At 41.1% G+C, this 288,358-nt stretch overlaps 7 protein-coding genes, 1 long non-coding RNA gene and 1 pseudogene across 15 annotated transcripts; 5 read left to right on the top strand and 4 right to left on the bottom strand.

The window, feature by feature from the left end:
• The first annotated feature begins 53,294 nt into the window (after positions 1 to 53,294).
• LOC137286454 (beta-1,3-galactosyl-O-glycosyl-glycoprotein beta-1,6-N-acetylglucosaminyltransferase-like) lies at positions 53,295 to 127,542 on the top strand. Of its 3 annotated transcripts, none has more exons than XM_067818339.1 (4): positions 53,295 to 53,421; positions 104,790 to 105,751; positions 119,040 to 119,266; positions 121,226 to 127,542. In XM_067818339.1, the coding sequence occupies exons 2-4, from the start codon at positions 104,826 to 104,828 to the stop codon at positions 121,540 to 121,542; spliced, it is 1,470 nt and encodes a 489-aa protein (XP_067674440.1). In that variant the 5' UTR covers positions 53,295 to 53,421; positions 104,790 to 104,825; the 3' UTR covers positions 121,543 to 127,542. The 3 variants fall into 3 exon arrangements, with proteins under 3 accessions (XP_067674440.1, XP_067674456.1, XP_067674447.1); XM_067818355.1 differs by lacking the exon at positions 53,295 to 53,421 and adding an exon at positions 88,474 to 88,534; XM_067818346.1 differs by lacking the exon at positions 53,295 to 53,421 and adding an exon at positions 97,720 to 97,943.
• A 2,106-nt stretch (positions 127,543 to 129,648) lies between these two features.
• LOC137257765 (C-type lectin BML-2-like) lies at positions 129,649 to 136,346 on the top strand. The gene is made up of 5 exons (XM_067795586.1): positions 129,649 to 129,724; positions 130,360 to 130,431; positions 132,561 to 132,633; positions 133,513 to 133,586; positions 136,105 to 136,346. The coding sequence occupies exons 1-5, from the start codon at positions 129,649 to 129,651 to the stop codon at positions 136,344 to 136,346; spliced, it is 537 nt and encodes a 178-aa protein (XP_067651687.1).
• A 117-nt stretch (positions 136,347 to 136,463) lies between these two features.
• On the bottom strand, positions 136,464 to 137,507 carry LOC137286483 (uncharacterized). The gene is made up of 2 exons (XR_010956993.1): positions 137,398 to 137,507; positions 136,464 to 137,319 (listed from the first exon to the last, which is right to left on the bottom strand). It is a non-coding gene; the product is annotated as an uncharacterized lncRNA (long non-coding RNA).
• A 9-nt stretch (positions 137,508 to 137,516) lies between these two features.
• LOC137286473 (toll-like receptor 4) lies at positions 137,517 to 146,210 on the top strand. Its single transcript, XM_067818366.1, has 2 exons — positions 137,517 to 137,612; positions 141,628 to 146,210. The coding sequence occupies exon 2, from the start codon at positions 141,688 to 141,690 to the stop codon at positions 144,211 to 144,213; it is 2,526 nt and encodes an 841-aa protein (XP_067674467.1). The 5' UTR covers positions 137,517 to 137,612; positions 141,628 to 141,687; the 3' UTR covers positions 144,214 to 146,210.
• Positions 146,211 to 147,983: 1,773 nt separating this feature from the next.
• On the bottom strand, positions 147,984 to 170,301 carry LOC137286450 (uncharacterized). The gene is made up of 22 exons (XM_067818325.1): positions 170,175 to 170,301; positions 165,464 to 165,517; positions 162,951 to 163,133; positions 162,464 to 162,543; positions 161,147 to 161,273; positions 159,722 to 159,795; positions 158,940 to 159,140; positions 158,644 to 158,682; positions 157,967 to 158,075; positions 156,655 to 156,744; positions 155,486 to 155,652; positions 154,187 to 154,236; positions 153,619 to 153,733; positions 153,128 to 153,231; positions 152,879 to 152,978; positions 152,538 to 152,755; positions 151,748 to 151,814; positions 151,227 to 151,312; positions 150,737 to 150,863; positions 149,440 to 149,481; positions 148,988 to 149,131; positions 147,984 to 148,170 (listed from the first exon to the last, which is right to left on the bottom strand). Exons 1-22 carry the CDS (start codon positions 170,194 to 170,196, stop codon positions 148,141 to 148,143), a joined length of 2,229 nt encoding a protein of 742 aa, XP_067674426.1. The 5' UTR covers positions 170,197 to 170,301; the 3' UTR covers positions 147,984 to 148,140.
• Positions 170,302 to 171,182: 881 nt separating this feature from the next.
• Positions 171,183 to 186,672, top strand: LOC137286427 (vitelline envelope sperm lysin receptor-like). 4 transcript variants are annotated; one of them, XM_067818315.1, is made up of 16 exons: positions 171,183 to 171,286; positions 171,871 to 171,970; positions 175,271 to 175,330; positions 176,736 to 176,763; positions 177,398 to 177,585; positions 177,789 to 177,922; positions 178,218 to 178,414; positions 179,592 to 179,679; positions 181,025 to 181,178; positions 181,862 to 181,904; positions 182,901 to 182,949; positions 183,501 to 183,625; positions 183,956 to 184,049; positions 184,486 to 184,639; positions 185,718 to 185,763; positions 186,522 to 186,672. In XM_067818315.1, the coding sequence occupies exons 3-16, from the start codon at positions 175,295 to 175,297 to the stop codon at positions 186,626 to 186,628; spliced, it is 1,443 nt and encodes a 480-aa protein (XP_067674416.1). In that variant the 5' UTR covers positions 171,183 to 171,286; positions 171,871 to 171,970; positions 175,271 to 175,294; the 3' UTR covers positions 186,629 to 186,672. The 4 variants fall into 4 exon arrangements, with proteins under 4 accessions (XP_067674416.1, XP_067674398.1, XP_067674389.1 ...); XM_067818297.1 differs by lacking the exon at positions 171,183 to 171,286 and adding an exon at positions 174,673 to 174,781 and having other exon boundaries at positions 171,961 to 172,013; XM_067818288.1 differs by lacking the exons at positions 171,183 to 171,286; positions 171,871 to 171,970 and adding exons at positions 172,094 to 172,341; positions 174,673 to 174,781.
• Positions 186,673 to 191,334: 4,662 nt separating this feature from the next.
• On the top strand, positions 191,335 to 208,654 carry LOC137286412 (vitelline envelope sperm lysin receptor-like). 2 transcript variants are annotated; one of them, XM_067818276.1, is made up of 16 exons: positions 191,335 to 191,573; positions 194,290 to 194,478; positions 194,991 to 195,067; positions 195,566 to 195,608; positions 198,456 to 198,643; positions 199,158 to 199,312; positions 199,491 to 199,639; positions 200,330 to 200,417; positions 202,320 to 202,473; positions 203,564 to 203,606; positions 204,165 to 204,213; positions 205,536 to 205,660; positions 206,210 to 206,303; positions 207,314 to 207,467; positions 207,939 to 207,984; positions 208,506 to 208,654. In XM_067818276.1, exons 3-16 carry the CDS (start codon positions 195,011 to 195,013, stop codon positions 208,598 to 208,600), a joined length of 1,440 nt encoding a protein of 479 aa, XP_067674377.1. In that variant the 5' UTR covers positions 191,335 to 191,573; positions 194,290 to 194,478; positions 194,991 to 195,010; the 3' UTR covers positions 208,601 to 208,654. The 2 variants fall into 2 exon arrangements, with proteins under 2 accessions (XP_067674377.1, XP_067674370.1); XM_067818269.1 differs by lacking the exon at positions 191,335 to 191,573 and having other exon boundaries at positions 194,137 to 194,478.
• Positions 208,655 to 211,131: 2,477 nt separating this feature from the next.
• LOC137286400 (carboxypeptidase N subunit 2-like) lies at positions 211,132 to 268,129 on the bottom strand. Of its 2 annotated transcripts, none has more exons than XM_067818248.1 (3): positions 267,984 to 268,129; positions 228,971 to 229,113; positions 211,132 to 214,858 (listed from the first exon to the last, which is right to left on the bottom strand). In XM_067818248.1, exon 3 carries the CDS (start codon positions 214,844 to 214,846, stop codon positions 213,089 to 213,091), a length of 1,758 nt encoding a protein of 585 aa, XP_067674349.1. In that variant the 5' UTR covers positions 214,847 to 214,858; positions 228,971 to 229,113; positions 267,984 to 268,129; the 3' UTR covers positions 211,132 to 213,088. The 2 variants fall into 2 exon arrangements, with proteins under 2 accessions (XP_067674349.1, XP_067674357.1); XM_067818256.1 differs by lacking the exon at positions 267,984 to 268,129 and adding an exon at positions 267,751 to 267,905.
• Positions 268,130 to 275,839: 7,710 nt separating this feature from the next.
• On the bottom strand, positions 275,840 to 279,680 carry LOC137256607 (perlucin-like; annotated as a pseudogene).
• Positions 279,681 to 288,358: the final 8,678 nt, after the last annotated feature.

Below are 288,358 nucleotides of genomic sequence, written 5' to 3'. Positions count from 1 at the left end.
GGTAGTGTTATTAGTATCAGCAACAGCAGTAGTAGTAGTAGTGGTGGTGGTGGTAATAGTGGTAGTGTTATTAGTATCAGCAACAGTAGTAGTAGTAGTAGTGGTGGTGGTGGTAATAGTGGTAGTGTTATTAGTATCAGCAACAGTAGTAGTAGTAGTAGTGGTGGTGGTGGTAATAGTGGTAGTGTTATTAGTATCAGCAACAGCAGTAGCAGTAGTAGTGGTGGTGGTGGTAATAGTGGTAGTGTTATTAGTATCAGCAACAGTAGTAGTAGTAGTAGTGGTGGTGGTGGTAATAGTGGTAGTGTTATTAGTATCAGCAACAGCAGTAGTAGTAGTGTGGTGGTGGTGGTAATAGTGGTAGTGTTATTAGTATCAGCAACAGCAGTAGTAGTAGTGTGGTAGTAGTTGTAGTTGTGGAAGTAGTAGAAGTAGTAGCAGTAGTGGTGGTGGTGGTGGTAATAGTGGTAGTGTTATTAGTATCAGCAACAGCAGTAGCAGTAGTAGTGGTGGTGGTGGTAATAGTGGTAGTGTTATTAGTATCAGCAACAGTAGTAGTAGTAGTGTGGTAGTAGTTGTAGTTGTGGTAGTAGTAGAAGTAGTAGCAGTAGTGGTGGTGGTGGTGGTAATAGTGGTAGTGTTATTAGTATCAGCAACAGCAGTAGCAGTAGTAGTGGTGGTGGTGGTAATAGTGGTAGTGTTATTAGTATCAGCAACAGCAGTAGTAGTAGTGTGGTAGTAGTTGTAGTTGTGGAAGTAGTAGAAGTAGTAGCAGTAGTGGTGGTGGTGGTGGTAATAGTGGTAGTGTTATTAGTATCAGCAACAGCAGTAGCAGTAGTAGTGGTGGTGGTGGTAATAGTGGTAGTGTTATTAGTATCAGCAACAGTAGTAGCAGTAGTGGTGGTGGTGGTGGTAATAGTGGTAGTGTTATTAGTATCAGCAACAGCAGTAGCAGTAGTAGTGGTGGTGGTGGTAATAGTGGTAGTGTTATTAGTATCAGCAACAGTAGTAGTAGTAGTGGTGGTGGTGGTAATAGTGGTAGTGTTATTAGTATCAGCAACAGCAGTAGTAGTAGTGTGGTAGTAGTTGTAGTTGTGGAAGTAGTAGAAGTAGTAGCAGTAGTGGTGGTGGTGGTAATAGTGGTAGTGTTATTAGTATCAGCAACAGTTGTAGTAGTAGTAGTGTGTTAGTAGTTGTAGTTGTGGTAGTAGTAGCAGCAGTAGTAGTAGCAGCAGCAGCAACAGTAGTAGTAGTGTGTTAGTAGTTGTAATTGTGGTAGTAGTAGCAGTAGTAGTAGTAGCAGCAGCAGCAACAGTAGTAGTAGTGTGGTAGTAGTTGTAGTCGTGGTAGTAGTAGCAGCAGTAGTAGTAGCAGCAGCAGCAACAGTAGTAGTAGTGTGTTGGTAGTTGTAGTTGTGGTAGTAGTAGCAGTAGTAGTAGTAGCAGCAGCAGCAACAGTAGTAGTAGTGTGGTAGTAGTTGTAGTCGTGGTAGTAGTAGTAGTAGTAGCGGCAGCAGGAGTAGTGTAGTAGTAGTTGTGGTAGTAGTTGTAGTTGTGGTAGTAGTAGTAGCAGTAGCAGCAGCAGTAGTAGTAGTAGTGTGGTAGTAGTAGTAGTAGTAGTAGTAGTAGTAGTAGTAGTAGTAGCGGCAGCAGGAGTAGTGTAGTAGTAGTTGTGGTAGTAGTTGTAGTTGTGGTAGTAGTAGTAGCAGTAGCAGCAGCAGTAGTAGTAGTAGTGTGGTAGTAGTAGTAGTAGTAGTAGTAGTAGTAGTAGTAGTAGTAGTAGTAGTAGTAGTAGTAGTAGTAGTAGCAGCAGCAGTAGTAGCAGTAGTAGTAGTGTGGTAGTAGTTGCAGTAGCAGCAACAGCAGTAGTAGTAGTAGTAGTAGTAGTAGCAGCAACAGCAGCAGCAGCAGCAGCAGCAGCAGCAGCAGCAGCAGCAGTAGTAGTAGTAGTAGTAGTAGTAGTAGTAGTAGTAGTAGTAGTAGTAGTGGTGGTGGTGGTGGTGGTGGTGGTGGTGGTGGTGGTGGTAGCAGCAGTACTAGTAGCGGCAGCAGCAGCAGCAGTACTAGTAGCGGCAGCAGCAGCAGCAGTACTAGTAGCGGCAGCAGGAGTAGTTTTGTAGTAGCACGGTAGTTGTAGTTGTAACTGTATCTATCATCTATATGTTAAAGACGTATTTCCGATTAGAAATACATAACAGGTTGACACAATGGAGACCCGGAAGTAAACAATATTTGCAAACAGCTGAGTTTGACGTGAAGCGAAAATCGAAGATGTGCTTTGTGCAGACATATGACACAGCAATTCTCCACAACATAGAACGTTCATGGACCTACATTGTCTGGTGACGGGTCACTGAGCACACATACAAAACTGATGAAGTGACAGTGTCTAGCAGAAAGAACTGGTACATATTGAAATGACTGACAATACTTCACGTGATAAAATTGATTGATGGCATCACGTGACACCTACGGAGCATTAGTTTCTGCAGAAGTCAGCGGAGGCGCTGTTGTTGACGTTAATGCTGACGGCCCCTGTCGATGATGCTGAAGCTGTCAATGATTTTACAATTAAGAAAACATTCTAGAATATACTTCCAAAACACTTAGAATATTCATCAAATACTTCGAAACCACACGTAAGCCTTTAGAATACTGCTAAAACAGACATACCCGTACCGCACGTGTAGGATTACCCCATATATCCGAAAACAAGACTGATGGCAAATAAAGCCACGAAGAAACGCCACAGTGCCGGACGCATTCTTACAATGGGCCCTGAGAAAACTTACTTTTTAGCCAAATCACCATGTGATTTTAAAAAGAAGCTGACAGAAGATATAACTGAAAAGTTTTCAAACTTACATATTAATTAAATCTGGAAACAAATTCAAAGTGTGCACTCTTGGTTTTTATACCACGGAGTACATACCTTTTTTCAGTAAAACATTTTACTATAAACAAAAACAACGGTTCAACCAACAATGAGTAATTTGTTTCCAGTAAAAGAGGATTTTATTACATTTTTTTTAATAAAATCAAATTGATGCTCCCTGACAAGAATTACCTATTTTCTATAGGAAAAAAAATGGTTCATCGTGGAAGGTTCATCGCGGATGAGACAGTCTCCACAACACACTGTCTTTATGTTGTAGCAAACATTCATGGCGAAACCAAGCGTGTCCCGTAAACGTCAATAACATTCACATGGCTCACTAACGTAAGTAAACTAAGTGTTCAATATACACCTGGCGTGACCGCCGTTGATTCAACGCCACCAACGACAGAGGCACTTGCATTTGCCGGAAGCCATGTTCGATTTGTCTCTCGAGTGGTTGGTTCTTTCTGTAGCAACGCGTCAAAGCTGGTGAGCTTAGCTCTTCAAATATCTACACAATTGACCTGAGAGTAAATATTAAAAGGTTGGGACAAAATATCTCTTTGTTCCTGGCTTTTATGTAAGGTAAAATGCTTCATGCCTAGCAACGGAGTATACACTTGTTACTTTCATTAATTGATGCCTCTGTGAAACTGCTTCCTACTGTTACCGGGACTTCTAAAATGAAGATTCATTTGTTGATACATATTTGATAAAGATCTGATAGAAACAGCTGACCATAATTTAGATGATGGGTTGTTTATTCCTGGAAGTTGAGATTTGGAGTTTGACAAGATCTCAAACACAATTTAGGGACGTAACTGTTACAGTTCTGAAGAAATGGCAGTGCTAACTCGGGTCTTCCCAGTGGTGAATATAGTTATATTACCACCTTTCGGACTTAAAGCAGTTGTTTTGGAAAAGACAGGTCACTGCCTATTATGTCCTTGAAATAACGGTGAAAAATATTTTTCTCAATGCCAAATTATATTCCAAGACATATAGATTGAACAGTTTTTCAACAGTTTGTCAATTGTTGTAGCAATGCAGTAGTTTTCTTTTGGGTTGTAACGATGTGATGTTTCTTTTAATTGAGATAAAGCAAGGTGGTTGTTCCATAAGCTGAGCTGAAAGAAAATGATTGTTCTAACGAAAGTCATGTGCCCAAAAGAACCTGCAAACCAATAATCTCTCAGATCAGATGAAAAGTGTCTGACTACATCTGAAACGTCCAGAAAAACTGTCTACGAACTCAGCTCTCAGCGGTGCGTGTGCCATCCAGATCCACTGCCGTCAAGTGCTCCTAATCATTAGTCTGGGGATGGAAAAGAAAACCAAAGATCTTATATCAAAAGCATTGCTGAGTTCCTGTTGTTACGAGAGTGTGTTTTCTGTAATTTGTATCATCACTGATTAAGTGATAGTTATCACTGGGTCACAATGTTTAGAGTTTTGGGTGATAGTTATCACTGGGTCACAATGTTTAGAGTTTTGGGTGATAGTTATCACTGGGTCACAATGTTTGCAGTTTTGGGTGATAGTTATCATGGGTCATATTTCGTGCCTTAAATGTTTAATGGCAATGGTTTTTTTAGCGGCAGGCCTTCTTGTTAGCGCTGCAGTTAGCTGCCCTTAGCAATGTATTGCTTACTTCCTGTACGCGAAGAATCTGAGTGACTGACAATATGGCCACGATCTCCTGGAATATTCTCTACTATGTCCCATATATATAAAGGCTGACTGTTGTGCGGAAGATCACACACGGACTTACACACTGTTTGCCTCTGCTTATTAACGCTTGCCTGTCAACACATCTGGCCTTGCATTCAAGATTGACACGTCGAGCCTGATTGCACTCTCATTGGAAACAAGCTTCATTTAGAATTTCTGCTCTCACTGTAAAATGCCAATATTCTGGTGAGTTAGTATTTGATATTTGTGACCCATTACCTTAGACTTGCGACTCAACTGCATTGTACTAGAAATCTGTATTGTGATTTTTTGTAACTTGCTCAATGTTTGCTCAGTATATTATTGAATATTCTAGACTTGTCTGTGTTATATTTTGCTGGTTCAGAGGAGATTTCTTATACCTTTTGTCACGGCAGTTTATTAGCCGTAACACTGTAGGACAGGGCTTCATCAGACAGGCCAAGGTATTACCTTTTACAAGAGAAAATGTTTGGGAAAGTTCAGATTGTGCACCTAATGATCAAAGTTTGTTTGTTTGTTTGTTTGTTTGTTTCAGATGATTTCTGAGTGTAGTGGCAGTTTGTTTCAGATGATTTCTGAGTGTAGTGGCAGTTTGTTTCAGATGATTTCTGAGTGCAATGGCGGTTTGTTTGTTTGCTTGTTTGAGATCATTTCTGAGTGTATTGGAAGGTTGTTTTTTTGTTTGCTTCAGATCATGTCTGAGTGTAGTGACAGTTTGTTTGCTTGTTTCATTTCTGAGTGTAATGGCAATTTGCTTGTTTGCTTCAGATTATGTCTGAGTGTAGGGGAAAGGTTGTTTGTTTGTTTGTTTGTTTCAGATCTTTTCTGAGAGTAGTGGCAGTTTGTTTGTTTGTTTGCTTGTTTGTTTTAGATCATTTATGAGCGTAGTGGCAGTCACGCAGATGTCTTGCTACAATCGGGGGAAACCCGTCTTACCGCTGTAGTGGGACACACCCGACCACCTGCAAGTTGCTGCTGTCGTGATTCCATGTGGGAATCACAGTTCGGCACACACCAAAGAATTTTGTAAGGTGTCCATGTGCTGACCCTGTTTCGACAATTACCCAATACTCGTGTTCTGGAGCATCTTAATTTTCAGTTATTATGAGACATTCACCTTAACCTCAACAAATTTGTTAAAGTATATATCATACCAGAAAATTCTGCTTACTACATTTATGTCAGAGATTAACGATGGCAACGTCCACTTTCACTTCATATCAATCAAATCGGGTTTTATGTCAAGTCCCGTGAGGAGATCCTATATTAGTAACTGTTTAACGTCCATTTATTTTGTAATTGATTCCCACCTCCACATGCAGAACAGGCTTTTAAAAACGGTGTAAATCCATGTTCAATAATTACTTCACCATGCAATTAGATCCCGGGATACAATTTCCAGCCAATCTCAGGGGACCCAGGAAACCCCAGGAGATATCACTGTTATCAATCATCTTCCTCTGACACGGACACAGCAAACGCCGGCATATTCTGTTACATTATCCAGGCTACTTCAATCTGACAGTAATCAACTTGTCAGGGAAAAACACATTTACTGACGATGGTAGTCTGTTTACCTGCAGTCGACTGTCGTCAGGTGTACCGGTGTTAGTATTTAGTGCCTATAATATTTCGCACTTATTGTTCAGGGTAATTTTAACATTGATCTTATAATGCTGCTGTTTAAAGATACCTCCTCAAGGCGGGGGTTCTTTCTGTGGCAAATTCGACCTCGTGGGGTCTTTTTCTTTCGTCGACAGAAACTCAGTCACTCACTCCCACTCACCCACACCTAATGACTCATTCAGAACCCTTAAATAGCATATGTGTTTATTTTTTTTATAAAATCATATAACAAATTATGAACCATTTACCGATATTCGTGCCTGGCAAACACCATACATATTATCCAATGATAATCCAAGAGTCACTAAAGTCCTTTGTACACGCTGTCAAGATGTATATTGCATGTTAAACGTGGTCCATGATGTATTACCTCCGAAACAACAACTGATTATTGAGTATATAGAATTAGGTCAAAAACGACCGTGTGATGTGATCTGATTGCAATACGGGTTGTTTTGTTCTTCCTCATTCAATACATATTACGGGAGTCATGCATCAAGGTAATTGTTTCGGAGATATTCCCTCATGGACCTTATTTTACATGTTGTTTTCTGAACTGATTGATCAAACGGAAAGCACCAAATCTGCTTCCACAGCAAAAATGAAGAAAAGAAACAAAACGAAATGTTTATAGTAAGATTACGACTGTAGACACATGTTCTAGACTCAAATTAAAGAAATGAAAACTCCAGGTGCTCGCTCAAACGGGGAACACTCGTTCACTCGGAATATGCAGGATGAAGTACATTGTGTTTTAACGTGCAAACTATGAAATGGATATGTTTGATCATTTGATCATTTAATTCAGCTTAACATTACCAGTTAAAGTTGTGGCCCACGAGACGGTTTCACAGCTGGCCTTTCTCTGATTACATGACACGTGTATTTGTGTTCTTTATCCCGACGTTTGAGAGTTTATTTCTTCTCCTTCATCATTCATCAAATAATACAAAGTACTAGTGTCAATAAAGCGCGACATGTATTTATCGTCATCCAACTTCTAAATGTCTTTCAAGAACTTGACTACCGTTCACCTGTCAGTCACCTCTTTCCGTGTGGTAGCGAGTATATCAAATACATGCTCCACCGTCGGCCTGCCAGCAGTGAAATCCTATATAATACATTGACCAAGCTTCCTGGTCCATTTAGACTGACCAAATATTTGACCTCTCACAGTCAAAAATAATTGTAGTCATGGCAGCCAAACAGATACATGGTACTTACGTTCTGAACGCAGTGTTTTGCCATCCATGGTTGGGGCAATGTTATTAGGTTACGTACATAATGTATTACAATGGTATTCAGATATTATCCTCTGCACAAAACAGACACGCATCAGTGGTTTTCAAATGTTTGATTTATGAACTCAATAAATAATCTATAGATCTAAAACAATTGTTAGCACAGTCACTGTCACTGTCACTGTCACTGTCACTGTCACTGTCACAGTCACTGTCACTGACCGGGATTGATCACTTCACTGATCAAGGTGAAGGTCATCCGATCTCAATATCTTGTAAGGTCCCCATTCTTCATGCAGTACTTGCGACAACTGGAGCTTCTGTGGCTGTTGTTGGCGTGACGCTGATCAAGAGCACCCCATAAATGTCCGACATGGTCCGACAGGTTAGACCTTGGGGTCATGGTAGTCCTTGGATGTAGTGGATCACCAGAAAGGCCGTCATTATTGTTGCAGTGAAGTTGGGCGTTTGTTGAAAAATTATGTTTGCTTGTGTAATGGGTAACGGAACGGAAACGGTAACGGAAGAATTTCACCCGTATAAAATGTATTATGAAATTGCCCTGGATGTGTCTGTTTGACCGGTATGGGGGATATGTCGGCCCACACTCAGTCATCAATGCTGGCCACTTCTTGTATGCACTATGGTGCATAACGTTCCACACACCGTCTGTAAACACGACGTCATGGAATAAACAAGACGTCATCACATAAACTCTACATCGTCACATAAACAGGACGTTATCACATAAACACAACGTCATCACATAAACACAACGTCGTCACAGAATCAGGACGTCGTCACATAAACAGGACGTCGTGGCATGAACAGGACGTCATCACATAAACACGACGTCGTCACATCAACACGCCGTCGTCCGTCTGAACAGAAATGAAAAAAAAAAACTCTATGTCCTTGCTGTATGCTGAAGTGAAGATTTCAAATTTGCTTTTCATTTTGTATCAGCAAAACTCCGTCAGATATTTGCATGTTTATCATTATATTTAAGATAACGAATATCGAAAATGAATATATGTATCGAACACAGCATTGTATCCAGCGTGCACATCGCTTCCCGTAACTGACAGCATGACACACACTGCACCCATATGGGGAGAAGAACCGGAGTGGACGTGACGAGTGAATGTTTTAATCACTAGGCCACCCACCGCCTGTCCACACTAAGAGGATTAAACCCATCAAAGTCGATATATGATGCAGTTGATCGATCAAAAGTTATTTACGGTATATTTTTCTTTACAATCATTCTGACTTTAATGATGAGCGCTCGCCCCTCACCTGTTAAAGCTGCACGTGTAGAGGTGATCTGATGATTTACATCGATTACTTTAGATAAGAAATAAACTGAAATGTGTCTTATTTTTGATGCATGAGTTCTCGATTGACAACATGATGTTATCAAATTGAAACACCCATTTCGTTTGTAGATTTCATTTCACTGTTTTCACATAAACTATCGCGATAAGTGTCACGCGTATTGGCAGCAGTGAAATATTGATGGCACGGCCTTTGATACGACAATGTGTTGACGCGTCGCTAAGCAACCATTTCACTCAAGCTGCACGTCATATGCTTGGTCAGTTAAGCAGGGAGATGTTCGCTGTTGTGTGGCGCGATCTAGTCCTGTTGTGCCGTCATCATTAAGACAGGCGGTATAATTAGCGATGGGGGGTATTACGCTTTACGTTGTCAGCACTCATCAGGGTTGGACCTGGTGGTGGTCTAATTATACCTTGTTATTGTTGTGATAGGTATGCTGATAGCTGTCATTGTCGTCGTCACACTGGTTGTGTTTGCGTTGGTACGAGAGTAGGCGTAGCAAAGTGGTTAAAGTGATAGCTCGTCAGGTAGAAGACCCGGGTTCGATCTTGTTCTTGTTGGTTTCATGGTTTCACCTGTAAAGATTGGCTGGCCCACTGAGTGTGTCAGCATGAGATGGTGATGTATTTTATGCAGGGCTCAGTGTTGTGTTTTGGACCTGAAGTTTTGGACCTGCCATCTTCTCGTGACTCTGGCTTAAACTGGTTCAAATAGTCGACGCCCGAGCGACCAAGGGGCGGTAAGGTATCTCAGTAGCTTAGAAACAGTTCGATTCTCAACGTGGATACACAGTCTGTAATAGCAGGGACAGCGGTGTCACTTGGTGAAGCTGTGTTAGCTTTGGACGTGTGGAAGACAAATTTTAACGCACCAAATAACTAGGCTACACAATATATCTCCCAGATTGTTGATGTATATTTTTTTAATAAAAAAACAACAAACAAACAATGTGACATGTCGTAGTTGGTGATGACTGCAAGCTATGGGGCAGGACAGTCACCATCATCTAACCATCTCACCGTCTCGCCATGTAACCGTCTCACCATCTAACCGTCTCACCATCTAACCATCTCACCATCTCACCGTCTCACCATCTCACCGTCTCACCATCGACAATACAGAAGGTTTCACGGCGCCGATACAAAACGCCCACAAAACGTTTTTTAAAATTTTGAAATAAATCTGTTCAGTACTGTGTGTCGTGATTGTCTTTTGAGAGACATTGTTGCTTGATGAGTGTCATCACATACGTAGCTGCCAGTACATCTAGTACCTTCACTGTAACTCATAATTCACATATAATTATATATGTAGAGCAATGTCATTTGTATTGCACTCATGTATACTGGAGGCAGTAGGGTAACCTGGTGGTGAAAGCGTTCACACATGGGTACAATGTGTGAAGCCCATGTCTGGTGTCCTCCGACGTGATATTGTGATAGCAACATCACGGCGGGGACACCAGCAACATCACAGTGGGGACATCAGGAACATCACGGCGGGGACACCAGCAACATCACGGCGGGGACATCAGCAACATCACGGCGGGGACATCAAAAATGAGCTTCACCCAGTGTACCCATTTGGGGAATCGAACCCGGGTCTTCGGCGGCAAGAGCAAACGCTTCAAACACTAGGCTAACTCACCGCCCTTATATTGCGGAGATATGCCTAGATATGTATATAACTATACAAGCCTGTTTATAGGGCACAAATCGGGTGATGTTAAACAACGGTGACCACGGAGGGTAAGTGGGTGGGGGACAACGTTCGCCAGCTTAAATCCCGAGTTTTTCTTGCCTTTCGGCCCTACCCCACACTGACGCACATAGAACAGTGTGACTGAACCCAGGAATAGATGGGTACCCAGTAAGATGAGATGTAAATGTTTATGTTAACCTTTCACTCAGCTTGGGTTGTATGATTCCCAGGGAGCGGAAAATGTGATACGATGTGCACAGTTAACAAGGAGTAATGTGACGTTTTGACAAGCCTTAGAAGAACGCTTAGCGCCGGGGTGGTGACCTCACATTCAAACATACACATCTCCAAAAGAACCTCACACCCACAGCAGGGACCTGTACTCTATAGTAACCTTCTACAGCTAAAAAAACCATGTGACATCTGCTGACGTTGATATTTTTCGTTGAGGGAACGGACGATAACTGTATCTAGTCTTGACGTAACAGGTGCACTTCCTCATCGATCCCACGCACAGTTTGTGCGTGCTATAAGACAGTATATCCTACTTTGGTCAACCTGTAGATCCCTCTCTCTTGTTGCCGCGCTGCATCTCCCAGATGACCCTGATTTATGGCACATTTGGGAATAGTGCATTCCCATTCAGTCAAGAACAATACTAGACAGTTGTTTGCAGCTTCAATACCCTGAGTCATTAGATACGTGCACGCCCTTTGTTCTAAGCGCGACCTCAAAAGAACCTCTGGAATTGGAATTAAAAATGAAACACACAGAGAACGTATCCAGAGATTCTAATATTGTGTGGCTTTGTCATGAAAAATGTTTCATTTCTGTACCATCATTAAGATTGTGGGTGAGTGACTTTAGTTTCACGCCGAGCTCATTCCTGTTATATGAAGGTTGTCTATAAATGTGATTAACATCTTGAGCATCGTTCTACACAATGTGTCAAGCAAGCGTGCCTGACCACGCGATCCCGTTAGTCGCCGCTTACGACAAGCATGCCTGACCACCCGATCCCGTTAGTCGCCGCTTACGATAAGCATGCCTGACCACCCGATCCCGTTAGTCGCCGCTTACGATAAGCATGCCTGACCACCCGATCCCGTTAGTCGCCGCTTACGATAAGCATGCCTGACCACCCGATCCCGTTAGTCGCCACTTACGACAAGCATGCCTGACCACCCGATCCCGTTAGTCGCCACTTACGACAAGCATGCCTGACCACCCGATCCCGTTAGTCGCCACTTACGACAAGCATGCCTGACCACCCGATCCCGTTAGTCGCCACTTACGACAAGCATGCCTGACCACCCGATCCCGTTAGTCGCCACTTACGACAAGCATGCCTGACCACCCGATCCCGTTAGTCGCCACTTACGACAAGCGTGCCTGACCACCCGATCCCGTTAGTCGCCACTTACGACAAGCATGCCTGACCACCCGATCCCGTTAGTCGCCACTTACGACAAGCATGCCTGACCACCCGATCCCGTTAGTCGCCACTTACGACAAGCATGCCTGACCACCCGATCCCGTTAGTCGCCACTTACGACAAGCATGCCTGACCACCCGATCCCGTTAGTCGCCACTTACGACAAGCATGCCTGACCACCCGATCCCGTTAGTCGCCACTTACGACAAGCATGCCTGACCACCCGATCCCGTTAGTCGCCACATACGACAAGCGTGCCTGACCACGCGATCCCGTTAGTCGCCACTTACGACAAGCGTGCCTGACCACCCGATCCCGTTAGTCGCCGCTTACGACAAGCATGCCTGACCACCCGATCCCGTTAGTCGCCACTTAAGACAAGCATGGGGTGCTGAGGATATCGAATAACAAAATCAAATAAATTCATTCACAAATCCCAAACTTGAACTAGTATATTTTTCACCGAATTAATGTTCTTGTTGTCATGACATAATCTCAAAGTGTCATCTTAGTCAAGAAAGACAGACGATGACATCCTGACATAATCTCACAGTGTCATCTTTGTAAAGAAAGACAGACGATGACATCCTGACATAATCTCACAGTGTCATCTTCGTAAAGAAAGACAGACGATGACTGACATAATCTCACAGTGTCATCTTCGTAAAGAAAGACAGACGATGACATCCTGACATAATCTCACAGTGTCATCTTTGTAAAGGACAGACGATGACATCCTGACATAATCTCACAGTGTCATCTTCGTAAAGAAAGACAGACGATGACGGCATGAGAAAATCTCACAGAGTAATCTTCGTAGAGAAGGATTAAAATCAGTACACTTGTATCTGATTTTTGTCCCTCAAAAACCCCGGTCATCAACTCCTCCCTAACAATCACGCTAAAGGAGGATACGTTTAACTGGCCTAATGATTGTGGGAGTGTATGACAAGCTACAGCACTATTTAACCCACATTATCATGTGTCTCTATTGTGAACAAACTAGATTACTAATTGTTCTCCTTGGCCACGATAATAACGCCACAGTATGTTCACCTAGATAAAAACAAATCTGGAACTCGATCCAAACGGCTTTCACACTGGATACCTTGTCGTGCTGTTTATAACAAACAGAGGTGCAGTATCCAAGGCCGCCACTACATCCGACAAGAGCTTGTCATTGTTTGTTTATTAAGCGTTCTGCTGTTTGTGACTTAATCTTAAAATCGTTACCTGTACGTGTGCATGTGTACATTCGGAGTAATATTCTTCTCCAATTCCACTTTTGATGCTGCCGCTTAAATAATGCTGACAGAACGTCAAAAACACATCTTTAGGTTTGATTGACATGTGTTTACTGTGGTTGAAATCCACCCATATCATACACGTGTTACTTGCCTTTCAAGCAGTAAACTTCAGTAGCTGAACGTGCCCGAGAGTCGTCAAATGATGAATTGATCCATGTGTGAAAGTATGAAAAACACAAAATGTGTACGCACGATTTGCCAGGCCGCTTACAAATTGTGTTTCACAAAGCAACAGCGCTCATTATCCGTTCAACTTACACAGGTTCAGGAGGTGAGGTCTACTCATCATCACACACAACTCCAGCGCTTAAAGAACAGAGACAGGGATCAGTGGGAACGGGTGGTCAGACCCCCTGACATGTGTGATACACTCACTCACTCTCTCTCAATGTGTAGTGTTCTCTCGCCCGTCGTGTAGTTCTGTCTCTGTCAGTGTGTACCGTTGTCTCTCTCAGTGTGTACTGTTGTCTCTCTCTGTGTACTGTTGTCTCTGTCAGTGTGTAGTGTTGTCAATCTCACTGTGTAGTGTGGTCTCTCCCAGTGCATATAGCTGTCTCTCTGAGTGTATACTGCTGTCCCTCAGTGTGTACTGCTCTCTGTCAGTGTGTTGTGCTGTCTCTCTCGGTGTGTACTGCTGTTTCTCCCATTGAGTAGTTCTGTCTTTATCAGTGATAGTGGTGTCTCTTTCAGTGTGTAGTGGTGTCTCTTTCAGTGTGTAGTGGTGTCTCTCTCAGTGAGTACTGCTGTTTCTGTCAATGTCTAGCATTTTCCTTTGTCATTGTCTAGTGTTGTCTCTGTAATTGCCTAGCATTGTATCTGTCAGTGTCTAGATTTGTCTGTCAGTGTAGTATTGTTTCTCACGGTGTGTAGCGTTGTCTCTGTCGGTGTCTAGCATTGTCTCTATCAGTGTGTAGTTTTGTCTCTGTCAGTGTGTAGTTTTGTCTCTGTCAGTGTGTAGTGTTGTCTCTGTCAGTGTGTAGTTTTGTCTCTGCCAGTGTGTAGTGTTGTTTCTGTCAGTGTGTAGTGTTGTCTCTGTCAGTGTGTAGTTTTGTCTCTGCCAGTGTGTAGTGTTGTTTCTGTCAGTGTGTAGTGGTGTCTCTGTCAGTGTGTAGTGGTGTCTCTCTCAGTGTGTACTGCTGTTTCTGTCAATGTCTAGCATTTTCCTTTGTCATTGTCTAGTGTTGTCTCTGTAATTGCCTAGCATTGTATCTGTCAGTGTCTAGATTTGTCTGTCAGTGTAGTATTGTTTCTCACGGTGTGTAGCGTTGTCTCTGTCGGTGTCTAGCATTGTCTCTATCAGTGTAAAGTTTTGTCTCTGTCAGTGTGTAGTGTTGTCTCTGTCAGTGTGTAGTTTTGTCTCTGTCAGTGTGTAGTGTTGTCTCTGTCAGTGTGTAGTTTTGTCTCTGCCAGTGTGTAGTGTTGTTTCTGTCAGTGTGTAGTGGTGTCTCTGTCAGTGTGTAGTGGTGTCTCTCTCAGTGTGTACTGCTGTTTCTGTCAATGTCTAGCATTTTCCTTTGTCATTGTCTAGTGTTGTCTCTGTAATTGCCTAGCATTGTATCTGTCAGTGTCTAGATTTGTCTGTCAGTGTAGTATTGTTTCTCACGGTGTGTAGTGGTGTCTCTGTCGGTGTCTAGCATTGTCTCTATCAGTGTGTAGTTTTGTCTCTGTCAGTGTGTAGTGTTGTCTCTGTCAGTGTGTAGTTTTGTCTCTGTCAGTGTGTAGTGTTGTCTCTGTCAGTGTGTAGTGTTGTCTCTGTCAGTGTGTAGTGTTGTCTCTGTCAGTGTGTAGTTTTGTCTCTGTCAGTGTGTAGTTTTGTCTCTATCAGTGTGTAGTTTTGTCTCTGTCAGTGTGTAGTGTTGTCTCTTATGGTGTGTAGTGTTGTCTCTATCAGTGTGTTGTTTTGTTTGTTACGGTGTGTAGTGTTGTCTCTATCAGTGTGTTGTTTTGTCTGTTACGGTGTGTAGTGTTGTCTCTATCAGTGTGTTGTTTTGTCTGTTACGGTGTGTAGTGTTGTCTCTATCAGTGTGTAGTGTTGTCTCTGTCAGTGTGTAGTTTTGTCTCTGTCAGTGTGTAGTGTTGTCTCTTATGGTGTGTAGTGTTGTCTCTATCAGTGTGTTGTTTTGTTTGTTACGGTGTGTAGTGTTGTCTCTATCAGTGTGTTGTTTTGTCTGTTACGGTGTGTAGTAACAAAAGCTCTGTCAGTGTGTAGTTTTGTCTCTGTCAGTGCGTAGTTTTGTCTCTGTCAGTGTGTAGTGTTCTTTCTGTCAGTGTGTAGTGTTGTCTCTGTCAGTGTGTAGTTTTGCCTCTGTCAGTGTGTAGTTTTGTCTCTGTCAGTGTGTAGTGTTGTCTCTTATGGTGTGTAGTGTTGTCTCTTTCAGTGTGTTGTTTTGTTTGTTACGGTGTGTAGTGTTGTCTCTATCAGTGTGTTGTTTTGTTTGTTACGGTGTGTAGTGTTGTCTCTATCAGTGTGTTGTTTTGTCTGTTACGGTGTGTAGTGTTCTCTTTCTCAGTGTCTAGTGTGTGGTGTTGTCTCTGTCATCGTGTACTGCTGTCTCTGTAGGTGTGAAGTGTTGTACCTGTCACTGTCTAGCATTGTCTCTGCCAATGTGTAGTGGTGTCTCTCAGTGTCTAACATTGTCTCTCCTCAGTGTGTAGTGTTGTCTCTGTCAGTGTGTAGTTGGCTTGGAGAGTTATATATTTATCAAAAGCGAAGATTGATGCAGCTGAAGTGTGCAATAAAGATCACAGCTAAGACTGGTGTTACTGGAGTGTGCAATAAAGATCACAGCTAAGGCTAGTGTTACTGAAGTGTGCAGCTAAGATCACAGCTAATGCTAGTGTTACTGAAGTGTGCAATAAAGATCACAGCTAAGGCTAGTGTTACTGAAGTGTGCAATAAAGATCACAGCTAAGACTGGTGTTACTGGAGTGTGCAATAAAGATCACAGCTAAGGCTAGTGTTACTGAAGTGTGCAGCTAAGATCACAGCTAAGGCTAGTGTTACTGGAGTGTGCAGCTAAGATCACAGCTAAGGCTAGTGTTACTGAAGTGTGGAACAGAAATGGGTATGTTCACAGGATACTAAAAGTTTGTTTTAAATGCATATCAATGTAATACGAACCACTTATATAACATGTCTGTCGACTGGACACGGATCCACTGTGCGATCTTGGGCATCGATATCCCTATGATGGTGGGTTCGAATCCCGGTTCTCCGATTAAGTCTCATGCAGTAAGTCAGTGGTTACAGGCCAGGAAAGCCACATTTCCGAAACAGAGAGCCTCAACTGATGTGGCTCTCCCGGCAATAGTTACGGCTGTGTGAACGTGGAATGTGGCTCTCCCGGCAGTAGTTACGGCTGTGTGAACATGGAATGTGGCTCTCCCGGCAGTAGTTACGGCTGTGTGAACATGCAATGTGGCTCTCCCGGCAATAGTTACGGCTGCGTAAACATAGAATGTGGCTCTCCTGGCAGTAGTTACGGCTGTGTTAACGTGCAATGTGGCTCTCCCGGCAGTAGTTACGGCTGTGTGAACATGGAATGTGGCTCTCCCGGCAATAGTTACGGCTGCGTAAACATAGAATGTGGCTCTCCTGGCAGTAGTTACGGCTGTGTGAACGTGGGATGTGGCTCTCCCGGCAATAGTTACGGCTGCGTAAACATAGAATGTGGCTCTCCCGGCAATAGTTACGGCTGTGTGAACGTGGAATGTGGCTCTCCCGGCAGTAGTTACGGCTGTGTGAACATGGAATGTGGCTCTCCCGGCAATAGTTACGGCTGCGTAAACATAGAATGTGGCTCTCCTGGCAGTAGTTACGGCTGTGTGAACGTGGGATGTGGCTCTCCCGGCAATAGTTACGGCTGCGTAAACATAGAATGTGGCTCTCCTGGCAATAGTTACGGCTGTGTGAACGTGGGATGTGGCTCTCCCGGCAATAGTTACGGCTGTGTGAACATAGAATGTGGCTCTCCCAGTTATGTTGCCTTGTGATTCAAACCCGTTACAGTATTTAACTAAGGTAGACATGTTACCTCATGATTTTATTCAGATTATAACATGTTTTGTTTCTATACTTAGCACCACATCGTATACTAATAGGTATATTATATACAATAATAACACATGGTGATAAGCACATAAGCAGTGTCTCCTCGCATATAAGAAGTCAACCAAAGGTCAGTTATTAAAACTGTAATGCAATTTCCATTAGCAGAAAGTATAAACGACATAACCTACTGATCAGAAAGGTTTATCAGTATATTAACACCGACATATCGCCACCCTAGGCCTACCCCATCCCACACACCCGTGAAGGTCCCGGGGTAGAATTGGCCTTCAGCAATCCATGTTTGCCATGCAAGGCGACTACGCTTGTCGTAAGAGGCGACTAATGGAATCGGGTGGTCAGGTTAGCTGACTTGGTTGACACAACTGCGCAGATCGATGCTCTTGTTGTTGATCACTGGATTGTCTGGACCAGACTCGATTATTTACAGACCGCCGTCATACAGCTGGAATATTGCTGAGTGCGGCATAAAACTAAAGTCACTCACTCGCCGCATCCCCCACCCTCTCCCTTACATACCAGCAAGCACACGCTCTCTACAATACATATCGCTGTGACCAATACACCCAATATTTGAACCGTTTAAACAGACATGTGTATGTCAAGGAAGGCACGGTGTTCAGTCATGGGTATCACTTCACCAATGTTCCTAATTATCTCATTACATCTTGACATGTGGCTTTACCGACTACAGCCATATAATTGAAATGTGGCCTTCCCGGACAATTTTTAAAATGTCCGTGGGTATAAGACCTGCTTCACCTCGAGTCCCCAATCCCACTTTCAGTACGATTATCAGCTCGACTGGTTTCTCTATCTCCAAACTACAGCCTAATGCGAAAGAAAAGAAATCAATTTTTACTGAAAAACATCAAACAAGATATGCCGACCTACACAATCGAGGAATCGATCTTCAGATTAAAAAACTGTTTTGTTATGCAATAGTCGATACTCAACATGAACTGTCATGTTCGAAGTTGTTTGCCTTACAAACCGACGGACCGTACTATCAAATATTGAACAATCAGAAGACCGGTAGATATGGGTACTTATTACACTCATATATGTTCATAAGGGTAATTCTAAGTTCTTTCTCTGTATAGGGATAATCATTACATCCCGTACTGTAAAGTTTATAAAGAATATTTCAGCCCATATGTTCAGTACCAGAATGATTTTTAGATATCAGTAAAAAGAATTTTGAAAGAAACCTTCATTCGCTAGTCTCATGGGTAACTTTGCTGTTTCTGCCGACTCTCGTTTTCTCGACCAACAAGTAATGAATAATTCAGTTAATTCGAGTTGAACGATAAACCAACCATGCTTAAAGAACAAAATGGTCCAGAATGTTTTGATACCACTCTTGTCAACCGTGAAAGTCGCACACAAGAGAAAAGTTTATATTGTCACTTTCTGACACCAACTTGGAGGAGGTGTTTGGATGCAGAGAAGCCGATACATCGCTGTAGGGAGCCGTGCATTATACATGCGCAGCTGATCAACATCACACGAAACTAAAGCACGTGGAATTACGTGTTTTCAGTCTGTTCAGGTAAACGGACGGTCATGCAGATCCTGACACAAGTGTATGGAAGAAGGTCAACGGTCAAGTGCATGATACGTGGCAAGTGTGGATTTCAGCGGTATTTGGCAGAATTATTTTACTCATATTTATCATAACTTATGAAGTCCATTTAAGAACTGCTTTCTGAAAATGTGTTTATCTTAGACACAAGATGTTAGACTAGCAGTAGTAGTTGTAGTAGTGGAAGTATTAGTAGTGGCAGTAGCTGTATTAGTGGTAGCGGTAGTGGTTTAGTGGTAGTAGTAGCAGTCGCAGCAGTTGAAGTGGTCGTGGTGGTGGTGGTGGTCGTCGTCGTCGTTGTCGTCGTCGTAGTAGTAGTAGTAGTAGTAGTAGTACTAGTAGTAGTAGTCATTGTGGTGGTAGTAGTGGTGGTCGTCGTCGTTGTCGTCGTCGTCGTCGTAGTAGTAGTAGTAGTAGTAGTAGTAGTAGTAGTAGTAGTAGTAGTAGTAGTAGTAGTAGTAGTCATTGTGGTGGTAGTAGTGGTGGTCGTGGTGGTACGTAGCAGAAGCTGTCGTCATTGTGGCAGTAGGAGAAGGTGGACCATTCCTACACGTGCCGCTACCCGGTTCCGACATTACAGACAACTGTAACATCCATCTCATAGGTGATGGTATGCCCTCGATTGCCGAGGTTGATATTTCTGACGTTTGCAATAACGGCAGCCTATCTGTACACAGTCCACTGTGAGCTGTACCTTGTAACGTTAGCGCTGAAGAAGTTGCAGAAGGGTTTTCTTTTTTCTCACTTCCTGTCAGGTATTTACGTGCACCAGAAACATCCACTCGCTTTCTGAGACATCAAATTCTACATCCGTATATTCCATTAAAGTATTCGGTTTCAATCCATTTCCGGACTCTCTCCTGTCTTTTAAACCCAAATCGTACCTTATCCTCAGTAAGGGTTCCTCTTGGATGCAACTAGCCCCGAACTTGAATAATGAATCAATTTCTATTCCCGATACCTTTCGACTCCATTAATATAATTCCTTCATACGTTATCACATATCACGGGCAGCGTTTGGTATAGAGCAGCCCTGCACATGGATATGAACTATTTTTGTCACGTGGTAATTTCCGACTCACGTTGCGAGACAAGATTATTCATGTGATAACATATCGATCTTTGATTGTCTTTCATAATGGATGGAATAATTCTCGTAAACTACACAGCTTTTTAGCTAACACGCAGTGGATAACAATGGCCGCGCCATGAAGCGTCTATGCTGGGGGTAAATATGAATTTCCGTTGCAATTGTGACAAACTAATTAAACATTAAACAGTTTGGCCTACAGGCCGGGAAGTTTGTGAGGTAGGCGGGGCTGAGGGTGGATTGGTTTCGGTTGCTATGGATATGGTTGGTTCGTCGGAGCCTTGGTTCGAATCTCCACACTTGGTACAACGGATGCAGCCATTATGTTGATTTATTGTGACTATTATATTGATATTGTATGAGAGCTTGAATAGACGTTTAATCCCGCCCATCAACTGCATACTCACTCACTCACTCACTTGTAGTTGTGGTAGAGTCAAAATGTCCCTCACCGTGATAACACTACCAGTTTCCTGTGTATAGTGCTGTTCCCATGGGCTTTGCGCTTTGGAAAGGTTTCTGTTTTTTACATTTCCTTTTCGCATACACGTGTCCCCGGAAACATCAAAGGCTGTCTCCCCTGCTTATCCCATTAGAGCATTCGGTTTCATATCTACACCTACTATGAACATACGACTAATAATGCAGCGGTACCAAAATACAGGTGATTGAACTTCCGGGAGACGGGGTATGCTCTCACAACAAGTAGGGGGATAACATCGGCAGATACAGAACTGGTTAGGAACCAAATCCTGATGCATGGAAGCACCATAGGGGCCATTCATGGATTCAGTGAACGGTAATCTGGTTCTGTGTAGTAGGTATTGTTCAGTGGTATTGTCATCAAGTATCAGCTCTGGCCCTCATGTTTGTGGTCGAATAGGGAACGCGTCGAGCACAACCTAATGTTCGCAATGCGACAGAATTCCATAGCCAATATATTCAGTGTGTCTCAGTGGGTGATTTGTTGACTTTGGATCAGGTTGGAACGAAAAAAACTCTAAATGCTCGGCCGCACACATAACCCCCGAGGTCGACAACCCAGGTATGAGATTTTTGATGGATGGTTTTCGCACATTTTTTTTCCCGACGACATAAAATATTTAAAAAAACAACTCCGCCCTTGTGCAAGGTTCCGTTGATCAGAAACAAGGGTTAAAGAAACCGAGCCCCCAAATCCAGCAAAACTACCTTCGAAATGTCAACTTAATGACCAGACTGAGAATCGCTTATCCGTTTGTTTAGTGTGGTTTATGTATTTACCACGTGGCATCGTACCAATGGTTTCGTGTTTTTACTATGGTTTCATGTATTTACCATGGTTTCGTATGTTTACCAATGGTTTTTGTATTTACAATATCACATCACGTACTTTACTTACGGCATCGTGTATTTACCAATGTTTCGTGTAATGTTTAAAAGGTAACTCTGGCACATATTCAGCAGCTAAAATAAACTCTTCCAGATTCAGTTACCAATGCTACCTTGGCTGTCACTGACCTTATACCTGCTATCCGACAAAATGTAAGAGGCCACTGGTGGCAGAGTTGGAATGGTCAAGCGTCTAATAATCTTCAATCCATTAATGTCAATATGGACGGAATCCAGCCATTGTACTATATCGTCAAGATAATTCTGCGAAGTGGTACAGGACATACTTACTATGCAAAGAACTTTTTTCAATAGAAATACAGAGTTTGCCAAATGAGTACTTAAAGAAATCGACCAGTATGAAGAATTGAACCTTTGATTCTCAACATCACTTTTTGTGATCTGTTTATTGTAAAACAAAAGCCATTTCTCTCTCTTAAGCAATACTCACTCACTCACTCCTCAAATGCTTTGGAATAAAGTGACAAATGGTCTTAGTTCCTACTACCAAGTGTCTAGATGAAATCGAACAGAACAATGTGCTTGTTCCAAATGTAGATAAAGACAAATATTCAGAATTTACACAGTGTAGCAGTTTGTCAAATTTTGCGAAAGTTTTGTTTGTTTGACATGCATCATGGGACATTGTTTCATTTAAACCATATTCATAAACTTTCAGATGTGTTAAAAGATTAAACGTAGGCATAACTGTCCTATCTTAGTCATGTGTAAAAATGTGTTTGCATAGAAACAGGGCAATGTGATCTTTCAAACAGTACTCAATATGTTTACATACGAAAATTGATATTTTCAATAAATGCAAATGTACATATATTTATGGAATTCTAGGAATTGTCTTGTCATTACTATTTTGGGAATTTAGAATTGCGTTCGACAGCATAATAATTCGCCATTTGCTCATTGGTTACAAACGTTGTGCGATTCACTTTCAACTATGCAGTCCATTCATATTTGGAAATAAAATATTGTGAATCCAGCCTACCCTTTGGTGAAACCTTGAAGCAGTGTGCTGATAGTGCCATACAAAAGGAACTACATTTTGATTCATTTATCAAGACAAAATAACCACATAAGATGAAACAAGGATAAATCTAATCCTGACAATGTACTCACGTGTTTCGAAATATGCTGTTTTTTCATTTACGTTAACTTGATCCAAAAAAGTTGTTTGTGCTGCCCATATTGATATACAGGATAAATTATTTCTTCATTTGATTCATGACATCATTTTAAGTTAAACCAGTCATTTTATGTTGTCAAAATAGCGTCATCTTCTGACTGACAAACGCAGATGATGTTGGACAATTAACGGAAATTAGCTGAGATATATACAAATCACCATATACCAATGCCGTCTTTCTCCGACGTCGCAAAGTACATAGATATAACCAAACAATGACAGCTGGAATGGTGTTTTGTTTTTTCGGTAACTCCAGCACATTCCAGGAGGAGTCTTCGTCTCTTTCAGCAGTGGTGTAAAATTAGTCAAAATGCATCAAAACAACCAGGGAAATAAAAAATCCAAACTCTGTCTGTGTGTGTGTGTGTGTGTCTGTGTCTCTGTGTGTGTCTGTCTGTGTGTGTGTCTGTCTGTGTGTCTGTCTGTGTGTGTCTGTGTGTGTGTGTGTCTGTGTCTGTGTGTGTCTGTCTGTGTGTGTGTGTGTCTGTGTGTGTGTGAAGATGAAAAGCAATTTTCGTCATTCATAACATTCTATTTTCCCACGTTGAATGTATAGCGCTACATATTCATACATAAGAAATCAGTATCCACAACAGAGTGGATAGCACAACAGTGACTGTAAGTATATAAAGGATTCAGCAGTATTACAACTGTAAGTATATGTAGGATTCAGCAGTATTATAAAGGATTCAGCAGTATTACAACTGTAAGTATATGTAGGATTCAGCAGTATTACAACTGTAAGTATATGTAGGATTCAGCAGTATTACAACTGTAAGTATATGTAGGATTCAGCAGTGTTACAACTGTAAGTATATGTAGGATTCAGCAGTATTACAAATGTAAGTATATGTAGGATTCAGCAGTATTACAACTGTAAGTATATATAGGATTCAGCAGTATTACAACTGTAAGTATATGTAGGATTCAGCAGTATTACAACTGTAAGTATATGTAGGATTCAGCAGTGTTACAACTGTAAGTATATGTAGGATTCAGCAGTATTACAACTGTAAGTATATGTAGGATTCAGCAGTGTTACAACTGCAAGTATATGTAGGATTCAGCAGTATTACAACTGCAAGTATATGTAGGATTCAGCAGTATTACAAGTGTACGTATATGTAGGATTCAGCAGTATTACAACTGTAAGTATATGTAGGATTCAGCAGTATTACAACTGTAAGTATATGTAGGATTCAGCAGTATTACAACTGTAAGTATATGTAGGATTCAGCAGTATTACAACTGTAAGTATATGTAGGATTCAGCAGTATTACAACTGTAAGTATATGTAGGATTCAGCAGTATTACAACTGTAAGTATATGTAGGATTCAGCAGTATTACAACTGTAAGTATATGTAGGATTCAGCAGTATTACAGCTGTAAGTATATGTAGGATTCAGTAGTATTACAACTGTAAGTATATGAAGGATTCAGCAGTATTACAACTGTAAGTATATATAGGATTCAGCAGTATTACAACTGTAAGTATATATAGGATTCAGCAGTATTACAACTGTAAGTATATAAAGGATTCAGCAGTATTACAACTGTAAGTATATGCAGGATTCAGCAGTATTACAATTGTAAGTATATGTAGGATTCAGCAGTATTACAACTGTAAGTACACAAGTCCATTTGATGTATACTTATGGTGTTTAGATATCAGACTCACAGTTTCTCTAAAGATGCCAAATGGGAAAACGACATCGTCTCGCAATGCTATTTATTCTACATTTCTGTGGAAAAATATACATAGAAGAACGCAGATCCACGCGATATCAATCCTCACACAAAGTTTCTCTTACAAGAAACAAAACTAGGCATACTTGGAGTTGACAACAATGAACAATATACGATGTCATACATAACGTTCAGTCATTTATTCGTGAGATTCTGACCTCGCAGATGTAAAACAGAATCTGATAAAACAGTGTATAAAACTTTCATTGAGGACGCCGGGCAATCATGACATGGACAGCGATGACCGTTGTATATTGTCAAGTTCATTTATGCAATGACATCGGAGTGATTGAGTAAGTTTAACTTTACTTTCGGTTTTATCACAACGCATCAGAGAAAAAATATTGGCGATCGCCGACACATACAGTGGGAGAGGGGATATGCCTCACGGTCTCAGCGAAATGATGCGGAATACTGCAAAGCCAGAAAACAACTTGAAATTATGTCGATAAAAAGTTATATATGACTTTTTGTCAATGACAAGCTAAACAAATAATTCCATCACATAATGTAAGATATACAAATAACCCAAATACTAGCTGACTGTAGCAAACATGTGAAACACTGAGACAAGCATGCAACTCATACTGCCAACTACAGAACGAAATTTTCATAATGGCGAAAAAAAAACAATCTCGTTGCGACATTAGTTTACAAGGCTCTGTCTCTCCAGGCAAAGGAATTAGTGTCAGCTTCGACGAAATCATCCTCGGATTATACATGCTCGTCTTGGCGTGACGAGAACAGCTCATCGACCGCGCCATAACATCACGTGATTACCATGTACACTTTCCCGCCGTAGATGCCAAGCGCATCAATACAAAACGAGCGTCGTCTGCTGCGGTTGGTGACAGGTAATGTCGTCTGTTCCGACTGACGACTGGTGCTGAGTCAAAGACGCCTTGAGGGTTAGGTCTGAAGCGTGAACAGTGGAAAGCTGTTCCCTTGACAATTCAAGGCGGTTTGTTTCGGGCTGTATGATGAATATAAGTGTCTCAGACAAGAGCGTCACCCGTCGGTGAACACGCCACACGCAGACGAGAGTAAAATTGGACGGATGAGCTCACGGGAAAACAGTTTCAGTCATACGTGCAGTGTATTGTTTCACTGAGTGACGAACACAGTGTAGTACTCACGACACACTGTTCTTTCCTCCACAACTGCAAGACGACCTGACCTGAACCTCTGTGGCAAAGATGTTTCGTCCATTTCTGTCATCCAAGCTTGACGTCATCCAGTGACTCTTCGGATTTGTCACACCGATGGAACAAAATATATATTTCAAGTCATTTCTTTGACGATTTCGAGTCATATTCACATCACCGAGCAGTTTGTGAAAGCTTCTAATACAGTGATTCTCTTGTGTATTGTCAGCAGGAATTCTGCGCTCGTTTGAGACGAGGTCTGGATAATTTTGCCATTTGGAGATAAATACCTTGGAATTACTATGGATTAAATATTATCTCAACGTTGAAAGCTACTAGAGATAAGATTTGACTAGCCCGTGATTATCCGATCCTACAAACAGATACACGTGAAGACAATCGTCTTAAGGACTTACCCGCAGACATAACTGGGATATTGAATTGACAGTTGGCAGATATTCGGTGTTTGCATCTTATGGGTGCAACTCTGGCCGTAGTCGTGACGTCGAGGTATGTATGACGCTGACGAAACACTGACAGAGTACACGATGCTGGCGTTAGAGCCACCCCAATCTCAGTTACTTCCGGGTAGACGGGTGGACAAGTTAGATAGTGATAGATTCATCTCTGTCAGGGACTTGAACGTGAAAGACAAACGGAGTCGGAACCTCAACAAAATAAATTCCAAAGATTACAGTCTACTCCGAGAGGGAGCTGTAAATCGAACTCTTGAAGCACCAAGACTTAAGAAAGTGTCGAAATCTGTTTCTTCTCAGGAATACCGGAGAAGGGACGTTCCCAGGTCGCCATGGGAAAAGGACTATCCCAAACCGAGAGCTGGTGCTGGGATGTTTGGATATTCAGAAAGCGCGGGCCATAGTTTAAAGAAGAAGAAAAGTAGGTTAAATGGCTATAAAAAGAGCGTGTTAAATGACACAGCTGAGGCCGTGGAAGCTGCCAGGTCTGACCGGGGTCGACAAAAAACCGACTGGGATAGTTCCCAAACAAGAGATGTGTATGGAAATACAGCCATTCAGGAGAGAATTGGGTTTGGTAAGAACACTTGGGATTCAACCAGTTGCTCGGACTTTTCAACTCAACAGATGGATGAAGGGAGGTCAAGGAAAAGATTGACCTCTGCGAACAGGCCTAAATCAGCCGGACAGGCAATGTACCTATCCTCGCAACTCTCTGACAGCGACGACAGCTTTTACGATGGGGAGATTGAAGTGGTTGATTTAGATGATCCAGTTTTCGCATATGAGCGTGAATTTGAGGAAGCGAAGAATTCAAGAAATATGTCAAAGTCTAACCGCCCGCCTGTTTCAGCAGACAACAGTGAATCTGATTCTGCTAAAACCGTAAGTCCAAAGAGTGGTTACCATGACGATATTGAAAACATGAACAAACAGACTTTAGAATCGCCTGAAAGTGGATTTGGTTTAAGCCGAGAGCGGCCGCAATCGGATCGCAATTATGACCCCTATTCACAACCTCGGCCGACAACTTCCCACGGAAGAAGACGAGTCCAAAGCGAACCCGATATTGAACGAGTGTCTAACATACCCAGGAGGACGGAAACTCGGACCTCAAAACAAACTTCGGACAATAAAAAATACCACTCCAAATCCGTCATGAGTGACAGTTTGTATACTAACTCTGTCGACAAAGTTATTTCTAAATATTCCGGACTAACGGTCAAGAAAGTTGCGTCTCACTACCCAGGCCAAACGAGTAGTCACCAATCGCGGAGTGATATGCAACCGTCACGAGCACCCCTCCCCAGGAAATTAAAACCTATTTTACGTCGAGAGAAAATAGGTCACTGCACACCGACACCACATGGTGAAATCGATTACGAGGTATCGCAATGAAAGACGATCAAGATGAGCTGTCAATCAAAGTGTAACGAGGGAGGACAGTGGAACAGCCTTTAAAGTGACGCCGTCATTCCTAGGTTGCAAACGTCATTGTTTGGTAACCATGTGACGAAGACAATGTTTTTACAGTAGGTATATGTTTGTGCTTAACGGCCTTGTTGAGTGTGCATTACGTTTTGGCGTCACGCCCTGCTTTGTCGGTTGTTGTCAATCAAATGTGCTGCAAACATCCCTAAGCCATGACAACTAGCCTAATTCTTGGGCGAGCCCTTTCACTATTAGATCTTATTAATAGTAGCATCATCAACTTGTAGCTAACGCGCATTCTAAATTTAGTCAGTGGAGGTTATTTCCTATTGAACGTGATCGATATGTGTGTTCTGTTTGGTTTCTAGGCCAGATCTTGAATTGTTTACATGATGTTTAAACTTGTTGTTTATTTAGGTTTTACCATGGAGACCAACACTGCGCATTCTTCCAAGGACAGGATATATTTGGTTCATTCATATAGCTTGCTTAATGATGCTTTCAGAATTTAATGAATTATTGTGTATTGGGAGGAGATAATATTTCAGTTTGAAATTCAGTTTCTTAGTGCATGTTGAATATACTAGTATGCAGTACACGTTTTCACGTTTATATAATCTGATCGGAGATCTGAAGCCAACATTTAAAGTCATGTAAATATTAAATAGTTTTGCTACATTGAAGACGTATCTAACCAGATATTATGCACAAGGAAATGAGTTGTCACTTTCGAGTTTTTAATAATTATGGAATCTGTGGAATTATGGAATTATTATCTGTGAAGCTCACTTCTGGTGTCCCCCGTCGTGATATTGCTGAAATATTGCTAAAGTGGCGTAAAACAAATTTCACTCACTCACTATTATTCATCAACTACTCAGAAAATAATAACAGGAAATCAGCAAGTTTAATTGACACGTTCACCCTCCCGTGATGCCCATGACGACACGACAGTGACGATGTTGGCGTGGAATGTATATTTCATGCATGGTGCTCTCTATCTGTGTGCCATGGTTGTTTTGTACAAGGGTCCAAGTTCATGTGAAATAACCTTCAACGTTCATGTTCATGTGACCTTGGTGTCGTCCTGTTCAGACGATGAGGGTCATGTGTAACGTACCACCATGTGTATATCACGTTGTCGTATATTGATTCCTCAAGTCATTATTATATACATTCCGCTTGGAGTGATGTAAAATATATCATAATTGTTTTAATCAGTCACCCGTTACACCTCAATGTTTTTCTATTACAACTATTTATTCATGAAATGTAGACCGGGGCTAAGGGCAATCATAAAGTTGACCTGCGTTGACCTGAAATATTTCTGGCTTGGCGTTATAGAGAAATATCTGATGTTTTTCATTGTCCAAACTGAACATGTTTACTTGATGCTAATACAACGTCGCTTTGTGTCAAATTTCTTTCTTGAACGAAATTCAGAGGTTTGGTCGCCGCATGCTGCCTACAGCAGGGCCGTTTATACGTTCAAAGGGGAAGGACCAGAGAATTTTAATTTATGGATTGGGGTCCTATTATGAATAGGAGTAAAACATCTCTCTCCATCAAGACAGTGAGTTTTGAAAAAGCTTTTAAATGACATTCATGTGAAATTTCATATGTTCCCCTTCAGCACCGTTCCCTTATTTTAGTTCGTCAGTATATGTAAGGATGCTATGTTGTGCCACCGTAGTTATCCTACGATCCGACAAATGAGTTAGATGATTCATGATGACTCCCAATTTATAATCAAAATAAACATATTAAATCATATTTTGTTGACACGAAAAAAATTTAAATCGAACCTGAGCTAGAACGATATCATGTTCGGGCTTGGAGCGATAACTTTCGTATCAATAATTGTTGGTGAAATATCAGCCCTGGGTGGACATCACTCTTTTTTCACATCGTTTGTGAATTTTCCTCCTGTTGTTGATGTTGTGTCTGGACGATGTAACCGTTGTATATGTACACATTATAAAGGAAGTCATCAAGCGATAACCAAAGCCTTGAAGGCCTAAAACAGCACATGACCCGAATACACAATTACTCCGTGCAGAATGTCGAACTAAACTGGTAATATTACTACCGGTTGGGATATTAGCGAGTAGACCTGACAACTGCAGAAAAACAGAATGAAGCTTTGGGCCTCTTTTATGGAAATACGCCGCGACTGAATTAAGAAGTCGATGACGACCTTAAAGTGTTTTTATCATGCTAGTCCCTGCATGTATAAAGTAATTCTGGAACGTGTTATCTGACAGCTGTTATCTGCAGATTGATGTATCACACGTTAACATGTATACGCTTTGTTTCCATATTGACATGTTCCTTCGATTTACCATTTTCGTACCTTTACGCCCATAGCAGTGGCGATTGTCGTACAAGCTTAAGGGGATGGTACATGAATTCGCAATTGGGGCTTTATAGTGACTGGACCGTACCACTGATCGTATTTGAATTTCATTTTAGGGATGGCATGTACTCAAAGATACGCATGTATATAAGGTAGTGTATTGTCTACGGGTCAGTGCTTTCACTTTGCTTCCGCATAAAATGACGGACGAAAGAAAGTATACATCGATATGTTACTGAAACAGAATCGTGCATTAAAAGTTGTGTTTTGGACCTCATGTGTGTTTCTGGTTCAACTCTTCGATTGATAAGTCAAATCCAACTGTGAAGTATACACTGGCGTTTGCCCGCCATATTTGTCGTTCATGGAGGGACCACAGGACGTTTTTCAATTTCCGATATTTGTGATATATGTCATTCCAACTTGTATTTAAATTGTGTATATAATTGTTGATATTATCCAGTCAAGTGTTGTGTTATGAGTTTACTTGAATCAAAATAATGATGTGCGAATGTAAAGTGTTGAGTTGATCACCATGCACCGTGTATGCCGGTCGCTTCTGCACCCCCACCCCCAACAATTTATTGTTGTGAGGCTAACATTGAAGCTCTCTCACTTCCGTGTATACCAACGTTCAGTCTTGCGTTCTACAGTCTCTCCTGTTTTCACTTCACCCGATTTATGCCTCTCAGTAGAAGTTAAAGAAGATGTTGTGTCTATATAATCTTTCAAAGTATATGTCATGAGCTGTTATCTTTGAAGTTCCTTTTCGTATATTTAGGTATATTTAAACGTGTGCTTAAAACATGTATTGTTTTAGATGTTTATACTCATTTATTCAAGAGCAGTTTATCAAAATGATTTATGTCTTTCAAAAGTGTTGTGCCCTATGCTTGTAATATCTGCGGTCGATTATGTTAGTACAGTGGTAAAGAAAGGGGTTTGACTCCCTCCATGACTGTTTGCCTCAGTGAAACCCTGGTGTGCATCGTGGAGACATTCACAGAGCAGCGCTAAAAGCGGCATAAAACCATACTCACTCACTAAACATCTTTAACATTACCAGAAACATCAACACCTCAATACCCCTAAGTGCCAGTTAACCTTTCCAAGGCAACTCTTCGTTCTGTGGCGAGTGTCCTCCTCATCGTGCCATTGTTATACGAATGATTGTTTCCACATATAATCAATCAGTGTTGCGTATGCCATCTGTTTATGCTGTTTTCATATGGTTTATGTGTTCATGTATATCCAAAGTCAATATGATTGCTTCCTGAAATGTGATGGCACTTCAACGAGCACATCGATGATGTCAGAGTTACCTCCCCTTGTCACAATGCCGCGTCAAATCATTTTGCACCTACATCGTCTCATTTGAAATGTTTTTGATTCACTTCTTACCTATTCTATTTCATTAGCATTGTTACTGTTATGTAACCTTAATTTGAATAGCACGTTTCACTGATCCTCAGGACTTAATCCAAGAAGAAATTCTTGAATTATTTTACTAAAAATTATATCATTTATTTCGAGTTCCAAATTTCCCCTGGTTTCCTGTAAACTGGTGAACGTTTATCACACCTGAATGTGTTTGGCCTCGTCTCCAACGTACACTGCTCAAAATACGTTGAGAATACCGCCTGCTTACTTATATACATAATCTTACATGCCACACTAACTATCGTAATATAAAAGGTAAGGGTGGTCCTTACATTCTTTTGAGAATTACATCTCTCAAACGTCCGAAAAGACATAATTCACACATAATGTTTTGCCTGGAAATGCTTAAGCAGGGCCAAGAACACCCTGCTGCGGCCGATGGTCAGCTTGACCAAACTTAATATGTATCTTTTGGTGTGCTCGTTGAAGAACAGCGTCCAGCTCATGCGCCGTCTTAACTCCACACACACGTGTCAACGGGGACTGTCATCGAGTCCGACTCATTTTCCAGTTTTGTGATCAAGTTTTATGATTACGTCATGATAAGGATTCAAATAAACTCTGCCTTCATTACATTAACCGCCTTGTTTGTACTTTCTGCATTTATACGTTTTGGTGACAAACTCATGAAGGGATCTTCATTTCGATAACATTCGGTATTTTTCGGAATTGTTCCGAAAATATTCCGGGACAACACACATTTGATCCTCGCAGCACCAACTGAATATAGACCCGAAACTTTCATGTATGCTGAAGTCGAAATGGACCGAGGAATAATTCGTTTTCAACAATCCCTTCTCCAAGAATGTTTGTATGTTTCATGTTTACATTGCTTTTATCCTCACGAAGTGATGGGCATCTTTAACAATAATATATATTTGAAATTCACATGACAATGTAGAGATAGAATGTACAGGTCATATAATATCTTGTATAAATTAGGGAACCTCTTTAAGTTTGTAATAAAATGTTGTCTTGGATTCGACGGGAATTTCTGTTTTGGGTATTCACACTGAATTCTGTTGCAGGAAGATTTCCGGATTAACGTTTTGTTTTAGTTTGTTTGACATGGTATGAGGAGGTTGTTACGCAAGAACCTGCGTCTGGCTTGTCGTCCGCGTGGGTTAAAGCAATGCCTGTCTCACAATTCATGTTCTAACAAGACGGCTGTCCCGATGAGACAACCACAATTTTATGAAATGTTCATGAATTCGTCATTCTTGTGCGTACATTTGTTTCAGTCAACTTATTCAAGATTTTACACAAGACGCATTCAGCGTAATCGATGATTTTTATAGTATTCTCCCCAGGGCGTTCAAAATACATGCATTGTTAAACTTCACAGGCTGCATCCCTCTGCTGTAGTTAACTGGAATATCATATGACCTCTTATCACAGGCATCATTTATGCATTAGCAACGGGAATATCAAGAGTAGAGTTAGTTTGACATGCAATCCCAAAGGGAGTTGTCTTAGAAAATAAAAGCAAATTTAAATCTATGAAATAAAGAGCATATAGATCCAAAAGGAGCCCTGGACGATTTCTAATTCCAGATCTCGAGCTGATGCTATCTCACTTGTCTCACCATTCTCGACTGATGATGAATTTGGTTTGACAATATATTTCAGATCACGTAGTGTTAATAAAACGAATGGGGAAAAGTCCCGCATCATCCGAGACCTCCATTATTTCAAGCTGTCCTCTCACATCAAATGTCATACTTTTCAAAGCAACGTGAACCACACTCTCTCATTCACCCACTCACGTAGAAACATTACGAACACTAAATAGAAAACGTTCAATGGCAACCGTAAAACAATACAGGGTTGCTGTGATTGGCATTCGAGAAGTTGAGGAGATGAAGAATGAGGACAATTATTTTTTTATGGATATACTTTATTCTGTATAGGCGACGGTTCGAAATTGATTCTAATGTCGCCTTGCTTCACAACGACATTAGAATATATGACGAAACAGAACAAAGCAGTTCTGCAGGCATAGAAATAAATTGTCCTCATTCTTCATACCTGATTTTGTTTACGGCTTAAATTTCGTGTTGCAGAAACACACATGCTTGTTGTGTTGGTCATCTTTTCCTGGCAGCCACCTTCCATAAAGTTACATTTTATGCGTAAACATGGTGAGCGGCGGCTCTTGGGTCGGAGGGTCAGGCACGGAGACTTGACTGATTGTGTGGAACCGTAGTCTTGCCTTGAGAAATATATTTACAATGCCAATCACGATGTAAGATACGATGAATTCACAAGGCCATTTAGAAAATGGTCAAATGTTACATATACCATTGAAAAAGTAGGGCACATTCCAATTTGCGAACATACCACTAGCCAATGCATATAAGAAAACGTAATAAGTAATTAAAATAAATAAATAAATAAATAAATAAATAAATAAATAAATAAATATGCATTTTATCAATCTTGTAAATCCAATATCCCCATCTATTTTAAATGGTACATGTTCTATTTGGGTTTACATTTTCTCGATAAAGCACCGTGGTAGATGACTAACTTTGTGTGAAGGGGATTAGGTGCCTGGCGTTAAGACCAAGGGTTCGAGTCACGGACTGGATCCAACCCATGGGTCTACAAGGGTGGACAAAGACGGCCATGCAGACGGACGGTAGGATGACGCGTGCGTTCTTCAACACCAACAGCCTTGTGACGAAGGCGTTGTGGTATGGAGAAGCATCACATCTCATGGTCGACACAACTTACCAGTGTCATTGTCAATGACAAGGTCTGCGATACAGAGATGGCATCATTGAGTGTTATATGCAACCGTTCATTCAATGACAGAGGCGTACTTTTACACCACAGCAAAATAATGCCCGTCCAAATGCCGTTCTTGTTGTGACAGATTTTCTGATCCAGCGAAACATTCATGTACTACCTTGGCCATCTGTTCCCGGACCTGTCCTTCATCGAGCACGCTTGGGATGAAATGGGAGGAGGCTTACGTCAAGCTCAGGTTCAGCCATAGTTGAACTGAACCAAACAATGGTTCAGACATTGAACATTCTCCAAGCTTTCTTCAACCGCCCAGTGTTGTCCATGCTTCTTCGTTGTCAAGCATGCATTAACGTCAATGGTGGACACTCACAGTACTGAATTTGCGAGTTTCAATGCATATCTCTCCTCAAGGGTGTGTCACGATGCCAAATCAAATCATACGAATTGTGATATTATCCTGTCAACAGATGAACAGTGATTAAGGAAAACACAAACCATTTTATTATCTTTTCGCAATAAAAATGTCACATCAACAATGCAAAATTATTTATTTTATCCCAGTTGTGTACTATGTCGCATGTACAGTACACGTTTTCACTGTTCCTCCTGTCGGTGTGCCTGCTCCGTTAAGGATGTCCACGTAGACTCATAGCATCACGTTAGTTTCTTTAAAAACCTTTTTCCAATAACTGACTATTAATGGACTAATCCCGATTTCGGTATATTTTGCAAGTCACCGTCACCGACGAAATGAGTGTAATGGTGTATATACAGGTATATTCGTCATATACAGACAAAACCAGTCCCCAGAAGAACAGCAGTGCAAGAAGGGGAATTAATTCCACATGCATAATACATCAACCATTGATTGGTTCGTGGTATAATACCAATGTGACGTCAACATTGAGTCCAACAGGAGCACAACAAATGTGCTGAAGCTAACGCATTATATAATATTTTGAAAAAGGTAAATTTTTGCCAGAGCTACCGTTTCTGCAGCTAAGAGCGTTTCATTCAAAACATTCGCAGATGTCAATAAGCGACTAATTATTTTGAGGTTGTTTGATCTGTTGTGATTTATTAGCAGAAATATCAACGATCATTCCTGTATTCTTTGTCAGATGATTATTTAAAATCAACATTCTTCTCATTATTTTAGCCGCCTGGAAATTTCTACTTCAAACGAATGTTTACCAGCGAAATTGAAGTAGAAGACAGACACATATATCTTAGTCAATACAGTTCAAAACAGAACTGTAAATGTCCACGTATATGTTATATTTGGGATTACACTTGCTTGGTAACGTACAAATTTTAGTACTTTCTTTGAGTTAGCTCTTATCCAGCACATATACCGTCATCAGATTCACCATTATCCAGAACAGATACCGTCATCACATTCACCATTATCCAGAACAGATACCTTCATCACATTCACCATTATTCACCACAGATACCGTCATCAGACTCTCTGTTATCCAGAACAGATACCGTCATCAGATTCTCTGTTACCCAGAACTGATACCGTCATCAGATTCACCATTATTCACCACAGATGCCGTCATCAAATTCTCTGTTATCCAGAACAGATACCGTCATCAGATTTACTGTTATCCAGAACAGTTACAGTCATCAGATTGCACCATTATCCACCACAGATACTGTCATCAGATTCACCATTATCCAGCACAGATATCGTCATTAGATTCACCATTATCCACCACAGATACCGTCATAAGATTCGCCGTTATCCAGTACAGATACAGTCATCAGATGTGCTGTTATCCAGAATAGTTACAGTCATCAGATTTGCTGTTATCCAGAACAGTTACAGTCATCAGATTCACCATTATCCAGAACAGATACCGTCATCAGATTCACCATGATCCACCACAGATACCGTCATCAGATTTGCTGTTATTCAACACAGACACCGTCATCAGATTCACCATTATTCACCACAGATACCGTCATCAGATTCGCTGTTATCCAGCACAGATACCATCATCAGATTCTCTGTTATCCAGAAGAGATGCCGTCATCAGATTCACCATTATTCAGCACAGATACCGTCATCAGATTCTCCGTTATTCAGTACAGATGCTGTCATCAGATTCACCATTATCCAGAACAGATACCGTCATCAGATTTGCTTTCAACCAGAGCAGTTACAGTCATCAGATTCACCAATATTCACCACAGATACCGTCATCAGATTCACCATTATCCACCACAGATACCGTCATCATATTCTCTTTTATCCAGCACAGATACCGTCACCAGAGTCTCTGTTATCCAGAACAGTTACAGTCATCACCATTATCCAGCACACACACCGTCATCAGATTTGCTGTTATCCAGCACAGATACCATTATCAGATTCACCAGTATCCAGCACAGATACCGTCATCAGATTCTCTGTTATCCAGAACAGTTACAGTCACCAGACTGCACCATTATCCACCACAGATACCGCCCAGCACAGATACCGTCATCAGTTTCTCTGTTATCCAGCACAGATACCGTCATCAGATTGCACCATTATCCAGAACAGATACACTCATCAGATACACTGTTATCCAGCACAGATACCGTCATCAGATACACTTTAATTGAGCACAGATACCACCGTCACTCCCAGATTTTCTGTTATCCACCACAGATACCGTCTACTGATTCACTGTTATACACCACAAATACCACCATCACTCACAGATTCACTGTTATCAATCACAGACACCGTCGTCACGCCCAGATTCACTGTTATCAATCACAGATAACGTCGTCACGCCTAAATTCACTTATTATCCAACACAGACAGGTCACGCCCATCCTATTTATTGATTTTTGATAGACAGGAGATATGTGTTGACTACATGTCTAGTACATCCTTCAAATTGATTTCAATTATCCCCACATCGTCAGTGAGTTTTGTGATAATGTAATCGAATCACGAGGCCATTTACACGTCCAGTGAGCGATTCTCGCCTCATTAAACTGATGGCTCTACTGCACCAAGCAGTGGTACTTACCTACTGCTGTTGTGAGCGGAGTAGTGGAGCAAACTCGGATATCAAATATGTCCGTCATTAAAGCAAGAACCCATCCACTCGAGTTCAGAATATCGTGTCCAGCTGGATTGCCATAATCACACAGCTATATTGCTGTTTCTTCGTTTCTCCCTGAGAAATCCATGCTACAACAAGCATTTACACAAACACGTGCGCACGCACGCACAATTCACACATTCTCCACAACACACCATGCCACAGACCTTGTCCCACATTGTCACAAACCACATCACACATTGTCACAAACCACATCACACATTTCACAAACCACATCACACATTGTCACAAACCACATCACACATTGTCACAGACCACGTCACACACTGTCACAAACCACATCACACATTGTCACAAACCACGTCACACATTGTCACAGACCACGTCACACATTGTCACAGACCACATCACACATTGTCACAGACCACGTCACACATTGTCACAGACCACATCACACATTGTCACAGACCACGTCACACATTGTCACAAACCACATCACGCATTGTCACAAACCACATCACACATTGTCACAGACCACGTCACACATTGTCACAAACCACATCACACATTGTCACAGACCACGTCACACATTGTCACAGACCACAACACATAGACACAGACCACGTCACACAGTTTGCCGAACTCATCAACAACCGACGACAAGTTTAACCATTTTTAATCGTCTATGGTGGCAGCTGCAGTCTTTCTTTGTCCCGGTCGATGAAGTGAAAATCCACCACGGCGATCTCATCGATCCCAACCAGGAACTTTCGGCCACGTACCAGTGAGCAGACTTTACATCTGCTTATTGCACAGCCAAATAGACCGAAACTGTAGGCCGCCAACATGGTGGCCGGTGAACTGGATTGTGATGTTAGGTTGTAGGTGTCCTGTCACATCCAGTATGTGTGTATGTATGTATGTATTGTATGTTATGTGTGTATGTATGTATGTATGTGTGCGTTAGTGTGTGTGTGTCTGCGTGTGTGTGTCTGTGTGTGTCTGTGTGTCTGTGTATGTGCGAACGCAGGCGCCATCCCCTATTTGCGTTTGTGGGTGTGTGATTACCCGATTGCTAATGTGTGTGAATGCTTGATTGGGTGTGAGTGAGTGCTCGAGTGCATGACTGTGTTACTGCGTGCGACTGTGCATGCATGCGTCAGTGTGGTTGATAGATGTGATTGCGCGGGTTCTCTTGCGTGATAACAATATGTTGTCATTTTGGAGTATGTGTGATGATGTGTTTTATTTGCATGCTCTTATTTTATTGTATTACTGTGGTGTTTTCTGATGTTAGTGTCGTCTGACATCACCATATGCTTTTTATTTTTAACGTAAACCCCCTACTTTTCCTTTCATCGACGGGCAGGCAAGGTAACAACAAATACCGTGTATATAAAAGTTGTCTGGACGGTGGGCACAACTATTAGCTATTAGTTTTTTGACAAACACCTGTTGTCATTTTGAGGGGCACTTTATTGCTTTTGATGCTCAATAGAATCTGTTTTCAGACTGGCGCTGCCATATACATGTATACTTGCAGACTAAATACCCGACAGAATGACTCTGACATACTTAGAATAACAAAGTGTGATAATTATGCTATTGAACACACGTGAATATCGGGGTTAGATTTCATCTTCAGGAAGCTATGATTGTCGTAAGAGGCGGCCACCCAGAAAGGGTGGTCAGGCTCGTTAATTTGGTTGTGTTACGGTGAATAATTTGCCGTGACAAAAGGTATGTGAAATCCCATCAGAACCAGCAAAACACAACACTGGTTGTACATTTTTAATGACATGTATTCAACAAACAACAACAAGATACGGAGCTACACAAGAGAGGTTTCATGTACAATACAACTGAGTCATGTCTAAAGTAATGGGTCACAAATATATTGTTAACTCGCCGAAGTCTTGGTGTGAGATTGAGAAACAGTTTTACTGAATGCAACCCAGCGAGCGGTCAGGCAGTGGTTATGTAGGTCAAGCGTTGACGGAGGCAGGTTGATATACTCCAATAAATCTCTGTGTGTCCGCACGTCAACATGACAACCAGTCTTGTATACAAGGTCATTGATTCAAGAACTTTCGAGCACTTTGCGACCATCGCCATCAACGTACAATCTTCTAGTAGTTTCCCGGAAGTACGCATAACTAATCAAAACATATGGTCAAATGGAGGTATCTCTAAGGTGCTACCTTAAAGGTCTGCCGATAAAATACTAAAAGCAGTGAACACTTATGATGCCAAATGTGACCCATAATAACAATCACTAAACAATGTGATCCAATAATAATTGTTACATAAACAATAACACAATTCACAGAAAATACACTCACGTAACCGCTGGCACACGTCACCGTATCACAGTTGCGTAGATCGATGTTCATGCTGTTGATCACTGGATTGTCTGGTCTAGACCATATTATTTACAGAGCGCCTCCATATAACTGAAATATTGAGGAGTAAAACAGAATTCACACACTAGCTAACACATCATAAATGATTATTTGCACGGAGTCTTTGATTTCCTTTGCTGAAATACATACTCTGGAAAGTGGTAAGCACTTGTATAGCCGCATTAATATCAATAATTATCAGCCATCTTCGCCAAAGAGGTTGTTTGTTTGTCGTTTGTTGGGTACACAAAACTCTTCCACCTATATGACGGTTCTGTAAACATTCGAGAATAGAGCAGACAATCCCGTGACTGACATCATAAACATGGATCGTCTAGAATGGGACAATATCACATACGGCTGCCACGTCAGCGAGTCTGAGTGAGTGAGTCAGTGAGTTTAGTTTTACGCCACTCTCAGCAATATTCCAGCAATATGGCGGCGGTCTGCAAATGGTGTGCCTGACCATCTTATGGTTAATGGTGGATCATCGGTCGATGCAAGGGGTGTATGGGTAGCCAGGTGGATAATGGTGGATCATCGGTCGATACAAGGGGTGTTTGATTAGCCAGGTGGATAATGCCCTCACCTTGATATTGCTGAGATATCGCTAAAAGTGGCATAAAACAACTCACTCACTCAGTGGGCACAACAGTCGGTGACGGCTGGGCGTCAGGTCCAGGGTGTCAGCGTATAAACAACCTTACCCTTATGACTATCGTCAGAGCTGTACATGATGCATGTCAGTACGTTGAACAGCGTCATGCCAATCACTGGATTGCATGGTTCAAACTCAAGTGCGGCGCCTCCCAAAATGCAACACGCAACCAGTCATATGCGATCAGGTACAAAACAAAAAGACAATACATGTATTGAGGACTGAGATTGATTGAAACTTATTTTATTCAATTAAGAAACGGATCGGGCACAAGTTCAACAGGAGGTAGACAAAGGGTAAATACGTTCTCCACAGCCATGAATATCTTTGACTGCAAAATTTTGCCAGTCCTCCTGTATGGCTCCGGAATATGGGGAACAGTGTACAATGAAGCAGCTGAAAAGGTCTATAACATTGAGTGAAACAGGTGGCTGCAGAGTATTTGTGTATACCAGAATGAGAGTAATCAAATACTGGTTGAAACTGTTGCAAATAGACACCTTTAGATATCCAAAGCAGAGCTATCTTCGTGTCAAATCTCTAGATGATCATGGAAGACATAACTGGGTTTCGGAGGTCAGAGGTCAGATTTCTGCTCTTTTCAACGGGTTTTGCATGGACTTGGTTGGTGATGAAATGCTATTCATCTGCACTTTCAAACTGTCCAAAATATTCTGCACTCCGAACGAAATGTTCACCATGGTTAGCCTCTTTTGTGCCAGACAAATGTAACTTAATAAAACTTATTTGTTCACAAAATCCACAAGCAATCAAATAGCTATCATTATTTTTAAAGCATGTATTTGAAACACGCTGTTCTTAATTATTAGTTTTGTTTCTTCATATCAAATCCACGTGGCAAAATAATATGTTGTGGTGTAATTGTGCCCTAGGTCACATGACCTACAGTATTGAATACAGCAGACGGAGTGGGAGTCTGATATGTGCAGACAGTTATTTAGATCGTTTAGTGTTATGGGTGTACGGATGTACGGATTTAAAAACATTATGATTTTCACTAAGCGAGAGGCCTGCATTGCCATGGGATTAATGTCAATACATGCTGTATAATTCACAATATTTTGTAAAGAAGTTAGCATTTGTTCTCTTTGAATTATATGTAATGGACATTCAAGAAAATAATGAAAAGCATTTTCCTAATTATGGAAACACTCACAAAACACAACAGAGTTACAATTTCTGATAGCTAAGGGGATGTTATTCCACTGTTTGATTGTTGAAGGACAAAAGGATAAAGTCGAATATCGTAGTCTTGTACAGGGTTGAGTGTAATGACTGGAGTTTCTTTATTCATAGTTCGTTCGATTACCTTCTACAGGAGGGGTGTAAATCACTGAGAAAATGTGGAGCAAGGCCTGTATGTATCTTATAAAATAACGATATTTTTTCACCCTTATTCTCTCAGATATGTCAGTAATTCCCATCCCGTTTCAAAGCCTCATGATCTAGAAGAAGCATATCAGACCGGTAACTACCAGGTGTACGAGCCGCTTCAAGTAGTAACTTTTCAAATCTGTCAGATTCTTCAATACAACACCCTTCCGATACTTCAGATGCAATGTTGTTCTGTTCAGGAGAAACTTTAACTTTCGAAATGCTCCAGTCATTTCAGAAGTCCTTTTAACAATACTTTCAATATGATGGGGCCAGCCCCCGTTACATGAAAAGGTTAGTCTCAATCGTTTATGAAAGTCGCTTATTTGTTTTTCCATTACAGTTGTCAAATTTGAAATTAATGTCTGTTTGGCCACCTTTCATGGTAAATATTATAGCTTCCGTTTTATGAGAAACTAGCCAGTCCTTTACCCAGCTACATATTATTTCTACACTTTCATTCATTGAAACATGACAGGGAGGGTAAGCGCTTACTGGTATTCCATGGCATGCAGTTGTCCGAACAAAATAGTAGTCATGCATGCTGTCACTGCAGTCTCCAAACAGGGTCACAAAGGATTCGCTGGGGTCAATAACTACATTTTATTCAACCGTTCATTGGAGTTTCTCACATCACTGCAATAGGGCAGTTAACTCTGATGAAAATCGATCGATCGCTTTACATAACTGTGGTGATTGATTTGAAATTCCAGTCAGTTTGCTACAATAGAGTGACATTTAAACCGATGTTTCGCAATTCCAGTAACTGAGAGCGTGTATGTGATAACCGACTGAAGATGGCTACATTCTAACCAGTTCACCCAGAACGTTGCAATCGCCATCAATATGACACCTCCTGTCCTGATTAAAAAACCCACATCCTCTCGACACATTTATTGATAGCGATGCGAGAGCGCGTGCCTTGTGTTTGTTTATACATTGTCATGGAAACGGGAAAATATGTACCTCGTTACTAAGCTTGCATTGATCCCTGTCGTTCAGATAATCAAAATACAATAAAATGGGATGAAATTGTGGATAATCCCCTTGTGCCAATTCATTATATCTAGGAACAAGTGTCCGCAGTTATTTTAGGAACTTAAAGGATCAAAATACATGATCCAAATTGGAATCTCATTCGGTGGACACGTCGTAGTACCTGGCCAGAATCCAGTCATTTAAGATTATTTCAGGTGATATATCTATTCTGTCTTTGATAGATTTCATTACCATGACAACATTATTTCCTGAATACAATAAAACTCTTTACGTCTCATTCGGAAAAAAGCACCTAGTATATTGGTTTATCAATATTTTAGTTTCATCACAGTGTCGGTCGGCTTAATTACTGAAGAGTGAGTGAGTGAGTATGGGTAGACGCTTCTGTTGCAGGTATTCTAGTTAATGTGGAGTGAATGAGTCAGTCTGGGTCATCCCAAACCCCGAAATGAAGCCCCTCACATATTATGCTGGACTTTCTTCCAGCGTTTTACTAAACCGGCCTGACTTATCTGAAGTATCTTTGTCAAAGGTCTGGAAAACTGAACAAACTTGCTATCTATCTTGCATTTATTTATTTATTTATTTATTTATTTATTTATTTATTTATTTATTTATTTATTTATTTATTTATTTATTTATTTATTTATTTATTAGACACATATTTTCAAAATAGATTAATCCTGTTGTTGATGTAAAAATACATACGAGATTGTCACTTCGGTGAAACACAGTAACGTTGATGCAATGGTGACAAACCTAATCAGGGAGTAGCTGGGATTCAAACTCAAGATGATGTGTTTCTGGCACGCCAAAGGGACGTTACTCTGCCCCGAAAATCGCTGTGACTCTAACCACTGGGACATGTATGCAGCAAAATCAGCCAGTGTAACAATGCATCGCTGGCGGGTGTCCCATCATCCCTCTAAGCTTCACTTGGTTTATGTAGTTCATAAGCGATTAAGTGATTAATAGCATGTAGCATCTTATATCATATGATTAATTGTCATGGTTTAACTCTAAAACTTGCTTACTGAAAACAATATTTTACAGTCAAGGACAAAAACTTAATTGTCGTCGATGTTAGGACATCAGTGAAGCCAGGTGGTTCACATGTTCGCAGTCTGTTCCTCACAGATATGTTGAGTAATATTAGTTATATCGTGCCACGACGTGATTACACTGAAACATGCGACGTAATACTATACTCACTCACTCACTCAGTAAGTGAGAGAGTTTAGTTTTACGCCGCACGCAGCAATATTCCAGTTATATGGCGGCGGTATGACAATCCAGTGGTCAGCAGCACGCACATCGATATACATGGATCTACACAATTAGGAACCGATGTGTCAACGAAATGAGTCGGGCCACCCGATCCCGTTAGTCGCCTCTTACGACAAGCAGGGGTTACTGAAGGCCAATATTCTAATCTGGACCTTCACGGACACCCACGAACGAACGAACTCACACCACACCTGGGAAAGTGGCCACTCCAATCACTGGGCTACCCGTGATAGAAGAGACCAATATATACTCTTCAAAAACCAGAAAGCTGACATAGACATAATTTGAAATTAAGGAAAATACTTTTCACGCCCAAACTGTAATAGTGAAGAAAACAACAAAACGCATAAAAATTACACGTTAAATAACAAAGTAACGTTAAAATTCCTCAAGACAACATTCGGCATGTATTTTCCTCTCTGGGTCACTGCTGCTAAACTGTCGCTGATATTCATGGTGGTCCCACCAGATACCGGCATTTTACCCTGACGCTTTAATTGTCTTCTGTGGTTTTACTGAACACTGTCTTGATATTCTAGAAAGTGATTATTTTACTGTAAGTGCGAATCAGTAAATAAACTCATGTCAACTTTCCTTCTTTTTTTCTGAAGAATATATATACACAGTGTCGTTAGACCTGTTTAGACAGACACAAAATTGCAGCTTTCAAACATGGCAGCCAGTGTCATCCCAGTATGATTTCTAGCAAGCTTCGTTTTACCTTACAAGATCCCGGTGAAGACAGCCAGCAGTGTAAACTCCTTTGTAACTATGGTTACTATGTATGTTTCTATTCCATCACATTTTGCACTTCGTGTCCACTCAGGACGGGATAATCTATGTTTGGAAGACAGTAGTGTCTGTGAGTATTACTTGTTGAAATGATTGATTGTTTAAATGTGACAGGCGTGCTTCCTGGGGTTATGTTTAAGTCCTACACGGGCAAAAGAAATTACGTATTATATAAACCATTTAAATCCATTAAATCAGTTTTAATCAGAACATTACGGCTGCATGGTGTATAGTATGTGGTCAAGACAATATTATTTGACTGATATCTTGAACGGCATGCACGCTATTTTCTAAATCACATGAGCGGCCAGGTAGCCTAGTGGGTAAATCGTTCGCTCTTCACGCCAAAGACGGGTTCGATTTCCCTCAAGGAAACAATGTGTGAAACCCCCTTTAGGTGTCCGGTGTCGTGACCTGTTTAAATGTTGCTAAAACGGCGAAAAACGGCGACTTCAAACAACAAACACATAGACTAACCAAACGCTCAACTAACTCATAATTTTGTACAGGAAAAGGCATATAAGTCCTAAAGGAATTATCTCCCTTGAAGCAAAACAACATTTGAGGCAACAACTGAAAGAATGTGAGCCCCACTAAATGTAGTTCGACAACCGAAACATGTGCAAAGGTGTGACTGCGAATCTCGATGAATTATCAACATACTGTCGAGATGTCACGGATCTTCGTTCCCGCGAGTGTCGTAGATAAATTTCAGGATTCCGTCATACGCGAACATTTCCGGCATGGAGGGAGTTCCATTATGATTCAGTGAGTGATTAAGTATGGTTTAACACAATGTTTTGCAATATTAAGAACACATCAGAAAAAGGCTTTACCTATTGTACCCATACAGGTTTAAAGTGGGTACTGTAGATCTGAAGAATCGACCTCGATATCTTGCAGCAGGGCACAAAAATATGTGTGTATTCTACACAGAGATGATACCTTGGATGTGCACCTGTATGCTGATGTAATGGAACTGGACGTCAGAGATTGAAACATCCTCTTGGAGTGGCCCACCCAGTCACAATACCTCAACGCTATCGAAATGAATGAACTGCAGACCGCCTTTTCAAAAGACCCAGTATTCTACGTGAACTCGGCAATGCTGTTTCTTAGGAGGGAAACAATCCTGCCTTGGCAAGAATCCAGACACTAATTATGTGGATGACAAACGGGTTTTAGTGAGTTGTTGGATTTCTTATTGTTCATCGAATGCATTTGATGTTTCGTTTTTTCGTCCCATGATCTCCTTTTTGACGGGTAATTTGACTGATTATTTGTCACAAACTGCATGTTCGGATTATGTTATTCTCACGCAGTCCTTCCTTAGCTGTCTCAAACAAATGCACACAACTTGACGTATTATCGTTAAAATGTCGATTCTTAGTAAACACGCAGGGAAATATATAAACAATTACATGCCTTCGCAAACAGAAATCTGTTTGATATTTCACCATATTTCTTCAATGCAGGACTCAGCGAGTTGGAAACAGGTATTGCATGCTGAGGTACCGGATATCGTCTGGATGTTAACATAAAAGTTGACACACTTTTGAAACGTGCAAGGATTGTTTCCGTAATCCTAAATCCCAGATTTCAACTATATTTATACCATTTAAAATAGTGACGAACATCAGCTTATTCAATCTCAAACCATTTTCTTCTGTTACGTGTTTTTTTTCAGATTAAAATAGAAATGCAGCAGAAACATCCTGGCATGGCAGACATGATGGTCAGGAACAGCTCACACCCCTCTACCCTTCACACGGAGCCTAGCTAAAATCACACAAACAGATCTCAACACATCGTTTTCAGGGAACTTTCTCAGAATGCAGCTGGCAGTTATGCGTTTTCTCATAGACTCGGTCGGGGCCTTAATAGATAATACTGAAATTCGCCTTCCAGTGTTATACATTTGTTTACACTCTTTGTTCTGTTATTTAACGGCCAGTCCATTCTACCGGTGGAGGGTATAAGACATTGATACACATGGGCCTGGCTTTGACACTCCGCATGACATGAAATGTTGCATAGGAAACTAACCATCCAAAAGACGTAAGACATGCTGGCTGGAGATTTAAACAATTAGTTTCTTAGATTAAATATTATGACATACATCATCGAGTCTGTCAGTTTGCCAACAATCCACTCGTCACATGGAGATCCTTTCCGTTGACGGAGGAACCTTGTCGCGCAGGAGTTACCTCCCGTGGAAGAAGCCCGTTGAGGCAGATCGTCGATCTGTTATAAAACATCTTATATACAATTCTCTGGATACGCAGGCACGGCTCTATTTTTCGTCAGGATGGTACACACACACTAAGGTCAACTCTGGTCTAATCACTGGATTCCCTGGTCCAAACTCAATTAGTTACATATTAACGCCATGAACTGGAATACAGCTGGGAGCCGTGTTACACAGCAACAGCATACCGCCTTTGTCTGACCCTGTGGACAGAACAGTGTGGGTTTGTATCACAACACGTCAACAACATATCACTTGTTTGACCCTGTGGACAGAACAGTGTGGGTTTGTATCACAACACGTCAACAACATATCACTTGTCTGACCTTGTGGACAGAACAGTGTGGGTTTGTATCACAACACATCAACAGCATACCACCACCTTTCTCTGACCCTGTGGACAGAACAGTGTGGGTTTGTATCACAACACGTCAACAACATACCACTTGTTTGACCCTGTGGACAGAACAGTGTGGGTTTGTATCACAACACGTCAACAGCATACCACCACCTTTCTCTGACCCTGTGGACAGAACAGTGTGGGTTTGTATCACACCACGTCAACAGCATACCACCACCTTTCTCTGACCCTGTGGACAGAACAGTGTGGGTTTGTATCACACCACGTCAACAGCATACCACCACCTTTCTCTGACCCTGTGGACAGAACAGTGTGGGTTTGTATCACAACACGTCAACAACATATCACTTGTCTGACCTTGTGGACAGAACAGTGTGGGTTTGTATCACACCACGTCAACAGCATACCACCACCTTTCTCTGACCCTGTGGACAGAACAGTGTGGGTTTGTATCACAACACGTCAACAACATACCACTTGTTTGACCCTGTGGACACAACAGTGTGGGGTTGCATCACAACACGTCAACAGTGGCTTTGTATATTACACATTGCAACGTGAAAATGGTCACCTAAAACAGCGAAGGATATGCAATATACATGATATGAGCATATATATAAACATACGTGTAAGAAACTCACTTCATATGTGCAATAAGAATTTTGTCCTGACACTAATTTTAGTGATTTTATCTCCATGTCAGAAGGTCAACGCACGGAAGTACACTTCTGTCGTAAATACACGAAAACAGGAACCAGGTTCACGCAAGAGTGAGCATTCGTTTTAGAACGTGCTTGAACAACGGCGCAGCGTCCTGGTCTCAATCGTCTCTACTCGCCCCTTCTGTAGCTTCCAAGAAGACGTCTGGAAATAAGACAAGACAAGACGAAAGGTGTATTACCCTCCATGGGAATCCGCTGTACATCCTCACTGAGCACCCGTGTAGTTAAATGTCAATAAATACTAGTACATAAATGTGTAAATAATCAATACCATGTTAAAAGAGAAGAACATTCCACCTAAATATTTAAAACCCTATGCGTGATGGAATAATAGAGTTTAACGATCTGTTTGACTTTAGTTTTGCAGACTGACAACGTCGGGCAGATGGTAAGAATATATAGCACGAAGTGGTCACGAATGGCCCAGGTCTACTGTATTGAAAATGACGTCCCGCCTATGAAATTCCTGGGGATTTTTGCTTGATCTCACACGATGTTTTACGTGGGAGTGTGTGTGATATCACGTCTAATTCCTCTCATTTTTAGATCTTTTAATATACAGAATTTTCCTTACTTCTTTTTCTTCCTGTTATTGAGTTAACAAGTTAAAGAGTTTGAGAGATTCGTGTTCATATCATTTAGAATAGTTTCTGTTTATCAGCAAAATACATCAAAGCAGATCAGCAGTTTCTGTTTATCAGCATCAATGCATCAAAGCTGATCAGCAGTTTCTGTTTATCAGCATCAATGCATCAAAGCTGATCATCCAATAAAGCGCACGTAAAAGTTAGATACTGTGTGAGCTAAAGGCAGAATGGATGCATGGACGTTTGGTTGGTTTTGGTTGGTTTGGTTGTTTGGTTACTTGGTTTGGCTGGCTGGCTACTTGGTTTGGCTACTTGGTCTGGCTGGTTGGCTACTTGGTTTGGTTGGTTGGCTACTTGATTTGGTTGGTTGGCTACTTGGTTTGGTTGGTTGGCTTCTTGGTTTGGTTGGTTGGCTACTTGATTTGGTTGGTTGGCTACTTGGTTTGGCTGGATGGCTACTTGGTCTGGTTGGTTGGCTTTCAACATGTTTAAACTACGCTCTGCAACATTCCACCTACATGTATATGACAGAAAATCGAACAATAATGTATCCAGTGATAAAGAGCATAGTCATCTATCTACTGAATTAGGCTAGGAAGAGGTGTCGTTCCACCTGCCGATCAGAATGCTGGAACTATCCCATTAACTTTATTGGCATACAGTGATTGTTTTGAAAATCGTAAACAGACAATGAAAAATACATACTTTCCAAATCGCATCGCTAACAGAATATTGTTGCCTAATTTATTCATATCATAAGGATAATTTCATGAACAGTGCTAGATTAATATATGCACACCTTTGTTTACACAGCGACACTCATTGGTCCACATAGTTTCTCTGGTGGGTTTGCGGGCTTGCTCTTGAAACTTTTACGTACGCTTTTTGATATGTTTAGGTAAGGTACCTCTCACTATTGGTTGATCGTGTACGGTCATTTATCTAAATTCAGAACCAAAAGAGGTGTGTGCACCAGCGGGGGAACATTACGTCTTCAAACAAAGCGTTGTCTATATCATTTTATATCATTCTTCGTTGGAAATTCTTTTCTGTAAGTTCAGCTATAGTTATAAACGTCTAACGATAAACGGTTGCTAAGTAACACAGATTCAACAGGGTTTCTGATAGGCAGGCTGTGGTAAGGGACCCCCAACCACTTGTACCTGTAAACCTACGACTGAGTATTGTTTCTCGCCGCTAGCAGTATCTATTCTGGTAATACCACACTATGTTGTTTGAGAACGACTGCTTGGAAGTGGAGGCCTTTTGGCATGGTGAGTGTTATCGTAATTAATCGATTTTCTGATCTGTCTAGACAGGGGTCGTGTGGTACCCTAGCAGCCAAATGTGTGAAGCCTAATTCTGGAGTCCCCCGCTGTCCTATTTGCTGGAATATTGCTAAAACGAAGCAAGAATAAAGCCACTCTTCTTCCTACGTCTATCAGCATTCAATTTAAAAAAAACAAACAAAGATACAAAACAAAAAGAAAAAACAAGCGCTGGGTTCGATTCCCGGAATGGGTGCAATGTGTGAAGTCAATTTCTGGTGTCCCTGACGTTGTCGTGCTGGGATATTGCTCAAAGCGACGTAAAACTAAACTCACCCTTATCGCGATTCACAAAGATGAGTGGGGCATTGAACATCAAGCAAACAAAATACGTCATCTCGTAAATTTGCGTTGATCGATGCTCATGCTGTCAGTCACTACACCAGACTCAGTTCTCTACTGCCAGCCCTAATATAGCTGGAATGTGGGCGAGTGCAGTGTCAACCAGCAAACAGACATGTCACCGTGAACTGAAGGGCACCGGTTTTGATTTCTGTGATCGTATCATGTTTAATGACATATGTTAGCCTGGATACATACCACCGTTCAGAGTTAGAACGTTGGGACTTCCACGTCACTATGCATTCAGTCTCTCACGGAACTCTTTATACATATTTACCATATCCATAATATAAACACCAGGTTGAAACGTGCGAGTATCTCACTGTTTAGTGTCCGCACCGAATGTGTGTGATAGTATTACAGTTATACCACGGTACATGCCAATCAAGTCGGTGGGGTGGCCCAGTGGTTAAAGAGTTTGCCCGGGTTCGAGTTCCGACATGGTACAGTGTGTGAGGCCCAGTCCTGGTGGAATACTGCTAACAGCGGCGTAAAACCACACCCACTCAGCAATTTAGCACCTAGTGACGTAAGCATGGATGTTGCTGTTCGACAAGAAGAAGATTGGCGGGAGTCAAACAGAACAGCCAGCCAGCCACGTGTATTGCTGCGACGCACAGCTGTCGGATAACATGTGGATTCCACGTGACTTCTAGGCACATTTTCACTTCCTAGTCTGTGTTCATACACACAGAGTATTATAACTGTTACCTAGTCAACTGGTTTTATCATAGTTAGTCTGTCTATTATCAGTGACCGACTGAGATAACTAATACTGACCATCTGCTGAGTCTAACACGGGGGTTGTTACAACAGCTTACTGGACTGAAAGACCGAAAGACGGTTAAAAGCACGTGAAAGCAAGTTGGGAAAAGATAACGAGCTATTACCACAAGGAGCATCTGTTAATGGCATCTGTCTTTAATAGCTCTGCTCTTTACTGTGTTTACGTTTCAAACCACAACAAACGCAAAATCACATCTTTAAATAATTAATACTTTCTGAGAATCATGAATGATTGTTACTTATAGGATGTGAGGTATCCCAAAGGTTAAAGCGTTCGCGCGTCACACCAGAGGCCGATGTTCGATTCTTCTTGTGGGTAAAATACATATTCATATATCGACCAATTGTTAAATTAATCCTACATGATCATTGGTGTTTTAAGAAGGTAACAAACTAACAGAACTTAACACAGAATAATAAGCATACACACATTCAAATACATGTATCATATGTCAGCCTGCCAGTTGATTAATATGACCACTTCTTTTATGTCCAGGCTACTGTGAATTACTATAGACCATATACCGGACCATGTAATTGCATGAGTAAAACATATACGTAATTACAACTGAATAAAACAATAAGTGCCCCAAAAGGTTTACTATAGTAGATGGAAAACCCAACTCTTTGTGTCACTTGCTTGAAACGTCGCAGTCACTGCAATAAAGGTGACTATACACAGAACTAGGTTCTCCTTCATCTATACAACATACACCTCTAACATGTCTCTCAAGGAAGTTACACTGTTGCTTCCTAGTTTAATATGTATATTGTTTTAACATTGATTTCGTCAAGGGTAATTTTAATCATTCAAACTGGACACATGCAGTGACTTATCTAAAGCTATAGCTATATCAGCTATATACATACACTTTCATTACAGACATTCTAATCGATATGATATTGTCAACACATGCGCAATAATTACTTTATGTATTCACGCTCCTGATAATATGTAAATTTCATTTGACATCGTTATAAGTTATTTAACTATATTTGGTATTATTTTGATGTGCACTATTTTTATACTGTTATTCTGTACTAACTACTCTATTATATTCCCAGTTGGACTTCTTCCACACTGCCTAATTGAACGCTGAATATCACCGCCCGAAGGAATGGTATTTCACAATTTCACACACACGCAGGCATGCCCGCAGACACGCACGAACACACACACTTCCTTTCTCTCTTCTCTCTCTCTCTCTCTCTCTCTCTCTCTCTCTCCACACACACTCACACACACACACACACACACACACACACACACACACACACACACACACGTATGTGTGCATGCACACTCACATGCACTACAACTACAATTTGACTCTTGTGAGTTTTCAAGGGAAACATTTGTTCCCACATAAGTCAACTCATCAGTTCGGAAGACCCCATCTTTTGTCACGTCATAGTTTTCTCTCAGAGCCATGATGTAACAGTAATATGTACCAAGTATGATATAATAGCTATGTAGCCCAAGTATGATATAACAGTAATGTAACCCAGGTGTGATATAACGTTATTATTGCCCAAGTATGATGTAACAAGATGTATGATATATAAGGAATATAGCCAAAGTATGATACAATGGTAATATAAATCAAGCATGATATAACAGTACTATAGTCCAGGTGGGATATAACAGGAATAAAGCCCAAACATAATATATCAGGAATATAGCCCAAGTATGATGTAACAGGAATACAGTCCAAGTGTGATATAGCAGTAGTATAGTCCAAGTACGATATAGCAGTAAAACAGTCCAAGTATATGGTAAACCAGTAATAAAGTCCAAGTATATGATATAACAGTAATATAGTCCAAGTATACGATATAACAGTAATATAGTCCACGTATATGATATAACAGTAATATAGACCAATTTTATGATGTAACAGTAATATAGTTCAAGTATACGATATAACAGTAATGTAGTAAACGTATATGATATAACAGTAAAATAGTCCAAGTAAATGATAAACCAGTAATATAGTCCAAGTATATGATATACCACTCATACAGTTCAAGTATACGATTTACCAGTTATATAGTGCAAGTATATGATATGACAGTAATATAGTCCACGTATATGATATAACAGTAATATAACCCAAGAATGATCTAAAAGTAATATAGTATAAGAATGATATAACAGTAATATAATCAAAGAATGATATAACAGTAATATAGTCCAAGTATACTATATAACAGCAATATGGTCCAAGAGGTGTTGAACCAGACTCACACATTACTGATAACGGCACATGGTAAGTATTCAACTAAATGATCGTCATTGTTCGGAAACACAGTAAGATGTCGCACTCTCTTTATCAAGTTTTCCTGGCTGTGCCGAGTCGTCCCGTCAACAAGCGAATACTCTGATAAGAATTTATCTCGGTAACATACCACGTGATTGTCACGTGACCATCCACACAGGCGTAAGATGTAAGTCTGAATGTGAGCGTTGGGAGGCTTTGGAACAAAAGTTATATTTAGCTCCGAGACTCTTGGGGATATTTCCTTGTCGGGAACAGATAAAGGTAAGCTTTTGTCTTACTCCTCCCTCGATTGTTTCTTGTTACAAGACATTTCTAGCAGGCAGGTGATTGTTGACTGTTGATTCTATAACTAGCAAACCAACGTGTTGGCTACTTTAGATCACGGAATGCAGGACTGGCGGCTTGTGTACAGACAGACGTGCTTGCGAGAGGGGTGCGACGTAGACTCAAGAGACACCCAGCGGTCTCTCGCACGTGCGCTTTATAATCTTAGGTACAGACCTGAAATTCTATGGTGCAGACTTTGTTTATTCACTTGAAAGGCAGATTGATCCAGTCCTCTCTGTCGTGTTGGTTAGTATGACTAAAGTAGAATGACTGCAGTCAATGAAGTAACTACCCTAAGGAACTAATCATTTGAAAAATTGGGGAGTGTGCAAGTTTGAGGTGCATGGAGGTGGTGTGAGTGGGGATGTGGGTGGAAGGAGAGGATTGATTGCAGTGTGCAGTGAAACATTTAAATCATATTTGGTGTGTATGTACCTTTCGGTAAGTGTGATTGAACCATGTCGGTTACTGTGACAATAAACGATGTTGGTAAATGTGGCAACGAACCGTGTTGGTAACACTGACAATGAATCATGTTGGTTACTGAGGGAATGAACCACGTCGGTACCTGTGGGAATGAACCACGTCGGTAACTGTGGCAATGAACCGTGTTGGTAACTGTGGCAGTGAACCGTGTTGGTAACAGTGACAACGAACCGTGTTGGTAACTGTGACAATGAACCGTGTTGGTAACAGTGACAACGAACCGTGTTGGTAACTGTGACAATGAACCGTGTTAGTAACAGTGACAACGAACCGTGTTGGTAACTGTGACAATGAACCGTGTTGGTAACAGTGACAACGAACCGTGCTGGTAACTGTGACAATGAACCGTGTTGGTAACAGTGACAACGAACCGTGCTGGTAACTGTGACAATGAACCTTGTTGTTAACTGTCTCAATGAACCATGTTAGTAACTGTGGCAATGAATCAGAGTGGGCCTTGAGGGTAACTGTTCACACTGTGTTGGCAATTGTGTCGGTTGCCTCTGTACAAACACATTCCGTTGTTATATGCATCAAGTGGTTGTCCAGTAACTGATACCGCTTGTTTGACTGTTACTGAACACATTCTTCCTTTTGGGGCTTAATTACTACGTTATATTATATTTACCAGCAGTAACTGATAACAATGTAAGTAGGATTTGACGATTATAGGAATGAAAAAATGCGAACATTTATTTGACATCAAACAATAACGCTATTTTAGTTAATGTAAGATATTATTGATAATTATATAATAAGGGAATTGACCATCATTTCGTTAATTGTCCTAGTTATAGCTGCCTTATCTGTTGATAATTAAGAGACGGGGTCAAGAATGAGGAGGACGAATTAAAGGTCAAGTGACAAATTAAAACTGTGATCGTTAATCTGGTCAATTTAGAGCCCGAATGATTCCAACGATAAGGCTCCTGGCATGGGCAGATGTCCTAGAATGTTCTTCTCCCTGGTGAATGTTTGCCAAACCTGAAAACTGACCATTACTGCCAGGACCATATACAAGAACCCTTTGCCACGGCACTCCCACACAGCGTTCTCTTTTATTTCATTTGTCTTGAAATATCAAGGTACTGTGTTTAAATTTCAACATAATGATAATGTAATATCATGATAATTAATCTAATTTATATCGCGAATTTCAACTGTCTTGAAAAGTCAGTATGTGTATTTTGGAATTTGGACTTAACATCATGAAAGTTTCAGAAAATAATGAAATAGCAAATGGCTATGAAAGGCTTCCGTACCTAAACGTGGGAATATTCTCTGTGAGTCCCGTCTACATAGCGGTACTAATTCTGAGTCCCGTCTACACAGGGAGCGATTGATAGCGGTACTAGTTCTGAGTCCCATCTACATAGCGAGCGATTTACAGCGGTACTAGTTCTGAGTCCCGTGGGGTACTCATACTGCTGTCAGTGTTTCTTCAGTCTGCTTCGCTGGGTGGCTCTCGAGAAGCAAACATTTTATGATTGTTCGGTTCTCAAGCTTATCCATTCGATTGGGTTATATGTGATTAAAATGTCACGTGACCGGAAACTAGCGACATGTGCATGTCAGCTTTACCATTATGGGATTGATATAAACCATTCTTCGACATCGTGCAGTTATTTTCACCAAGCACGTATGTTAATGTCAATACATTTCCATAGCCCCTCGTATGTAGTTGACAGGATGACTTCTATTATCAGATATACCTGGATATTGATTATTCAGGTCTGATGAACTTTCCCATTGTCACATATTCGTTCGAACTTGTGGATGGTTTGGTTCATTCATTCTTCCGTTCGTTCATACAAGTATATAGCTCGTCACTCTCGAAACCCGAGTTCGATTCCCCACATGGGAACAATATATGAAGCATATCCTGGTGTCTCCCGTCGTGATTGTTGGTGGAAAAGTGCTGAAAGCAGAGTGAAACCTTACTCACACAGAGAGGGGTGTTAGAGGAACATATTCATCATTAATTCATTACTGCAAGGTCATGTGTGAGGATCCATTCTTGTGATAGTTAGTATTTTAGAACTAGCTCTGGGTCTGGCTATATCCAAGGAGAAGTATTTTCGCAAATGTTATTTTCTTTCTATGTCAGTGACGTTTCCTAAAAGATAATTGAATACCTTACGAATTTAAATCTTTTAATTTCTTTCTGCTGATGTGTGCTGATTATTTTGTAATATTTTTCTGCTGATGTATGCTGATTATCTTGTAATATCTTTCTGCTGATGTGTGCTGATTATCTTGTAATATCTTTCTGCTGATGTATGCTGATTATCTTGTAATATTTTTCTGCTGATGTGTGCTGATTATCTTGTAATATTTTTCTGCTGATGTGTGCTGATTATCTTGTAATATCTTTATGCTGATGTATGCTGATTATCTTGTAATATCTTTCTGCTGATGTATGCTGATTATCTTGTAATATTTTTCTGCTGATGTGTGCTGATTATCTTGTAATATTTTTCTGCTGATGTGTGCTGATTATCTTGTAATATTTTTCTGCTGATGCGTGCTGATTATCTTGTAATATCTTTCTGCTGATGTATGCTGATTATCTTGTAATATTTTTCTGCTGATGTGTGCTGATTATTTTGTAATATTTCTCTGCTGATGTATGCTGATTATCTTGTAATATTTTTCTGCTGATGTGTGCTGATTATCTTGTAATATCTTTCTGCTGATGTATGCTGATTATCTTGTAATATCTTTCTGCTGATGTATGCTGATTATCTTGTAATATCTTTCTGCTGATGTATGCTGATTATCTTGTAATATCTTTCTGCTGATGTATGCTGATTATCTTGTAATATTTTTCTGCTGATGTGTGCTGATTATCTTGTAATATTTTTCTGCTGATGTGTGCTGATTATCTTGTAATATCTTTCTGCTGATGTGTGCTGATTATCTTGTAATATCTTTCTGCTGATGTATGCTGATTATCTTGTAATATTTTTCTGCTGATGTGTGCTGATTATCTTGTAATATTTTTCTGCTGATGTGTGCTGATTATCTTGTAATATCTTTCTGCTGATGTGTGCTGATTATCTTGTAATATTTTTCTGCTGATGTATGCTGATTATCTTGTAATATTTTTCTGCTGATGTGTGCTGATTATCTTGTAATATTTTTCTGCTGATGTGTGCTGATTATCTTGTAATATCTTTCTGCTGATGTATGCTGATTATCTTGTAATATTCTTCTGCTGATGTGTGCTGATTATCTTGTAATATTTTTCTGCTGATGTGTGCTGATTATCTTGTAATATCTTTCTGCTGATGTATGCTGATTATCTTGTAATATCTTTCTGCTGATGTGTGCTGATTATCTTGTAATATCTTTCTGCTGATGTATGCTGATTATCTTGTAATATCTTTCTGCTGATGTGTGCTGATTATTTTGTAATATCTTTCTGCTGATGTATGCTGATTATCTTGTAATATTTTTCTGCTGATGTGTGCTGATTATCTTGTAATATCTTTCTGCTGATGTATGCTGATTATCTTGTAATATCTTTCTGCTGATGTGTGCTGATTATCTTGTAATATCTTTCTGCTGATGTGTGCTGATTATCTTGTAATATCTTTCTGCTGATGTATGCTGATTATCTTGTAATATTTTTCTGCTGATGTGTGCTGATTATCTTGTAATATTTTTCTGCTGATGTGTGCTGATTATCTTGTAATATCTTTCTGCTGATGTATGCTGATTATCTTGTAATATCTTTCTGCTGATGTATGCTGATTATCTTGTAATATCTTTCTGCTGATGTGTGCTGATTATCTTGTAATATCTTTCTGCTGATGTATGCTGATTATCTTGTAATATCTTTCTGCTGATGTATGCTGATTATCTTGTAATATTTTTCGGCTGATGTGTGCTGATTATCTTGTAATATCTTTCTGCTGATGTGTGCTGATTTTCTTGTAATATCTCATGAATCTGTTGATGGATTTTAATGGATTGCAAAGACACTTGAATTCGTTGTCAGATTATTCCAAACTATGGGAACTAGAAGTATATATTGCTAAAACAAAGGTAATGGTAGTCAGAAGAGGTGGTGAAGTTAAATCGTCAGAACACTGGATATATAATGGTTGTGTCCTTAAGGTTGTTGATACGTTTACATTTTTAGGAATAGTCTCTAGTTATAATAACCGATTCTCAAAGGCACAGCTGCAGTTGTCTGACCAGGATAGGAGGGCCTATTTTACAGTAATATCAGATCTCTCTCAACATGGAATATCTGAGGTGTCTTTGTTACGTTGGCCGTATACTGCCTTATCCCATGCGTCTGAGCTATGTATGTTACAAGGACTTAAATATTAAAAGGTTGCGTCTGGAGTTTTGTAAAATGTTAGGAGGAGTTAAGAAACCAACATGAAACTCCATGGTTTATGTCGAATTAGGTCGTTATCGTTTCGTATTTAAAAGGCAATATACCATGATTAAAGACTGACGTAAGCTTCTTGTGTCTGAAAACAGACTAAGTATTATATGAGGTCGTTATGAGAATTTGTATGAGGAAGTGGAGACCATGGGTGTAAAAATTGGGCGTATCAGATGAAATGTAGTTTGTCAAATATTGGAGTAAGTGAGATGTGGTTGAGGCAGGTTAAGGAAGGAATTACCGCTAGATTATCTAATAGTTATAAGACAAAGAATAAGTGATCGGGCTATTCAGCTAATCTTTAGTCAGCTGTCCACCTCATCGAAACGTGCAGTTTATGAAAATATTATTAACCGGTGATCTCTTCAATATTATATAGATGAATCTATTCAGACAGGTAGACAGATCACTTTCAATATGATCGTTGATGTGGTTGATCCGTTTGTCAGTTCATAGGAGATGATTTGTATAAAATATATCTGCTGAATCATTCACTGACTTCATTCAGAAAGGCAGACAGACAGAAAGACAGATAGACAGACAGACAGATAGACAGACAGAGAGACAGATAGACAGACAGAGAGACAGATAGACAGACACACAGACAGACAGAGAAACAGACAGACAGATAGATAGACCACGTTTTACATGAGTCTTAATGAGAGCATTAAGAAGACCAAGTATATTGTGCTATGCCTTAATAATGGCCAATGTTAGTGTGGATGTGATCGCCATCCATCCCGCTGACGAGACGGGGCCTCCAGGCTATCCCGTGGAACAATGGAAGCGTTGTCCCGGTGACCAGACCGGAAATGCTCACTAGGTCACACATTTCATAGACTCCCTTGAACATGTATATTAATCATAAGTACCCACCGACAGGGAAGAAACCCTGCCAAAAATTGCCAACTCACAATATTTGTCCCCAGACACGTTCCATGAACATAAGTCGTAATAACTTTCAAACAGGGAACGGGTTATAACTTCAGTATGGATGGTCTAAAGTATTCGTTCGTTTGAACTGGGGCTCGACTTTTACTCTATGCTTTTAACTGTATACATGAATTGGATGACTTACTGGCTCAAGACTGTATACTTTTACTGTGTACATGAATTGGGTGACATACTGGCTCAATCACTTGATCGTCTAGCCCATTCTCGATTATTTTTACCCCACCGTCATAGAGCGGAATGTTGATGATTGCGGCGTTTAGCAACAGACAAGCTAAAGGCAATACAATTGCATTTTTCTTGGCCATGACACTTTAAACGACATGATAATGATCACGATATTCCTTTATTGTGAATGAGCGAGTTTAGGGTTTTTTACAGCAGTATTGGTTTCGGGCATTGCAGCCGTGCAGGGAATCGAACCCGGGTCTTAGGAGTGACGAGGAGCGAACGCCTCAGCCAGTGGGCAATTCCACCGTTCCCATTAAGTCTGTAGATGTCACTGATTTTCCATATGGGTACAATGTGTGAAGCCTATTTCTGTGTCCCCGCCGTGATATTGTTGGGATGTTGCAAAAGCCGGCATAAAACTTTCCTCATACACTCACTCGCCATGTATTAGGGATGAAACCAGGTGTACAGGGAGGGGTGTCACAATGGGGACATCAATCACAGTGTCAAAACGGAGACACCAATCACGATGTCACAACGGGGACACCAATCACGATGTCTAAACGGGGACACCAATCACAATGTCACAACAGGGACACCAGTCACAATGTCACAACGGGGACACCAATCACAATGTCACAACGGGGACACCAATCACGATGTCTAAACGGGGACACCAATCACAATGTCACAACAGGGACACCAGTCACAATGTCACAACGGGGACACCAATCACAATGTCACAACGGGGACACCAATCACAATGACACAACGGGGACACCAATCACAATGTCACCACTGGGACACCAATCACAATGTCACAACGGGGACACCAATCACAACGTCACCACTGGGACACCAATCACAATGTCACAACGGGGACACCAATCACAATGTCACAACGGAGACACTAATCACAATGTCACAACGGAGGCACCTATCACAGTGTCACAACGGGGACACCAATCACAACGTCACCACTGAGACACCAACCGGTCAAGACAAGACAGAGTTCTTTAGTGTTACAGACTGAATTTCTTGTCAGCTATAAATTGATGACTTTGTGAAAAATATAACTGACCATTTTGTTTCTGAATATTCAGTTTCGTGTTATGCTGAATGTGAAAGTTTAATCTGAGCACATGCGTTGCGGGACTTTGTTTAGTACGTGTGGCCTAATGTAGCTGTATAGAACATCATTATAAAATATTTGATTTTGTGTGAACAACGAACACATGCAATCAGCATTCCATTGCTGCGGGAGGTAGTAATTATTATGAAGTAGTCGTTTAAGAGGCCGATAGAGAGCCGCAATAGCTCGACACACATGAGCCTTTGTCTTCTCCTGGACAACCATCTCGGAACTGGTGCTGAGAAACAAACATCAAGCTCCATGAGGTTGGTTTCTATGCAGTACGTAGGAAACTCCAGCATGTCGGGTGGAGATCTCTGCTCACAGCTGATAGCGGGCAATATAGCGGTGATTCATTTGTCAGGAGAGAAGACGTGTTTGACAGCCTGAGCCCGAAATAAAGAATGCCATGTTGATAAAGTATCTCGGCGTTATGAAGTTTGTGTGGAGGGTTTACAAGACGGGGAACTTCCTGGAGTATTAAGTGGTTGTTGTGAGCTTGGCGACTATTCTGAAATGGTGACATCATATGAATGTACAAAATAATTGGTCGTTTGTGAAAATGACAAAATTTCAGAGCTTTCATTTTTAGCATGTAATGCGGGGGGATATAGTCGACGCCTCGTCTGTCCGTCCGTCCGTCCGTAATCATTTTGTTTCCGGAGCATAACTCAGAAACCGTTCAATATTTTTAGACCAAACTTGATAGATATAGTAATCTCAGCCTATGGTTGTGCCTTTTGCTATTTACAGATTTTTTGCATTTATATATTTTTTTTGTTTTTCCATGGAACATTTTGGTGTTAGTCTCATGGTGGGGTGGGCTTCGTTTCCGGAGCAGAACTAAAAAAACATTCAATATTTTTCTGTAAAACTTGGTAGATATATCAGTCAGAACCTGAAGTGGTGCCTTTTGCTATATACAGGTTTTTGTGTTTTATTATTTTATCGGTTTCCATGGAAACGTTTCGGACGTAGTCTCAAAAGTGAGAGGTGTGTTCCGTTTCCGGAGCAGAACTAAAACATTTCTTAATATCTGTCAGTGTTATTTGGTAGATATGTGTGGCAGACCCCAAAGTGGCCCCTTTTGCTATTTACATGTTTTTCCGATTTATTATTTTATCGGTTTCCGTGGAAACGTTTCGGACTTACTCTCAAAAGTGAGAGGTATGTTCCGTTTCCGGAGCAGAACTCAAAAACTTCTTAATATCTGTCAGTGTAACTTGGTAGATATGTGTGGCAGACCCCAAAGTGGTGCCTTTTGCTATTTACAGTTTTTTTATGATGTATTATTTTCTCGGTTCCATGAAACATGTTGCTGACTTCGTTTCCGGAGCACAAATCGAAAACCATTTCATATCTTTCAAAAGACCTTGGCAAATATACGAGACAGATCTTGAAATGGTGACTTTTTCTGATTACAGATATATGGCATTTATATTTATCATGAATTCCATGGAAACAATTCTGACTTGGTCTAAAACACAATAAGTAACTGTCAGATGATTTGTCCTTTCAAATATGTTGGGGCCGGGGGGATATGTCATCTTCTGATGACTCTTGTTGTGGAATGTCACACATAAGGCTTTGATAGTGCGTTGATACACAGGCAAACTGTAACGCAAATGGGGCTCCGCAGCATAGAGAATATGACCAGTCTTCGTATATGCGAGCGAAGCGAGCAAAGGTTGGCAACTTACTATCCTCGCTTCGAATTTTTCATGTCAAAATAAAATATCGACACCATCAAAAGTATACACCCATTTCTTCACTGGGTTGTGCTCTCACATTTCCAACCCCATGTTGAACAATTACTTACGTGAGTTATTTATTATTCAACAATTTAAGCGCATCTCGTGGTATGTCGGACCGTTCTTCGCCTCCAATCCCCCTTCCTGCCTCCGGGTCAACGGAGTGAAGGAAGAGGAGGGTATTATTCCATATGGAATACTTACAGTTACCTCCCCTGCTTCATTCGTCCATTAACCCAGAAGTGTTTTATGTAGAATCAGTGTTACGAAAATTCCGACAATAGCGACGACAGAAACGACAAATAAACGCCAACATGTTCATGATAAGATTAGGCAGTATGGTATTTCTTTTTAATTTCTGCTTATTCTTGTTCCGTCACTCCGTTCATCTGGAAGCTGGAAGGGGGAATGGAGGCGAAGAAGGTGAAAACCAAACATTCTTCGTGAGTAATTGTTCGACATGGGGGTAGGAAATCTGAGAGTGAATAAATGGGAGCGTGCCTTTGATGGTGGCGATAATTTATTTGGACATGAAAAATATTTTTCGATCCGAAGCGAGGGAAGTACGTTGCCAACCTTTGCTCGCTTCGCTCGCATATAAGAAGACTGGTCATATTCTCTATGCTGCGGAGTCCCATTTGCGCTACGATTCGCCAGTGGTTGATATAACATTTATGTCACTGAGCACCACAACGTGTTATTGGTGTAGGCGATCGAAGGAGAGGCTTGTCGGTAAAACAACACCAAATGTTTTCCCATAGACTTCTATAGTAACCTTATATTTTTTTTAAAAATATCCAGGCTATCAACAGCCATTCCATGTACACATGGGCACAGTCTGGCCTCTAAGCTACAATAAAACACAAGTTGTGGCCAACTTGTCCGGCACATTTGCCAAGCACAGGAAGCGGAACACATCAACTCCCAGCTCCGCACCGAATGTCACCTACTTCAAAATATATGTACACACATAAGCATAACCCATGGTGATAAAAATGACAGCACTAAATACTTAAAATTGTGGTCAGTTTTAATAACAGGGTGGATGTGCTTTTAAAACACATACACATCTTACACTATTTCATCCAATCACAGCTGTCACAGGCCTCTGTCCGTTTGAGTTGTTTCCAAACGGTCCTCGCTCGGGCAGCATGTGATACTGATATAGTGTAGTGGAACCTGTCCCCTGTGTGCAGTACAGTCTTCGTCATGTCACTTCCTGTTATGGCGTGAACTGAATCCTGCACACTTAACGTAGCTATATTGTCATCCGTTACCACTCCGTGTTTCCGCCAGATGTCGCTTCACTGTTGAGAGTCATTGCTATTCTTTGTACACGGTCATGGGATAGCCATCTCCAGACGGAGGCTATACGTTGTTATTCCTTATAGACCCGGTAAATTATTATCAATGCCATGACGTCACCGTTCTTCTGTGACAATGCGTTCTACTTGCGGCGACGGTCAACGACTTGTGAAACCGAAAAGGTTAGACTTCAGATACAAGAGGCGTATTTCCGGACAATCTCATCCGTAGACATAGGCACTAAGTCACGTGACCTTCCACTGACCTACAACCGTGCATTTATAATGACGCGTAGAAGCATGTAAACACAAGCTGCTTATGTAGAAGGTGTTGGTTCTAGTTCACTGTTGATCCCGGGTGGAACACGTCTAGTCTTGCCACATTTGCTAGACTTGCGTCATTTTTCTTGGTCTTGTTGTTAGTTCAGAGTCTGTGTGACAGTCACAGTGAGTATCACAGTCTCTGAACCACATTATTTTCCCTCCTTCCCTGCAGTGCCTAATTTCTGAATGGAGAAAGTCTAGATTTCCTCAGAGACAGCATGTCGTCATACCTGGCCCACTGTTCACAATATCAGTCACATGATTATCTGGTCCATCTTGGGAGTTTTGGTGAGTTTAACGTTAAAGTTTTAAAAAATATAAAAAACAACATGCTTTCGAGGCCTTCTCTAAACTGGTAGACGTGTAGAACGTGAATCTTTCTTGATTTATGTTTTTTAAAAAAGCTGACATACTGTGATATAACCTGACTTCTGCTCCATGCAGCGTCCGTCACACGCGAGGTTACATTGCTGCAGCATGTGTGAGGACAACACAAGTATGCACACAACCATGAGTCTACGTAACCAAATTTGAATTCAATATGCCCTCAAGACCTAGATAGCCTGCTTGACATGACACTTGTGAAAAGAGCACTATTTTAGTGCCATGTAATCTGACGGCCCCTCACTAAACATTACCACGTGTTCAGGGGGTCTAGATGATGATGCACAAACCAGGCACGCGGCTCAAACAGTTACCTACCTTTGTAAAGGACGTGAATGACCGGGGAATGTCAGTATGTGCTTGAGCGACGTGTCTTTATGGTTTCCGTGGGGTAACGTGTATTCATTTGTAAACGTTGTTGAATTAAAACAGTTCATGCATCTGCATATTACTAAAACAGCATTCATAATTACACGGAGAGAGTTGTTAATGGCAGGGAGAAAATGGATAGTTGCAGTCAGAGAGGGGATAATTACAGCCAAAGATGAAACGACAACAGTGAGATAACGATCGTTTACAGTCAGAGAGCGGATAATTACAACAAATGAGTTGATAATTACAGCGAGAGAGCGGATAGTAATAGCAAGATAGCAGACAATTACAGTCAGAGAGTGGATAATTACAGCGAGATAGAGAGTAATTACAGTCTGGACGAGGATTGCAGGATGGGAGTGTGTCGTGCCTTTCTATACGTACGCCTTTAACGCCATTGTTTAATTGTTCCGACTTACAGTAAATCACTCTATACAAAAAACGATATATATGCAGACAAATTTCATGTCTATATGCATGTCAGTGTTTTGAGGCGGGCGATCCACTTGCCAACCGCTGTTTCGGGAAATGTGGCCACGTGATTGTGTACAGCGCGAATTATGCCTGTCTTCGTTGACACGTCTGAGATATATGTGCATGTATGAAATAATACAGACGTTATGTTGCAAGGTCAGCGTGACCTTCCAGAAATGACGGTGTTTTATTGCTTCTCTGTCGCAAGGAAGGTCAAACAAATCAAAAACGGAAATGTTACGAATACCTTTCTAAGCTTCACGGAACATTAGTACACCACGTAGGCATATTTACTGTTGAAAGACAGATTGCGAATAAAAACTTCACCATAGATATTTAACGAAATGTATTAGCGCTGAAACCACACAAAAATGGCACTCCCTGTTTATGGTGAATATGTGTTCAGAGAAACACTTCTTTTTACACCTTAATTAAGGATCATGTACACTACCTGTTGAAAGAAACTAGTATCTTAACAGGAAACAGCAATGACGTCATTCAGTACATGAAGTTGTAACAGACAACGTGATTGTTTTTCAAAATATTAAGGATATTCATACTATTGCTGCCAAGGTGACTGCGTTAGTGATGGCAGTTATAATTACAGAAATGGGTGCAACCTAAGTAAATGTGTACTTAAGTACTTGTCGTCAAATTGCATTGGCGAGGTGACGTAACGTGCCATCATGTGGTGTGTAACATAGGTCCCAAAATTGTGTTCCATGATGACTGCTAGTTTTTATACTGCTTCACCGCTGATATAGCATGGCCGCGTTTATTGTGAAGGTGACAGAAACTAATCTTTATTCGTTTTTTATGGTTTTGTTTGTTTGTTGTTTTTGTTGTTGTTGTTGTTGTTGTTGTTGTTGTTGTTGTTGTTGTTGTTGCTTTTTCGAAAAGATCGAAGCATCGCCCTTCCGTGCTCCTGGCAGATGTCCATCAGTCCCGGGGAACACACGTGAGACGTAACAGTCCGACAATGCATGATAACATTCAGATGGGGGGATGATAACATGCTGAGTAATATAAGTCAGAGAGTGGATGACAACAGTCAGAGGGTGGATAATGACGGTGAGAGGGTGGATAATTACAACTAGAGAGTGGATCATAATAGGGGATAATACAAGTCAGAGAGGGGATAATAACAGTCAGAGGGTGCATGATAACAGCTAGAGAGTGGATAATAACAGCACCACAATGGATAATAAACACTGAAAGGATGGATAATAATGGCGAGGGAGTCTGTAAGTACAGCGAGAGAGCGGATAATGATGCTTAGACAGTGGATAACAGTGAGACGGTGGTTTGTAACAGCGACAGAGTGGATAATGACAGTGAAATACTGGATTATTATAGCGAGAGAGTGGATACCATCAGGGAAAGGTGAATATGAACCGAGAGAGAGAGAGCAGACAAGGACAGAGAGATAATAGATAATTGAAGCAAGAAAGTGGATAATAACAGCAAGTGGACAATAACAGCGAGACAACAGATAAAATGTATAAATAAGAGGAGGTTAATATAGAGGCAGCATTATCCATGCTGTCATGGAGAGACTGGTCGTAATTAGCAACATTGTACAGTCTGTTTGTTGTATTGCACTAGCTGCTGTTGTACTGTAACAGAAGTAGTAGTAGTAGTAGTAGTAGTAGTAGTAGTAGTAGTAGTAGTAGTAGTAGTAGTAGTAGTAGTAGTAGTAGTAGTAGTAGTAGTATCTACTCCAACACGCCTGTAGGTGAGACCATCAATGTTTTGTTTGCTATTTTCCAGAATGTTTGCGAACAGTGTATAATAATTAGTGTACCGTTGGTTCACAAAACCGCCTCGTACTATAATGGTAGAGCAATAACTGTATATCGTGGGGCTCGAGCTATACAACTGCTTGTAAAAACAGCCAATGAAAACCTCTCAACCTTATACTCTATCACGTGGTTCCCTAGCACCATACAGTAGACGTACTGTGATAAGATTCGGAATACAAACTGACCTGTCCTTCCCCTGTTATCCATCCTGTGTCGGTATCCATCATTGCGTAGTTATTTGCTTGGCTTATTTTGGTATACGTTTAGGACCGGTATTTTACGACGATAATGCTCTCGATCATTGGATTGTCTGGTCGAGACTCGATCATTTACAAACAGCCTCCTCACAGCTGGACTATTCCTGAGAGAGACGTTAAACAACACACATAAACAATATTTTGCATGCCTTGAAACCACGTTCCGCCATCGTCAGTGTATGGACGCAAGTTCACCCCTCTCAAGTTTCCCTCTGAAGAACATCACCTTAACAATTCCTTAACATCTTCAGACATCTCGGGAAGAAAATCGATGTGATTCTGAACATGGTATCGATCTCTCTGCTAACTACAAATTACTCTTAACAGCCCGCTACCAAGTAGATCGGGTCTCCATCCAGAACTCGTGGTGGTCAATAAACACGACGCTTTCCCTCTGTAATTACTACCCTCATTCTGGTGTCGTTTACATACTTGAGGTAAGACTGGTTCTTCTGACGTGAGGCGCCAGCGCATCTATGACCAAGAGCATGTTGAGGAGACACTCATTTGCTGATAGCGACTTTACAACCTAATCAAAACCTTACCTAAAGTCTCCGGTCGTTGCAGCTCACTCTGTGTGTACGATAGTGGTTTGTATTGGAGAGCTTTGCGTGTATATTTGAGTGAGGTGAAGTAGAAATAATAATGGCAATATTTATAATGTGCCTGTTCCAGGCTAGATATCCTGCTGAAAGCGCACAATCTGATCATTATTACCCCGGATAACGCAAGCTGTATGTCAGGAGCTAGAATGTGAATAGTCGTAGACATTTCACCGGGTACACACTACCTTCATGCAACCCGAGACTATTTGGGTTACAACTGATCTTCAGCGACCCATGCTTGTCGTTAGACTTACAGGATCGGGTGGTACGGGCTCGCTGATTAGATTGACACATGTCATCGTATCCCAACTGCGCAGATCGACAATCCCTTTTTAGACCACGGACGCCGAGACGTCACCTCGTAGTTTGTGTTTGCTTCTTAACAACAAGTATACAACACAGGGGCCATGTTGCATGCGGGCAGTCCCACGTGACTCTCACATATAGTGAGAGGACAATTAATTCTGTGGACAAAGGATTTTGAAGAATTCTATCGACACCTCTATAATTTACTGTCTTCCCAACGGTATTTCACGCCAAGCACGAATCGTTCGTGTACAGTGTGAACCCGTAACATCGTGTGGTTTATTTGGGGTAGGGGCGGTGGTATCGATATCTTAGGATAGTGACTAGCGGTAACCTAAAAGTTAAAGCCATCGGACATCTCTCCGAAGACCCTGGTTCGATTCCCCACTCGGATACAAATGCGTGCCATTAAGCAATTCATATTTTTTCATAAAGCAAAATTACTGACACCAATAACAAGACATGGAGTTATCAGAAAGAAAAACAACTTTTTTGAGGATGTACACGTTGACAACAACCTTTGTTGTGTTGACTCTCTTTGATATCTAAAGTATTGTAGAAATATTCGCTGCAGCTGCAGGACATGCCAGGCTGTTTACTCAATACTCCCAACAGCATGCTAAATATACTATTGTTAATTATTATATATTAAATTATTTGTGTATTATGTTTGGTCATAACGCAGAATACATCCCCAGGCAGAACCATGTCGGAATATGGTAACAGAGAATACACCCCTAGGTAGAACCATGTTGGAATGTGATAACACAGAATACATCCCTAGATAGAATCATGTTGGAATGTGGTAACACAGAATGCATGTCCAGGCAGAACCATGTTGGAATGTGATAACAGAATGCATGGCCAGGCAGAACCATGTTGGAATAGGGTAACAGTGAATACATCGCTGGGCAGAACCATGTTGGAATGTGGTAACACAGAATGCATGGCCAGGCAGAACCATGTTGGAATGTGGTAACACAGAATACATGGCCAGGCAGAACCATGTTGGAATGTGGTAACACAGAATGCATGGCCAGGCAGAACAATGTTGGAATGTGATAACACGGAATACATCCCTAGACAGAACCATGTTGGAATGTGGTAACAGAGAATGCATGGCCAGGCAGATCCATGTTGGAATGTGATAACACACAATACATCCCTAGGTAGAACCATGTTGGAATGTGGTAACACGGAATACATCCCAGGCAGAACCATGTTGGAATGTGATAACACACAATACATCCCTAGACAGAACCATGTTGGAATGTGATAACACACAATACATCCCTAGGTAGGACCATGTTGGAATGTGGTAACAGAGAATGCATGGCCAGGCAGAACCATGTTGGAATGTGATAACACGGAATACATCCCAGGCAGAACCATGTTGGAATGTGATAACACACAATACATCCCTAGGTAGAACCATGCTGGAATGTGATAACACACAATACATCCCTAGGTAGAACCATGCTGGAATGTGGTAACACGGAATACATCCCTAGGTAGAACCATGTTGGAATGTGGTAACACAGAATGCATGACCAGGCAGATCCATGTTGGAATGTGATAACACACAATACATCCCTAGGTAGAACCATGTTGGAATGTGATAACACACAATACATCCCTAGGTAGAACCATGGTGGAATGTGATAACACACAATACATCCCTAGGTAGAACCATGTTGGAATGTGGTAACAGAGAATGCATGGCCAGGCAGATCCATGTTGGAATGTGATAACACACAATACATCCCTAGGTAGAACCATGCTGGAATGTGGTAACGCGGAATACATCCCAGGCAGAACCATGTTGGAATGTGATAACACACAATACATTCCTAGGTAGAACCATGCTGGAATGAGGTAACACGGAATACATCCCTAGGTAGAACCATGTTGGAATGTGGTAACAGAGAATGCATGGCCAGGCAGAACCATGTTGGAATGTGATAACACGGAATACATCCCAGGCAGAACCATGTTGGAATGTGATAACACACAATACATCCCTAGGTAGAACCATGCTGGAATGTGATAACACACAATACATCCCTAGGTAGAACCATGCTGGAATGTGGTAACACGGAATACATCCCTAGGTAGAACCATGTTAGAATGTGGTAACGCGGAATACATCCCAGGCAGAACCATGTTGGAATGTGATAACACACAATACATCCCTAGGTAGAACCATGCTGGAATGTGGTAACACTGAATACATCCCTAGGCAGAACCATGCTGGAATGTGGTAACAGAGAATGCATGGCCAGGCAGATCCATGTTGGAATGTGATAACACACAATACATCCCTAGGTAGAACCATGCTGGAATGTGGTAACACGGAATACATCCCTAGGTAGAACCATGCTGGAATGTGATAACACACAATACATCCCTAGGTAGAACCATGCTGGAATGTGGTAATACGGAATACATCCCTAGGTAGAACCATGTTGGAATGTGGTAACACAGAATGCATGACCAGGCAGATCCATGTTGGAATGTGATAACACACAATACATCCCTAGGTAGAACCATGCTGGAATGTGGTAACACGGAATACATCCCTAGGTAGAACCATGGTGGAATGTGGTAACAGAGAATAAATCCCCAGGTAGAACCATGCATGTTGGAATGAGGCAACAAAGAATGCATGGCCAGACAGAACCATGTTGGAATGAGGTAACAAAGAATGCATGGCCAGGCAGAACCATGTTGGAATGAGGTAACACAGTATGCATGGCCAGGCAGAACCATGTTGGAATGTGGTAACACAGAATGCATGGCCAGGCAGATCCATGTTGGAATGTGATAACACAGAATGCATGGCCATTCAGAACCATTTTGGAATGAGGTAACACAGAATGCATGGCCAGGCAGAACCATGTTGGAATATGGTAACACAGAATGCATGGCCAGGCAGAACCATGTTGGAATGTGGTAACACAGAGTGCATGGCCAGGCAGAATCGTGTTGGAATATGGTAACACAGAATGCATGGCCAGACAGAACCATGTTGGAATGTGGTAACACAGAGTGCATGGTCAGGCTAAACCATGTTGGAATGTGATAACACAGAATGCATGGCCAGACAGATCCATGTTGGAATGTGATAACACAGAATGCATGGCCAGACAGAACCATGTTATAACGTGATAACACAGAATACATCCCTAATGTTCCCTTAATCAAGCTTTTCACTAATGAAAAACGGGTGGAAATGAATACCAGACTCGATGCAATATAAAAATAGAGACTTAAACTGTGTACATAAGTCGACATCTTAGTTATCTCTGCTTTAACTTACTTTCACTTGATATGCTTGTATACGTTAGTCACAATTACACGTTTTGTTCCGGACACATTAAATATTCACACCCACTTACAAGTACATCTCACCTATTGTATGTTGGTTACACGGATAGACACACACATGCAGGCACACACATGCACGCAACTCGCCCCCGAGATAACGGTGAATCCGAATGCCATTTCGTCAAGGGCCCCTTCACAGTGCAGAGGTGTGCCACATTGGTATGTTGGTATTACGGGATGCTGGTGTTGCTTCAATTCAGCCCGGTTACTATCCTTGGTTCATCGGACGGTAGGGTAGCCCTGTGGTTAAAGCTTTGGTTTGTCATGTCGAAGACCGGGTTCACCAAATGGGTACAGTGTGTGAAGTTCATTTCTGTTTTCCCTTGCCAGGACAGACAGACAGACAGACAGACGACAGACAGACAGACAGACAGACAGACAGACAGACAGACAGAATAATGCTAAAAGCTTCGTAAGACCCGACTCACTCACTTGCTTCAGCGACTCACTCACTGGCATATAACCCGACAACACATTAAGTTTGGGAGGCCGACACACACCGGAGGAGCTTGTCGTGTTAAGATAAAACAGGGATATGATCTTGAAAGTAAAAAGCATAATCGTCTCACTGTTCAAAACGTCTCTGAAAACGAAGCGTACCCTTTGAGATAAAAAGAAAAACGGGAAAACCTTGTGTGCTAGTGGATTTACTTGTGTGTGCGTTTGAAATGTCTGAACTACGACGCTTAGGTATTACAAAAAGACTTGCGAAGAATTCTTCAAACACCAACTGCAGATCAACATTACATGTAATGTCTGCTTGCAAGAGTTGATGTTGCTAACGGCTTCACTGCGCGTCTCTATTTTCTTTACACATATTTTCAGTGACAATTGTTGCTATTTAAATCTTTAATCTCCTGAGTCTGAGATCAGGCGCACCAGGGGAAGCTGTCACGGTTTGGCGAAGGATGTAGGCTATGTTATTGTTACATTTTTACAAGGCATTACCACCACAAGGCGGTTGGGTAGCATTCGCTTGTCACGCCGATCTCTCTCTCTCTCTCTCTCTCTCTCTCTCTCTCTCTCTCTCTCTCTCTCTCTCTCTCTCTCTCTCTCTCTCTCTCTCTCTCTCTCTCTCTCTCTCTCTCTCTCTCTCTCTCTCTCTCTCTCTCTCTCTCTCCCTTCCCACCCCCTTGGGTAGCGAATTTCAAAAAGTTGAGAATGTCACCTACATAGTGGATGTTATACAGATCTTTGTTTCTTCAATAACTGTTGATTTTTAACTTCATTACTTGCAAAATTAAGTGATAGTTATAGAGTGTTATACATAGTTATTTTAGTGATCTGACCATCAAATGGCCCTTTCCAAAGTCCATGCCTATGTACGACACATAATTGTGTATATCCCATAGTAGTTTATAAATTTATGATCTTTTGAAATAGCAGCTTTCCTATCAGCGACTGATTGTTTGACTATGTATGTGGATACGATGTGAGTGACATGGAAGGTTAGCCGGTATTGACCTATATAGACAAATGCAATTGAAAGATATGGAGACGACTCGTAAGACCTCTCTGTCGTCCCCTCGATAAGGAGTGTCTATCGTTTGCTCTCACATCTGGATTTAGTATCAAGTGTTGGAGTGAGGTCATGCCATAACGATACTGTGTAATAGGATTACCATTGCACTCAAATATTACCCGTCAGACTCACCACGACGTGTCCACACTCTTCAGTCTGGATCAGACAAGCCCTATGTCTGTAGTCAATGATTATCAACTTCAAATCGTTTGTCCGTAGTAATTGATATTCACGTTCGACACATGTAGTCAATGACATTTATCTCCACGTCGCTATGAGTGAAAATACATCCAGTAGCACAAGAGGCAGTGTCAGAACTTAGCGCTTTTCCAACCTCACACACAAAGAGCTCGTAAACGTGCGCATGCACTCAAAACAATCCACTCACACGCACATACACATGCACACGCAAACACACACGTACATACACATACCTACAAACACACACGTATGTACACATACACACACAAACATACACCCGTACATGCACATACACACACAAACACACGTACATACACATACACACAAACACACACGTACATACACATACACACAAACACACACGTACATACACGTACACACACAAACACACACGTACATACACATGCACACAAATACACACGTACATACACATCCACACACAAACACACACGTACATACACATGCACACACAAACACACACGTACATACACATGCACACGCAAACACACGTACATACACATGCACACGCAAACACACACGTACATACACATACACACACAAACACACACGTACATACACATGCACACACAAACACACACGTACATACACATACACACAAACACACACGTACATACACATACACACACAAACACACACGTACATACACATACACACACAAACATACACGTACATACACATACACACACAAAAACACACGTACATACACATGCACACAAATATACAAGTACATACACATACATACACACACAAACACGTACATACATATACACACACAAACACACACGTACATACACATGCACACACAAACATTCACGTACATACACATCCACACAAATACACACGTACATACACATCCACACACAAACACACACGTACATACACATACAGACACAAACACACACGTACATACACATGCACACGCAAACACACGTACATACACATGCACACGCAAACACACGTATATACACATGCACACGCAAACACACGCGTACATACACATACACACACAAACACACACGTACATACACGTGCACACACAAACACACACGTACATACACATACACACAAACACACACGTACATACATATACACACACAAACACACACGTACATTCACATGCACACACAAACACACACGTACATACACACACAGACACAAACACACACGTACATACACATGCACACGCAAACACACGTACATACACATGCACACGCAAACATACACGTATATACACATACACACACAAACACACACGTACATACACATCCACACAAATACACACGTACATACACATACACACACAAACACACACGTGCATACACATGTACACAAAAACACACGTACATACACATACACACACAAACATACACGTACATACACACACATACACACAAACACACACGTACATACACAAACACACACGTACATACACATGCACACACAAACATACACGTACATACACATACACACACAAACACACACGTACATACACATGCACACAAATACACACGTACATACACATCCACACAAACATACACGTACATACACATACACACACAAACACACACGTACATACACATGCACACACAAACATACACGTACATACACATACACACACAAACATACACGTACATACACATCCACACAAACATACACGTACATACACATGCACACAAATACACACGTACATACACATGCACACAAATACACACGTACATACACATACATACACACAAACATACACGTACATACACATGCACACAAACATACACGTACATACACATCCACACAAACATACACGTACATACACATACACACAAACATACACGTACATACACATGCACACAAATACACACGTACATACACATCCACACAAACATACACGTACATACACATACACACACAAACACACACGTACATACACATACACACACAAAAACACACGTACATACACATACACACACAAACACACACGTACATACACATACACACACAAACACACACGTACATGCTCATGCACACAAATATACACGTACATACACATACACACACAAACATACACGTACATACACATACACACACAAACACACACGTACATACACATGCACACACAAACATACACGTACATACACATACACTCACAAAAACACACGTACATACACATGCACACAAATATACAAGTACATACACATACATACACACACATACACGTACATACATATACACACACAAACACACACGTACATACACATGCACACAAACATACACGTACATACATATACACACAAACACGCACGTACATACACATGCACACAAATATACACGTACATACACATACACACAAACACACACGTACATACACATGCACACACAAACACACACGTACATACACATTCACACAAACACACACGTACGTACATACACATACACACACAAACACACACGTACATACACATGCACACGCAAACACACACGTACATACACATACATACACAAACACACAAGTACATACACATACACACACAAACACACACGTACATACACATGCACACACAAACACACACGTACATACACATGCACACACAAACACACACGTACATACACATGCACACACAAACACACACGTACATACACATGCACACAAACACACACGTACATACACATACACACACAAACACACACGTACATACACATGCACACACAAACACACACGTACATACACATGCACACACAAACACACACGTACATACACATGCACACGCAAACCCACGTACATACACATGCACTCACAAACACACAAGTACATACACATACACACACAAACACACACGTACATGCACACACACAAACACACACGTATGTACACATACACACACAAATACACACGTACATACACTTATACACACAAACACACACGTACATACACATACACACACATACACACACGTACATACACATGCACGTACACTCACTTTCACTCTGTTTTTCTCTCAGCTATATGACTGTGGTCTGTTGATAGCCAAGTCAATCCGGTGATTGATATTATGAGGATCGATTTGCGCGACTGTAATACAGTGTGTCTGTGTGCTAGGTGTTTAGTTTTGGTGGGTTTTCTTTTGGGGAGGGGGAATGGGGAAGGGACGTTTTGTTCTGGGTTTGGTTTTGTGTGTATGCGTGGTGTGTGCCTTTTTGGCTCTTGTTTTTGTGTGTTCGTGAGTGTTATTGATTTGGCTTAGTTTGGGGGTTTGTGGGGGATGGGGGTTTGCGGGGATTAGGATTACGGGTTGTATTTTAATTCGACGTGGACCTTGTCTCGTCAAGTGAACCCACGCAACTTTCGGGCACTGATCGGGGCCACGTGCTTTATTGGCTTCTGCCAGTCGGTATTGGCGAATTTTCCTCCTCAATCACTAGACTCTCGTCTTCTGTTGATATTGAAACCTGGAATCAACACTATCTTCACCGATATTGGTTCTGACCAGTTCTTTGCCAATATTTGGAAATTAGCGAAACTTGAGGTCCTTATATACATCTGAGGACAGGTTTGTTTCAGCTATCATAAGTTGTTACAGAAAGGCTACGACAAGGGTTTGAGATTATCATTATTTGTAGGTCTGTTGATCATAAGCATACTGAGGCACAATCTCTGTGTTCGTTTATCAGAATAGATTGTACATACATACATAAAGCCCGTCCATCCTGGACTAGACTGAAGTCGAAACAGACTGAATGAAGTGTTCTCAGACAATCACTCATCTAAATACTTACCAACTCACTGACACTCAGTTCATCACCCAGCAATACACCATCCAACCATCCGTTCATTCACCTACCAAAGTCGCCAGTACACCATTTAAAAGCTGGTCTCACATTTCACTCCCACTCAAACACAGATACACTTAACCAATCGCACACTCAAACACAGATACACTTAACCAATCACACACTCAAACACACACTCACACTTAACCAATCATACTCTCAAACAGTCTCTCTTAACCAATCACACACTCAAACACACATACACTTAACCAATCACACACTCAAACACACACACACTTAACAATCACACACTCAAACAGTCTCTCTTAACCAATCACACACTCAAACAGTCTCTCTTAACCAATCATACACTCAAACACACATACACTTAACCAATCATACACTCAAACACACATATACTTAACCAATCACACACTCAAACACTGATACACTTAACCAGTCACACACTCAAGTAACATTCAAGTACTGACACACTTAATCATTCACATACAAACATGGGCCCTTTCGATGGGTAAGTGTGTCAGTTGTGAGCTCTTCGTTCATATCTATATTGCAACATATGTCATATTTGGGATTTCACTTTCTTAGTAAAGTACAAATTCTAGTACTTTTTCGGTTGAGTCCCATCCGGGATTCGAACCCGCACCCTCAGAGTCAGGCACCTAATCGCCAGCACACAAAGTCAGCCGCCTAGCCCGCTCAGCCACCGCGACTTCCACAAAAATGAAAGTCGGACAACTGGTAGTCTAGACTGCGTACTTTGTGTACCCCTCTGATGAGCGTAAATTGGCACGGCTCCCACGGCCGAAAGCTATGATTACACGATGCCATTTAGAAAGTGGTCAAATGCAACATATGTCATATTTGGGATTTCACTTTCTTAGTAAAGTACAAATTCTAGTACTTTTTCGGTTGAGTCCCATCCGGGCTAGGCGGCTGACTTTGTGTGCTGGCGATTAGGTGCCTGACTCTGAGGGTGCGGGTTCGAATCCCGGATGGGACTCAACCGAAAAAGTACTAGAATTTGTACTTTACTAAGAAAGTGAAATCCCAAATATGACATATGTTGCATTTGACCACTTTCTAAATGGCATCGTGTAATCATATCTATATTGGCAGAGACACATAATGGTTGGGAGAGACCACTGTTGATGGGGCTAACTGACACGCGAAGGGAGTTCTCCGAGGAGATCCTCGGCGCCCATCCCACTTTTATCCCTGAGAGCTGCTTAACTGGCCACCTAGGAATGTCGAGATAACATAATTCAACTCCCTTTGAACATTCTGTACACGTTAGGATTTTAAGATTAATCTGATCTGTAGTATTAAAGATCAGAAGAGAATTCAAACATTATCCTACGGTTCTCAAAACGAAAACATTCACATCACCTTAGCCACAGACGTCTGCATTTATATGTATTTTGAACACACCCAATAATAATTCTTTGCTGTGGTTTCATTACAAGATCCATGATGGTATAACTGAAGGCGATATAGCAGGAGTATACTGACTGCCTATACTGACTGAATATACTGTCTCAGTCACTTAAATCTGAAGGTGTACCAACTCTTACTATCCACGGGCTCATGTGATAAGGCTCTCTGACTTGGTTGACACACGTCATCGGCTAACGATTGCGCAGATCGATGCTCATGGTGTTGATCTTTGTAATGTCTGGTCCAGACTCGATTGTTTACAGAGCACTGCCATGTATAGCAGTAAGATGGCGACGCTAAACAACAAAGGAACAAAACCTTGGGCGCATGAGCAAAACTCAGAACTTCATGAGCATGCGCAGAATATCTCTTTGCCTCTTCTGGCGCCTATGTTGCTTTGTAATGTGTTTTATCAACAGTGACGTCACGTCACGACTGTTGCAGTGGAGATGGGAGTTAAAGGTGTGGAAGAAGTTACTTTATGACATTCTTGGTAAGTTGTCTTTTATGAATGGCGTACAAGATATGTATGCGTTGGAAACATGACGTGTACTTTACTGCAAGCACTGCAACGTATGTAGTTAAGAGTATACTTTTCATGCGTATGAGCAACTGTAAGTATGATTTGAATATGGGTTTCTTGATGGTTGCAAGAGACAAGTGTAGACAGATGGTGTTGTTGAGAAACATGCATCAGCTGTTCTCCTGTAACAATAACTTCCTTGTCCCGGGCCCCGTTTCTCAAAGCTCTCGCAGCTACGACTGTCATACCTTCTACACCGGGTCTAGATTTTCGAAAGTATCTTAGCGCTGTGATAGTCGTAAGTGCCATACATTAACATTAACTTATGACGATCTTAGCGCCAAGAGAGCTACGAAAGTCTAGGCCCTGAAACGCAGACAGTGGTAGCGCTACGATAGCTTTGTGAACGTGTTTGTGAACGTGGTTGTGAACGTGGTTGTGAACGTGGTTGTGCTCCTGGACAGCCGCACTAGAAGCCTTCCATTTGTTGTGCTCTTCCTTTCTCCACCAAGGCTCTGCTACAGTAACAGTGTCAACGATAAATGTCCCCCGACAAGCCCATAACATATACGTGCATAATATAAAAGTTGTGCAAACATTTATTAACCCCAAATAAACATGTAACAAAGCGCTTTGGAATCTTTTTTTCCTTGACGTTCTCACCCCTGAAATTGAAGAACGGTTGATTATTCTTTAGTCTGTGAATATTTTGTTTAATTTCAATCTGAACTGAGCGTACATCATGCAACGGTTTACAGAAAATCAGCGACTGCCCGCCGTGGTTATGCTGGAGACTGGCATTACCCCAAATGCAGTGGCCAGACATTTTGGTGTCCATCGAAACAGATCTCATATTTATGGAGGCTTTTAGAACATAATGGGAACACGAGCAATTTTCCTTGTCTCGTCGAACTGACATGTCTCTGGTACAGGGATGAGATCATGGGGCCTCATGTGCAACCGTTCATTCGAGGACAGAGCAGTGGTGCCATATTTCGATAACCTTGCCAATCGTCAGACACTCGTGGGCAGCTCTTTAGTCGTGGGAAGTCTTCAAACATACCAATCTGTTGTCATAGACCTGAATATTCAAAAAGCTGTCTGCAGCGTGCCATTTTGGATAGCGGGATCATACACATGTTTAGGATATTATATAATTATTGATATAACATTGAATATTTCTTCTCTCGTCTTGTACCTGTACATCATCAATTAATAAATTATTGGTGTGGAATTGGCTATATTGATTTTTAAGAGGTAACATTGAAAATAGTATGGCATTTTCAGTCTACTGTACAGTGTTCTTATGCCTAAATATCAGAAAGTATTTCAGTTAGGTTCCTCTATATGATGACTGATTCTTGAGCTTTTATCATTGACTGCAAACGCTTGAAGCCCATTCCTGGTATTCCTCGCCGTCATCGTGCTCAAATATTGATATAGGCAGCGTAAAACCATATTCACTCTGTTACGAGAGTGTATTTTCCGTGATTTTCTCATTAAACGGGCAGTTCCAATAAAGAATGAAAGTAGCGTTTCGACTGTTGTTGATGGCACGACTGTTGTTGACGGCACGACTGTTGATGGCACGATTGTTGTTGATAGCACGACTGTTGATGGCATAACTGTTGTTGATGGCACGACTGTTGTTGATGGCACGACTGTTGTTGATGGCACGGCTGTTGATGGCACGACTGTTGTTGGCACGACTGTTGATGGCACGACTGTTCTTGATGGCACGACTGATGATGAGTGTATAAATTACATTTAACGACCAGTGGTGATTGATGACATCAGCAGACACGACCTCGAAAAATACTTGAAATTGTTGCACGTATGAGTGAATGAGTGAATATGGATTTAAACCGCTGTTAGCAATATTCCAGCAATATGCAATTTCTAGGGTCACCAGAAATGTGTTTCACACATTGTACCCGAGTGGGGAATCGAACCCCTTCCTCGGTGTGACGAGCGAACGCCTTAACCACTAGACTACCCACCGCTCCTAGCAAATAAGAATAGTATGGTATTCATTTTAAGTTTTGTTAACATCATATTCCCTTTACTGTTTATATTAACAATATTTAATTCTCTTACCAATATTTTCATATACCCACGATATCATTTCAAGGCTTTAGACTTAAATGCCAGTTTGCGTAATCATCTTGGAAGCAGATATATTACATACATAAGACATGTCTGCTCTGATTTCGTCCGCAGATCCACTTATCCATGTTATTTACTTCAGGAAAATATCATATAAAAACCTGCATTGCTGAGTCAGACAGACAGGCGGGTCTGATTTTCCTGAAAATGTGCAGTGGATCACACACTCTGTCTTATACCAGCCTGAAGCTCCAGTCATTTGACTCAGGGTCACGTGACCCCAGTCTAGACATAATCCATATTGATTGGGATATGAGAAATGAAGCGAAATAGCGCCATGGGTTTTTAGAACTGGCGAGTTTCCGATATCAGGTAAGCACTCGAAATTGAAACAGTCTCGACAATCTCGTTTTAATGCCTCCACTGGCAGTCGATGCATTATTGAAGAGAAGACAGAGACTGGGGGCTTCAAAACCTCATGTAATATTAATACGTTGTCGATTAGAGACAATATCCATTTTCTGAAATAGTATTGGGTGGGTGAGTGAATAAATGTTAGTGAGTGAGGCAAACATTGAGATGTGTCAGCTGAAGATAAGACGAACTCCTCATGCAGGTCTGGTCTGAAGCCGCGATAAGACTATCAACATTCAACATTCAACATTCAACATTCAACATTCTTTATTTCAGTATTATGAGCCAAACCATGCCATTTACATATGACATATGTGGCTTATTGTACATGACTACACCATGCCATTTACATATGACATATGTGGCCTATTGTACATGACTACACCATGCCATTTACATATGACATATGTGGTCTATTGTACATGATTACACCATGCCATTTACATATGACATATGTGGCCTATTGTACATGACTACACCATGCCATTTACATATGACATATGTGGCCTATTGTACATGATTACACCATGCCATTTACATATGACATATGTGGCCTATTGTACATGATTACACCATGCCATTTACATATGACATATGTGGCCTATTGTACATGATTACACCATGCCATTTACATATGACATATGTGGCCTATTGTACATGATTACACCATGCCATTTACATATGACATATGTGGCCTATTGTACAGTTACAGCAACGTTTTAATCTCTTAGTCGCGTGGTTTACGGGAAAACATGCCTCAAGTGCAAGGCAAGAATTGTATGTATATTTGTTGAGTTCAAGATTGATACCAAACTTGGGTTACTAGGTTGTACATCATACAGCCATGGTAGACATTTCCTGTGAATGCGAGTACTCATCTTCCGTTTCAAGTAATTCACCATTTTTGCTTAATATATCCACAAAATTGCAGTCACAAGATTTCAATCTACGATATCCATTAATCTTTAAGATATGTAGTGAAGTTCTGAATTTACATACACTTCTTAAGATTTATCACATATGTATGACAGGTTGTAGCACAGATTTAACACTTGCATAAAATGTAACATATCTGAATGAAAATATTATCATGCCAATCCTGTGCTCATATATCAAACAAACGTTGTTGTAGATTATGTAGAAATGTGTTTTTTTCATTTACAACATCAAGCAAAAATGTTGGGGTTGTGTGCTCGGTAGAAGGTTTTCACGTAATTAGGTACAAAGTTTCCATAAACAATGTTGTAACATTATTCTGACATTCTCTGAGAGCTTTTAAATACGACACTACAAATATGACAAAGTCTCACCGCAGAGTATGTCTGTTATATCATAGTATGTCAGCTTGACATGTAATGAGTGAGTGAGTGAGTGAGTGAATTGGGCTCTGACGCCCCCCTGAACAGTATGTCAGTAGTATGCCAGCAGTATGCCAGTTGTATGTCAGTATGTACAACGTTGGTAGAACTCACTGGCCTATGAGCCGAGTATAGGAATGCATACACCGACAGGTCAATACTCTGAAACTAAGGGAGACAACCCACGGCGTCTTGTTGTGCCCCAGTGTGCCCTGCAAACCTAGTCATTGTGCACGGGGTTTGCATGTGGTCGACAGTGCGAAACATGTTTTTAATCGTTTTCCAATCAACATTTATGTAAGAATATTTCGTCCGAATTAACTAACTACCTCCGTGGTTCAGTTGATCTGGCGTCAGCCGGAGCACAGGAAGTCAAAGTTCAAATTCCAGTAAACGAATATATCTGTTGTGTACCCTTCCTGGCGCTGAAGGTTGAAACCAGGTGTTTCTGTCACAACACACCATAAACCAATTCTTGTAACAGCACACGCGCAACGCTCATGCGCACGCATGTCGTTGTTAAAATGTAATTGTGTTTATGCCAGCGTCGTCAAAGGAGACGACAGGTTTTTACTGTTGTTTGTTTGTTTGTTTGTTTCAGGCACTTGAAGGTATTTATTTTCTTGTGTAAAATGTGAGCTACAACTAGCTATTAAGGAACCAATATGATTTAGTGTTTTTGTGTGTTAATTTGTTTAGTGCAGGCTGCTATGCCCTGAGTCTGTTACCAAGTCGTTTCGTTCTTCTCGTAGTCATGAGCAGTATGACTGGAACTGTGCACGAGCGTGGCCGAGGATGCGCTGTTCAAGAATCCTGACACTCAGATGAAGATGTCTGTTTCTTATGTCTACGTTGCTTGAACCACACACCGATAGCCGACACCCAATAGCGTAGAGCAGTGTGTGAGTGTGACATTCCGATGATGGGAATAATAATTATGTATATAAAAACAGACACATTCAGTCTGCTAGTATTTGAAACGTCACACACTTTCTGATCGCCGCGCACACAAACACACACACACACACACACAAACACACACACACACAAACACACACACAAACACACACACAAACACACACACCATTTCCTCATTTGTCAAAAGCTGTATCCGCCCCTGTGGACAGTGTGTGTTAGGAAGACAGTATTTGGACCGCCATGAATGAATCTCGGTGACATCCGGGTAAGAATTAATCTGCACCAATATGTGGTTGTCAGAAGCGACTAACGGGATCTATGTCGTATTAATGACTGTGTATCCTCGTATCACAAAAGCATAGACTTTTGCTCATAATGTTACTGAGTGCATTGTTAGATCCAGATTCGACCGTGTGCATTCTGTTGTCATGTAGTTGTGACTGAAATATTGGTAAATTCGGCATTAAAAGCATTTATTGATATGAGCCGTTTTGTGCTCTTACCGTTATAAGGCTGGAGGATCGGTGCATTAGTTGTAGCTGAAGTATTCTCTCATCACGCCGAAGATCCGGATTCGATTCCAAATATGGATTCACTATATGAAGGACACTTAGTGACTTGAAGGCATGTACAACACCTGGATTACGAGGCCGTATACAAAATAAACAAACAAATAAACAAGCACCTGTGTCATACCAACTTACGATATTGTTTGTCGAAGAAATGTTGGAAATAAACTAGTGACCTAGTGATCTATGTCGACTTACCACTATTTCAGATATCTGATTCTTCAACATAAACTCAACATATACTATTTCTGAGATAAATTTATTGTATCTTCAATGTGTTTGTTGAACTACATAAATGATAAATATGTATTTGATACAATTAATTTCCGATTATATTTAGAACAATAGAATTCGTTTTGATGATGTGCAACATGCATTGAGAGATATCACTAATCATTCTTTATGTCACAGTATGATATCAGTAATCTTATTCTGAATATCAGAAATTGTCTTAGCATATCTTTGTTAATATATTTACACCATAACAATATCTTTGATATTTTGAATTGTGATAGAGACATTATTAAAGTAATTCAGAGGATGTCAGCTGAAAACAACGTCCTTCTGACCGACAACTCGGGATTTTGTTAGAGCGCACAACCGTCCCCTGCCAGGAAGGTTAAACATTGATGTTCACAATGTGCGGGGCCTTCACTGGAAAAGCATGCCGAAGCGTAAAGATCAGAATAGTAGATATTCTCGTTAGGGGCACGTGGGCTCGATAAAGGAGCCCCAAACTTGTCGATTTAGCAGTCTGATCCATACGACCGTTGTTGGGCAAATCGGCAGTTCCACAATCACCATGAATACAGGACGAAAGGTTCATTGCAATCAATGTCCACAACACGCCACCAAAATCCTAATTTTCGTCCAAGAAAAGAACGCAGAAACAAGAGGCATTGCATGCTATGGCTGGATTTGCGTGATAGTTAATTACACAAAGTTTGTTCGCTGTATCGGTCAGCTCGGTATAAACATGTTGGGTATAAGCGTAGTTCGTGCGTGCGTGCGTGTGTGCGTGCGTGTGTGTGTGTGAAAAGGTGTATATGTAAAAGCATTTATTTGGTGTGCGTTTGTGCTGAGATAAGTGAGGTGGAGGGTGCTGAGGTATGTGTATGGGGGGGGGGGGGGGGAGTATCCGGAATGATCTTGTATGTGTATTTGTTACTGTGATGTAGGTATAAATTGTAAATGCACGTGGGTGGGCGGGCGTGTGAGTGTGCGTGCATGCGCGCGTGTGTTCGGGAGGGCTGGAGTTGGGGATGGATGAGTATTGGTTGCATATTTTGGTTATAAGAAGTGTGAATATGTCTTCTGTATGAGAGAAGAATTTGTTGTCTGGTTTAGTTTTTGTTTGATAAGAAAAAATGTCTCCCATGTGGGTGGTTAATACAACAAAAAGGCTATTTATTGTATGTATTTTAACTATGTATTGTATTGATAAATAATCTGAGTTTCTTTACGAATTATTTTTGACGTAGGAAATTATTTAATGGATAACAGCTTCTTTGTTTCGTTCCCGTGTGGCGTTTTGTTACATATTCTTGTACCGTTGTCAAGGACGATATTCTCTGACAAAGAAGTTGCTATCCATAAAGGTTGTCTATAACGCTTTGGTAATTTTAAAATCTGATAGCAATTCTACCCAACAACTGCAAGGGTTTGTGGTTAAGCTGATGTTCCCGTTATATGTCCCTGGCGTGTATCTGTGCATGAACAAGGCCTTACACGTATGATCATATCATAAAACCACTGAAAACATGTGCTATTTATATGAACATGGTAAACTTCCATGTTGCAACTTGCCTCCTATAGAACATTTAGGACGATAGATGTATAAATTTTCAAAGTCATAAAATCATTTTTTTAAATGTTGAGAACAACCTTTATTCTTAATCTGAGGGGCGGTGGGGTAGCCTAGCTGTTAAAGCAATCGCTAATCACACCGATGGTCCGGGTTCGATGCTCTGTATTTGCCATTTTTTGGCTGTCCCTCTTCGTGAAGAAACTGCTGGACTGTTGATAAACGCGGCGTACTAATTCACTCTTCAGTTGAAAAGGTGTTCACGAGGGTATCAAATGTCACTTTCATTTCCTAGCATGTGCAGATTTGAGAAATATCGTCCCTTCGTTTGGTGGAGCGTGTACCGCGGCTTCTTTTCATCCCGTGAGAATGCGCCATTTTCCAATAGTATTTGCCTAAAGGCCCTGTTCATGCTGGTATTACAAGACGATCCCGAAGACTGATGTATTTCTGCTCGATCCGAGATTCATTTTCACTTTCCAGTTTGGTAATTTACGTCAGATCGATTTGTTCCTTCGATATGTATTTGTGAATATTTCAAACGGATTTGGGTTTTGGTGATACTGTACATACAGAGTTTGGATGTTGGCGATACTGTACATACAGAGCTTGGATGTTGGTGATACTGTACATACAGAGTTTGGATGTTGGCGATACTGTACATACAGAGTTTGGATGTTGGTGATACTGTACATACAGAGTTTGGATGTTGGTGATACTGTACATACAGAGTTTGGATGTTGGTGATACTGTACATACAGAGTTTGGATGTTGGTGATACTGTACATACAGAGCTTGGATGTTGGCGATACTGTACATACAGAGTTTGGATGTTGGTGATACTGTACATACAGAGTTTGGATGTTGGCGATACTGTACATACAGAGTTTGGATGTTGGTGATACTGTACATACAGAGTTTGGATGTTGGCGATACTGTACATACAGAGTTTGGATGTTGGCGATACTGTACATACAGAGTTTGGATGTTGGCGATACTGTACATACAGAGTTTGGATGTTGGCGATACTGTACATACAGAGTTTGGATGTTGGCGATACTGTACATACAGAGTTTGGATGTTGGCGATACTGTACATACAGAGTTTGGATGTTGGCGATACTGTACATACAGAGTTTGGATGTTGGCGATACTGTACATACAGAGTTTGGATGTTGGCGAGATTCTGGTGGTTTGGTTGTGTTACTTAGACATTTCCATCGACCTTTTCTCTGGTGTTCAGATTTGCTGTATACTGTAACAAGAACAACTACTACCACCACTACTACCACCACCACTACTACTACAACTACTACTGCTGCTACTACTGCTACTACTGCTACTACTACAACTACTACTGTTACTGCTTCTGCTTCTGCTACTGCTAGTACTACTACTGCTTCTACCACTACTACTACTGCTGCTGCTGCTGTTGCTACTACTGCTACTACTACCACCACCGACCTGTGAAGGTCCCGGGGTAGAATATTCCTTCAGCAACCCATGCTTGCTATAAAAGGTGACTGTGCTTGTCGTAAGAGGCGATTAACGGGATCGGGTGGTCAGACTCGCTGACTTGGTTGACATGTCATCGGTTCCCAGTTGCGCAGATCGATGCTCATTTCTTGATCACTGGATTGTCTGGTCCAGACTCGATTATTTACAGACAGCCGCCACCACTACTACTACTTCTACTCCTACTACTGCTACTGATACTACTACTACCATACAACACTATCCCCCAAGTGTGTTATAAGATATAACTGAACATTCTCTTTGTGACTGGGTAAATATAAAGGATGGGAACTTGGTGATATATAATGTGAAAACGTTTAATAATATGTAACTTCAGAACATGGAGTATTTATCTGTTTGTATTATTTTTCAAATTCTAAACTTATATATTCTAAAATGAACAATACACCTGCTGGCACGTGTCTATGACGTGACAAATGACTGATCGTTAATGGGTTGTTGAAATCCGACGCAATATAAATCATGACATTGAAAAATAAAAAAACAGAGACAAACGAAAAGTAGCATTTTTTTCTACAGGTGCCAGCCGGCAAAGACTGACAGGTTTAAGTAGTTTATTATGACGGGCAGGATGCGGCGTGCGATATGGATTATGTCAGGGGTAACGGGAAACATGCTGCACAAACTCGGAGACCATACATCACCTGTCATAGCAAGAAGAGACGATTTTAACCAGCCGATAGAAATCTTTCCTGAAGGATATGAAAATTGTATTGGGTGTGAATTTGCAAATCGGGAGATTCTAACGGTGAGTAGGATGAAAGAAATCATTGTTAAATTTGAAAATTGGTCAGAGGATTTTCGGCTGATCACGTCATGATTCGACAGACAAAGATAAAACAGTGAGACCTTAATCTCACTACAAACAGCGTTGTTGGAAGGAATATATCCAACCACCATCAATTATACTTTCATTCGCGTTTTCATACTCTGGACACCCGTGAAGATCCGGGTTAGAAGAATGGTTGAGGGGGTTGTTCTTCAGCAACCCATCCTTGTGGTAAGTGGCAATCAAGGCAATCGGGTGGTCAGGCTCGTTGGTTTGTTTGACACAGGTGATCGTAGATTGATATTCATGTTGTTGATCACTGGATTGTTTGGTCCAGACTCGATTATTTACAGACCGCCGCCATATAGCCGGAATGTTGTGTACGTGGCGTGAAACACAGGCAAACTGTGAATAAAGAATATGACTAGTCTTCCTACATGAGAGCGGAGCGAGCAAAGGTTGGCAACGTACTTCCATCGATTCGGATCAAAAAATATTTTTCATGTCAAAATAAAATACCGCCACAATGAAAGGTGCTGTCCCATTTCCTCATTTCGTTGTGCTCTCAGATTTCCTACCCTATGTTTAATATTTACCCACGTGAAATATGTTGAATTCAAAATTTTAATACCACTCGTGGTATTCAGATCGTTCTTCGCCTCCATTACCCCTGCTAGCTTCCGGTTGAACTGTGTGAAGGAACAGGAATAAGCAGAAATTAATAAGAAATACCATATTGCCTAATTTTATCATGAACCTGTTGGAGCTTATTTGTCTTAACTGTCGTTGCTATGAAGCAGGGGAGGTAACTGTAGGTATGCCATATGGAATAATATCCTCTTGTTCCCTCACTCCGTTGACCCGGAAGCTGGAAGTGGGGAATGGAGGCGAAGAACAGTCTGGTATGCCACGAGTTGCGCTTAAAATGTTGAATAAAAAGTATTTCACGTCAGTAACTGTTCAACATAAGGTTGGAAATGTGAGAGCACAAGCCAGTGAAGAAATGAGTGTATACCTGTGATGGTGGCGATATTTTATTTTGACACGAAAACTATTTTTCGAACTGAGGCGAGGAAAGTACGCTGCCAACCTTTGCTCGCATGTAAGAAGACTAGTCATTTTCTCTATGCTGCGCAACCCATTTGCGCTACAGTTTGCCTGTGCGTGAAAGAACATCCAAACCAAACAAATCATACACTGGGAAATCAACTTGTAATCCTTGCCCTTTCAATAAATTTGCCAAAGATTTCTTAAATGTGGTTATTAAACGGCTCCTTAAGGAGAGAATGCACGATTGCAAATTGTTTCCATGAAGATGAATTAAAACGTGCCGATAGCCATAAAAGATAAAGTGGATATAATGTTGATAGATGCATGCCAGCTAGTTTCTGTCATTGGTCCGCATACTCCGCATTGGTCCGCATATTGCTATCCCCCAACGCATTTTGCGAGGGCATTAAAATGGACTCTGTCCGTCCATCCATGCATCCGTTGGTGGGTCCGTCCGTACACATTTGTCTTTCCCGGAGCAAATCCTGAAGACCGTTCAGTATTTCTTCACCAAACGTAGCATATAGATAGGTCAGATAGTGAACTGGTGCCGTTTGGTAGATTTCTGAATAAATTATTTTTTTGCGTTTCCATTACAACAAGTTTGACTTCCACTGAATGTGGTGGTAGTGCTATTCTCTGGCGCGGAGGACTTAAAAACCTTTCAACACTCTCCTTCCACTTTGCTATATACACGCCGTTATCATCATAACTAGTAGACATATTCATGATGAGTATTTTGGGATTGTGGGTATATCGATGCCTCTTCTTGTTGGGATCATGCCGCGTTGACATCTAGATAAACTAGGGGACAAAATAAACGCTCCCAAAATTAATACGATTGTAAATTGTCAAAATAATTTTTACAGTAGTCATAGTTTGTACATTGCTAAAAACACTTCTCTTGAGCACAAAGTGTCAATTCCCAGTAAATACTTGCACTAGTATTTCGTATTTTGTGACAAGAAAAACCCAAAAAATCGAATTTACATGAATGAAATGGAAACTGTGCAACTGTTCCAATGAAATGGAAGTCTCCCGTATCCAATAAGGGTATAAAAGCTAACAAGGTTTACTCTCTTACATCATGTTAATCGATGGACAACCAGGAACATACCTCGTTTAACAGCAGAGCAGAGGGAGAGAGCAATCGGTATGTTAACGGTGGAACAGGCACAGAAACATGGGATGTTGCAAATCCACCATCAAAAGACTTGTTGCATGTCTACGAGAGACTTGCAGTACTACAGACAGGCCAAAGAGTGTTAGACTGAAGGTCTCTACCCAACGTGAAGACAGGTATATACGGATGTTATGCTTGAGGAACCAATACGTAACCGTAACGTCATCAAGCGCCAACAGTATTGGACATCTAGTCAGCAGACAGAGTGTGACCAGACAACTCCGAATTCATGGTCTCAGTGCCGATCGACCTTTCAAGGGCATGACATTGACGTGTCCACATCGACGTGCCAGACTGAGATGAACCAGGACTGTCCCACACTGGCAGCAGCGAAACTGGCGAAGAGTGAACTTTGGTGACGAAAGCAAGTTCCAGCTCTTCAAGATCTGTCCCCAATCGAGCATCTTTGGGAATAACTGGGAAGTATTCGGAAACACCAAAATCAGCCATTGACGAAGAACGTTTTGGCAGCTGCTCTCCTAAAGGAATGGCGTCGGATTCCTCATCAAGACGTCAGAAGACTCAGCTACTCAGTTCGACGCCGGGTTCGGGTCTGTATAGGTGCTAGAGGTGGCCACACCCGGCATTGAACAATATGTGCTGCCCACAAAGTTGCAAATGCTCCCACCTGATCCCGTATTGGTGATCGAATACTGGATAATGCACTCCAGTGTCATTCATATGAAATTGGATAAAACGAGCTTCGTCTTTTTTCCATCTTGTTATCCATTAAGTACTGTTGCTGAATGGTTCGTTTTTGCAATATCACATTTAATGTTACCATATTTAGCTTTTTAAAGTTTTGTTTTAGACCAGAAAAATGTTTGGTGGCGTTACTTTCTGACGTTAGTATATTAGTTGAATGATACTCGTCGCAAGGCTACGATAAATCACGATGTGCTTAACTTACACGTAACATATTTATTGTAGTGAGCAACCTACGTTCAGCTAAAAGTATCATTAATTATATATATACTCAGTCTTGATTTCTAGTTTCTTCCACACCGCACCACGGTGTTAGCGGTTAATCGCCATCCCTGACAAAGATAGACATGCGTAGTGGCATCCCGCTCACAGCTGGAGAGACAGTGCATTCAGCCACATGTATAAGATACAGAATTTAATATCTTGTATGTGACGGCCAAGCAGTTTCAAGCCTGAATTTACTTTAAGAGTGCTAAGACTAGTTCACAATATATGTACCTTTAAGATACATTTCATAACAAGAAAAAGTGTTTTAAGAAAGTTATGAGACTATGATAAGCATATGCATGCGCTATAGAGCCCCTCCAGTGCCTCCACGGGTGTGCAAACGACTCAACCCGTGTCTGTCGCGTCGGTCACTCGTGTGGAACCAGTTGGCCACGCGTCTTCCACCCGGCTTGGTCACTCATGTGTGCACGTCAGCGGGTACACACGTCAATTATTCCCGTCAACAAAACACGACATAGGGAACATTATGACAAATGAGTGAAGTTTTTACTTCCGCATGTCCGCCACAAAACGCTTAAAAGGTTAATTTACTGTGTCCGTGAGTGCTGAGACATTGATCAACGACTTGTGTGTAAGAGTCTTATGTGGCAGTTTGGAATCCTCACAGAGAAAGCAAACTCTATTATACTTAACTATGGTAACATACTGACACCAAAGGAATGGACTGCTGAAAGAATGTTTCACATAAACTGAAGACTGACTCTCGTTATGATGAAGCAATCCCAGTATGTGACATAGTCTTGTGGAGAGTTCTTGTTGCACTCAATCCTCTTACAGTAATGCATTGCGTAATAAAGGTAGTAATCGATCGATGAAAACCAGCACCGTTTCTGAAACAGTATTGAAAGTTGGTCTTCTGTAACAGGAATATATCACTTATGCATCACAAGTAATGGAACAATGAAGGCCATTTCGTTTTAAGTCATTCAGTCGTGGAAGTGTGTGAGAAGTTGTTGCTGAGAGTGATACCAGGCACGAACCAAGGACATGTGGAGTCTGAAGATCATCGTACAGGCTGACCGCTTCTCTGCAACTAGTCCTTCTCTAGAAACAGGGACACGTAAAGAAGGTGGGCCTGATCTGAGAGTAATTGTTTTCTCGGTGAGAAGCTGGTCTAGATTGAGAAAAGACACTATGGTAGAGGAGAGACGGAGGGGACAAGGATATAGAGAAGATATAGAAGGTGAGACGGGGAGAGACAAGAATATAGAGAAGATATAAAATTAGATGGAGAGAGACAAGGATATAGAGAAGACGTAGGAGAGACGGTGTACAGACAATGATATGGAGAAGATATAAAAGGATAGACGGAGAGAGACAAGGGTATAGAGAAGATACAGGAGAGACGTGTACAGGGCTGCAGAGGGAGCGGGGTGGGTTTGAGGTGGTGGGGATGGGGTGTCTGAAAGGTGTGGGTGGTGAGAGGGATTAAAAAGCTTGGAATCTTTTCCTACCTTCACATATTCAGTTGAAGGCAAGTTACACAGACCAGGGCCACATCCCCTCTCCCTCCTGATATCACTATCCACTATGTCAACACGTCCTCGGCCCGTCACTTGCTGGTATTTATTTACCCTGCCCCAATACACCTTGTTTATCCTGATGTGACTGATCGATCCACACCAACTGTCGTTCATCAACATGATGTTTCAAAGTCCTTCCTCAGATAGCCAACGTCAAATGGGGTAGCGTCGGAACGTGCATGTTCGTATTTTAACGGAAATGAAATGACAAGTGGTTGTATAATGTAAAACGATTGTTCATTGTGTACAGCCAATATGCAACAAATTAAACCGCCACTCCACATGACCGTAGTCATGATGATGAAGATGATGATGATGACGATGATGATGATGTCGATGATGATTACTATGATAATGATGGTTATGACCACACTACGTGTAAGACTTCACTGCGGACCCGTTATGGTGCGCGGTAGAATAGCCCTAGCTTGCCATAAAAGGCGACTACGCTTGTCGTAAGAGGCGATTAACGGGATCGGGTGGTCAGGCTCGCTGACTTGGGTTGACACATGTCATCGGTTCCCAATTGCGCAGATCGATGCTCATGCTGTTGATCACTGGATTGTCTGACCCAGACTCGATTATTTACAGACCGCCATATAGCTGGAATATTGCTGAGTGCGGCGTAAAACTGAACTCACTCACGCACTCAGATGCGTCATGGTGTCTTTCTCCATACCGAAACGCAAGTCTCATTAACCTATTCAGACATTGACCTACCTTTTTAGCCGATCCGAATTTTTCCGTGTGAAAGTGAAAATAGACACCACAAACAGCTCTGGTTAAAATGAATTTCAATTCCTTCTTTCATAAGGAAATAGTGTTTACAAATGAATTTTAAGTTTAAACTTTAATAATACCGTCTTCCTTTATTACATGTCGAGGTTCAGGCAGCATAGTTTAACTATGAAATCACAAACTGACCGTGCTTGATGAGGTCGTGAAATGATTCTCAATGCATCTGACTCACTGTTTTGACATGCAGAATACGAGTGAGCGAGTTGAGTTTTAGCTTAGCGATATTCCAGCTATATGGCGGTGGGTTGTAAATCATCTTGTGTATACCAGACAATCCAGTGATCAACAGCATCGGCATAGATCTGTGCAATTTGGAACCGATGGCATGTGTCAGCCAATTCAACGAGTATGACCACCCGATCCTGCATAATCGCCTTTAGTAATAAGCATGGGTTGCCTAAGACGTAAGATTCTACCCCGGATGTTCACATTGGTACGCCTACCAGGACCATAATGGATTCTGGCTTATGCATGACAATATGTTGCAGATTGTACAAAACGACCTCAACGCTAAGACTACCGCAAGTCCATGTTAAGGTATGGGGTCACCTTAGTACGATGGCTTTATACAAGGACACTCTGATTATCTTCCTGGCTGCCGTTGTACTAAGGTTGAAGTGGGGAACTATGGGAACATTAAGATAACCTTAACAACAAGTTACGTCCATTGCGCAAAGTTACGTTCAGACAACCTGAACTCTGAGAGGGTACTCAGCCGGAACTAAGCTTTGAAATCACAGTTGAGGGACTTCTTTCACGAAGCAGGCTTTACTAAGGCTGACCTTAATTCCTAGCTTCTAACACTGCGCTAAGGTTACCTTAGTGACTTACGACCACCTCAGCGCTTTGTGAAAAAGGAGGTGTGCCGTTGCAGTAAGCCATCCCAGCGCTAAGGTGGCCGTAACTCCAGTACTTTAACATGTGCCTACCACCGACTAAGCCATCCCAGCGCTAAGGTGGCCGTAACTCCAGTACTTTAACATGTGCCTGCCACCGACTAAGCCATCCCAGCGCTAAGGTGGCCGTAACTCCAATACTTTAACATGTGCCTGCCACCGACTAAGCCATCCCAGCGCTAAGGTGGCCGTAACTCCAGTACTTTAACATGTGCCTGCCACCGACTAAGCCATCCCAGCGCTAAGGTGGCCGTAACTCCAATACTTTAACATGTGCCTGCCACCGACTAAGCCATCCCAGCGCTAAGGTGGCCGTAACTCCAGTACTTACACATGTGCCTACCACCGACTAAGCCATCCCAGCGCTAAGGTGGCCGTAACTCCAGTACTTTCACATGTGCCTACCACCGACTAAGCCATCCCAGCGCTAAGGTGGCCGTAACTCCAATACTTTAACATGTGCCTACCACCGACTAAGCCATCCCAGCGCTAAGGTGGCCGTAACTCCAATACTTTAACATGTGCCTACCACCGACTAAGCCATCCCAGCGCTAAGGTGGCCGTAACTCCAGTACTTTAACATGTGCCTACCACTGACTTAACGCTAGGATTGTATTGTACATTGCATCTTGTGTGTCAGCAAATACACCCTTTCCGATACAAATTCTTGGTATCCATTAAGGCTGTCACTATCGTACTTCCCCATTTCAATAATACCACTCGAGAAAATGATAAAACACTGTTCCAGTCGTCGTGAAACCCACGTCACTCACTCACTCACTCACTCACCCACCCACCCACCCACTCACTCACTCACTCACTCACTCACTCACTCACCCACCCACCCACCTACTCACTCACGCACTCACTCACTCACTCACTCACTCACCCACCCACCCACTCACTCACTCACTCACTCACCCACCCACTCAGCTACGTGTTTTGGTCAAAAATATTATCAGCAGCAATTGAACATGATGGATTGTCCGCAGCTGTTAAATCACATCTTTGACAAGAATGGTAGAAAATATGAACAGGGTGATTGTGTAAGAATAAGTCCACACATTTCTTGGAGAACCCGTGAAGATATTAATGTAGTTTTCCTGGATACCTATGTTGACTTCAGCATCAACTCGGGCACCAACAATTCCCTACCTGTGATTTTATGTCGGGCTAGGCTAACAATGTTAACAATGAAATAATTCTTTTTCCTCTTTTACACCCAGCAAGTAATAAGAAAAACACGTCCCATGGCTAACGATTGTGTGTGGCTGTTCAATTATGGAAAACTAAAACTAACGACTTTACAGAAATGGCGCAGATGTAAACAATGCAAACAGTCCGTATTGTGTGTTTGAAACGAAATGAAAATATCAATTTGATTCACTGAGAATGAACGGCATACTTTGTAAATATCGACGTTGAATCAGCAGTACTGAAGAAACTCACAGAGTCTCGGGCTGTGTTTTAGAACTTGCTCCACAAGTTGTATCAGTAACCAAATGGGAATTAGAACCCAGGACGAGCCAACACTTCATCCACTAGGCTACGTAACCACCGCCAAATACGAGGCAAAGCGGGGCTCGATGCTACTTACAAACACACCCACCATAATAATGACCACGGCTAGAATTTGGACCAGATCATAAGATAAGGCAGCATCTCTCTCTCTCTCTCTCTCTCTCTCTCTCTCTCACACACACACACACACACACACACACACACACACACACACACACACACACTCACACACACAGCACAGCACACACAAATATGCTCAGGGGCGTACATGCACACACATTTAAGCACAGATACATCAATAGTCTCTCTCTCTCTCATACACACACGCGCGCGCGCGCACACACACACACACACACACACACACACACATTCACGCCAGTAAACACAACTACGCAGCACAGACAAAGATACTCACAGGCCTACATGCACACACATTTAAGCACAGATATGCGGACACGTGCACGCACACACATACAGCCAAACACACAGACAGGAATATTCTAAAAGGAATTATGAGCATAAACATTAATTTTAATGTTAGTAAGAACTTAATAGGCATAACCAATTCTCTCTGTTGTCTCTCCCTACCCAACGCAGGCTTCCGGATGCATGTTCAGAATCCGGCTGTAATCAAACTAGGAGATTGTCACAAAGAAATAACTTGCGTGTGGAATCCACATCACTTCATTTCGTCTTATCTGTAAGTAAACTATGGAGGACAGGAATGGTTTAGAGAGTCTCCGTTCCAGTTCTCAGTTTCTTGCCTGACATTAAAAATCTGTTGGATTTGTGGCCTCGGTGCTGCTGTCAGTAAACTTGTACGTGAATCAATACAGGCTTGTAGCAGTAGGTGACAGCACCACGACTCAAATCCCGATATCCAGCAGTTGTATCAGTTGATGTTGTCATCTGGCTACTCGTGTCCTTCCTGGATCGCCACATACCGTTAGACCCACACAGGAAACTAACTATACAGCGTAAGGGCAGTAAGGCACATATCACCGCCCTGATCGAGTTCATTTATTGCCGTGGGTTGGTAGGCGTGTAGGTAATGTCTGGTTACATGACGTCTTGATAAGCGACATCCTCTAATATCGTGAGGCGGTGCGACTGTAGGCTTTTGTTGGCATTGCTCACGGCAGCGGAGGGGGCAAAGACGCACATGTTCCCGGAGTGAACGCTGGGCACAGAGGGGCGAGACGTGATCGGAGGGATAGACGCCGGTGTTCTTTGACCTCAGGCGATGGATGCTGACCTCACGAAGTGGTCAGATGGCCAGTTTGGCCTTTGGTTGGCTTGGAAACGCCAGAATTAAATGGCATCAAGAAATCGTATCGGCGATAGGAAGATTGTGTTTCTGACATCGTTATACTCTGGGAAGCCGTGAGTTCGGAGTTGGGGAGTTCTGAGAGAGCTACGGAACGGTAAGACATTACTGCATTGCTTCTGTAGTGGGGAAGTTAACGTGTTCTCTCAATCACTGCTGTGTTCACAAGGGACCGCGTGCATGTGGGTGGGTGCTCGTGTGTCATATCACAAGCTGTAGATAGAACCATTAGTTGTTCCTGAAGACCAGGATTTCGACACTCTTTCCCCGCTCTTAGTCAGGTGAAGAAACAGCTGATGTATCTACCTTTTGTTATATTTCACCAGATACCAGGTTTCATGTGACTTTTCTAGAAATAGAAATATCCTCCTCCTGAATTCACACGGAAGGTCGTCGTTAGAGGGTGAGTTTCTGTGTGAAAGATTTCGTCAAATGATATTCCAGTCAAGTGCTCGTATAAACTGGAATATGAAACGCGATCTAATTAACAAATTAATTAATTAACTACATTGGTAAGCGGCGATTTTCTATATACCCCGAAATATACCAAAATGTTTCTAATATTATGCCTAGTAGAGCGGTGGCGATACATCGTAGCATTGATAATAGTGCTACCGTATCTGGAAGTAAATATAGATACTATTTACGTGCCTATGTATCGTAGACCGTTTGATTGTTACTTTTTGATAGAAATGACGGTTATGGGGCGCGGTGGGCGAGCTGGCTAAAGCGCCAGGCTAGTAATCCAGCGAGGTTGAGGTGTCGGGATCGAGCCCACTTGTGACCGGGTGTAAAAACCTTTGTGTGCGGAATCTTTCCGTGTTGTCACAATCCCTAGTGTGCAGTACACAGCCCTGTGCAGTTAAAAGAACCCACGAATCCGTTGGTATATGACCAGATGGTGGCCACATGAACACGTGCAAACATCCAGTTACGGGTACGGCAACGTGCAGTAAACATGGACAAAGTACTGTGACTATCTGTCCCAGTCCACCCAGCTGTGAATGGGTACCTGGTTGGGATGGTGGCACACGGTGTTGAGTTCAGCTTGGCTTTACGCCACATCGGCATTATTCCGGTCGTATTCGCGCAGTGACCTGCAGCGTCTCATACAATACGCGTCTTCCCCACCTCATCCCACCAGCCCCATCCACATGCCACCTGAGAACACTCATTACCCCACCCCCAACCGCCCACTTTAGATCGCCCCCACAGTTTAGGTCACTAGGAAATTTTACCAACTGTCATTTTCGAACTGACGATTACAAAGACTGCGTCTACTCTGTATCTAATCATTTATCAAATCTGATCCATCCTGACGTCGCTCCCACGCCGATATTTTAATGAATCCTGTAGCGTCTATCCTTTCTCGAGAAATATTTATATAACCTGAGAATATTAATGTTGGGCCGAGGTACGTGATCGCTTTTTGTACATCAGAGGCGTTTGTAATCGGAGATAGATTATGTCAGTTTCGCAATGACTATATCATTACCCAAAGGGTGAGACTTCTCAGTGCTAGATTTGAAGGAAGACAGTCAGTAAGCGTACTCCTTTCTCTATCCTCTTCACTGCTCCGCATGTAGTCACCTAGACTTGCACAAGTCTTTGAAGTATAAGTGAGTTAGGTTAAGACGCCGCCTTTACCAATATTCCATTCTAGGGGGCATCCATGTCAGGAATCAAACCCGGGTCTTTCTTTACCGCCACACTAACCCACCGCCCCTCTAAGGTAAAACTTAATAGTTTAAATGATAATTTCTAAAAAGTAATAAACAGCAGACTGTCCATTTGTCTAGACTTGAATCTTTAAGGATAGAATTACTATATACCCATGAATTTTGCATTCGGTACAGCCTCGGAGCAATGGTAGTAATTATTCTCTACTAACATATCCTTCAGTTAGGATTCGTTCTACCAAATTATTTTCTACTAACATTACCGTCAGCTAGGATACGTTCTACCAAATTATTCTCTACTAACAGTACCTTCGGCTAGGATACGTTCTACCAAATTATTCTCCACAGACATTACCTTCAGTTAGGATACGTTCTACCAAATTATTCTCTACTAACATTACCTTCAGCTAGGATACGTTCTACCAAATTATTCTCTACTAACAGTAACTTCAGCTAAGATACGCTCTACTAAATTACACTCTACTAGAATTGTCCACTAGATACTTTCTACCAAATTACTCTGCTAAAATTGTCCAGTACTAAGTTGCTGTCCACAGAATTACCCTCTGTATACACCAGACAGAATACACCGATTCTAAACCAACATTGGCCTTTGCACGATTCATCTCTTTTGGGAATATTTCGTTATGTTTAAACATTTCTGTGTTTCTGTGTGAAACGTATTCTTGATGTTACCTGTTTAAGTGTAAGAGGCAATGTCTGTACGAGTATGAAAATGAACGTGGCGTGTTGTAAAATGCGTTGTTGATACACATAGATGTTTTGGTTCTTCTGATCTATAACTTTTATACACTTTCGTCATCTCTGGCCATCTCTGACATTCAGACTAAATGATCACAGTAATGAGGAACATTTGAACATGGCCGCCACGACAGCCATTTTAGAAATGTCACTCAGTACATTAGTGAGTTGACTCGTGCTAGTTAGTGTGGCTCTGGGACGGTTGAGGATGTTCACCGACTAAAGAGTTAGCTCGCCTCGTGGAATATATATTTATCTGCAAGTTGGAGCAATGTTTGAAGACCATTCTCTAGGGCAGTAGGGTGGCGGTGATGATGGGACAATGGGTTGTGATGATGGGACAATGGGTTGTGATGATGGGACAATGGGTTGTGATGATGGGACAATAGGATGTGATGATGGGACAGTAGGGTGGTGGTGATGGGACAATGGATTGTGATGATGGGACAATGGGTTGTGATGATGGGACAATGGGTTGTGATGATAGGACAGTAGGTTGGCGGTGATGATGGGACAATGGGTTGTGATGATGGGACAATGGATTGTGATGATGGGACAATAGGATGTGATGATGGGATAGTAGGGTGGTGGTGATGGGACAATGGGTTGTGGTGATGGGACAGTGGGTTGTGATGATGGGACAGGAGGGTGGTGGTGATGGGACAATGGATTGTGATGATGGGACAATGGGTTGTGATGATGGGACAGAAGGTAGTGGTGGTGATGGGACAATGGGTTGTGATGATAGGACAGTAGGGTGGTGGTGATGGGACAATGGGTTGTGATGATGGGGCAATGGGTTGTGATGATGGGACAGAAGGTAGTGGTGGTGATGGGACAATGGGTTGTGATGATAGGACAGTAGGGTGGTGGTGATGGGACAATGGGTTGTGATGATGGGACAGTAGGGTGGTGGTGATGGGACAGTAGGGTGGAGGTGATGGGACAATGGGTGGTGGTGATGGGACAATGGGTGGAGACGATGGGATAGTAGGGTGGTGGTGATGGGACAGTAGGGTGGAGGTGATGGGACAGCGGGTTGTGATGATGGGACAGTAGGGTGGTGGTGATGGGACAATGGGTTGTGATGATGGGACAGTAGGGTGGTGGTGATGGGACAATGGGTGGAGATGATGGGATAGTAGGGTGGTGGTGATGGGACAGTAGGGTGGAGGTGATGGGACAGCGGGTTGTGATGATGGGACAGTAGGGTGGTGATGATGGGACAGTAGGGTGGTGGTGATGGGACAGCGGGTTGTGATAATGGGACAGTAGGGTGGTGGTGATGGGACAGTAGGGTGGAGGTGATGGGACAATGGGTTGTGATGATGGGACAGTAGGGTGGTGGTGATGGGACAATGGGTTGTGATGATGGGACAGTAGGGTGGTGGTGATGGGACAGCAGGGTGGTGGTGATTGGACAGTAGGGTGGTGGTGATGGGACAGTAGGGTGGAGGTGATGGGACAGTGGGTTGTGATGATGGGATAGTAGGGTGGTGGTGATGGGACAGTAGGGTGGAGGTGATGGGACAATGGGTTGTGATGATGGGACAGTAGGGTGGTGGTGATGGGACAATGGGTTGTGATGATGGGACAGTAGGGTGGTGGTGATGGGACAATGGGTTGTGATGATGGGACAGTAGGGTGGTGGTGATGGGACAGCAGGGTGGTGGTGATTGGACAGTAGGGTGGTGGTGATGGGACAGTAGGGTGGAGGTGATGGGACAGTGGGTTGTGATGATGGGATAGTAGGGTGGTGGTGATGGGACAATGGGTTGTGATGATGGGACAGTAGGGTGGTGGTGATGGGACAGCAGGGTGGTGGTGATTGGACAGTAGGGTGGTGGTGATGGGACAGTAGGGTGGAGGTGATGGGACAATGGGTTGTGATGATGGGATAGTAGGGTGGTGGTGATGGGACAATGGGTTGTGATGATGGGACAGTAGGGTGGTGGTGATGGGACAGCAGGGTAGTGGTGATGGGACAATGGGTTGTGATGATGGGATAGTAGGGTGGTGGTGATGGGACAATGGGTTGTGATGATGGGACAGTAGGGTGGTGGTGATGGGACAGTAGGGTGGAGGTGATGGGACAATGGGTTGTGATGATGGGATAGTAGGGTGGTGGTGATGGGACAATGGGTTGTGATGATGGGACAGTAGGGTGGAGATGATGGGATAGTAGGGTGGTGGTGATGGGACAATGGGTTGTGATGATGGGACAGTAGGTTGGCGGTGATGATGGGACAATGGGTTGTGATGATGGGACAATGGATTGTGATGATGGGACAATAGGATGTGATGATGGGATAGTAGGGTGGTGGTGATGGGACAATTGGTTGTGATGATGGGACAGTAGGGTGGTGGTGATGGGACAATGGGTGGAGATGATGGGATAGTAGGGTGGTGGTGATGGGACAGTAGGGTGGAGGTGATGGGACAGCGGGTTGTGATGATGGGACAGTAGGGTGGTGGTGATGGGACAGTAGGGTGGTGGTGATGGGACAGTAGGGTGGTGGTGATGGGACAGTAGGGTGATGGTGATGGGACAGTAGGGTGGTGGTGATGGGACAGTAGGGTGATGGTGATGGCAAAGTAGGGTGGTTTTGATGAAACTAGGGTGGTGATGATTTGTCATTACCTAACTCAGTTTGTCATTACCTAATTCTATGTGACTGAGGATTCGTGCTCCTACAATCATGCATGACAACCTCCACACTGACTGCGAGTAAGGCTTGATTGTACAATATGTTTTTCCTGACATGGGAGAGGCTCACATATTTCCAGCTATGGGTGTTACCATGCTGACTGTAAGTCTCTGTTTGTACTAGGCAATAAGTCACTGTCAGATCGTGGTCCTTTAAAAGATGTGGTTCCACGGGTTTGTGCCACACGTTGTTACTGTACAGGACGACCTCAGCTGACTGACCACATGTCACCACGCCACATCGGCATTGCATACACTGTCATTAGTTTTATTAGCTCTTAAGTTACTTCTTTCATTAACTGACCAGCATGTAATAATATTTCTGTCGTTCTGTGTCAGTTATGATCTTACTGAGCGTTAAAAATCTGATATAAAGTTTTGTGGATGTAATTCACTCCTTGTTCATAATTTACTGCTTCTGTCATGATTATTTTACTGTTTGGATCACTAGTTACTACTTATTGCATCATTTGTATTATGTATATGTATAACTCCACTGTATATGGACTGGATGACTTTTGTACAGTTAACATGTTTGTCTTGTTTTGTCTTATGTCTGTATGACACGCTATTGTCTTATGTCTGTATGACACGCTATCCGTTAAGAAGCATTCATGACATGTTGAAATATAGGACAGTTGATGATGATGAGAAGTCTTGTAAAGACTCCAAGAAACAAAGCATGCTCAAATCGCTTACGCACTGATCATCATTATTACCCAGGATAACACAAGCTGCCTGTTTGGCGTTAGAAGGTTACGGTGACATTACTCTATTCAACCGGGTACCCATTTTCTGCTGGATGAACAGAGGCAACTTTGAACAAACTCACTTGCCTAAGGTGAGACCACATATATCACATGTGCTTCGTTTTGGGGCAGGACAGAAGTCCTCAACACGGTCACCCATCCAAGAACTCTTCGGGCTCGACGTTGCTTAACTCCAACTGATCCGTGACATGAGCTCTGTGCACAGGACCACACGCCACCGCAGTTATCTATTTACATCCATTGATAGATTGTCTTCCACATAGTCTGCAGTGTATCCCTTTCAATTCTAATTAAATAATTTTATAGGTAATTCAGCTACATTTAGCATTTTTATAACTGTAAGTAAACTGAACCGGACAATCCAGTGATAGACTAACAAGTAGTCTCTGAAATGAACATATTTTACAGAAAAAGCTTATAGTATAAAATATTAAGTGTAATGAAAAGGAGCTCTGAGATTTTCTTCACTTTTAGAGACCAAACAAATCTGCAGTGGGATAATTTCTTGGAATTTCCCAACATGTACAAAGATCCTGAAGTTGTGGGAGTGAAGACTTGTCAGATTCTATATTCTTGTGCTCGCTTTGTTTGATATATTTGTCTGTATAGCAGACTCAGGGAATGTCATCATGATTATCCGTCTTGTACTTCCTACGCCGTATCAACGGCAGATCAACATCTCTTGTTCCTACATCTTGGGACGACAGTCGAGTGACCTGTTATGATTATCGGAAGCCGCCCATGGCTGATAAGACTAAGAAATGTTTCTGTGCCCATGTGGGGCAGTATTGTTTGTATACTACTGTATGGTCGGTCTCACTATTTTGTTTTGGGTTGTTTTTTTCCTTGTTATTTTGTTGTTGTTGTTTTTGACAAGGAAAAGCACTTTCATCAACTCTTCAAAATCAATTAGGTGCAGCATCTAATGACCAGGTTTCTTGGTTTGTTGATTTGATCATATGTTCAGTGAACTGAATCATTTTCCATTAACCTGCGACTAATACTGTCTATTTTCTATCTTACAGACACCGAAACCGGTTTCATTGGAAATGTAATGGAATATGGCCGCCCGATCTGCCATCTTGAAAAGCAGTCCGGTTTTCAAGTACCTTGTTCCGTGCCTGTTCATCAGCCTGTTCGGCCTTTTATACTATGTTGTGGTTTACGCGAAACTGGACCTCACAGTCCTTGTGCCGGCTAAGTCAGCTTTTGAAAAACTTCAGTTCATTGCCAGTGGTTACACATTCTCCAATCAGTCATTGCATCTTTACGGAGCATATGTGTCGAAAGACGGAAGAGTGACCTCACATAACGAAACCTTCATCACTTTAGATGGTGATGTATTAGAAGGAATTCGATCTCGATACATTCATGCTAAACAAATAGAATTTGAACGCATGTGTCCACGGATTCATGTGACGTCTGTCAGCTGTAATGCCTTATTTGATGGCGATGTTGTTGAGACCGAAAGGGTTAAAGCTGTCATGGCAAAACAGACGCGACAGCAGAAACCAGCTGAATTGTACATAGAACTGACGCAAAACTGTGATACGTTTAAAAGGAAAAGAGGGTATATTACCAAAACGCTTACGAAAGAAGAAGAGCACTTCCCGTTGGCCTTCACCCTGCTCATGTTCAAGGACGTGGAGCAGGTTGATCGTCTCCTGCGCGCCGTCTACCGGCCCCAGAATTACTACTGTGTCCACGTTGATAGTAAAGCAGAAGCAAAGGTTAAGGATGCCATGCGTGGAATTGTGGGATGTTTTGATAATGTTTTCTTCTCGTCACGATCTGTGGATGTTCAATGGGGAACATATTCTGTGTTAGAACCGGAAATAATTTGTATGGAAGAACTATGGAAGTATAAAAAATGGAAATATTTTATCAATTTAACTGGACAAGAATTCCCACTGAAGACAAACTTTGAACTGGTCAGAATACTGAAGGTGTACAATGGAGCCAATGACCTTGAAGGAACAGTTCAAAGGTCAGTTCTTGTCATTACTTCCCCTTCTTCTTAACAACGTATGATGTATACATTGCTGATCATGCTAAGTATTAGAGAACTGGGATTTATTTCAGGAATTCGTGTGGACATGTTTAAATTTGGTAAACCCTTTCCTAATACCTCCTGGAACAAACATAGCGTTAACCATACATACATTACCTATCTATACACACTTGAGTTGACACTACATACACAGATGCGCAATTGGATTGAGAGGTTCACGGTTTTTCAGGGTTGGCGTTATGTATCTGCAACAGTGCAGCATTAGCAAAAACTACAGAAACGGTTGTCCATCTACAGCCCGACCCCTGTCCACTAGGATATGATGCCATTAGACATTCGCTCGTCTAGCACCTGCACTGCGATGTTACAAGATATGTCGCCTTACCGATGTGACATGTTCTCGACAGTGAGTGAGGATGGTTTTACGCTGCTTGTAGCAAAGTTTCAGCATTGCCACGGTGGGAACACCAGAAATGGGCTTCACACATTGTGTCCATGTTGAGACTCGAACCCACCGCCCCTGTTCACGTCTGACACAAAAAGTGTAATACAATATGTTTAGACTGACGTTATGCAACAGGCGTTGTGTTACCATAGCGTTAGACAGATGGAGTGATGTATAGGTGTTCATATGCACCCGTGATATTGGACAGGCGTCATGTGTTAACCCTCACATGCACCTGTGGCATCAGACAGGTGTGATGTGTGAATCTTGACGTGCTGCCGTGATGCTGGACAGGTGTGACGTGTGACTCTTGACACGCTTCTGTGACATCAGACACGTATGATGTGTGAATCTTCATATGCACCCGTGACATCAGACAGGTGTGATGTGTGACTCTTGACATGCACCTCACCTGAGCACACTGTACTGAGTGACATGAACAGAACGTGATGACGTTCTTCCTACACATGTAAGGGTGGAAATAAAGACACGCAACATTACTCCCACACACGTTATAAAACATTAAAGGGATACAGTCCTGTTCCTCCACTGTTTTCAACCAATCAGAGAACAAAAGCGACACCATTCATTATGCGGTTAACGGCAGATGCCTGTACATATTGAGTATACACCAGGGGCGTGAGGACCACATGTCCAGTCGGTGACATGAAATCATTTGTTAAACTCGGACTCTACCAACCATCAGAGGAATGTAGGGGTTCGCTGTAGTGTCTGAAAGGACCAGAACCTCAATAGTCCCAACTACCTTGCCCTCCCTCCCATGCTAAAGCTAAAAGTCTACATTTCCCCGGGTTCTGAATCTCCTGTTCACCGACTCCTGTTTTATTATAGACTCCTAGATCATTTGTTACTATCAAATTTCTTTTTATATATGTAATCAAAGTCTACGTTCTAGAAACCAAGGGAATTTAAAGAAAAGGTCAAATAGTCTGCCTAATTTCGGTGTCCCCAATTTGAAAGCAAAACATTATGAGCCATAAATGTATGTTAATATAATAAAGAAACCCAAATGACCAGACCACAGCACCTGGCAAAACATTCACCCAAAAGGCGTGGACGTTTCACGTGGAATGGACTCCAGGGTCCACCACACTTGACACACAGATAGGTCTGGTGCTGTACTGGTGCCTTTTGGCAGTTTGGAGTTCTGAATTGAATATTTTTTTGTGTGTGTTTCCATGGCAACAAGGTTGGCTTCAACTGAACCTTTCCATTCTCTCCCTCCACTTTGCTATAAACATTACAAGCTATGTAAATCCAGTGGAAGCTCTCAAAACCGGCTTCCCTCCAATCCGGAATGCTCTGAATATCTGCTCTAGAATTAGGACCCTACAGAAGCTAGTTCATTTCTAATCAGTTGCATGCCGAGTATTCCGGCGAAACGCTACTCCGTACTTCGGCACCATAAAGACCACCCAATTGACTGTTTGTACACTAGTTAACGCTCCCAATACCGGCATCTGCTATCTTGGCTCTCCTGTTGATTGGCTGGACGTGTATTAACAACACATAGGATTACAGTTAAGTACGGTGGTTAAGCATAGGTAGGTGAGGTAAATTGGTGAGAAGTAACGTGTCACGTGGTGAGCGGCACGTGGAAAATTAAATTCATTGGCATCTCCCAAAATGTATTGCTATTGTGGAAATACGATTCAAGCGGGAAAAGCAAGTAATTTTAGAACAGAATCTAAATTACTCTCCAATGAAACGAACCAACTGCTTAAGTTAAAATTTTAGAATAGCGCATAGAAAATAGGACAAATGTCGACGGAGTCATGGGTGGGTTTAAAGATACGGATGCAACATGTATGAAGTAGACGATCGGTTCATATTTGTGGCGCGTGGCTAATAAATCACGCGATGGTCTAAACATTTTCAGTTAATTTACTTGAGGCGTCTCCTGTGTCAGTTCCGACGTGGCCAGTGGCGGGTGTTGCATGGAAGTATATGACAGTGATAGCGGCACGCTGTCCGTGCCAACGTGATCATTGTGGCTGGGTGCAGATTGTGTCACGCCCACGTGTACACATTCAAAGCGGAATATTTCCTACTTGGCAGCTTCGAGAACGGAGCAGTCGAAAGGAGCCACGCGAAGGTAGTCGTTTGACCTTATCTTTGACATGATACAAATATATGTTTGGTTCAAAACCCGTTCGCCCTGAATAAGCTTGTAGGTTTCACTCAGTCCCTCACACACTCACTCTGCCACGCACTCACGCACTTACTCACTCACTCACTTTCTCATTCACGAACCACGAATGTGCTTTGTCCCAATGGCTGATTACAACCCTTGTGCTTTCTAGCATCATATAAATCCTGGTAGCTTTTAAGTTAAAAATGTGCTTAAAAACAAAGTTAGTTTTTAAGTGAACGACACTCCATTAGCTCGTTGAATATCAGCTGTCCAGAGCTTTATTCTGCTCTTCCTCCTCTCAGTCATGCATGTATTGCCTCACGTGTTCATTCACACGTGCTCTGTCGCTCTCACACGTGCATTGTGAAACTAAAACACGCACTGTCACACGTGCACGAGTACTGCAGTGAGATAATGGACCAGGGAGACAGTCCTGACAAGCTGTGGCAGATTAATGTTAACTCGGACAAGCGACACTTTCCCTGCAGACAACTTAACGACAAAGCGTAGCTGTCAGCCCTCTACTGAAATAGGCGTGGGTAGACAGACGGTCTCTCTCAGGTGTGAAAACCACATACGATAATGCCCCCCCCCCCCCCCCCCCTACCGTGATACTGCTGCTCAATTCCACAAGGCTGCCTGAAACCACACTCACTCACTCACTCACTCACTGAACTTCTTAAAGTTTCTCCGCAAATATATAACAAAAGCGCATCGCCTGGAAACCTTGGTATTTTTAAACATTGAATTTACTCCATTGTGACGCGTTAACACCCTGAGGCACATTCTACGACGATCCTCAATTTGTCATTGGATAAAGGTTTAAATGATACACCACACATAGACTGGGGGTTATTTGCTGGCCACTTTCAAGGCCTCTTGCAAATCCTTTCAAGACAGAACTTGCAAGATTTTTTTTCTCGTTTGTTTGTACTTTTTGGTTTTGGTTTTTTTATTCTACACGCGCAATGCCTCCTCTGCTTTTCTCGCGACAATGTTTGACGGCAGGCCGAGGATGCTCTTCAGACTCACGTTTTGACCTTTATTAAAGACGAGAGCATAGTTGCTCAGGGGTCGATCAATGTGTTTATCAACATCCTGGATCAACACAAATCTGGGCGTCTATATCAACATGGTGACTGGTATGCCTCAAACAATTACTTGTAGAAATACGTAACATTGTATCTAGCATACCGCTCCTTCTTTTCACTTACACTTGACTTTCTCAGCGGAAGCACTCGTGTGTTGGAGAGGAAAACATCAGCCGGAGAATACGGTCAGGTGATTTGCATCAAAGTGCCACGTGTTTGAAGACCAGGGAGACAAAATTCGTTAGATTTTTACACGACATTGTTTAGATACGATCAAGTAGGCGTCACCGTAGGCGTGTTCAAGGACGATTTCGGGAAGACTGTAGCGTCCCTGCATTGTTCGATTTGCACAGGTATCATTGGTAAATGTTTTGTATTTTGCACCTTATAGAATACGCACCCTTGACAGAGCGGTTTTAAGACGATATTGATAATAAATGTTTATTAAAACGTCTTACAAAACACGCTCTCCTGGCAAAGCGGCTATGGAAGATATTGTTGATAAATGTTTATTAAAACGTCTTACAGAATACACACCCTTGACAGAGCAGGTATAAGAAGATATCGTTGATAAATGTTTATTAAAACGTCTTACAGAATACACACCCTTGACAGAGCAGGTATAAGAAGATATTGTTGATAAATGTTTATTAAAACCAGAATACACACCCTTGACAGAGCAGGTATAAGAAGATATTGTTGATAAATGTTTATTAAAACGTCTTACAGAATACACACCCTTGACAGAGCAGGTATAAGAAGATATTGTTGATAAATGTTTATTAAAACGTCCTACAGAATACGCGCCCTTGACAGAGCAGGTATAAGAAGATATTGTTGATGAATGTTTATTAAAACGTCTTACAGAATACACACCCTTGACAGAGCAGGTATAAGAAGATATTGTTGATAAATGTTTATTAAAACGTCTTACAGAATACGCGCCCTTGACAGAGCAGGTATAAGAAGATATTGTTGATGAATGTTTATTAAAACGTCTTACAGAATACGCGCCCTTGACAGAGCAGGTATAAGAAGATATTGTTGATAAATGTTTATTAAAACGTCTTACAGAATACACACCCTTGACAGAGCAGGTATAAGAAGATATTGTTGATAAATGTTTATTAAAACGTCTTACAGAATACACACCCTTGACAGAGCAGGTATAAGAAGATATTGTTGATAAATGTTTATTAAAACGTCTTACAGAATACACACCCTTGACAGAGCAGGTATAAGAAGATATTGTTGATAAATGTTTATTAAAACGTCTTACAGAATACACACCCTTGACAGAGCAGGTATAAGAAGATATTGTTGATAAATGTTTATTAAAACGTCTTACAGAATACACACCCTTGACAGAGCAGGTATAAGAAGATATTGTTGATAAATGTTTATTAAAACGTCTTACAGAATACACACCCTTGACAGAGCAGGTATAAGAAGATATTGTTGATAAATGTTTATTAAAACGTCTTACAGAATACACACCCTTGACAGAGCAGGTATAAGAAGATATTGTTGATAAATGTTTATTAAAACGTCTTACAGAATACACACCCTTGACAGAGCAGGTATAAGAAGATATTGTTGATAAATGTTTATTAAAACGTCTTACAGAATACACACCCTTGACAGAGCAGGTATAAGAAGATATTGTTGATAAATGTTTATTAAAACGTCCTACAGAATACGCGCCCTTGACAGAGCAGGTATAAGAAGATATTGTTGATGAATGTTTATTAAAACGTCTTACAGAATACACACCCTTGACAGAGCAGGTATAAGAAGATATTGTTGATAAATGTTTATTAAAACGTCTTACAGAATACGCGCCCTTGACAGAGCAGGTATAAGAAGATATTGTTGATGAATGTTTATTAAAACGTCTTACAGAATACGCGCCCTTGACAGAGCAGGTATAAGAAGATATTGTTGATAAATGTTTATTAAAACGTCTTACAGAATACACACCCTTGACAGAGCAGGTATAAGAAGATATTGTTGATAAATGTTTATTAAAACGTCTTACAGAATACACACCCTTGACAGAGCAGGTATAAGAAGATATTGTTGATAAATGTTTATTAAAACGTCTTACAGAATACACACCCTTGACAGAGCAGGTATAAGAAGATATTGTTGATAAATGTTTATTAAAACGTCTTACAGAATACACACCCTTGACAGAGCAGGTATAAGAAGATATTGTTGATGAATGTTTATTAAAACGTCTTACAGAATACCCACCCTTGACAGAGCAGGTATAAGAAGATATTGTTGATAAATGTTTATTAAAACGTCTTACAGAATACACACCCTTGACAGAGCTGGTATAAGAAGATATTGTTGATAAATGTTTATTAAAACGTCTTACAGAATACACACCCTTGACAGAGCAGGTATAAGAAGATATTGTTGATAAATGTTTATTAAAACGTCTTACAGAATACACACCCTTGACAGAGCAGGTATAAGAAGATATTGTTGATAAATGTTTATTAAAACGTCTTACAGAATACACACCCTTGACAGAGCAGGTATAAGAAGATATTGTTGATGAATGTTTATTAAAACGTCTTACAGAATACACACCCTTGACAGAGCAGGTATAAGAAGATATTGTTGATAAATGTTTATTAAAACGTCTTACAGAATACCCACCCTTGACAGAGCAGGTATAAGAAGATATTGTTGATAAATGTTTATTAAAACGTCTTACAGAATACACACCCTTGACAGAGCAGGTATAAGAAGATATTGTTGATAAATGTTTATTAAAACGTCTTACAGAATACGCGCCCTTGACAGAGCAGGTATAAGAAGATATTGTTGATAAATGTTTATTAAAACGTCTTACAGAATACACACCCTTGACAGAGCAGGTATAAGAAGATATTGTTGATAAATGTTTATTAAAACGTCTTACAGAATACACACCCTTGACAGAGCAGGTATAAGAAGATATTGTTGATAAATGTTTATTAAAACGTCTTACAGAATACACACCCTTGACAGAGCAGGTATAAGAAGATATTGTTGATAAATGTTTATTAAAACGTCTTACAGAATACACACCCTTGACAGAGCAGGTATAAGAAGATATTGTTGATAAATGTTTATTAAAACGTCTTACAGAATACACACCCTTGACAGAGCAGGTATAAGAAGATATTGTTGATAAATGTTTATTAAAACGTCTTACAGAATACACACCCTTGACAGAGCAGGTATAAGAAGATATTGTTGATAAATGTTTATTAAAACGTCTTACAGAATACGCGCCCTTGACAGAGCAGGTATAAGAAGATATTGTTGATAAATGTTTATTAAAACGTCTTACAGAATACACACCCTTGACAGAGCAGGTATAAGAAGATATTGTTGATAAATGTTTATTAAAACGTCTTACAGAATACACACCCTTGACAGAGCAGGTATAAGAAGATATTGTTGATAAATGTTTATTAAAACGTCTTACAGAATACACACCCTTGACAGAGCAGGTATAAGAAGCTATTGTTGATAAATGTTTATTAAAACGTCTTACAGAATACACACCCTTGACAGAGCAGGTATAAGAAGATATTGTTGATAAATGTTTATTAAAACGTCTTACAGAATACACACCCTTGACAGAGCAGGTATAAGAAGATATTGTTGATAAATGTTTATTAAAACGTCTTACAGAATACACACCCTTGACAGAGCAGGTATAAGAAGATATTGTTGATAAATGTTTATTAAAACGTCTTACAGAATACACACCCTTGACAGAGCAGGTATAAGAAGATATTGTTGATGAATGTTTATTAAAACGTCTTACAGAATACACACCCTTGACAGAGCAGGTATAAGAAGATATTGTTGATAAATGTTTATTAAAACGTCTTACAGAATACCCACCCTTGACAGAGCAGGTATAAGAAGATATTGTTGATAAATGTTTATTAAAACGTCTTACAGAATACACACCCTTGACAGAGCAGGTATAAGAAGATATTGTTGATAAATGTTTATTAAAACGTCTTACAGAATACGCGCCCTTGACAGAGCAGGTATAAGAAGATATTGTTGATAAATGTTTATTAAAACGTCTTACAGAATACACACCCTTGACAGAGCAGGTATAAGAAGATATTGTTGATAAATGTTTATTAAAACGTCTTACAGAATACACACCCTTGACAGAGCAGGTATAAGAAGATATTGTTGATAAATGTTTATTAAAACGTCTTACAGAATACACACCCTTGACAGAGCAGGTATAAGAAGATATTGTTGATAAATGTTTATTAAAACGTCTTACAGAATACACACCCTTGACAGAGCAGGTATAAGAAGATATTGTTGATAAATGTTTATTAAAACGTCTTACAGAATACACACCCTTGACAGAGCAGGTATAAGAAGATATTGTTGATAAATGTTTATTAAAACGTCTTACAGAATACACACCCTTGACAGAGCAGGTATAAGAAGATATTGTTGATAAATGTTTATTAAAACGTCTTACAGAATACGCGCCCTTGACAGAGCAGGTATAAGAAGATATTGTTGATAAATGTTTATTAAAACGTCTTACAGAATACACACCCTTGACAGAGCAGGTATAAGAAGATATTGTTGATAAATGTTTATTAAAACGTCTTACAGAATACACACCCTTGACAGAGCAGGTATAAGAAGATATTGTTGATAAATGTTTATTAAAACGTCTTACAGAATACACACCCTTGACAGAGCAGGTATAAGAAGCTATTGTTGATAAATGTTTATTAAAACGTCTTACAGAATACACACCCTTGACAGAGCAGGTATAAGAAGATATTGTTGATAAATGTTTATTAAAACGTCTTGCAGAATACACACCCTTGACAGAGCAGGTATAAGAAGATATTGTTGATAAATGTTTATTAAAACGTCTTACAGAATACACACCCTTGACAGAGCAGGTATAAGAAGATATTGTTGATAAATGTTTATTAAAACGTCTTACAGAATACACACCCTTGACAGAGCAGGTATAAGAAGATATTGTTGATAAATGTTTATTAAAACGTCTTACAGAATACACACCCTTGACAGAGCAGGTATAAGAAGATATTGTTGATAAATGTTTATTAAAACGTCTTACAGAATACACACCCTTGACAGAGCAGGTATAAGAAGATATTGTTGATAAATGTTTATTAAAACGTCTTACAGAATACACACCCTTGACAGAGCAGGTATAAGAAGATATTGTTGATAAATGTTTATTAAAACGTCTTACAGAATACACACCCTTGACAGAGCAGGTATAAGAAGATATTGTTGATAAATGTTTATTAAAACGTCTTACAGAATACACACCCTTGACAGAGCTGGTATAAGAAGATATTGTTGATAAATGTTTATTAAAACGTCTTACAGAATACACACCCTTGACAGAGCAGGTATAAGAAGATATTGTTGATAAATGTTTATTAAAACGTCTTACAGAATACGCGCCCTTGACAGAGCAGGTATAAGAAGATATTGTTGATAAATGTTTATTAAAACGTCTTACAGAATACGCGCCCTTGACAGAGCAGGTATAAGAAGATATTGTTGATGAATGTTTATTAAAACGTCTTACAGAATACGCGCCCTTGACAGAGCAGGTATAAGAAGATATTGTTGATAAATGTTTATTAAAACGTCTTACAGAATACGCGCCCTTGACAGAGCAGGTATAAGAAGATATTGTTGATAAATGTTTATTAAAACGTCTTACAGAATACGCGCCCTTGACAGAGCAGGTATAAGAAGATATTGTTGATGAATGTTTATTAAAACGTCTTAGAGAATACGCGCCCTTGACAGAGCAGGTATAAGAAGATATTGTTGATGAATGTTTATTAAAACGTCTTACAGAATACGCGCCCTTGACAGAGCAGGTATAAGAAGATATTGTTGATGAATGTTTATTAAAACGTCTTACAGAATACGCGCCCTTGACAGAGCAGGTATAAGAAGATATTGTTGATGAATGTTTATTAAAACGTCTTACAGAATACGCGCCCTTGACAGAGCAGGTATAAGAAGATATTGTTGATAAATGTTTATTAAAACGTCTTACAGAATACACACCCTTGACAGAGCAGGTATAAGAAGATCTTGTTCATATATAGTGTTACAAAATACGCTCCCTTTATCAGAGCAGGATAAGGAAGATATAATTGGTCATTATGTTATTTATTTTATTAATAAGAGGCTGAAGATTTAGTTATTCTCCAACCTATGGTATTACTATAATAAATACGTTTGGTATTCTGCAGACAGCAATAAACCAGCAATGGAAGGGTACACGAGAAATGTGCTTTACACTGTGTACCCAAGTGGGGAGTCGAAGCCAGGTCTTCGGCGTGACGAGTGAACGCTTTAACCACTAGATTACCGTACCGACCTTTGTGAAGTGTAGTTAGAATAGGCGACCACTTGCTTGTACGCCACGAGTGTACATGTGCCTTTATAAGGGTGGATAATAAACAAATGTCGACACAGATAAAGGTATCACCGTCCTTCTGACTCTGTCTGGTCAGTATACCGTTTGTAACCACTGTGTTTAGCATACATGAAGGAACTTGACGTCAGTCGTGTATGTCAGGATTAGGTTATGTTATTCAAAAGGACATATTTGATATTCTGTACTCACTCCCTGATATACACATTAACGAGATCTTTGCCCCACGTGCGTTATCCGTCTGAGTGAGCGAATTAAGTTTTACGCTGAGTGTAGCAATACTCCAGCAACATAACAGGAGGGGGATATCAGAGTGAGTGAGGTTAGTTTTACGCCGTACTCACCAATATTCTAGCTGTATGGCGGCGGTTGTAAATAATCGAGCCTGGACCAGACAATCTAGTGATCAACAACATGAGCACCATCCATCTATGTAATTGGGATACTATAACATGTGACAACCAAGGCAGCGAGTCTAAACACCCGATCCTGTAAGTCTTCTCCTTCTCCGGGTGTTAAGGGTACATCAGAATTGGTCTCCATGCATTTCACCCATTACGAACGCCCTAACCGCTAGGCGAGCCCACCGCCCTTGACCTTGACCTTAGTCAGTTACAGGAACATGGACCGTTGGTTGCAATGTTCCTCTGCTTCACAATCGTCAGTTCGTGTATGTGCCACCAGATATGATAACATTCCCGTGCTAATAGTACGTTCTATTTACAATAAATACCGTTGGTACAGTTTGCCTCAAAGAAAACTCTTTCGGTAATGATTAAAACATGTCTCTTTCCGGGTTTTAAGAAATATGCTTTCGAGAAAGTGAGCAGATTGCTTAACAATCGCTAGGCGATAATAATAGCGTTGTTTTCACTTACGGCACTGAGCGCATGATGGCCTACGTTACAGCATGTTCCTGTTTATAAGGATGCACATGTGGTATTTCAGCCATGGTGTCTCCTGTTCATTTTCAAAGGTACTGTTTGTTCCCATCCAACCAAGTGTTATATATTTGTGTGAAGCCTATTTCTGGTTTCATTCCAAGACTGCGTCTGTGCACATTCCTCTTTTCCGGACTAGAACTTCAAAACCGTTCACTATTTTTTCACCAAACTTGGCACATAGATAAATCTGGTAGTGTGCTGTCTTTTGGTAGTTTGTGATTTCAGAATAAAATGTTATTGCGTTTCCATGGCAACAAGTTCAAGTTTGACTAGAGTTGGATGGATGCTCTTTTCTGGACCAGAACTTCAAAACCATTCACTATTTCTTCACCAAACTTGGCACATACATAGATCTGGGGGTGTTCTGGTGCCTTTTTGGTAGTTTGGGAATTCTGAAAAAAAAACATTTTCTTGTTTCCGTGGCAACGTTTGACTTCGACTGAAATTGTTGGTACTGCTCTTTTCCGGAGCAGAACTTAAAGTTGTTTACTATTTCTTCACGAAACTTAGCACAAAGATAGATCTAGTGGTGTACTGGTACCTGTTGGTACTTCTCTCTCTCTTTTATTCAGGAGTATGTAGGCAATCGGCCCATAATACATAGCATTGTATGAGTTACTTCTGGATTTCAGCGTGAAATGATTTTGTGCTTCCATCCCAACAGGTTTGGATTCAACTGAATTTGGTGGTAGTGTTCCTTTCTGGAGCAGAACTTTTAAATAGTCTCCTTCCACTTTGCCATAAACGCACCAAAACACTTGACATCATCATAACTAGTAGACACATTCATGAAGAGTATTTGGCCGTTGCAGGGATATTGATGATGTTGTCTTCTTGTCTAAAAATAGACTTGCAAAACAAAATGGTTGATTATCTGCTCAATACCCACTCTTACACCTGTTTCATGTCTGATGTGAATGTCATCAACTGTATCCAACTCGCACGAGAATGAACTTCTTAATTGCACTTTGTTGCAGACTCTGATGTTCCTGTCGATTGTCCTTTTGTGTTTACATCATGCTACTTAAACGCGCTTTTGAAAAGAGAAATTTTGTGAATAGATTAGATGACAAAAGTGGATTAAATTATTGATAAGTACATTATTATCGTACCATAACAGATTCATTTCGATAATTACGTCAAGAAACTTTGAATCAGCATATAAGCAGTAAATGACGTCACAAGCATTACCATTATACAGGAGCAGATCTATGGCTTGGGGGAATCCTGGATCCACCCCTGTTATCACATATATGGAAACACAATTGAACCGATCCCAATGAAAGGCGATGGGGCTGCAGGCAAATGAGCCCCCTGACACAACCCAATGGTTAAAGTGACTGCTTGACATTGCTGAAGACCAGAATTCAGTTCCATACATGGGTACAATCTATGAAGCCCATTTTTGGTGTCTCCAGATATTAGTTTGCTGGAGTATTTCTAGAAGCGGCGTAAAACCATACTCACTCGCTCACCTGGCATACACAGGATCCCATATCATATTCCCTATGTTCAGTCCTGCTTGACAATCCTGTGCTGATCTGTACAAAACATCCATCGATACCACATTAAACATAATGTTATCTATAAATTATGTTGACTCCAAAGAAATTCCCATCAAACAGACTGCAAGATGAAGAGACTATAAAAACTGACTGAATTGAAATGGTGCTTTGCCATAAGCGTCAGGATTAGACAGTTCCAGGGCGTGATGTAAATAGGTTCTGGCAGCTGTCACCCAACTACTTATTTTCTAGGGGGTAACTGTCTCAGCGTCACATAACTAACGGTTTCGGCATTTAGGAGCATTGGTTCCATAGTGGTCAAAACAGAGTTACGTCCCGTGGTCCGAATGTTGGGGCGGTGAGTTCGAATTCCATATTTACCTAATGGGGTTTCAGGGTGTCAGCACCGTGATTGGTTTCCCAAAGTGCAAAGCATCTTCGCCGGCATAACGTCAGGATGTTACCCTCATACTACAAGCAAGGCTTGCTGAAGACCAGTTCTAACCCCGATCTTCACCGGTAGTTGAAAGGGACAATGGGTATACCGGCTGTAAAGTGAAGGCTTTCCTCAGCATGTGTCCTGTGACGTGTAACACATAATTCTGAAGGTACAGTCTATGTCATATTTCAGAGCCAACAGAGGGAGGTTTGAGAAGGCCGGTGATCCCCCACATGGAATAACCCCGGTGAAAGGGTCCGTGCACATCGTGGTCAACAGGGGCTTCGTGGACTACGTCCTACACAACAAGACGGCACAGGACTTCCTGGCATGGGTTAAAAACGTCGATGTGCCCGATGAGACATTCTTCACCTCGCTCAATCACAACGCTCATCTTCGTGTACCAGGGGCATATTTAGGTACAGTATTGTTTGGGTTAGACAGCACTAAAGGGACTGTGATGTAGAAGATACCATATATTTTAACTGTCATAACAGGGTGGTGCACACCAACGTATCATAATTATTGATTATTAGGGTATTCTCGTACCATTACAAGTGAGTGAGTGAGTTTACTTTTACGGCGTTGTTAGCAACATAATCCAGCAACATCACAACGGGAACACCAAGACTGGGCGTCACACAGTGTACCCACTTGGGGAATCGAACCCGCGCCTTCGCCGTGACGAGCGATCCTTGTTTGTGAGGCTAGAACCTAAGACATGAGAAATGCTAGCGACAGGTTATGCTTCCCGAGATCATTATTTGAAAGAAAAGTAGAAATTCTGTCAAACATCTTGAAGTTGTTTTTCTTTCATTTTTTCAGTTGTGTATGTAACGCATACGTTTCATGGTCAATGATTGCATACTGAGTTTAAAAACCGGGCCTTATGAAGTTATTTGTTTGGATATTATTATCTATAGTCAAGTTTATCCTGTTATTAATACAGGACATGGGTGGCCCAATTGTCAATGCAGGGTTGCCCCCCTTTGTCTCTTCAGGAACCTATTATTGTAGGGTCGAATCCCGGTTCGTCCAGTATATAGGTTGTATGAGCATCATACCCGTTCCCGTGGGTTTCCGTGTGTGATAAGCATGTATACGTAAGTACTGTGTCAGTTCGGGGTCTGTTCCAAAATTAAGCTAACACTGTTATAACTGGAACGTTCTTTAAAGCGACGTAAAACCCAAGTCACTTGCTCAGTGACTATAACTGATAGCATACCATGGGCATATACGCTATAACTATACCTGTAAGAGTTATCTCCCTGTCATATTTTCTGCAATATCCATTCGTCTCAGCAATAGGTGTGTGGCGGTTCATATAAAATGGTGCTACATTAAATACCTCATTAATATCATTTTTTTAATTCTCATGTATGCTTTTGCTGTTTATGAACAAACTCAGATGACTGTAAAATCACAGTCAAGGACGTACTAGAATTAGGCCTGTGAGTAGTCACTGAGTTGGATAGTGTGTTAACCTGCCTTGGTGACAGATGACTGTAGCCGACTCACGTGTACAATCACCGGAGTGTCTGGTCCAGGGTTAGGCTGTACTAATCAAAACTACGCGGGTTAAAGCCAAGAGCTGGGGCACGCAGACTCACCTTATTGACAGCCCGCTTCATACAGTTTCTCATTCGTTCACACACTCACTCACTCACAAGCAAGCAAGCATACCACTCAAGCACGCACTCACAAGCAATTGCAAGCAAACAAGCATACCACTCATGCACGCACTCACAAGCAAGCGTACCACTCAAGCACGCACTCTCTCACAAGCAACATATCACTCAGTGTTAATGTGGAGTCAAACGAGAGTGGACGCCGTGTAGTGAACCGCTCGCTTGCAGCAAATAGAATCTATTGTCAGAAGTGCTACAGACACACTCTAATCATTGTCGGACAAAAGTTTTTGTTATATATTAAGTGTGCCTCTAATGTTTTATGTTGTTATATTTCTGTGTCTGTTCACTGTCATAAGTTTGCTTGTAAGTGAAATCTGCAAATATAGCACAAGAGCCTGTTTTAGTAGTTCAAGTAAACACTTACGACAATACACAACGTGGCGAAAAAGGATTCGAAAAGAAAGACGTCAAATAACTTACTGCTCTGACAAAAAGTGGCCGAAACCAGATATCACCTTGATAACTATACTATAATAGGTCTCTTTTTTCACTGTGTCAGCAGAAATCTAGAAGAACAAGAAAACCGTGCTTTCGTCTCATATTTCAGCAAACTAATTCTATAGTAAATGTCCTGGCTTGCAATAGGTAAAACATCAAAGATTTTTTTTCCTCTCGTGTATCATTTAATTATAGAAAACTGTCTAATCACAGTTATAATATTTCTCAATTTTATTTCGTTTTTTCCAGGGGATCCAGAAACAGACAGACTGATAAAACCATTCCTTGCTCGATTTAAAAACTGGGGTAATGAGCCGTTTGACTGGCCGTGTGAAGGACAGCGCGTGCGCCTAATTTGTATATTTGGAATCGGCGATCTTCCGTTGCTAAGGTCACGGCCGGAGCTGTTCACAAACAAGTTTTACTGGGACTACCAGCCATATGCCTTGGATTGTATGGAGGAACTTCATTACAACAGAACACGTGACGAATACCTGGGTCTTCGGCACTTTGACGACTCCTACTACAAGACCCTTTCTTTCGTGAAAAACAAAGTACCTCTTTAACTCCCTGTATTTCATCTCGTGGGATATATTTTTAAAACTGATTTATGATAAATGTTTACATTTACAATGAGGAAGTGGTATAGATTTAATATATTTATTTGATTATGTTTTCCACTTTAATTTATTGAGACACCATGTGCAATTGTTATCGTCTTTTCGCAACTGAATGGATATTTATGGGCGTTTCTATAAGTTCTGTGCCGGGTGAACTGACTTTATGAATATACACGAGGAGGGGCGGGGCGGTCATTCATACGGGTCATAAATAGATTTCCACCTCATTTTACGGGCACCTGAGGACGGTGCTTCTCGATCTCTTGTTGGTGTCTTCGTTTGGATTAACTGGCTCATCCCTACCTCGACCAGACTTAAGTTTCAGTAGAACAGAAGCGACACCAAAATATACATTGAAGTTGTTTACACATGCAGTACTAGTAAGTGATTTGGATAATCTGATCATATGTTCAACACGTTGTGTCTATTTTGGTCAGACCATTCAAAGAATTATTTTACAACTTCTTCCAGTACCCAAAAGTTAACTTTATGGAGAACAGAGGGATTTCATTCGTATTTGTTTTCTTGTTTAAGTAAAATGTAGAAAAAGAATACTGATTTACTGTCGTTGTAAGTGTAACTAAATTATTCAATCTTGAGGTTGCTGAGGTGTATATTAAAGATCCACACAACGAATTATGACAAATCGGGGTAGGAACTGCGTAATATGTTTCAAACTGGGATTTTACTACTTATCATTTCTGAATCTACCCACTTGAATTGCTGGATAAAACATGTAAATGAAAGCAACGGTGAATGTAAACTCATTGGCATTTTTTTCGGCTTGTGTGGAGGCAGTTCTGTCACCTCTCGCTTGTATGTATTGGGTTTTGTTTCAATCTTGACCTTCTCATCATCGCACAACTTTAAAAATATTGTTTTCGATTCACGAAGAAAATGAGAAAGATTGTTATCACTTCCACCAACTGAATTACTGCAGAGTCTTTACATCGTGACATCGGTTCCACAGCCCAACCAGTTAAAGTTGAGTTTGTATCCTTGTATAAACAACAACAAAGGGACAAGGGTGGCAAGAGGAGGATAAAGCACTGGTATTAGTTATAACTGTTAATTTGGTACTCCATTATGTGTAATGAAAGGGACATAACTCAGTTTGTGGGTTTTTTTCAAATGGGACAATTTCTGTTACAACAATCACGCCCGGATTAATTGAGTCCCTAGTGAGAAACACAGTAACTTGACGGAGTGCTTTACTTTCAGTTGAGGTCATGTTTAAACAACAGCTACTATTGTTTTAAGTCTACAAGTGCTTTACTTTCAGTTCAGGTCATGTTTAAACAACAGCTATTGTTTTAAGTATACAGAAATACACACAGGCTGTTATTTGTTCCCTGTGTTCTCGAAGAACGCTGTATAATTATACGAGTTGTCTCCCCTCGCTTTGGTCTGTGATACATGTTTTCGCTGCTTTAACATTGATTATCACCGGCAAAAATGTGTGGAAAACAGGTGGAAGTGTGCTACACACATTATTCCAACCATATTGAATCTTGATGGGTAATAGGAAATCATCCTGACATGGCTTGGACCTTAGAATAGCATACCCATAAAATATGACAGCAGCATTCCATTTTCATCTTCATCGTGAAAGCGACGTTTATCGTTGGAGGTCAAATATTCACCTTATTTTTATTGAAATATATGTATATTTTTAATTTTCTAAGTTAATGTTATGGATCAGTAAATCAAGCAAAGCTGTTGTATACGACTTCCTTTGTGCTTGCTGTGTCCCCCAGGTGCGATGCGTGCATTGAATGGGTGTGTTTTTTCGGAGTGTCACGTGTCGTATCATTTGTCTTCATGGTATTTTAACCAACTGACAACATCGCTGTATTTTCAGACTTCAGATATTGACTGACTCATCAGTACAGTAATGTAGGATGTAACCTGGTTATTGCAGGCCACAGTAGTAAACAGTCGAGTGGAACTTGGATGTGTCGAGTGTCCGGGTGTCTCGAACTCAACTTTCAGTCCATGCAAACTGCCGCTATGTGCCACATCATTTATGGTCCTATCTTCCGCACAAGATGTCGTGTCGGGTTTCCGGCTGTTTCGAACCTTTGTACCACCATGTATCACAATTTGGACCAGTCATCACCTGATGAGCCGAACAATGTCTCTCATGACACGTTCTTTGGCTTTTCCAGAAATATATTTCGTGGTTGTATCGAGCCCTGAATAAGTCGAATCGCACAGGTCTCAACGACTGTGGCATGATGAAGTTCGACCGTAGCTGGAATATTGTTGACTGAAAAGCTTGACAGTGATCACAAACCCAAGACGCAGTGACTCTGTGAAGAGTCCTAAGACAAAAGTAGATTTGTCACAAATGTCAACCGGCGTGTGTGTGTGTGTGTGTATGTCTCTGTGTGTGGTGTGTGTGTGTGTGTGTGTGTGTGTGTGTGTGTGTGTGTGTGTGTGTGTGTGTGTGTGTGTGTGTGTGTGTGTGTGTGTGTGTGTGTGTGTGTGTGTGTGTGTGTGTGTGTGTGTGTGTGTGTGTGTTTGTTTCTGTTTCTGACCGTATTACCCTCAAGGGAAGCCGACAACCTCCATAAATGGTGATGAGCCGAGTTAGTGTAGAGGAGCAAGGAGTTGGCTCAGTCACTGTGTCATCATTCCGAGGACGCGAGGATTCATGCTTACACAATCAACCACTAGTTTTGCTTCTATGCTTTGACGGAATGTTTTTTAAACTATCATCACCTCGGGAAAATGCTGTGCAGTCTCCTTCAGTCTGTTCTTTGATTTTTAAATACTATATTTTCATATATTAAAAGTTTTAATATTCCAAGATGTTACAAAATCAGCATTATTTTTTGTACAGGCTTTTAGTCACTATTCATATGTATATTATCATATCATAAGCACACATTGGAAGTACATAATACTGTATCTCCTAAATTATGTCAAAGTATGTAACTGTTTGATGATCTGTCTGTTCCAGTATATACATGTGACCAGGAAGCTGCCAGCTACATCACACTGGCTGTTGAGACTGTGGGTGATATGGGTACCAGGGTCTGAGTTAGGTACAATGGTCAAAGGCCAGTGATATGGCCAGACTATGGGTACTATAGTCTGATATAGGTATAGTGGTAGTATGGACTCAGGCCAGTGATGTGGTTATATTTGGGTACAATGGTCTGATATGGACGCTTTGGACGGTTGCGGTTATGGTATTCTTGTCATAAGATGGTCTTATTTGTGTGCTGTGATTTGATATGGGCAGTTTAGTCTCATGCTGGTAATACAGTCGGGTATTGTCAGTTAGGTTTTCTTTTGTAATGTTCAAACTGCCATGTGATCTTTGATCATTCACATGGTGTACCACGGATGCTGTGATCCAGTATGGACAGTGTGGTGTAAAGGTGATGCTGTGATCCAGTATGGACAGTATGGTGTAAAGGTGATACTGTGATCCAGTATGGACAGTATGGTGTAAAGGTGATGCTGTGATCCAGTATGGACAGTATGGTGTAAAGGTGATACTGTGATCCAGTATGGACAGTATGGTGTAAAGGTGATGCTGTGATCCAGTATGGACAGTATGGTGTAAAGGTGATACTGTGATCCAGTATGGACAGAATGGTGTAAAGGTGATGCTGTGATCCAGTAGGGACAGTATGGTATAAAGGTGATACTGTGATCCAGTATGGACAGTATGGTATAAAGGTGATGCTGTGATCCAGTATGGACAGTATGGTGTAAAGGTGATGCTGTGATCCAGTATGGACAGTGTGGTGTAAAGGTGATACTGTGATCCAGTATGGGCAATATGGTGTAAAGGTGATGCTGTGATCCAGTATGGACAGTATGGTGTAAAGGTGATGCTGTGATCTAGTATGGACAGTATGGTATAAAGGTGATGCTGTGATCCAGTATGGACAGTGTGGTGTAAAGGTGATGCTGTGATCCAGTATGGACAGAATGGTGTAAAGGTGATGCTGTGATCCAGTATGGACAGTATGGTGTAAAGGTGATGCTGTGATCCAGTATGGACAGTATGGTGTAAAGGTGATGCTGTGATCCAGTATGGACAGTATGGTGTAAAGGTGATGCTGTGATCCAGTATGGACAGTATGGTGTAAAGGTGATGCTGTGATCCAGTATGGACAGTATGGTGTAAAGGTGATGCTGTGATCCAGTATGGACAGTGTGGTGTAAAGGTGATGCTGTGATCCAGTATGGACAGTGTGGTGTAAAGGTGATGCTGTGATCCAGTATGGACAGTATGGTGTAAAGGTGATACTGTGATCCAGTATGGACAGTATGGTGTAAAGGTGATGCTGTGATCCAGTATGGACAGTATGGTGTAAAGGTGATACTGTGATCCAGTACGGACAGTATGGTGTAAAGGTGATGCTGTCATCCAGTATGGACAGTATGGTGTAAAGGTGATGCTGTGATCGCATAGAATAGGATTTTTATATAGGGCACATTTCGATATAACTAGTGCTCGCTCAAGGCGCTGGTATTTTTGTCTCTCGATTATTGGATGTCAATCTCAGCGGCACATCGTATTATCACTGTCAGCTCCCTGGGGAGTATACAACTCTTGCTGCCACTAGGTGCACTTAGTTTAATGTCTCATCCTAACTAGGTACGCTATGCATAGCTGAGTGGACTGGCACACGTAGTTGCAGTACTTTGTCCAAGTTGACTGCACGTTGCTATACCCCAACTATGCGTATGCATGTATTCATGTGGCCACCGTCTGGTCATATACCAACGGATTCGTGGGTTCTTTAAGGTTCACGGGTTTTGTAACAACAAGAAAAGAGTCTGCACGCAAAGTTGACTCGAATGTTTTAACACCCGGTCATAGGTGGGCTCGATCCCAACTCCTCAACCTCACTGGATCACTAGCCTGGCGCGTTAACCAGCTCGCCCACCGCGTCCCTATCCGACGTATGTGCTACTACTGTGGTCTAATGCAGGTAGTGTGGCCTAACATCCGAACTGTGATCTGATATAAATATAGTATGGCCTAATGTCGACAATATGCTCTTGCGTTGATAATAATGTGTACTGCGATCTAATATCTGCACTCCTCTTTTCTCGAATTACGGATAACTCGATGCATTTCCGGGTCCCTGGGACTTGGAGTAGTACGGGTGACCATATATGCTGACTCTGTGATAATTGAACCTTGATAAATATCGGACAGTACGAGTTCTAACCAGACGGTATATGTACCACTGTTCTCGTGTGTCGAAGTGCCCCTTTAAGGCACAATTTATACACTACTCAAAACAAGTTAAGGAAAACTCATTGGAAAGCAAGTGTCTCTCCACTTATGAGAGAAAGACGTATAGTATATGGTAACGCATTTGTTTATCTTGTTGCGAATAGTATTGATTAACACGTGAACGTTTTTGTGTTATTCCAGGCGTGTTAAGGGCCCCGAAGAAACAGCCCACGTGTAGTAAGCTAGGCCATTCGCCGTTATATCATTGTTACGTATTATATTTGTTGAATCTGACTATGGGCACATTTTCACATCTGGGTACCTTTTCGTACCTTATGTGATGTCGTAGGAGTTTGCAACATGAAGTGCCTGATCGGTTGTTGTCTCCAGCTGAATTTGAATCTGTGTTATTGTTCGATAGTGACGGCTTAAAATAAGTGAACGTTTACACACAGGTTTTGCCTCAAAATACTACATCGTCGCCATTTCTTGACATTACGCACAGACCCCAACATTTCAGTTGCAGGAATTGCTATATCGCAGTCAAATATTAACTCACTCTATCAAGTGTGGTTGACGTTCACTTATTTTTTTCCACGAGTATACTTCAAAATAACATAGTTGATTTATTTTATTGCAAGACAAGGCTTAGCATCATAATGTTTACATGGTGACCTCATTTGAATCATGATGAGAGTGTTCAGAGATATTTTGGACAATAAATCCGTCTCAGCTGATTTGCCGTGTATGTTTTTGTCGTGCAATACCTTGAACGGGTGACGAGGTAGCCTAGTGGTTAACCGTTCGCTTGTCACGCTGAAGACCCGGTTCGATTCCCCACATGGGTACAATATGTGAAGTCCTTTTCTGGTGTACGTTGCAGTGCTATTCTTTGAATATTGCTAAAAGTGGCGGAAAACTAAACTCATTTGGTCAGTACCCCAAATCTGATTTAGTCCATCGTATCCCAATCACTGAGTGTCTTGCACAGACTCGATTAATTAAGGGCAGCCGCCATATAATTGGAATATTGCGGAGTGCGGCATTAAACAAAGAACAAACGAACTTCAATTGCCGGTCTGGTGTTGGCAGACTGGGAGGCATACTGTGTTTGTGTGACGTGTTAACATCTGCTTACATGTGCTGACATGTGCCAACATGTTCCATGCATATGACAAATACATGTTCAGCACTCGACATGCTGTGCAGGCCAAGAATGTTCCTTCTTTTAATGAATTACATACTTTGAAATACTTCCTTTGAGTCTTTGGTTCCAAGAAAACAACATACTTCTCTCACCAATCGCGTCTTAGTGTCAATGGTAAATCTTGCTTATATCTCCACTTGCTCATGTTGTTCGAGGTCACGTGTTTCGTGACTGTCACATTTGAAGCTTGATTTCTTTGGAAACGTTAACGTCAAAATACCCAACATTTCGGCATTGTTTAGGTTTTCAAATTTGCCATCATTACTATTGCTGGTGTTTTAAGCTTAATAATAACCCTTTATCTTACCGTCATGTGAAATACTATTTCATTGGTCAATTAGGACAACGGGAATTAATTTTGAACCGCGGTGGTGTCAAATAAAATATTCCCATGCCTCAAATACTCAACAGCACCCAGAATTTGGCCATCACATGATGTTTATCGACATTGTAGACACAAAAGTGCACCATGAGTTTTACTGTCTGCAAGCAGTGAAGTGTCATCAGCTGGACGTTTCAGCAGGTTCCCATGGTAACATCTGGAATCTGTTTATTTGTGACGTCGTTCCGATTTTACGTCACAGTATTAAATGGCGTCACCACTACCGACGACGCAACAATACATCGTGTGCGATATTTGCCGCAGCGAATCACTGTCCTACCCAGAGTTCTATTCGGCGAGCCAACACAGCATCTCTGCCACAGGCCAGAAAGATGTGACGATTCCTGACATCTTACACAGTCCATTTAATACTATGTATACAATGTGTTAACTTCTTTATTTTTGATGAGTCTACACATCAAATTAAACATCGTTGTTAAAATGGTTTAGTTTCACTGAGAAACTATCCTAAGACGTGTAGCACTATTTTGATTTGCGCAGCGATCCTTTGTTTACTTAGGTGATACGGCTCCACGTGCTGTCATCGAAGCCTAATGGGGAGCAAAGGATGAAGCCGGTTTGAAATATAAATATGTATTGTCATAAACCCTACTGACGCAGTTTGCAGAAGAACACTTTCGTAATAGTGTAAAACAATATAAAAACCTCGCCGTATCGCTTCCGTTATGCCAGTGTCAACTTATTTATGAATATGCGCATTTGTTTACAAACAAGAGAAAAGTCCGGTCACGTGATATGCAAATTAGCCTGTGGCAGTGATGTTATGCTAAGTCATCGCTGCGCCGGAGTTTGGCAGCGAATAACCTTTCAATTTCCTGCAGTCGAAAACAATTGGATCGTAATTTTCAACCAAACAGATTGAGGAACACTGGCTTTTGGTTTACAATGAAGATTTAACAAGTTTCCCTGTCACCTTGGAGAAATATTACAATGGAATATACAGATTAAATGAAACATCGAGAACAAGTAGGGTTGGTCTAAATTAATGCTCACCACGTACCGCACGTGCGTTTGTTTTACTGTTCTAACTAGTGCGCTTACTCCTTGCAAACCAATAATAACGATATGAATCTATGGTCTTTTCTTAAACAACATTTATCTTAGGTTGCATGATTTTATATGTTCAGTTGGCAACCTCAAAATATGAGAACTCGCAATCTTAATTTCACTTTATCTGAACTACTTTTTGTTGTGAATTTTATCGGTACATTTTCACTGCAAACAGAATATAGAATGGAAACAATATCACCCAAGAGGACGCCAGAAATCAGCTTCGCGTACCCGTTTGGAGAACTGAACAATTATGGAGGTATAAACATAAAGACGGTGTGCATTCGCCACGCTGATTTACACTCACGATACGCGAATTTACACACACGGATTTACACACCCGCAACGCGGATTTACACACATCTCCATGCGGATTTACAAACCCGCCTCACGGATTTATACATTACAGACACGATGCACTGATTTACACACACCCCACGCGGGTTTACACACCCACCAGGCGGATTTACACACTCGCCAAGTGGATTTACACACTCTCCACGTAGGTTAACACGCTCGACACATGGATTAACACACTCGACACATGGGTTTACACGCTCGACATGGATTGCAACACATTTAACGACACGACGACTGTGAATCAGTTCAGTACCACGTACAACCCGACCACATTATAATCAATCAATTTTGAAAATACAACAATCAACAAGAACACTGTGACGTAACCTTGCCCCGAGGGTGCACTGAAGGCTGAACCCTAGGGATGTACATATAGTAATCCAATCACTCGGAGAGGCAAGTCTAGATACACTGTAGACCTCAGTCTGTTAATTATTATTCGTTAGAGATTATCATTTAAGCTGGAAAGAATTACCTTAGAGACTTGAGCAAGTCTGGATGTGACGATGATGACCATGCTATTTTCCTACTCAGTACCAGATGTGTATGGTGAAGCCCAGATGGATCATGTATCAGAAGGGATGCTGTACTTCATCTGGACTCGGGGTAACTTATTCATTAGTCAACAAAGACCCCATACACTTTCTCAGTGAGAGCGAGTGAGCAAGTGAGTTTGGCGTTATTTTAGCAGTACCCACTAATATCACGACATGGGGCTCCTGAAATGGGCTTCCTAGGGACGCATTCAGGGCATGCCCTAGCGCCTGTAGCTCAGTTTGCTGTTGTTCACATAGAAGTAGCTGTAAACTTATTGTTGTCAAACTCTAGGAAATAAATATAAATATTACAAATGCTTCTCACTAAGATGGGAAATATGAAGACTAAAACGTTTCAAAAGAGACTGTCAGAACGAGAAACTGTCTCGTTGATACGTCAGGATTTTATTGATGCATGTATTTTGTAAAGTGTTTTGTTATATTTGTGCAATACCAACATGCTTAACAATGTCTGAAGACACAAAATAAATCCCAGTGAACGTTAGATCTCTGACTTGTGTGATGGCAATGGTTGAGTAGGCTTGAAGAGTGACGCCAGATGACTGTCAGCTACATATAGATACCTGTTGATCTCATGTACTGCTGTGAAGACACTTTATGGTTTAGAAACTCAGTTGCTATACCATCGGTGCCAGGGAACTTTAAGTTAGGAGAATGTAACATGTGAAAAAAGACCTGAAAGTGATCAAACCACATTACATGAAATAGATGAGGGAAGACTCTCACACATTCTATGTTATTTACATAATTTACAGAACTGACTTGAATCACTGCTGGAATCCACAACTTACTGTCTCTGCTAGTACGTATAAGTATCCGTTTTGTATATGAATGTCTTTTTAAATATTTTTTAAGTTGTCGAAATATATCCAAGCCCTGATTGTCTCTATGTGCACGTAATGAAGAGCATTTATCATGTTTTAGTTGTTCTAGCTCTGTACCCAACAGCGGGGCGAGGAACTGTCCCTGTGTTAATGAAAGCTACAATACACAATATGGGAAGCAATTTGTTGCAGCACAGTTAACTGCTTCCTCAACATTGGTATACATAAGTCAGTTAGTGTAACAGATATGTAAACATTTGTTGTGAAGGTGAGTTGCAAACCGACTGTTACAGACCTTATTAGGGGCCTGCTGATCAACGTCTGAATTAAACGTTAACGTACATTCTGATTGCAAATAGACAATGGGATACTGAAAATAGTCTGTTCTACACATTCTTCCTGACATTGCATCGGTGAGTTAGTATAGTGGGTAGCCCTGGACAAAAAGGAGGAAAAACTGAAAGAAGTAGTAGTAAAATCCTTCTACAGCTACAAACACACATTTTGTGACGGACTCTACACATTTTATTTCTACGTGTGTATGAACTACGAGACTGTATATTTTAGAGATCTTGGAACTGTTTCTTATAAACCTAATTTCAGCTGAAGCCCACTTTTAGGTGAGATATACCACTGTTGATGTCACGAGTTGTTTGCTTATTTTATGAAACCATGGAGTTCCAGGTGTGATGGGATGGGATGACAATGATCTCTCGGAACCGCTGTCGGATTGTCTGGTGTAGACTGGATTCTATGCAATACCACCGTTATTCAGCTGAAATAGAATAGGACAGCCTCAAACAAACAAACAATGGCAACAAATCAATAGCTATCTGTATCTAAGACAAAGAATCATTTGTAGTGGGTTTGTTGTTGTTGCTTTTGTTGTTGTTGTTCCTGATGATGATGATGATGATGATGATGATGATGATGATGATGATGATGATGGTGGTGGTGGTGATGATGATGATGATGATGATGATGATGATGATGATGATGATGATGATGATGGTGGTGGTGGTGGTGGTGGTGGTGGTGGTGTATTGTGATTCGCACTGGGATACGAATTCGTGACCTACTTTTGTGATTCCGGGCGAAGTGGAATATTTTTTAAGATTATGGAAAGGGACGAGTTGTGACGAACAGAGCATGTCCTCGGATCCTGCATGCGTCAAGACTAGCAACCTCCGAGAAGATTCGGCTTGTCCTGGAATAACATGAGTTGGTCGCGAATGTGGACGGATATGACTACATGGTTCTGTTAGTGGTCTCTTCTAGCAAGCTATAATTCTGTAGCCTGCCACATTGTTTATTACAGTTCACAGTGGTTGTTCAGTGAACCAATTTATTGTAGAGACCTGTGGCAATGGCTACACGTGGAACATACGTCTGAATCTCTGCTACAAGCTGACTAGGAACCTCACGAGGTGACTAGGAACCTCGCGGCGTCCATGTGCGAGAATGACAACGGACACCTCACCAGAGTAGACAACGCGGGCAAGAACGAGTTGGTTACCACTTTGGCAGCAAAGAAGGATCAGTATGACATATGACAGCGTGAATGTGTCTAAGCATCAGGTCCTGCTGGTATTATCTCCGTCAGAATGGCGGCGAGCAATATCTAAATATATTTCAAATGCATATGTCAATCAACAACACAATTAAAAATGCTGGTACGGATCACCAGCAACCACCACGGGACGAGTGCAGATCGATGCTCCTGATGTCGATCACTGTATGATCTGATCCAGACTCGGATATTTACAAACCGCCGTCACGTAGCTTCAACATTTCTTAGTGCGGCGCAAAGAACAAATTATAAAAGGGGAGGTCAAGGGAGGGGAAATGGGGAGTAACGTCGTACTGAAGAATATTTCGCTCTTAAGAAGACGTGCATGCGTGTGCATGTATGCTTGCTTGTACTAGCCCACATTAAAGCCGATTTATAGTGCTACCTCACTGAGATACCATACCGCAGTTAAGCATCAATACCTCACTCAGACACATTATACTGACTCCAACCAGCCCTTACATTTACTCCTCAATGTCGAGCTCCGGGCAGGGAACATCAAGTACCATATTTTAACGTCTTTTAGTATGACATGGCCGATGATCGAACCTCCACCGCTCCGCTCTCCGAGCGCACGCTGTAACCACTACATCATGGAGGTGGTTTATATGGACTAGAGAACGAGTGGAACTATGGTTTACCATATCTATTAACTAACTAACCACACCCAACCCCATCAAGACCTGCCCCACCCCTCTACATCTCACCATAGTAATGCTAATTTTCAAATTTTTAGGTGGTACTTGTTGGTTACCCGAGAATCAGGCGGTAACAGAGCTGCAGATGTACGCGTGAAACGTCCATACAGCTGTAAGTAACAACTGCATAACTCCACAAATCCATAAAAAGGTATGGTAGTACAACCTAAGTGCCAACACATTCACGGACTCTATAGTAGAGAACAGTGATTACAGCAACTGTGGTAGTGATGGGCATATTCATCCATTAGGAACAGTCACTAAGTTGTGTAGGCCTTAGCAGGGTATAATTGCATGTACTGTTGGTCCTAAGATTAATGCAGCTCCCATACATATCCCATTACCAAGATCCTCGCAGACCTTTGATGATCTTTGTGTGATATTCTGTGGATCCTAGTACGGTTGATACTTCTAGAACTCTATCTAAATATAGCACACAACTGCTTCATAGGTATACGGGATGACCAGTGAATCTCTTGCAGAAGGTGTAACGCTGCCTCATACCACAACCGTTAAATTTTAGTCCCTTAAGCTTTTCCAAGACCTTCAAGGTAACGATGGGTCGGTGGGGTAGCCTAGTGGATAAAGCGTCTGCTCGTCACGAAGAAGACCCTGGTTCGATTCCCCACAAAAGTACAATGTGTGAAGCCTATTTCTGCTGTCCCCTGCTGTTATATTGCTGGAATACTGCTAAAAGCGGCGTAAAACTTCCGTGTATTGCACAGGACAGCTACACTGGCCAAAACAAACCTGATTACACAACAAATAATGAATATACAACAGCCAAATTTACACAATTATAAAAGGCACATGTTTCCTCCACTTCATACAGTCACCTAATGTGTAGGAAACATCTGTGTCTGTGAAGGCACTGTGATGTAGGGAACATCTGTGTCTGTGACTACACTACTGTGTAGGGAACATCTGTGTCTGTGACTACACTATTGTGTAGGGAACATCTGTATCTGTGAAGGCACTGTGGTGTAGGGAACATCTGTGTCTGTGACTACTCTATTGTGTATGGAACATCTGTATCTGTGAAGGCACTGTGACAAACTACCTGGATCAGTCACTGCTCTGCAAAGCCTGGGCATGGACTAAATGGTCGCCGAATCTAGCGTTGTGGAATTCCGCTCCACTCGTCCTGCAACGCATGGCTTAACTGTTGTATAGGTCGTGGTTGAGGCTGTCGGTTGCGTACAGATCTCTCTAGCAGATCCCACAAGCGTTCGGTGGGGTTGAGATCACATCGTCATTGTTGTTGGTAACACATCCAGGTTAACACATGCAGTGTACGCTCTGGCGTTGTATTGTTTAAGATTTCTTCTGATTGCGTGTATAAACTCACGTTGGAATAGTTCATCACGGTAGTGTGCAGCAGTTACATTTCCCTGCACGTGCACGCTCTGTCCTACCATTCGAGGAAATTCTCGCCCACATCATGACACGGCCACCTCCTTATCTATCGACTTCACGAATACAGTTTCTCAGTCTGTAGACACGCATCCTGCCACCAAGGCGATACAACAAGAGCTGCAAACTCCTCACTAAACCGGATCCTCCTCCAGTGCAGTCTATGGACAAACGTTTCTGCTCCACTGCAGACGTGCACGATGATGACGATGCCCCAGAACAGGCTCCGTATATGGTGGCACTGGTGTCGTCGACGATGATACTTTACGAAGTCCAGGTACATTGTTGGCCGTGTATGCTGCACTGGCTGTCCGGCTGTGCAGGAAGTGGAGGATGCACATTCATCCGGGTTACTCAGTGAGTGAGTGAGTTTAGTTTTACACCGCACTCGAGCAATATTCCAGCTATATTGTGGCGCGGTGTTTACAGAAAGGACGAAACCATATCTATTGCCCTTTGTACTACACCAGCTATATTGTGGCGCGGTGTTTACAGAAAGGACGAAACCATGTCTATTGCCCTTTGTACTACACCAGCTATATTGTGGCGCGGTGTTTACAGAAAGGACGAAACCATATCTATTGCCCTTTGTACTACACCAGCTATATTGTGGCGCGGTGTTTACAGAAAGGACGAAACCATATCTATTGCCCTTTGTATTACACCAGCTATATTGTGGCGCGGTGTTTACAGAAAGGACGAAACCATATCTATTGCCCTTTGTATTACACCAGCTATATTGTGGCGCGGTGTTTACAGAAAGGACGAAACCATATCTATTGCCCTTTGTATTACACCAGCTATATTGTGGCGCGGTGTTTACAGAAAGGACGAAACCATATCTATTGCCCTTTGTACTACACCAGCTATATTGTGGCGCGGTGTTTACAGAAAGGACGAAACCATATCTATTGCCCTTTGTACTACACCAGCTATATTATCAGCAGATATTGTTATTATCAGCAGATCCTGAGTGGGTTCTAGTTTTACGCCTGTTTTAACAATATTCTGGCAATATCACAGGGGAAACAACATAAATGGGGTTCACACATTGTTCACATACGGGGAATCGAAGTCAGGTGTACGTCATGAGGAACGGACGCTTCATCCAATAGGCTACTCTGACGACATTATGCTCTGTTTAACGCACGTATTTCACTTAGAGGACGAGGAGGGTCCTGGAGAAAATGTCTGTTCACACAGGTTTTGTTTTCCAGGTACACACATCTGGATGGATGGTTCTGATGTACAGCAGAAAGGGACATGGGTGTGGTCAGATGGTTCTAGTCTCAACCAACACTTCTGGGCAAGCAGCCAGCCAGTAGTGGGTGATACCATACAGAACTGTATAATAATCTTGAGTCATGGTGACGGGAACAGACGCTGGCACGACATCAGATGCGACGCACTATTCCCCTTTCTTTGCCAGGTGTCAGTCCCAGAAAACAGCGATTGTTAATAACGATCCCATATGTGAATAGTATTACCTAAAACACATCTTTGTAATAGATATATTTGCCTCTTTGTCAGGGCCGGACGATCCAATGAATGACATTGCTGCCAACCAAGTCCAAAGCATATCCAACTTATTTATTCGGTTGCTGTAGACTGATGTCATTTAGGACATTCAGGACACTCAGGACATTCAGAACATTCAGGCCTTAGGTATCGCCACGCAACAAGAACCGGTTGACAACTTACTAGGAGTCAGGTAACAATGACCGTTATTCCGAAGGTAACGCAGTTTCTGAGATTATGGGTCATCGTCAGTCTTGTTTAGAGAGGCGACAACTAAGATCTGATTTTGTAATGATTCACCACGAACCTGTAATATCTGGGTGATGCTTACATACAGAAGGAAATGTATATTTGGAAAACTCTTTAAACATTTTGCAAAATCAACTGTTCTTCAATTTAAAAGCTTACTTGTGCCTGTATTGCGTTCATAGAATAAAGGCATTTCAGGTTCCACTGTTGAATAGTACACATCAAGTGTTGAATAGTACACATCAAGTGTTGAATAGTACATTGCAAGTGTTGAATAGTAGTCTTTAAGTGTTGAACAGTACACTACAAGTGCTGCATAATTACAATACTGAACAGCACATTACATGTGTCAAGCCTCGGTTGTCATCCTTTTCCCTCATGGCTCGAGAGACTGTCTAAACTTCGCCTTATATGGCCACTGCTGACGGCGATCCCGTCATTACTTGGAATGTGATCAGTCGAGCTGAAACACCACGCCATGCAGTACAACACAAGGACATGCGTGGAAAGGGTTGGCGAGCTGGTTGTACATCAGACTGTAATGTTGCCCAAAACCAGTAGACGTCTTCCTGTACCACGACCCTGGAGTCATGAGTGGCGTGCCGTCCGTTCTTGTCGCGGTGACCTCTGACGTCACGAACGGACACCTCCTTTAAACAACACCCCTGTTCAATCAGAAAAGTTATAGTCACTACACCTGAAAATAATTATAGTTATTGCACATGACATGAGTCATAACTTACCATCACATGATAAGGATTTTTGTATGCATGAAGGAAAACGTCCGAGAGAGAGCTGGCATCAAGTTCCCCTTCCCCCTGCCCCCAACCCTTCACGAGAGAAACGAGGAAGTATTTCACTCATGAGTCAATACTGTATCTGAAATGTCAGTCTGTTCTGATAGCGAGGCGACACATATCACAGTGCTGAAGAGGACCGGTCTCCCCGACATCGTCTGGTAAATATTCGCTTACACTTAACCGACCTATGTAAAAATACTTAGCATAAGTTTCAAATTATTTAAGAAATGATAGCTAAATAGCTAGATACTTAGATAGACAGAGAGACAGACAGAGAGACAGACAGATAGATAGATAGAAAGAGAGAGAGAGACCTGTGGCCTGCAAACAGTCGAGTGACAGGTAGAGAATGGGATGACATTGAAAATCCTGAGACACTTGATGGCGTCACGTGTTATATGAGATAGATTATACATGACGTGTTACACCAAACAGGATGTTATAAGAAGAAACAAGGTCAGGCTAATCTAGGCCTCATAGAGGTGATGATTCGGTTGGAATTATTGCAGGAAGCTTGATATCAAGTACGCCTGTTGAAAGAAATGGTGCGAATGTGGTGAATCGCAGTTTCTGGACATGTCCGAAAGGCACCTGAGCACACCTTAGGGAGAAGCCGATAGACATACAGAGGGAGAGACACACAAATACACCACACAGGGACACATACATACGGCGAAACCGCATTATAAGTGGTTCAAGGGAGGTTACTCTCTCCCGCTACCTCTTTCAGGCGAATGTGGGCCCACATTCGAAACTAATGTACCTTGAAAACATCAAATAAATTATATCTTACAAATAAATACTCAAAAATTCAATATAATTGTGGCGAATTGACTTGCAATGTATGAAATAATTCCTAAACAAGTTAAACAATACCAAAAGACACTAAGCAGTGCCCCGCGAAACTCATTAATATTCATGAGTTGTTTCCTTTTGTGGAAAGGTTCTCACGCTGTCAATGGCAGGTTCTTCTGTTTAATGTGTATGACAGAACAACTGAAACCCTGTTGCCAATAATAATTGCCCATGTAGAAGTTGGCACCAAAATTATTATAGATGAACTCAAATCATATACTTGTCTACAAAATACAGGGTATGAACATGACACTGTTAAACAAAAAGATGGTTACGTAGATAAAAAACACTGGGGCCCACACAAATTCAATCGGAGGACTTTTGGGCAATGCAAAAGCAAAGTTCAAAACAATGCATGGAGTCCCAAAAGAACAGCTCGCTTCTCGTTTTGATGAGATCATGTTTAGATGGAACAACAAAGATGGTTCTATGTTCACAATCATGTTTCGTCGTATTGCTAAATATTACACATTGTGAATTGATTTATGAGGTATGCTTCATTTTGTATGACAATACTGAGAGGTTTCCATCAGCTATAGTGACTATAGCTAGCATCAGTTCTCGTTAAATTGTTCATGTTGTTACTCCTCAAAATGTTCAAGATTACCTTAACATTTCCAACATATGGTACTGAAAGCATGTATGTATAATAGTTCCTGTCTACAATTTGACACAACTACCCCTGATAGTTCTACAAAGATATTTAATCAGCATCTGTGCTGGTGACTGAAGTTTTCCTGTCAGATTCAGTGTGAAATTTGATAAATTTCCTTCACTATCATGAAATGCATTGACAGGGATAATAGTAATCATCTTAAAGGAAAGGATGTATGCATAATATAGCTCCTGGAATGAATAAAATTTAGAATCATCAGAACGTGTTATTTTTTCATTGTGAGAGTGATTCATTTTTGTAACATTTGAATGGTAAGAAAAGTAGATTTAGTTGGTTTCCAAAATGTGGGCCCACCTACAAAATCTCTGAAGAAAAACACATAAGTGGACCCATAAATCTGTCCACTTTAAGAACTTCAGTTTTTAAGGTGACTTTGATCACATAATGCAGATTTATTTATCTTCTTAAAATGTGGGCCCACCCACAAATTTCTGTATAGGGATAAAAAATAAGGGGGCCCACATGTGTTTTCATGTCAATGCAGTATCGTAGTTTTGTGGTTGACATCGATGTAGTGCTGCCTGATATCCAACTGTTAAGTAAGGACAATGGAATGGCCTACCTTTCCTGACTCTGACATGGGTTACTTCAACATCATGGGGTACTCTGTAATTTTATAACTCGAGTAGGATTACTAAGAAAATACCTCTATCTATACAATGGGGGCCCACATCCGAGTCCTTCCAGTAACCAGCAAGTGGGTGATCTAGAATTCGGTAATATTTGACAAACACGCATAGAAGTCTTGAAGCTCAATAATGTTATTCATAGTGATGGAAATGGCTCTCTAAACAGAATAACCTGAGCATTTTAATGATAAACCTGACGGACGATATCGTACATCGCTTTCGCAGCGCCATGTTTTTCTCAGATACGAAACTAAACGTCATAGCTCCAAGCTGTATTTAGGGTTGTCTCCCCTCGCAACTCGAACCACTGATAATGCAGTTTCGCCCATACATACTAATACACAGGAGACACACAGCGGGGAGAGGGTGTGTGGGGGTGGGGGGATGGTGGGGTGGAGGTATGTTCTAAACACACTAGTTAAATTTGAATATGAAGCGAGCTTTCTGAAAGTAGATCAGCCGGAAGCAACGTGGGAGGTCTCCATTACTGATACCGTTTCTATCATCAACCCGAATCGTTATGTCTGGTTCAGCCAACTAGTCAAGAAACATTTGAAAAAATACTTAGAAAGCACCTATGAGATACTCGTTAGTGAAAGGCATGTGGCGTTAACCTCCCCTTCCCTCCCTCTAAGGATATGTGCTCGACCGTCACTTTGTTAGGGGATTAACTGTCACTGCTAAACAAAACGGAAATTGGGGTTTCCTGTGGAATCCAAATGTAACACTCACTCAATCGCCAGTGGATCGACTAGTTAGTACCATGTCAGTAAAGTATATGACTGAATTTCAGTTTATTTCATGTTACATTTACATTATGAACATACTGAGAAATTTAAACTTACGGTAAGCTAAATTTGTTGTAGCATTATCATTCGGCTATGCGGGGCTTTATGGGCCCGGGTCGGTGGATAAAACCTAAAACGGGACGCATAAAACCCCGTATACTCCTAATGACACTGCTACAATTTACATAACGACTGGAGTGGTCAACGTTTGTCTGCGACTGGGACTGCGACTTCACGGACGGTGACGTTTTGCAGGTAATATTTATATAGCGCCTCTTCCAACACATTGCTCAAAGGCGCTTATGAGAAGGCCATGTTGAACAAGTGGACTTTTAGTTGTTGTCTAAACTAGTCTAGGCTGACAATGTCCTGAATAAGTCGAGGAAGACAGTTCCAGAGCCAGGGGCCGGCTTTGGATAAGGATCTGTCACCATAGTGTCTTTCCATTGCCATAGGAACATCAAGTTCTCTTGGTGATCTTGATCTAAGATCTCTCATAGGAGTGTAGGTGGATATGAGTTCATGCAGCGATTTGAAGACAAACACCCGGATCTTGAAGTGAATACGCACTCTCACTGGTAGCCAATGAGAGATCTTATTAGACCGAGAAGATGTGATCTCGATGTCTGGTGTTGGTGGTCACTCTGGCAGCGCTGCTCTGCACTTTCTGGAGTCTGTCGAGAGAGTGTTCCGATGGACCATACAATAGACTGTTACATTAGTCTATGCGAGATGTAACAAACGCATTAACGCAATCTTGTCCAAGCTGATGATTCTCAGATGGTAGTGGCATGTGTTGCTCAGATGACAAGGATTACTCAAAAACCACACCTCCCGTGCTTCAGAACGTCACAGTCATCACGTTTCAGTGGTGGTAACTGACAGTTTGAGAGCAAACCACAAATGATAAGTGACTATTGTCCCGGAGAGAGAACAATAACAAGATATCAACTATTAATCCCACATATTAATTGATGATATCTTCTATTACATCTTGACAACTTCAAAATATTATGGATGTATCTCCATATAACAGCGATATCTTTAAAAATATTGAAAACATTACTGATTTTGCATCAAATGCGAAAACGGCCTGCGATTGACTGTTCTTTGAGTACAACCAACGTAGAAAGGCAAAATGTTCAAGTTCGTAACATTGCCCTTTATGCATTTGGGCATTTAGGGTATAGAGCAGTATTGTGACGAAGTTGTTCATCCTTTCCAGACTCATTACAACAGCAGAGGAGCAACAGCAGGCACTGGATGAGCTTACTCTGAATCCACAATGAAGATTGCGTGCGGCCTGATCCTGAGTCTAACTGTAGTATCCACCTGTCAGAAGTCGTGTCAGATCTTGCCAGCCCCTCAGCTAGGTGGAGTCCGCGCGGACTGTCAGGACCTCAACCTCACCTCTGTACCAGATGATCTCCCGCCAAACACGGTCAGCCTGGATCTCAGCTACAACAGCATAACGGTTCTCACTGACAACGCGTTTGTGAGTATTCCCCGACTACTGTCTTTAACCATTGCATACAGCCACGTATCACGACTGGAAACGAAAGCGTTTAAAGGGTTAAACCGCCTACTCAGTCTACACCTTGATCACAACAGTCTCCAACTTGATAATGACACCTATCCTGAACACGTCTTCAGACCTCTGCAAAGTCTCAAGGAGTTGAACCTTGGTAACAACGACTGCCGTATCAGCGGATCCGCACCGGACTGGGTCTTCAAATGGTTAATGAATCTGGAAACATTGACAATAGACACATTCCAACGTGACGCATTTGGACGTGGATTTGGGTACTTGAAGAAGCTAGTAACACTGAACATTGCGACCGGTAATGATGATGACTGTATTTATTGTGCTATCAACGTCATACAAAACAATACATTTTCCGTTTTCGAGAATTCATCTGTGCAAGTACTGGATGTACACGATTGCAAGTTGATCACAGTTGATGTTGAAGCATATCTACCTTTCAAACATATTTCAAAAATAATCTTGGAGAATGTACAGACCCTACCAACAGGTCTTGCTGTACGCGCACTCTTTGGTCTCAACGGCAAAAATGTATCTCAAGTTCTCATGAAAAATGCCAACAAGTATGTTAGTCGGAATAGAAAACTTCAAAATCAGTTGTTAAACAAGGAAACATTTACTCATCTGACAGATATTTGCATAGAGCATCTAGATCTACGCTATAACAACATCCTCTACATAGACAGGTCCATTGTGCCGGTGATGTCACGTTGTATAAAATATTTAGACTTATCGAAAAACAACATTCTAGGGGATGCATTTACGTATTTCGAAATTCATATATGTAAACAATTGTTGTATTTTGATGTTTCTTATCAAAGTGTAGGTAAACATCACTTTGAGACCTCAGGAGAAGGCACTGTAACAAAAACTGCCACCAGTCTTTTAACTACCAGGACGTCCTCAACTAGCTCTGCATCAAACTTGCAAGTGGGTGTCCCCTTCCCCCCAAATCTTCGTATCTGTTTATTAAGAGGAATCGGTTCTCATTTCGGGAAGTTTTTTATAACCAGTATTACAGGGGCTTCACATTTAGAAAAACTAGATCTATCCTACAATGGAGCTTGGGGTTTTGTAAGCCCAATTCACGGGCTAAATCTTGTAAATGAAATGGACTTTTCAGGCAATGAGGGTTTGGGGATGACAGAGGACTTCTTGAAATCTTTTCCAAATCTGACGCATCTCTCTTTGAACAATATGGGCTTGGACGAGGGCACCATTATTGAAGGAGGACCTGTGCTTGAGGGAATGAAGACCATGCGAACATTGCGTTACTTAGAGATAGCGGGGAATGACGAGCGGTATATGAGCCTGGGAGCTCTCAGAACACTGAGAAGTCTGAACGTATCGAGAAATAACTTAGTGTCTGTCCCTTTTCAAAACAATGACCTGCCTGACTTGCACATTCTTGACATGTCCGTCAACTCCATCACCTTCTTCAGTGAGGACACAATGGAGATGTTGGAGGATCTCGGGCAGAAGAACAGGCTGGTCCTGAAGCTGATGGGAAATCCCCTCTCCTGCTCTTGCAAGTCTCTTGCGTTCGTGCATTGGTTATTTTCCTCGTCAGTTACCTTTGACAGCGATGGGAATTATTCATGTGTTACTGAATACGGCGCCCTTACAACAACCAATACAGTGTACAAACAGTTCAATTACCACTGGACGGCTTGTCAAGGTCGATTTTGGTTTCCTGTGGCCATTTTGCTGATGTGTGTCACAACTCTTCTGACTGTGTGTGCCGTGTTGGTGTCACGGAACTGGACGAGGATTGCTCACCATATTATGGTTCTCATAGGTCGAGGGATCCAGCGAGTCAACAGGCAAGACTTCAACAAAGATGCATACATTGCCCACTCGGATCAAGAGCTTCAGTTTGTTATGCAAGATCTACGCACAGGGCTGGAGGAAATACTCGGATTGAGGCTTATTCTACCCGAAAGAGATTTCCTGCCTGGTCCATGTGTAGCTGACCATGTTGCAGAAAGCATTAACAAGAGCTGGAAGACGGTACTGGTTATATCAGACGATTTCTTAGATGACCCATGGTCCTACTACATCATGAAGTCCACAACTTACTACATATCCAACCTGAACCCCAACAGGGTGATCCTGCTGCTGATAAGGGATGTAAACCATGCTCGGCTCCCGGAACTGCTCCTGAATGAAACAGATGAAGAGGACATCATCCAACTGGATGACTTCCCAGGTCCCCACAGTGATGTGTGGGTTCGTGTTAGGGACAGAATTCTCAATCCAGCAGCATAGTGTGCTTAAAAAACACACCAGTGACTGAATCATCATATATATATATATATGTTAATGTCAGATTGTTAAGTCAGTCATTTCGTGAAATGACTAAACATTTCAGTCGTTTATTGAAGTGGCAAAAGTAGGTCAGCCATTTCGCGTCATTTTGTGTAACAAAAATGATCTGCGCCAGCACAATGGCTCTTTCTCTCTCTTCAGCTGTTAATCGAGGCATATGTCTCTATAACCTACAGAATCATTCTACACGTGAAATGGATGCAAATACTCCTTGAATATTGCCACGCCTTGGCGTCTTGATATTGCTATACATTAACAGAAAATGGAAAGAATGTTAACTAAGATGGTCTCTTTCACAATAATTGGTGACTTAACATGGTTTGTCTTTGTCTTACAGCAGAACGTTTTTCAACCTTTTTGGGAACATCTAAATCAACGTGTTACGGTTAAGAATTTACCGTGACAAACGATGTAAGAAATCCCCTTGTGGACCAGCAAAACAGAACAAAGACAAGTCATAAACGTTCAAATTATGTATTATTATGCAACGAGAGCAAGGTATACAAGGTCACAAGTCAATTTTACAATGCTGATTACAAATTCATTACAAGTGAGACAAAATCTAAGGCAATGGGTCACAAAATATATAGTATAGCTAACTCACCAAAGTCATAGTACGAGATAGAATCAACCATGCAGAATGTAAACACAGCGATCGGTCTGACAGCGGATGATGTTGATACACAGGAACCCGATATCGCACTGTGGGTTAAACATAGACCACAGACCATAGATATGCGAGTGCAGGATAACGTTCACCCCTGAGGTGTTTTGGTTTGATTTTCGAGTTTGAGGACGTATTAAAGTTAATAAAATGGGTGTTATGTCGTGGAAATGAGGCAGGATGTGTGGGTACATGTATAATTGAGAGGTATGTGTGCATAGTTTTGAATGTCACCGAATTCTTTGCGTACATTTCAGCTTGAAATCGAAACGAGTCGATGTCTGCACGACAATCCAATATGGCAGCTGCTGCTCCTTTACTCTATTAATATATATGACGCGAGTGTATATCTATGGTCTATGTTTAACCTACAGTGCGATATCGGGTTCCTGTGTGTTGATAAGGCATTGACGGATACAGATGATGACGATGATGTAACTCCAGTGATGTGAATGTGTGTCCCCCTCAAAACGGCAACCAGCCTTTTAATATATACTCAGTTATTTCCCGAAAGTTCGGGCACATACGACCATCGTCAACACTGTAGAATGCCCTCGAATAAGTCTCCCGGAAGTAAACACATAGAAAACTAAGAGCAGATAAATTCCGGAAAACTAGAATCCTAAGAGTGTTGACCATTTATTAAACGAAATGTGACCCATCATAATTATCATTCAAAACATTAAATGTTGTGACCCAATAATAATTACTACTTAATTAATAACAAAATATACAGAAAATACACACTCGTAACAAACGTTATTGGTTTATTTCGGCATGAAGGATAAGGACTATTTGTATGGATAAATAGCAACTCTATTCTCTATGGGCGACGTTTTGACATTGATTATAATTATGTCATTTGTGTCAAGCAACTGATACATGAGAAGTAATTCTGGGAAATATATGTTTGGACAATAGATAATGGATGAGGTGAGAATGATTATGAGTTGTTTATACAACAGAATAGCTTGACAACCAAAGAATATACAGGATTAAGTAGGTAGGGAGTGATGTGCACAGTTTACATAGGTGATAGCATACTGTTGGGAAGTAGTGAGGTGATGGACACAAGGGAAAATTAATCACAAGAGATACAGTATACAGTTGCGTACTTTATGACCCATGTAAACACCTGTGTACATCACTCCCCAAGCCTCCTGGCACCTTTCACTGGCTACTATCAACCTACTTAATCCTGTATACTATAGTGTCACGCCATTCTCCCAGTCTGCATGTCATTCCATCAATATGGTCTTGTCATTATATCGATCTCGTCATGTCATGTTTTAGTCTAATCATGTATCACTTAATATTTGGAGTTAATTGAGAGAGGCTAATGAAATCATATTGAAAGTTCAGTCCTGAAAAACCTTGATATTTTACTTTACTGCTGTAACGGACTGTGTAGTGTATTGAGAATGGACATCGTTTTCAGCCTTGCTACCTGTGGAACAACAATATGCATATAGGCGCCAGGTCACTGATGTGGCGAAAGGCGACATTCACTTGGCCACTGTGTGTCAGCTATGGCCGATATCGACTCACTCATTGTTAACAGAAAGAAGAGACTAGTCCATCCTCGATAGCCAAGGGGCTTATCATATTTCGTTGGTCTGTGACAGCCAGTGTTCGCTCGTCACACCAAAGATCCGGGTTCGATTCCGAACATGGGTGCAATGTTCAGCACCTTAAACTTTATTGCCCCATATGACTGAATGTGACGTTATAATTAACAAAATCACATACGTGGAGCCCATTTTTTTTGTCCTCGCCGTGATATTGCTGGATGATTGCTCAGCGCAGCATAATACTAAAGCCACTCACTTACCCAATTAACACGCAGACAAGACGAGCCTTTGCCGTCAGGCCTAACAAGAAAAGATAACTCTATATTAGCGTCAGTCACCACAGTTGTTGGACCGAGAAAGGCGTCCGTAAAATATTGGCTTTGGGTGTGCTTTTCTGTAATTTGTAAAATCATTGAACAGGTGATAGTAATTATGGGTCACATTTCACATCATATGTGTTCAACGGTAATAGTATTTTAGCGGCACGCCTTTTAAGGTAGCACTTTAGAGTTGCCTCCCTGTAGGCAATCATCCGTGGATGAGTATGTGTTTTGACTGTTGATAAACACGCGGCCAAACGAGAAAGTTCTAAGTTAATGGCGATGTGGTCGCTCTGTGCTCGAATGTTCAAGAATCTGTGGCTATATATATAAAGGCTGGTTGTTGTGATGACGGGACACACATACACGGAGTTACAGTTGGAGTGATGGATCACAAAGTACAAACATCAACTGCATTCAAGATCAGTCACGTCTGCGCCTGACCGGTCACTCGGCTCAGTTTAGTATAATTGTTTTTCACTGACTGTAACTTGCTTACGGTTTGGGCAGTAGATTATTGAATATTTAAGATTTGTGAGTGTTATATTTTCCGGTTCATGGGGGATGTCTCATACCTCTTGTGATGACAGTTCCTTGACAGGAACAGTGTCTTGTTCGAAGTGGTTTGCTCTGGAAGAGTGACTTAGTCTTAACGATATCATTTCAGTCATATGAGACACGGTAACGGGTGTGAAAGTCTACTCCCAAATGCTGCTACAGTGGTACTTTCTTTCATATGATAATGTAATTTCAACAGCGGATACCCGTATGTGGTATCATTACTATAATTTTAAAAACTGATAACCGAGAGTGACATAATTATTATAATGTAAAAAAGGTGATCACTGAGGATGATAAAATCTGCATATCTAAAACAACTGATAAGTAAGGATGATATAAGGGTATATTCTTAAACAGCTGATAATCGATTTGCTTAAGATATGTTTATTCGACTGCGAGTGAGTGTACTTTTAAGCCTCTTTCGGTAATCTCCCAACAGTATCCCGGCCATGGCACAAGACTCTGTAGCCACGTCGGGAATCGAAACCAGGTCTTCGGAGTGAGACGAGAAAGCTTAAACCACTGGGCTACCACACCGATATCTACGGTTTTGTACAAAACACGACCGAAAACACCTAAACAATTACGTCCTCAAACAGTTCATGATATTTTATTTCTTAAACTTTAACAAGCAATTATAGTTTAACAGACAACGAAATTTAGAAATTATTCTCGTCCATGTTTCACTCTGAGCAAATTTGGCTTGTGAAATCCAGTGTCTTCCTTTACAAACGGCAGGGATTCTTGTCTCTCACGAAATTTGCTTCAGTTTCGAGGTTGTCTGAAACCGAAATAAAAGTGCTCTGAAATTCTGAAGTTGAAAACAGTAGATAACAATCGCAAGGAACACAAATAACTGTAAAAACAATAGCTCTGGTTCATCATCGGGAAAATATTTACACCAGAAGATTTGAATATGAAACTATATCCGAAGAAGGTTAGTGTGGCCTTATGGACAAAGAGACTCGTTATGTTGCTGACCTAGGTTCGAATCTCCATGTGGATACACTGGAGCTAGGACATCATGTCCACTGTCATGTCACAGGAACAAGGAAGGCCGTTTACTAGCCATTAGCTAACATAACAGTGAGACATCTCCAGAGGTCGAGTGGTTGGTTTGTTGTTTAACTCTGCACTCGGCAATATTCCAGTTATATGTCGGTGGGCTGTAAATAATCGAGTCTGGAACAGACAATCCAGTGATCAACAGCATGTGCCTCGATCTGCACAACCGGGATGCGATAACATGTTCACTGCAGTAACAATAACACTTACAAAAGAACAGCAATCAACGAAGAATTTAGGTATTCTCAGATGATATCTCAAATCTAAATAGACGTTACACACTGGTTTGTGTAGTCCAGACTCAATTAATTAGCCGGTATTCATACAGATGGACGGTTGCTGTGTTCCGCCTAAAAAACATGGTATGCAATGTCGACAGATTATAAACGGGAATGTACTCTCATGATCACATGTAGCTTCTCAGTGTATGCTCAGAGTGCGTGGAGGGCAACAAGAGCTGTTCTGCTGCATCTCTGAGGTGTATTACCACTCGCAATATGTTGTTCCGATTCATAAACAGCAAATACACTTACTACAGTGAAAATGTCCTCAACAGTCCGTTTTGGCTTTGGGAACCTCCCTGTCCATGCATCCTGTGTCGGTGTGGTGACCTTCACCTCCGATGTGTGGACTTTGGATTGGCGGAGACCAAATTTCTTCTTCCACGATGTCATCACCTACATGTTTATAAGGGTGAGTGAGTGAATGAGTGAGAAGGGATTATCTGCAGTAGTTGATGTAGTATACGACTTTCACTGTAGACAGAAAGGACTCATTCTACTTTTTCGTTCCCGCGCCTCGGTCCGTCACTAAAACGAAGGGTTTAACAGGTTCCCGACTCAAGAACATGAAAGTGACCTCATTGGAACCATGGATCAATATTGTTGTGGTGAGATATTGTATTTGATTACTAAGAACGGACACACTAAGTAGGAGAGGGTGAGGATGGTGTAGCAAACATCCAACAGAAAGGTGACAAACTCACGTCTTCATTCAGTAAGCAGTGGAAGATGAGAACCAGCATGCCCTGTAATAAACAAAAACAAACAGGTCAGGTCACTGTCCAAGGATAGCCAGGTGGACGGTGCGGCGTTCAACCATTTTAGAAATCAACAAATAATTTTAACGTTAGGATCACATACCTGGAAGTACAACAACTTTTATTACCAACGAGGGCAAAATCGGGGTTCTTTCATGCGATGCCCTAGGGCAAAATATCACTTTGTCGCGGTGACATGACGTCATACAGTGCTTTGCCGTCCTGTTTCTTCTATGACGTTGCCTTTTACATGCTGTCATAACGGGCAGACAGCCTATGTTTGAAAGTAGGTTTGGGTTTATTTCCCTCAATTTGACGTCTTCGGTCATAAATAGAATAATATATTCGTGCCCACGGCATACCATGTTTACGACACTCGTGCCTTAATATCAGTATATGCCCCGCTCTCGCACGGGAAATACCAACATTTAGGCACTCGTGTCGTAAGTATGGTATAACATGGGCACTAGTATAATATCCTCTATATGTGTTCGGTTACGATTCAGTGTTTCGGTATTTAGATTTATTGCGAACTAAAACGTTATCCAGAAGGTGCATCCGGCTTGTAGTGGCCTGGCTTTTGATCATATCGCTTCTATTCTTCGCCCAGGAGAATCTGCAAGGGCCCAGTCTACTAGCGTTTGTGGCAGTAAGCCATTCGTAAGTCAGTGATACAGAACAGAGTTATGACAGTTCGTAATGCTAAGAAAGCTTTGAGGATTGGGACCCGGGGCCACAAATCCAGTTACACTGTCACGAAAAAAACACATTGAAGCAGACAACATACCAAGGAGATAACTCAATTATTCCATACAACCAGAGTCGTCACATCAGCTTTAACAGGACTGTAAGACAGCAGCCAGTGCTTACAAACCAGTAATTGATATTGTGAAAGTCCTCAGAGCCAAGAGACTGGTTATATACAGTCCACAGTCTCGCCCAGACTCGATTATTCACAGACCGCCGCAATATAGCTGGAATGCGGCGTAAAACTGAACTCACTCACTCATTAAGGGTAGTTTGTTTTGTATCATCGTAATATATAATAGCCCCGTGAAGTCCTGAGTGTGAAGTGGTGATCTTAATATGCGTCAGAGGTGAGCCTCGCACACTCTCTTCATGTACTTGTGTAGATTCATACTCATGATTTCTATCACCTGATAGTGTGTTCCAGACTAACCGACCGCCATTGTTTAGCGTTCACCAACTACAAACAACACACATGGGGAAATCCCCGGGGTACCTGCAGTCCGTTCAGCAGGGAGAAGATGTACTGGAAGAGAACAGTGGAGCTGTTCACGGCGAACACTCCCACAATCCATGTCGGGCCCAGCACTGGAAGAAGGATGACGCAGGCCCGGATGTTGCACCTGCAGACAGGTGAGTGATCATTGAGGTACAGTTAAGTAAGGAACATACACATACTGAGTCACGTAAAAATGTTCACATAACCTATATGACCCCATGACAGGTGTGAGGCCTGTTGTCATCGCCAGTCGCCTGTAATTCCTGTGCTTACAAATTATTTACAGAGCCACATGTTTGCACTACAATTTATTTATGTTAACTTTTTTTAAATGATAAGTTACAATCTAAAACTACACTAACCTGTGTACAGAGAATGATATATATATATGTGTGTGTGTGTGTGTGTGTGTGTGTGTGTGTGTGTGTGTGTGTGTTCAATGTCCAAGCGTCAGTCCCATTCACAGGAGAAGTATAATAACACTTACTTTATCTTTTGATTGTCTGTCTTCTTGGCGTTGACCTTAACCTTGTTGAACTTAACCATAACGAGCACAAGGACAAGGACATTCACCTGCAAGGTGAAAACATCCCTTTTAGGCGGAATGGAGGATAAACGTGATCGATTATGGGTTTACGCCAGTGAGCTGAATTAAAGATTCAGGTAACAGGAGAGCATGCACTTGAAAATGTAAGTTTATACTATTGTAATGAAAGTTAGATCAATGAGTGATATTAAAATTATAAGATGCTGCCTTGCAGACAACGGTGACGTCACCGGTTACCATCCCTTATGATATCGTTACAAACAACTTGCATCGCAAGTCTTGGGTTTGCTGACCACTGTGACCTCACCGGTTACGACAGGTTCAAGAAGCACCACTAATCCTCTGCCCCTGAAGGCAGTCTGTAACCTTTTATACATAAAGAGCAGTGCCTATTCCTTATTCATGTTGACAAGTTAAACTATTTTTAAGAAATAAAGTACACAATTTGTGAGAACACTCACCGTAAACACTGACACTGCTGGGCCAATAAATGCAAACACAAGACCTTCATCCGGCGACAGCCAGCAGCTGAAGAATGGGACAGTATCGTGTTTGTTTGCTGTATTGTAAACCACATTCATGAAGCTAACACTTACTACCACCAAATATAATGGAGTGTAGGTCAGACCGTCGCCCTAGACGGCAGTGAGTGAATTTAGGTTTACGCTGTAAGTAAGCGGATCAGACAATCCAGTGGCCAACAGCATGAGCATCGATCAACACAGTTCGGATACGATGACCATGCCAACCACGTCAGCGACCCTGACCACCCGATCCCGTTAGTCGCCCCTTACTACAAGGATGTGTTACTGATGATAGATTCTAACCCGGACCCTAGACAGACGACCCACAGTTACGCTCTAACCAGACGTCAATCACAGGCGCTCCGCACAGACGCCCCGCAGTTACGCTCTGTCTAGACGTCCCTCACAGACGCCTTTGACAGACACCCTGCACAGACGCCCCACATCGATGTTCTGTTCAGACACACGACGGAACAGACGCTCTGGACGTGTCCCTAAGCATACGCCCTACACAGACAGTCTGGAGAGACGTTCTGTACAAACGCTTCCGACATAAATAAAAAAATGCACTTAATAGTCGCCCTAGTAATTCGTGTTTCAAACATTTGACCACGGAATGATGAAACCTGTCACGTCAGATTTTCATGTTATAGCTGTAGCCAGACTGACTCAACTTTCTTCCGTATCAAACGATTAGGATCCTGGGCTTAGCATGTGAACAACTTACTAATTTTCATATCCGTACAAATGGTAGGATTTAAGCAGGGACACTCCCACTATGACAAGGGGTGTGAGGTAGGCGGTGACGGTGTATACAACAGAGTGGTCCTTCTGATTGAAGATATCGGACACCTTGAAGTAGAGCTCCACCCCCTGTGTGAGCATCCAAGTGAGGCAGGTCAAGAACAGGAAGTGCAGCAGGGCCGCTACTGTCTTACACACCAGCTGGAACAGCAGGTTCAGAAAACACGAAACGATTAGAGAACCCTACCATCGCATGCAATCGATTAAGAATTCATTTAAACATAGTCATGGGTGATTGGTTTAAACAAATGGACGACCCTTTACCTCATTGTTGGTCTTGTCGATTCCCACCAGAAAAACCGTCTGTGACAGCAGCAGCATAAGCACCAGGTTCTTTAGTATGTACAATCTCTTGGACGCCCGTCTGGAATGTCAATAATACACGACAAATGTCAGTCTTATTTAGGGACAGGAACGAAAGGTCTCACCTCACCTTAACCCCCCTTATTTCACTTTAAAATCACCTCACCTGACCTCAACATGACCCTCCCCATCTCACCCCAACTAACCCACCTGACTCCTATTAGCATGATGAAAGTGACCGACAGTGCGGTGATCGAAACACTGCATCCAATCAGTGACGTCACTTCAAGACCGGCGACATCCGTCAGTGGCATCTTGGAGAAACAGAAAGGCAACAGTGGTATACAAGATGAAGGAAGAAACATACGGCTGTAAGATCAGCGGTAGCATGTGGGACAGTATTTCGTTGACCAACAAATTATAATGTGAAATCGTTTTAGGCCATCCGCCAATCATAAATTTGACTACGTTTTACTAATTATGATGTCAATGCCTCATTGCAATAACCTATCTAAGTCTGACTGCGGCTGTCTAAAGATGTCCTACTGGATTCTTCTACAGGAAACTGTTCTCTATAATCCGTTGGATAAACGGCACTTGAAGCATCGACACACGTCTACAAAATCACTGATAGCCGTGTTAATAAACTGTACAACAAGTGTGAAAGTGTTACATTGCAAGGCCACTTTGACGCCACTGACCGTCAGTTTCACTGGCTGCATGATGATGGCGAAGCTGGTCAGGTGACTGGATTTGCACTCGGTGCTACTGTCCGTCATCCGGGTGGTTTCTATACCGGAAGGGGACCACTCGGAACTGATGGAAGAAGTGGGTTGAAGGTGACTAGCCTTGTGTGGATTATTTGTTTGTTTGTTTGTTATTCATCGCTTCATTCAGTAATATTTCAGCAGACAGCAGACGGTTACCGTCTGGACCAGATAATCCGGTGAATGCTATTATGGACACCGATCTATGTAGTTGGTTGTTGTTTTATGCTGCGCTAAGCAACATTCAAGCTGCAAATAATCAAGCCTGAACCAGGCAATCCGATGATCAACAGCAGGCCATCGATCTATGCAACAGGGATATGGTGACGTGTCAGCCAGGTCAGCAGGTCAGACCACCCGATCCCATGAGTTGCCTCATATAACAAGTGTGGTTTGCGGAACATCAATTCTAACCCAGATTTGCGCGGGTTCCGATCTATGCAATTCGGATACGGTGATGTGCAAACAAACTGGTCCTGGTCAACAAACAATCGGAACGTACCTGTGAGGATCTTCCGTCATGAACACGCACAGTGGAACCAGTCTGTTACGCTGCAATGAACAAGTACATTCATTCGTCAACACTCGCCCTTTTCCGTGATCTGTAAGAAGACTCGTCCCCAAATCGATCAATGCACGAAAATACAACAACCTGTGCGTAAGAGATGAGAGAGATACTTGATACAAAAAGTCCTGAGGTCGTAAATTACTCATGGCGAAGTTAAATTTACCGTACGTCGAATAATAACAGTACATGTTAAAGAACACTGTACGGGCGTACCGTATTTGAATGAAAGGATGCTCTTATATTGAAACATGGTCGCTGTTCACGAATGGTGCAATGTTTATGAGTAATGTACATGATAAATAAATACAGATCATGTTATGTCAGATATTGTTAGTACAGACATGCAGTTGTTAATTATAACTTTGAATTTGTATTACACAGTCGTAACGGTAAAGAGACAGTGTATTGAGTTTAACTTAAATTGATAATGGTATATGTTTATTCTACACCCTTCTCAAGTGCATCGATGACATTTTATATCATTGTATCTGAATGATTTTGTACGATATCGAATCCATATACTGAATAAAGAGTCTGACCCTGGAACCCTTCTGTTTGTATTAAGGTGTGGAGATAAGTCAAGCACGTCTTCAATATCGTCTTCTCGAAATGACAGTTTCGTCTATTACATAATTGTGTTCCATGAGCTGCAGTTGTCAGTGCAGACAGGATCATGCACGGCGATGGATTCATATCAACTGTTCCATTTTATCTGACTCATTCATTCATAACATTTTTGAAGGTGCTTGAGTTACAATAAAACTGATGTAGTGCAGAATATAAGACTACACCGTACATGATAAGAGGCAAAAAGGAAACTATCATCCCACATTGTCCAAACACACGTAGATGTGCTTTGGAACCAGTCTTCCAAACGCTAATGATCGAAGGCTAAAATTTTCACTTATAACTTATAGATGACTGGGATCAATGAATTAGACTCACAACCTCCTGATGAGTAGTCTGACAGTAGAACACCCGAACAAGAGTGAGTGGGTATGGTTTTGCAGCAACTGCTATGGTCCAGAAACACCAGAAGAAGTTTTGTTTTACGTCGCTTTTCCAAAATATCACCGCTGGGGACCAAGAAATGGGCTTCCCACATTGTAACCATATGGGGAATAGAACCAGGGTCTTCGGCGTGACGAGACCACGCTTTAACCACAAAGCTACTCCATCGCACCCTCAACATAGTGGCAGTATACATGACTGTAGGCACGTTTGAACACTTACATCTAAAGGCACATGGGTGAACTGTAGATCGAGTGTTGACGTCATCGAATCATGTGCACCAATGTTCACCGACACAATAGGTGTGATTCGTGACGACTCGTTGACAGCGCCCAGTTCAGAATCCAAAATGGCGACCATCACTTGGCTGTACGTTGCATCGTCTGTGGCTGGAACACGGTATAAGAATGACGTTATAGAATCATCAACGGGCAAACACTGCTGGCTTTACCGATCCAACGCGGTCTTCTGTTACCGTGATTGCTTTCAGTAGGCTCAGAAGCGGCGTGAGATAGTAATCTTTAGACCGATTCCACTGAGCATAAAAGTACGATATACTGGTGGAAATAATGAGTGGATTTAGTTTTACTGCGTCAGTGAGATTATATCATTGAGTGAGTTAGCTGGTTTAACGATGGTTTTAGTAATATTCCAATAGTATCACGGCGAAGGAGCCAGAAATGGCTTTACACGTGTGTTTTTGTTAATTGTAATGTCACATTCAATAGTACGGGCCACAAAGGTGATTTGATTTGAACTCGCATCTTGAACTTAGGCTATGTGATTTCACCTGTAGAGTAATCTGAGGAGTTACCTACCTGCGTACGGTGTCTTCAGTGGAAGACGATAGGGTTTCAGTAATTTCTTGATGGTGATGATATGGCGTGGCTTTTGTTAGGACACTCTAGAACTGTATATTAGGTATACAAGGGTTCACTGCTGAGATGTAGGAGGGGCCGACTTTGGATTTACGCCTATCTGTCTGCCAGCATCGAAGTTTCAAGAACTACGTACGACCCGAATCAAGACACATTGTCTACATTGATCTTTCAACAGCTGTCAACTGGACTAGTGTCTACAAGGATCAAGACTTTGGTGACTATGGAGATTCATGGTTCAGTCGTATTACACGGGGAATCTGTACTGCCAGTCGTTGTAACCTGGTTTAGCTCTCATTCAACATATAACAGAATATCTTAAATTTGTTTGTGTTCTATTCTGCTGGTTTAAAGGGGACTTATAAGTCTTTTATCACAGTAATTTGTAAACCGAAAATACACCATACAGAGAGTCGAGCCCGGAGACAAATCTTGTGACAACTAGTCTACAACTGGTGGACATTGGAAATTAATAGATCCCCTAGATCCTGTCACCAGGTATTTGTGACCTACCGTTAGATTCAAGTGGGGGAACGATCACGGATACTTTATCAAACTGAAACCTGGCCGACTTCTTCCTGTCAAGTCTCTCAGCACGAAACTCTGAAAGAGAATGAACCTATACTGAACAAAAGAAATTTAGGATCATAAATATTTGCGGAATATTTTTGGTAGCGAAGACCAAGCACACAATCTCAACTTTATCCAAAATACTGTTCATGATCCAGTATATACGGCAAAATGTTATTCACGTCAACTTCTTCTTTATTGTTTACACAACGTTTCTGGGCTGCTCAGGTGGATGACAAATGGGCAGGGAATAGCCCAGAAACGTGTAAACATTAAAGAAGTTGACAATTACAACATTTTGTCGTACATTAGAATACCGACTTCTAAATGCCACTCAAGACCCTCATGATCCAGTGCGTTTTTATTTTCAATAACACATTCCAGTGCGCCATTTCCGGTAATGGCCGCCGTGTCAAGTCCAACAACGGCCTTATACCGTTAAGTATGTGTATCTATACCGACACGCCGCTATTGTACAGTGAAAAAGGTTGATCATCCATAAAAACTTGTCATTCCAAAGGTTGAACCGTCCGGATGAGTCCACCTAGCTGATTAGTGAAGAGGGGATAAACTGAAAACGATCGTCCATTATATCATACCTGACACGGTGGCCATCGCCTGAAACGGAAGTGCCTTTCCTTTGCTAGCTGTTACACCTTTAGCAGCGGCTGACAGTTAATAGCTTCGAAATAGTTATTTGTAAATGTAATGACTTTGCCTTGTCGGAATCACTGATATTAATCAAGGTAGTGTTCGTCAGTTGCGGAAGCCAATTTGTCAGTTGTCCTTGGGTGACTTGGGTACGTTATATCAACCTGATGCTGTTTTATATCTAAAGATCTTACTTACACGAACAACTATACATCAAATGCGTCGGAATTAATGAGATTATGTCTAACCACGCGCAAACCAAACACGCACAGTTTGATAAGTTTTCCATGCACTAATAAATTGCCATATTTTCGAACGAGAGCTTTCGCAAGTGATATTGATATAACAAACGTACATTAGACGATGAAGGGCGGCGGGGTAGCTTATTGGCTAAAGCCTTCGCTCGTCACGCCGAAAATTGCTGGAATATTGCTAAAAGTGGTGTTAAACCATCCTCACTCACTCACCTTTACTGTTAGTTGATTATCACGAAAATCATGGTACTGAGTCGGACTTATTGGTATTTGTAGCAAAGTGATCTAATTTACAACGAGGACGGTTTACTGGGTAATAAATGTGACTTGTATCAAACAATGCATCTTACTGCAGTTATTGTCCTTGAGGGTAAGTTCCGCTTTGTCTCGAAGCAGCTCTTTCTCTAGTTTACGAAGGAATTTGTCAGCCCCGAGAATCAGTCTGTGATGCCGACCAGTCTGCTGAAGGGGAACGCGAAAACAGGAAACTGTACGGATTGGTTCTAGGCAATGAAGAAGTGTTTATTAATAACACGGCACTCAATAATATTCCACCTCTTTGACGGAGGTCATTAAATCATCGAATCTAGACCAGAAGCCGGCATAGATATTTAACCGTTAACCAAGAAAGGTTGAGCGGCATGATCTACCAGTTCCAGTTGTATGGACCATCTGGACGAACCTGTCATGAGCTTGTCCCTCATGTAATCTGTTTTAGTTTCAGGACAGTTTCAATCCAACGTACACAGGACATACTGCTGATCTTCACTTTATTTGCAGTTGTTTTTCAGCGGATATACAGTATATTTCTGGATCGACCTTCAAACTGGTGTTTGGCTGGCAAACAGCTTACCTACTGGTCATAATCGAAAGCTTTTTACATAGTGTGCAATTGATCTAGACAACCGAGAGGAGATCTAAAGGTGATAGCTCATGATGAGTAATTAATCAACAGATGATATTCACTGGCACTAATGAGCAGATGATCTGACATACATGGTCTGCATGTAAAGTAAGGTATACCTACGTGTAGCGACATCATCCTCGACACCGCCTCCAGAACGTCCTGAAAATCATGAAGTCTCATGTCAGGAGGGAGGTACCTCTAGTTCAGAACCATTCTACCTATACGGAGATATGGTAGCACACCCAGATAACATAGGACAGTTTAAAATGGAGAGCCCACTCAAAGTGAATATATCGACTCCGAGAAAATCGCGACCTGCTCACACATGCGCGTTTTGGTAAGCGTTACAAATTCATCATGGAATGAGAACCTAGATTCCGTCACACATCAGTCATCAAACAACAACTTCAACTGACCATTGTAAGATTACCAGCATAGACGTTCACGTCTGTGACGTTAACCTCTGATTCTAGGACGGTCAACAGCAATTCTTCCGCCGCTTCAAAGTCAAGGCCGGAATCATCTTCGTTTTTCTTGTCCTTCCGACGAGGCGCACTTTGGCGTAGAAAGGCGTGGACGTCTGCCATAGCACCTGACGCCGTGTGCACGTGCTTTCTCTGAAGAATGTAATGGTTCCGAGAGGCATCTAGATGCAGTCTATACTTTGGTTGTGTAAACGTACAATGAGAAGTGTGTATATTAAGTAAACCAACAATCACCTTAGAAACACGTTTTGCTGTTGCAGGTATCGAAATATGGGCTTTTAACATTAACATACATAACAGCAAAGACAGGCTTTTTTAAAGAATTTTTAAAAGGTGAATCCATTATAAAGATACATGGGGATTTCTTGTGGACCAAAGGCATCGCCATCTTGATGTCCGCGGTTTTCACCCAACTAGTAAACGTTTAGATTCAGTTGTCCTCCCACACCCATGTGAGTACCGCCTGCGTCATGCATGTGTCACACTGATTGTTGTTTTACGGCGCAGTCAGTACTAATACAGCTACACATTACAGCTGGTTCGTTGCCCTAAAGCAGTATCGAACCCTCGTTATAGGATGCCAATTACTACCTTTTGAGAATATGGGGAGTACATCCACAAACAAGTATGAATCCTCCTGAAATTGTATGAATAATCTTTTTTTGTGTGAGGTCGTGAACATCCTCGCTCTCTCTTTATACCATACTTATCACCTTTTTCATATTCTCCTCGTCTTTTTCTTTGCTTTTCCTCTTCTTTGTATCCCTCTTCCTCTGTCTGCTGCAGCCTTCAAGTAAGTTGGAACGCAAGTTTATCAACTTTACTCAACCATACATTTAACATAATCGTCTATTCACTAATGATCTCAAAATATCTTTGCGTTAAGTTTTCCACTTCCGGGGTTTGTGCTGCATGTTGAGCTGAATAGGTTCATACTGAGGTGGCGGTAGGGTAGCCTAGTGGTCACCCCTTTTCCCACGTTTAGAGCAGCTTCAAAACAAAACATACTGAAAACAGTTCTAAGAGAAATTAAGAATAGCTACTTCGTAAGTCTTCCTCCCCTTTACAACAATCGCAAGGCTTCTTAGTGACTCCATTACGACCTGACGGGAGCGTGTTCTTGACGTTTGGGCTGACGTTAGTCATGGGAGGCGTGACGGCTGAAGAGCTCAGATTACCACCTGGAGGATCCAGGCCATCGTTTTTGCCAGGACTCGCGGTTCTATTGACGACCCTGCCGTTGTCTGTGTTACCTACAAGGAGGGGAACATCTTTTCATAGTCTATCTCTTCATTCGTGAGAGAGATGACCGCCTTAGGTGTCCAGCTGACAGAACGTCCGCCCAGAACGGGGGTGTCAAATGCCGGACCATGTTATGCCAAGGACGTTATAAGATGACACTTTATGTTACCCTTCCTGGCAATGAGAAAGAGACTTGTCAGGTCGGAGTCAGTGTAGGGTATCCATGCTAAACTGCCATGGGTGCTTTAGTCCCTTAGCACCTTTGGACAAGTATCCATATATGCGCATGCGCATACTAGTGGTTGAATGTATGTACACTGGTCCTTCTCGTATCCCAAACATCAAGTACAGTTTTTTTACGTACGTAGAAGTGAATATTCTGTCTCTAGCAAGCATCAGAAGTTAGTGAGTGAGCTTAGCCCTTCGACGCACTCCACAACAGTCCATTCATGTGGCGGTGGTCTGTAATAATCGAGTCTGGACCAAACAATCCAGTGGTTAACAGCATAAGCACCGATCTACGCAATTGGGAACCGATGACGTGTCAACCAAGCGTGGACACCCGATCCCGTTAGTCGCCTCTTACGACAATCATGGGTTACTGGTGATGGAAATGGTTCAACCTCAAACAGAACATCTTAATGTTACTGCAATATATACAAACCTATTCACAGTAACGAAAGAAAACTGGGTGCTTGTTACAGACTTATTGTTATTTCGATCTCCACTTCAGGACATTTTGTTCCTTTGAAAACCCCAAAAACTTTAAGAAACCCATATATGAATTAAATATCGTTCTGTTGGCAAGAAACGATTTCAGTTGTCATGATGCTGCATCACCATTGAACTTCTAAACGAACGGAGAACGTCAATGCTATTCTGTGAAACAAACTTACCCACAATGCACCCTTTCAGAAGAAACCGGAAGCAGCACTTGCTATTGGCAGGGGTGTATATCTGGAAGACGCTACTCTCCAAGGCGGGGTAAGAATGGTTGGTGAATGAGTTGGTGCCATCCACTCTCTGAGGACAGCATAGATGACATTTAGGTACACGGTGGCAGGGGGCACGGAACTGTCCACACCATCAAGACGAATTAAGCACTACCGAGACGAGTAAAACACGATCAAGACAAGTTAAGCACGATCTAGATACGTTAAGCAACGTCGAGACAAGGTAAGAACGTTGAGACATGGTAACAACGTTGAGACAGGTAAGAACCATCGCGACAAGTTACGTACAGCGTAATTTTTGTTATCCTATATTTCCATCTTCATATGTTCAAACAATACAGATTTCCACAACATCCATCAGTCAGGGTATGGATATTTTGTAAAGTCCACGCAATTTGAATATGATGACATGCACCACCCACGTCTGCTAGTCTGACCACGCGGTCACGTTCGTCGCCTAATTTCTTGCGCTTCACTCAAAGGTATTCTCACAGGAAACAATGTAAAGTTTGAAGTATCTAAACTATAGAAAGGGTACATAATGATCCATGACCTCGTGAATAACTAACTAGTTGGTGCATCACTGATGTTTTCCAGCGCCGTCACGATTCAACTCCCTGATGATTGTAACGTCACAAAGGCAACAATTGATTGTGAGAACCAACTGACCAACATTCATGAATATATTCGCGCACATGCAATATGATATGTTTGGATCATCTGTGTTAAAATATGATGTGTAAAAGATGCAAGATTTGTTAAACAATAAGTATCCACAACTCCCTTATCATTACGGTATTGTGTTCTATCTGGCTGAAGAATGTATATGTCTCTTTATATCTCGTTCAGGAAAAGGGCCAATTTTCAAATTTAGAAAGAGATCCAGATTCCTATGGGGTAGATCGGTTCTCGGCGGAATATGTTGATACATAAATACAAGAAAATTCTGTTGTTCTTGTTTTGTCTTTGAAGACGGTTACACTGAATTATCCACGTGCCACGAAACCCTACAAGCTATGGGCATTATAGTTCTTTAAAATGGATATAAATGAACTCCACGTGAAGTGACCCCTATTGCCAATACTTTAAAGATGTTCCAGAAAATGCAAATACCTGTTAACATTATCTATCCAAGAAGGCTTGTGATAAAACTTGCAGTTGTTCAGACGTGTGAAAACGTCACACACACGTGCATGCATATCGGCTTGTAACACCACATGAAAGACCATTTTGTATCACATTGCTGACTACATAACTCACGTCCAGTTGAACGATGCGTGTCCCATTGACGCCCAGCCATAATCTATCTACACGGCACGTGCCTCTGCCACGGTCTTCACCTGCAGTGAGGGAGGGAGGGAGAGGGAGAAGGGCGTGAGTGTGTGAGGAACATTTTAGGCTGCTTACTCAAGCGGGGTATCGAACCAGGTCTTCGGCCGCTGGACTACCGCGCAGGTTATGATTATGATGAGAAACATCTGTCTGATACAAATGAATAGCTGCGAGAAGAGATTTACATCTGGATTTTCCAGGAATATTATTTAAATGTGCTCTTAATTGTTTCAGCCTTCTAGGCGTTAATTGCGATAATTGCATATATATATATATATATATATATATATATATATATCCATATATATAATGATCATTTCTGTATCATTAAAAATATATTCTTCATGTGTACTCATAAAACATCATATGTACTCATATTCAGTGCTGTATATTCCTCGATCTGCCACTGTCTCACCATGTATCTCTATATACCCTAGTTTTACGGTATATCGAAAGACCATGTGTAAACATGGGCTTGAGTCGGTATCATCCGGGCACCACGTGCCATAATTTCCACCATATCCTGTTTTCACTGACACTGTACCGGAAGTGGAAGAGTGCACTTCTCTTGATGTGTCGATTGAGTGTGCGCACGATGCTGAAAGACATTGATAGATTAACTGACACAGATTAATCAGAATGACACCAAACACAACAGATTTTACAAACGACGGCATAATCACGATTCGCATTTTAACGTTGGATACCAGTAATGATGACACACTGTTACATTCTGACGGTTGATAATACATATATCTCATCATACAACCCACATACACCAACCATGATAGACTGTTACATCCTGGCGGTTGATAATACATATGTCTCATCTCCATCAGACGCCCACATCATACAACCCACATACACCAACCATGATAGACTATTACATCCTGGCGGTTGATAATACATATACACTCCTATAAAAACAAACGCAAAATGAAATTAAGAAATAATACTTTCAATTTTGTACACATATGTAAACGCAAAAGATTGGGGGAGGAGGAGGGGGGTGAACATTGTTTCTGGAACGTTTTAGAAGATCATGCTTGGCCAAACGCAACCAAAAATGATCTCACAACATTCTTTGCAGGTACTGTACACGAAAATGGGACGCCTCAACGCTGCAGAGCGAAATCAGACAATTGGACGATTGCAAACTGGCGAATCAAAGAGTGAGGTGGCAAGGATCTTCAACATTCATCACAGCACAATAATTTTGGGATCGATTACGTTAAACAAATTCGACAAATTACCGTCCAAGGTCAGAAAAACCCAGAGTCGCTACACCTGCCCAAGATCAGTACATCCGGGTAACCCATCTACCTAACCGACATCATATAGCCCGGGACACAGTACAAGAACAGTTTGGAGCCCGAAGAGTGTCCGATCAGACAATCAGGAACCGTCTGCGAAAAGTAGGAATACGTGTCAAACGTCCAAAAGTTGCCCCCTCCTTGACACGACTACATCGACGTCGACGTGTAAGATGGTGTAACATGGTGCTGCCAAGGAACCTGGCAAACGGGAGACGCATAGGGTTTAGCGATGAATCCCACTATCTCCTCAGGCGACCTGATGGTAGAGACCGTGTCTACAGACGACGTCATGAACGTTTTACTCCTAACTCCCATCAGACAGGTGGACAGATTGATGAGTGTTATGGTGTGGGGGGTATCTCATACACATGCAAATGGAAACTTGTCCATGGCAATCTGACTGAATATCGATACATACACCAGATTCTACGTCCGCACGACCTTCACCTTGGTGACCGTCAACGACAGCTCTTCCAACAGGACAACGTCATGACCCACACAGCACGTGCCAACATGGACTACCTGGCCAACAACAACATCAATACCCTCCCCTTGCCCTCCAGATCCCCCGATCTAAACCCAATCGAACACCTTTGGGATCAGATCGATACACGTCGACGTCGTAATCCACCACAGAATCGTCCACAGTTGTTTCACATGCTGCAGGAGGAATGGAGAACAACAAAAGAATCCAAAGACTGATTCGATCTGTACCTAGGAGGTGTAGGGCAGTGGTAGCAGGTGGAGGTGGTCATACGAGGTACTGACTTCAACACCACCTGGTTAACAACAGTAATGACTCTGATGACTGTTATTCTCAAGAAACATGGACAAGATAGCAATGCATTGCTCCACAAAATTTCATTCGTGTACCTCTATTCTCCGCTGATCTACACGTCCTTGAACAACACCAAATTTTCATTGATATTTAGGTTTTCCGTTTCTTTTTCATGAAGAGTGTATCTCACCTCCAGCAGACGTCCACATCATACAACCTAGAAACACCTACACAGACTACATGACTGCTTCATCCTGGCGGTTCATAATACATATATCTCACCTCCAGCAGACGCCCACATCATACAACCTAGAAACACCTACACAGACTACATGACTGCTTCATCCTGGCGGTTCATAATACATATATCTCACCTCCAGCAGACGTCCACATCATACAACCTAGAAACACCTACACAGACTACATGACTGCTTCATCCTGGCGGTTCATAATACATATATCTCACCTCCAGCAGACGTCCACATCATACAACCTAGAAACACCTACACAGACTACATGACTGCTTCATCCTGGCGGTTCATAATACATATATCTCACCTCCAGCAGACGTCCACATCATGCAACCTAGAAACACCTACACAGACTACATGACTGCTTCATCCTGGCGGTTCATAATACATATATCTCACCTCCAGCAGACGTCCACATCATGCAACCTACAAACACCTACACAGACTACATGACTGCTTCATCCTGGCGGTTCATAATGCATATATCTCACCTCCAGCAGACGTCCACATCATGCAACCTAGAAACACCTACACAGTCTACATGACTGCTTCATCCTGGCGGTTCATAATACATATATCTCACCTCCAGCAGACGCCCACATCATACCGCCGAGATACACCAACACAGACCACATGACTGCAATAGAAAGACAAACTTCAAAGAAGCAGGTTTCCGCCGTTAAACACTTTCATGTGATAAGCACCATAGTTTGTTACAATTCTGTTTAGGATTACCTTCACTCCTGTTGTAATACCGTCCACCCATAACAGTTTTAGGATAGACATGAACATATACCATGAAAACCTAGAGCTGACAGTTTTCTGTCATTATATCATAACTTAATCTCTATTGAGGAGAGTTGTCAATGCTCGTTCGGGTGGGATGAAACAATGCCACATGTGAAAGACAGTTCTTCAACGAAATAACACCTGTTTGATGAAGGCGAGAGGTACTAATGTATGTTGCGTTTTCAACATTAGAAAATACTTTGAGGAAGCAGTTGCATGGATTACATCGTCTATGTGTCGACGCTTTGGTATAGATCCATATACTGTTAATAAGCTGATAACACGATCGCCAGATATGAAAGAAGTTGTACTCTATTGCTACTTTGCTTGCTGTGACTCACATTGTGTTAGTGAGTCTGTGGTCACGTCCGTCAATTACGCCTGTGAAGTACTGTTTTTGTACGAGATCTGAAAGTATTTGCATCACAAGAAGAGGTCAGTACAATTCAAATAGATAGTACGTGTTTGCATTCATCTTGTGCTTATCAGCAGCTGAATCTGCGCCACCTACCAGGAGAAAAAACAAGGAAAGGTCACAATAATCGTACAAATACTCTCTCTCGCTTCACGCCTTTTAAGGTAGCGCTTTGGAGTTGCCTGCCTTTGGGCAGTCTTCTGTGCATCATGGGTGTGTTTTCACCGATCGAGTTCCATACTTCGCTGGAATCAGTGACTATATCATTCGGGATACCTACATCTGTCTGCCTCTTTGTCAACACTTGACCTACATTCAAGAAAGCTCGCTGTGAAAGATTTAGTAGAAATGCGCCTCACTGCATACCAAGACTTTGGTGAGTTGATATTATATTTGTGACTCATTACTTTAGAACTGACTCAGTTGCATTGTACAAGAAACCTCTCTTGTGAATCATTGCATCTTGCTCTTTGCATAATACACATTATTGAATATTTTAGGCTTGTCAGTGTAATATTTTGCTGGTTCATAGGGGATTTCTAATACCTTTGTCACGACAAATTATTAACCCCAACAGTAATTCATTTTTTTCGGGATTATCAAGGGAATGGGGATTAGGTTTAAAACATGAATCTTGACATACATGAATGATATTCAGATGTGAAGTTGAGAGGGGGTCGGTCTGGTGGTAAGTAGATGTCACACACACACACACACACACACACACACACACACACACACACACACACATTCAGTTCACTTTCACTTTCGCTTGTTAGATCAGATCAGACAATCGTTAGCGAGCCCCAATACTGTACATGATATGGGTTGTGTAAATAAAGGAATGTTTATCCATACTCATCACAATCAGAGGCTCCCACGAGATCAAACAAAACATCATGCCATTAACACAATGTACACTGAATACGGTGATCACCTCTAATAAACATGTTTGTCTACCTGTCACTGGTGCCACTGACTTATCGACCCAACTAGTCCCATAGAAAGAGACTTTATATACTCAGAGGCAAAAGTAACCGAACATGCAGGTTAAAATTCAATTCAGTTCTCAATTCAGATGTCCATAATGAAGTTCGAGGAACACGAATGCATTGCGCGTTTAGTAATGTATAACAACCTTTTTGCATTCTTCTTATTTGAGCTCATATGCTCTGAAATGTCCCATAAAGGATATCAAGAAGTCGTTATCCATTAATACGTGTCATATATTAGTCAACAATATTGTTAAACAATGCCACACTGAAATCTCGGTAATGGAGTGGTACCGTTTTCAGTAAATCATTTGGAGTAAAAGGTAATTGTTTGTGAGTTGGCGACATCTCTGCTGAAAATACAGTGTTCCATGGACTGATGCAGTCCTTTAGTCATCAGATCATTCAGAACAACTGACTATGTATCTGTGTGGAGTATGGGAATATGTTGGGTATGAAATCCGGTACAAAAAGAAGCAAAAAGTGGTAAAATTAAGAGAAGTGCGACAATGCCATATTTGGGGCATTTGTAGGTACCTCGCATTGTCAAGATTTGAATAACATTTTTGCATTCAACAAAAGGGTGGCAATTCGACACAATGAGAATTTTCAAGTCCAAATATGTCGTGCTGTCACATTGCCGGCCCACCTAATATGAATTGTTGCAATTATCATTTCAAAGTCTGTTCCGGGATTCAGTTTGAAGTCCGCCGTGGTATTTCAGAAATATTGCTAAAAGCGGCGTAAAACCATACACGCCTTTGTTAGACCTAATGGCTTCAATATCCCCGCCACAGTTGGCTGTGTGTAATGTCTTAACAAAGCTGCCATCATAATCAAGTCCTTGCAATCGATTTCCCATGTATGTACTGGCACTGATCGTCAGGGTTATGAATTCACCCCAAGCCTAGATGTGGAGGTAATGTAAGTTGAATAAACGATTGGAGCATTAACTGTGATTCATGACTGACATGCAAGTTGCTATTGTGATGACATTCCGCAATCATATTAGTGAAATACTGGCGGGGTAGTCATGCTGGCGCTGTTCGTTTGCGTTCATCATGCATAAACACGAATACGATTTTCGAAAGTATATACATGTAGTTAAGTTTGTTTCACAGAAATTTTAAAGGGCGTTGGCGGTTTGGCTTGACGTAGTGTCAGCCGCTGCACGAAGCCCCCAAGTGATTCGATAATGATGAATTATTGTGTGTATTTCACATGCAAGTAATAACCCTATGAGTTGGCAATATTCCATCTATATGACAGCGGTCTGTAAATAGCCGAGTTTGAACCAGACCACCCGGTGATCAGCTATATGATCATAGATCTACGCAGTGAGGATACGATATGTGTCAACGAGGTTAAGCGACCCCGTTCGTTGTCGTTCGTTCGTTCGTTAACAAGCACGGATGTTCACGGTTAATGTTATACATGACAGACAGGTACAACATTTAATGAGTAAATCTTGCATGATTATTAACTGAAGCTAAGCGTTTGGAAAGCCATGTGTATAGTCATATGCACACTAAGTTAGCCGAAGAGTGTTTACACCAGAGGATACAATGATAGTAATTGCGCATCTATCTTTCTACACACACACACGCACACACACACACACACACACACACACACACACACATACACACACATATCTATCTATATATAAACACACACGCACGCACACGCACGCACACGCACGCACGCAAACACACACACACGGATGTGTGAGTTACACATTGTTCTATGAATTAAACTCTCAACACTGATAAATCTATTTTCACTTTAATTCTCTGACAGGCTCAACGCCACGTGTTTCACGCAGTTAAAGAGCATATGCGCGAATGTTCGTATTTCAGAAACAAAAACAGACGCTCCACGTTTATAAACGCAGTTCCTTCTCCTTAACAATCAGTCTGTCTTTGTTTTTGTACATTGAGCATTAGAAGGGAGTTATAACTAATCATAAATTTGTGATTCAGTTCTAAAACATAGTTTGCCTCCATGGTTTCTTCAGTGATAAGCTCACAGTACAACTCTCTCTTTAGCTTTCACTGACTAATGGAACCCGTGAAGGTCCCGGGGTAGAATAGGCCTTCAGCAGCCCATGCTTGCCATAAAAGGCGACTATGCTTGTCGTAAGAGGCGACTAACGGGATCGGGTGGTCAGGCTCTCTGACTTGGTTGACGCATGTCATCGGTTCCCAATTGCGCAGACCGATGCTCATGTTGTTGATCACTGGATTGTCTGGTCCAAACTCGATTATTTACAGACCGCCGCCATATGCCTGGAATATTGCTGAGTGCGGCGTAAAACTAAACTCACTCACTCACTCACTCACTCACTAATGGTGAAGTTTATTTGTATATTTCATTCGTCTTCTCAAGAGAAATAACAACAGATACAGGTCATTTTTATTTTTCTGGTAAAAGCTTGTTTCTTAGATCTTAATTAAATGGATATAACAATTAACAATGTCATTGTAATGGTTGAATAATATGATGGGCATAACCTCTTTAGTCTTTAGGTGGGCATTATTGTTCTTTTATCTATATTGTTATTTTATGTTGAATACATATGGACGTCTGAGAGATATATATGTTAATATAGACAAGATTTTTTTCTGGTTGAATAAGACTCTTAAAGTCCTATAGAACCTTGAACTATTGTCTGGTGTGGAATGCCATTTCATCTCATTTCAGGGGCGGTAGGGTAGCCCCGTGGTTAAAGCGTTCGTTCGTCAACCCAAGAACCAGGTTTGATTCCCGATATGGATACAATGTGTGAAGCTCATTTCATGTGTCCCCCGTCTTGCTATTGCTGGAAAATTGCGTCAAACTTCACTCACTCACTCTTCCATTTCGTATCAAATATTTGCTGTCTGTGCTGACATTATGTTGGGGAACCACACGAAATAATTGTAGCATATTGTACCATTATTGTAACTAAAGCAACACACACATATAAATAGATATAATTATACAAACACATACACGCGCACGCACATGTATACGCATGTGCGTCTGCGTGCGGGTGTGTATGCGTGCTATTAATGACGTAATAGGCAGCAATAAACTATGAAGGTTAAAGAACTTACTTTCAAATGAATCCACTTGCATTATCTGCCCCAACTACACAGTCTAAGGCTGATGTTCATACTGAAGGACAATCGGTCTTGGCCGGCAACCGGCTACCTCCGACTGAAACATCGAATGAGATGTATCACTGAAACCTTCGTATATGACACTGATGAGACAGACTCACAGCTACTGCCAGACACGCGGCTCATTACACTGTGCACGTACAGCTTCGGGAACATCCGGCAAATAGAGGGTGATTAAATACCACTGACAGAATGACGGGGTGAAATATGTAGAAGGTGAGAGTGTCAGTGACAGAGGGAGAGGGAAAGACAGAGTGGGAAAAGTGATGGGGTAGAGTGAGAGACAGAGTGATGGGTAGAGTGACAGACAGAGAGTGGTGGGGTAGATTGAGAAACAGAGTGATGGGGTAGAGTGAGAGACGGGGAGAGTGATGGTAGAGTGAGAAACAGTGGCGGGGTAGAGTGAGAGACAGAGACAGATTGATGGGGTAGAGTGAAAAACAGAGAGTGATGGGGTAGAATGAGAAACAGAGAGTGATGGGGTAGTGTGAGAAACAGAGAGTGATGGGGCAGAGAGAGACGGGGAGAGTGATGGTAGAGTGAGAGACAGAGTGATTGAGGTAGAGTGAGAAAGAGTGATGGATTAGAGTGAGAGACAGAGTGACGAGGCAGAGTGAGAAACAGTGAGTGATGAGGTAGAGTGAGAGACAAAGAGAGTGAGTGATGAGATAGTGTGGGAGACAAAGACAGTGAGTAATGCGATAGAGCGAGAGAAAGAGAGTGAGTGATGGAATAGAGTGAGAGACAGAGAGGGTGATACAAATACATATGTATGTTGTATGTACATACAAATGTGATATTATTTGTTAGATCGCGGAACATTTAAAATCATGTGTGACCACGCCCATTACATGTAATCATGGCAAAGGAGAAGACATTTTCCAGACGTGGACTGTACGTACCGTTATCTGGTAATTTATGGTGAAACACCGTATTTTCCTGAAGACTACACTTGATCTTTCACTCGTGTGATCTAGCATCATCCGGGACTACTTCATGTGCAAGTTTGCCTCAGTGACACAGTGGTCCCCGGAGTGAGTGAGTGAGTAAGTATGCTTTAGCAATATTCCAGCAATATCACGGCGGAGGACACTAAAAATGGGCTTCACATTGTCTACCCAGATCGGAATCGATCCCGAGTCTTCGGCATGACGAGCCAACACTTTAACCAACTTTAATTTAACTTCATCACACCACGGCCCCCTTTCAGACTGTTTTGGTCAAAACTACACAATTAATGACAACAATTAATCGTTGTTCATCGCAAGTGGACCACTTAAAACTATGCGGAGTTAGCAGTCTCTTTATGATGTCCCTATGAACTATTTGTTTCATACAACTGGGGCTAACCAAACTTAGAGGTCAGGCGCGAAGCAAGCGGTTTTTTCGTGTAATAGGATGTAAAAACTTTATATTGTTCTGTATCTGCCGTATTTTGGGCAAGAATTAGTAACTTGTATTCTATTTAATAAACATCACGTGTGAGCAAGGCTTTTTAATTACAATAGTAGTTACGCCCCTGGAGGAAGTGACAAACTCATTGTTATGTTAAACTATTAAAATTAAGCGCTGTCTGAAGAGAACTTGGCTGAGAAGAGATCTTGGCTACCAATCTTCATATTTTGTGCAGGGTTTGCACGGGTTTACGTTCGGGCTGCTAGGGCACGCTCTGCACGCTTGTGTCCGGTCACCACAGACGGCACTGAGGCAGATGGTTGGTGTCTGTGTGTGTAAGTACTGGAAACCCTCCTCCATATATTCATATTGTTTGCGGTAATACGCCCGTCCAAGTTAGCATGTTGTGTTGCAATATCTTCTAATCTCAGTCGTGATTATTTTTTTTTACCCGGGACGATCTTGAGCAACCCATGCTTGTCGTAAGAGGCGATGAGGCGATTGTGAGGAGACTCGCTGACATGTCATCATATCACAATTACCTAACCCGATGTTCATTCTGGATGTCTGGTCGAGACTGGAATATTGAAGAGCGCACAACGTTAAGCAACGAACAAACTTCTTATCCTGTTTCAACTTAAGATTGTACGGCCTCGTTTATCCTAAAAGCTTTATTCAGAATTTAATCTCTTGAATGGACAAATCGGTTTGTATGATTTCAAGTATATCATGTGCCTCACAAACATCCGGGTTAGAACTGGCCTTCACCAGCTCTCTGTGACAGTCGTGTGCCAGGATGGCTTGGTTTATACATGTCATGGTATCCCGATAGTGGAGATAGCTGCAGATGTCGGTCATCATCATAATCTTATCTGGACCGTTACATAACCTGAACATTATTGCGTGCAGCATTACAGAACAAACGTTCGTCTTGTACATGTAGAATTACGGACGAATATGGAAAGTTGCTTGCTGATGAATAATCTGGGTAAAAAAATTATAAAAAAATCTTATGTATCGCATTAAAAATACTTTGAAAGGTGTTAAGAATTAATAGTTATCTGCGTGGAAGGAGGTAACTCTTGTATCTGCCTGTTGTAGTTGGTCTGTTCACTCACATACAAGTGGCCAAACCAGATCAAAATAATACAAAGTATGTTTTCTTTATACGTATTGTCGCCTCAATACACGATGGGAATGTATATAAAGAATGTTAAAGTACTGTTTAAGAGATAATAAAAACCTGCCCAAACAGGTGCGTGGTCAACCACTGCATGGCGCTGTGGGTCGTCTGCTTCACAAACACATGATATTTCTTTACAAGTATTTATGTGTGACTCTTTTACATACTTACCTCAGAACAATAGCATTTCGAGTTACATCCCCTTACTTTCCTGACATCTTATTACTATCATTCATTATCCACCTCAAAAGAATGGAATATGAACCCATTGTTTGCAAAATAAAAATGTAGCAGTTTAAATCATACCATCTCAGTATTGAATAAATATGTATTTACCTAACTGACAACATGGCCCTATCAACTTGTAAATTCTCTATCTGAACCAACCAGTATGTTTATTTTCTAATCTCTTTAATAATCATAAAAAAACAAGTTTTCATTAATGTCTTCAGAGGCTTTGGAAAAGTAATACATGTATAAGAAAATGTATTTACTAAATGCTTTCTGTCAAGGTTTATCTTAGTACATACTTTGTCCGTGAGTTGTATCACCACAGAAGACCTATAGTAAGGTCTGTCACATATATATGTTTGGAAGCAGTCATTTTCACAATCATATTCAAAGAATCAAATATATACACTCTGTGAATAGAGTTTCTGTAAGTAACACAATACCATACAACCCAGTGTGCCTTGGTCGCCGAATGTTTAACACAGTGGTAAGCAAAACATCAATGACAGATGGGGTACATGTTTCATGGCATTAACCACGATATCTGGACCTTGAAGTGGGGCATTCACCTGTTTCAGGACCATTCACTTGATTTTATGTGATATGTAATATGTCCAAAATATGCAATACATTAGTTTCTTTTTTTTTGTTATTAATAATTGTGTGTGCACCCATGTTAGTGTTTGTACCAGCAGTATTATTGACAACGTTCCAAAGGGGAAATCCAGAATGTATATAAATAGAAACCTCAGTGAAGGGCCAGAAAGTGTATCGTTTTGAAGACGGGTATGGAATGGTCCAGAAAGTCTCAAAACGCAATAAGCAATTTCCATTTCATGTAACATAATAGTCGAAAACAATTTCACTCACCTTTTTCGCAACTTGACGCGTCTTGTATGAAGCCCAGTGTTCACATACCTATCCCGAAAATAAAATAACTGTTATTTTATTGAACTGCTAAATATGAGTAATTGGTTGAGAGTCTACGCGATACATACATGTTATTGGTCATCGAATATGAGGCACACCACATCGTTTTTAAGCACATGTTGAACGTGTGTGTATTCGTCTCGTGCGACTCACACTATATTTATACCCGTGCAAAGTAATACCGGGCATGGTGTTTCCGGTTTGACATACACTCTGCTAATTAGTTAAAACCGTTAATGAGTATGCATCCAAATATCTCAGTGCTAAGTGCGACCTTCATATTTTATTACGGCTGTATTTATCAAATGCCTTTATCATCAAGATTATCTCCAAGGAAGTTTTGGTTCTATCCAACATAGAGAAAATAATCTAAACATACACCAAAGGTACGCTATGTGATGATAAAGTGACTCTTCTTGAAGATATGAAACTTCTTACTACTTTTCATGTAATTGAAACTAATGTAACAATAAGAATTATTCCGCCTGTAAGTGAAGCCGACGTGAATGACTGATCAGCACAGGCGGCAGCCAAGTCGACGGAGGCGTGGGATATGCGCTCTGCATCGTACTAACATGTAGGGTGACGCTTGGCAAAGCTAATTTCGTAATAATTCTGTTGCTTATTGCTATCATTGTTTATGAGGATTTTGTTGCAGATTCGTTGCAGTTATTATGTTATGCTATTTTCCAGCTTGTGAAACCCGCTCATGGCTAAACGAGGAATCCCGTAAACGTCTTTAGGCCACCTAGCGTCATACTAAAGTTTGATTATTCTTTTTATCCCGGATATGTCTAGGCGGGTAAGGGTTTCTTCCGTACCCTCCACCCTCATCAATAACCAAAATTACAAACCGACATGCATACCATACACTAACTATACATTCAATGGACTAGAACAGGGTAAGAGAAAAAATACAAACAATGAACTTATTACAAAGTTGGAATATTACACCGGGTAAGGGCTCCCCTGGAGCAAATGTACAATGTAAAAAGAAAATAGAGGGGTTCGGGTATGAATTACACTGTCAGTGGTTACAATATGTTGTTTTGAGTTTGTTTGTTTTGTTTTTGTTTTTTTGTTGATGTTTTTTTTTGTGTGTGTTGTTTTTAGCTTGTTTGTTGACATATTACCTTTTAACATGTGAAAGAGTACCTTACGTAACTCCCGCCTAATGTACGTCACTTCCGCTACCCGCCTCGTTGTGAACATCCTCATGAGTTCATGAACTCGAACCCTTTAAGCTTGTTGGGAAGCAGCAGAACTGAAAATACCAATTTGTCTGTTTCAGTTCCGTCAATTGCAAGTACCAACCATGACAGCAGTCCTGTGTTTACTGTCGGTATTGTTGGTATGTCTTTCAGATCAGTATTGCTTGTATGTCTTTCGGTGCAGAACTGCTAGTGTGTCTTTCAGTTCTGTTGGTATCTTTCAGATCAGTATTGCCGGTGTATCTTTCAGTTCAGTACTGATGGTATTCTTTCAATGTTGCTGGCATGTCTGCTATACGTGGTGTGTTTGAACGTGGCAGTCTGTTCGGTTGAACCCCAGGTAAACATTCTCGGTGTTCCTGTGACATTAATTGCTACTGTATTACGCTGTACAAACATTCATCCTCATATGATTATGTACTAGGGACATTTAGGTAAACAATTCTGTCTGAGGACAATGCACCCATAGTATAGTTCGAATGTTCATCTCCCAGTTGGACCATGCGTAAATGTAGTAGACAGATGTTCAGTGTTGATCACTGGAGTGTCTGGTCTGAGCTCGAATATTTACAGAGATCTGCCATATATTCTGACCGCTGGAATATTGCGGAGAGCGGCGTAAAACTAAACTCACTCAATTTAAAAGATGGCTCTTGCTCTTACCCTGCCCAGACCACTGAAGACACTGTTGTTGTTTGACTCGGTATGATAATTGTAATGATAATGATAATTTATCATTTTACGAATGCTTCTATGACGTTTCAAAACACCTTGAACATTCTTGGTATCTGTTCAGCTGTTCCTGTTTGTTTTGATATGCTCTTTGTTGTTTTATATTTTGATTTTGATTTGTACATTTCATTTTTATTATTGTTTTTGGAAGGGGTTGTGGAGGTCTGGGATCTTTGTTGATTGATCCTTCATATCTCTTCCCCAATATAATGACCGACAAACCAACTTTAAATTATCAATAATTTGCTGGAACCTCTCAAATTGTTTTAGACACGATGTTCACCTTCTGCGAGAGAAAGAGCATTTGTATTGAAATCTGACTGAATAGGTTCGTGTCGAACAACTACAGCCCCAGACCTCTACAGAGTGTTAAATGACGACTACTTCGTTTGTGTTTGGAGGCGTTGCACCCCTCATCAATGCAAATTATCATGGTCCAAGTAATCACTGGTTATTGTGGACCACAGTGGGTTACTTACAGACCCCCGCCGTATGGCTGAAATGTCACCAGGGATACCCTGGTCAGCTCGGTGTGTACAATGTCTAGATGAGCTATTCCTGTGAGACAGCAACGTTGTATGATGCTACTCGTCCGACGCACATGTAGGTGCAGTAATTTTAGACAGGACGGTAACCCAATTTCCCCGGACCCTGGGTATTCCATGTATCTGACAGGGGAAGCCAAATGGTAAAGACTTCACACTGAAGCCCATACTGGCTCCCCTTTCGCTGGCTCCCTCGTCTAAGATTTTTCTTGAATATTGTTGAAGTGACTTGAAGTACGACTCACTCACTCACTACTGGTTGTTGCAGGGTGTAACTGCAGCATCGACTCCTGAGGGTGAGTAGTTTGCAATAATTACATCTTCACATTATATACACCTGTGATTGTGGAAACTGTAGGGCCTTACAATTGATGGTGTCCGTTTTATCGTTGACAGCAAAGTGATTAAGCGTGGTTTTATTAAGTTTGTCAAACCTCACACCTTAGGTTGTTTTCCCATTTTATGGGGTATTGATTACCTAGTCGACTGTCGCGCCATAATTCGTTGTACAGAGTTATCCGTTAGGGGGTCGGTGGGATAGCTTAGTAGTTAAAGCGTTCGCTCGTCACGCCCAACCTTGGGTTCGATTCGCCACGTGGTTACAATCTGTGAAGCCGAATGCCAGTGTCCCCAGTCGTGACTTCGGTGGATTATTGCTAAACGCTGCAGAAAATCACACACATTCATGCTTACTCGCTGTCCCATAGTCATGCTAAAAATATAGTAGGTTTGAACCCGTTTTCTAATTGTTCATTGGATTGTCAGCACCGTGCAGCTCGTGATATAACTGACATGCTCTCAAAATGGCATGAAACTCAACACACTCAGTTCACGTAAGCTAACTGTGATATAACTGATACACTGTTGGTGGCAGCTTTTTGCCAAGCTCATACTCACCGCAAAGAATGACCCCACCCCACCCTGTTGCAGTGACGCCTCTGTGCTCAACTAATCCACATGAAGGAGCCACCATCACAATCAAACATGACGTGGACGTGGACGCCAACGCCTTCTGTGAGGACGTAACGCCGGTGGGATTCACCGACGTGAACAGCACTATCTTGACTCTTGAAGCTGCCTATCCGGGTGGCAAATTGATCAGAGACTGCACATTCAAGGTAAACAAGAGTGTTAGAAATTAATTTTGCTGGTTGTGTAACAGGGTGTTAAGACAATGAAAACTGTCATTTTGGTTGCAGAAAATACAGCAAAAGAAACGCAATTTTCTCTAAGGCGGAGTTGCTTTTCTTTTCCGTGTGGTATATTTACCCCGGTGTTTACTCTGACCAAATCTTACTTGAACATATTTTGTCTTTTGAAGCAACGTGGAGATACCGAAGTGTTTTTCATTCGAATAATCATCTCCTTTGAAGAGGAAGAGGAGATAGTTACTGTTATCTGCACCTTGGACGCTAGAGGTTCGAAAACCAGCGGAAAGAAACAAATAAAGGGAAGGTGAGTAGAAGTGCCTTCCCCTAAAACACAAACCGCTTCATGGTGTAGTGGGCAAAGTATCTTCCTGGGCGTTCCTTTGTGTGGGTAAACTAGTGGCTCGTCACGCTGACGACCCGGGTTCAAGTCCCCACATGGATACAATGTGTAAAGCTCATTTCTGGTGTCCCTCGCCGTGGTGTTGCTGCAAAATTGCGAAAAGCGACGTAATAGCATACTAGCTCACTCACTCAGCCACTCACTCGCTCGGTGGCCTCGCGACTGTGGTTCATGGTATGCATTATTTGTAATGTTTCAGAGTGATCGCACAGAACGGAAGCACGTACAAAAGTCAGAAGTCTAGTTCAGGTCAGAAGTCCAGTTCAGGTCAGAAGTCCAGTTCAAGTCAGAAGTCCGAATCGAAACTGAAACTATCTGTCACTGACATAGCGAAGCACAGTCTGAAAGGCAAGATCTCTGTAGGGAGGAAGGTTCTTCTCATCGCCTCCACCGACGGTACGTGTCTTCATTTCACACTGAGTGACTGTACATTTACGCCGCCTAGAGTAACGTCATGACGCGGTCGGTGTATGGTGGTGCCGCCTAGAGTAACGTTATGACACCATCGGTGTATGGTGGTGTGATGGTAAACAGAACTCCATTTGTAAAATTATTACTTGCTTACCTTCCCCGTTAGAGTCTATGTGGAAAAGTGACCTTTCGGAGACTACTGAAGTTGTATATCCATAAAATTGTCATTCTTCGTCACCTCGACCTCTAAAATGCCTATCAAAGAAGAACGTCCATATGTTTGATGCGATTGATGTTCAAAGTAATGTTGATGGGGAAAAAAACGTGATCAGACTTCCATACGAAACTGATATACACAGTACAACCAAAACTATTGAGGATCCTAATCTTTATTCGGTATAGTTCTTCATGACGACACGGGGAATGTTGAGCGGCAGTGGAAGACTTAAAAATAACTCAACAATTTCAAAGCTCGTGTAGTTTTACTTGCATACCTTTGAATCAACGAAATATTTCAACGTCACTATATCCCCCAACATGCCCTGATTTGACACGATACACGATACACGATACACCACACGGTGCTCATGTGACCACTGAACCACCATGTGGTTTAAATTGAAGTCCTTATTTGGCTTCTAAGACTTGTGCCCTGATTTGGCACCGACAGTGTGGCTGCCCTAACGAAAACATCTAAAAACTCGCCCTGCTCAGTGGCCGTGTAACACGTTTTTCACGAATCGCTATCCACGGTGTTCAAGTGGTGCGTTCGTGCGAATGTTTTGGGTTCGTTCGGACTGTCTGTCCAGGGAAACTGATCTGCAATCTTTGTCAGTCTGCACACAGTACTTCCGGGTGATGTCTTGACGCGGTTGGTCGATGTGGGTTTGACTGCATTTGAACTATTGTCAGGTCTCATTTAATATCTGATAGAGACGCATATGCAGTATCGACTATCAATCATTTGTATTCAGAACCTAACGTGTCAGTTTGTTTTCGACATGCCGAAATCAGGTGCGTCTCATTTTGTGTTTACTATTGTCGAGCGGTGGCAGCCAAGACACTGATTGAGTGATCCACGTTCCTCCCGTGGATGGGTTTTGTACTAGTGTAGAGGATAAGACTTGTAGCCTTGACTTTTGTTCCTTATGTTTCTTGATAGGTTCTTCCGGGGAGAAGGGTTTCCGAATAACGTCTTGTGAGGCTGTTGGCAAAACAACAGGAGAACGATATCAAGTGATAAAAGACGGGTAAGAATACTGAGAGAGCCAAGCATCTCGTGTTCTGGTTGGACTGGCAAAGGGATTTTCTTTGTAGAGGTTACTTGTCTTGAAAATACCGAGATGTTACACGTGGTTACAGTCCCTGAGAAGCCATATTTAAGAAAAACAGAGTTGAAAATGTTATGGCTCAGTTCGTCCAAGTACAAAGCAGCACTTGAGTTAGCACCGGTTTCCGTCTGATCCAGTCAGCCATAGATGCAGTTTGTTTCCCACCCACAACCCACACTTTTGTCACACCTGCCTGTCTGTGTAATTACGTAACGTGATGGAGAAATAACCCGGGTGCATGGGCTGTAAATCGATGTATACTACAAAGAAACAGAATGGGAACACCTTAAAACTTGATGGTTATATATCAGCTGAAACGCGGTGAGGTCATGTATACTCCAGGGTAAACACAACTTGTAGTGCGCTAAATGGGCAGTTTTTACCAGATATTGGAGCATACAGTAGAACAAACATATAATTTGTTGAATCTGAGTGAAATGAAACGTGTGTGAAAAACAAGGGTGCCGAAACACACCAACCAACATGAGCCACCCCCGACCACCATGAGCCTCACCCGACCATGAGACACACCCGACCAACATGAACCAGACCTACCAACATGAGCCACATCCGTACAAAATGAGACACACCACACCAACATGAGCCTCACGCCACAAACATGATACAACCGTCCAACAGGAGACACACCAGACCAACATGGACCTCACACCACCAACATGAGCCCCTTTACCAGCTATCTACCTGGGCCCTTATTATGGAAAAGTTGGTAGCCTTAAGAATTCTTTCATGGAAGCCAGTTTGCTGAGAATTGGTTTAAGAAGTTTGAGGAATGGCAAGCCATTACACGTATGTCCCACAATAATATAGCTGAGATACAGGTTATTTTACGACAGCCTCGGCCACCTCATCCACCACAACAGATTGGATAGGTCAATTATAGAACAAAAGGTCCATGAAGAACATACAAACTTCATGTGGAGGAAACAGTATCTCTATCGGTGGCGACCCCCGCGATTTCTCAAGAACAATATATAATTTCATGGCACCATTGAAGGCTACAGATTAACGCTTACATCATTATTACAGAGACTGATGAATGCCGAATCAGCTCATTAAGTTCAACCTGTCAAACCTATTTCCGGCGTCACAGACCGTGAAATTGTTGAAATATTTTTAGAGGCGACGTAAAACTAAACTCAGTCACCTTACAATACACTATATCTTCGTCTCTACACAGCTGGAATGCTGTCGTTGAGGCAGAGTAATACACTATTTCTGTGTTTGGTATGTTTTCTACATACAGGTGTGGCAAAGGTCATGTGTTCAAGACGTCGCTGGGTTTCGTCACGAAAGGACTGACAGCCACAAGTCCATACTTCGACATGTTTCAGCTCGAAAATGACATGTCAATCACGTTTGACTGCAACTTCACCTTTTGCAAAACACAATGTGATGGGGTAAGTGTTAAAAAAACAGGTCATGTATGTTTATGGCGTTATATTCTGGAGACGCTAGTAGGGCAGTCATCTTATGCGCTTTGCGTCTGTCTTGATCTTCTCAGAAATTGATGGTTTAAGGGGTTCGAATCCTAATGTCGTTCTGATTGTTGTGGTTTGATCAGCATCATGCTCGTGCTGACATTGCAACTTCCACTTTCATGAAAATACCTGATACTCTGATTCACGGGATCCATTCAGACATGGACACAATGTGTCGAGCCTTAACCCAGCGTCTGTTTCGTGAAGGACATGTATGACGCCAGTCCGTATCGTAAAATCCTTTTTCTAACGTGCATATCGTGAAGGTCATTCCCCAGCGTCTATATCATAAATACTTTCCTTGGCATCCATGTCCTAAAAATAGTTTTCTCTTTATCAGGACTTAGCAGTATTCACTATGTGTGACTTCTTCTTTCTTTTTTCAAACATGTTTATTCATTTCAAGAGTATCAGTATGATTGTTGGAACTTCCCCGGGTTAGGTAATGATCACTTCCTTGACTTCCTGCGGGAGTGGAAGACCTCAAAGAGTCCCTGACCGCGGTAAGCAAGGAAATGGCGTCCTTTGGGTGACGCCTATTTCTAGCGTCCATGATATTGCTGGAATATAGAACGGCCTGAAAGGAAATTATCTCTTTTCAGAGTTCCTGTAAAAAGCAAAGACCTCGAAGGTCCCCCGACACCCGTGAGTTGACTCAGAGAATGTTTGTCCACGGTCAGCAGTGTTGCGGCTATTGTTGTCGACTTACATATAATCCACAATAGGACTCGCACTAGAGTCTGATGTTTGAATCTCTCAAAAGGAGGGGCGGCAAGGTAGCTTAGTGGTTAAAGCGTTACCTCATCACGCCAAAGACGAGGGTTCAATTCTCCACATAGGTACAATGTGTGAAGTCCATTTCTGGTGCCCCCACCGTGGTTCTACTGGAATATTGGCAATAAAATGTCAAAACAACTCTCTCTCTCTCACGGCCCAGTGACTTTCACAGGACACACTACGGTCTATGATCGGAATAGTGTTACACACAACCAGTTCACTCCTCATCAACCATGTCGGCGAGCCTGACATGATATCCCACAAGCTGGTGGTAACCCTTTTTTCATTAATGATAACCTGGTTTGACCAAAGTGGAATAGTCAAAAGTGAGTGAGGGGACCATCACTAGGGTGCTCCATGTGGTGCTGTAGAGCAGTTTATACATGCAAAGGCGACATATGGACTCTAGTGGTTTGGTTCGCTGTTCGCTCTTGTTGCATGTCTTCGTATCAGAATAGCGAAGATGGATGCTCTTGGTGCAATCGCAGGATTATCTGGTGCACTCTCGCTTCTTTACAGATCAGGCCCATGAAGTCCGTGGTAGAAAAGGTCTTCAACAACCATGCTTCCCACACTATACCTGTCGTAAGAGGCGATTAACGGGATCAGGATGGTCAGGATCGCTGACTTGGTTGACACACGTCATCGGTTCCCACTTGCGCAGATCAATGTTCATGCTGTTGATCGCTTGATTGTGTGGTCCAGACTCGAATATTTAAAGACCGTGGCCATATAGCTGGAATATTGCTGAGTGCGGCGTAAAACTAAACCCACTCACTCTTTACAGATGACTCAACTATTGCCTTGTCCGACGTAAAAGAGTTCCCGATCCACTCGGTCTACAAAATGTCTTTCACGTTTCAGTTCTACCTGCCGCCGTTGTCAACTCCGCCTCGAGCCCGTTAAAAACAAGGTATGAGGGATGAGTTTCATATTGTACCTTCTATAGAACCTTACATCTCAACGGCCTTGTACAAGCAAAATGTTTCGATTATATGGAATGTCAGTATAAAACAATACTCATTCTTTACTCGCCTCAGAAACATTCGTTTTGTGTAAAGGAACAATAGCTGTGAACTTATACGAATGGATCACTACCCCACTCGCCCGCCATTCAAAACATATTTTCATTTGAAGATGCAGAATGTTATTTAGTTTACTAACCAGACTTGCATACTCGGTTCCTCATATGCCAACCCTGAAACCCACCACATTCTACTTGGTCGCGTTTGTTTGGTGACTTTTCACGTTTAGACTTGGATTCCGGATAGGTTTATATACCTTACACATTGCATGGCCCCCAGGGGATTATCACCTTCACTTAGTTCTCAGGCCTTTTGGTCCAGTCTTTAAAACGTTCTGAATCCCATAAAGTCCAATGATTGGAAACCGTTTCTTGTGAGCCCGTGTTACTTAAACGCCGCTGTAGCTGACTTCATAACGCTCCTCAAGTCTTACTTCCAGGTTACAGAGATCAGCCACTGAAGGGCAGCATATAAAGTTATTCTTAACCAACGTAGCTGGTTATCACCTGCACAACGTCAGTCTGCAAAGCGGAAGGCCGTATGTGCTTCATGCCGTTACTGACGGTGAGGTTAATACAACACAGGTGAAACGACTTATTTTGGAGCAGATTTACCAAACGACAATTTCTGTGAGAGCTCGTAGTATGTATACATAGCATTGCTGTAACATCTTCACGTGTTTGAGACGAGTAAGTATCCCTGGTAATCAAGAAAAGGCGGGAGAACATGCAGCTGCCAACCCTAGAAAATAGTTTTACTTATCATTTTTTAAACTTTGAAATATTGATATACCACTCATTTAGAGTCCCTCTATAAAGAAAGAAGTTAACTACGACCCTGCAACAATGCTTTATTGGCAATGGTTTGGTGAAATTTAGTAAATGAAATTTTCAGGAAAGGAGGGCGAGGTGGGTCTACAGGTGATGAAGTGCGACATTGTCACCACGAGACTTCAACACAATCTACGTCTGGCAGCCATTAGAGATGGGTAAGTCGAGTCTGTCTGCTGGTTTCCTGTGGCTGAATTAAGGTGTCCCTCCATATTACGTGGATGACGCCTGAATTATTGCATTGTTGGACATTAAAGGCACAATACCACACAACATTTCTCTAAAAATACTCAATTCATTTCTCTCAATAGTAACTATCTGCCCCCACCTAATCTACCATACAATATAGCATTGAATATTGTGGTTGAATATTGTTCAGTTCGGTTTGGTTCGGAGTGCCTAAGTATCGATTATCGCAATGAGATCAATAGAATATTATTCACTATGGTGTTCCTTGTTGGAACCCCTCTAGTTCTTGTCAAATCATTTAGCACAGGAATGCTTTAGGGCATCATGTTGGATTTATTTACTGCATTAAGTTCAAGCACCTTTTGCAGACAAGTAGTCTCCACTTTCTACGTGATTTCTGTCCAGGTGCGGTGTAGAACCTGTTTTCAAATCCCATCAGGGTTTCATCACTTCCGGTTTGACGGCCACGAGCCCATATTTCAAAGGATTCTCTATCCGAGGAGACAAAAACCTGACTTTCGAGTGTGACATCATCCTTTGTCATCGAAACTGTGATGGGGTAGGTACAGACGGTAGATTAGTCATGTAATAGAAGGTTACGGGTGGCTTTTGGCGTAGCTATTCACTGTAGAGTTATGTCCCTTGGTCATACCTACTGGTTCCTGTGATCAAGGGTTCCTGCACTTTGATGTTCGACATTATTATTCGTTTAGGTGTTTCAGCAGGAGCTCGCTAGTTTATTTAATTAGTACAAGTCGAGCCTACACCACTTATATGTAACATTAAGCTAAAACGTTTTGTATGTATAATTACCTCCAAAAGCCACTTAGGGCCATTCAGTATCCCATTTGGAGACAGATCATTTATTTTATTCACGAGTATAAATTTGCTGCCGAACCCTGATCAGCAGGTAATGTGGCAGTGATGTTAACTGTAACAATTCACACTTATCACAGGGGTACCCAAAGTACTCAGTCTAGTCTACCAGTTGTCCGATTTTCATTTTCGTGGAAGTCGCGGTGGCTGAGCGGGCTAGGCGGCTGACTTTGTATGCTGGCGATTAGGTGCCTGACTCTTGAGGGTGCGGGTTCGAATCCCGAATGGGACTCGACCAAAGCAAAGTACTAAAATTTGTACTTTACTAAGAAAGTGAGATCCCAGATATGATATATGTTGCTGTGTAACAAGGTTCCAAGAGTAAGAGATTAATCATTTGTTATTCAGTGGGGGCTATATGTAGACCTGTGGTAGATCAAGGCAGAGTTCAGGAATGTACTGCAACCTTTTTGTTCCTTCCTGCGAAGCAGACAATAATGACTGTAATAAATTAATTTTTCCATTCTCGTAAAACATCAAGCAGATTTGGGCTCTCTTCAAACTGTTTTGACTAGTTGGACCAAACTGCCACGTTTGACAAGCTCCTGGTCACAATCCGTATTGAACTGGCCTTCGGCATCAAGTGTTTGTGGGAAGAGGTGTCCCGGCTGTCTGTCTGTCTGTCTGCTCAGACTAATGTTAATGCTCACACTGGATTGTCTGGTCCACACGTTTATTGTTATATAGTACGCATTGCTACACGCCTGAGTGCAGCATTTGACTGGATTCATTCAGAGTAAATGTAACCTATGTATTTTCAGCGGGCCTGTGTTCGTGACAGAAAGAAACGGGAGCTTGAAAAACAAGGTAAATCACTGTAATTTGGAGATTGGAACAATTTAGCCCCGATGTTACCAGCCAGAGGCCCAGATGATTTTAGCAGTCGGCATTGTAACGGTTCTGTCGTGTACCGTTGCCCGTTTCTGTATTAAACTTGGTATACAGGTCTCACAGAGACTTGAGGTTCACAGAAGGTAGCCATATATTTTCAGAGTAGCTGACTTGGTTGACGTCATGGTATGGACAGTTGCTTAAGTCGATGTTCATGATGTTGGTCACTGGTTTGTCCAGTCCTAACGTAGTGACTCCCTTCATTATCTACCGGAGAGCGGAAGGTCGGTAGTTGCATCCATGTGGTAAGAGACGAATCATTGGAACTCAGCATAACGGATATAGAACGGTGTAGGTACATTCTATTATTTACAGTCCTTCGTCAGACAGCTGGAAAATCGTTACATTGCGTTGTCAGGTAGTATCCAAACAGCTGGAATAGTGCTAGTGGCAGGTAGTATCCAAACAGCTGGAATAGTGCTAGTGGCATGCACAATCAAACAATTCTTTATTCTACTGCCGTATTGCCTTATTTAATAATTACGCTCCAGACTGTTGAAGTGAGCACAGTAATCCAGCAACATCAGGGCGGGGGACACCGGAAACGGCAATATTGCTGAAAGCGGCATGAAACATGTTTGAATTCAAAAATTTTGGGTACAATAATTAAAATAATGATAAAATTCAAAGCGCAAATGGCGGGAGTTTAACATGTTTTCAAACTTTTGTTCCAGAATCATTCCTAGAGTCCGGCACCAGCCGATCGGCTTCTTATATCGTCAACCCTCGGGCCAAGAGGTCAAGGTCACTGCGTCTTAAAGATATGCTTGAAGGTGTTTGAAGTTCATGTAACATGAATGAATAAACCTATATACTGGCCACATTTTTGTTGGTTTGGTATGCTGTGGCGGTTTAGCGGTTTTACCTCCCGTGGAACCCATGAATAACATCTTCAGCCTTTGGTTTGACTTGGTTGACACATATCACTGCATCCCAGTTGCATAGATAGATGCTCATGTCAGTCACGGGATTGTCTGGTCCAGACTGTTATTTACACCCCGCCGCCATAGAGTGCAGCGTTAGCAGTGTCGAAATAACCTACACCGGCCTCACTGGGCTTTCAGTGGGCTGCCAAAGAGGATATTCAGAAAAGCATGTTTGCTGGTAAAATCGGGCGAAAATACGAATAGCTGCTGAAAACAATTGATCCGACGATAGCTAGGTCGCTGAGCTTGACTGGCATGAGCACCTGATTGGTGCCCTCTCACTCTCAGCCAGATTGTGTTAAAACAGTTCTCTCACAGCCAGATTTAGCTGGTCAGGGGTAGTGGTTTTACAACACTTGATCCACATAAGTCATAGTCTGTGTAGCAGGCTACGCCAGTCACGCACTGACAACAGAAGCTACTTTTGTTGTTCTTCCATGGCCGATGTTTTATTAGAGAGGAGTAATGGTGAACCCCGGTGTGTGGGCCTAGGTTTATTTCACACCAGGGGACGCTGTTGTATTTGTATCAAATGCTTGTCTCAGAATGCGATCCAAAGATAGTCCCAGGGCAGCAACAGGACGTAACAACACACTGACGACTGAATGTGGACTGACCACAAACCTTGTAATGTGTAAAAGTGTAAATCTTAGCTGATTGCCCAAGCTGGCTATGAAGACAAAAGAACCTAATGAAAGGGCTTATGTTATTGTGTTGGTGTGGTGAACATGTGGTAAGCATGCTCAGTGAACTGGCTGTGAGTGATAGTTAAGGCAGAATAATAGGATAAATAATATGACTAAAACTACGCAATGAATTTTCAAGCATTTATTTACATGAATTCTAATCAATATACAGCATGTTAAAATCTACAATATCTGTCACTGCCACATATGTGTCAACAAAAACCTCAGTGAGATCAGTTAATTTTGTATTTAAGTGAGATACATGTACATTGATATGGTATGATTTGATTTTGGGGGAGAATTTGAGGGAATGCTCACGATTGTTTATTCAGAAATACGTATTCCGAGCACAAACATTTAGGCCTCTGGTTTCAAAAACACACAACTGGGCTGCACAGGTAAATTCTGTCATCCAGCAAGGACGATACGGCCGCGTAACGGGAGTGTGGTCACTGGTCCACGCTTGCTATCGTCCGCCATTTGTGTCAAGATCGTTTAGTCAAAATCGGTTCTCAATCGACTTGTAGAAATATCAATAAAGAACTGATATGTGTCATGAGTGGTGATCGATAGGCCAGTCACCCATCATTATGAATAGATGAAGTTTTAATCGATTGCATGTGATGGTAGCGTAGCGATCGACAAAGCAGGCGGGTGGGGTACACCGAAGTGTCCTGCCATGTCTAGATATATTGTACTGTGAACTGTTTCAAGTCAGGATCATCTCAAAATTTTATTTATTTTTTACAAAAATCTTTAATCCTCGCAAAGGCATCAGGACCTGTGGTTTAGTTCCCCTGCAGGGTTGTCTTATCTCAGCTGATATCTCCTACCCGCCCCCAGCCCGACCTCAACCACAGCCTTTGACACAGGTTCTACGTCATTGATTGTTTCAGTTTATGTTTACGTCATCTGTCATTTATAATGAGCCTAAGATTATTTTTTAAACATGGGTATTTAAAAGTTTTGCAAAAACGTCATGGTGTGTTCCAATTTGGACTTTCTACGTGTCCTATCTTCATACCACTGAAGTTAGTTTAAGAGATATTTCACACTTTCACATGACCTCATAAGTTGCAGCAGAGAGACTATACACCTGGAAATTAATCAAGCAACACCCCAATTTTTTCTATTGGAGCAACTTTGAAGTGTTCTGACAATCAAAATATGCCGGGTTGATATAGTTTGACACTTTTTTATTCAACAGACGATCTCTGACAAACAACTTAAAGGGAAAAAGTATCAAGACTTTGCTTTATTGCAACGAAATCCAAATTCTTAAAACTGTCTTAAATTCATGAAAAAATGGACACAATTTACTATTCATCCACAGACGTTGTTGTCAGGTGTATTAACACAAATGTCACATGGAAAGAAAGAACAGTCATCTGAGAGTCTGCACACCGACTTTCATCAATATCTAGTGTGTCCTCCCTGCGCACGCACCACCGATTCCAGACGCCTCCTCATTCCTTGGATGAGTCTCCGGATCTGATTCTGGGGGATCCTGTTCCACTCCTCATGCAGGGCAGCCGTCAATTCGTTGAGATTATGGACTGGTGGGTCTCTCTGCCTCACACGACGGCCAATAAAGTCCCACAAATGTTCAATGGGGTTGAGGTCAGGGCTCATGGCAGGCCATGGAATTCTGTCAATTGCATTTTGCCGCAAAAAATCATTTACAGCATGCGCCCTGTGAGGTCTAGCATTGTCGTCCATAAATATGGGTCTCGTTGCCAGAGGATGGTTCTCAAAATGAGGTACCACAGCCCTGTCAAGAACCTCCTGTTGGTAACGAACACCGTTAAGGTTGCCACGGATGGTAATGATATCCAACTTGCAGTTCATGGAAATGCACCCCCATACCATAACGGAACCTCCCCCAAAGGCCACAGTCTCCTGGATGTTCCGTGGAGCCATTGCTGTGTTCCTCTGCCTCCAGACCCGAGTACGACCGTCCACCATGTGCAGCAAGAACCGGCTCTCATCTGAGAAATGGACCTTCCTCCAAGAGGCAATGTTCCAGTGCAAACGGTCATTACACCAGGCCAGTCGGGCTGCCTTATGGGCTGGAGACAGTCTGGGTCGCTTGATTGGCCTCCTTGCCCGGTATCCTGCAGCTTTCAGACGATTCCGAACAGTCCTGTTCGAGATGGGTCTCCCTGGAAGCCACTCCTGTCTCAACCGAGAGCTCGAGTCGAAGGACCTGCGCCGTACAAGTCTCAGTAAAGCTCTGTCCTCCCGGACTGTGGTCTTCCTGGGTCTTCCTGGTCTAGGCAGGTCTTTAACTTCATTAGTGGCCCGGTATTTTTTCAAAAGTTTTGAAATTATGGAATGATGTCGTCCGATTTGAGTCCCGATTTGTCTTAGAGACATACCAGCATTCCTCATGCCGATTATTTGCCAACGAGTGGCCTCTGATAATTTCCTACGTGCCATGACATTGAAATGAATGAAAAACCGAATGCAATCGACAACCTGCGCTTGTAAACACCCCAGGGAAAAAGTGCATTTTTCGAAAGTTGAGGTTAAAGCAATGCACGTGCGCTGTGCAAGCTTCACGCACGTCATATCAACCCATGAAAAGCTCATGTTGTATGTCAATACATCAAAATTGAATAATCAATCATCAAAATTACTTCGTTAAACTTTGTTAAGTTTTTATGTGTCTTTGAATTTGGTGTTGCTTAATTAATTTCCATATGTATATATTGTAGATTATCCCTGGCTGCAGCTGTAAATGAAAAAACAAGTTTGCCTATTTCCGACAGTACTCTAGATCTGTCATGCTATCGGGGTGGACTAGCACGGCAACAGGCACTAAATATAACGGCATCATAACTGATGCTTACCGCACTTACAGCAACATGTCAGGAGACGCCAGACTTGACCACCACACATTGCACCCATGTGGGGAATCGAACCCGGCTCTTCAGGGTGACGAGTGAGTGTTCAGACCAGTAAGCGCCGCACCGCCCCTTGGGAGATCAGTCTGTCTCTAATGGGTCCCAGTGGTTGGGACGTCGGGCTGGGTAGTCGGTGGTTCATATTTCAGTCCCTGGTTCGCAATTGTCTGCCACCAGCTCATGTCTGAAATATGCTTATGATAGCTATAAAACATGGTTCAAAAGACCTTTTATTCACAACACATAATGACACAAACTGAAAATATTCAGTGTTTCTTTCCAAAAGGCCACAAAACCATACTGGACAAGGGATATTTGTAAATTTTGAAATTATGAATATTGTTGTATTTATTCATTGGCATGCTGATAAAGTATCAGTCACAAAATACTAATATCCCTAACTTATTTTGTCCAGTATAGTACGTCTGGTTGTAGTAGGGCGGTAAATGTTGTCCCTTGTTGTTCCTTGTGAGCACTGGCCCACGTGAGTTCCATGCTTGAAGCCCATTTCTGGTGTCCCACGCCGTTATATTTCTGAAAGCGGCGTAAAAGAATTCTCACTCCGAGCACTGGAGTCTTCGGAAGGGCACACTGGTGGGACAGGAGTCGGGTTGGTATATGGCGCCGGAGAAACACTGCATACGCACAACAGAATGTTGTCCATCACTGACGTAAACTGGTTGTTTTTACCATGATCCCATGGCAATGTCAGTGAACACCAGTCTTCATGAACGACAGTACATGGGAACACCGTGCACGTTGACATCGGACCACCTTAACCCTATCAAACCTGGACACACAACAAAAACGTTTTTTTCTGTAACACTGAAACTTAGAAAAACGCTAAGAAAACAAGCATTTCCAGTTGGTATCCAGGCAGTTCCCTATAGTTTTATTGTAGTTTACATGATAACGGAATTCTTCGCCATTTCCAAATTCTTACCTACTCATCAGAGCAGGATCAACCTGGTTTCCATGTTTTAGTTGATTGTAGTTTTCAACCTGGTTTCCATCAAAACTGAGGCTACATTTTGCGCCACCAGCATCCGGATGATATCCATGTCGAGACTGTACCCACTCCTCCTGGTTCCCTCGTGTTTACTTACTTGTTTATTGTAGTTTCCCTGAACTGAAACTGAACTATGCCGGTCCCTTACCCGCTCCTCCAGAACAGAGGTTGTGTTCACGCATCACCCATATCAAATCAGGTATGTTATACAATTGCGTAATGGCAAAACCCCCACGATCATAAATACCAGAATAGAGCACAAATTCATTAAAAGTTTATTTACATTCAGCAGTTGGATGATAAACTATACACTCATACATTAATTAAGCAACAACAATAGAATTTTGTTAAACTGTTTAGAAACAAAAACATTAAGACATAAATACATGCCATACTCTTTGCTGCACCTATTCTATTTATGCATTTTGGAAAATTTTGATGTGAACATTCAAAATATTATTTATTGCTTTTTCACATCTCTCATGAACCCGTTCGCTCGTCACGCCGAAGACCCGGGTTCGATTCCCCACGTGGGTACAATGTGTGAGGCCCATTTTCTGGTGTCCCCCGCCGTGATATTGCTGGAATATTGCTAAAAGCGGCGTAAAACCAAACTCACTCACTCACTCACTCACTCTCATGAACCATATTCCTTCTTCTCCGGTCATCCAATCGTTATCAGACCCTTCTTCCTGCTTTACTGTTTCTGAAATTTAGAAAACAGTAAACAACCAGTACAAGCAAGCATTCGTCAACAATATTTGTATCCAGGGAAAAGAAACTTGTTCAATATTGCTCTAGTAAGAATAAATTTAAACCACTCTCCAATAAGCAAGTAGCGAAAATATAAAAAAAAACCTGACCATTTGACCTCAAAAGTGACCAAAGTTTCAATCGTAGGACAACTTGGTGAAATCTGATAGACTGGAGAAACGAGCGAGAGAATGACATTATTTCCTTAGCTTGGGTTGGACATTTAATAAATGGGGCTCACGGGAGACTGACATGGAATCAATAATATCTGTAATCAATGAACACTAAATTCATGAAATACTGGTCACTGTCATTGCCTATCTGAGAAAATCTCTCGTGAAAGCCATAATTTATTTTCTGAATGTTACATAAATCATATTTCGATATTATAGAACTATGAATTATCCATGTCCAGTTGTGCCCAGATTATGCCTCACACTGCAGTTGCCAGTTTGTTGCAGATACCAACAAGTGTGATGTTGTTCATAAGAATTGTTGATTGGTGTGTGCATGGTGAACTATGTCCAGAACCAGTGAAAACTAATTTACAATGGCGCATTACTATGAGCTATTTATAACTGTATATTTCTAATTATAAAATGCACTTATTATTATTCTGAATGTCAGACTGACTGTGCATTTCAAGAAATTACATTATCATCATTTTGGCAAATGCACTGTCCCCGTTATAATTTTAACCTGTGTAAGGAAATAATTTAGAATGATTAGAATTAATATACTTACATGTGTTACTCCTTTGTTGTTCTTTGTAAACAACCAGTGGGTCTGTGCTTGTTCACTTCTTTTCTTGTAACGTGGTCCCTCGTTCGTCCAAACCCGCCAAAAGTCTTAAGAAAAGAAACATGTACAAGTGATAAATATTTCAAGCTGCAGGATAAAAAATAGTGACTGTGTAATTTATATGTATTTTTTCTGACTCGTGGGATTTACATTATTTGATTGATTTGTTATAAACATTAATTTACAAAAACAAATACAAATAAAACTATATTATACAAAAATGATATTCGTCATTCATCAAAGGTAGCTCAGTATATCACAATTATAACACATCGGGCTCGAATCCTGTATCAAACTAAGACAATTTCCTTCGTGTAGCTATGGTTTGGGCAGTGTGTAGACTTATCAAAGTGTTGGAGATATTTCTAATTTCATATCATTATTTAAGCAAAGATACTGTGGTCATCAACTTTGGTCATCTGATATTATACTCCAGTCAGTCTCGAAAAGGGTATAGCTTTTCAATTTTATATCAGTAGTGGAAAACAGTTGCGCATTTTAGCTGTCTTTAGAGTACGTGGTTCTTGAGAACAAGTCGAAAATGTGAAACGTTGACGAACGGATGGACGGAGGAACAAAATTCCTTGATCGCTCATGTTCACACGCACCAACTGCCCAACTCTGGTCTGCATGAACCCTTCTGGCCTCCCTAACTACTCTCATTATGCATTCTTCGTCTTCTTCTTTGCTGCAGAAGTAACAAATCACTTTTGATTATACCATAAACTACTTTGTACGTGTAGCAGGGCGTGGAGTCATCCCACAGATGACATCCTTACCTTGTCAGCTTGCTGACGGGGTTAACCTCTTTGGTCATGTGGACAAGGCGTCCGACTTCGGATCGGAAGGTCCGTCGTTCGAATCCCAGCACGGGACTCGGAAATTTTGTGGCCGCTACATTGGCGCCCAACGTGGGGCTGAGCACGTTCATATCATATTTGAACAAAATAAGCCTCAGTACCCAACTATGCGGCCCGGGACGTGCCTTCTGTTGACGGGGGAGTATGTAGCAGGGCGTGGAGTCATCCCACAGATGACATCCTTACCTTGTCAGCTTGCTGACGGGGTTAACCTCTTTGGTCATGTGGACAAGGCGTCCGACTTCTGATCAGAAGGTCCGTCGTTCGAATCCCAGCACGGGACTCGGAAATTTTGTGGCCGCTACATGGTGAAAACGTATATTGCCTTGAAGAATGAACTTGATCGTTCACTCGAGTGGGATAGCATTATACCAACGCTACTTTCTGTCAGTCTCCATAAATTAAAGTATTTGACGAGAAAAGGCACGTTTTCAAAAAGCAAATAGTTCTTTAACACTTTAAAGTCATAATGGATTATTATTGATGCGAAATTTTAATTAGATCACTTGCAGGTAATTATTTATCGAAGCGTTACCAGAAGACGAGGTTATCGAGCAAATTTGCATGCGTCATCTTCACATTTTGTGCAGGGTTTGCACGGGTTTACATCCGGGCTCCTGGGACACGCGCTGCACGCTTGTGTCTTGTCAACACAGACGACACTGAGGCATCTGGTTGGTGTTTGTGTGTGTAAGTATTGGAAGCCTTCCTCTGTTTGTTAATATTGTTTGCGGTAATATGTCTGCCCAAGATAGCATGTTCCAATATCTCTCAAACAGAATGTCAATCGCGAATTAATTATCATTATTATTATTTTGTTCGAACTTTGATCGACGTTTATATATAAGCCTCGTTTCTGTCGGCTTCATTCCGAATTTAATCTCCCGAAGGCAGCATTTTACGAAGAAGTGCCCCACTCGGATCCTTCCTATGTAAACGCCGACAGCATACATATGGTGTACAATATCTGTTTGATAAGATGCGTCAGCCGTCTGGCCCCTAAGCATCCGAGTTAAAATTGGCGTCATTGGATCCATATCACATTCAAAATGTACAGATCACCTGATTTTCTGGTCCATTACATAGCCTGTACATTACTGAGTGCATCATTACAAAACAGACTTTTGCCTTGTACATATATCACGTTAAAGTATGTATGATCTTTGGAAGCAGCACAATGGTGACCAGTTTGTTTGTTTCAGTTGCGTCAAGTCCTCCAACCATGACAGCGGGACCGTGCTTTCTTTCACTATTGCTGGCATGTCTTTCAGTGTTGCTGGTACGTCTTTCACTATTGCTGGCATGTCTTTCAGTGTTGCTGGTACGTCTGTCACTATTGCTGGCATGTCTTTCAGTGTTGCTGGTACGTCTGTCACTATTGCTGGCATGTCTTTCAGTGTTGCTGGTACGTCTGGTCCAGGCTCTATCATTCACAGATCGCTGCCACATTGCTGGAATATTGCGGGGTGCGGCGTTAACAAAACACGCATGTGTACTCTTTCTGAATTGGGTATCCCAGGGCCACTGCACTCAGGCTAACCCTGCACGTCAGCGTGTGTCTCAGTGCAGCTATCTTGAACATGGCGTTGATAGAATTTCACCTACTTCTTTGTGGGGGGTTGGTATGGTAGTCAAGTCGTATAGGTGTTTGTTCACGCCGATTCTGTTCGGTTCACTACTACACTGGTACTCCGCGTATTGTAGTGCCTGTCGACCTGAAAGTTAAGGAATATTATTAAAGTGGTATGAATTCTCATTCAATACGTGCTTGTTGCAGGGTTTAACTACAGCGGCAATACCTAAAGGATATACTTTGCAAGGTGAGCGAGTTTAGTTTTACGCCGCTTGAATGCAAGGTGAACAGCGCATAGATAACGCAGCACTGTCAAATATTGTCAATATCCTATAAACGTGGACAGTAATGTGGAATTTGAAGTGGCCTAGAATTCACACATTATCAATTTTGACAAAACTAACTAAACTAAGGTAACTCGTAGGTTTGTTGAAACCACTTCAGACTGTTTTTCTATTCGGAAAAGTGTAGTGATTAACGCGTCTTCTGAGGGTGTGGGGTCTACGGGTGGAAATCGTTCCCAATGACAGCCTGTTACATCATCACACCGTAGGAGCCGGGAACGGCAGGAAATAGTTCATCGCAGGAAGTGAATGACTTATCATGCTGGAGATGAGCACGTTTTAGTTTTTAGGTGTAGCAAAATTGTCAATATCTGAATTTCTATTGGTCATATTGTTCCCAAAATTCATTCTGTGAAATAGGAGATACATGTGCGTATTCCCACTAAATATCTTAAAGTTTCCATTCCGTCAGTATTCAAACCCACTAGCTTGTGGAACAGTGTCTAGCCTCCCGTAAAGATGCATAAACTTATCAAAGTTATAGGTATCATTGTTGTAGAAACCCAAAATATAATACACCAACATTTAGAGTAAGTATCGAACTATCATTTTTCCAAATTTGAATGGTTTGTTTTGCCGTTTAGAAACTCTCATTCTCGAAAGACCGACACCATCAAACAGTTGGTGAACGAGTGAAGAACACTATGGTGAACGTTTACGTGTCGAACTCTGATTTACACAGTGAACGCTTTACGGTGGTTATTCAACAAAGTTTCTGGTGACAAGGTGTGCTGTACTGCCCAAAACTAGTGTAGAGTTTCAGTCGCGGATGATAATTCTTTCTCACACATTTTTATTTCTATTATATAGTAAGGTTATTTCCTACGTACGGCTTCTCTTCCTCAAATTGTATGTCAGCAGTCATATCAGTCGCAAAACATTTGCAGATGGAGGCACTGGAAGTGAGTGGAATCACATTGGACGGTTCATTAAACCACTCAGTTACTCAGCCCGCACATACTGGGGCCAGCAATATCTCACTAAAACGGACTGAGAGGCCACACCCGAACTGCTCACGATTTGAATGTCGCCTATCAATGCAAAATCTGCATCAAGATGTTCATGTCCAACCATCACTATGATGGTCACATGAACAGTCATTCTAAACTGAAGCCTTACAAATGTTCCAAATGTAAGACCCAGTACGCCCATTCATCGGGACGTACATCACACCAGACACGATGTGAGAATGATGAAACCCCCATAACCCACAGTGTGATCAATGTAGTCAGGTTTTTAAGGCTTCCAAGTAGCTGAAGGATCACCTTAAGAGTCTCCACTCCCCAACACTCCCATACGTGTGCGAGTGTGGGAGAGGATATAAGTGGCGATGATCCATGAAGAAACACAGGGATACGGCTTGTGTAACCACAAATAAGTGATATGCAACTGAATAAGTGTTTACGTTCGTGTGCGAGGTCTGCATGGTACATTTTACATAATTTTACTACAATTACTTTCATCATCATGCATGTGCAGTGGCACTAAAATGAGTGTTTTTAATTTATTGCCTTTTCCCGAGTTTCCCGAGTAATAGCGTTTCCTGAGCCGACTGCGAAAACAAAACTTTTCTCAAAACTTTGCATTTACCGAGTATAGAAGTCTTTTTGGTTTATTCAGTTTTCAATATATCCTATTGACTACTGGTTTAATGTCATACTATCTTGCATAAAACCTATCACTGGTGTGATAAATCTTATTGTAATGACTTTGTATAGATTAATAGCGATTTATGTATTATTTCTTATTCCATATTTTTACAAACGTGAGATTCATTTCCATGTCTTTTAGCAAGTTTATAGGAATTAGAATCACATAAAATGTACAAGATCATTTCAGTTGTATTGTTATTCTTTCTGTACTTTGTACTGTTTCATCTGGTTGAGCATATCGTAATTGCCCTTTCACTCCGGGAACATGTGAATCAACACAAGATTAACACACATTAGCATTGTGCACAGTTCTATTTAAGAAATTTGCAATGAAAAAGCCCGTATGCAGTTAACCAGAACGTTTTGACACTGTCGCTGTAACACCTCTGGCAGGCTGAACATGAGCTGTAAAACGCTACTACATCCATGAAAAGAAGAAAGGTAATGTTTTCGAGAGGAAACTTTTTTTTTCAACGATTAAGGTGTTAATGTAACGAAAACATCTGACAAGCCATGTTGTAATTCTGACTGCACTGATGGTAGCATGTCACATAACATTTGAAGAGGATCATTTGTGTTGCCACTGACTGCATCTTTCATCACTTATCTTTTACTTTCTTTGGTGGACATGCTGATTCTTGAATTCTAGGTAGTAAAGAAGTTCTAGGAGTTTTTCAGGTTCCTTGGAAACAATTTCTTTATCAATTTTATTTGGTACATATTTGAAATCTTTTGTACGCATTTGAGTTTACCAGTTATTTCGCACAAACGTATTTTAAACAATACCTGTCTTATCCCCGGCAATGTCAATACAGTGGTATATCACCCCACTGAAGTCTTGATAATGCTCAGAACAGTAGTAGCACTGATATGGTGACATTTCCATAGTTTCAACAGTAAATCTGAAGAATGGAAAAAAAATGATAGTTACTGATAAGGCTGAAAGGCACATTGAATGATGAGGTTCGGGTGACCGTAAATCGTTCAACAACAAAAGATGCAATCGTTCACCATCTATTTCCTGCCGTTCACAGCTCCTGCGGTGTGATCATAAGCACTGTTGGATGCAACGTTAAAGCCCCTCCTCCTCTGTTTCAGTGACGCCACTGTGTTCAACCAGTATAGACGCAGGAGCCACCATCACAGTCAAAACCGACCTGAACGTGTACGCCAACGCCTACTGTCAACAGGCGACGCCAGTGAGATTCAAACAGGTGGACGGCGCTACTTTTACTCTTGACGTAGCCTATCCTGGAAGCAAATCGCCCAAGGCCTGCACGTTCAAGGTAATCAGTAGAGCTCTGCGCCTGTCGATTCTGTATTCAGTAGAGCTCTGCGCCTGTCGATTCTGTATTCAGTAGAGCTCTGTGCATGTCGATTCTGTAATCAGTAGAGCTCTGCGCCTGTCGGTTCTGTAATCGGGAAATAAGACGGTGAAAACACATAAGTATAACTCGCATCTTCCATGGTTCTCCAACTGTCATGGTTCGATGGGCTAGCTAGCCTAGTGGGTAAAGCGTTCGCTCATTACTTCGCAGATCCGTGTTCGATTCCCCACATGGGTACAATGTGTGAAACTCATTTGTAGTGTCACCCGTCGTGATATTGCTGGAAAATTGCTAAAAGGGCGTAAAACTCAACTCGCTGTCATCAAGGTTAGGTCCACGGTATCTCATGTTTACAATTTGTTTAACGTCGCACTTAGATGTCAGTTTTCACGACCGCCTTTAAATAAATCTGCGTCTTGACAGACTCGACAATAGGACACATATTTACTCTGACCAAAACTGTCTTTTTAAGCAACGTGAAAATGCCGAAGTGTATTTCATCCGAGTTGTCATATCCTATGGTGAGCCTGGTGCTGAGGTGCACAGTGAGGAAGAAGTGCTTACAATTACCTGCACCTTGGACCCGAAAGGTTCGAAAACCAGCGGGAAAAAAGTTATAAAGGGAAGGTGAGTAGAAGCATCTCCCCTTTCAACACAGTCCGCATCCTGATCTAGCGTATCAGGAAATTGGCGTTCAAAACAAGGCAGTCGGGTAGTCTGGCGGGTGAAGCGTTTACTCGAAAACCGGCTCATCCTGACATAGTGCTGTAATGTAAACTTATCTGTTTTGGATTTTGTGTTTTAGATTGATTGCTCCGAAAGTCATCGGGGTCTACAAGGGGACTAAGTCCAAATCTAAGCTGTCACTACAACTCACAGATATATCGAGGCAAAGTTTAAACGGCCGGAACATCAATCTGGGCAGGAAGGTTCTTCTCATCGCCTCCACCGACGGTACGTGCCTTCATTTCACACTGACTGCCTTTACCTTTTTGTACCAATATCCCAGCACTATCACAGCGTGCTGCACCAGAAATGAGCTTAAATTGTAGCCGCTTGGAGTCGAACCCGGCTCTTCAGTATGATGCTTTACCACCAGGCCACCCCAACACTCACTTAACGATCTACAACGACGCTGGTGATGATACTCACATACAATGCCTTTTCCAGACTTACGTACAGACCGCCACCATATAGCTGAAATATTGCTGGGAGCTGTGTGAAAGTAAACTCATTCACTCGCATGAACGATGCTCTTCGACAATGCTGGCCTTTGCTTATATTGTCTGGACTTGAAGTACTGCTTGTCTCTATAACATTGAACATTTTTAATATTGCTGAGTGTGGCGTAAAACTAATCTCGCCCATTAACTATTTTACTCCCATACGATAACTGTTAATACTGACGATGACGTGACTGTCAGAGCCTTGATCATCTGTAGTTGGAATAAGATAGTTCACTTCGTTTTTGAGATGTAAAAGTCGTATCTGTCGGTTTTACTTTTTGTTTCCTCATGCGGAGAACTGGACACCATTGGCTAGTTGGAAAATTCACCTCACTCGCTTACTCACTGCTTCCTCGCATGGATAGGTACTCTATTGGTGAAAAGACTTTACCTATTTGTCTTTTTTGTATCTTGATAGGTTCTTCTGGAGAGAAGGGTTTGCGAATAACATCTTGTGACGCTATTGGACACACAACTGGAAAACGGTATCAAGTGATACGAGCTGGGTAAGGATTCTCAAAGGGCTAACCGTTCCATATTTTGGCGGGAGTGACGCAGGGAGTTTAAATGAGTGAATTCTTGGTGGGCATTAGACATGTGCAGTCGGCAGGTTCCGGTAGCTGCAGGGTGGAAGTATACTGAATGGCAAAAGAAACGCAACCTTCCAAAAATCAAATCTCATTTAAAAATTGACGAAAAAATTGCGTTTCTTTTACTGTTCAGTACACTTTACGCTCGGAGCCAGTTGAACAGCAAACTGCCTGTTTCGGAAAACAAGATCCTGCAGGCAGATACTCAATACTGAAGTCTCAGGAGTATCTTTGCACTGAAAGTAATAAAACCACGTACATGTTAGAATTAAAATCAATGGTATTATAAATGGAGTCATGAAAGTACAACTAATAGCTTCTACGAAACAGCTTATCTTCTTGCTATGGTCACCGTGCCCAGATATTCTTACTACCATGGTCTGAAGTGAAGACTTCGGTTCCATAATGACGGCAAATTACGCACCGTAAAATTTTGTCAGCAAAATGCTATAAGGCAAGTCAAGAAACGTTAGTATAACCGGAAGTGAAGTCATGATAAATCAGATCAAATACGTTTTACTAACATATCGTATATATAAAGTTCTAATTCGGGCAAAGTCCGGTAACCGAAATGTGTGTGTGTGTGTGTGTGGGGGGGGGGGGGGGGGGGAGATATCAACTTTGCTGCCGGCAACTGCCACCCGGGAGAACTAGATGCTGGCCGTCTCTCGTATGCAATGGCTTGGATATATCAGCGATCTTACTTTCGATGAAATCGTCACAATGGGTATGTGATTAGAACGATACCATGAAGTCCCTACCTCCTCCGCAGGATTGGGAGAAATAAGGTTTTCAACCTCGCACATGAGAAGTTGCACTACAGAAAATTAAGCTTTCCTTGCAACTAATAGTCATGCTGACATTGCAGGATTGTCGAAATATTTAAAATGTCTAATAAACAGCCCACCAGGAATGTATAGGTAAAGTGTAATAATTATATTAGAATTGTACGTAATAAGCGATAGAACTACACCCGTGTGGATATACCATCTACCTGAAGACAAAGGTTCAAGGTTATATTTCCGGCCTCGTCAAAGACCTTGAGAGATGTGGCTTATTACCGTTTCTTGCGCTAAGGGATATGGGGTAGCCTAGTGGTTAAAGCGTTTGCTCGATACGCCGAAAACCCGGGTTCGATTCCCCAAATGGGTACAATGTACAAAGTCCATATCTGGTGTAGTCTGCCGTGATAATCCTGGAATGTTGCTGAAAGCGGCGTAAAACCACACCCACTCCTTGCGCTGCGGTGATGTACCGTGCACTGTTCCAAGTCAATGAATGTTGTGCATCCATGTTCATACCAGTCATGGGCGAGTACACTGTATCCATCCATCGGTATGGACTAAACTACACGTGTGCAAGGGGGGTGTGATAGCCCAGTGGTTCATGCATTCACATGTGACGCTGAAGACCTGGGTCAGATTACTCCATGTAATAACCAATATCTACTGTCACCCAGGGACGGTGTGATAGCCCAGTGGTTCAAGTGTTCGCTTGTCATGTCGAAGGTCCGGGTACGACTTCCCACATGGGTCCCACGTGTTGTCCATTTCTGGTGCCGCCAGCTGTGATATTGCTGAAACACTGCTAAACGCGGCGTAAAACTGAAATCTCTCGCTATTATCCTCCGCTGGCATATTGCCGAGAGCGGCATGGCAATATACTCCAATGAGAGCAATAATCTTGAACGTGATGTTTATCACCTTATATTCCCTGGGTGGAGGATACACAATTGTTGGAATTATTTGATATGTCTTGCCCTCTGAACATCAATACTGTCAGGCTGTTTCCTAGTCCCTAAACGGTTTCTACTTCCAGGTGCGGCGACGGTAAAGTGTTCAAGAAAACGCTTGGTTTCGTCACGACAGGGCTGAGCGCCATGAGTCCATACTTCGATATGTTTCATCTCGACAATGACAAGACAGTTACATTTGACTGCAACTTCACCCTGTGTAAAACACAGTGTGACGGGGTAGGTGTCATACACAGGCCACGGGCTCGTCTAGGTACATAGGGACCATTATAGGCGTTCGCTTGTCACGTCGAAGGCATGGGTTCGATGCCCGGTATTGCCACAATGTGTGAAGCCTTTGTTTATCATAGAGGGTTGGAATTCCTAACATGCCCTAGAACAGGATTTGCACGGATTTATACTTACCAGTTATACTTACAGCCTGAGCACTAAGACTCTGGCAAGTCTATGTTGAGTCATCCTTGGCGCCAAGGTTGTTTTGTACAACAGTTCCCTGATCGTTTCTGTTAGCTGAAAGACTGAAGTGAAGTTCCTATGAAATCCTATTGGAACTGGTCTTGTCAATACTTGTCACAAGAGGCCACTGACCAGATCTGGTTGTTAGTAGTTGACGTATGTCATCGTATCCATTAGCTTTGATAGATGCTCATGATGTTAATCACTGGACTGTCGGATCGGGGTTACATTACTACCTTATAACTTATAACATTACTGCATATAACTAGAAATTACTGATTGCAGTGTGGAACAACCGACAAAATATTGTTCAGTCATCTGCGTAGCTTATGTGGGTTTGTCTAGGTTTATGTATAGTGTGGTGGGGTATTTAGCAACATTTCAGATTTACAACTCCATGTGACACCAGGGCTGTGCTTCACACACTGCACGTGGTCATTGATATCAGACTACCTATTAATTGACTTATTTGTTTTAAATTGTCATTGCATTGTGAACCAATGTCAAGCGAGCGTCATTTACGTGAAATCAATATCTTGAGTCCATTGTGTGATATTCCTGAAATATTACTCCCTCACAGCTTCAAGACGTGTTTGGTCGTCAGGCGGAAGACCCGTGTTCGATACCACCCCCCACCCCCCTCCCCGCGGGGGTACAATGTGTGGAGTCAATTTCTGCAATATTGCTAAAGTCGGTGTAAAACTAAACTCACTAACTCACAGCTAAGGGATCCTTTTATTTATAAATATTAGCAGATTCTGATGAAATATCGGAGTGAAATGTTGAAGATATAGTTTTACTAAGTATATTCTCTATTAGGAACTGACGATGAAGGGTAATGATCACTTTCCAGAGTTCCTGTGAGAACCAGAGGCGTCGAAGAACCCCCGACCGATGTAAGTTAACACTGGGAATGTTTGTCCACAGTCAGCAGAATTCATGTGAGGCCTACAACGTCCATACAAGGACTGACTCCAATGTCTGTCCGCGGTATTCTTCTCCCCAAAAGACACCCTATAATGTAACTGGCATGGTGGTGAAAATGGTGTTAAACACAGCAAACTCACCCCACAACCAACGAAGTCGGTAGATCTGACCTTTGAACTGACCTTTGAGACAGGCACTATTGGGAGGTAACCTGTTCAAATCAACGTTTCCCAACGTGGAGTACGCTGTGCTCACACCGCCGGGTGGCAACAGGATTCGCCCAATGGTTTATGGAAGCATGTAACAGCTCTCGTGTATGTGCTGCTGTTGGGTCTGCAAAGCTAGTCAGAGGAGGTGACTTACTGGATCAGCTTAGATAGATGCTCGTGATGTCAGTCACTAGTCTGAGGGTAGCCTAAACCACCCTCTATTATTTTCAGATGCGGTCACTTGGCTGGAATATTGCCAGATGCTGCATCAAGCAATTGGCCCATCCACTGTGCTACAACATGTCTTTCTGGTTTCAGTTCTACCTGCCGCCGTTGTCAAATCGGCCTCGGGCCCGTTTAAAACAAGGTATGAAGGAGGAGTTTTATGTTAAGCATTGTGCCTTCTTTAACCCTGGTATCCCTTTTTGAAATTATAATCAGTTTACTTCAAGCACATTACATAACATAGTAACATAATAATTGTCGGAAAAATTTCAAAATTGACATGTTTGATCATCATACTTAGACGAATTTCAGATATTTACCAATCAAAATGAAGACAGGTGGCGACAGTACGATCCGAAGTCAGTAACGTGTATGGCCCTCTTGGCCGTTGACAACAGCGTCGCTTTTCTGCACAGGGATTAGACAGTTGAAGACCACAGGAACTTGCGCCCTAACTCGGTGATACGCCCGAGAGTACCACTGCAGTTGTCAGCCTTGGTCGCACATCATTGAGCCCCTCTGAATTTCGTCCCACAAGTGTTCTATCGGGGTTAAGTCGGGACTGAGGGCAAGCCAGTGAAGAGTTTGTATGCCGTGTTGACGGAGAAAATCTCTAGTTGCTCTGGCAGCATGGACACGCACGTTGACCTGCTGAGTGTGAGATGTGGTTTCCATGATGATCAAAATGTGGCAAAACGAATGTTCTCAATGATGTTACACCATTTCCTCTACCAGGACCAATATTCTGGAACACAATAGGGGCATACCTTGTGATTGAGAGCAATAACGAGGATAGGACCCCGGTAAGGCCTGCGACGTCTTAGGTTTCTCTGCGTCAAACGCCTCACACTGTCGGTGATGATTGGTCTCTGGTCATTGCCAATGGTTGTCCGTGCAGTTTCCGTAGCCCTGGCGAAACGATTTTGTCCCAACGTTGTCACAGTCGGTCCTCCAGTGCGAGGACGGTCGGCTGGGCTTACGGTGGCTTGGACTCATTCCTGCAAGTGGTATATTGTTCGAACATGAACGGAAAAATGACTTCCAACATGTCTTGCAGTGTGGTCAGCATTCAGTCTTCCAAAAGTTTGGTCTCTCGGTCCCCTTGATAATCGTGGCATGTCGCTACTGTCCAACATTGTATGTTTTCGGTGCATGCATGTTAGGTGGGTCTTCCTATAGCCTCGAGATGCACGTGCATTGTCATTTTCATTAAATACGCACAAACTCTTGTCCCGTCATTTCCTAGTAACCGAGTTTTGGCATTTGGCCCCATCATTGTGCAGTCCAGTGTATGAAATCCGTTTCTATTCACACTGGGTGTGCTGGAATGTAGCTACAAGTTTTGTAGAACCACCTTCCTTCTCATAGGCGGATCCAGAGGTCACACTCACACTCACAGTCACACTCACACTCACTCACACACTTTCTCAAACAGCTGAATCCGCACATGCTTCTTACTTCCAGGTTACAGAGATCAGCCACTGAAGGGCAGCATATAAAGTTATTCTTAACCAACGTAGCTGGTTATCAGTTGCACAACGTCAGTCTGCAAAGCGGAAGGCCGTATGTGCTTCATGCCGTTACTGACGGTGAGGTTAATACAACTTAGGTCAAAATAAGTATCATCTCTGCCACGCCCGTTTTGGGCAGGTCTTACCAGACAAACCATTTTTAAAATGTAAGAACTGGAAACATTTTAAACATTCACACAAAATATAATATAGAATCAGGATGAAAATCAGAAGTGGGGCATTAGGGAATAAACTCTGTTTTCATTTGTTCCATGAATACTCACACTTGACAAATACACTGTAATCCTTTTCCTTAGAATTAGCTTCAACGAATAGTCATTACTTTTACTGGTGACGGTTCGTCCCAAATGATGCTCAGTAGTACTCATCGCACCAGTCTTGAGAAGAAATGGTCCTATGATTTAAGTTCTTTCCAGATTCAAGGGTTCTGTACACCACAAAAATTCATTACTTCACAGGACAATTATGCCTTTCATAAGGACCCTCCCTCGAAATTAGGTCTTCTATTGTGGTAGGGCAGGGTAATACGCTATCTCCATCATCGCTAAAAGTATTGATCTCATTTCACTGTTTTGATGTACCTGAAATTTAGAAAGTGACTTTCAGGAAAGGAGGGCGAGGTAGGTCTACAGGTGATGAAGTGCGACATTGTCACCACGAGACTTCAACACAATCAACGCATGCCAGTCATTAGAGATGGGTAAGTCGCATCTATCTGCTAGTTTTCTGTCCTTGCCACCATCAGGCTTGACTCGCGACATTGACACTGCTTCGGACAACAGTGACACCGATTCCGCACGCATTATCACTAATACGGCCACACTGACTTCGACTGAATGTCCAAAGTGGTAACCCGATAACAGCTTTTGAGATGACCCCCCATTTACACTACACACGCTTGTTGGTTACCAGACCTTTCCACCAACAAGTGGTTCCCCTCGTTAAGAAATAGCGAAAAGTGACAATATGATTGTTTGTTACACAACGTCTTCGTCAGCTGTCCAAAATTATGAGACAAATCATCAGAGTTGGTCTGTTGATTTCATGTGCCTGTGCAAAATTTGGTTTTGTTGCATTTCTTAGATTTTGTGTTAGTGATCAATTCATCGTCCCAAATGGAATCAAACTGACTATAATAGTAAATGTCTTTCCATATTAAGTAGAAGACGACAGAAATATTGTTCAGTTGGACATTAAACATAACGCAGTGACACCGTAGCGTCGCACGTGCCGTTAAAGTGACAGAATAAACTCGCCTGCATAGCTCATTTTAGGAATATTGTTTAAAACGACTAATGGTTAAAACACCAGATTGGTCACTGTGGAGAATCGATGACATGTTTTCAAAACCCATAAAACGACTAAATCGAACTTTTTATGGTGTCGATCACAGGACTGTCTGATCCAGTCGTGACTGTCGCCGACATCTAGCTAATATAGTGCGAGTGTAGTATTTAACGGATGTCTTCCCCTTGTCAATCCAGGATCCGAAGATCGGTGCCTACTTCATCAAGAGGCTTAGTTTGTCTACGTAACTATACACACAGTCACCTGAATGGAATATTATTCACAATCGTTTTGTAATCGTCTAGTTCTTGTCAAGTGACTTGACACAAGAATACCTTAGGGCATTATGTATGACATATTTATTACATTCAGTGAAAATACTTTTATAGACAGTGTCCAATCTGCCTCTATCTTTCTATCCAGGTGCGGTGTGGAACCTGTTTTCAAACCCCATCAGGGATTCATCACTTCCGGTTTGACGGCCACGAGCCCATATTTCAATGGTTTGTCCATCCGAGGAGACAAAAACCTGACTTTCGAGTGTGACGTCATCCTTTGTCATCGAAACTGTGATGGGGTAAGTACAGACGGTAGATTTGTCATGTAATAGGTTACGGGTGGCTTTTGGCGAATCAATTAACTGTGTAGAGTTATGCCCCTTGATCCACGGTTCCACGGTCGCACCGGAAAAACGTATGTATTTCTCAGCATCGCATCTATAATCACAACTCACTGGATTAGTCTGAGACGTACATCATCTACCTATAAATCTGGTGAACAAGATTTTGCTTTCTTAGGTTTTAAAGTGTGTGGTTCCTATCCCAGAACTCAGCCGATCCTCAAACCATTGATATTTGGTTCAAATCTAGATTTACGTAGATTCTTGGCTTGCATCCCCATACCCACTGTAATGGTGGCTTTTCCTTGTAACAGAACTGTGGTGTCCAACTTGAGCTCAAGCCTAATCTCTACCGACACGTGGCAGATGGGTTACAATGATACAGTAACAAATGTACATTCGGAATAACTGTCAGTTCTGTACTTACAGCGGACCTGTTTCCGGCAAAGGATGAAACGGGAACTTGAAGAACAAGGTAAATCTTTGTAATTTCAAGTACTGAACATTTTAACCCCGATTTACCAGCCACTGCGCCCAGATGAATATAGCAGTTCCGGCATGTTTGCTGCCATCCACTCTCCTGTGTGAAATTGTACATGTAATCATCAGTCCTGACCGGTTAACAAAAGTGTTTGTTTCGGTGAAAGGTTTACCGGAAGCAGATATAATTATTTGTTACCCCTTTTTGTACGGACATGTGTACACGCTCATTGCTGTGAAATTGTTTTCACCGCACCTAAGAGCCTAAATGTGATTATACGCATTGCAAACACGTCATTTTTCAGTCCACGCGTGGGTGGAATGCGTTAATAGATTTCTTGTGTCCCTGTGGTTGTTTTGCTGGAATGTTGTTAAAAGGTTTTAAGACTGTGACACTGATTAATAAATTCAATCATTTTGAGGACAATGCTGCTGGACATCATCTAAGGAACAACACTAACGGGCCAATGATTTACAATATATGCATGCGTTCAAAATGTATTGACACTGTTCCAGAACCATTCCTGGAGTCGGGCACTGTCCAGTCGGATTCTTACGTCGTCAAGCCTCGGGTCAAGAGGTCAAGGTCACTACGACACAGATATGCTTGAAGCTACTTGACGTTCAGTTTGTAACGTGAATAAATGAATCTAGTACTGGCCACATGGTTGTTTGTCATGCTATCCGTACCATCCGTGGAACCCGTGAAAATCGGTACAATTCGTCTTCATTAACCCATGCTTGTCAGAGGCAAATAACATGAGGCCAGATTTGCTGACTTGGTTGACACGTGTCGTCGCATCGCTATTGCGTAGATCGATGCTCATCCTATTGATCACTGGATTGACAGGTGCAGACTCGGTGATTTACAGACAGAAGTCATACAGATGGAATCTTTCCCCTTACGACAAGCATGAGTTACTGAAGACCAGTTCTAACCGGGATCGCGAAGATGCTGGGTAGAGTAGGTCTTGCCCCAACCCATGTTTGTCACAAAAGGCCACTGTGCTTGTAAGAGGCGACTACAGGGAGATTTGGGCTGACTAGGTTCACATGCCATCGATTGCCAATTGCGTAGGTTGATGCTCATGCTGTTGATCACTGGAATATTGCTGATAAAACTAAACCCACTCTAACCCGGATCTTCACGGATCGTATACTGTGTGGGCTAGCTTTGTACATCTGGAGTAGCACATACAAGAGACAAGGTAGTGTAAAGACTTGGTTGCAGTACCAGGTCACTTTAAAAGCAGAATAGGAACATTTACGTCTTTTAGAGAAACTTGAATTGTTCCATGACTCAGTGTCTCAGTCTGACAGCGAGTTCCATTTAGTGCGGCACTAAAGGACCCATTGATCTCTCTATCTATTGAATGTCAGGCCTGAGAGGGCGACTATGCTTGTAGTAAGAGGGGACAAACGGGATCGGGTGGTCGGGCTCACTGACGTGGTTGACACGTCATCAGTTCCCAATTGTGCAGATCGGTGCTCATGTTGTTGATCGCTGAATTGTCTGGTCCAGACACGATTATTTACAGACCACCGCAATTTTGCTGAGTGCGGCGTAAAACTGAACCCACTCACTCAGGCCCGAGAGAACGTGATAGATTGAACATACACACAAGGTCGCACAGGAATGATATGCCAGGGTGAGGATTTTACGTATCTTTCAGCAACATCACGACGGGAAGGACACCGAAAATATGAACCGTGACGAGTGGGCGCTTAAACCACAAAGCTAACCACCTGCCTTCATAACGGAACAAGGATGAAGCCTAGGTGTTAAAACGGTCGCTCGGCACGCGTGGGTACAGTGTGTGAAATCCATTTCTACCGCCCCTCCTCGTGATGTAATTGCAGCGTAAAACGTAAGTTAAACACTCGGAACGGAACCCTTGGTCACCAGGATACAGTGGAGATTCAAGACAAGAACCGATAGGTATGAAGGTATGTCCAACAGTAATGGATCCGGACTTGAAGTTGGGTGAAAGTTCTATTCTTGTCACTGCTTTGGGTGGTCCAGATCTCTCTTCTGCAGCTTCATTGTATGGCGTGAAAAACGATAATTTCCTTAACACATACAGGTCAGACTTTTATCAACAATTAATGTTTTGATTCTCCAAGAGATACACAGAACTAGAAAGTGTATTAGGGCGAACAGTTCGAAAGTCATCTGATGATTCAAGTTAGTGGACCACTTAGACGAATTTTGTCATGGGCTCATGGCCCTATGCGAGTCCTTGTTCGCGTGCCTAATGCACCACACATATGGAGGATCATCACCAACAGATCTGGTGTTTTGAATTCAGCCAATACTGATGGTTACACATGACTCCTTCCGCAGGTCAAGGTGGTGGGAAGCTAAAGTGCAGGGCTGGGTTGAGGTGTCGGATCCTTTTTGGTACAGGAAGGCGCAGAGAACTTGGTCAAAGTGCTGTGATTAGTGTCCCAGTCCACCAGGATGTCAATGGGTACCTGGTCAGGATGAGAAAGCCAAATCGTGGCAGCAAATGTTGAGACTGACATTCATCAAGGTGCCTTTGAGCAGCTCAGCTGGATACCATGCTATGCAAATGTTAGTATGTATGCAGGTTGAGATCTACACTGATTCTCACCTCTGAAGATTGGTGTGTCACAAGAACGGGGATAGCAAATGGATACAACTCGACCAAACTGAATAAATGTTGATAGTCACAAGATAAGTCTCCCAATTTACCTCGCACTTGTATGTTTGCCTTGGTGACTTTGTCAGGGATACCACATCAATGTCCACCACAGGCCAAATGGCTTGTGTGGGAGGACATCAACAGGAAGCCCGCTCCATGTTGCACTAGAAGGGTCTCTAGACAGTGCCATTGATACAATACACTGCCATGCAAACCTTGCAGAAAACACTTACTCAGCAGTTAAACATCAGGGATTAAATAATGACAAACTCTTTCTACAGCATGTGAAATGTTTCAGACATATGTCGCCACTTTGTGTGAGTGTTAATTACTGCTCTGAACTGTAATTCATGTAAATCACAGTGAGTCGGCTTTATGTGGCTGAATCCCGAGTCAACCCGTGATGTTACCAGATATTGCACTATGACCCAATATTCGCCATTCATTCTAGAAACATGATGAAGCAATGTTAAATATTTTGTAACAATTTTTATTTTTTTCAGATCTCGGTAAAAACAGACATTTTCACACTTGCTGGAAACATGCCAATCATTCCTCCTATCATTCAGCATTATATCATATAACAGTAGCTATCATGAAACACTAATAATAATATATGAAAATAGAACAGAAAACTTGAAAAATATTTCATTTTACAACCTGAACAAATTGATTACATACACAGTGCCCTTGTGAACCCACACTGATCACAAATTGGGCAAGAAATGTTCTTCTGCATTTTTCCTAGAAGTATCAATATTCCTGTCAAAACCATTTCAACAGTATCTTCTCTACTCAGTTATGAATGGTTAAGAGGACAAACAGAACACTTGAAACCTTAGTTGTGAAGAAAGGATATGGCAGCTTCCAGAATGACAATAAAAGCATTCCCAGTGGTTTCAGGTCCCCAGGCTTTGAACCCACTGCATACATCCATCACACTCATCTTTTCCATCACACATGTACACTATATCTAGGGTCATCAAACTGTACAAAACATGGCTAATGAAAACAACATGAAACCGACATGTCAACACATCATAACATTTCAATAACTTATGTAGCACTAAATAATATATTAAAACATTCTGATTATTTACATATTTCACAGTGCACGGAATCAATAATTTATGCATGATTGTTTGGTAGTCAGGGATGAAATACTAAAACAGACTTGATTCAATGAGAAAATGAAAATATATGAATACAATATCTCCTTTTGGTTCGGTTGAGAATGAATTTATTTTGAAATTCAATTTTTTTTAATTGGAGACATCTATACCGACTGACTGATATTTTGTGTGCATACAGGACCCTTGACTTGATCTTCAGTAGATCTTACAGCTAGATCTTACACAGTGGCACTACACTCCAGCTCTGTACATTTGCTAAGATGTTATCTTGTCTACATCTATTTTCTATCGGGTAAGAACTCAAAGAATCAAATATTTAGTATTTTCTTTGATTCCATGAAAACTAGCAGAGATTCTTAAAATGAAATCATGAATTTTCTACTTAAATAATTAGTACATAAGAAATATGAATTCATGAAAATCTTTATGAAACATATTGCCTTTAATATGTTGAGCTACATGAATGATGGAATGTGAAAACATAAGGAATCGAAGCACTCGTAAAATATGCATACATACTTTCGGTATGGACTGATGGCAAGAAAACGAACTGTTCCCAGTTTGTTTGTACAAGGAACTAATCTATATTAACAAAAACAGAATAGAGGGATCTCCATTCTGTCAGTGTTGAGCCAAAATCCAGGTGATACAACCAGTAATACCTCCCAATTTTGAGCAAACATTTATTAACATGATATCAAAGCTAACTGTAAATCGCACCTGAATATTAACACAATACTTATTCACACGCAAATATTCTTCCTGACACTGTTTTATCAGAGGTGAATGCACAGCACCAACCCTGGAGAGGTGAGAAACTTTCCAAATGGCTTACCAGAGGATCTAACCACAATGTCATACTACCACCCTCTCCTGGCACAGTGCCAGATCAAGATGTACTTGTTATACAATGACTTAATAAAGAATGTACCAGTCATAGAACTTCATAAACATCAGATGAAGGCGTATCAAAGGGAGATAACTCTACACTGAGAATTGCTAATCCAGACTACTGAGCAATCTGATATGAAGGAGTTAGTGTGGTGAGTGCAATGTTTCTTTGAACTGCATTATCATTACATCTGGTCAAATGTCATCTACATGTGAAGTATTATTGCTTGTAATCAATGGATGAATGACAAATGGCATTTGCCAAAAGTATCAAAAACAGTCAGGGACAATATCTTATTTTCCAAGAAAAGCCATCATGTCTTGACAAACTCATGGGACATAACTCTGCAAATTCATTTAACATATGTTTAATATTGCATGGACTCAATCAATGACTGAAGGCTTCCTTTCATAATACTGGAAGGGAAATCAGGAAGCTGGCAAATATCACCCATATCACCTTGGACAGCGCCATCTGGCTTCCAGAAGCTATTTGTTGTGTGGCCACAACACTAGCACTGGTCGTGATGGTGTTCCTTCTAGTCCTCACATGGATACACTGTTCAACATGCACATCTGTGTTCACAAACACTGGGTTTACACACACATAGTAGTCTGAGATTGCCAACAGGCCTTGCACCACGTGGGTAGTTTTGAAAGGAGCCAGGTATTGGTCTTTCATTGGTGCTGAACACACCTCTTCATTCAAACACACAATTTTCAAAGTCCAGTAGATCTGTGAACCTGACGAATATGGCCACTTCACCTTAACAGATGTGTTCGATTCACTAACGACTGTCAAATTCATATGAATATTTTTGGGGTTTGTGTTTTGCTCATCATACCTGAATCCAACAAAGTGTTGCAACGGATTACAAATGAGATACAGTCTCTGAAGGGAGAGACCCTCCAACATCCCAGTGGTAACCTTCTCAAGGTCATTGTCAGAGAGCACCAGATCCTGAAGGTCACGGAGGTCACTGAACGACCCATCCTTGATGATGTTGATGGAATTTTTTGAGAGATTCAAACACTGGAGGTGCATCATCCCTCGAAAATGACCTGGATCAATGTAGAGAAGTTCATTATCATCCAGTTGCAAAGTGAGAATAGTTTCCCGGAAACTATCAAACACTCCTGTACTGAGTGAAGTTATCTTATTATGACTGAAATCCAAATATCGGACCCTCCGCACCTGCTGAAACATGTCACGCTGTAATCTTGTTAATCTGTTGTCCGAGAGTGATAGTTTCTCCAAGTCTAAACCAAGAAACGCTCCTCTGGGAATCAACGTAATTTTGTTTTTATTCAAAAGCAACTCTTTCAACTTGCGGAAATTCACAAACACGTTTCCTGGAACAGAGGTAAGATCATTGTTGGACACGTACAGCTTGACTAAACTGGGATAGAAGTCTGATGTTGATATTTGACTGAGATCAGAGATTTTGTTGAAGTCTAAAACAAGACTGGAAAGACGAGTCAACCCCACAAACATACCAGCATGTACTTCTGTCAACATATTGTATGAGAGATCCAACATCCACAGATGTTCCAGACTGGTAAAACTGTCATTTGCCACATGATGAATCACATTGTTTGAAACATCCAACGACCTGAGAGATGTCAGACCTGAGAATGTACCTGTTTCAATCACTCCAATCTGATTGCTTCGTAAACTTAAACTCGTCAAATTTGTGAGAGATGTGAAAGCTCCAGAGTCCAAGTAATCAATGTAATTGTCAGAAAGATCTATCTTCTTCAAATGGGGAATGTTTTTCCAAGGTGAAGATGTGACTTGATGCAGAACGTTATTATTCAGATATATCTCATCCAGATTTGGTAGATTCCAAAAGGCCTCGTTTGGGAGATTGTTGATCTTGTTGGAGACTAAGTTCAATGTTCGGAGGTTTGGGAGGTCAGAGAATATTCCTGAAGGGAGCACAGAGATTTGGTTGAATCCTAAGTCCAGGAGACGGACTCTTTTCGGCATCTCCATCATGACCGCCCGCAGTTGAACGTCACTCAGGCCAATTCCTCGACAGTACACAAAGTAGTCCAAATTGCACTGGCATAGCGATGGACAGGCTGTTGCCATGGTGACATATCCCATGATGCCTAGCAGTAACAATCCAGTATCCATGGAAACGGGAGATAAACTTGCATTCATCTTCCATCTCACCTGAAATGATAATGAAATGTTTCAATTAGTCATAATACATTAGAAAGTGTAGGTATACTATTGATATAAACACATTTAACTGTGTAAGAATACTATTGTCAGTACAACATATTTTACTGATGATAACTCTTGAAGCAGTATCAGGGGTATGGGCAGACCAAGTGTCAGGTAACAGATCAGGGCATATGTGGGAGTCAATCCTAGGAATTGCTCACAACATACAAAGGGAGCCCACTCTAATATAAGACTTAATTCTGTTCAGTTGAAAGTGCTTCAGGTATGGTATGATTCACTGAGTTCCCAAGGTTTTAAATAACAGGACATTTACAACTACATTATTCAAAATATCCTCTGCAATAAATAAGAAAAGGAGGAAAACTGGCAACATCTGATAAAGCTTAGCTGATGTTCATGCATAATGAATACCATATATGAATTTCTCATGTCTACATGCACCAAATAGTGATGTGTGCAGGTAGAATGAAGTACAACTAAATTAAATACCTAAAGCTTTGTGTAACACGAAAACACAACCACACAAGAACATGACAGCCAAATACCAACAGGTAACAGGAACTGACGTGCTAAGAAAACCATGGGTTTTTTATTTCTCTGCCATTACAGAGGCACAAGAAGTGAAATGGGAAAACACATCACAACAGACAAAGGCCCAGGGCCCATCTTGAGACAGGGGACATGGCCTCCTAATCAGATGACCTTCAGATAAACAAACAAATGATCACTACGAGGTTATCCCACCAACCCCTCACTTTACCCCAACAACCTTGATGTTACCCCACCAACCGCTGACACATCATCATGCCAACCTGTGATGTTACCCCACAAACCCAATGTTATCCCACCAACCTGTGATGCTAACCCAATCCCTGACGATACCTCCCCCCAGCAACTCCTGATGTTACCCCACCACTCCTGATGATAACCCACCAACTCATGTAACCCAAACAACCCTTACATTAGCCCCCAGCAACTCCTGATGTTACCCCACAAATCTCTGTTACCCCACAATTACCAATTACCAAATTACCTTACACTACCGAACCCTCACCCTGCTACTCCTGACACTACCCCACCAAACCCATGCCAGTACTCAATTAACCCTGATGTCATCCCACTAACCCCTGACACCCCACCAACCACTGACATTACCCCACAACCCATGCCAGTACCCTGGTGTTACCCTGTCAACTCCTGGTGTTACCCAAACAACCCTTGACTTTCCACACCAACCCTAATAATAGTCACCAACCCGATGATAGCCCACCAACCCATCATTACCCCACTACCCTGATATTACCCAACAACCCCTGATGTGACCCCCACAAACCCCTAACATCTCCCACAACCCTGGTGCTACAACCACAAACCCCTGATGTCTCCCAACCCCTCATGTTACCCCCACAAACCCCTGACGTCTCCCAACCCCTGGTATTACCCAAAAAAAAGCCCGATGTTACCCCACCAACCCATGCCAGTTTCCCCACCAACCCCTGATGTTACAAATGTTTTAGGTGACAGTCTAAATCTAGTAATAAGAAGAAATCACATGATCTTTATCTGACTGGTATATAAAATTATTATACAGTCATTTTCAAATACTGTAAAATTACAACTTCAAAATCAAAGTTCAAATTCACAGCTGAAATACTGCCATCATGACATAAAACTTACTCAGTATGCTGATAAACATAATCCCCCACGCACTATCTTTCCTGACCTACGACCTCCAAAGGTCAAGGAGTAGAGGGTGTCAATGCGGTGTTGAGAGGATTAAATGCAAGACGGATCATAGTGGTCTTTGTGTCGGAATCCAATCTGCATACAATGCAGAGATTCCATGGAAAACCAATCCAGTCCACGGAAATGTACACAATCCTGGCACTACATGTTTCAATTTAAGGCTTTCATTACTTGTGTTTGTATCACTACACTGAAAGGCAAGTCAACTACAATGGCTGGGGCTCCTGTGATGTATGTATGGGATATTAAGATAATATTGACTCTGTAACAACCTGGGACAGTTTAATCGCAGGCGGACATGGGCTCTCATGGATGGTATCTGTGAAGTAACATTTTGAAATATGAGTTGAAATATCGGCTGCTGTTCACTGATCTTATGCAATGTGATTGCAAGGATGAGTGAAAGAGTAACAAGCTGTTTAATTGGTTGTCCAGTTGGTTGACTGAATGGATGTTTGGATGGTTAATTGGTCGACTGATTGAAGGGATGTTTGGATGGTTAATTGGTTAGTTGGTTGAATGAATGTTTCGATGGTTAACTGGTTGGTTGATTGAACTGAAATGTGGATGGTTAATTGGTTGGTTGCTTGAATGGATGGATGTCTGGATGGTTAATTGGTTGGTTGCTTGAATGGATGTTTGGATGATTACTTGGTTGGTTGGTTGGTTGATTGAATGGATGTCTGGATGGTTAACTGGTTGGATCGAACTAAAGTTTATTATAAACAAAACCTTCCAAAACCGTTATAATGAAGAAAGTTGATCAGTAAGACTATATTACAGAAAGGAAGTCAAAGAAAATACAATGTTTCACATCATTAGACCAATGTTATTTGGTTTGCAGATCTGCCGGCCTTATTTTTTAAAGGATAAAAAAAGAGATACAAGAAATCAATTTTTCCCTCTCAAAAGATAAAATCCTAATGATAATATGATAAAAGTGAAATACTCTTGAAATCAGAATGAAACCTAAACTCAATGTATTTTCAGTTGAGATCAACAATCCAAAAGAGTTAACATGGAAACTCATGTCGGTTTTGCTTTAACTGGTGATTTTTGTATATTTTATTTCCCTCATGTGTTTAGATTATCCGAGGACAAACATTAATCTGGTGAAATGATGTTTCTTAGCTAAGAACAGTTTAGATACAATATTCAGCATATTATAAACTGAACCCAAGAAAACAATTCAGTCAAGTCCACCTCCAAACTGAATGAGATTCCACAAGTTTTTGTCTTCAATATCTAATTCCTACATACCCTAGAACATAACTTGGTAGGCTTCTTGCAAAATATTTTTAAAAAGCGGATAATACGTTTTTCATAGTGTTTCGGTGCATTATAAAGTCAGCATTCTTTCAGTTTAGATTACAAAACTCAACATTTCACAAATAATAAGACCCTTGTACTCACAGTGAACCCAGATCCAAACTGTGGAAAACTCAAATCAAATTCCACAAACACAATCTAATTATCCATCCAATGTGAACGTACTCATGATTTAGATTGTGTGTACAAAAACCCAGACAAACTCCCTGTAAACAGCGTAACTTCCTAACCAGCAACTGTAGTGCTCACTGTCGACTTGTACCTTGTGTAGGAAACTTAACCAAATTCAACATAAACATCTCATTTTCAATGGAGAATCCAGCTTTCATCTGAGTAGATGTGTCTACCTTTGTCTACATTCCACGTCTGCCTCCATACAACCACCACAAATGACCACAGCTAATACCCAAATATTTTCCTCAGAGCCAAAGTACAACTCTAATTACTAATCAGTGGACATATTTGCCAACTAAAACCGTCCCTAAACCTCAAATCCCTCCAGCAAACATACAAAATGGTAACAAACTGTCCTGTAGGCTATATTTGCTCAGGCTCCTTCTTGTCAACAGCCAGCCCATCTTGAGGTTAACTTGGCTCGAGCTGGTGTTTGTGTAGCATGTAGGACAGCAGGGAGAGGTACATCCCCACACGGAACAATGCTACCTGACTAGAGAGTCAATTGGTACACAGCACTGCTTGGACTGACTGGAATTCCTGAAGGAAAACGTTGCCAATCGCTATTGAACCCTCTGAGAGCAACCAAATCTCGGAGGCACATAAGTTACTATTTTGAGTGAGTGATTCAGGAGTGAGCAAGTAACAGATTTGGTGTTGACAATCCTCTAAAATTGTTTCATGGAATTAGAATGGGATTGGGTGGACTAGAATTAGCAGATTCTTCGAACAAAATGGTACTTTAAAAATCAAATGAGTTGTGTTTTCGCAAAGTCACTGCAAGGCACACCAGAATTAGTCTTCACACATTGTACAAATATTAGGAATAGATCCCAGGCCTTTGGTGTGACGAGCAAACACTTTAAACACAGGACTACCCCACTGCATATAACTGAAAAGCATGTTCTGTTATGTTAAGTTTCTATTTCAGCTCATAGCAAACTGACGCCCCGGACATAACATCGCCAACATGCTCAGAAAACTTCCTGAAAAAACACTATAAATATGTGAAATATCTTCAGATGTCTTCTCCCACAACCAGTCAGAATGTAACAATCAGGAGAGAGAGGCACCGGGTGGTCACATTTTCCTTCAACACAAGAAGCCCTGGTTGTGTGGAGGACATTTCTGGTGCTACTGCCCTGCTGGAATATCATTAAATACAGTCAAATCCTGACGTGTCAAATGTAATGCATAACTCGAAGTACCTGCAAGTCCCGACCATAATTTTCTACCATTAGAGGCATAACGTCTCGAACATATTGGTATGTTGAATTTATTACATAGTTCCCAGCAATTCGACACATTGGGATATTCATTAACTCGCTCACTAAACATCCATAAACAATGTAACTTTCTGTCCAGACATGCCTCCTATTTATCCTCTCTGCTGTCCTGCCTGCAATCCTGTAACCAAATCACACAGTGACGCCTCCGTAAGTGTGCTTTTGTGATCAGCTAGATTGTCAAGTTGACATGTGCACACTCACAGCAGTATTCGGGAAACCTCCTGTTGGAGCCTGGTAGAGTCCAGATACCCATGGATCCAAACAGTGGCAGGATCCGGTAGTCAGTCGTGTTGATGAAGATCATCTTACACCAGGTGTAGACAGGGCATTAGCATATCTTGGTCTTAATCGCCATATTCCTCCTGAATGTCCGTGACAATGTTGAACCATGAATAAGATCACACTTACCAGACTTGATGACTTGGTTCACAAATGTCTTTGAATCCATATGGCATGGACTGAAACTTGTTATGTAAATCACTGACCAGTCTGGTCCAGACTCGAACACTTACATGTCTTTATGACAAGCATGAGATTCAAAGACGAGTTCTATCCCAGGCAAAGACCGAGCAGTCACATATCTTGGTCTATTCACGTCTGTGCTGTATGTTGAACCTGGATGTAAACCAGGACAATTTTCCCATTCAACTGTCACTATATTCCATCACTATATTTATATACATTCCAGTCTATTGTATCTTTTCAATTTTCAAACAATTTGTGAACAATAAATGTCTTATGTATACAATTAACAATAAAGAACATGTATGTATCATATTCAAGGCCCCACAAAATGTAATATTTGTTGTTAGGTTAACATGACATGATATGCTTATTGATATGCATGGAATTCTAGGTACTTTCCAAAAATATTCATTCGTAAATGCCTTCTTTTATTTATGCTGTGGAATGGAAAGTGAAATGTTTGCCACAAAAGAGCGGAGTACTCCAAATCTGCTGTAGGAGAGACAAGACACATTTTTCTTCACCATTTTTTGTTAAGAATATTTCTAGTCAGTGTGGAGAGACTATTACTTTTATTCGATCTTTCCACTTGAAATCCTAGTCTAGTCTCTAGGAGCCATAATAAATAATACAAAAAACATAATTCATATCCAGCAGGTTTCTAGATAGTACATTATTTCAGTATGGCAAGTGAGATGATACCAGAAACAAATTTAACTTTTCTTGACCTTATCATGTTCATAGTGCAGACTCTGCAGGGTCTGTTGTGTTCATTGTCTTGAGGCAGGGTTTATGAGGCGTTGAAAGTATTCAACGTTCAGGATATCTGGCATTGAACTAATATGTTTTATAGTCTCGCACTCCATGACATGCTACAGCCATTGTACAGGGATGAAGGCAGATGTAGAAATACACAACAGATAACCATTTCAAACAGTTCACAATAAACGTTATGTTCTTCCCATACACTATTTAAAGATGAAATACAATAATCGTCCCAACTTTCACATGACATGAAAGTATCAAGATGAAGACATTTATGATGTTTTTGACTTGTCTGTTTATTTCTCCTTTTCAAACGCATTAACATCAGTATAGTGCCATATGTAGGCACAGAAAACAGAATGAATGACCTGAGTATCCATAAGATTAATTTTTTGTAATAAAGAGCCTCAGGTTAAAGCCATGTGACAAAAATACATTCAGAATCCTGGGAAATTTTCAAACCAAGAACATTTCCATAGCTCAGAGTGAGTGGATAACATTCAGTTACAACACAAAGTCAACTGCCTTACACACTTCGCCAATGACTTCATCATGGAGTTCGGACAACTGGTTGTCTTAGACTGCAGACATTGTGCATCCCCCAATAAGTGTAATATTCAGTTAAAGCACTGCATTTCAGCTTGGTACAACAGGAAAGCCCAAATATAAACAGGCCTGAATCATTGACAGATTTGTGCTGACAATTCTAGAAACATAACTAGGGCCAATCAGGAACTGAACTGAGAGAGGTTCCACGCAGACACAATCGAGAGAACTCTACAAAGAAATAAGCAGGTAAGAAACCTAGAAACATCATAAAACCTCTAATCCTGGACTCTAAGCAAGATCGCAGATTCCTGGTGCACCTAAGGGAAGCAACTGTGCACTGTAAATGGCTGCACAACAGACAACTGGGCCAACATGTGGTTCCTTAGCAGCATAACAGATTCTAAAAGAAGAATACCAGTGCTTGCAGTAAAATTTTCCAACTGGTTTATAAGAAATGTCTCATGTGTTATGTGGTAGTGTAATTTTGAAACAATGTTCCAAATATAATATCTTGTGTATGTAAAGTGTCAGGAATAAATAGTGTTATACTATATTTTGACATGTGCTAAACTAAGACTTGAGTTCTAGAAGGCAGAATACTACCACAGTATGGGTCTGTCCACCATATTCTGACTCAGAGAGGTAGAGAATCATCTGGAATCCTTTTCACAGGCATGTAGGGGAGATTACTCTTGGTCTCATATTTCCTCTCAAGACGGAGATTCTTAGCCTCAATTTGAAAATGACCATTGTTACCATGGTTACAGTGAGGTAAATATTACATCTGTCCTCACTGCAATAATCGCTAAATTTGTATTGTACTGCCTCAGTGATTTGTATATATTTTTTAACTTAAACTTAATTTCAAAAAACAACTGTTAATTACATCCCATCCCTTTGTTTTTTGTTCGCTTCACAACAAATTGTTTCATATAGTGTATTTCAGGATAACTTCTAATGATTGCTGACAACCAACCAGCAAATGTAAACTACTGTTCTGAATATCTCAAAGTACACACTTAAGATAAATGTAAAATGTATCTTTACAAAAATGTATTTAAAAAATTACCGAAATTGTTAATATATTAATATATCTCCTCAAAAGGATTCTCAACACTGCAAGTGCATTCAAAGGCCAAGATGTGGCATACCTAAACGATACATACAAGTTTCAACAATAAAAACGTCATTCTCACCTACTGTACCATCCCACTGTATATTGCACCTCCAGCAACAATGTCATCGTGCTTGTGACACCTGTCGGTAACAACTCCCACACAGCAACGTTCACCTACCTAACAGCCAGTCAGCCTGTCTGTTACAAAGGGTGTTCAGCCATGCCTGACAATCCCCCAGGCATGCACATATTGACTTGAGTAACTACTAACGTCTGTTCATCTAATTAGAGAGTCAGTATTATTGTTCTAACTGTCACTTAAGAGCTAAGACTACTCCAATTTTTGTTTTGCTTTACAGCCACGAGTTGACGATGACACACAGCAGAAATATAAGAAATATAAATGATTTTTCTTTAAAAAAACAAACATCCTTTTGCTTAGATATTTATGTGCACATGATCACAGGCTACTTCACGTTTAGAAGGGAGAGCGGGACTGGGCTATGGCATACATAAACAACTTTGTCTAAAGTGATGATTTTTGTTGGGATTGTATACAGATAGACACAAACATAAACTAGTAGTTACTGACATCTGTTTCACACTTTATAAACAAGCATGGCATTGCCCATATTCATGAAACATTCAGTGATGCAAATCATTACATCATTGTTTGTAAGAATGGCAAAAATATAGAGGTCGTCATAGTATTGTTTGTAAGAAATAATATGTTTTTAACTATGGGTTAAAGAATAGCAAAAATTCATACAGAGGTCATCATACCTGTCTGTTTCTGGAAGGCAAATATCTTAAACTAGGAGTAAACAGCATGTACTGAGCTCATAAGGTTTGCTAAATAAACAATCAGTCCAAATACAGGCCATCGGTCATAAATACACTTTATGTGACAGCCTCCATGCTATATAAATTTCAGGAAATTAACTTCAGAATCAATACTGACAATTGTAATCTTAGCTTCTAATCCATCACATACATAAATGAACTTCAAATGTGGATGAAAATCAAAGGTCAGAAACTCATGAATCATGGTGTCTCTCATGGTCACCCATCCAGTTAATGTTACAAAAAGCTCACAGACACAGAAATACTGTTGGAAGTCCAAAAGAGTGAGCGAGTGGGATTTCATGTTGCTGTTAGCCATATTCCAGCAATATCACGGCAGGAGACATCAGGAATAAGATTCGCACATTGTACCCATCCAAGGTTTTCAAACACCTCAACCTCTTGGCTACCCAACCACCCTCATAAGTCCTCATGCATCCAGCTGGTACCAACACAGAGAAGAATACCTGTACACCTGATGAACTCACACAGCTACATATCATCAAAGCCCTGCACCTGACAATGTCAGATGTATATCTTACATAAATGGGGGACACTGAACCGTCCCCTCACTTTCATATTCACCATGTATTTATCAACCACACCACTCGAACGTTCCATTCAACTAACTCACATTCAGTCCCAGCTATTCAGGAAATCATGTCGAACATTCTTCTTAACTCGACACAAAAAATACTCTGATTTCAAAAGTGAATCTTATAATTCATTTCAAATTATTCAAACTTACAATTTCACACCTTCAAACATGCTAAAAAAAAACAAGACAATGTCACTTCAAATACATATCCGATTTAGGTGATGTTCTCAAGAGTGTCATATTTGTCATGTCTGCCGTACAATAATACAACATGATATATGTTCATCCCCCCAAACCCGGGGGCTAAATACCAAGATAACATCAGAACTTTTAAAAATCATCGTCAAGGACGGGTAACTCTTGTTGAAAACCACGACCAACGTGTCATGCAGTTAGCATGCGTGACTAAGGGCTCTTCAACAGCCAAGTTATCCATTGATAATGTGTCTTTTTCACCATAATCTGTAGAGTAAACCGTTCCACAATCCCCCTTCTTCTGTGTCCCCCTCCTTCCTCCTCCTGGTACAAGTAGCACGGCACCAGCTATATAAGTTCACATTGAGCCTGCTGGTGTATTGGGGATCCACCTTGAAACCAGGCTGACAGGAACACAGGAAGTCTGGGACCATTTAAAACTGATGATGTTTAATGTTTCATTAAACCTAAGCACCGCGCTGAAGTAGCCTTGTGGTTAAGGTGTTCACCTGTCACATGACTCAAAAAGGACTGAGTTCAACTTCCCAATTGATACAATACAACAGTCCATTTCTGGTCTAATATTGTAAGAATACTGGTAAAATGGCTTTGAAAAATCAGCTCAGCAAATGTACTACAAGTTGTTCACTGGTCGGGAGGGGGCCATGGGCTCATGTACCCTCGAGGTTTGTTTATGTTCCCCAAGCCCGCAGGGGTCATGTCACAGGAGAGCCTCTATACTACAAATTGGCAAAATATTCTGAAAAAGGTTAACAATAAGTAATTCTTCAGGAAAATGTTTCTGCAGTGAAGACTCAACAGTTTCACAGAAACCTCCCCTAGAAAATTCCTGATCCTTCCTTTGTTCTGTTCGCAACAATCATTAATTATATAAAGAACAGGTTTTCGGCATGACAAGTGCATACTTTAACTACTCGGTCTCCACCAAAAGGGATCATGTGATGCAATCTACTGTCCACGTGTTCTGAAGAATTGAGTCTTTGGTGGAAGATTGCCTCTTCATGTATCAGAGGTTATTGTCTTCCACACTCAATCACTCAAAACAACGGCTTCATCTCAAAAAGTCCATGATTTTTCACAAGTCCAAAAGATGCTAGTTTCTTGATAATAGATTGTTTTTTCCTAGAGTTGTTTCTTTACTATTGAATTTTCTGAACTCATTAACTGACCATGTAAAAATCACATTGTTTGTTAAACTGTGAGGCTATGAAGTATGATGTAAACATGTAGCATTTAAACCTGACATATAATTCATAAACAGTCATATTTGGTGTCCCCGTTATTACATTTCTGGGATACTGATAAAAGTGGTGAAAAGCTTCACTCACTCACTCACTCACTCACTCACTCACGAACAGCCAAAGGAACCACTGATAATCAACAAGAGCCTTTACATGTGAGCACGTAAAATGAGTGAGTGAGTGAATTTAGTTTTACACCACACTCAGTAATATTCCAGCTATATGGCGGCGGTCTGTCAATAATCGAGTCTGGACCAGACAATCCAGTGACCAACAACATGAGCATCAATATGCGCAACTGGGAACCGATGGCATGTGTCAACCAAGTCAGCGAGCCTGACCACCCAATCCCGTTAGTCGCCTCTAACGACAAGCGTAGTCGCCTTTTATGGCAAGCATGGGTTGCTGAAGGCCTATTCTACCCCGGGACCTTCACGGGTAAGCACATAAAATGAAACATACAACCTTATACAACTTTTGAGCATATACTCACATACCCTAAAATATAATTTGCCTTAAATCTTTAGAGAAATTTAAATATTTTAAAAACTATCAACTATTCTCGAATCAGTATGTACACTTACAATAAGTAAGTAATTCACATCATGTCAAAGTGATGGACCAAGTCATGGTTGTTAATCCCCATTACAAGAAAAAAAAAAGCTTGGTTCTTGTGTACTCATGCTCCAGGTAATTATTGTTGATTCTATATTTATCCTGCATCAATATCTTCTCACCCTAAACCCATCTCAAAATACCTACAGTTATAAACACTGCACCTACCTGAGTGAATCATGAAAAAGCACCTGTATTTATACCTGATCATGTATAAACTTTAACACACCAGGCACAAAAAGTGGACATGTCTACAAAGATACGAACCTGATAAAGCAGCCACTATTTGTCTCTTCCCAGCATATACTGCCTGTCTGTATCAGCTGTCTACTAAAGTCAGTCATGTTTCCCCAGAGCAAATGAATCTCGAGACGATACGACTCCACTATATCATTCAGTCACAATTAAACATTATTAAAAAACTATTCAGGCTCAATTCAAACATTTTTAGCTTTCAGACGATGAAACTCCTTCAGTGGTGGGGCGAAATAGGGTTACATGTAGTCTCCAGGTTACTGCACGTATCTTCTGATGTGCATGAAAGTTTGTATGTTTGAATGAGTATGGTTTTTTTTCAACTTTTAGCACTATTAAAGCAATATCACTGCCAGGGATACCAAAAATTGAACTTGACACTTTGTGCCTACTTGTATGTGGAGAATTAACCCAGGTCTGAAGCATAACAAGTGATCTTGAAGACATCGAACTCATGTTGGTTTCACGTAGCAGCCCAATGAATGTATATGAAGATATTTATCCTACTTCATAAATCATTATTAATTCAATAGTAATAACAAATGATCAATTCCATTCACATGATAAACCATGTCGCTTGTCAAACCTAAATCATCTGTGGTCAGGTAAGTTTTGATCATGGCAGGCTGGTTTTACATCTTAATCAGACGTGAGGCCTGGATGACATTTGTGTGTTTCATACCCTGCACTGTGGCTCTGTCACCGTGACTACTATGCACAGATTGGCTCATCTGACTGATGACTTCTACTGACCAATATTTACATGAACTTCTACACAGTCAGGCAAGGTAACAACAAGTACCATCTCTTAACAAACCCCCAGCAGTTTTTAGACAATGAAAACTCCAAACGACAAAAGTCTACCCATCTGTGTGGGTGAAAAACATACCGTGGAGATGATGTCTGAATACCCTGAAGCAACTCCCCATAAACCATGTTGTCGTCTCCCTTTAGGGAGAGCTAGTAAATCCAAACTGTTTCAGGCATGTTCAAGTAAGGGTATGTATGTGTATATATTCACAAGGAGCACACACCAAGGAATGATGAGTGAGTGAGTGTGTGGGTTAGGTTTTATGCTGCTTCTGCAATATTCCAGCAATATAGAAGGGGACAGGAAAAACGGGCTTCTCACATTGTACCCATGTGGGGAATCAAACAAGTGTTTTTGCTAAATCTCAAACATGGAACAATTATTATCTTGCGTTGAAGAAATTTTTTGTATATTTATCAAGTACAACAAAAACCTACAACACACCCTCTATCTATAAAACACTGACACAAACAGATGTCTCAATGTCTTAATGAAACGTTACGGGTTAAAACAAAGCCATTGAAACCAGATTTCTCACTTCAAACCCTGTCAACCTGGATATTGAGGTAACTTATAATGTTGATGGGAGTTGTCACTCCAAGCACTCAAGTCAAACAATGCGGGCACATTTGTCACAATTTAAGACACCTTCTACCAAATGTTTTGGAAAAGAAGACTGAAAAAAAAAAGCTCAAGTGAGGTGATGAAGAGATATAGTATCCCAGCAACATGACCCTGGCTACTTGTGTGTCATTAAGACTGGCCTCCCTCTGGTGTGTATTGCAGATAACAAGTACGTTGTATTACCTACACAAGGACAAAACATAAACATTTCACACAGTTTTGGCACAGGATTTCCTTTAAACCACACAAGCAGAACCGCATAATCCTGCAAAATTAACACTTATTGTTTTCAAAAAAAATGTATCGATATCTTAAGGGTTCTTGTACAGGGCTAGATCTGTACAATTGATACGTCTTGACCTGAAGTCAGTCCAAACCTGACTGTTTAACTGAAAACTGTATCATGTCAATCTAGTTTAGCAGACATTCATGATGAAGAGTGAACACTTCTTACTTTCTGTTTTGCTACAAGCACACCCCAAACCAACAACCCTCAACCCTCCAAAGGCCATCAGTTATGAAGTTAAACAAATAAATTACATCGTGTGACAGAAAAGCAACAGATAAAATGGTGGGTTTAAGTGTATGGAGACAGATTATAACTCATTCAGTCATGAAGTCTTTAAATGATAAGTATTAAACAGGTTTCAATCACATTCTTTTCCATCAACGGACAGTAAATGATGGGAATCTTGAAAGACATTCAAAAGTCAGTGAACATATAGGAAGAATAGTGGATGATGGCCACTTCTTCTTTCTTCTCCAAGAAGAAGGGGCAAGTACTAGCCCAGAAATGCTGTGTTATGTAATAAATAAGAACTTGCCATCCATATTCTCATCTTATGCTTCTTCAGAAAACTGAATTAACAAATCACACCATTTCATTCACTGCAATCTGTTGAATTAGTGTATTCAGAAAGCGAGCTGGAACAAGTATCCAATCCCAAGTAGCTGTCATGCGGTATTGTCATCCAGTATTGTCATGTAGTGTATGTCTTCAGAGGCTCCTAGAACCAAAGCAGTCAAACAAACAAAGCTGGTTCTAATTGCCTTGTTTTGAAGACTGTCCCAATTTCCATTTGTAAAAACTTCCCCCTGCATGGCTTAATGGACCCTCTCACTCAAAACTCTGTAAACAACAGTAATAAGATAACAGGTAGAAGGTGTCCCTGCCGAGATGCCAACTACAGGAGGTAAGAATTTCAAGGGGTGCATTCTTTGATCATTCAATTACTTCATACAGACAACAGAGATAAAAGTTGCAAAAAAATAGAAAGTTTGGATTGTAAAACTTTTACCATACAAGATACATGCATCAGTCTGTCAAAATTGAATGCTTGTTTGAATGCTAACACCACATTCTGATGCAACCCATACAACCCTGAAGATAAAGGTAGGTGGGCAAGTGACAGATCTTTAGATCCTGACATCCAAGGGACACAACTCACTGAAGTACTCACCTGTGCCGTAAGTATGTCATGGTGTATCCCACCTCCCACTATGGCAGAGCAGGCATTGCTGTAGGTATCCTCACATCTGTTGGGACAATGCAGCTGATAGTAGTAATCTTACATCAGATTAGATGATATGTCTCAATTCCGACCTGCAACAAAGAAAATGAAAGTAAGGCCACCAAGAACCAAATCCAAGAATGTGCTTATGTCACAATGATACATCTCCTTTACATCATAGAAATTCCATGCAAGTTCATTTCTGGTTAAATTCTGTACAATCATGTGATCGATGTCAGATTTGCCTGTAAACGGATTCTTGGAAGTTGTCATAAGAGAAAGACTTCCGCCAGTCTCCCCCATTAGCCTAACTCTAAACTTTAAAACTAACGCTAACAATAATACTAACCCTTATTTTGAGTTCTGGTTAGACCATGTTTCTGGAATATATATTATACATACATTTTTCTTCATTGTTAAATTTTAGGGGGGATACAGGCAGAGGTCTTAAATTTTAGGGGGGATACAGGCAGAGGTCTTACCATTAGATGTATCATAACATGTGCTGGCACATGAAGCAGTCACAATTTAAAACTTGTGTTACAGATATCAACTCCAAGAATGTATGAAAACCACTGTTGTATCTGGAGACAAACATTCATGGATGCACCCAGAGGAAGGATGTACCTATACACAGCACCACCTTCTGTGAAATGTATCTTACATTCATAACGGGAAAATTTCATGGGGTACAAGATAAATTAAAATGATCAACAATAAAAGATCATCAATACTAAAACTAAATAATGGTGATAAGTGTTAGCAAAAAAAATTAAACATGCATTGCAAATTCACAAAAATCACTTCCAGGAAGCAGTGCCTTCACTTGAATCAACTGTAATGTCAAAAAGTGCCTCAATCACATTTTTCGGGTTGTCCCTTGTAAACAACAAAACCCACTAGCTCTTCCCCACCATGTCTGTGTACTTCCTAATTACAATCACTCATCACCTATCAAACACTCCTAATTCCTGATTAAACAAATTCATTCAAATACACAGATGACACATCAATATTTACCTTACATGACCAACAATCAATTTCCAATATTGACCTGCAACCTCCAGAGGGTACTGTGTCTTAAACTAATTCCTCCAAGGCTACCCACATATGTACACTTTCATGTGATTGGATTATTTACACAACAATTAGCCAATGAGGGTGTTGATACCACAAAGCCCTTCAAGCAGCCATAAACCCTTTAGTCACAATGAGATACTAAAGGGACCAATCAGCCACAACAAAGGAGCTGTTCTCAACTGTGATTGGATTATGTAACATAGCCTCAAACCAGGGCCTAATGGTTCACACTCTTGTGGCAACCTCCATAAAAACCAGCACCCTACATTGTTGGTGATCACTCAACTGGCAGAAAACCACACCTTTTGGCAAAGCTGGTTACTGACAGAGTCGTAAATAATTTTAGGAGGTCTTTGATCTTCATCCTGATGAGATTAAGTGAGAGTTTTTGTGAAAACATTCCACACTATCATGAAAACCTCTCCCTCCATATGGACAGTATTTTAGCTGCATTGTCCATTAAGGAGCTGTCGAAATTGATTTATAAACAAGTAATGTCCTTTGTTCAGGAGGTCCAGACTTTGCACAGTGTATCCTCATAAAGACTTTAAAACAACATTGACAGATAATCAGGTAATGGACACAATACTCAAAAAAGGTAAATCAACATCCAATTCTTCATTCAGAGGGTTTTTTGTGGTACATCACCTTAAGTATTTATTTGTTTGAGTCGTGTCACATCACTGGAATACAAGTAAATCATCTGTATCATCACCATCACCATCACCATCACCATCACCATCACCATCACCATCACCATCACCATCACCATCACCATCACCCAATCAATGAAACTTAATTCTTGAAGCGGACAGGCCAAGAGTTCTGATATTTTCCAGACTAACAGACGGAGAACAAAAAGTGAATTTCCCTATTCCATACTCCCTTAAGAGGCTAACACTTGTGCACAGTGAATTCTATTTGATAATGCACCATACTCAGCAATATCCCATCTGTATAAATGCAGTCTGGAAATAGCTGAGTCTGGACTAGGCAATCCAGTGGATGATATTACAAGCAATTGCATCAACACGCCATCAGCCAAGCCTGGCCACCTCACCCATGAAGTCAGTACTAAGGGGTAAACTTCTGTGAAGTTGACCCACCTAGGATTCCACAAATGACGCTTGATCCAGTATTAATAGTTTCTTGTGATTCTGTTCACACGGTGCCACTGGGCTAAGTGGTAGAAGCACTCACTTGTCATGTACATACTGTGAGAACATTCTAAAAGCTGAATAAAACAAAAACCCTTTCCCTCTACTTCACACAAGTCTTTCAAATACAAACCTTCGTACCTTACAGCAAGGAAGCTTCATTTACTACTAGGCATCAACAGGTGGGAGCAGAGTGGTTTCTCGCTGTGCAAACTGTCAACAGTTGTAACCATGGTAACTGCTGTTGTTCACTCCACAAACATTCACAATTAACAGTCAGGCCCGAAAACAAGGAACTGAATCGTTAAGGCCCAGTGTGACATTTGATACTTTCACTACGTAAAAAAATTAAATAAGAAAGATTTACTTTTTACTGTACAAAACATTTCATGTAAATCAACATTCACAATTAGAACACAAGCACACATATGTAACATTTACATTTGCAACAATGACTTGAGAATTTGGGAAAAACAATTTTTTAATCACATTTACATTTGCATTTTGTCTGTGATGCTTTCTAACAGGATGTCGCAGCTTCTGATAACAACTTATAACAATAAGTTATAACAATAGGAACTTTGAACCAAGACAAAACATTGCTGTGTTTCCTTTCATATGAAAATTAGAAGAAAATATTGTTTGTTTTAATTCTTAACGTTTCTCTAGTTATATTCTCAACATTCTACAAATTCTCCTTACATGCATGTCTTTCTTCTAACTTGTGGCTGTTTCCGACAAGTATAAGTGACAAGACCACATCAAACGTGGCCATGTTGTTGGTTCCACTACACCAGTCCCAACTCTAACATGGAACTGTTGATACGTTATTCACTATATTCACTTTTTTTCTATTTTTTTCAACCTCACCACTAGTGATTGTAGATTGATTATTCACTTCATGCATCACTGTACATTCTATCATGTCTTGTATCTTGTAGGCCATAAGGCCGGTTGTTATATTTCAGCAACGTTTTACACTATGTATATTTTAGATATGTATAACATGTGACACATAAATAAACAACTTCTCTCTTCTCCCACTATCAGTGCTGTGACCCTTAAACCACACCCCTCTGTCAATTATAGTAAAGTCTACCATACATTTAGATACACTATGTCAACTGCATGTCAATTTCAGGTGTGTTGACATCTATCTGGTTTTGGGCCCAAGTTAATCCTTCCAATAACAACCCTCTCTTTGTGTAGGAGTGCTAATGCTTGTTTATAGGAGGGTGTTAGGAATACAATGTACATCTGCTTTGATTGTAAATTGGCAATGTACAGAAGCAAGTCCCCAGTTAAACAGGTGTGTTGTTATTTGAAGCTGGTTTATGTACAAGCACCGCCAACTCAATTACAACTGTTTGCTCCATTACCTTAGTAACCAGCATGTAGGGTTCCCTGATTAGAAATTGACACAGCAAACTTAGAGATGACTGGACGAAACATGATCAAGTAACATGGCTACATTCTGATATCCCAGGTATATTGATAATGTGTGGACCAGACAATACACTGACTGACATTGTGAAGTACAATCCACACGACCATCGCTGTACAGAGACAGCCACATCCCTTTGTGTCACCACTTGATCAAGCTCACCTCCTCCACAGCCAGCCTACATTGCAGGGTTGTCATGACGTTAGGTCAACCAAGTCTGCATATCTGACCACCCAGTTCAACTAAACACCCTTCAAACACAGCATCGGTTGCTAGGAAACAAGTCTACACTGAATCCCAATGTTCGGAACAATACGTTTATGCAAGCCAGGTGTATTGTTGTCAAGTAGGTGGATTATTTTAGTGACACATGTCAAGTAGAAATCAAACTGAATGTCATCTTGATCAAACACTGACGGACTTCAACAGATCTTTCTGAAATTCAGTTCTACTGGATATAACACTGGATATACTAATGTTTAAAAAACTACAACACGACTTTACAATGCTGCAGTATGACAGGTGAAAATGGGAGAGGGGAGGCACCTGACCAATGTACCGGTAAGTGAGCAAGCGAGTTTATATTTATGCCACATTTAACAATATTCTATCAATATCACAAAAGGGACACCAGAAATGGACTTCACACATTGTTCCCATGGTAAATCGAACCTTGGTATTAATAATAATAAAAATAATATAGGTCATTTGTATGGGCTTGACTCCACAACACTTGGCCATGCTCTAAGTACAAACAAAAGACAGTCAGCATTAAGAAAACAGGCATGCCTTTAGGCGAGATTTAACACTTGAGAGAGCTGGAGCAGTGCAACAGCGCTACCCTACCTCTGGTACAAACATAAAACTATCTTAACATTATTGGTATAGAAACTGAAATAACGTTCTTACCGCAAATACCTGCAGGAATGTGTTTCTATTAAATCGCGCATGTTAAAGTATTAATTTGTCATTCACTGTGTGTAGATTATGTTTATCATACTGATCACATAACGAACACGAGGCCCGAGGCCCGACATTCCCTAAACTATCACATAACGAACACGAGGCCCGACATTCCCTAAACTATCACATAACGAACACGAGGACCGACATTCCCTAAACTATCACATAACGAACACGAGGCCCGACATTTCCTAAACCTTCACATGTCATCCTGATCCCTCCACCCATGATGACACAAAGATCATTACCTAATCCCTCCACCCATGATGACACAAAGATCATTACCTAATCCCTCCACCCATGATGACACAAAGATCATTACCTAATCCCTCCACCCATGATGACACAAAGATCATTACCTAATCCCTCCACCCATGATGACACAAAGATCATTACCTAATCCCTCCACCCATGATGACACAAAGATCATTACCTAATCCCTCCACCCATGATGACACAAAGATCATTACCTAATCCCTTCATCCATGATGACACAAAGATCATTACCTAATCCCTTCATCCATGATGACACAAAGATCATTACCTAATCCCTCCACCCATGATGACACAAAGATCATTACCTAATCCCTCCACCCATGATGACACAAAGATCATTACCTAATCCCTCCACCCATGATGACACAAAGATCATTACCTAATCCCTTCATCCATGATGACACAAAGATCATTACCTAATCCCTCCACCCATGATGACACAAAGATCATTACCTAATCCCTCCACCCATGATGACACAAAGATCATTACCTAATCCCTCCACCCATGATGACACAAAGATCATTACCTAATCCCTTCATCCATGATGACACAAAGATCATTACCTAATCCCTTCATCCATGATGACACAAAGATCATTACCTAATCCCTCCACCCATGATGACACAAAGATCATTACCTAATCCCTCCACCCATGATGACACAAAGATCATTACCTAATCCCTCCACCCATGATGACACAAAGATCATTACCTAATCCCTCCACCCATGATGACACAAAGATCATTACCTAATCCCTCCACCCATGATGACACAAAGATCATTACCTAATCCCTTCATCCATGATGACACAAAGATCATTACCTAATCCCTTCATCCATGATGACACAAAGATCATTACCTAATCCCTCCACCCATGATGACACAAAGATCATTACCTAATCCCTCCACCCATGATGACACAAAGATCATTACCTAATCCCTCCACCCATGATGACACAAAGATCATTACCTAATCCCTTCATCCATGATGACACAAAGATCATTACCTAATCCCTTCATCCATGATGACACAAAGATCATTACCTAATCCCTCCACCCATGATGACACAAAGATCATTACCTAATCCCTCCACCCATGATGACACAAAGATCATTACCTAATCCCTCCACCCATGATGACACAAAGATCATTACCTAATCCCTCCACCCATGATGACACAAAGATCATTACCTAATCCCTCCACCCATGATGACACAAAGATCATTACCTAATCCCTCCACCCATGATGACACAAAGATCATTACCTAATCCCTCCACCCATGATGACACAAAGATCATTACCTAATCCCTCCACCCATGATGACACAAAGATCATTACCTAATCCCTCCATCCATGATGACACAAAGATCATTACCTAATCCCTTCATCCATGAAGAATCCTTCACATCCTGTTGTTTACCTAACCTTTCATCAAAATTTAATGAAGTATTTAATTATTCAAGGTAAACACACACATGGCTGAGCTTGTAACGGTTCTGCAGATCAAAGGTGGAAGGTTTTATGGTTTCTCAGTATCGTAAGCCGTGCAACCTTCAAAGTAACATTAATTTGTTAGCTGAAAAAACATCTCTGTGATTCTGTTTGTTATGATTATTCTTCATATGATAAAATTAGTCTTCACAAACGTTAAATGAGTCACAGGGCAATAACACTGATATCCATATACATAATTGTTACTGCATAATGAAATACAGGATTTATTCAACAGGATCTAATGAAGTACTTTCTGGCTAATGGCTAATATTTTTAATCAGTAATTGCTTGGCCTCAATTGAAAATGCAAAATTTAGAGTATAAATGTTTAATCAGTTTTATTGCGTGGAGTGAAGCTTAATCAATATTTATGTCAACAAACTGTTGTGGAAAATGAAATTCATGAAATACATACTTGTTGAACTGGTTTTGTCCAGCGGTTAAGGGAATGTATGTTTTCTAATGCTCAACAAGAGATATTCATCACCAGTGTTCCACTGTCGCATTCTGAACAGGCATCTTTGAAGAGCCTAGGGAGAGTCGCCATCCACAAAATTGTTAGCAATGAAAATCAAACATGAGTGAACTGTCAAAACTTACATCTTAAATTCAGTTAAATGTAATGTGCACATTTAATAGAATCAACAGTTAGCAAGCATGAGAGTTAATGCTATTTGCATTCCTTCTCGTTGCTTCACGTTGAGGCTCCACACAACTGACTCAGTCAGCTCCCATTGAATCTTGATGTGTGAGTGGGTTTGGCTTACAATACCTTTCAGCAATATTCAGCTATATCACAGCAGGGGACAACAGGAAATAACTTTACACATTGTGGGGAATTACATTTTGTGCCCATGTGGGGAACTGAACCCACGTCTTCAGCATGATGAGCAGTCACCTTAACCACTAGGCTACCTGACCGCTCCACAGTCTGTTGCAAATGGCCTTCCTGAGAAGAAGGCAGAAGAAAATCAGTTTTGAGGATAGTTCAGTAGACGAGAGAAAAGTTTAGTTTCACCGGTCTTCAGAATTTAGACCGCTGTACACTTGAACAAGACAAAAACGTGTATATACTTTCTAGTTGATTCTCGGGCTGATTGGCTAACATGCATTCAGAGCTTCCACAGGAGATGCTTCTAATGGAACAGTCACCAAACAAATACATCTTGGAATATCTGAAACTGGATAGCCACACATGTTTACAACATCTAACGCCCATAAATCAAGTCAGAGGTACAATTTGTCAGACAATACTACATCTATAGACAACCAACTATGGACAATATGTACGAGCATATGCCATTAAACGTCACGGCCCAGCTATAGTGACACACCAATAATCTTGACTCTATCAAAACTTAAAACAGAATAGCAGATCAGTCAGTTGTGACCTCAAGTATGATATTAATAATGGGAGTACTTCAATTGACAGACGCTGAGCGACACTCGATGAGGTCACCAAGTATTCATAACAGTCACAGCCATAAAGTGATATTATTAGGTCATGCCATAATGTCGACATTAGGCGACTTATGGTGGAACTTGTTACTGTTATGAAGCAATGGGATCCCAAGGTGAGTGAGTGAGTGAGTGAGTGAGTGAGTGAGTGAGTGAGTGAGTGAGTTTATATTTTCTTATGTGTTGCTTTAAGCCGCAACAGTAAACTTTGCAGCTGTTGGTGACTACAAGGTCATTGAGGCTTTCAATTTTTACAGAGGTTTGTAGCCCTTCGTTAGCATGCTTAAGTATGAAGACAGTGACGTGTCAACAGCTCCTATTGTGAAATTACATTCCTTTTCATTTATAGCAGTCTCATTAAGGAAAGTCCAACTTTTGTGTTTTAACCCACACTTCAGAAAACCAACAACACACATCAGTAGCAAACCTCTAGAGCAGCCCTGAATTACTAATGACAAGTACTAAACCTGAAGTTTCACAAAGTGTTAAACACCACTGGGGTCCCTTCATTGTCCTGACAATGTTGCTCCTACAATTATTAAAAAAACATGACACTCTCTGTATCATGGAATTTTTTCATTCAAGATGTTTCATATAAAGATTTTGTTTGGGCTAATGTATCACTTATGAGACTAAAATGTTATGATCATACACATGTAGTTTACACTAACTTTCCATTCTGATTCAATTTACAAGATTTCTTTCACAGACTTCTAATATCTGGCATGAGTTACTTGTTACTGAATTATCTGACAACTTTGTCCTGCCTGCTTTCAAGTCCTACAATTATTAAACAACTGATAATGAACAATCTGTTGAACTAATTCTATTCTGTTGCCGGAAACAGACAAGAATTTAAGCTCATTTCACAGCAAATGGGATGGCCAAGGTTCATACACAAGAATTCACACACTGAAAACAAAGACTTGCCTCACACCTACATCCTTCATCTCCTGATCTCTGACCCCGGATCAACTGACCTTCACCTACTGATAATCCATCCCGATGCCCCTAGATCAGGTCCGTTCTCCTCCCCAACACCCCTCCCCTATCTCCTCCATCTGCCACACTCTACCAAAACCCAAAATAAATTCCCTTTCTTGACCACGTCAGGTGTTTCCTCCCCTTTCATTCCAAAACAAGACAGTTGGCCATGAGTTCCTTGATGACCCATCCTGGAATGTTTAACACCCATTGTATTATTCTGTTTCTACAACAAAGACTTTCCTTTTGAAATCTCACTCTTTCATTCTCCCACACAACTCTCGAAAAACAGTTTAAGTTCATATTCATCTTAAACTTTGAACAAACTTGAAAATAATTCCAACCTAACAAAACAGTTTTCTTTTGTGATTTGCCCCATTTATCCCACCACAAAGCAGCTGACAAATAGTTTCTGAAGTAGGTTACCAACTGAAACCATTCAACAATAAAGGAGAATCATGACATTTCTCCCTTTAATTCCAACACAAGACAGATGACAAATATTGTCTAGATAGCCTATGTCCAGTGTTAGCGTGGGATCCAATTAATTAATCACTGGTTTGTCTGGTCCAGACATGAATGGTTACAAGCCATGGCCTTAAGGATGGAATGTTGCTTTGTTTAGCATTAACATAGCAGTTGTCCATAACTGCTTCAATTCCAGGATCACACCTTCTGAAACTGAAGATATTCTCTGAGCTCCTTTCTGTAGTGATACAACATTCTCAAACTAATTTTTTGAAAAAATTTCAGGCACTAAATGAAAGCAGAGTTTTAACTTTCTGACATTGTCAACTTTGACCTTTCTTTCAACTACAAACCTCAGTTTTATAGTTTCCTCTGTTCTGTAAACTTTAAGCAGCTCTCACTGAACTTATTCCATCTACACAACAAAGGAACACTATCACAAATACGCTTTGATATCTCATGACCAAATTGAATTTTTATTCTCCCCCTGTCCTTGACTGCAGCCATACAGGTCAAATCCTGCTTTCCTTGAGGCATTTATTACTGACAAGTTGTATGGTCAAACAGGTGGCCGGCCACAGATTGAGCACCACATTCAGAATTAAGGAGAAAGTTAGAAGCATTAAGCTCTATGAAAGAACACTGGAAACTGGTCATAATCAATTCCAGGAGTTTGGGACACCTCTTTATGGCTTCAACAAATTGCCTCTTTCAGAGAAAAGGAAGTATTGTATTTTATGACTGTGAGATTGTATTTGATCACATAGCTGGTAGTGAGACAGTCTAATCCAGCTGTGTGATAAATACAACCTGTCTGCAGAATACGTGCATTACAGTGAATGAAGAAGGGTGATATCAGATACAGGTAATCTCAAGAAACAATGCTTTCACTTTTACTGGTGTAAAGATAAAGTGTGGCAATACAAAGTGTATCACATGTGTCAGTATGCAGTTAAGTACTTAACACTTCATACACTGGCCTCACACGTCATGGTATTGTAGAGAGAAGTACAAACTGTATTGACTTTCACACACAAGTGGTGGGACAACTGTGGGTCAGCTGTAACAGGTTCGGATCATGCCAGATACAACCTGCCTAGAAACTGTCCGTTATCTGCATCACTAAAGGCTTAGCTCCTTTATCAGCCTCATACAGTGTGAGCAAAGGAAATCAGTGAGTGATTGAGTTAAAGTTTAAAGTCACCTTGGCAATATTTCAGCCATATCTTGACTAAAACAGACAATACTTTACAATTATATTTTATAACATCTGTCAAGAAAGGACAGTAAAACAACTAGTATATCATATCACAATAGGACATATAAAACATGTAATTTAAAATGTATTACTATTTAGGACATTACAACACAAAAATGGGCTGTAGATCACCAGCAACAGAAGATAAATCTCCATACCAAGGACTGAATGGCTATATCCACAATCTACCTCATTCACCCTCACACACTTTCCTGCCCCTCCCTCCATCCATCCATCCACCTGCCAACACATACACACTCTTACCTGCTCGTTCATTTCCTTTGTCCCTCCTCACTCATTCAGTACCTCACTCATTCATCCAACAACCTCAACACAAAAAACACTAAAATTCATAATTTTGTATACAGACATTAATGCTTAAATATGAAAACAAATATTATCACCCCATACCACTATCAAAGTTCTTTGATACAGTGATAACACAATGATTCAACAGAAAAAGACACAGAATTACCTGTCAATGACACCCACATTTGTCCAACACTAATGGTTCTGTTTCTCATAATCACTTTTCATCAACAACCCTCTCCTTATGTCCACACAAATACAACTAATAAACTTTGATAGCCAATTCCAAGTCATTTTTCAAAAGGCTTTCACCAAGAGACACAATTATTTGCCTTAGAGCAAACATGATTGGGGCCCAGGGGATGTCGTTTGACACTTGTTTAGTGTAAATAGGCTTTTAGTAAAGATAAAGTAAAAGGTAAACTGGCTGACTCAATAGAGACCATCTCAAAAGTTTTTGTCATAATTTTCCATCTCAAGATACTCTTTTGCTAGACATGTAAAAATGACAGTATGTTTGAGTAAAACATGAAACAGATCTTCATGACATCAAGTTTGTATATATCTGTACATAAACTGGGAAATTCAAATTAAAAAATATTTACTCCCAATTTTGACTGCCGCAAGGCTGAATGCTGGTCTCTGCGCATCCCTAAAATGTCCTAAAATGTCCTAAAAAGTCTTAGTCACAAAATAGCACATATGATAAATATAAATATACACACAATTGTCTGTAATTATTGAGTCACTAATAAAGCTCATAATGAGAAGCTTGTCACATATACTTATGAAATCGAGAGTACAAGTGTTCCATTACATTCTTTCCAGAATTTCACTCCCAATGCAATATGTACACACTTGTGATGAAACCTGGAAAAGTATGAAGGAACACTTGTACTTTCATGTGTCCAATTATTCGTTTCCATAGGAACATATGAAGCCTTGTTCAAGATAGCAGCCATGTAGCACCATGACGACTATAAGCCTATTTTCAGTAATGGAAGAGTCAATCACCACAGTTCAAACATATTTTGGGGGAAAATGGCCTTAGTTTTGAGAAACGGTACATCTCTACCTGTGTTTCAATGTGGACTGGCAAGTTCAGTCCACAAACGACCTGTCAGTAACACCTGTACCATTTATTCTTCCACTTATTTGTCTGGTATGATGTTGAGATTGCCCCTGGTGATAAGATCTCCATCACCTTGGTAAGGAGTCAGGACTCTGTGGCCATGACTGATGGAGGCTGGTGGTGACTTTACACATACTGACTCCAGATTTGCTTCATCACTTAGTTATTAGTTAAACAAGCTGGGGAAATTCCTCTGTACCATCACTTCTGGTTAATGGACCCCAGTCTTTCTTCATCTGAGTGGAGGGTACAATAAATTTAGCAAGCAACCAAATTGGTATTTCGTTACACTCCACCACCGAGTCTAACAAAACCTAGTAGAAGGTCGCATCAGAAAACCTTTGAGCGACCAATGACCGTCCAACCAAACATGAGACGGTTAAATAGATTTAACCAATCAGACAACGGCTACTATTTAGGGATCAGATGGACTTTCAAAATATTCAGGTCACTGACACAGATCTCTCCACAAACAAAACTCAGCATATAACACAATTATTTGACATGCAATATATACGCTTTGGGGTTTCTGTTGACATGGTTACCATTACCTAATATTTCCGCAAGATGACATCTTTGAATATTGCCCAAAACAGCATTTTCAGTGACTGTTTACTCACCGTTCTCATGGTTGCACGCATGCCGTGTGCATCAAATGGAAGCGAGCCTGCGCTAAATAGCATTCGGAATCGTTCAGGCAGCAACCTTTTTGAGATAAAAAGTTCAAAAGGTATGTGCGAATGTCCACTTTCGCGATTTGGTATGCTGCATTCTGATCGGTCAATCTCAAAGGTTACCTTAAGGTTTTGTTAGACTCAGTGGTGGAGTGTAACGAAAAGTACTGAGGATAAGTTTACTTAGACTGGTAAATAATCAAACCTGAAACAGACAATCCAGTGATCACAGCAGTGTTTCATGTCACAAATCACCAGGACATCCTATCAACTTCGTCACTGACCCACGTATCAGTCTGCTCTCATCCAACAACAAACCTCACCCAGTTTCAAACTCAGGAAGCAACAGCATGTGTCACACACCAGCTCATTCATGATAGTAGCATACAATACACTCTTTGACTTTGATGTAAAATGGGCTGACTTGAATACAAGAACAGACAAAAATCAAAGCCAATGTCAAAATAATTCAAAAAGAAAATTTTTCTACAATTTAAAAATTTCACTAAAATACAAAGTCCTTCCTTTCAGACTCCACTGAATACAGCCTTGTGTTAAAATCCTCAAAGAAGTACATTCCAGCTGGTGAAAACACAAAACATCCCAATACAATTTACATTTTCATACATGAATCTTTCAGGATGACAGAATTTGATATGTGGGAAATTATCTTTTGCTAAAAACATACCTGCCTTACATAATGAATATTGTCCTTAAATAAGAAGGTGTTTACTATCAAAGAATTAATTTTTTTTACTTGCAGTGTAAAATTCCAAACTTAAACCCTCAGGTGTGACTGAAATGAGATACACATACATATTTTTCTTGTGAGAAAAGTATGAAATTGTCATTCTGAAATCAGCAACTGCACCCCCCAGTTTCCCCTTGCACCCCCATTACTGTGACTGGTTGAGTCTTGAGTTACACCACACAGTCCCAGAACCTGACTAGCCTGACATGACAAAGACCCATTACTTGTTAAACAATTGTAAACTGCCAGTTTATCTCTCTGTGTAGGTTACAAAATCTAAGCAAGCATGATTTAACACAACAATGGCTTAGAACACCTTTCGTGTAAAGAACGTGAATCTATTGCATGTGGGCCAAACCTTCGCTGATCTTGATGGGCGAGATAGACATGGTGTGAGTTACACGTTTAGATGGATGGACTGTATTCACACAGGAACAATGGCCATGAATGAGGCAGCGACTTTGCAGGAAGTCGCATTGCATACATCTGAAATGTCGATTCTCCTCTATGATACATTAGTGAGCCACTGAGCGAATAAGTGAGTGAGGGAGGGAGGGAGAGGGGAAGGAATGAGGGAGGGAGGGACAAACATTTTTTTTATTTCCACTTACATTTCCATCCACTTTATAACAAAAATACTACAGGTGTTAAACATTGACCACATTAGTGAATGCCAATCACCTGAGGCAGTTGTGGTGTTCATTAATGTTCTAAGAAAGCTCTGCAACCTATTCCAGATGATGTGTGCTTTGGTCAGTGCTTCAAAAGCATGTTCAGAAAAGGTAGGACTTTTACAGGAACCACAACAAATTACTCGGATCATCGCAGGCATGGATTTCATCCATGATTCTATTTATTTTGTCTTCATATTATCCAGAACAATTTCACTCTTTTCAAAGACATATATTCGATGCCATCACATCCATAATAGAACATATTCTCAATTACTACCGACAGAGTTTCATAGCTCACCTGATCGGTGAAGATCAGGGGTAGAGTTGGTGTTCAGCTAAATAATGCTGAATAATATTGGAATATTGCTGGAATATTGCTGGAATATTGCTGAGTCCTGCCTAAAACTAAACTAACACATTCACAGTTCACCATGTTCACCTGAAAACTATAACTCACCTGAAAATTATAGCTCACCTGACACAGAAGATCATCACACTTACCAAACTGGCTTCTTTTTCAAACGTCCTTCATGAACACAACCCCGGACTACAATCAGCAGGTACCCTCATTACTATCGCTAATACACGATTACCGTGACTGGGTGTAATGATCAGCAGGTACCCTCATTACTATCGCTAATACACGATTACCGTGACTGGGTGTAATGATCAGCAGGTACCCTCACTACTATCGCTAATACACGATTACCGTGACTGGGTGTAATGATCAGCAGGTACCCTCATTACTATCGCTAATACACGATTATCGTGACTGGGTGTAATGATCAGCAGGTACCCTCATTACTATCGCTAATACACGATTACCGTGACTGGGTGTAATGATCAGCAGGTACCCTCATTACTATCGCTAATACACGATTACCGTGACTGGGTGTAATGATCAGCAGGTACCCTCATTACTATCGCTAATACACGATTACCGTGACTGGGTGTAATGATCAGCAGGTACCCTCACTACTATCGCTAATACACGATTACCGTGACTGGGTGTAATGATCAGCAGGTACCCTCACTACCATCGCTAATACACGATTACCGTGACTGGGTGTAATGATCAGCAGGTACCCTCATTACTATCGCTAATACACGATTACCGTGACTGGGTGTAATGATCAGCAGGTACCCTCATTACTATCGCTAATACACGATTACCGTGACTGGGTGTAATGATCAGCAGGTACCCTCATTACCATCGCTAATACACGATTACCGTGACTGGGTGTAATGATCAGCAGGTACCCTCATTACTATCGCTAATACACGATTACCGTGACTGGGTGTAATGATCAGCAGGTACCCTCATTACTATCGCTAATACACGATTACCGTGACTGGGTGTAATGATCAGCAGGTACCCTCATTACCATCGCTAATACACGATTACCGTGACTGGGTGTAATGATCAGCAGGTACCCTCACTACTATCGCTAATACACGATTACCGTGACTGGGTGTAATGATCAGCAGGTACCCTCATTACTATCGCTAATACACGATTACCGTGACTGGGTGTAATGATCAGCAGGTACCCTCATTACTATCGCTAATACACGATTACCGTGACTGGGTGTAATGATCAGCAGGTACCCTCATTACTATCGCTAATACACGATTACCGTGACTGGGTGTAATGATCAGCAGGTACCCTCATTACTATCGCTAATACACGATTACCGTGACTGGGTGTAATGATCAGCAGGTACCCTCACTACTATCGCTAATACACGATTACCGTGACTGGGTGTAATGATCAGCAGGTACCCTCACTACTATCGCTAATACACGATTACCGTGACTGGGTGTAATGATCAGCAGGTACCCTCATTACTATCGCTAATACACGATTACCGTGACTGGGTGTAATGATCAGCAGGTACCCTCACTACTATCGCTAATACACGATTACCGTGACTGGGTGTAATGATCAGCAGGTACCCTCATTACTATCGCTAATACACGATTACCGTGACTGGGTGTAATGATCAGCAGGTACCCTCATTACTATCGCTAATACACGATTACCGTGACTGGGTGTAATGATCAGCAGGTACCCTCACTACTATCGCTAATACACGATTACCGTGACTGGGTGTAATGATCAGCAGGTACCCTCACTACTATCGCTAATACACGATTACCGTGACTGGGTGTAATGATCAGCAGGTACCCTCACTACTATCGCTAATACACGATTACCGTGACTGGGTGTAATGATCAGCAGGTACCCTCATTACTATCGCTAATACACGATTACCGTGACTGGGTGTAATGATCAGCAGGTACCCTCATTACTATCGCTAATACACGATTACCGTGACTGGGTGTAATGATCAGCAGGTACCCTCATTACCATCGCTAATACACGATTACCGTGACTGGGTGTAATGATCAGCAGGTACCCTCATTACCATCGCTAATACACGATTACCGTGACTGGGTGTAATGATCAGCAGGTACCCTCATTACCATCGCTAATACACGATTACCGTGACTGGGTGTAATGATCAGCAGGTACCCTCACTACCATCGCTAATACACGATTACCGTGACTGGGTGTAATGATCAGCAGGTACCCTCATTACTATCGCTAATACACGATTACCGTGACTGGGTGTAATGATCAGCAGGTACCCTCATTACTATCGCTAATACACGATTACCGTGACTGGGTGTAATGATCAGCAGGTACCCTCATTACTATCGCTAATACACGATTACCGTGACTGGGTGTAATGATCAGCAGGTACCCTCACTACTATCGCTAATACACGATTACCGTGACTGGGTGTAATGATCAGCAGGTACCCTCACTACTATCGCTAATACACGATTACCGTGACTGGGTGTAATGATCAGCAGGTACCCTCACTACTATCGCTAATACACGATTACCGTGACTGGGTGTAATGATCAGCAGGTACCCTCATTACTATCGCTAATACACGATTACCGTGACTGGGTGTAATGATCAGCAGGTACCCTCATTACTATCGCTAATACACGATTACCGTGACTGGGTGTAATGATCAGCAGGTACCCTCATTACTATCGCTAATACACGATTACCGTGACTGGGTGTAATGATCAGCAGGTACCCTCATTACTATCGCTAATACACGATTACCGTGACTGGGTGTAATGATCAGCAGGTACCCTCATTACTATCGCTAATACACGATTACCGTGACTGGGTGTAATGATCAGCAGGTACCCTCATTACTATCGCTAATACACGATTACCGTGACTGGGTGTAATGATCAGCAGGTACCCTCATTACTATCGCTAATACACGATTACCGTGACTGGGTGTAATGATCAGCAGGTACCCTCATTACTATCGCTAATACACGATTACCGTGACTGGGTGTAATGATCAATCACTATCAATCACAGGCATCAAAAAGTCTGGCATGTTTCAGACAAGTGCGTACAAACTATGATCATAATTCTGGCCTGGAGGGACAATATATCTTCCCTTCATCCCCCAGTCATAAACATGTACCTGTGTGCCAGTACATACCTGGACAGAGGTAGCAGACTTGATGAGTCACACAGGACCAAGGGCAGGTACAGGTGACCGATTAGAGGCATGTTGATGGCTGAATTGTTGCAATATTATGGAACATTTGTGATTGACATTTGGCTGAATTCTTATGAGTCTACTCACAGCTCAAAAGTGTATTTTCCCAAGTCAATAAACTTAATGTGAGATAAAACTGGATCGCACTCACAAAAACTCATATGAGTATGTGCATATGCAGTGTGTTGTTATAGCGCTAAAAATTCTTTTTCACTTCAGGAAAAAATGCAGGAAGAGATGTTTTTGTCCAGTTGACTTAGGAAAAAGTATCTATATCACCTTTTCATGTGATAATGATCACCACAATGAATTATGGAATGAAAACGTGATCTCTACGTGTGCCCAAAATCACAATCTATTAGGCTCCAGGAACTAATTTTCACTGAGTTGATAGAAATTGAACTGTGATCCTGGACTAAGGCTCCATGAAGAAACCAATGTTTTGTTTTTTATTGTGGGTAGAAAACTGCTAAACTGAGACATTTATTGGGGTCGGTGTAAGTATGGGCTAGGCTTTGTGGACTCACAAATCACCTCTGATAATTAAGTTTTAAATGCTTTAGATTCTGTAAATATTTTCTCAATACCCAGCCTTCCTTGCATCATAAGGTGGTTGGAGTTTATCAAAAACTTCAGGTAAGCAATGATTTTATAAGTTTTCATTTCTTTATAATGAATCATAATCATTTTCACAATAAAAGTTTGGGAAATAACTCACATTCAAGGAATTGTAATACAAAAACACTGATCATCTGATCATCTGATCCCTGCATACCTGTGACTACCTGTGACTACCTGTGACTACTTCCACAGCTGGTGGAACATATATGACACAGCAGACTGACTCTCATACCCAGAATATCTAACATACCTCTCAGTTCCAGCTGTACCACACTGACCAAGCCTGGCTCACACTGACGAGTATCCTATCATATCATCAACATTACATGTATTACAACAATGAGTTGAGACCACCCACAAACACTTCATCACGACATATCAAACTGAACAGCAACGATAGACCATGTGAACATACAGACCATGTGACATGATCTACATAAATGCAAATTTAGGATAATTGAGGAAGATTTAAGCAACCATATTGACCCAGACAGGTCAGACGCCATATTGATATGAAACACTTGAGTTCTGTGACTGTCAGAATGTACATAACACCCGGAACAGGACTGTGACCACCTGTAGTGCCAGGTTGTTAAGGACTCCCTAATTAGCCATTGTCCAGGTAATGAACATATGGAGTCCTTGTGAAATGTACAAACTGACATGTGTTCCTTTCACCAGGACCCACTTACAGGTGCCAGGTGAAATATGACAGCTGTATTACTCACTGATTGTAACTGTTTGTTGTAAACGTACATCTTCCTCCCATAAATGGTACACTAACACCTAAAAGTTTATGAATAAATATCATTTGTACAGAAACTGAGCAGTCATTTATAGAGAAACAGAGTCCCAGGGAGTTAAGAGACTCTGAACATGAGCCTGAAGATTTGACTCATTCAGGGCAGAATGGGAAAATAATGTAGCTAGGAACTGTGGGACAAATTACCTAAATAGTGGCAAGAAAATATACACGCCACAGAATTTTATTCTGCCACATGTATGTTACATAGTAAGTGGAATACTGGTGCACAACATAAAACATGATATGAAGGTGCACAAAACATGACATTCTTGGAGAGTGAGACAGAAAAAAATATATACTCAAAGATCACCCCTAACACAAGACCATCTCAAGCAGGAAGACAAGGGTAAACAACGCAGTCTATCTCTCTAGCCCAAATCTAGCTCTGGAACATATCAACACTTTCAGTTTTGGCCAATCTGAAACGGACAGGATCATGGGATTATCTGTCCTTGCAGCCTTCAGCCAACACTTGATGACCACCTCTAGCCCAACACAGCGGGCAGCCTTGACCTTTTTGTATCCCTGCAGCCTTCAGCCAGCACTTGATGATCACCTCTAACCTGAGACAGCATGCAGCCTGGGCCTGTCTGCTCACACCTGTATCATGCTCAGTAATAGCAATACAAATGTCTTGATGAGAGTATCCATTGAAATGTATGTCCCTTGTAATACAACATTGAGTCAGGTGTCTGAACTGTACACACAGCTGTGACACAACAACAGCTGAAAGCTGTCACCCAACTATACTCTGCCCAACTGAAGGTACTGTTGGTTCAATATGGAGTCTTGACAGAGTGTGAGCTTATGCACACAAACATGGCCACAATCATTTGGCCTATCATATCTATGACAGTTGCACTACATGTATGACCATTGCACTACATGTATGTCAGTTGCACTACATGTATGACAGTTGCACCACACTTGTTTTCAACAAGTTTTCTATGCTTATGCCCCACTCAGCAATATTCTAGTAATGACGGCTTGTAAATGACTGGACAGATCTACCCTCCAAAGTTGGGGCAATAATCCTCTATTTTGAATTCAAACAATGAATTAAACTATTATCAATTTCTAAATTAATTTGAATTTGTTATTGATACTTCTTGGTTTACCATGTGAACAGTTTTTATTTCAGGCCAACAGAAACAATACAAACTTAACATTTCAGAGAGCTCCAGAACCAAAGCATATTCAGCTTACATCCTGTATACTTATGGTCTGTATATGTTCCAATTTTAGCAATATTCCAGCAATACCACCGCTGGAGACACATACATGGGCTTTACACAATGCACAGTTCATGTGGGGAATCGAACCTCTGCCTGATGAGCAAACGACTTAACCTGTAAGCTACCCAGTGCCGTACATGACATGACAGACCACTACAGTAACATGAAATAATCACACGGTCCTTTACTTCTTTTGAGTAATATAGCAGACAACATAAGACATGATATGCCCACAAGCATTCCTGCCCACTGACCGATGAGTGCCTCTACTTGTAAAACCATGGCCGTGCGACAAACAAATGAACGACTTGTAAACCTGACACAAGGGAAATGTCTTCTGCCAAAATACCACAGGGAGGAACTGTTCCTGTTGTATAAATTCCTAAAGCGGAGACCTCCACCCATCCATCAAATGTTGATCAGGTTGATCAAGTCAGGAATGATATTGTACATATAGCCTCTAACGATTACAGTCAGTCTAGTACATATAGTGTGGCTGACAATCTAATTTCACTGTTCATTTAGGGTTGGTGAGTGGGTGGGTGGGTGAGTGAGTGAGACACCAAAACTTGGCTTGACCACTAAGTAAATGAACCCAGCCCTTCAACATGACAAGTAATAAACTGCCACTGTTGCCCCAAGTGTTGAGTAGCCGACACTGAATGAACCTCAGGGAACAAACCTGACATGAAGTCATTTACTGGAATGTCTGGTCCTAAAAATTCTTGACCTGTTCGCAGCTTGGATATCACTGAAAATGGTGTTACAAAATCTACAGTATATGTCACCAATGATCACCTTAGTTACTAAGTTAGAACCAGAAAGAATGATCAAAATGCCCTCCTTCAGCTATACCGGATCATCTCTTTCATGGCTGTCATAACTGCATAATCTAAAAATCATGCATTCGCTTTTAACGAACCAGAAACAAAGGCTCACCTCATCAGAACTTGATGGTGGAGGAAACAGAAACAAGTCCTCCCTACACACATTACGTCAATCCAGCAAGTCTGCAATACAAGCCTATCTACAGACTACACTTCCTATGTCAATATCCCTACTACCTTCCTGCAGGCCTCTTCAATGGGGAGTGAAGCTAAACTGGGTCTAAGTGGCAGCTTATCCAGGTTTAGTGGTCACTGAACACCTTTGTCCCCCACCAGCCCTGCTGTGTGCCGCAGGTCATCACATCCACCTTGTAGTCACTCTGCCTCACTCATCTGCTAGTTACACCCTAAGCCCAGACACTGATCTGGAAGTGTTCCACCTGTTGTCACATGCTCCCCTGCACCACAGCACCACAGCTGTATTCTAGTGTTGTTACACTCTTAGTGGTGCAATAGTGGTGTTTTCTAATGTTGTATTCTAGTGTTGTACTCTACTGTTGCTACACTCTAGTGACATTGTGGTGTTTTATTCTAGTGTTGTATTCTAGTGCTGTACTCTACTGTTGTTACACTCTTAGTGACGTGGTGTTTTATTCTAGTGTCGTATTCTAGTGCTGTACTCTTCTGTTGTTACACTCTTTGTGACACTGCAGTTTTGCATTCTAGTGTTGTTACACTCTTAGTGACACTGCAGTTTTGCATTCTAGTGTTGTTACACTCTTAGTGACACTGCAGAATTTTATTCTAGTAATGTATTCTAGTGCTTTACTCTAGTGATGTTACACTCTTAGTGACAATGTAGTGTTTTATCCTAGTGCTGTATTCTAGTGTTGTACTCTACTGTTGTTACACTCTTAGTGACGTAGTGTTGTATTCTAATGTTGTATTCTAGTGTTTTACTCCATTGTTGTTACACTCTTAGAGACATCATAGTGTTCTATTTTAGTATTGTACTCTAGTGTTGTTACACTGCTGGTGACATTGTAGTGTTGTATTTTAGTGTTGTACTCTACTGTTGGTAGACTGTTAGTGACATTATAGTGTTGTATTGTAGTGTTGTACTTTAGAGTAGGGCTGTTCTCTTAGACTGTGTTGCATTCTAGAGACATCAGAGCATTGTATTCTTGTGGTTTTAGTCTAGTGCAATGCTGCACTATTGGGGCTGTCATGCACATCACAGCATTGTACTTCTGTGGTTTTACTGGTGTAGTCTAGTGGTTTTACTGTTGCCTTCTAGTGTGTTTTGTGCTATATCCCAGTGTGTTTTGTGCTATATCCCAGTGTGTTTTGTGCTATATCCTAGTGTGTTTTGTGCTATATCCTAGAGTGTTTTGTGCTATATCCTAGTGTGTTTTGTGCTATATCCTAGTGTGTTTTGTGCTATATCCTAGAGTGTTTTGTGCAGTATTCAAGTGCAATGTTAAATGCTTAGTACTTTTAATAATGCTGAAAACTCAGGTTGTACTCCTACTGCAGTACCTCACATACAGTCGTGATGCTGTCCCTGTACATTAGTGGTGGCCATGTACCCTAGTGTTGTGTTTTAGCGCTCTCTCATCCCCCACTTTTAATGTTTTAATGGATGAACAGCAAAAAATATTATTGAGACTGTGTAGCATCACATCGGTCTAGGGATTCCTGAAACATTTGACTGTAGATCCATGACATTAGGGCCCCTTTAGGATTGTATTCAAACCCTGAAACCCTACAACACTTCATGCAATGTTGCTCCACATTAGGTCTGAATTCAACAAAGAAAACATCACCCATCTTGACTAAAGTTTTTCCCATTCAAATCAAATGCCATTTGAATGATTCACACAAAACAACAGAGCTATTCAAGTGCCTCTCAATGCAAGCCAACAGCTTCCCCCATCTATGGCTGTGAGAGGCCTGGGTTCCACGGCTGTGTCCAAGCTGACGTCTACATGATCCCCGAAATAAACACCCAGCTTAGCATGGAGTCTCTTTCTACTCAAAATCTCAAAACACGACTAAACTGTGATTAGAGAGCTACACACAATGGGATGTCACAGATTTGTAGTCATGCATTTAACCACACATTCAATCAGGTTGATTTCCCTACCTGCTGAGTCAGCAGATCTGAGTATTAAGAATAAATCCTTTCAGCGGTGTCAACAATTACAGCTGATTCTCCTCAGGGAGTTGATTTGTTTGATAGCTGTGAACACCACTGTCAAAGATTTACTAGTAATTGATGTTTTTTTGTGATTAAGTGTTGTTTGTTGCTAATGCCTCACTCAGCTATAAGACAGCAAATATTCAAGTTCAGAGGAAACAATCAAGTGATTAATCTTGTGAACAAACAACTGCCCAGAAAGAATGACCATGAAATCAATTAAGTCTCTTCCTGTGACAATCAAACGCTTCTAGGAACCTATTCTAGCTTAGATTAACCATTGGAAAGAGAGTGAAAGAAAACTGTGGTTCAAAATGTATAAAAATTCAGTTTGTGTGTTTATCTGATACAATATGGAACATAATTAAAACGTTTACTGAAATCTTTCAAACAAACAAGCATGCCTGACAGTTCACCAGCTGTTACAATATTTCATTTCATTTCATTTTAAGAAGATACAACTTGTAATTAATGTGCTATTTTAGTTCATCTGTTTGACTCATTACCAGCAACTGTCGTTATATGAGTAAATTGTGGTTTCGTAACTTCTTTTGAGTCATTTACCTAAAGGCTGAAGACTTTAGACAGCTTCTGAGACACCTATGAGCTGGAATTCCCGGAAACAAATACTGCCAATTTCTTATGAAGAGCAAGGCCCTCAGTGACTTCGACCAACTTGGAACTTATCAATCCATAGCATGTCTCTGTCGAAATACAGGTTTATGTACACAGATAATTTTATGATAGGACAAATAGGAGTTATTAAAATTGTGGCGTTGCATGACACCTGTTCAAACTTTGATAACCTGTACAGAAGGAAACGAATTGTGAAGAATCTTAACGAAACGTAATCCTCGTCAACTGAAAGTGAAGTGCAGTGTTTGCTTTAACACTTTTGTTATCAGAAGAAATCTTCAAACACCTGCGTAGATTAACAAGAGAACACCAGCTATAAAGGGTTAAGTCCTGGTGAGGTCATATCATTTCTACCGTCTGTTATCAAACAAAAAATGACATTCACCCATTCAGAGAATAATACACACTATGTCGCCTGGTTACCCGGGTCCATTCAATGCAATGATACTACTACGACAGTCATATGTCTACATCAGAGTTACGATCACCTTACCACTAAAATCATTACATGGGTTGTGCTTGGATTTCATTCTGCGTAGTTATCGCAGTACAACTGTCCTACGTCTGTGTTGCTGTTAAAGTATGGCTCATTGACAAAGAACCATCTGTTCATGGGCTGGTTCTGCCAAGATTAAAGACAGGCACCATACATACATTCCTGTATACAAGCTGTTCTGAAATTACAACCAAGGAATTAATATTTACTCGGAAATTGTAATGAATGCATTTAATTAATTCTATGATAATCAGCATAGCATTGTATCACAACAACATCAAGGAAACAAATTCTCAACATTGTGTCTAATGGCAGTTTGCTATTTCTTTCCTGAAATCAACCGTCCAGGCTAATTAAAAAGACACACCTCAAGGTATATCCCTAAAACCCTGTCTTTCCACAACATAGTCCTGTCATTCTACACTGAAAGATAAACATACCAAACAGCAAGAATCCCTGACGCAGAACCTGCCGTCACTACCCCCAGAAATCTAAACATACCTTGATACGCCTAGCTCCTTTAACACATGACCCCTTTGAACTTACTCTTGTTCCAAAGTCTTTCACTAAAGTTATAGCCTCAAACCACAATGATGGAGGACCAATATACTCAATAACCACAGCAATCCAAAGTGTCCCGTCACAACGTCCAGCCATGCATGGGTGGGTGAATCCTCTATCATATTAACATCAAAAGATTTCATGTCAATTTCATATTCAAAGCGTTAATGTCAAATAACATTTGGGGGACCAAGGTTTATTGTATGCATGTCAAAGACAGACATGCCAACAATAGGAAACTTGTTACAAATTTACCAAATAATATTCACCTGACAATGGCCAAGCTGGATGTGTCTGTGATAGCCCTGTCAGAGTCCATGAGTATCAAAACTCTGTGACAATCAATATATGTGTTCCATGTGACAGGCACCATACACCCGTTGTTTTCACATGACCTATATTAAACAAGGCTTTATATAGGACAGACAGGATATATATTTCATAACATGCCTGTAACTGAAGTAATACATGACTGTTGTTGTCTGATGTATAACACAACCATGTTGCTATTCATGAACAGAAAGCTAAGGGTCAAAGAATAATCATGGTTAGTTTGATGTTCAATAAAGAGGGTTTAAATTGGTCATACCCCATGGACCATTCATGTATTACAGGGTGGGGAAGAAGGGGTCTTTAACTCATTTTGAGTAACATATGAACTTAAGGAATTACTGTTTACAGATCAAAAGCCACACACGCCTCAGACAGGCTGTCTCAACTTCTAAACTTCATGAAAACGTTCTGTGTATATCACAGTGGCACTGACAGTAGTAAAACAGCAGAAATACCCCTTCAAGGTCCCTAATCAATATAACTGTCTCATACACCACTAGCGAGTGTACTTTGAATCAAACATACATGCCTGTTGGTTTATCTGACTGTGAAGCACCGACCTACATGCTGCAAACAAACTCACAAACTAATCTTAGTCCTAACACCAATGTAACTTTAATACTGTCTTACGACAGTTGTGGACAAAATAATCATCATTCACTTAGTTTAACACTGAGTTTGATCAGCCAAGATATATACTTCACTGTCACTGCCAAAAGACCCAAATTCAAAACTTGCAACACCAAATTTTATGCACCTGTAATACCTTTCTCAAGCACTAAAGGTTCTACAACCGCTGGTCAGCCAGTCAAATGATCTGGAGTCCCCTGCAACATTTATATCTTCCATGTATATCTCCCAGTTGTCTCTCCCATTTTCTATCTCCCATTTATCTCACCCTGGGGACACAGATGGATATACAGACTACTGTACAGCCTTGCATCCAATTTCAAGACAAGTGCATCAACACTCATCAACACTCATCAACACTCATCAACACTCATTATCCACCCTCCACCCTTAGGGATGTTTACTGGATATACAGCAATAAGACGCCTGAAACTGTTGATGCTGTGACAACCATCTCCTGTATCACATACCCTGCTATAGATCTGTATCAACACTTGTATCATCAGCCAGAATCAAAACATGATGCTTAACGGAGTATCAGGATGGTTTTTTATGCATCCTCAAAATGACAACCTTCTCATGAGACACCATAAAGAAAATCCTTACAAAATAAAAAATGAGAGTCATGGATATGCTGTTCTTAAAATCAGATGGTTACAGTATTAAGAACCATGAATAAATCTTTCTTTATATTTTACACAAATCTTGGGAAATCACATCAAAAGCATACCAAAGAACATACAAAAATTTCTATCAAAAATACATTTTAGATAAAACTACTAAATTACAACCTTCTGATGGAAATCACAAAGAAACAGCCTATGAACACAACATTGGTTAAAGATCTTTAGTTGTGAAGATCAGACACTCACTTATTGCACACAGCCCTACTAAGCCCTATCATATCCCTTAACTTGACATGCTCCCCTCACAAACCATTGCAAAATCTCTACAATAGAAAAAATAACTGTGTATGAAATTTAGTCCTTAGAGATCCAGTATTCATGGTATTACAAATGAAAAATCTAAATCCTTCTTTATCCTTAAATCCAAAATCAAAAGGACCAATATGATTTTTCAATATAACAGTGTAAAAATCTCACCTTGCATATACAATACACAGAATTCCTAATAACAGAGCATGGCCTCCAAAAACGGCCATAGGACTCCCTAAATCACACCCTTCTTGCTTGCAGTGGACAGTCAGGGGTACAACTTGGACCTCGGAATCCCTAAATGAGAGGGCAAACATCGTCAGGTGGAGTCACAGTCCAACAATGCCTCACAATGGCCCCAGCATCAAGGCTATCACATTAGCCCCTAATAGGGTAACTTGGAACAGGGACCATCTCAAATGTTAAACTGGATTACCAGATGAAGGATCTAAGCAAGACGATCAGGAAAAGGGTTTATACACTCTGCTCATGTGTGGGGGAGCAAAAAGTTGTGTTTCAGACACAATACAATTTTATAGTCAATACTTCAACATGTTAATAAGTTAAACACAATTTATATTTTAATCATAAAATTATCCTTTCACGGAACATTCAGCAAAGGTCCGTTTACTCATAACGTTTTTCTAAAACTGAAGGCCATGTTACTTTGTTAAAACAATTGGGGAACAGATTCACATATTTCTTACATAGCACTTTGGAGACATTGTAGCCATGAAAAGAATATCGTATGTTTAAACTGACATCCCTTTTTCTGTAATAGGTAAAAGTTCTTGTTTGATTGTGATATGATAATGACTTACTCACCTGAAATAAAATTCAAGGAACCAAAAAAAACATAATGTTTATTTTTCAATGAAATAATGACAAAAACACTACCATGTTTCATATTTCAACATGTCCAGCTTGGAAAACAACAGCAGAAAGATAGAGAATTGTCCAATCTGAACGAACACTTTTCAGACATTATAAGTTAGCTGTTGAGACATCCCACTCAGTCTCTTGTTCTACTCCCTGACCCTGAGCTGTCATTAACCCCTTCACTGTAAACACCAACTGAACCATGTTGCATTCAGGAACCTTCTCAATCTCCCAACTGCCTTGATGAGGTCGCTCTGTATTTATCAGCTGATGAAGTGATCAAAAGAAGTCTAATCAAGGAGCCTTTGAAGAACATGGGTTGGTCTAATAGCCCTGCTGGGAGGACTGAGGGTGGAGTGGGACGGGGGGGGGTGGTCCAACCCCTGCCCCTTTATGATGGAGGGATGGTGCATTCACCCAAGGGAATTGCTCCAGGGCAGGGCATCGGGTGGAAAGGGGTATTAAACATCTGTGACCCTTCAAATTTTAAACACCCTCGTCATGTCTGGGTCAGTGTGAGTCTGAAAAGACAGGTTGTCATGGTTTTTGATTTATCTGATAATGTCAACACTTGAAAATTTAAGGGTAGCCAGGTTTAATTTTAGGATTTGAAGAGAATAAAGAGATGCTATCGACACTCCTTTCAACTGAAACAGAAAATGAAATTTTCACTGATGCTTGAATTAAAGGTTGGAGACTTGAAATTCCTGTTTGCTTTCACAAAGATTACACAGCATACGGACATTGTCATACCTAGAAACTTGAGATATCTCAATGATGGAAAGTTTGTCTGAAAAATACTAAACTCATTTTCCATCTCCGTGAATGATGTACACTTATAGTCTACCAACAAAAGAGCCCGGGCAAGATAATCTGGTGATTTGAGGTACTATCCACCCTTTCATTACAAAATCCTAAACACTTGCAATGCTGCTGAAACAATGGATCATGGAAATAAAATCAGTTGCCATGCCATCATGAATGGTCACAAGCTGAAGTCTTCTTTGCAACTACATTCTTCACAGTATATGGAAAATCCTGCCCACTTCTTACCAATTCATACAAAATGAGCACAAAAAAGTCAGAACAAAACAGCCACAAGTAGATGGCAATCTGAATTTTTGTAAAATCATACCTTTCCAAAACATCAGCTTACAAACTTAGTAATAACCATGTAGACTTACACGTCGGAATACAACAACCCATGACGTATGTGCACTGGCTTGCTTATCAGTGCATCATCACAATACAATTCAGCCAATCACTTCAACATTAAAATCTTAAGTCCGTCCAATAAAATAATTTTTGCCATCAATAGCAAAATAGTTAATCCTCAAACTGTAATATACAAGCAGAATCTGTCACTTGAGATTAGGGGGCTGTTGATAGCTGCCGAAGACAATGATAAGCTACCCGACAATGTTCTCTGTTGTGTGTGCCTGTCTAGGACGGTGATATTGTCTATGTCCCCAACACGCTGTGTCACTTCATGCACGTATGAGTCCATTACACATGTCAAAGAAATCTTTGCATTGTAAGCATGTCAATTAGTCAAACAGTATATAGAATGAATAGGTTTTTAAGACAAAATATTGCAACTTTCACCTACACAAACTGAGACACAAAAAATATACGCCTATAAGCAAGACCTGAGGGCTTATAAAAAATATTTCTGATCGAATAATTAAAACTTATCAGAATTGTAGACTGTATGTTATATGATACTTAGATTTCCATTCTGAATCGAAATGAGTTCTCCAATTCCAGAACAAATTCTGGATACATAAAAAGGCCCATGCCAACACGCCTCTCTTTATGCTCAATGCTCATAATAATTTGTCTCAGCGGTAAATGTAAATCCCTTGATCCAGGACTAGGTCACGGTGATCTTATCCTGCTTATTGTGAAGTATCAACCCTACTTATTACTGATATATTGACATTTCTTATCAGGTCATGACGACCTTTCAACATGACAAGTATGCATCTAAACACTAGCCTAACTGATAAACAAGACAAAATTGTGTCCAGGGACATGGATGCCCTGCCCTGTAAGAAGCATTCACTACATGGAGTGTGTTCTGGGGACTAATTTCTAAACAAGTTCAATAAACATCTATGCAACTATAAGATGCACACGTCTCGTGTCCCAATGAAACACATGTGTAAGGTTAATCAATTATGTTTAGCAGGTTTTGTGGGGAAGTGGATAGACTAAATCCCCTATAACACTACATTCAGAGAGAAATTCAACAAAATTTATGCAAGTTCAAACGGCATTAAAAATTGAAAAAATAAATAAAATACAAAAACAAAACATGAGACGTACACCATTAGAGTCCCTATACAGCACAGTGGGATAAGCAAGTGGATAACGTACATAGAATTCCACATATGGTGAGGGCATAAAAACAGACAAAACTTCTATTTAGATGAACAACTATAGTTTTGAAAACACTGATCCAGTTTCATTTTAAGTTTAATGGTAGCTCAAAACTGGTAATACTGCAAATACTGCCACATGATAATTGACTATATTCATGGAAACGATTAAGAGTAAGACAACACAAGGAAGTATTCATCCTTGATTGTTTTCCAGGTTTCTTCACAAGGTATGTATTGCACTGCGAGTGAAATTCTGCAAAGAAAGAAAAAATTCTAATTTCATGTGTTCCCTCATTTGTTCCTGTGAGTATAAGACAGAATAATGATTTGGCAGGATGAGATGGATAAGAAATATAACACCACCCAGGCACCTGGAGTCACATACCCCCCATGGAGTTGAGAACACAACTGACACAACCAGGGTAATGATTTCACAAGCTTTGAGCAAGCGTTGCGTGGAGTCTCGCACTATGTAAACATCCTATTATCATTTAATAATCCAGTCTTCATATTTACCCTCATCATCATAATCTCCGAAACATCCCAACACTTTGACAAATATGCTCAGGTTTAAGGGTATTCCAGTCTTAAAGTAGTGTAACAGCATGGTGTTGCAAGCTTATACCCAGTATTCACGTTCCTTCTCTCCCTCACCTGCTACACACTAGAAACACTGACCGGGAGTAAAGCACTGCTTGGTGAATTTAGGCACGTTTTCACGTACACCTCGTTTTTTCACTGAATTAAATGAGCAAACAGTGAAGGAGCTCTGCTACTGTCAATGGACGGACCCACATGAGTTTTACCCCAAGAAGTGGGATTACATGACATCAGCGGTAGGGCTGATGCTTATCAAGCCATGCTAGTTTACACATTTGCTTCATTAAGCAGCACTACAAAAATATGCCAAATTAATCCAGTTTCTGTAAGACTGAAGATAACCTTCTTTTAAAATGTTCATATTTCACTAAAACATGTTAAAATCTATCATAGATATGTTGTCAGGAAATCATCCTTTCTCTGTATATTCATCAAAGGACATTCCTGAAACTGATTGGGGCTTAAAAGCTCCCTGTCATCATACTAAGGGGGATGAACACAAAAAGTATTTCTTTAACTTTCCAATTTTTTACCAATGTAATGTCAACTTGAGTCATTCATTGTTCATGTGCATGCTCTGCTCGTTTTAGGACAGACAAAACTGCAGAATGGGTGAGTAACATGACAAAAACAGGGCTTGAACTGGGATGAGGAACTGCAGCGCATGTACTGAACAGAAAAAGAAACCTGACTCTTGCTTTTTGACGTTTTTTATGGAGGAGACATAAAACATGTACACTTACGCTTATGAGAATTCATTTTTTTGAAATTTTGAGCTTCTATGCTGTTCAGTATATTTAAACATAGGTTGTTCCTACCCCTGCTTAAGAGAAATGTCTTGAAAGTTTAATCCAGCTTGAATTGTATTTCAGTGACATGACCAACAAACCAAAGCTCAGTTTCAGGACAAATGTGGGATGTCTAGCCTCACAGGATCCTGTGTTATCTAAGGGATGTTACTCTGTACTGGTATTTTGCCTCATACATAAAGCAGATCACCAATTCTTTTCTTAGCTCCCAGAGAAAACATGGGGCACCTATTATTTACAGAATGTTTCTCCCATTGTCAAGAAGTAAAATATAAATGAAGCAAGATGATACCAGGTCTGTAACTCCCACTTAAAATGGCAACAGGTAAAAATCTAGAACATACACAGGACTTGTGTAGCTAGCTTGTGAGACCTCCGTGTTGTTTACACACCATGTATCTCAAGTCATTCAAGACTAGACGCCTTTCTACAGGGACAATAAGCATGTGTTTACTAGCACTACCTCATGAATATTCATGGTTCATGACCCTGCATATTAACTAGCCTTTGGAGTTAGCACAGCAATGCCCTACAAAGCTTTGATCAAAGAGGTTTGAGATAGAGGAGCATTTGTAAAATAATGAATGCATCAACATAATTACAATAAACCAACATGTCAATTGGACTTTAACTGAAACACAGGGAAATCTTCCCTCAACTTACTTTCAACCTGTGACCTGTGAAAATTCACAGACATATTGTCCCTGAACAATTCTCCTGTAACTATTTTATTACCTTATGAAAGAAAACAATTTTCAACAATCTACACGTAAGCCCGACTGGCTGGTAATCTGTGGTGTCTCACAAACAATTAAGTTCACTTTCTAATTTGTTTCCACTGATTATAATGAAACACAATGTATGTCAAAAGCTAGTATGGTAATTATATACGGTGCAAGCAACAGACTTACACTGCACTGTTTTCAAGACAGAATGGGATTACTTCAACATGTAATCCTGATTATTCTCTTTGGAAGGTAGTTCCAAGTTCAATTTTTCATGGTTAGATGGCTAATTCAAACAGGTGCTAGTCTTACAGCGAATGTCACAACATGAGTGATGTCCTATGCATACGTACAGAATACCATTAATCAATTTAAAGGTGACATGCAACATAAAACTTTGCAGATTCTGATACCTTTCAGTATGCACTTACTGAAACAAATCCTCAAAAATGCCAATTCAACCTATAAAGTTGAAAAAAAAATGCGATGAAAACAGCCCGCAAAATCTGAATTCAAACGATTCACTAATTTTCCCACTGAGCACTGGTAAAAAAGTGGTTTCAACAGCTATGCTGCGCTGCGCTAACACATGCGCAATGAATATGTTCATGGAGCTTGAAACAGTATGCCTGCCCGGAGTATGAGGTTGTGAGCAGTAGTCTAATCTTGATTGTATACACAAACAAGTAAATAATCTACTTGCTACATGAAAAAAAACATGTTGATTCTGATAAGCAGACTCGGTCACAGAGAAAACTCTGTTTGGTTTATTGACACCAGTATGTCTGCTTGCCTGTCTGCTAATGACAATATGCAGTGCACAACCTCAATCACTGACCACTTGCAATTTGAAATTAACACCTATTGGGCTTATAAGCCATAAACAAGCAGCTGGCTAACCGTATGAACAAATGAACCAGTGGCCAATGAAAAGCTTACACCCACCAGCTCTGAGTCTGACTGGGTTCAGTACCACGGCAGCTTCATTTCCAGGTAAGTAAACCCAAGTACAAAATATTGCAATTTTGATTCGCAATCATAATCAGCAATGCATTTTATATATCTTGAATAAGTGATAATTGTGTTTTTGTTATGTTTGATTTTTTGGTTGCATGTGGCCTTCAATGAAACCCTGAGGCAGTAATGAGTATGGTGGGTTTGTTGTTTCCCACTGCACTCAGCAATATTCCAGCTATATGGCGATGGTCTGTAAATAATCTGGTCCAGTGGTGGATTTGTTGTTTCCCACTGCACTCAGCAATATTCCAGCTATATGGCGATGGTCTGTAAATAATCTGGTCCAGTGGTGGGTTTGTTGTTTCCCACTGCACTCAGCAATATTCCAGCTATATGGCGATGGTCTGTAAATAATCTGGTCCAGTGGTGGGTTTGTTGTTTCCCACTGCACTCAGCAATATTCCAGCTATATGGCGATGGTCTGTAAATAATCTGGTCCAGTGGTGGGTTTGTTGTTTCCCACTGCACTCAGCAATATTCCAGCTATATGGCGATGGTCTGTAAATAATCTGGTCCAGTGGTGGGTTTGTTGTTTCCCACTGCACTCAGCAATATTCCAGCTATATGGCGATGGTCTGTAAATAATCTGGTCCAGTGGTGGGTTTGTTGTTTCCCACTGCACTCAGCAATATTCCAGCTATATGGCGATGGTCTGTAAATAATCTGGTCCAGTGGTGGGTTTGTTGTTTCCCACTGCACTCAGCAATATTCCAGCTATATGGCGATGGTCTGTAAATAATCTGGTCCAGTGGTGGGTTTGTTGTTTCCCACTGCACTCAGCAATATTACAGCTATATGGCGATGGTCTGTAAATAATCTGGTCCAGTGGTGGGTATGTTGTTTCCCACTGCACTCAGCAATATTCCAGCTATATGGCGATGGTCTGTAAATAATCCAGTCTGGACCAGACAATCCAGTGATCAACATCATCAGCATCAATCTACACAATTCATACACGAAGACATGACTGAACCACTCAGCGAGTCTGACCACCTGTTAGTCACATTTCACAGCAAGCATGGCTTGCTGAACATCAGTTCCAACTAGGAAATTTTAAGGGTGACAAATAATGAGGGGAAACTTAGATTAAGGTTCAAGATTAAAGCAAGATTATAGCAACATGCACACACTCCACTGAGATACCACTTAAATACAGTTGAGCATGCTTGCCCCTCTCAGTCACATTTGGCTCTGAGTGTGACTGAGCAGATCCTGTGTTAATCCCTAGTAGCTGAGTGCAAGGCTGGGCAACAACAAGTAACAGCTATTACTGGCAGTGATGTCTACCCCTATCTGATGTTGTCAGGGATTAGTGATGAGGACTCTTCAGTGGGACAGATGTTCCATTCACCATACCAAGGACATGGACCGGTCTCAACTACGACAAGACTAGCAAAGTTCCCCTGCACATCCATGACCGACACTAAAATTTGTAGAACAATCTCTACCTCAATAAAGGTTTACAGCACGTTAAAAGAGAAGTGTTCATAAATGGACGGATGTGTATCCTGTTTCCGAATCAACGGAGAACTAGCCACACATCACTTTCACCTGACATTTGTTGGCTAGAAAAGGTGGGATGAAAATATCTTAAAGCAGAAATATTACTCTGTGACTGCCAATGAGTAACACCCATTCTACTAATTTTAAACAGAAAGTTTCGTGTAAAGCCTTCATTCTGATATTTTAAGCATGTCAACTCGTCCCCGGGGAAACTACCTCCTGGACCCCAGCTGCCGTTGTCATCAAAACAAGCAACTTATTGATGACAAGCAACTTATTTGCAAACCTTCTGAAATGATAAATAAAGTTTTCAGTCAGAGTCAGAGAACTGTAAAATCCGTATACAATTACAGGTAGAAAATTAAAACTAGCACATAACTTTAAAATTAAACCACGTGATATTCAGATCATGTGACTGATGTCAACCATCATGGCTGCCTCTGATTTTGTGACTATGACGCAACATAAATGGAAGAATAAGGTATTATGTTGCTTTCTGACAAAAACTGAGCAATCTGACAGCATGGGACACCAAGAATGTCCCTCGCAAACTGTGGGGAATCAAACCCAGGTCTTCCAAGATACAATGTGGATGTTACATAAAGCAAAATCAAGCTGAGGGTACAGAGCATCCTCATCAACAAATCCTACAATCAGACGATGTAACATCTCATCAACAAATCTGTGTGGTAGCCTAATAATTGAATCCTTCACTCATCACCCAAAAGACCCGGTTTGATTCCTGTCTTGGGTGCAATGTGTGAAGCCCATTTTGACGTCCCCTGCCATGATTTTGCTGGAATACTGCTTAAAACACCTTAAAAACAAACTAACTAACTCACCAAATTCTACAATCAAATGATATAACATGTCAAGAGCCTCCTGCATTTATCACTGTAGGTGTCAAACATGTGTTAAGGTGTCGCTAACACCTTGAATAAACCTGTAACACTGGACAAGTAATGAGCCGTGGCTAATTTCCAGCTGAATTGCTGGGCACGCTGGCACTGGTGTAATGTTTAAACATTATCACTGGAATTCAAACAAGTTTGTTTTCAGAGTGAACACCTGTTTGTTGAGTCATTAATCTCCAGTGATCTGTAAATGTGACATGAATTTCAGCGATCCCAAGGGGGTGACCAGAGTTGCCTAACTTGTCACGATTGTTGTTTCGCACGCTATTAGTCTCCTGGTCATGACAACTCTGTTTTGAAAGACACTGTTTTGTCTCCACATAACATCTAATTTCAGTTTGAGAGCGATTTTAGATTAGGTAAATGTGGCCAAATTTTTTGACAGTTTTAAGGTGGTGGTCAATAATTTTCTTAAGGGGAGGTAGAACTTTAAATGGTCGGCAAATTCTGTAAATATTAGAAACAATTATGCTTAAAGATTATGAGAAGAGAAGGAGGGGTCATCGAATTAGTACATGACAAGCTGCGTGGATGGGGTGGGAATGGGGTGTCACATACTGTTTACAGGAATTTTAGAGGGTTCACTTACATTGTACATGCTTCTCAATAAAAATAATCATTCACCACCTTTCCCAATAGATAAATCATGAACATAATTAACCTAATTGTAACCCACAGGGTGAAAGGTGTGATATAGCATATTCCAGTAATAGGATGGCAGTCAAATTAGAACTAAAAAACGACAATGATTGATATCAAGTGCATGATCGGGATATGATGAAATGTCTCATATCAGTCAAAAAGCCTGACCAACAAATCCAATCCACCCCACACCCCTGTTCAAAGACACACCTTGGTAGGTAAAGCCTGGATCAAACCAGGATGTCCACTGAAATATTGTTAACTATTTATGGGCATCAGCTAGCCAGTGATACTGATGAGGGCTTGATTTAGCCATATGAAACGTGCACCAGTGCAAGTAACGGGAACTTGATCCTGAAAATGAACCTACATTTCAATGTACTTGCACCCTGTGAATGTCAAAATTTAACAATGTTTTGTCCCAGTTATTGGGCTTGAATTTACATAGCAGTGATCTTTGACACAGTCTTTGCCTCCATTACTGAAGATTAATATTTACCCAACTGTAATGTCATCTCTAATCTCTGTCTCTGAGTGAGTGAGTGACACCAGAAATGGGCTTCACACATTGTACTCATATGTGGAATCAAACCGTGGTCTTCAGCATAACAAGGGAATGCTTTAACCACTAGGATTCCCCAACGCCCAAGTAATAAAGTGAGTGAGTGAGTGGTTTAACACAACGTAGAAAAGTATTTCCATTACATCAGCTATGTAAGTGTCAGATCAAATGGTTGGAAAGCCTTAAGTGATGCCTACTGTCTTATCTTGCTTTTAACAATATTCAAAGAATATCAATTGCCGATGCACCAATTTGATTCCAGGGTGATCATGCTATATATCATTACTATGTACATAGTATAGGTGACACATATCATCATTTCCCCATGTTTTCAAACACATGTTTCAAGTAACCTAAGCCTAAGCCCGACTGAGGCCTCATAAAACAATCCTGGTAATTACAGGCTCATGTACACTGACATGATATAACACGTACACTAGCATGGTATAACACATACATTGACATGGTATAACACATACACTAACATGGTATAACACATACACTGACATGGTATAACACATACACTGACATGGTACAACACATACACTGACATGGTATAACACATACACTAACATGGTATAACACATACACTGACATGGTATAACACATACACTGACATGGTATAACACATACACTGACATGGTATAACACATACACTAACATGGTATAACACATACATGGTATAACACATACATTGACATGGTATAACACATACACTGACATGGTACAACACATACACTGACATGGTATAACACATACACTAACATGGTATAACACATACACTGACATGGTACAACACATACACTAACATGGTATAACACATACACTGACATGGTACAACACATACACTGACATGGTACAACACATACACTGACATGGTATAACACATACACTAACATGGTATAACACATACACTGACATGGTATAACACATACACTGACATGGTACAACACATACACTAACATGGTATAACACATACACTGACATGGTATAACACATACACTGACATGGTATAACACAAGGGTGTCATTCATTGGACAGTTGAGTACCAACACATCAAAAAGTATGACAATATACATGATATAACAATACTTATTGACCATGTTGAGTGATAACAAAATACTGTCAGTATCTACACAGACAAAGCAATCCAGTCAAGACATGAAATTCATCAAGTTTTGCCCTATAAGCTACACAGATCTTTACTAGCTGTAAGCATTTCTGTGGCACTGACACTGTCCTATATATCAGATCCATAAATGTTGATCATGATAGCATAAACAGTTTATCGCCTACACTGACATCACCCTATATACCCAACTTACATATACTCTGAGTTGCCTATGAAGCTTCCCCCACCCGTCAGATAGTTGCAGAATATATTTCCTGTTGTCATAAATCAAAACTAACTTTACTGATTTTGATAAAAAAATATCTCAAGATGGGTAATTTGTCATTAAGAAGCTGCACGCGTAATAGCTTCACAAAGGAACAAACGACAACTCACATTTTAACATGAATTGAAATCATATGAGATAAGTGTATATATCTCTGAATGCAGCCACTAAGGCGTGCTGGCATTGACCTGCATGTGATCTGTCTAGTTAGCGTCGCCTGTCAATAACATGTTGTCGCCCGATAGCATTAAATGCTTGAAATTGTTTGAACGCTAGTAAAGAACATCTTACCCGATTCAAAACACTGGAACAAAACATACTGATCACAGCAGACATCAAACTGTGAGTCTATCGTGACGAATATATCCAACTGTGACAGACAACGAACCAATTTGCTGTACCCCAGGAAACTTTCCTCGCCAACATTTCTGTCTCACCTGTTGAACGAACTCCACACGCGAGCCGCACGTGCTTGTAGGGCGTCCGAGGGGCTAATTTGGACCATGATATTCAAATACACTTACCAGTTCGAACACAGAGCCAAGGGTCCAGTGTAACACCGCTTCAGTATCGCCAAAAACAAACAGGTGAGCGACTGTCAACACTCTGAAAGGTAAACTCCCAGCGACGCCATGCTAGACTGATTCGGTCACGTGACCACGCTAAAGGTGGGCGGAAGTTGTTAATGTCGTAAATCATGATGGACAAGCGCCCCGCTGAGATCAAAAGCGCCGCCTGTTGATTGGGAGGTTCTGATTGAGACATTTACCAGTTATAGCGTGCTACGATGCGTTCAGAGATGGAAATGTTTGGGGGCAATGAGGCCGGTATTTGTTTACCTTGTCCTGAAAGGTACTGATACCGGGAAGTAAAGGGCAACGATTTCCTGATAGTATCTCGCTAACAACAAAACTGTCTCTAACGTTGCGGAGGCCGGTAGCGAGGTGTCAAGTGTGCGATATGTTTTCTCGCGATAACATTATTCGATCTAATCACAACCAATCAGTGTTTTTCGCTCGATGTTACAGTTTCATTTTTTGTGATTTTCAGTACGACAGGTAGACCTATCAGAAAGTATGTTAGACGTGTTAAAGAGCTGTTAATCAGACGGTCTCGTCTAATCTGATATTTTCGAGAACCGCATCCCTCAGAAGTTGACAAGGAAGCAGGCTTCCTTAATTGTAACGCTGAAGGTTATCGTATGAGCTGTCCCGTCATGTGATAAAGCGACCTCATCTTCTTGACAGCGTGGAGGAGTGTTTTAAGAGATGTTGGGAGCGTTTTTGATTATTTAAAGGTGCACGCTTGTACTGGAATAAGTAAATTTTCATGGTCAGTGTTTCAAATTGAAACAATCTTATTTACAATGTAATTAAACTTGTGTGAATGAACGTGGCTAAAGAGCAAAAGAAAGTGTGCTTCCCATTACTGTCAGGAACTCATACAGGGATGTAAGGTGGAGTTTTACCCATACTCACATAAAACAACTGATGTTTATGCTTTCAGTTCCATGAACTACAAAGTAGATAATGTTTGTTTTTCCCTTCAGTTTAAAATATTGTCGGCCTTTTTTGATTTTCATTATGAAAACTGCATGAAAAAAACTTCTGAAACGATCTCACATCTTGTTTGAATTTATGAACTTGCATCGAGAGTCATAGAGTCTAAATATGCATGGAAAACAAAATCATTACATGTATAAATAAATACAAATCGGAATGTGTCCTTTCAAGTTCCCAGGGACCATCTGGTTTATTGCCCGTGAGGTCGATCAGTCTTGAGGTGTGGGGCTGACTATCTGCGTTCCATTGTGTTTGCTTCGGTAACGTCATAAATCGAACATGGAAATTCAGACCCGACGGAACGTCTTTACATCGAAGTGACGTTCTTGGTAATTTAAATGGCTGCGACAAGGAAATCCGAAATGTGCTACATTTTAAAATTATATATGCAAGAATGTCTTTGAAGCCATTTCTATGTCTTCGTTTTATCACGCTTAAACTTTCACAATTACAAATTCGCATCTGTTGTCAATACAATCGATGCATATGATATGAATTAAGTTTGCTCATACAGAGGCTGTGTGATAGGAGTGGGCGGACAGTCCTCACTTTGTTGGAGCTCTTTGGGTAGTCTCTACTGTATAATTAACGATAAAATCGTCACTGGATATTGATTGCTAACATTTTGATTTGTCCAGAAAACATAAATTCAAGTATGCGGGGTTTTTTTGCGATTGTCTGTTGGTAATACCGTGAAAGGAAGAGCTGCCTCAATTGTTGGATGACGACCGATTTGCACGTGCAGCAGGCATGTGATTCATTTGTATGAATAGCTTGGCTAATGATAAAGTGAATGTACATTATATAATTCTATTTATACAGTAGTTTAAGAAAGCTAAGAAGACTGAAATTCTTCCGTAAAATGCATACAGGCACTAGAGTCTATGGAATTATTTTGACAGATGCATTTGGTCATTCGGTGTTGGTTTTTCCATCCAAGGGAGGTAAGTGACGAAGGCGCGAATGAAATCACCACCTGGCAACGTTCAAAGGTCCGTGGCGACAGCGGTGCGAACAACAAAAGCACGTGAACAAGGAATCGTCTCAATTGCCATAACAACAGTAGACGCCTTGTCTTCTGTGCCGTGGCGAGGGTCTTCGTTGATTCAAACCATCTGTGTAGGTACTTTAGAAAATTGGCGCTAATTTAAAAACTTCCTCCCAAAGTCGCAAAGTGAAAGTTCTCTTTGATGCGTGTACGAAATGTTTAAGACATTGAAGCAGTATGGCAAGACTGGTCAACTTGATACAAAGCTAGTTTTGATGCAGACGTTAGTGATTAAGTTTAGGATAATTAGAAGGTTTTCGTAGACATTATAGTCCAATACCAATAGTTCATGCTGACGGTTGTGAAAGAACAACATGAAGACATTAATTCAAGACGCGCCTATGTCTGCGAGTTTACTGGGAGGCATGTACACCATGGCTTCATACTGATAGCAAAACTTACTTTGTTCCTTAACTTGTTTTGATCAGTATATACCACTCTGGACCCCAATGTCACCAGTGGATATCACCACTGGTACTCGCAGGTGCAGAATATGCAGCGTGATCGTGTATCCTCAGATCTAGCCGCTTCTGTAGTTTAACGGGCATAGTGTCTGCCGGAGAGAGGAAGGCTTGGGGTTCGATCCTGTCCGAATGATACCAAAAGACGCTAAACGACAGGTCGACTGGGACTCAGTATCCGAGCAGGATGCCCTCGCCATCACGTCATCACGTCATCTCGGTGGGCTGGTACTGCTGTATTAGCAGCATCCTTCCCGTCTCCCACAACAAGCTCGCGCGCGCACACACATACACGCGCACGTTTGTGCGTGGCCATATATTGTACGTGAAGTAATCATGTGCAATGATCTCGAACATGACGTTCTACCACACCTTATCTGGATCTCAACAACCAAGGCTGACTTTATTACCCCAGCTATGCTTAACCTCTGTGTACAGCTACAACAAACACACAACTGTACTAGCCCTCTAGCCCGTAACCTCTGTGTACAGCTACAACAAACACACAACTGTACTTGCCCTCTAGCCCCTAACCTCTGGCCATACGTACATCTACAATGCACACGCTTCTGTACTAGACCTTTCGTCCGTGTGTTTCATAACAGCCATGCAGCTATTGAGGTTTGATTGGCAAAGGTTGGTTAGATGGGTTTTGATGGGACAAGCGACACGGGAAATACATAATGTATAATCCGATGTTTGATCTCTTTTGCTGGATGGTTTGTTTGGTATTTAAAGCTGCTCTCAGAAATATTGTAACTGTATATCAGTGATCTGTATACAACACTGATTCTGGCGAAACAATCCAGTGATTGGTATCATGAGCATCGCTAAATACGCAGTGGGGTTACAATGACCTGCATCAGCCAACAAGTCTGTCCATTCGACCCTGTTCCTTCCTTTCACAACGAGCATAGCTTGTGTGGATGTTCACGTCTTTCCCCAAAACATTCCAACAAGATATTGTCCCAATTGACTGTGTAGAAAGTGATTTCCATCGTGGCGTATTTAAACCACATGTTTCCTGAAGTCTGTAAGTCTTTTAGTTTGGGTGGATGACTTTCTTTACAGGTATTCTGTGAAAGAGTACATATTGTGATAGTATGTGTGGATTTCACAAACTCCACCAGCGGTTGTATACGAGTATACACAGATACTTATACATGTAATTACTTTTAATTGATGCAGATTATGCCAGTGTGACACACATTTGGAAACTAACATACTTGCCCATGGTCAGGAGCTGTTCATCTGTAAAGTGAAGCTCGTCCACATCAGCAAATGAGCTACAGCAGTTGTATCACCATATCATACGACAGCGTGAATTACTCGTAAGACAGATTTCAGTCCTAGGGTCATTCCTGTATAGCCTCTCCTATGGAAAAAAAAGATGTTTTTCAAAATAATTTTCCCTTTGCAGTTTTGGAGAAATATATACGATAACCACTTTGGAACTCTTGAGTTAGAAACCCCAATTTTGGAAACTTTTACATGTTGGTATTTTTTCCAACCGTTGGAGCCATTCAGTATCTAATATGTTAGTGCAGATTATTGAAAACCTTGGTTAAGTGTCTTCAACAGTATCTTTCCTAACTTTTCAGAAAAAAATGAATAATGTAAATGAATAACTTTATGCAATGTTATAGTTCTTTTCATAATTTTAGAATTTCATTATATGTTACAATCTAATGCCAAAAGTGAAAATGTTTCTGATAAATTTGAATGACTTTTGGTCTTATCATCATGGTCATGCTTGAAGGGCCTCACAATGATTGAACAACGGAGTTCACAGATGAGCGCCTACAATCCCCCAGCGTCACAACGCGTTAGCTAATGACCCCAGTCAGTTCAGCAGATGGTCAAGTCATAAGTGGTCAATAAACGCTCATCTTGACCTCTTGCATCACCACCTTTGGGCGTTCCTATTTATAGCCAAATCCCCTAAGCCCTCTTAAAACCGAGCGTGAGTTTTATAAAGGACAAAAACTGTAAAACGGCCATCTTGTAACTGCCATCAACACACGTCCTGTTTTTGTGGAATGTGTCAAAACATACTCACAGGCACTTGACGCTGTTTTAATCTTGCTTGTTTCGTAATTGATTCATTGAATCGTCTGACTGACAGTTTTTGAATATATTTGATGCCTGCAGACAGAGGTCAAAGTTTGATTAAGAGTGTACTCAGAACGAGGGTCAAGGGTCAAGACTGAGGTTTAGATCAGTGATGAATAAAAGAATAACGGAGAACAAAGTACATTTGGCAAATTCATTGAAATGATTTGGAGAAGGGAGAAGAATTGAGTATAATCCGCCTTTGGACCAGAGATTCTTGTTTGTATCAGCCTTTTTTACAATCCCAACAGACCGTTTCACATTTTTGGTCCTGGGAATGGTTTTCGAATTCTTGATTTACAACAATCTGGTAAAAGCGTTGTTGCACTCAGAAAAGTCTGTGTTACAGTCCCTGAACCACATAATTTTCCTTATCGCCTGGCCCTCCTTGCGATGCTAAAGCCCTAAATGAAGCAAGTCTAGATTTCCACAGGACTCCTTTTTGATTTAAATGGGTATATCTGTTATTTGTTACAGTGAAAATTATATATAGTTTATTTGTCACAAAGGAAGAAAGGTGGTCAACAGAATTGTCAGTATTGTACTTTCCAACTTCTAAAATGCCTTTGGAAAAAGTAATCCGGAAAGAATAACTGCCTTAAACTTCGCTGGACACATGTCAGGTGTCAGGAAAACATGTTTTTAAAGAAACAACATCTGCTGGGTCTACTAAGTCACGTACTCACATGTGCGCGCGTAAGCACACATGCATACTCACATCTCATGTCCAGTTGCGCACACTCACAGCCACATGCTCACGTGCACCCCTTGTGCACGCGGAGGTGAGCCCCCTTCTGCCTGTCCTCTTTACTTGAGTAATCCTCATCGATTCATCCGAACGTCGAGAAAAACGGAGTGATTATATAAGACGAGAATCTGTTGAAGAGTTTTATACCCTACGCTATCGATCGTTGTTCCAATCTTCACAACACTTGATATAGTTTTACTGTCAGTTTGATTATTTGTTCCTAACTGCAATTGCTAAACATATATCGACAACACCTTCTAAACCCAGTTATACTTTTCAAAAACACAGGGAAGTGGGGTATCCTAATGGTTAAAGTTAACGCTCTTCACGCCGAAGACCCGGGTTCGATTCCCTACACGGATAGCATGTGTGAAGCAGAGTTTTGGCGTCTCCCGTGATATTTGCTGGAATATTGCTAAAAGAGACATGGAACTTTACTCACTCAATGACTTCTAAATGCTACAATGTGGGGAGGTGTGACCTTGACGAAATCGTGTTACAGAAAGGGGAAACAAAGTTCAGTGCAATTACTGCAAAGGTGTTCCTCTGACAAGTTTGTTATTGTTTGAGATTTTACATTTAGTAATCATACCGCACAACCTTCCGTCATTATTTTAGAGTGAGTGAGAATACCTTTACACCGTTTCTACTACATGGCCACCCCATGTTCACGTGGTTTTGAAATGAATATAGCATATCCCGAAAGCAAAGCAACTTGCGAAAGGGCAAATTAATCTATGAATTCGTTGATTAATATAAGTTGTGTTCTGAATGGATATGTTCAAAGACGTCCAGAAAGTATGCTACATACACCTGAGACTTGATAATTACATCACTGTCCATGACGATTGTCATTTAGCTTAAAAGGAAATGGCGGATATCACAATGTATAAATGTAATTATATTTTTTTTAAAATGAAAAATGTACTACCTACACTATTGTATTTGCCATACAGCTTGCTAATACTGAAAGGAAGAAGGATATTTTGTGCCCTGGACATGTTGATGCATTTTATTTTTCTATTTTTTTTTTTTAAGATATATTAATATCTTTATGCTTGTTGGCTCTCCACACACCACCACCGGGATTTCACTGACAGTGTCGTTAAAAAATCAGCCAGTCAATCTAATGATCACTGTGTGTCTCTGATATGTCACGTGATTGATGAAACCAGTTCGTCTTTGGACTATTTAAGCCTCATGCCGTATGGATATGTAATGCATGTGTTAAAGATCATCTTCTAACAGAGAAGCACTTGACACTCGTTCATTTCTTACTTTATGGATTTGTGCTGCAAAACGAAGCAAAAATCTCTGTTTTTGCACATGGGTTAAAACACAGAAGTGCTTGTGCAAGATTTTACAGCATCTTCTGTCACTGTTGCTGGCGTTGGTTGTTGTTGAAGGCCACGGTGTTTCAGCGCTATGACGGCGGGTAGTCAGTTAACAGCCTGGACCTGACAATCCTCTGATTGACATAATGATCATCCAGCCACTCGACTGGGACACGTCAGCGTTGTGAGGTCGTCTCCAAAAATCCAAAAAGACACTTGGGTTGCTGAAGAGGTTCACAACACGGGTACATTTTCAATAACGAGACACAAATACTGGACTTTCTACAAAAAAACGTTTGCTTAGAATAAATATGGTGTGAGGCACATCAAAAGTCACATATAGACGTAGAGCGTTCTGTGATCGCGTTCATGTGCATCGCGTTTGTTTGCTACCACAAACACCGATCTGAACAATGGGGATACGAGGGAATACACCTAAGAAGCCTGTCAGACTTGATCTGTGATCGCCTCTTACGACAAGCATAGCTAACGCTGCAAGTAGCTGAGGGACACCTGAAACCTATATCTCCACGGTTGTTAGATGGATTCTTGTGATTAAGGATCTTGTTTGTTACTTTACGCCGCACCCAGCCATATGACGGCGGTCTGTAAATAATCAAGTCTGGACCAGACATAAATGGAACAACAGCATCACCATCGACTGACGTGAGTGGGATACGAGGGCATGTGTCACCCAACCTGACCACCCGATCCACTTAGCATGGTTTGCTGGAGATCAGTCTTGACCCGGATCTTCGCGGGTACAGTTTGTATGACTATTCAGCATGTTCCGAGACGTTTTAACTGACACCGTTTATATTCTTTAGACCTAACAAGTAACCCAGCCACAGTGACTTACGATCTCATTTTATTGTTCAGGACATGCTAGCCTACGGAAGCCTAGAGGGGACATACTAACAAGCAAATAGCAAAGAAAAGAATTAATACATGACAATGCACATTGCCCTGTTGTCGCTTAGTGCTGTTTTAAATAACGTTTGATGTTTTACACAAGGGCGACATTTCAACAGTTATATATTGCACTGATGCTCCATCCAAAATCCGCAATAACTGCAATATATCCCTTCAAACTTTCTGTTTTTATTTTCCAGGTATTAACACTTGGCAGGCTGCTCACAAATGAAAATAAGTTTGGCACCACACGGTGCATCGTTCATCTTGTAGTCATAGCGTTTCATCAAGTCCATGCAGTGTTCCGAGACACTGTTTAGCTGACCTGGCGCCCAGTCACTGTAGGCGATCTCTATTGCCTCACCCTCCCAGGTCCATTTTCACCCTAGACAGAGGTCAGTGGCCCCTACGAAGTAGTAGACACCTGAGAACAGAAAGCGAGTGGAACTTAAATATGTGAGTGTGTGCCGGCGTGTGGAGAAAATGACCAGTCTTCTTACATGCTATCGAAGCGAGCAAAGGTTGGCAACGTACATATTTTTCATGTCAAAATAAAATATCGCCACCATCAAAGGTATACACCCATTTCTTCACTTGGTTGTGCTCACCCCATGTTGAGCAATTAATCACGGGAAATATTCTTTATTCAACATTCTAAGCGCAGCTCGTGGTATGTCAGACCACAGGCAAACTGTAGCGCAAAGGTGGTTGCGCAGCGTAGAGAAAATGAACAGTCTTCATATATGCGAGCAATGCGAGCAAAGGTTGGCAACGCACTTCCCTCGCTTCGGTTCAAAAAGTATTTTTCATGTCAAAATAAAATATCGCCACCATCAAAGGTACGCTCCCATTTCCTCACTAGGTTTTGCTCTCCGATTTCCAACCCCATATGTAATAATTACTTACGTGAAATATGTTTTATTCAACATTTTAAGCGCAACTCGTGGTATTCAGTTCGTTCTTCGCCTCCATTACCCCTGCCAGCTTCCGGTTGAACGGAATGAAGGAACAAGAATAAGCACAAAATAAAGCTATACCATATTGCCTAATTTCATCATAATTCTGTTGGATTGTATTTGTCTTAAGTGTCGGCGTTACTGTTAGATCTTTTGTAACATTTATTCTACAAGAAACACCCTTCTGACTTAGTGGGCGTATGAATCACGGGAGGTAACTCTTTATGTATACCATACGGAAGAATGACTTGTTCCTTCACTGCTTTGAACCGGAAGCTGGCAGGGGTAATGGAGGTGAAGAGCGGTCTGATCACAGCCAAACCGAAGCGCAAGTGGGGTTACGCAGCGTAGAGAATATGACCAGTATTCATACTTCACTCCGTCCACTCTTCTAATGACAGTGCACATCATGCAAGCCATGCATGTTAGCTCAAGCACGCACACGCACACGCACACGCACACGTCTATGTACGTCGCTATTTGAACACTAGGGCGCATTTCCCTTGGCTTGTCCTGATCAAACTACGAATTTATCAATAAAATTCTTCATCACGGAAAGGTCTCAGATTATTTCATTGTAAGAAAAGATGTGAGATGAGAAACGACAAAAGTAGATTGGAAACCTGTCTAACTTTATTCGCAAGAACATCACTTTCTGTAATATCAGAAAATCAAAAGCGGAGTTGACAGGACCTTTCCGTCTCTATCATGAACAAATCGTAATCATCACCATCAGATGGAGAAGGGCGCCATTGTACAAATCCATCTTAGTGCTAAGGTGGCCGTACCTCCCATATCTTAACATAGACTTGAGGCAGCGTTAGCACCAAGACTGGTGTGTACAACAGCAGCCGGGTAAAGGCACAGCTTGGAGCTAAACCAGTCAGGGCAGACTCGCGCCGAGTAATCCTGCCACTAAAGCTAAAGTAATGGGCTTATGTGGTATAGTTACTTTCATCCTAGACCCGTGAAGATCTCGGTTTGAATTGGTGCTCAGTAGCCTATACGTGTAACAGGCGACTAACGAGATCGGGTGGCTGACGTGCTTGAATCATGTCACCGCATTCCTACTGCGTAGATCGACGCTAATGGGTTTTTTTTCACTGGATTGTCCGATCCAGACTCAATCATTTACATACCGCCGCCATACAGCTGGAATATTGCTGAGTGCGGTGCTAAACAACAAACCAAACCTTCATCCTCACGCTAAGATCGCTTTGTGCAAGTGGTTCCACTTTAGTAGCCCTTGCATACAACCCATGTCATACTAACGTGGGGCAGTGCTCCTGATGAAATCGTGTTCCTCTTTAGTTGTAATCTTGGCAAGGTCTCCTCCAAGCAGTTTGCACTTGGACTGAAAGGAACCGTAAATGTGTCATGGTGATTTCATAAAATTTCATTGCACAGGCTTATGGTCACGTCATAACAAGAACGACAGGTTGAAAGCTCGATAAGTATCAGACAATTGAAGACAATTTGTTACCGCCCGTTATGCACTGATTGATAATCCGAGCAAGTAGCATACATGTTTATCCAGTTCCAACAGATAGAGGGGGTTATATACACTAGATACATACCTTCTGGCAGACAATTTGTCTAACGTTTTAGAGGTACTGTACGTCACGCCAAGTGGGGACGTCGGGTTAGTCAACTAGTTAAAGTCTTCACTTAGGTCTCGCTTAAGACCCGGGTTCGACTCCCATCAATGTCTGAAGCCAAATTTAAAATTTAATTTTTGTGTGCTATTACTGCCACATTGTCATAACAGTGTCCCACTTTATGATTTTGTTCATTCTGTCACCCAATGTCGCGGCTGTTCCAGTCCTTGTGTACAAGTGGTTTCTTTGTTGTTTCAGTTCCTCTACGCGTGACGTAATCAACGTTCACTAACTCATCGAACATTTACTGAATCCGAAATGGAAATCTTACTCGGGCAGGGTCGTATGTTCCGGTGATTGTTGAGAACTGGTAGCAGGAAGGCCCGTGTCTCACAAAGTTCGGGGGGGGGGGGGGGGGGGGGCATTTCAGGCCAGTACAAACAAACAAGGGTGAATAATTCATTGAACTGCCCAGCAAGAGGAAGCAAATGCACGCCTAATTCTCCAGTCTGTCAACCGTCGAACTGCAACCTCTGGAGACATCAGCTACACCTGCCTTGAGACACTCATTGTTATCATGCACGTGATATCACTGGCAGTGTCCGTCAGTTACACCATAGTCCAATAACTGTCTCTTCTTGTTTGATTCGGCATAACACCTGGATACATATTGTCTTTTGACAGGACACCCGTGTTAGAACGGCTCTGTAGCGTGCTTGTTTTAAGAGGCGACTAGCGGGATCGGATGGCCAGGTTCTCTGACTTGGAGGGCACGTCTTCGTATCCCACTTCTGTAGATCGTGGGGTTAAAACGACGAACCGGGTTCGATTCCCACATGGGGACAATGAGCCTATTTCTGGGCTTCCCCGCCGTGACATTGCTAAAAGTGACATTTCTAAAAGCTAGGTAAAACCACATTCACTCTCTCACTTATTTGCTCATTGCCGCCATACAGCTGGAATATTGATGAATGTGGCAAACGAAGCTTTTTGACATGGCGGGATACATAGACAAGATAAGCACTTGAATGCACAATACTACTGCACAGTGTCTGTTTGAAAGTGGTCAAATGCAACATTCGTTACGTTTGAGGTAACACCCAGATTATAGTGTTTGCTTGACTGAGTTTCATCCGGCATTTCACGGAATGAGCGACGTAATCTACCGGGCCCTGCCCAACCATGTCAATCTGACAACAGATGACAGACTTTGTGTACCTCTGGCACGGCTCCCATGGGCAAAGCAATGAATGTATTTTAGAAAACGGTCAAACTTAGGGAACGTATGGTATATTTGGAATTACACTTTCCCACTCTCAAAGACTCGGACAAAACTGAACTCAAAATTTCTGGCATCTTTGCTTTACTGTCAAAATGTATTCCCAAATATAACGTGTTTAATATTAGTACAATACAAGTACAACACCTTGCACTGACAGGCATGTACAGAACGTCATAGCGGCCAGCAGGGAGATGCCGTTTTTGGTCATTGTGTAGCTGTCCTTCGGGTGATACCGCTCCAACAGTTGTTTATATCCATGTCAGGTGTGGTGGTATCAGATGTTCTTTGAGAGCAGAGTAGCGGTATAAATCAGTGCAGTGGGTAGGTGGTGTGTCACACGTATTAACATGGATTAAAAGGACAAATTATGTTCACCACGAATTGAACCACGATTGTGGGGAGATAGAACTGAACACATACACTACAGACAAAAAGTATACTAACGCCCGAAACACTGATAATCATATATACTAGCCACATAAAGAAACTGTGCATTGTGAAAGTATTATCCCACTTGATAAGTACGATAACAATGTCAAAGGAACATATCTACTTTAATGTAGGGATCAAGAGACCATAACAGGTCGGGAGAATTTCAATTGAAATGTAAATCACATTGACGCCATGAGTCCACAAGCGAGAAAGGGGTCAAACGACCATGTCACATGCTCAATAATGCCTCCATCGGCATTGAGAACAACAGTGCATCGATGACGCATAGAGCACATCAGACGTGCAAGGAAGGCTTGTGGGCCACGTGTGTCGACTAGTAACCACGTGTGTCGACTAGTAGCCACGTGTGTCGACTAGCAGCGACGTGGTTACTGTTTAAGTTACCCTGTGTCATGCAGTTTCTAAAAGTCTTCGTTCTTCTACGTCGTTTTCTTAAATCAGTTTTGCTGTAACTCACAAACAATTTATACCCCAATATGCTTAGCGCATTCACGGCACGTGAACATGCCACCACAGCTTTGGAAATATTGAGTGAAGCACGTGCGTTACACGTGCATTCCAGTTAGTCACGGGTTTGGGTGCCTGTCTGGACCACGTTGTTTTCAAAATTGTCCTCGCATTTTGGCTGAGCTCAGGTGTTCTGTGTATATATTAGTGCATGAACAGGTGGTGGACACATGAGCCGTGTGCTATCATAGTTGTCACGTGGCACCGTGTACTGTTCCATGAAGACATGGGTGTCATGTGACACCACATACCATACAGACATAGGTGTCATGTGACACCACATACCATAAAGACATAGGTGTCATATGACACCACATACCATAAAGACATAGGTGTCATGTGACACGGTGTATTACGATCAGGCGAGTTTGGCGAGTATATGGCATTTACATGTGTTTAACTATAGTATTGAAAATGGGGATATTTGAGAAACAAACAACTATTGGTATTTCAGATCCAGTAGCTCAGCAGGGGATTACATTTTAAACAAGTTCTTTTATAATATTGTATATTCTCATATTGAAATAGTCCAATACAAGTCAAGTATGGATCACCAGCCACGAAAATCAACGTTCAACAATTTCAGTACGCATCTACTAAATCACTGAAACATTATTATTTTATACATCTATATGGAGGTGAATCACATGCAGTCAACACCAAATTGCACTACAAATATTGGGTTATGCATTTTATTGGTCTGTACTTCGGGCTCCATGTGGAGGGTAGGTCTGCACCATATGTACCTCGCATCTCTAATACTGATATGCCAACTGCTCAGAGTGTGTACATATCTTATCTGTTCCTGGCCATTTATGGTTTCGTTTGGCTGAATGTATGGTGATGTTTATTAACGCCAGTGGCAGTCAATATCGAAAGAGGATCTCATCTCCACACACAATGTTTGGGGCTATCGCGTGGGACACAGGTGGTGTGTGTGTCTGTGTTCGCGTGTGTGGATGTTTGTCTGTATATAGCCAAGGTGGAACACACAACCCAGGCTTTATTCACTTGTAGATTGTTTAACTAAATGTGTCTGTATATAGTCAAGGTGGGTCCCTCAATCCTGTATCGCCTTCACACATTGTACCCATGTGTGGAATCGAACCTGGGCCTTCGGTTTGAGGTAGTGTAGATGAATCGGCCCAGGATGTATCTAGTCTCGACTATTCAGTCCTTAGTGTGCGTGTGTATAAATCTGATAACAATCATCACACCATGCTTTTACATGGATAACATACGCTTTTTTTGGTGAGAAAATGTGTTTATTCCTTTCGAGAACATACAGTTACTAGTTGAGAGAGCACAGTTACTAGCTGAGAGAACCGAAGTACTGGTTGAGAGAGCACAGAGGTATTAGTTACGAGAACATACACATACTAGTTGCAGAACATATAGTTACTAGTTGCGAGAACATAGAGTTACTAGTTGCAGAACATAGAGTTACTAGTTGCGAGAACATAGAGTTCCGAAAAATGCAGTTATATGCTGTGAGAACAGTTATTACATGCCAGAACCAACTCATACAGGCTGCGGTAACACAGCTAACTATTTGTGAATAAAAGTATTTATAAGAATTTATAAACAGCTAATACAAACAAAGGCAAATCTGCTACACATAATTTCAAAATGCTCACACACGTTTAAAAACACTACACATACGTGCAAAAAACACTACACACACGTGCAAAAACACTACACACACGTGCAAAAACACTACACACACGCGTAAATTCACTATACACAGTTGTGAAACTACTACGCACACGTGTAAGCATCACAGCACACACACGTAAATCTGCGTTATACAAGAGTTAGCCCACAGCATACAAGTGAACATCTTTAACACGCAATTGTAAATAATAATTGGATCCAACGCAATGTTGTTTTGTGGCGTCACATTGTTACCCTGGCGGAATTCTTTCAAAGCTGCCATTACGCGCTAAACGCAACCATATAGGTCCGCAGATCCGCTTCTCAGGTGCCCTAAAATACAGGTGGGTGGTCTGAGTGTAGTGTGAAGGAAGTGCCTTGACAGGGACAGCACACAGGATGAGTCCCAGGGTCACACATGTTTGGTGTCTCCACAGGGATTCGAACCTGGGCCTTTGGTATCGGAGGCCAGCATGCTAAACTCTACACCACTGAGTTCTACATAAATATACCCCACAAAGGTGTAAACCTATGTCACACACATGTAAGTCTGCTACACACAAATGTAAAGCTGTTGCACACAAACGGAAATCAACGTCACACAAATGTGCATCTACTACACACAAATGTACATCTACTACACACAAATGTACATCTACTACACACAAATGTACGTCTACCACACACAAATGTACGTCTACTACACACAAATGTACATCTACTACACACAAATGTACATCTACTACACACAAATGTACATCTACTACACACAAATGTACGTCTACTACACACAAATGTACGTCTACTACACACAAATGTACGTCTACTACACACAAATGTACATCTACTACACACAAATGTACATCTACTACACACAAATGTACATCTACTACACACAAATGTACATCTACTAATGTACATCTACTACACACAAATGTACGTCTACTACACACAAATGTACGTCTACTACACACAAATGTACGTCTACTACACACAAATGTACATCTACTACACACAAATGTACATCTACTACACACAAATGTACATCTACTACACACAAATGTACGTCTACTACACACAAATGTACATCTACTAATGTACATCTACTACACACAAATGTACGTCTACTACACACAAATGTACATCTACTACACACAAATGTACATCTACTACACACAAATGTACATCTACTACACACAAATGTACATCTACTAATGTACATCTACTACACACAAATGTACATCTACTACACACAAATGTACATCTACTAATGTACATCTACTACACACAAATGTACATCTACTACACACAAATGTACATCTACTACACACAAATGTACGTCTACTACACACAAATGTACATCTACTACACACAAATGTACATCTACTACACACAAATGTACGTCTACTACACACAAATGTACATCTACTAATGTACATCTACTACACACAAATGTACGTCTACTACACACAAATGTACATCTACTACACACAAATGTACATCTACTACACACAAATGTACATCTACTACACACAAATGTACATCTACTAATGTACATCTACTACACACAAATGTACATCTACTACACACAAATGTACATCTACTACACACAAATGTACATCTACTAGTGTACATCTACTACACACAAATGTACGTCTACTACACACAAATGTACATCTACTAATGTACATCTACTACACACAAATGTGCATCTACTACACACAAATGTACATCTACTACACACAAATGTACATCTACTACACACAAATGTACATCTACTACACACAAATGTACATCTACTACACACAAATGTACATCTACTACACACAAATGTACATCTACTAATGTACATCTACTACACACAAATGTACGTCTACTACACACAAATGTACATCTACTAATGTACATCTACTACACACAAATGTACATCTACTACACACAAATGTACATCTACTACACACAAATGTACATCTACTAATGTACATCTACTACACACAAATGTACGTCTACTACACACAAATGTACATCTACTAATGTACATCTACTACACACAAATGTGCATCTACTACACACAAATGTACATCTACTACACACAAATGTACATCTACTACACACAAATGTACATCTACTAATGTACATCTACTACACACAAATGTACATCTACTACACACAAATGTACATCTACTAATGTACATCTACTACACACAAATGTACGTCTACTACACACAAATGTACATCTACTACACACAAATGTACATCTACTACACACAAATGTACATCTACTACACACAAATGTACGTCTACTACACACAAATGTACGTCTACTACACACAAATGTACGTCTACTACACACAAATGTACATCTACTACACACAAATGTACATCTACTACACACAAATGTACATCTACTACACACAATTGTTACACAAGAGTGTAAATCTACGTCACAATAGTGAATCTACTACATACAAGGATAAATCTACTATACACAAATGAAAATCTACGTCAAATCAAGTCTGTATCATTGCTTGAAATATAGAAACTCTATTTTCACGGATGTGAACCCAAAGCTAAAATGTTCACATGGCATTTAAAAGATTTACTACATTGTCTTATCAAAGGACTAAACAGAGTGCTTAAAATAAATGTCATATCATATCTGAAAATAGAGTGTTTACATGCCACTGTAAAATATAGTCGAACACATGCTTCCTCTGGGAAAGAATTGGTGTCTTCTCTCCCCTCCATCTGAGCAGACTCAGGGTGTCGTTATTAAAGGGGCACTGATGCGGAGCAAGTTCCGTGGACTGGTGGTTTCTTTTGTTATTGCTCTTCTCCCGTGAGTACCCGAATGATATCCCAGAATTCGTGACTGGTCAATGATCTCTGCTGCGCCTCCCATATGCTTGAAAACGGTATAAGAATCCATACCGAAACGTCGCCATTGTGAAAATAAAGAAGTTGATCATCCATACAACTTGTTCCTTCACCTTTAGCTCAGCAACTTCTAAAATGCCTCTAAAACAGAAAATAAGACATTTTAGTTCTTCCGAAAACATGCATTTTACCTAAATATGAATGTATTTGAGAAATAGTTTGCACTGATTTGCATGAGCTGTTTCGTCCAACTTTCCAGTAAACTAATGCCTTTTAACATATTTTTGTCAGTTTTTTTTTGTCAGTAATTCATACAGACAGGAGGGTAACGTTTTTTCGCGTACACGGAAAACATTGCCTTGTTACACGTCTGCTGTGTATACGAGACTCATCTATGAGGTACACATGTGATTAACACAAGCAAAATACTCTTGGGTAATACCATAGTATTATCCAGGTGAATCAAACATTAATCCAACTATCTGGCAGTATTGTGGGAGGTCGGCAGCATTATCACATATCCAGTTATGGTATAATCATTCATTGTTACGTCTCGGTAAGATCGACCCATGGTCACGATTCAGTGAATCGATGCAAAGTCTTCACATTGTTGTATATCCCGATATGATACTTCCAGTGAGCCACGATACAGCGATGTTAAGCTTTGAATATTGCCAAATCGGGATACCTGTCAAGAAAAAAGACCTAGTTTTGTTTCAGAAATAAAATATATGATTACTTATTTGCTTAATAAGCAAACGTTTTCTCGGAACTTCTTGTGTCAACCGTCAGACACAGCATTTGCATGTTATAAAAATTCACAAGTCCGTGTATAAAAATAATTATCTGTTTCCGAATGATCCCTGAACAACGCTCTTGGAATTTGACGAAAAACTCTAAAATGTGTTTTGTTTTTTTCTTAAGATGTTTTACAGTTGCTGTTTAGATTTAAAATGTCAGTATCGCGTGACGAATCGTATCGCCACCTTTGTATCGGGATTCGTATCGTATCGCAGCCTCGGTGTACAACACCTTGTGACAATATATCGTCGTGACTATGGTATAAATATCGAGATATCACAGGTTGTATGCCAATACCAGCACTAATATCCAGTATTTGTTGCTCCTGGAAGTTTTTGCTTCCGGTGAACGCTGGGGACGTCTTACTAATTCTTACTACTGAAATTTAGTTGTTGTTTTCTTGTCTGCAGAAGCTCCTCTCCTGATTCGTTTTATGGTTTCTGCACAATCGCTTTTTTTTTGAAGATTATTAAACCTTACGTATGGTGGCTGATTCGGGCCATCGCTTTATCGCCCTGTAAAATCAAGGCGACATTGCGACAAAGCGATAGCACGACACGACATTGCGATACGCCGACACGATATAGCGATATTGCGATACGGCCAGAAAACGAAATAGCGAAAACCTGACACGATATAGCGATAACACGACACGAAATGGCGATATCACGACACGAAATGGCGATAACAAGACACGAAATGGCGATAACCCGACACGAAATGGCGATATCACGACACGAAATGGTGATATCCCGACACGAAATGGCGATAAAACTGGGCGACATTGCGATATGGCGATAACGCGAAAAGGCGACATTGCAATATAGAGACACGATATGGCGATACAGCGACATTGCGACATAGCGATACAGCGACATTGCGATATTGCGATATTGCTTCCTTTCCATTGATTCAGTTTTAGAATCTGATAGGTGGAGTATGTGAGATAAACGCATTTGTAAAACCATCCAGTTTACAGAAATAGCTATAGCTCATCCAAAAGCACGATGAGTGATGACATATTTCAAACTGTGATAGTTGTGCAGGCCATGGTCATGCGAACTTTGTAGGCTATAGGATTTATCCAGAAGGGATTTGGCATCATACCGTGCCTTTTTTTCTTCTTTACGAAATGAAAATATGATCATAAAGAAAAGTTGTAGAAGACTTTTTATTCTTGTATCTATAAATAAGAAAATATTACATTGTACACTGAATTAATTTCAGTAAGTATAGTAAGTCACTCTCAGAATTTAAAGAATTTAAAGCAAAATATATTTGACGCCGAATACAGTATTGTGGACCCACTGATGACCTTCAGCGTTTGAGGAGACATCCCAATTGAACAGTCCGAGATACAATATTACACATGATTAGATTAAACAATTTGATACAAAATTGGATGGAATGGTTTGTTGAGGCTAGAGCAATAGAATTTTACTGGAAAGGTACATGTACGGGGATGTAAATGTTTTTGGGGTGAAACATCTAGTTAACAAAATACAATGTATATGATTAATGCACGTGGGTTTCAATCTATCTCTACAGATATTTATAGATTAAGAAAGTGTAGGTCTTGTAGTTGTTATAGCATGATCCCTCTGGTAAACGATTTGGAAACAAACAGATAAAAACATGTTTGTTTGTTTGTTTGCTTGCTTTCTGACCATGTATTTGAATGGTGGGGTGGTTATTACTATTTAAAACGTACCTCTTATGTCTTACCATCTGTGTAACTGCGGCGTCGTATTACCACTAACTAAAGAATAATGGAACAACGTCGACTCATTGTTCCATACATAAGGACAAAAAATATTACACTAAATGTAGAAATGTTTGAGATATTTACCGATTTTCCCTAATAGACATTAGCAGGGTTGGGTGTTACCAAAATGATCGTATACCGATGTTTTGTGATATACTTTGGCGTACTGCAATATGTATTGCAATACATTGTGAAAGTGGAACACATGGTTTAAGGTCATGAAATTACTGTTTCATTTCTTTTGAAACAATGCCACTAGCCAGTTAGGAATCAGGTGTGATTGTAGGAGAGATCAAATGAACATGTTTCTGAATGCTTTGCTTCAATGTTTGGAACTCGAGAAAAAGCGTCTGCAGCAGGGTCCACCATTTCGGTTTGTTTATCCCCACAACAAGTGCCCCACCAATCTATTTTCTTTAATTCACATGGTTTAAAATTCATGCTAGTACAATCACATGACCAATAAACATTTTCGAAACTAAAAATATGCGGTTTAAACAGTATTTATTCAAAAAAAGAAAAGACATCAGAAAGACAACAGAGAACCCACAAAAAGGAATGGCAAACAGATCGAACAAGGCCTGTATGGATGCCTCTCCCAAGAGACAACAGCTTAAACGAATTAAACACGATTAAGAGATTGTAAAAGGATGTATAATTCAATGAGTCAATTTTCAAAACCAAGAAAACGAGTTTATGTGTTATTTAACCATACGTTTGGAGTTGAATTATGAAATGATAAATGGATGTAAGAAGTAATTCTGCATGAATATTGGATACGTTATCTTTGCCACAGATTATTTCTTCAACAGAGAATCTATTGCAGTAGA

This window comes from Haliotis asinina, chromosome 1, assembly GCF_037392515.1.
Source record: "Haliotis asinina isolate JCU_RB_2024 chromosome 1, JCU_Hal_asi_v2, whole genome shotgun sequence".
Lineage (NCBI taxonomy): Eukaryota > Metazoa > Mollusca > Gastropoda > Lepetellida > Haliotidae > Haliotis > Haliotis asinina.
The sequence above is the reverse complement of the archived record's forward strand: the minus strand, read 5'-3'. Positions and strand labels throughout refer to the sequence as shown.

Excerpts from the sequence above, each read along its gene's own strand:
- LOC137286473 (XM_067818366.1), top strand. The coding sequence starts at position 141,688 with ATGAAGATTGCGTGCGGCCTGATCCTGAGTCTAACTGTAGTATCCACC.
- LOC137286427 (XM_067818297.1), top strand. Across the intron at positions 176,764-177,397 it reads TGCAGCATCGACTCCTGAGG|TGACGCCTCTGTGCTCAACT; the intron begins GTGAGTAGTTTG and ends ACCCTGTTGCAG. Across the intron at positions 182,950-183,500 it reads TCGAGCCCGTTAAAAACAAG|GTTACAGAGATCAGCCACTG; the intron begins GTATGAGGGATG and ends TCTTACTTCCAG.
- LOC137286412 (XM_067818276.1), top strand. The coding sequence starts at position 195,011 with ATGACAGCGGGACCGTGCTTTCTTTCACTATTGCTGGCATGTCTTTCA. Across the intron at positions 195,068-195,565 it reads CATGTCTTTCAGTGTTGCTG|GGTTTAACTACAGCGGCAAT; the intron begins GTACGTCTTTCA and ends TGCTTGTTGCAG. Across the intron at positions 207,468-207,938 it reads GTCATCGAAACTGTGATGGG|CGGACCTGTTTCCGGCAAAG; the intron begins GTAAGTACAGAC and ends CTGTACTTACAG.
- LOC137257765 (XM_067795586.1), top strand. The coding sequence starts at position 129,649 with ATGGAAACAATATCACCCAAGAGGACGCCAGAAATCAGCTTCGCGTAC. Across the intron at positions 129,725-130,359 it reads AGAACTGAACAATTATGGAG|TACCAGATGTGTATGGTGAA; the intron begins GTATAAACATAA and ends TTTCCTACTCAG. Across the intron at positions 130,432-132,560 it reads GTACTTCATCTGGACTCGGG|AGACCTGTGGCAATGGCTAC; the intron begins GTAACTTATTCA and ends AATTTATTGTAG.
- LOC137286450 (XM_067818325.1), bottom strand. The coding sequence starts at position 170,196 with ATGCAAGTGGATTCATTTGAAA. Across the intron at positions 152,756-152,878 it reads TCGACAAGACCAACAATGAG|CTGGTGTGTAAGACAGTAGC; the intron begins GTAAAGGGTCGT and ends CTGCTGTTCCAG. Across the intron at positions 151,313-151,747 it reads CAGCAGTGTCAGTGTTTACG|GTGAATGTCCTTGTCCTTGT; the intron begins GTGAGTGTTCTC and ends TTCACCTTGCAG.
- LOC137286400 (XM_067818248.1), bottom strand. The coding sequence starts at position 214,846 with ATGAATGCAAGTTTATCTCCCGTTTCCATGGATACTGGATTGTTACTG.
- LOC137286454 (XM_067818339.1), top strand. The coding sequence starts at position 104,826 with ATGGCCGCCCGATCTGCCATCTTGAAAAGCAGTCCGGTTTTCAAGTAC. Across the intron at positions 105,752-119,039 it reads CTTGAAGGAACAGTTCAAAG|AGCCAACAGAGGGAGGTTTG; the intron begins GTCAGTTCTTGT and ends GTCATATTTCAG. Across the intron at positions 119,267-121,225 it reads TGTACCAGGGGCATATTTAG|GGGATCCAGAAACAGACAGA; the intron begins GTACAGTATTGT and ends CGTTTTTTCCAG.